This window comes from Zophobas morio, unplaced genomic scaffold (assembly GCF_036711695.1).
Source record: "Zophobas morio isolate AGI-343-1 ecotype UQ-CSIRO unplaced genomic scaffold, CSIRO_AGI_Zmor_V1 ptg000002l, whole genome shotgun sequence".
Classification (NCBI taxonomy): Eukaryota; Metazoa; Arthropoda; class Insecta; order Coleoptera; family Tenebrionidae; genus Zophobas; species Zophobas morio.
The window spans coordinates 14,847,012-15,108,353 of NW_026972107.1; the positions used below are offsets into that span (position 1 = coordinate 14,847,012).

Below are 261,342 nucleotides of genomic sequence, written 5' to 3' on the forward strand. Positions count from 1 at the left end.
GACAGGAGACGAAACGTCGAGTTTTAACCATGAACTGAACAATTTTCAAAAATTTGGCCAATTTTCGAAACTAAATCCAAAATGAGTGAAGTACATACATACATCCATATTGTTTTTTTTTATTTGAAGCGTGTCAGAATGAAATTTGAGATAAATATGACGCGGAAAATGTGTAAAAAAAGTGAGGAAACTGTGACGTTTTTGTTTTTTTTTATTTTTTTCGTGGGATTTTCCGCAACCTTGGCGTTCTGTCGTCTCTCTCTGCAGCGGCTCTTCGTTCAACGTCTTTGTGGCGTTCGGGTTTCCGGGAATGGTCGAACGTGCGTCGGGTTGCGGGTTGATCACAGACACACGTGCTAAAAAAAGACCTCTCCGCGGTGTCTGAAAGCAAAACTACTTTCCTTCAGAGCAGTAACAAACCGTCTCAAATAATTTCGATTACGAAGTTCTCGCGCCTATTTGTAACAAATTATTCCATTACGAACCTGCGTAAAGTTGTTGAAAGTTATCTTAGGAATCCATTTGAATAGTGATTGTGGGATTTTGGCGCCCAAACGTAGTCGTGAAGAGTATTTAACGCTAGTGTGTTGTGATTGTTTCTTAATTAAAGTTAGTTTACAAAACAAAATTTGATGCTGTGGAGAAACTAACCTAACTAAACAGTGACAATGGAGGAGTTGCAAACAGGTATTTTTTCACTTCGATTTTTGTACCCGTCACAAACCAACTGTTTTAGACACACTGTCTGATTACGGGAAAAGTCAGCACCAAGATCTTGATATCAATAAGGACAATGAGAATGGTGCAGGTCAGTGAGAAAAATAAACTAAACCGATTTTTACCAGATTCCATTTTCTAGCTAACCTTCTCAATGGATGTGAAGAAGTAGATGATCCTTTGGATCTTATGGGTTTGTATTGTTGAAACAAAATACCATTTTATTTTAACACAGTAGTTAGCAGATAATTGTGACAACGTAAGCATTGCCAGCAACAGTGATGTTTGGAAGGGAAGTGACAGCGAAGATGACAATTTTGAAAGCAAAGAAAGTCCAGCAGAGAATGAAAGTGCAAATAGGGAAAACGAGAAAGAGTCTGACAAAACTGTCAGTATTAATGACAAGCAATCAGATGTTGCTACGGATGGAACTATTGCTGAGAAGGAAACATCAAACGAAGACAAAAACAAAGTTGTTGAAAACAACACTAAAATTGATGATGCAGAAACAAAGCAAGGTGTTGAAGGCAACAGCAAAGTTGATGATGCAACAACAAAACAAAGTGCTGAAGATTCCTCAATTATTGAAAGTGAGGAACAAATTGAGGCAGAACAACCTGAGAAAGCTAGTGATGAGGTAGTTGATAAAGAAACAACTGAAGGTGTACATGAGGCAGAGAACAAAGAAAAAGATATTAGTGAGACAGAAAATAAAGAAAAAGAGTCTGAGAGCAATGATAAAGTGGAAAACAATACCGACAATGTTGATAATTCTGTTAACGAACAAGAAAAACCTGCAGATGTTGCTGCTACAGTGGAAGCACTTGTATCCAGTGTAGCAGAGAGTGTTCCTACATCTCCTAAGGAGGCAGCTGAGGAAATTACTACTGACAAAGATTCTGTTAATGAAGTGGCTGCAGACAAAGAACCTGTAGTAAATGGGGATAAAGATCCACCTACTGAGGAACCAAATAAGGATACTGCAGAGGATGGGCCACCAAACAGATATACTAGTGAACAAGATGATGGTATACACATCAGTCTATGTCGAAATAATAATAAATGTGTTTCTTTTAAGAATGTCAAATGGATTATGATGCTGAGGATGATGATGATTTTGATCCATCATTACTTTGTCCAGAAGTGTCAATGGCTGTGGATGATAATCCAGTAGTAACCACCAATGGTGGTGTGCCAAATGAAACTGGGATTGATAGCCCATTGCCATATGAGCCAGTTTTTTCCACTTTTGTGGATGATGTCACAGGGGCTGAGAGTAGGTTAAGCGTTAGATTTTTAAGTGCGGGATTATGGGATGTATGTTTTTAGTTTCGTTCAACTTGACCCCAGAGGAGTTAGAATTGAAGAAAAGACTGTATGGACCAAGTAAGTATATTTTTATTAAAACTATGTGGTTATTAAACATAATATGATAATATGAAAGAAGAAATTGAGTCTGTTTAGACATCTGAAACCAGTTGATATTACCAACTTAATATTGTGGCCTGGACTAACAATGACAATGTTGAGGTGGATTACTTTGAAAAATTAAACAAGAATTAATTCATACTGCACTATAATAATGTGTGCACCTAATTATTAAAAATGAATTAATAAAAAAATCCTACCATGTTCATTTTGATGGTAATGAATATCTAACCAGGGTAAATATGTCACCAGGATTACCACCTTACATTTCCCCAAATATATTTTTTGGAATTTTCACAATATATTCACAATGAAGCCATAAGTTACACTAAAAAAGTCTAATATATAACTACAATTTGGTTCAACTCTTTTAATGTGATATTGACGAAAATGTACTGGTGTCCAGCTAATCAGAAATGTCTTACCTGGAAAATCAGATATGACTCAGATGCAACATCTGAAAAATTTTCATAGGTGGGTTCTGTTATTGTCATAAAATGATTAAAGTTCAGAACAAAACGACATTGATTTTCAAAAAATTGTTATCATTATAGTCTATGTATTTTTTGGGTAAAATTTCGCAATTGAAACTAAAATAAAAAAATTAACTGTATTCTTTCACTTGTTTCATTGATTTCTATGGCAAAGAAAATCATGTTTTAATTATGTAACTCTGGAATATATGGTTTTCATTCAATGGTAAATATCCTGAAGAGACAAATTTCCTAATTTAGATCTGTGGTGCGGATTAGAAGATGCCTTAAACAGAAACTTGTATAATTATTGTTTATGAATGATTTATGTTTATACTTTATAAACTAACGTCAACCTTTTGTGTTTTTCCCAGGATTGTAAATTTTAAAATTGGCCTGAATGAAAAAATTAGGAAGTGGAAGTATTATTTAGATATTTTTCGAATATAGCGTAACCACAAAAAACGGGAAAAACAAGCGCTTGATAAGAGGTATCAAAATCCCGAATCACACCACACTACTTGATTAATTAACACAACAATTGCTAAGCAAGAAATCATGACTGAATATTTTTTTAGCGTTACTATTGCTTAGAAATATTAATAATTTGATTATTTTATTATGTCTGGGTATTTCACTTTGACATATATTTACATACAAATTCATATGTATTAGCATATTATAAAAATACTTGAATACAATTATAGATGAATAACCTGTATTAGTAACAAAGTTTTAGATAAAGAAAGACTGCTTAAGTAAGCTTATCAAGTATTTTAGGAATATAGTGTATATGGTAAAACTCTAACCAAAATTTGTGTAATCATCCCCACTAACAATGTAATGAAGTCATCTCAAAATTATAGTAGTAAATTTTATATAATAACATATTCCTACACTTGTAGTTTATGAATTCGTCTTGACAAAGTAATATTGACACTGCAAAACAAAATGCTTTGTAATCTTGCGAACGTTTTAAGGTTATCGGGTTATCTTAAGCTTGTTGGGAACCGTTCAACCCCAACCCTAAAAAATGATCATCTTGAAATTTTGTCGAATAAAGTTTATTTATTTAAAATATGAAAAATATGGTCTACACTTGCGGTTTATCAATGCAGGAAAGTTCTGACTAAATGAACTTAGACCAATTTTTATGTATATTTATGTGTAACTTTTTTATGTGCTAAATTCCCTTAGAAACAGTCGTTTAATTTTTAACTTTTATTTTAGCAAAATTTGTTTTTAAATCTTTATTGTAGTAAAACTTAAATTAAAATCCAGGGTTGGCACGACCTAATTCATGATTTAAATCAAGGGATAAAAAAAAATCTTCCATAAAAATTAAAAAAAATCGCCGGTTTAAATAATGATTTCTTTGTTTCTTTTCAAATTACGAAAATATAATGTATAATACGGCCTTTTTAAATGCAGTTTAAATCAAAATAAATTTAAAACCGACTGGAATAATAACAAAATAAAACGCTAATTTTCCTGTTTTCGTGTTTGTCTATCGTCTTTCGTCTGTGTCGATTTTATAATGGTGAAATGTATGTCATTTGCCAAAATTAGTCTTATACCAGTAAGTACTAGCCCGCCCACCCACCCTCTATTTTATTAGAGGACATGTGATTTGCCGCAGTCTTATTTTAGCAAGTTCTAGCCTCGCCTACCCACCCACCCTTTATTTTCTTAAAAGGTATGTCATCTACCAAAATCAATCTTAACTTAGCAGGTACTAGCGCCAAAATTTTATAAAAAAAATGTAATCCTAGATGATTATTATTATTGGTCAATGTGAAATTCAACTTCTTTCTCAAAGCCAATAAAATGACTGATCAAAACGAAATAGGGGTGGGTGGGCGGGGCCACTACACTTTTATCTTATCAAGAATTTGCCCCAAGCACCCATCTCTTATTTTCTGAAAAGGTATGACATTTACCAAAGTCAGTCTTATCCTAACAAGTACGTGCCCCGCCCGCCCGCCCTTTATTTTCTTAGAGGACATGTCAATTGCCACAGTCTTATCTTAGCAAGTATTAGCCCCGCTCACCCACCCTCTATTTTCTTAGAGGATATGTCATTTGCCACAGTCTCATCTTAGCAAGTACTAGATTATTTACAAATTTATTTGTATTTTAGGATGTCATGTCAACGATAATAAACATTTTTCTGATTATCATCACCAATATTTTGATAACGAAATCTAAAAATTTTGCATAGTAAATGTTTAAATTTTATAAAATAACAATCCTGGATTTATTTAATGTATCATGAAAAAAATTAAAATCGTAAAATCAAATTTTATACTTTTTCGAAGAAACTATTTGTCGGATTGTATTTTAGGGGTGAGGAAAATTCTGTGTACTACCTTAGGCCTATTTTTTAAATTTTAAGATCCGGTATAACAAAACTAATTAAAAATATTCCAGTAAGCTTTGTAAAATAAATAACACTATTAAATGCTATATTTAGAAACGTAAATGAAAATAAAAAAAAAAAAACTTGTGAATATGTGTTAAAACACGTGGAAAATAAAAATTTAAATAACTTCATAAAATACAAAACGTTGCCAAAATCTGAATAAACGTGATCAAAACCGCTAACTTTTGATTCCTCTCGCTACTTTTTGAGCTATAATTTGTAATACTTGAAAAACTAAAAAATAAGAATTGAAGAAGAATAAAATATGAATGATTTAAAAAAAATCATTCATTTTTGATTTATTAATTCTGTTTTTTTTCAACCATGCAAAAAACGTCCAATTTTGGTGAAAACAACCTATAAAAAAAATCCAGTAAAGCAAATTCTGATAAAAAAAACTGAAAGTGTAAATAAAAATAATAAATTTTGATAATTCACGTCACATGCAACACTTGAAATACCGGGTGTCTGGCAAATGGCGGATTAACTCTTCTGTACGTTATGTACGGGGTTTCGGGAGTCCTAAAAAAATAAAAAAATCCTTTATGTTGTAGATTACGAAAAAAACGTAATTTAAAAAAATTAAAATTGACAACACTGCACGCACCTAATGCGTGAATACCTCCAGCTTAGTTTCTGATTTCTTAGTAATGATAAGAGAAGAGAGGGTGGGTGGGCGGCGGACACTTCCATTTGAATTAAAAAAGTTTGTCGTCATTTTATAGACTTTTACTGCCCGAGCGGGAGCGTATGCTAAGGAAGTTTTGTAGTAGGGTCCACCCTGCGAATGGCTGCTTTCATGTTTCCTCGACGTTTCATGACACCAAGAGTGGGAAAAAATATGTCTGCCGTTTCCGTCTGTCTGTATCGATTTTTTTATTTTAGAAGTGTCGTGTAGATGGTAAAATGCTAACCAATCAGTAATCATCCTCACCGATAATTTAATAACGTCTCCACAAAATATTTTTCAAAAAAGGGTATTTAAATTTTATAAAATAACGTATTCTTATACTTGTGGTTTATGAATTTACATCGATTTCGTTTATTATTATTTTTATATTGTTTAATCCGTTTAGTCCGTCTAGTAGCGTCTTCGCTTCACAGATGAGAGGTCCGGGAATCGATGCCGGTCCGCAGCTTCTTTATTATTGATCAAATCACTGTTATTGTTAGTATTACACTGCATCTATTCAAATTAATGTAAGTGTCCTTGATAAAGTGTTGACGACGTCATAACAAAATTTCGTTATGAAAAACTCACTTGAAACATACGCATCGCATGCTTGTTTACCTATAATTTAACAGTAGCTGTATTTCATCATAAAAAAATTAAATTCGCAAAATTAAATTTTATGTGAGTTTAATCTTTCGAAGATGCATTTGTTCAACTGTACTTGGTTTTGTCCTAAATAACCTTAGATCAATTTTTTTGATCTAAAGGAATCTGGTGTTTTGTTGCTGAATGCACTTAAAAAATTTTTTTGAGCTTTCAGTGTTTTATTTTTTATGAATTTGAAAAAGTCTTTGAGTGCCGCAGTGTTTTTTGTTTCTTTTTCTTAATTGGAGAGACTCTTGAGTATCTATGGTGTATTATTATTTTTTTGTAAATTATTTAAAACAATTTTGGGGGACTTTGATGTTCTACTTTTGGAAAATTCTGACCTGACCTGTTTTTGAGTAAATTTTAGGACCCCGGTTTTTTTTTTTTTTTTTGAAAATTTAAAACAATCTTGAGGTTCGAGGTATTCCTGTTTGGAAAGATTTTGAAAATGCTTTGGAGCCTCTAGTGTCTTTTCTTGTAATAATTTAATTTGCGTCATTTGCTAAAATCAGTCTTATCTTAGGAGGCGCTAGCTCCAGCCGCCCGCCCTTTATTTTCTTAGAAAATATGTCGTTTGCCAAAATCGGTCTTATTTTAGCAGATACTAGAACCGCCCACCCGCCCTCTATATTCTTAGCGGGTATGTGATTTGCCAAAATCGATCTTATTTTAGCAGATACTAGCCCCTCCCCCCACCCTCCCTCTCTTTTCTTAGAAGGTATGTCATTTGCCAAAATCACTTATCTTAGCGGGTACTAGCTCTGCCACCCTCTCTTTTCTTAAAGGATATGTCATTGGCAAAATCAGTTTTATCTTAGCAAGTACTGATAACCAACTTTTACAAAAATATATCAAAATTTGGAAACATTAATATTTGTTTTTGTTTATAATTTATAAATGTCTTATGAATTTTTTTTGTTTTGTTTATTTATTAATGAAAAATAACAGCTAGTTTTATTAATAATAATAATGCACAACGATTAATGACTACTGGTTGTAATGGTTATTGTCCTAAAAAATAAAAGATGGATTTCAGTTACCATCGTTACTAATTAATCGAAAAGTAAGCCAAAGGTTTTCACGTATTAGGCGCGCGCAATGTTGCCAATTTTACTTTTATAAAATTACGTTTTTTTCGTAATCTAGATCGTACAGATTTTTTTTTTATTTTTTTGGGACTCCCGAAACCCCCCGTACATAACGCACTTCAATAGCGGATTAACTCTTCAGAGTTAATCCGCTATTTTCCAGACACCCGGTATATATAAATGATGAATTTTTCAAAGAAGAAAACCTCATAGTTTTCGAATATAACGACCAGTGGCGTAACAATCAAAGTACGGGCCTGTGTTCTACGACACTGTGGGGCCCCTAATGAACAGCGAAATAAAAATTATTTAAAAATACGAGTACATATACTGAGTAAAGTATGAGTAGGTATTGTACTCCCAAATTTTTATTGATTAAATAAGGAACGTTTTCCTTATTTAATCAATAAAATAAATTGACTCTTTCATTAATTTTTCTGAGTCACCCTGTATAACAAATTTAAAAACTTTTAATGTAATGATAAATCACAGGTATAGACTCATCATATTTTGCACATTTTGAATGGGATTTACTCGACAAAATTTTGAGATGACGTCATCAATTTTTTGGGAGTGGATAAACGAAAAAATTTTGCTGAACGATTTGCCATGATTACGATATCCTTAAAATATTTACTAGATTTCAGAGCATTCGGTTTTGCGGTTTCAAAGTTATATTACAAAATATTGTTATTCAGTTTTGAATGTTTTCCAAAAATTCTTGATATGTGGGGTAAAAATTCGATACGGTGCAGGAGTATCTTATTTTAAAAAATTTCAAGAAACTTTTTATTATAAATGTTGGAGATGACGTCATCCCATTGGTCGTGGGGATGATTAGCCAAATTTTAGAATTTTAGTTAGTATTTAACCATCTACATGGTATTCCTAATATACATACAAAATTTAACAACAATCGGTGTAGTAGTTTCGGAGATTACTTGTCTAACAAAAATGGATACAGACACCAGGCAGACAGACAGATAGACGGAAACGAGAGACTACTTTTTTCGTAGTCTAGAGGTCATGACACGTCGAGAAAATATGAAGGGAAGTAAAAATTTGTTGTAACATACATCAGATATATTTTATTATTCCAAAAAAGCACCACAAACACAAAATTAAAATAGTTTTGAGAATACGAAAGTTTTCCTAAAACACAACTGAAACTGATTTTTTTTTTCACGTCTTACAGCATAAAGTTTCACTGAAGATCTGAAGACAAAATTTAAGTATTTTGTTGTCCTGAATCATAAATTAGTCATATTTTTGTCGGCTAAAGATTGGTAATTTACTAAATGGGATGTTAGATTTGACACAATGGGATTCCAACAGTGCGGCAGGTTTATTAGAAACAGATGCTGATGCATTTCTGGCCGCCGGTGTCGGTCGCTAAACCCCGAGTTTATTGAATGTATGATATTGAGATGCCGCCAGAGGTCCAGCCCTTTGCAGCAAAAAAATCGTAAATAGAAATTTAATTTCCGCAATAATACAAAAAATGCAATAAAAAAAAATATTCGTGTGACCGGACCGGGCCCCTTGAAGAAGCGGGCCCGTGTTCCGGCGAACACATGGAACACCGGTAGTTACGCCACTGATAACGACCACACCATCACCCAAAAACTCTAGATATATTTTTGCTAGGAATAAAACACCCCATTGCAAGATTTTGTATTAACTTTGGAAAATATTAAAGCTTTCTAGAGTACTTGATGTTATTCAATTCCATCTTTATGTACATTTTTTTTTAATTTTCAGCGAATCCTGTCCAGTTCACCCGAATCCACTGCACCGCTTGCAACGTTCACCTGGGTAGTGCTCTAGAAGGACAAAACAATCGATTCGTTCATCCACTCTTAAAAGTAATCATTTGTAAAGAATGCTACCACTTTTACACGAGCGGCGAGTTCGAGAAAGATGAAGACGGCAGCGAACTGTACTGTCGCTGGTGTGGCCAAGGAGGCCAAGTCGTCTGTTGCTCAAAATGCGAATTTGTCTTCTGTAAAGTGCGTTTACACCACGCCACCTCGCAACACTTTCACTAATTGCTTCAATTTTGCAGAGGTGCATTCGCACAAACTTCGGCAGAAAGAAGATGTTCGAGATCCGCGACAGCGACAACTGGGACTGCTTCAGGTGCAATCAATCTCAGATCATCACGCAAAGAATAGCCTGTTACGAATTTTTTGAGTACGTGCGAAGGGAGATGTCGCTAGCAGCGACACTTCCCACTTCCGAGATTTGGAGCAAGGATTATTCGAGATGCTGCGGCGCGAAGAAGAGGGCCGCAGAAAATGCGGAAGAAACGAAAAAAGCTAAGAAAAGAAAGAGCGAGACGGATCCGGATTATAATCCTCTTGCAGAGAAGGTGGTGGACGAAAGCAATGCCGCGTCGACAATTGTTGCCAATCCTTTGGCGACTTCTACTCCGAGGCTTCAGATGCCAACTCTAAGTAAAGGAATTGTACTTCCTAAACCGATTAAGTTTGTACCAAGGTACACGATGAGCAAGGCGAAGGACAACGACATTGAATTTGTTAGACAGATTCCGGCACCACATGTGACTGTTAGTGCAACAACGAGGCCAACATATCGAACGATTTTGCCGACTCCTGGAAATGCCGCTAGAGCAGGTATTTTTTTATTCATTCCAGTACATACTGCTGTACAAAAAAAATCTCAGTATTCCTATTCGTGAGTAATTAAATGCAGTTATTTTCAAAAAGTATGTTTTACTTCTCAAGTGGAAGCTAGGTTATCCCCTCCGAAAATTTGATGACGTTATTTTAAAATTTTGCGTTATTTAACAGGTGACTCAAAAAAAGCTAATGAATAAACAGTTTATTTTATGGATAAATCAAAAACGGCTCACCTCATTTTACATATCCGAAATGCTATACTTTGTATCTGTTATTTTTAAAAAGTTGATGACGTCATCACAAAATTTGATTATAAAAAAAAAACTACTTGAAACTTTGGCACATTATGCTTCTTTACCTATTTACAAGTCCACATATTATTTTAAATTATAGGAGTTGGGGATCTGTTTGATTATAAATAATTTTAAACCAATTTGTATTTATTTGAATTGATTGTAAACGAGTTTTGAAGTCATATAATATGTCGTACGTCAACCAACGGATTATTATCGTACTCGTATGATTAAAGAACACGGCTCGCGCCTCGTGAACAGGTATTAAACCTGTAGGTGATAATTTTATCCCATTTGCAACGCAGACCGAGTGTTAGTTGTTTTAATAATTAATTATCAAGTATTTATATTTTATTGTTTTACACGAATTGTATATTCATTACAGTGGAAATAAAATAAAAATTACAGGAACTAGTATTGATATTTTGCCTTTTTTAATTTTTAATGCTCGTGCATACGGTAACTGCTAAAATATTTATTAAATTATCGATTAGTTGCCTTAGATTAGAGAGTTTAGAAGACCGCTGGTTTGTAATTGACCGCTGATTACTTAGTATATTTTAAAAGCACAATTATAGGAATTCAAGATGATTCAGAGCGGTTAAGTGAACTCAAAACATGATAAAATATGATCAGAAGTTAAATGCGATGTACTAAATTTCCGACTGACAGCTCAAGGAAGTAGCTAATAGTCATTTTATGTCCTCCAGTGTTCACAAGCCGTAAAATACGAAAACGCAGAATTCACTGAAGTCTGGAAGAGCAAAGTTGCGCAGTAAAACATTCATTTTAAAAATAATTATTGTCAGAACATGTTAGTGTGACGTTTGCAAAAAATTGTTCGAAAGCTGTTTCGACAGAATTTCCCTCGCCGTTCAAGTGCAGCCCAACAAATCCGGCTTCTTCGGAAAATAATAAAAATTGAATTTTTCAATCCTTAAATTTTTAATTTTTTTGTTTCTTCAGTTTTTCGATTTGGAATCTTTCGAGTTAAATTTTTCAGTTTTTCAATTTTCCAATTTTTTGATTTTGCAATTTTTTTCAGTTTTTTTTCCTCAATTTTTGAGATTTTGCAATTTTTCGATTTAAAATGTGTCGAGTTTTTAATTTTTAACTTTTCAATTTTTTTGTTTCGGTTTTTTATTTTCTTTATTTTTACAAATTTCCGAGTTTTCAGCTTTTTAAAATAGTTTTTGGTTTTTTTAATTTCAACTTTTTCAATTTTTCATTTCTTCAGTTTTGCAATTTTTAATTTTTTTGTTTCTTCAATTTTACGGTATGCAACTTCCAGTTTTCTTTTTAAAATTTTTCAGTTTTTCGATTTTTAAATTTTTCGTGTCTTCAATTTTTCGATTTTTCAATGTTCTGATTTTATAATTTAAATTTTTCAACGTGAGTATTTGCAGTGTTTTGATTTTGCAATTTTTTGGTGTTCAGTTTTTTGTTTTTTCGATTTTTGATTTGCAATTTTTCGATTTAAAATGTTTCGAGTGTTCAGTTTTTAACTTTTCAATTTTTGGATCCTTTAATTTTTTATTTTCTTTATCTTATTACAAATTTTCCATTTTTCAATTCTTTAAAATAATTTTTGGTTTTTACAATTTCAACTTCTTCAATTTTTCATTTCTTCAATTTTTCGATTGGGCAATAATTTTGCAATTTTCAATTTTTTTTGTTTCTTCGTTCGTTCGATCAGGGATGTTGGGGATGCAGATTTTTCAACATCCGCGGATGTGGATCTCAAGTTTTTTTTTAAGAAAGTTAGTATATGTACAGAAATCAGTAAAAAAATGGGAGTTTTTAATATATTTATTTAATAAACAAATTTTTAGTACGAAAATTTAAAAATTGTTGAATTATATTTAATAAAAAGTAATATTGCGGCCTTTTCAGGTTCGAGTCTATTTCTCAGAGGTTCATAAATTAATCCTGCACTACTAAATAACTGTTCACTGGGAACACTAGCTGTTGGAGGCGATAAAAATCTGCGTGCTACTCCAGATAAAATTTTTAATTCGGTACGATTAACGCTCCACCATTTAAGTGGATTTTCATTTATATTCAGCATTGCTTTATTTCGATACGAAAGCAATTCCTTCTTGAGGACAGCATCAGGGGAACCATTTTCTGATCAGTGGCGGCTCGTCAGGGGAGGCAGGGGAGGCAGTGCCTCCCCTGGAAAAATTGACCATTACTTTTTGTTTTAATATCTGTTAACTTCAAATATATTTTACAGATATAGCAAATAACTTTTATGGAACACTGTGATTGATTAAAACGCGTCTTGGTAACATATTTTGAAGTACGCGCTTTCGACAGGAATAAGCGCTGATCATCGCCGTGTAGGCCAGCTTCAGACGGAGGCATGCCTCAGATAGACGGATATCTTCAGTATGATTAGTCAGTGGTGCTAATATGTTTTTGAGAAAGACAATAGTCATCAGTGCTTTATCAAAGCGCCAGCGGAGGCACCAACGCCTACCGTCCTTAAGCCAATCAGATCGAATTTTTTAATCTCACGGTGAAACTGCACAATGCTGAACAGGGATGCTGAATGCATTTAGTGTGCATTTAGTTGTGCATTAATTAGACGCGAGGAAAGGTAGTGACTGCATGTGCATTGCCAAGGTTATGTATTAAAACTTTTCAGTTAACTTGAAATTGAAAACAGTAGGACAATGAAAATGTGAGTTTTACAATGCTGATAGCAACATAAGAATCTATAATCTCCAAAGTTTCTTATAAAGTTTAAATATTTAAGCACGGTTTTCTTACGACGAACAATTGGATGTCAAAGATTTAGAACCTCTCATCCAGATTTGAGCAGAAATGTATTAATTAATTGATTAATATATTTAAATCAGCCCTAGATCATATGAATTAATATTTAATGTTAATAAAGCAAATTCTGTAGTCTTTACACCTTCTCATTGGTTTGTGTCAAGCAATTAAATGTTTTTTATTCGGGAAGTGTACCCATATAGAGATATGTTACTGACTCAGAGTTATTTGTATTGTTTTCATAAAAACGAATAAACAATCTGTTTTTTTAACAAAAGTAATTGCCAACATGTTAATTAATACCTGCTGATTTTGAAACGAAAATGTTGCCTCACCTAACAAAAAGACCACGAGCCGCTACTGTTTCTGATATTTCTTGACTCTCATCTTCACTTGACGAATCTAGCATCATGGCAAGATCGTTTTTCAAGCATGGCTTTCTGGCTGTACCGGATGTTCCAGGTTGTTCCGTATCTTTCACGAGGGAATCTCCCATTTTCATTTTTTTCACTGCTTTGAAATTTGGAGATATTTGAGGGTTTGAGACGTCATTCTCTATGTTTGTCCTAATCTTCAAAATATCGTCCTTAATATTTTCCTCGGTCACTGGTGTAAAAAACTTGTGCTTATAGCGCGGGTCTAAGTACGTGACATATAAATTGTTCTCTTCCAACAAAGAAAATTTTGCTGAAACTTCAGTTTTCAGAGTCGTGACAGCCACCCGAATTGGGTCAGAATCCTGTGGTCTTGTTAAATAATCATCAAGTTTTTTTCCAAGCACTTTAATTATTGGAAGCACACATGATATAAGTGTATGAGAGTTACTTAGTTTCCCGTGTGGCTTCTTCGAAAGGTTTCAATAGCTCAACACAACATTCAATAATTTTCCACTCTTCTGGCAAAATAGGGTCAATTTCACTGTCAATGAAAGACTCAATGCATCTTTTACCTTTAAAAAACGGTCAAACATGTAAAACGTACTGTTCCATCGCGTTACACAATCTTGAAACACTCTGAGATGCGGTTGATTCAGTCTGTCCGGGATTTTTGCAGTTGTTTTTGACCAATGGTGGAATGGTTAAAGTGAGTCTAAATTTTCTTACATTTTTGTTTGACGACTGTTATGTTTTCCTGTGATTGTAAACCACTTCGAATAGCGAGTTGCATCTTGTGAACTGCACAATCCAAATCATTCAATACTGCTAATCGCATAGTTCTTTTCATATTGGAGCCTTCGTCACGAATAATGCAGTGCACTTGTTCTTTTGAAATATTCCATTCAGTAAGCATCGTGTCAAATTTTTCTGCAATTATGTCACCTAAGTGACGGTCGTCGAAGGTTTCGCATTTCAATATAATCAATGATCGATCAAAGTTTTCTGCGATTCCATGATAAGTCGGGCTAAGCAAAGATGCATTAGACCTTGGATCCGACCAAATATTAGAAGTAAACGCCATGTAATCAAATTTTTCGATTAATTCTTTCACTTTGTTAGCAACTTTGCCATACAGTTCCGTGCACACAAAGTCAGTAAAAAAATTGCGCCCTGTTAAATTATATCTTGGTGGTAGTTCTTGTATCAGTCTGCGAAAACCGAGTCCCTCTACAAAATTAAACGGTAAATTTTGAAGTGCAATCATTTCTCCGATGAGTTTGTCAATTTTTTTCGAATTTGAATTGTTAGTATCCCACTTTTTTTCTTTTTGAACTGCTTCCTCTATCGAAAGTTGTTTCTTTGCTTCTTGTAGTGGAGTGAGGATTTTATCTAAAAATAAATATACACATAAATTATAACTTGTTATGGAAATTAACGAAAACAAACGGATGCAAAATAGATTTTAAATAACGAAACTTTTATTGCATCGACTTTTTTGTATTAAATACAAAATAAACCAACTTTGGGCTTATCTGCTGTTAACATTTCTGTTAATTTTAATTAATTCCTTAAAGCAGCTTATCTGATAATCTATTAAGAATAGTATACTTTTAAGTAATTAATAAAAGCAAAATGCATTATTAAGGCTAATAAATAAACACTGTTGATAGTAAAACTTACGTGCATCAGCTTTCATCTTCTGCATTTGTTTTTCGTTATTCGAACTGTCGAACAAACTAAACTGTTCTGGGTGCATGGATTTCAGATGATTTTTCAAAGACGAAGTGGACATCCGCATCCGCAATAATCAATACGGAACTCATGCGGATGCGGATGTAAATGTGGTGCAAGTCGCGACAAGAAAGAAATTAGTTGGAGCCGACGAGTGACGCATAGCGTGCACTCGTGATGCATTGACCAATAGGGAGACAAGAATTCTACTTTCGGTGTTGCGTTTCGCACGTCAAAACGTGTTTAGTCGGGGTTGCGCGAATTGTGAACGTTTTGTTTTTATATGTTATTGGACAAGTGAATCTACAATGGCACCACCGATGCAAAGTGAGATTTGGACTTATTTTAAACCAGATGATGATCGAAATAAAGCTCAGTGTATAATATGTAATAAAACATGTTCTCGCAAGGGTCGTACCACTTCGTCTTTGAAAAATCATCTGAAATGCATGCACCCAGAACAGTTTAGTTTGTTCGAAAGTTCGAATAACGAAAAACAAATGCAGAAGATGAAAGCTGATGCACGTAAGTTTTACTATCAACAGTGTTTATTTATTAGCCTTAATAAAGCATTTTGCTTTTATTAATTACTTAAAAGTATACTATTCTTATCAGATTAACAGAAATGTTAATAGCAGATAAGCCCAAAGTTGGTTTATTTTGTATTTAATACAAAAAAGTTGATGCAATAAAAGTTTCGTTATTTAAAATCTATTTTGCATCCGTTTGTTTTTGTTAATTTCCATAACAAGTTATAATTTATGTGTGTATTTATTTTTAGATAAAATCCTCACTCCACTACAAGAAGCAAAAAAACAACTTTCGATAGAGGAAGCACTTCAAAAAGAAAAAAAGTGGGATACTAACAATTCAAATTCGAAAAAAATTGACAAACTCATCGGAGAAATGATTGCACTTCAAAATTTACCGTTTAATTTTGTAGAGGGACTCGGTTTTCGCAGACTGATACAAGAATTATCACCAAGGTATAATTTAAGAGGGCGCAATTTTTTTACTGACTTTGTGTGCACGGAACTGTATGGCAAAGTTGCTAACAAAGTGAAAGAATGAATCGAAAAATTTGATTACATGGCGTTTACTTCTAATATTTGGTCGAATCCAAGCTCTAATGCATCTTTGCTTAGCCTGACTTGTCATGGAATCGCAGAAAATTTTGATCGATCATTGATTATATTGAAATGCGAAACCTTCGACGACCGTCACCTAGGTGACATAATTGCAGAAAAATTTGACACGATGCTTACTGAATGGAATATTTCAAAAGAACAAGTGCACTGCATTATTCGTGACGAAGGCTCCAATATGAAAAGAGCTATGCGATTAGCAGTATTGTATGATTTGGATTGTGCAGTTCACAAGATGCAACTCGCTATTCGAAGTGGTTTACAATCACAGGAAAACATAACAGTCGTCAAACAAAAATGTAAGAAAATTTCGACTCACTTTAACCATTCCACCATTGCTCAAAAACAACTGCAAAAAATCCAGGACAGACTGAATCAACCGCATCTCAGAGTGTTTCAGGATTGTGTAACGCAATGGAACAGTACGTTTTACATGTTTGAGCGTTTTTTAAAGGTAAAAGATGCATTGAGTCTTTATACCAATGACAGTGAAATTGACCCTATTTTGCCAGAAGAGTGGAAAATTATTGAATGTTGTGTTGAGCTATTGAAACCTTTTGAAGAAGCCACACGGGAACTAAGTAACTCTCATACACTTATATCATCTGTGATTCCAATAATTAAAGTGCTTGGAAAAAAACTTGATGATTATTTAACAAGACCAGAGGATTCTGATCCAATTCGGGTGGCTGTCACGACTCTGAAAACTGAAGTTTCAGCAAAATTTTCTTTGTTGGAAGAGAACAATTTATATGTCATAGCCACGTACTTAGACCCGCGCTATAAGCACAAGTTTTTTACACCAGTGACCGAGGAAAATATTAAGGACGATATTTTGAAGATTAGGACAAACATAGAGAATGACGTCTCAAACCCTCAAATAACTCCAAATTTCAAAGCAGCGAAAAAAATGAAAATGGGAGATTCCCTCGTGAAAGATACGGAACAACCTGGAACATCCGGTACAGCCAGAGAGCCATGCTTGAAAAACGATCTTGCCATGATGCTAGATTCGTCAAGTGAAGATGAGAGTCAAGAAATTTCAGAAAATGGTTCCCCTGATGCTGTCCTCAAGAAGGAATTGTTTTCGTATCGAAATAAAGCAAGGCTGAATATAAATGAAAATCCACTTAAATGGTGGAGCGTTAATCGTACCGAATTAAAAATTTTATCTGGAATAGCACGCAGATTTTTATCGCCTCCACCAGCAAGTGTTCCCAGTGAGGACCTATTTAGTAGTGCAGGATTAATTTATGAACCTCTGAGAAATAGACTCGAACCTGAAAAGGCCGCAATATTACTTTTTATTAAATATAATTCAACGATTTTTAAATTTTCGTACTAAAAATTTGTTTATGAAATAAATATAATAAAAACTCCCATTTTTTTTACTGATTTCTGTACATATACTAACTTTCTTAAAAAAAAACTTGAGATCCGCTTCCGCGGATGTGAGCCTCCAAAAATCCGCATCCGCGGATGTTGAAAAATCTGCATCCGCAACATCCCTGCTTTCGATATGGAGCTCTTCGAGTTTTCATTTTTAAATTTTTCAGTTTTTCGATTTTCAATTTTTCGTTTCCCTCTTTTATTTTCTTTATTTTTTCAATTTTTCAATTTTTCGTCTTTTCAATTTTTGATTTGCAATTTTTCGTCTTTTCAATTTTTGATTTGCACTGTTTGCAGTGTTAATTTTTTTCCTGAATTCTTGAGATTTTGCAATTTTTCGATTTAAAATCTGTCGAGTTTTCAATTTTTAACTTTTCATTTCTTTAAATTTTCGTTTTGCAATTTTTCGTGTCGGTTTTTATTTTCTTTATTTTAACAAATTTTCGATTTTTTCAATTTTTTTAAATTTTTGGTTATTCCAATTTCAACTTTTTCGATTTTTCATTTCATCAATTTTTCGAACTGCAATTTTGCAATTTTTGATTTTTTTTTTTGTTTCTTCATTTTTACGGTATGCAACTTCGAGTTTTCATTTTTAAAGTTTTCGGTTTTTCATGTCTTCATTTTTCGGTTTTTCAATGTTCTGATTTTGTAATTTATATTTATTTCAACGTGAAATTTTTCAGTTTTTTGGATTTGGCAATTTTTCGATTTTAATTTTTTGGGTTTTTCGATTTTTGTTTGCAAGTTTTCTAATTTTCATTTTAAATATGTAATAATAAAATATTTTATTTTATTATAACATTTATTATTTCTTAAAATATTTCAGTTTTTCAATTTCACGATTTTAGAATTGTCTCATTTATTCAACTTTGCAATTTTTCGTGTTTTTTTTTATGTTTACAATTTTCCGATTTTACGATTTTCTGTTTTTTCAATTTATTCAGTTTTTCGGTTGGGTTTTTTGTTGTCTTTATTTTTAAAATTTTTCAGTTTTTCAGTTGATGTGACAATAAACATGTAATAAATAAAATGTTCTTTCAGTTTTTCGTTTCTTCAATTTTTATTTTGCAATTTTAGAAGTTTTCATTTTAAATATAGGTATAATAATAAATACCATTTTAAACATTTTTCACTTTTTCCATTTTACGATTTTACAATTTTTCCATTTTCTTACAATTTTGACGATTTTATAATTTTTCGATTTTACAATTTTTAAGTTTGCCGATTTTTCGATTTGATTCGTTTTTTCTTCATTGCAATTTTTCGATTCAGTAATTTTTGCGATTTTTAATTTTCTCGATTTTTAGTTTTTCAATGTTTTATTCAATTTTTTGTTTCTTCAGTTTTTGATCTTTCAACTTTTCGAATAAAAAAAATGGGAAAAATTGCAAAGTTATGAAATTGAATGATCAAAAATGAAAAAAAAGAAAAGGTGTTAAAAAATTAAACAAACGAGAAATTCAAAAATCAAAAGAATAAAAATTGAGACACATTAAAATCGAAAAAACGAAATACGTATTGTAATATTGAAAATACGAAAAATTAAATGAACAAAAAAATTATAACATCGAAAGAAACATTGAAAAAATAAAGGAAATCAAAAAAAACGAAAAATTATAATATAAAATCGAAAAATTAAAAATTGGGAAACTGAAAAATTGAAAAATTATGAAACCAAAACATTGAAAAATGGAAAACTTGAAAAATGAAAGAAAAAGAAAAAACGAAAAATTCTGAAATGAAAAAATTGGTTAAAGGTAAATAAATCTAGATTTTTCCAAGAAAACTATAAGATTTGATTTTGCAAATTTTACTTTTTTATCATAACTCTTATTAGTTAAAAAGATCTGTACATAATATTAAAGTAAATATAAACGTGTTTGTTTCAAGTGACTTGTGCAATGTAGTACTAATAAAAACATTACTGTTCTTGTTTAATCGATATAATAAATTCATTAATTTTTTGGGTCACCCTGTATGAGTAATTCTAAAAACTGTGAGTGCATTGATAAAGCACAAGTATGCAGTCATAATATTTTGCATATTTTGGAGACGATTTATTGCGCAATATTTTGAGATGACATCATTAATTTTTTGGCAGCGACTAAACGAATAAATTTTGATTAACGGTTTACCATTGCTTCGATAAACTTAAAACGTTTGCAAGATTTCAGAATATTCGGTTGTGCAGTTTTAAATTTTAATTACAAAATGTTGTTATACAGTTTTAATTTTTTTCCGAAAAATCTAAAATCTTAGCTTACGCTCAGGACGTAGAAACAACCCTATATTTATAATATTAAAAAGTTATATAACCATTTAATCACGATCTTTTTTTTCCAGTTCTTCAACCACCTACTTTAGTTCGAATAAGTGCACAACCTCTGCCCCCGCTAGTACCCACTACGAATAGAATACTAGGTTCCGCTTTACAAAACAGAAACGTAAATAACTCCTCAATGATGAAACACGAGTGGTTCGAGAAGACAGTAAGAGCAGCAGCACGCGTAAACTCACATTTATCATACACTTTGACGCAACTCAACAAAGCACAGTCTCAAGCGGCCAGCGTCGAAGAACTAGCCGTTGTTCACAACAAACTCCAGGAAATTTTAAGCAGTTCGATTAATTCCTTGATACAAATTCGGAAAAACCTCCGAACCGAATTCATCGCGGGTATTAAAACCGTTCGGTTACCATCAAAGAAGAGCGAGGCCTTCAACAGCGACGACGACGTTATTTTTGTGAGTGCTCCAGCAACCATGCCTATGCCATCAACTTCCTCTATCCCACCACTAGCCAAAGATTCCAAGATAGGTGCGAATAAATTGAGCTCTCCTATGACGACAGTTAATAACTCCAAGGCGGTCGTCAGTACCGAGCGACCTAAGGGGTATCTAAAAGTAAAATCGGTGAAGGAGTTGCAGAATGTGCCATCTGAATGTATAACAATTCCTGATGATACTCCCGCACCACCGAAACCACAAAGTGAAAATCAAGTCAGTCAACCGGAGCAAGTTATTTGCAACGGGTCTCCTGATGTTGTCGGAAATTTAAATAAGGAAAGTGATCCGTTAGGTGGCGCTGCAGTTGACCCTCTAGCTGATACCCCGACAGACCCTCTGGCTGAAACGCCCCAAGTAACAGAAAAAGTAGTTGAAAAAGAAATAACTGCCACTATTGATTTAAGCGAAACATCGAATTTAGGTGACTCAGAGTCTGGTAATAACACAAAGCAAGTTAAAGAAACCCGGAAGCGGAGGAGCAAAAATAACAGTTTAGTTTATGACTTGAAGGAACAGCCGACAGTTGATGTTAAAAGAATGATGACTGTAACAGTTAAGCTTCAACGAGATAATCTCGAAGAATTACAAAAAAAGTTAGCCAGTAACAAGTAGTGATTTGGTTCTACGTCTGGAAACAGTTTATAGTGTATAGTATTATATAATAATTTTCTGAAATGTATTGATATTTTTGTGTCATACTGTAAGCGTAAGCTACATCAAGGCGGTGCTTTCACGTAGTTTATGAGAAACGTTCACCAGATTTTACTAAATTACTATGAAGTTTGAATTTTTATAGTATCCATCACTACATTTTTCGCGGGAAATTATTGTAATGTAACTATACATCTCATGAAGATGATCTGGGAGTACTTTTGTTTTTAACAGAACTTTTTTTAAGTTATAACGTTCCTGATTTTGTACTGTATTGTATATAAGTATTGGACTTTCAATAACAAGCAAGCGGTTTCATTTTCAAAATTAATACTTGTTTATGACTATATTTTTGTTACTATTACGCATTTTTAAATAAATGTATTGTTCATTATCTGCATTGTAGTTTCTTAAAGTGTGAATTAAATGTAAATATAAATGATTCTGATCCGCAATTTTTTATTTTAAAGTTGTGTCATAAATAAGGTTCGGATTATAGCAAAATGCAGTTTTATGAATATTATAAAATTTTTGCTGCATTTTTCGTGGTAATTGGTGAAAATCTTAATTTTAATACAGTTGGTTATTGGCAGTATGCAGGGTACCGACCTTTTCTAGTAATGCGAAGGGGTTTTTCCAAGACTTCATTTATGGGCACCCCCAATTAGGCGTATTACTGGAATTCTTTATTTAACTGCCTCTAAGCCGAATGTTGTATATATAGATAGTTCTGCAAATGTATTTAACGAATAATTAAAAAAATGTCTTGCAAACTATCATCGTGGATTCGGGCCTACTCAAAGTTGGTTCTAGAGGGAGATGATGTTTTTTGCAAACCTTGCGGCGAAGCAGTAAGTTTTTTAAAATATATTTTCACTCCTTAGAGTAAAGTCCAAGAGAACCAAATAAAAAAATATGTTTTGCATATTATTAAATGTCAATAATAGGTATCTTTTCCATTAATAATTATTTGTTTTCATTTTTTTTTATAGATTTCAAGCACAAAGAAAAATCTTATAGACAGACACTGCAGAACGTCTCTTCACAAAAAAAATTGTGAAAAAAGAAACTCCACCATTAGTACGAGAAACTTATCTGCTAATACAGCCAAAAATGAAAAGGAAAAAGTTCGTTTTATGTCAGGCCATGCTTGCTTCGAATATTCCATTAAATAACTTAAGTAATCCTATATTTAATTCGTTTTTGAAAAAGTACTATAAAAGGACTATTCCAGACGAAAGGGAAACAACCTGTAAATAAATGTTATACCGAAACAGTTGCCAAAATTAAGATACATTTGCAAAATAACTGTATTTACTTTGTTGTTGACAAAACAACAGATGTATACGGTAGATATACAGCAAATTTATTAGTTGGTACTTTATCTGCAAACTTTGTGTCAGATTCTCATTGCGATTAAAGAGTTAGAAAAGGCGAATAATGTGGATCTGGGTGTTTTCCCGCTCCTCTACTCATCAAGCCACCCAACTGCTTGAGTAATGCGAGGGCGGGAACTCCCTGATTTTTTTCCATACTAGGCTAGATGCCCCCTAGTATGGATTTCCTGTAGGAGGCTAACGCTGGACATTCACAAAGAATGTGCTCAGCTGTTTCCTTTTCTTCATTGCATCCACAACAGATTGGGTCTGTTACCATTCCCATCGTATGCAGGTCTTTGTTAAACTGGTAATGTCCCGTGAGGAATCCTACCAGTTTGCGCAATTTGTCCCTTGAAAGTGAGAGATAAAATTTCGTCAACTTACGGTCTAGTGTCGTATACAAGCTCTACTCTGCCGACAGCTGTTCAACGTCGTCCATATCTGCTCATGACGTCTATGGGTATATTGCTTTACGGGTTCGTCGAGAGGGCGACCGAAGGCGTGATTACTAGACAGCGGATTTCTGTCGGGCTACGTCACGATTATAGGTGGGGACGCGCTGGATCGCCGGGACTCAGTAGCGGGTGATACATAATCACTGAATTTAATCGTTACTTATTCCATTAATACAATTAACGATTTATTAATCAAACGTCTAAGTAAATGAGAACGAGAATTAACAGCAAAGTGCAATGAAGCAGCGTTATTCTAATCGCAAATAAACGATGTGCAGCTCGTAACTGCAATGAATTCCCATCCCGTACGAGCCGTACCGAGTTTGGCCTTGCCTAGCCCGACAGAAATCCGCTCTTTTTGTATTTTTTTGTTTGTATTGATGAGGCTGATACGTGTTTCTCTTCTGCCTGAAGACGGTACTGTGTACCGAAACACGTGTAGCAGTGACTACAAATATATTTTTTAAACTCTGAAAGTTTTTTCATTATTATTAAAAAAAAAGAAATCCGCTCTCTAGTGATTACCGATTTGGGTTCCCAGGCGGGCATGTGCACGGCTCGCTTCGCCATCTCATCTGCCCTCTCGTTTCGTTCGTTACCACTGTGTCCTTTGATCCAACAAAGTTCTACACTGTTTCTCTGCGTTACATACTTTATGGTTTGTCTGCACTTCCAAACCAGCGCGGATCGAACTATGCAGCTGTTCAGGGTTAGTAGTGCATACTTGCTAAGTATGCGTATTGATTTGTTGCCGATTTCTCGTTCAGCAATAATTCTAGCTCCCAGCATTATTCCCATCAGTTCTGTTTGCCGACTCCTGAACTATTATCTGTTTTGGTACCATCGACATAGATGTCGATGTCGGCTCTTCCTTCTGAAATATCGTTCATGAATATTCTGTATGTCTTCTCATATATTAATTTTGTGCCCATTCCGTCACAATTCATCCTTAACAAGGGTATTCTGTTGAACCCCTCCGTCAAGATACGAGTGTGCTTCGTTAAGCGGCCTTGCTTGTTCCATACTCCTGGAGAGTGAAGTCTTAGAGATTTCCTCATTGCTCCTGTAACACTGAGACACACTATTCTCTGAACGTGCTCAAGTTGCAGAGCTGTTGTTTTTTGTCTGGGTCTGGGCCACCAAACTAAAACTCTGTAGCACAGCCTGACTATTGCCGTGTAGATCCAGAGGGCGATCTTGGGGTTTAAAATCCATGATCTTCCCACCACCCTACGACATTGCCAAAGAGCCGAGTGTGCTTTTTCCACTTTATCATCTACATGCTTCTTCCAATTCAGTCGCCAGTCCAATACAACTCCCAGGTATTTCCCTTCGTCCAAAAGTTGAAGCGTTGTATTAAATATTTTTGGCATCTGTAGTGTGCCAATTTTCTTTTTCCTAGTAAACAGAATTAATTTCGTCTTCTCTCCATTAACGGACAGGGTATGCCTGCGCACCATTCCTCGACTATTGTTACTGTAGCTTGCATAATTTCACATAATGTATCTGCGTTTTTTCCTGTTAGCAAAATTACTAGATCATCTGCGTATTCAATTGTGTGGTAGCCAAGATCATTGACGCGTCGTATCATCCCACAGTACAGGAGAGAGTATTCTTCCCTGGGGACATCTCCTGTCTACAACAGTCTCGACCTCAGTGCCACCTACATTAATCAATACTTCCCTATTCCTCAGCATACTGGCCACCCAACTCCTCAGGGTGGGATTCACGTCGTGCTCTTGTAGGGCTAGGCCTATGCTTTTGAAGGTCGATTTATCGAACGCTCCTTCAATATCCAATAACATTCCTAAGGTGGAGGTTGCTTGCTCAAAGCGGTCTCCCGAATCCCTTTTTCACTTAGTCTTTCTAGCGTTTTCAGCAAGAATGAGGTTAAGTTAATTGGTCTGTAGTATTTAGCCAAAGTGTAATCTTGTCGTCCTGGCTTAGGTATAAAGATAACCTTTCCTTTTCGCCATGCATTCGGTATGTAGCTGAAAGCCAGACACGCTCGAACCATTGGCAACAAAACAGGGGGTATTCTGCTCATTCCCCTCTGCAGGAGGGCGGTGTGACGGGCTTGGGAGATTTTCATTAAATTAACTTTTGTTAATTTATTATATATAAAACTGTAAAACTCTTGTCGTGGACCTTGTGCCCGACATATAGTGAAAATATTATTTATTTGTTCGTAGGCTGGTTCGTGATGATGGTAACACATTCTAGTGACTGGACAAAGGGACTACTTCAAGTATATGCATTTTGCTTAAATGAATAATTATATTTAATTTAGAAATGAGTATGTACAAAAGAGATTTAGTCATATGAGAATAATTTGGTATAACAATAAATTGTAGTGTAGTTTAATATGCAAATATAATTATCAGAAAATGAACTTCAGTATTAAAACATTTTTAAATAAATTCAAGAAAACTTTATAACTTTGAAACTAAATCTTTGAAAGCATAATAAAACAAATATTTAAAAAAAATCTAAAACAAAATATAACAAAACTTAAAATTGGTACCATAACTCAAAATTTGGTAACAACTCAAACATTTGTAACAACTCAAAAATTTGGTAACAACTCAAAAATTTGTAACAACTCTAAAATTTGGTAAGGAACATTATAGTAGTTGCGTGGTCAGCGTTCATCAAACAATATAACTGTTTAACTAATAATTTCAATGCAAATTAATCTTTAAAAATAGATCTAAATCTCAAAACGTTATCCAATCGAGAATACAAAGGGCGATTTATTATCAAAATTAAATTGAACTTTAAAAATATTAATAAAAACAAAACTTTGAACTTTTTATGAAATCGTGCACATTTTTGGAGATTTTAACACTTACCCCTTTGTGTCACAACACAAACACGCACTAAACAGGCAACTGGCTAGAGGACTCTGGTCTTTTTTGGATCCTTCGATCTTTTATAAGTAAAGACCCCTCCAAAGGAGTTGTTTTCGCAAAATTGTTTACAAGTTACCAGTTTATTTGGGGAGTCGTAAAAGTATTTGTGTTTCCACCAAATTAGGCTTAATTAACTGTAATATGAAGATTTTTAGTGGCAAAATGTGCTTTTTGTTAAAATTAACAAATTTAAACCATGAAATTATAAAACTGGACAAAGACATCGTGTCCAGCCAAACGGCGCCAATATTTAACTGTGAAATTATAAACCTTGATTAGAATGGTGTGAAATCATAAAATCCAAGTTTCACAAGAACAACCTTGATTTTTACGACAATGACGATTGTTCTGATTCATACCAACATCTCCAAAAATAAGTAAATTTATCGCCCGTTACATCTCCTCCCTGCTAGGGAAGCAAATGCTATGCTTTAATTAGCATACATTTGATTTCTGACCAGGCAACTTCCTTACCTAAAATTCCTAACTACTATAATCTTTCTTCTATCCGTCTTGAAACATAGATGGAAAGGCGTCTTCACATAGGGAATGTAGATTCGACCAGATCGAGGGAGGATTCCAATTTTCATGTTTGCCAGCACAATCGAGTCGTGTCACCAAGGACTCCTTTTCATTAACTGTCCAGATTGAGATAATTTTGCAGTAACCTCAATCGATTCTCAAAATTCTTAAAAGTTGATGGTCCTTCAGCTAAGTTCTTTGTTTCGGACTTTAAGCTCGCTGGCATGTGGGTCTTCGGATAACATCATTCCCATGCTCAAGAGTTGACTCTTGACTCTACCCACTCGATAATATGTCGATCTATAACACTCATTCCCAATGTGTGTTAGTAAAAGCCTTATACTAAAATCAAAATCCTACTATCTATTGTTAGTGAGAGTCCTCTTTTAAAAAAAGATTAATAATTGAAAAGTAAGACTATGCCAGCAGGGGCAAGTGTTTTAATCTCCGTGATATGCAGTAATAAGATATATATATTTACGCCTCTTTGTAGTCAGTATCATCACTTCGTTTTTGGATGGTTCCTAAAAAATAATAAGACCACGTAACTACTATCTTGGATTAAAAGTAATTATAGAGTTCTAAACTTGCCAAATCTGTATTTGATACGTTTAACTTAGAACTTTCTTTATATATGTTTATGTAATACCCACGGATACTCGGGAGCTTGTCCTTTGCTCCTTGTATGATAAGCATGACGCGGTGGACTACGCACGATAGATGAGGTTGGTTCATTTAACTCCTCTGTTTCAGAGTTTAAGCTGTCTGAACTCATATCAGAAGCTTCTGATTCAGCAGAACTTATTTCTTTTTGAATATCATTTTCTTGTTTGACTTTTACATTTTGTTCGTCGCTTATAACGATGTCATCTAATGAGACATATAACGGGTCTTTTAATTCTAGATTTTCACCATTTTCTGTGGATACCGTTAGTGTATTTGGATTTGCAGTTTCGTATAGTTGATTTACATCAATTGGCCCTTCGATCCAATCAAGTTCTTCTTGATCATCACTTTCATCAGAATAATCCAGTTTTAATTGAATATCTTCAGTTTCTTCATTCTCTAGTTGGTCATCAGATTCTGCTGTTCTTATTTTCCAAGGTTTTAATCGCGCTGCATGAACTAATTGTTCATTAGCAGAACCAATTTCGATGATTCTATAATTTACTGGTCCAGTTCTTGAAACAATTCTGTAGGGTCCAGTCCATTTTGGTACAAATTTTGTAGCTAATTTCTTTCCTTTTATAGATGGTGTATATAGCCATACCTTATCTCCTAGCTGATACTCTTTCGTAATTACATTTTTATTGTATTTTTCGCAACGTTGATTTATGGATCCTTCTAAATTTTTAGCAGCTTCTGTGAGTGCTTTATGCATTTGTTTCAGTAAATTTGGTATATAAGGGTATTTGAAAGAAGCCCATTGCTAAGTCCAATACAGAAAATAAGCTTGATCCACTAAGTTGGTCAATTGTTTCGGTTATGACTGGTAACGGAAAATAATCAGGTTTAGTAATCTTATTAAGTTCTCTATAATCAATACACAATCGGAATTCAGGCTCTTCTCCTGGATGTCTTTTTTTTTCTACTAGCAAGACTGGAAAAGACCATGGTGAAGTACTTTCTTCTATTATGTTATTATCTAACAATGTTTGTATTTCCTTATCTAAGATCTCATGACGATGATAAGGTACTCTATATGGACGTTTACTGATGGGTGGAACATCTTCCGTGATAATCCTATGCTGAACTTTATTAGTGCATTTTAAAGGTTGGCTTGGTGTTTTAAATATGTCAACAAACTCTCTAATCAATTGTTCCAATGGTTCTGCGATTTCTTTATCTTCCTTGGGGTACCTTAGAATATCCAATAATTCCTGAATTTCTTCTTCAGAGATTTCTTTTGTTATTAAATCATCTCCATTTTTATTCTCTTGTATTCTTCTTATAAATGAATAAGTTCCAATTTTAGTTCCTTTTTCTAATTCTATTGGATGTGGCAACACATTCACTAATAAAATCACAATCTCTTTTTCTGCTCTGTTACAACTTCTTGCCAGCCAAAATAACGACTCAATAGTTGGTGATAAGGGTTCTACGATAATTAACTTTAACGGATCCCAATAAGTGACTAAGGCCTGACATAATTTGCGACAGTTAGGAGGGATTACTGTTCTTGATGTTAAATATAATGGATATCCTTTGTTTATTTTATCATCCATTCCTAACTCAGCGACTAAGATCATGTCGGGTCTATTTTCTTTTACAATCTCCTTTTTGTATAACTTCTTTTTAACCTTTTCATTAGTTTTCAAGTTATTGACACCTATACTCGGTCTTTCTGACAAAAAGTGGTGACACGGTTGGCCAGACCATTTAGCAGATTGTGCCTTCATGGCATCTTTTGTTACTGACCTATAACAATCATGCTCACTCGAGTTCTCAATTTCCTTGACCTTGCTGTCAAGTATTAAACAACTGTCAGTTTCCTTTACTGACCTAAAACTTTTTTTCAGTCCTCGAGGACACAGAACTATCGCGCCACTTCTGCTCCTTAGAACTAAATAACTGCAGTTTAACAACATCATTAATAACATCACCTTCCCATTGCACGGGTAACTCTGGCTTCATTGAGCCTACAACCCCTTTCTCGGGTAACACTAGCTCCTTTACTGAGCAACCAACAACCCCTTTCTCGGGTAACACTAGCTCCTTTACTGAGCAACCAACAACCCCTTTCTCGGGTAACACTAGCTCCTTTACTGAGCAACCAACAACCCCTTGATCGGGTAACACTAGCTCCCTTGAGCAAACAACCCCTTTCTCGGGTAACACTAGCTCCTTTACTGAGCAACCAACAACCCCTTTATCGGGTAACACTAGCTCCCTTGAGCAAACAACCCCTTTCTCGGGTAACACTAGCTCCTTTACTGAGCAACCAACAACCCCTTTCTCGGGTAACACTAGCTCCCTTGAGCAAACAACCCCTTTCTCGGGTAACACTAGCTCCTTTACTGAGCAACCAACAACCCCTTTCTCGGGTAACACTAGCTCCCTTGAGCAAACAACCCCTTTCTCGGGTAACACTAAGTCCTTCACTGGACTCAAAATGTGTTCGCCACTAGAATTAAAAACATTTACGTTGGAACTTAACATTTTTCCTTCAGGTACATTGTTAATCTGGAGCAGATCTTCATCTAATTTCATTATTGGGCCAACTTCTTGTTCACTTAACGGCATCTTTATCATGTCTTTAATTTTTTTATAGCGATTATTGATCCTTATTGAATTATTATACAAACAATCTGAACATTGACATTGTTTCTCAATTTCAGAATCTAATTTTAAATATCCAACCTTGACCTCATCTTCCGTGAGCAGAGTAAATGAAATATCATAAAGTTTAAAAATTTTACGCTTCCAACAAATACTTGCCGAATGTTTAGACATAAAATCCAAACCTACTAGTATATCACCACCAAATCGAATATTATCTTGGACTACAATGAACTTATGATTAAATGTTAAATTAATTTTATCTGTTAAGACCATTACAACCGACCCACACTGAGTTATTGCATTACCTTGTACGTCAACTAATTCAGTATCAGATTTAAATACTTTTGTTATTAAATTTAATTCACAAATTACTCGACTTTTTACAAGTGATATTTCCGATCCGGTATCTATAATTGCATGCAACTGTTTCCCACATTCTGTAAAAATCATAAACGCATTTAAATTTTCGGAGCCTAAATTAATTTTAAAAATAGTTTTATGGTTATTGATATTACTTGGCTTTAATGTGTGACTGATGTCCTTTTCTCGCTCGACCAACACTGGCTTAGTGAATGGATTTTTACGAGTGTTCCGGATATTTACAGGAGGTTTCTCAGCTTGATAAAATCCAACCCTCGAGTTATTATTATTATTTGGTCGTCTTTGTGTCGTCCAAAAATTCTGCCGATAATTAGTCAGATTTGCACAATTTGACCTGATGTGACCTCTTTGGCCACATTGAAAACAAACTATATTAGGGCATGTAATGTAATGTCCTCTTGCCTTGTGACAATATTTGCAAATATTCGCAGCAAAGCCATAACTAAAACCAGTTGGTCGATACTGATTTAAATTTCTATTATACGGTTGTCGCAGATTCATTCTTGCAGTGTTTTCATTTTTCTCGTTATTTTTCTGATTTGTTGAAAAATAAGTATTTGCAATCAATTTTTCATCGTTTGATTTTAATTCCTTATATGTCCCAACTGCGTTAGATTTTTTATTTAAATTTTCACGAGCATCTGGATCATTGTCCAGTTTACGAATCATATCACTTCGGTTATTTTTTTTCAGCAATCTTTCTATCTGTGATTCTCTAATGGCGATTTTAACTGCTTGTTCAAATGAAATCGGATCACCTGCATAAACTTTTGCTTGTAAATTTAGTAATAGTCCGTTAAGAAATTGATATAAGCATTCTTCTTGAATGCGTTCAGCCAAAATTCTATCTTTTCTTTGATCACCGGTTTTTTTCCAAGTAGAAGCGGCAATTATTTGTAATCGCTCAGAATATTCTTGTACAGGTTCATCCTGTCGTTGTCTGCAGTTTCGGAATTTTTGGAGAGCTTCACCCGGTAATAGTGCTTGATCGAAACGGTTCAATAACGCGTCTGTATGTACTATTCAATTTTGAACAATTATTCCCGAACGTTAAAGGAAAGTGAGATTTTAATTCTAAGATGAAGCATGACGAAATTTATGTGACTTCGTCATGGTGATCTGCCTATTTTTATTACCAATTCTGGGGTTAGACGAAGTTAACTAGTTTACTTTTTTTTTTTTAATACTTTAGTTCTCATAAATGAATTTCGTTAAAATAGATTTCCGGCTAATTTAGACCAAATACATCATAAAAAAAAATGGACATTTCAGAACAGACTTTGAAATTTTAATGTTTCTCTCCGTTTTCTTTGTTTTTCGTCGCTCGTGATTCGTTAGCTTCAAATTAAATTACGGGGTACGAAGTTTTATAGCTGGGTGTTAAATAATACGGAAATATCACCTTTTCAAACAATTTTACCACAAAAGTGCAAGTTACTCTTAATATGTGCTTGATCTCGTGATGTGCTTTATATCTTGCGCAAAATTGTAATACTGTTTTCCTTTAAAAAAAAAAATTGTTTATGGTTACTGTGTTTACAAAATAACTCTTCATTCTACTACCAAAATGCACAAATTTAAATACAGTGTGTACTTAAAAAAAAAACTGGAAACAACGGAATCATCTTAAACACCTGTCAATCCTCTTTCAATTGTTTTAATTAAAAATAATCACCACCTGGAATATTTATAAAATAACTGCGATTTTGGCCTCTTTTTTTTTTACGGATATAACTAGATCTGTCAATCTACTAAAATTTATTATTCTATTTATTGATCTTGTCATTTACTGAAATAAATTCCTAAATTAATGAATAATAATTTCCAAAAATAAGTTAGTCACTAAACACCATTTTTACTGTTTTTATAACATTTCTAAAATTTAATGAAAAAAAAATTTTTTTTCATGAAAATAATGCACTTATCCATCACATTTTTCAATCGCCCTTTTTTAAACTGTATCTTTGATACTGACATTTTGCTAGCTTAAAAATTTTAATTTCTACGTAACTCAGTATTTTCGTCGATTGCAATAATCCTACATAAGCAAGTATTTAGGAAGTAAACTTTACGCATTTTTCGCTCGATCGTAAAATAGTTCAATCTGACCTCCTAAGCCATCCCACACATCCCGCACGCATTCACGGTCACAATGGAGTGTGGCTAATGGGTTAATTATGGTCCTTAAAATCGTTCGCGCCAGGTCCGTACTCAAGTATTACCAGTCAAAAAACAAATTCTCGAAAATAACGCTCAAAAGTCCTTACCATTTCTTTTCTCTTTCTAAACAACATTATTTCTCAACAATTAGTGAATAAAATATTAAAAATTAAATTTTTCAATTTTTCTAGAACGCACAATTCTCAAACAAACAAAAGCATATACATCCAGTTCAAAAACCTATCCTACCGACTGCGCCAAATTTTCTCCTATATGTGACGGGCTTGGGAGATTTTCATTAAATTAACTTTTGTTAATTTATTATATATAAAACTGTAAAACTCTTGTCGTGGACCTTGTGCCCGACATATAGTGAAAATATTATTTATTTGTTCGTAGGCTGGTTCGTGATGATGGTAACACATTCTAGTGACTGGACAAAGGGACTACTTCAAGTATATGCATTTTGCTTAAATGAATAATTATATTTAATTTAGAAATGAGTATGTACAAAAGAGATTTAGTCATATGAGAATAATTTGGTATAACAATAAATTGTAGTGTAGTTTAATATGCAAATATAATTATCAGAAAATGAACTTCAGTATTAAAACATTTTTAAATAAATTCAAGAAAACTTTATAACTTTGAAACTAAATCTTTGAAAGCATAATAAAACAAATATTTAAAAAAAATCTAAAACAAAATATAACAAAACTTAAAATTGGTACCATAACTCAAAATTTGGTAACAACTCAAACATTTGTAACAACTCAAAAATTTGGTAACAACTCAAAAATTTGTAACAACTCTAAAATTTGGTAAGGAACATTATAGTAGTTGCGTGGTCAGCGTTCATCAAACAATATAACTGTTTAACTAATAATTTCAATGCAAATTAATCTTTAAAAATAGATCTAAATCTCAAAACGTTATCCAATCGAGAATACAAAGGGCGATTTATTATCAAAATTAAATTGAACTTTAAAAATATTAATAAAAACAAAACTTTGAACTTTTCATGAAATCGTGCACATTTTTGGAGATTTTAACACTTACCCCTTTGTGTCACAACACAAACACACACTAAACAGGCAACTGGCTAGAGGACTCTGGTCTTTTTTGGATCCTTCGATCTTTTATAAGTAAAGACCCCTCCAAAGGAGTTGTTTTCGCAAAATTGTTTACAAGTTACCAGTTTATTTGGGGAGTCGTAAAAGTATTTGTGTTTCCACCAAATTAGGCTTAATTAACTGTAATATGAAGATTTTTAGTGGCAAAATGTGCTTTTTGTTAAAATTAACAAATTTAAACCATGAAATTATAAAACTGGACAAAGACATCGTGTCCAGCCAAACGGCGCCAATATTTAACTGTGAAATTATAAACCTTGATTAGAATGGTGTGAAATCATAAAATCCAAGTTTCACAAGAACAACCTTGATTTTTACGACAATGACGATTGTTCTGATTCATACCAACATCTCCAAAAATAAGTAAATTTATCGCCCGTTACAGCGGGATAGATACCGTCCACTCCCGGAGATTTATATGGGGAAAAGTTGTTCACTACCCAGCCCAGTCTTGCCTCCGTGACTACCTTTGCCGCCAGCGCTCAGTCCTTCGGGGAAGGTTGAGTGCTGGATACATCCCTTTTGGAATGGGAGGTAGTCCTTGTGCTGCCTGGAAACATAATCTGCAGTAAAAGTTCTGCGGACTCTTCTTAAGTGGCTGTAAAGGTGCGATCCTCTGTCCTTAGGAAACCTGGTTGATGTGTGTAATCCTTCGAGAGAATTCTCGGAAGAGAGTCTTGTGGCCGAAGCAGTCGACGTTATGTCGCTGCAGAAGAATCTCCACGTTTCCCGTTTCCTCTTTCTTAATTCTTTCTTAAACTCTTTCCGGTGCTCTTTAGCTTCCGAGTCTTCAGTTTTCTTAGTGTTTTTTGCGCTATCGAAAAGTTTTCTTTGCCCCGATTGAAACAGGCTGAGCCTTCGGTGTACCTTTGCCCAGGCCTTCTTTCTTAGCTTTTCTCATAAGCTGACATTAGAGAGTCGTTGATAATGGTCAACGTTTTCTCTGTCTTCTGTCGATTTATATTCTATTGGTATCGACTGTACGAAGGTCCCCAGTCTGTCTTCCAGTTCTTCGTTGTATAAAGCCCAGTTGGTCAGCCTAGGGTTCCTGTACGTCTTTGTCTCTATGACTATACATCTTAATGTATACACAATCCATTTATGGTCTGACAGTGACACCTCTTTAGAGACGTGCCATTCCATTATATATTGTGAGATATCCCATGTAGCCAGTGTAATATCTATTACTGACTGACTACGCGATGTTACGAAAGATGGTTCGCAGCCTCGGTTGAGAATCTCTAGATTTGTTTCCAAAAGATATTCAGCTAGTGCTCTTCCTCTATCCTTAGTATCCTTGCTCTCCCACAACAGACAGTGGGCATTTGCATCGGTGCCGATGATGATGTTTATATCTCCGGTGTCACAGTGGTTCACCAAGTTCGCCAGCTCCCATGTTGGACATGGTTCATGTGCTCCCAGTGGTAAGTACACGGATGCTATTACCAGTTGCTTTTCGCCTCTTCCTGTGTTACACTTAACATTTACCGCAGTCACATCCCTAGAGCTGACTTGAGGTAGGAGGACAGCTTTAATATTCCTGGGAATGTAACTACATGTCCTTGGAGATTCTATTGTGGTAGCTAGAACAACAGTGCCATTTAAATTGCTCAACCCCGCGATCCTGGATTTTACTATTCATGTTTCTTGGATTATCGCTGTAGTGTTCTGCATCTTGTCTAGGCGACGACACAAAACAGTCGTAGGTTAATCTGGATCAAATTTATCTGCTGCAGCGTCATCTCTGCAACCAAAAATCTCATACCTATCTTAGAAGACACGAGGCTTATGTCTCAGACGAGCCCGCTCCCACTGGTAGAGGCTTCATCCCTTGGAGTTTCTGCCTCTTCCATAGAGGTCTGCCCTTCCTGAGTCGACGCCTCGTTCTCCTTAAGTTTCAGGTTGAAAGAGGACAGCATATAGTTGATTCTGCCCTCTCTCTCCCTGATTGTTTTAGCCTCATCCATCCCAAGACCAAACACAAAGAGGTTGCCTGGAGAGGCAGCCTCGGGTTTGGCCTCGTTATGGAAAAGAAGCCATTTTTTAACGCGAGCCCATTGGTTCTGACCCTCCAGGCGGCGAAGTACGACCTCTGCATCCACCGGTGGTCCCCGTATCCACATGGTCGCCCTTACCAGCCTTGGTAGGCACAGGCAAGGGAGCCACGTTAAGTTGTGCGCCTTCCCACAAAGGTATTAGAGAGCGCGCTGTTTGTTTTAGCCATTCCAGAGACATCTCGTCTTCACAAGTTATCCTTAGGATTTCCCCTGCGTACTTGATGCCCCTGAAAGTGACTGCTTGCCTTCCCGATGCCAGACATTGTTCAAGTTGTCTGTCCAGTGCTCCCATCAGGCCATTTTGTACCATCTACACCTGGTCAGCAGTCAGCTTACCAAGTGGATGCTGTACAACAATCACAGCTACACGGAGATGACTTGCAGCTACCTCCCTGTAGCTATGTTCTTTAGAGGTGCTCTCCTGCCTCCTCATCCTCTTTTGCTTTTGCGCTACAGGAGGTGTAGAGAAAGACTTCACTCTTGTTACGAAATACACCCTTACGCCGCCTCAGTGCGACGCCTATGGCCGTCGAGAACTCTCTGGTCTTATTACGCCGGTGATGATTCATCCTCAATACGACTGAGCGCTAAAGAAACGCCTGGAAACGGAAGTCACGAATGGGGATTTCGGAGAAGTCCATGTAGGTAAGCAGGTAAAAATGTTGTGCCTCGGTGGGATTCGAACCCACGTCTCCTTGCTTTCCGGGCAGGTATGCTGACCACTACACCACAAGGACACTTATCTTTACTCTGCTTACCGACGAGTTATTGTGCCGCCACAGTACTCCCCCCCCAGCGACACAGCGCGCGGTCGTGCTGGGGTGCGAAGGAGATAGTTGCTGGCGTCGCTCCTGCCACTCTTACGTTCATCGTTCGAACCCTGGCGGTGCTGCGGACCCCGAACACAGCGGGCACAGGGCGGTGGCAGAAGGATGTTGCGCGTGCGTGCGTGCGTGCTGCCTGTCGGTGGTCACCAATGTAGGTAAGCAGAGAAAAATGTTGTGCCTCGGTGGGATTCGCACCCACGTCTCCTTGCTTTCCGGGCAGGTATGCTGACCACTACACCACAAGGACACTTATCTTTACTCTGCTTACCGACGAGTTATTGTGCCGCCACAGTCCAGAAGCGGTGACGTAGGCGTTTCGAGAAGGACTGCGTGCTGTTTAAATAGAGGCTACCGTCGGGAACAGGGATTATTCATGAAGTCATCACGTCGAGTCCAGCAAGTGTCCATCCCGGAGGAGGATTTTATCTCAGCTCCGCAGATTCGCTTCCTCTTAGGAGGCTGCAACCCCACAGTGACTGGGTTTTCAGTTTGAGGTGCACTGAAGCCACTTCCTCAGTGAGTTTAATAGGTTTTTTATCCATAATCTTGGATTTTGATTTCGTCCTTCTGCGTCCGCACCCACCACGAAGTCCAACAAGGGGACATCAGATTTCGACGCCAGGGCTAGCAGAAGGATATAGCCCCCAGGGAAGCTTATCCTGCAGTACGCAGTCTCAACAAGTGAGGCTACTCCATGCTCAGACTACACTTCCCCAAGGATTCACCTTGTCGACGGTCTGACCCGACGACACAGCCGATTGATCTGAGATGGGTTAGTCTCGACCTCCCGTTTTGGTGCAAAATCCAGGCCAAAGAGGCGTGTTGCCCAGCCTTGGTGACTACACTACACCAAGGGGGGGCTCAACCTCCAGGATTCCTTCATCTCGCCTTACAGGTCTCCACGCACGGCACAAACACGCGGGGCTGTTTTGACGATCCCACGCCAGGGGTTCATTCCCAGGAGGGCACGTTTATTTCCAGCCCGCCTTTTCTGAACCACCTTCGCGACCGTCTAACGGGACAACCACCAAGGCATGTCCAGGCAAGACGAGCCGCAGCCCTAACCTACATACTACATATATGGGAAAAATCCCGATCGGACTTCCACCATCCCCAGGAGTGTTTAGTTCCGGGGGAGCATGTCCGCCCTCCCCAGACAATGCTGGTACGGTCCCCTTGAGGGGACACTCCCCCTTTCCGCAACCTGGGGACGCGCCTGGTAGGTAGCTCAACCCAACAGGAATTTTGAATGTCAGTTATTAAATTTAAATTATGAATATAATTCTCTTGCGTGAAATATTTATTTGAAATTTTACTTACTGATGTGAATATGTAACAAATGCGTTAGTAAAATAAATCACTCACTGCTTTTTTCATTTTAATACGATTTTTCTTAACCCTTTGGACTCATACAACAAATATCTAAAATTGTGTCTTTATCAAATTTTAAAAAGTAACTGTAATGAAATACTATTGTTACTGAATAATGAGTAATTGTAATGCATTACTTTTTAAAAATAATTGTTCCAATAGGTATTTAACCATACCTATTTAAATTTAAATACAACACGCTATCGGTAAAGTAGGGATTTTGGCTCTATTCTATTTTTAGGTTTGGTAATGCATTCTTGTTCTTGCTGTCAAATGTCAGTGCCCAACAATGACATTTTTTAATGGTAAATAATAAAACCCGCAAATATACTAATACAATAGTGGTACAAGTAGATATTTAGTCATTTCTTCATGAGATAATTTTCTGCACAAAACTATTTTAGTTACATTATATAAAATGGGGTGCTGTTATAGTTTATTTTGCAAAGATGATGGATCATCCCAGGTAAACAAACTAAATTAATTATCACTACAACAAACACAAATATGTAAATTTGATTACAGATTGGAGAACCAAATGAGAGAACTCATCTTTTAATAGATCCAGTGTCAAATAGCACAAATATCCAAAGGGTAAATAGGTATGTATAAAACGCCTGTAATTCATACATTATCATCTTATTATCTTTCAGTGAGGATGTATTGTGTCATAACTCCAAGTCTGCCCCAAAAAAGACTGATGAACAATCTGCACTTAATAGGATATTACAAGAAACTGCAACGTATGTCAAAAATAAACACAAATACAATTTATATTGTGTTTTTTTAGGAATGTCATAGATGTAGCTGCTCTAGATTCACACAACTTGCAACAGCACGAGTACGTGGAGAGAATGAAACAGTACAATGTTAGAGTGCAACAAGTTTGTGCGAGTAAAAAGAATAAATTGACACATAGATTCAAGAATTGTCTTCTTGAAGACATACCTTGGACGGACAAAATCTTGCAGTCTGATTCAATTAATGCAGATGACAGAAATTTGGTAAAATATGACAGAGTGTATAAAATGAAAGTAACTAATAACCAACTTTCCAGATAACTGGTGCACTGGAGAAAGCTTCTCTCGCTATAAATGATATTAAAGTTGAACATAAGGAAGATTTAGTTGTGCCTTTCCGCATCCCCTGTTGAGACTTTCTGTTGATCAAATTTATACATCCAAATATTTGTTTTCTAAGCTGTAAGGAATCTTTGACAAACTTGGCTTAAGTCATTTAGTGTTACGTGTAAAGAATGTATTTTTGTAATAAGACATATCACTGCTTTAATTTTAGTAACTTCAGTTTATGATTTACTGCTAGTTGTTAACCTGCAGCGTATAAAATAGTTGGTTTCGCCATAGCAGTTTTAGGTTGAAAAAGTAATTTCTTGATTTACGTTTGATGAGTAAACAAAGGTTTCTTATATAACATCTTGAAGACGTTTTGAAAAAATCAAACATAAATATTATATTTGTAATATATTATTTAGTATTACAATAAAGTTGATTATAAATACATTTATGATGTTTTTGTTGAATTATGGGGAGTGTCAACAACGGGACTGCCAGTAGGTCCATGGAAGAAATATAACATGAAACCTGCAGCCAGTAACAAGTGACAAGACATAATCCCAATCATTAACACGAACTTATGCCGTGAAAGTCGTAAAGCCGGGAGTAAAGTGAACAACAACACCGAACCTGATACTAAAGCGCCAATTAATACAAGCAGCCATTGCAACAAATTAATCTGGATGGACCATAGAATTGACACCGGAATATAAATAAATAGAGAATATCCATAAATACAAATCAATTCTAAAGCGCCTGGAGTAGTCCCGCTCTCTAAACCCTCCAAATCACTAACATCCGAACTCCACTTCAAAAAACCCCACAGCGCAAACGGAATTAAAAGAACATACACGTAAATTGCCGTCGCAGCGTATGACACCAAGTGAAAATCGTATTTCCAATGGTACTGTGGGCTGGCATGATGTAAATAGTCGGCGATATTGCCACTAATAGCTATGGTAAATATTAAGGTAACTGTGATCCAGAACGGTCCATATAGGTCTGGTTTATCACGCAAATGGTATTTTAAAGTGTTGTCACGTTTTGGTGTAACAGATGCCACTATCCTATCGATTACATCCTTCGTATCTACATCAAAAAACTGTTGATAATACTCAAGAGTCCAAAATGATTTCACCGAAGCTGAATCTGAAAATGAACAATTAGTGATTGTATTCGCGTTAACTGCTACGTACTCGTTGGATTGTCTTCCAAAGGTTCTCTTATTTCTTCTTGTTGACTGAAATTCTCAAAACTGTCTTGGGTTAAATTTAATTGTGCGCTAGTGTTTTGGGGACCCGTTGAAGTATGCACCGCTGGGTAATCGTGAAACGACAGAAGTTCTTCCGTTGGTACTTCTTGTAGATTTGCCATTTTATAGATTTTTTACATTTTTTAAATATGTATGACTACGTGTTGTCATCTTTTATCTGACAGATCTGACATTTACATCAGGCATGTCATATCGCTGACAACACTAAGCGGATGTTTATGTAGTGCTACCAACATTAAATGTATAACACACTATGTCATTTCAAAACTTTTTATTTTGTGATTATGACAGTTTTATATACATTTTTTTAAAGAAAATTATGAATTTTGATATAAAAAAGTACAATTTGATAACCTCTTATCAAAAGGATTATGTAGAGAAACCCTTTAAACGGTAATTTTTTAGTATAACGCGCCTTTACCTCACAGCTTTTTTTAAGAGTGCCCAAACCGTTTTCTCGTCAGGAATTTGAGGATCCGATTGCAGAAAGCTACAGAGTATATTTAACATTGGAAGATGGTGATATTGTTCCACCGAATGAAAATGTAGAACAATATTTCACGAAGGTGTTAGTTTAAAATATTCTATTGTCTGTTCGACCAGTGGCGTAGACAGTAAGCGATAAATAAGGTTCCTTAATGAATATTAATCACAGTTGTGCTATTTAAATACCGAAACACAGTCAAATAAACTTAAGATCGATATAGCTAATATTTCAAAGTCAATTCTACTTGATGTTACATAAATCTTTTTATCAATTGATATTGCTTTAAATCTACAACACTTCAACTGAAACATAAATCATTCTGCAGCACAAGATCTGAGAGTGGGTAATTTCAACTTCATTGCTTTTTCAGTTCAAAAAAAATTTTGAAAAACCTGCACGCATCTATTTTCAAGAACCTGTTAACAAAGACATAATAAGAAGAAATAAAATAACCAAAGGAACTGTAACTGAATATCAGACAAGTTATTGTGATATTGGTAATTTACTGTACTTACTTGTGAATGTGTAGTTACAATTTTTAAATTTCATTCCCAGAGAACGATCTTGAGCAGTCATCAAAAGGCCACGAAACGCTAAAAGCGTTACCCAATGATGCTGAAATTTGTTTAACAACGTATAAATCCTACCACGGGAATCTTGCACTTTATCATGGGGGCAAAATCGAAAAACAGGCACCCAAAATTCGTCCAGACAACTTAGAAATAGGAACGGGTAATATTTCGAAAATATTGTTTCATATTTACTAATTTTTGACGATATTAGGTGACTACGCTACGCCTTCTGTGAGTGAATATTCACGTCATATCGGAAAACTTGGTGGTTTCATTGTACAAAATATGTACGAAAAACTCTCAAAAATAGAAAATTCATAAAACGAAACACACTAAAATAACTTAGTTACAGGCAATGTCAAAACACTCCAACCAGTGTCAAAATTTTTGTGAAATAAATATCTATTTTTCGTGTTTTTTTTTATTATTAAAATTTGCAATGGTACTTGATCAGTTTCAGACTACTTACAGGAAAGATTACATATGGCCTTACGTCAGAGCATACGGAATAAAGTAAAATTATGTTGCAAAATTATGTTTTATAAAGATACAACTCTAGGATTTCTCCCGAATTTCCTGAAGCAGGAGATCAGGCACACGCATGCAAGTGCCAATGTCCTAAAATTGAACAACCCAAGGCAACAGGTCCTGAAACATCCGAGATAGCATGGAGTCGTTTGGGTCCTATGGGTCCCCTTTTGGATCCCAAAATATATCCTGTTAAAACTGGTGCTAGTCCAGAGTCTCAGACTAGTCGTTACAATCAACCGAACGTCTATCTTGTAAAACTAAAAGAAAAATATCCATTTATATACGAATGCTTGAAGAACGCCCCTCCAGATGACTTAATTTCAAGAATAAATAGAGATAGGCTCAGGACAACGTATCAAGTCGATTATTGCAAACTGCGTACTTAACAACAAACAAAAAAGGACTTTTGTTATAATGTTTTTGTTGTAGAGGAATACCCTGATGCACCCTACGACGAACTCTTACGAGCAGCTGGTGTCGTTGGTGCACCTCCATGTTCTGCCCCCGTTAAACTACCAGGAGATCCATGCAGACCTAACCAGAGATCAGTTGCGTTTCGTCCTGCTGTTATTAGCAACAGAGTGGGTGGTGGCAAATCGGAAGCAAAATCAAGAGAAGAAGGCGGTGCAGGCTTGAGTGGTCATTGTGGTATGACTCTTCACTTTTCTCTACCACGAAATAACGATATTTTTTAAGCCGGAAGTTGCCGAGGTCCACTTGGTACAATGACGGCAGGAGCTACGGAATACCAAGACGCTATTTCCAGATTAGGCCAAATGATAATCAGAGACAAAATTCACCACACCTTACCCAAAAGGATAATCTAGTCGTCATTTGTCCCTATTTGCTCACTCCAAAATGGATTTTGTAACGATTTTGACAAGGTTGTCACAAAATTTTGTGTGTTATTTGTTTGTTAAATACTTATTTGGTCTTCTTCGGCCTAAATTATCGTCTCTGAATATGCTGATGCGCAGCAAACACTAACTTGGTTAAAATTACAGTACAAAATTACAGTAACCAATCATGGCTGTGGATAAGGAAACTTTTATGAGTAACTATAGGAAGGACTACAAATGGCCAAGCTTTGTCCCACTGGTCGCCAAGTAAGTCATACCCAGATCGTGTTACACAAAGCATGAATTTGATTTTAGACCAGCTCAACCCCCAGTCATTACAAAACCCGCCAACTTTTACGTAGTCAAACTAGTGGAACCTTTTTGTCACTGCGATGCCCATCGATACGAACCTCAAATGGGAAGGTACAAAATGCTGGCGGAAAAAGAACGAATGTTGCATAAGGAACTCGAGTGTGTTGGTAAAGAAATGACAGTTTTGGCAGGGGAAGTCCTGGACCACCCTTGCGACACCTATGATGACAAAATGATGACGATCTATCAAGCCGACTATAACAAAAAGGGTCTCGAATCGAAACAATATCGAAAACTGATGGCTGCTATTGACACAAGAGTAGGACTTCCGTTTGATGGACCGACAATAACGCTGAGGGATGGCTACAGGGACCCTACGGCTTTCAGACATTATGCGATCCAGAGACCTAGAATTGATGTTTGCCCTCCTGTTACTTGTCGCATAAGTAGGATGAGAGTGATTTTCGTTTCTATTTTAAAATTTATTTTTGTTTTAGCACCTCAATCTATTTCAGACTGGTTTACACCATTGATAGGGCGATCGGAATACCAGGACACGATAAGTAAAATGGGACTAAGTCTACTTAAAAGCAGTCAGCAATATGCTGAGCCTTTACCTTCCTCAAGACGACGATATGGCGACATGTGTATGTGAAATTATGATGCAATGTGCTTGAAGTGCGATAATTGTGGGTGTGAATGTATTTGTCTATTGTGTGTTTATGTGTGATAATAAAATGTATTTGATTCTCTTTGTGTTGTTCAATCTAATTTTATCAATAAATACTCTTTTTGATAATGGTAAGATGTGATTTATGACGTTATGATTGTTTTACTTTTTGACTTTTTTTTATAGAAATTAATTTAGAGTGTAAGGGTAAAAATATTAGAAATGTTACCCTTACCGCTTATTACCCCGACTATAATGATGACGAACATGATAGTGGATACTTAGACATAAAAGGGAAAAATCTACGAACTCTTCAGGTATGTTTAGACAATTTTATTTTCCAACTGTAAACCTGTGGAATATGAAACTGTTTCCCGTTTCCGTTCATCTGTCCACGTCAGTATATTAGTTAATGATGGCATTCGAAACTATTGGACTAAATATAACTTTTGAAGGACTACTTGGACAACCGAGCCGACTTTGTTACTTTAGCCATGGACGAAAATCTCGACATTCCCTACGGAACCAGAACTTGCATTCCAGAACTAAATCTACACTTCGGGCACAGAATAATCTTGGAAGTTCGGGATTCCTCCAGCGATTTAAAAGGGAGTGGTTACAAGAGAGCCGACATCTGTGTAAGATCCGAAATTGATAGTTACGACATTACTGTAAACAAAAGAGTTACTCTCGTTTTTCTTTAACTATAAATCTCGCTGTTCAACTACAAAATTAAATTATGAAATAAAGATTCTGAAATACGACGTTTATTATTATTCAAGCATCTGGGAAGAGTTTGGTTCCGTTAATGAAATTAAAATTGAATTTATCCAAAACGCACGCATAATAAATTGTCGTTACTTTCTCTAGTTTTGCGGTCTAAATATTTAGTGGTCAAGGTAGGTAAATAGATGCGTACAAAAATTATTCTGTAAAATATGAAATGCATTACTGAAACATGAATAAATTTATTTTGGAGAGCAAATAAATCATCTTATTGGAATTTCTGTTTAAAATTCGTTAATCATACAATATATAGTTTACTTACATAATAGAATTAAATTCTCAAGGTAACCTAATGATAATGAATGTAAAAAAACATTAGGCTAAATCTCGAGATAATTGTTGTTACTGTAAAGTCAATTACACTCATTTTACTTTCAGATTTAAGTGCACACGTGCTGTGATGTTTAAAAAAATATATATTTTGTTTGCCGTTGTAATCTTTCACGATCGTTTTTCAAGATAATATGTTAATTGCGGAAAACCGAAATTTTGTGCGACGAAAACCACAACGGAAAGAAGATCAACTCGAGAAAGTACAAGATTTAATTATATACAACAAATTAGATACACTCTTATAAAACAGCGTTTTTAGAGAATGGCGCTTATTTATGCTCTAGTTTTAGTGAAGTGCACAGTTCAACATGAAACAAGTAGTTGTAAGTACGTAAATTCCATATCGGTCCGACTCTCAGGTTTTCTTTTCTCTTCAGATCTTGTTACTTTTGGTGTTGAAAGACTGTGATGGCGAAATTGTCAAACGTTTTGTCAACGAACAAAACAACACCACTGACGACTCTCTACAAGTTAACGTTAGCGCAGGTTACGGCATTCACTCGGAAAATAGCACCTTCACAACAGTTTTCCCAGTATACAGATTTCAAGAACGCAAAGGTCAAAAAGAAAATGACACCGGTCCACACATACACCCAGATCAAATTTCTCAGCCAAGTCAAACTGTTAAAGAAGTCCTTCCATCACCGGTGTATCAAGTGCACGAAAAGAGTCCAGAGGTACAAGAAAAAAATTTTCATGTGGCTAAAGTTCATAGACATCGTGCGGTAGACAAAAGAATCCGACACAAGACAGAAATGCGCAAACCTGTTAACGATATGGAGCATAAACCGGTGGTTAGACAAGACCCCAAATTGGCGTCGGGTACAAGAATTGTTGAGGTGTTGAGAGTTCCCGCTATGTACGAACTGCGTCTGCAATCCGATCCGCAAAGGCTGGCTGCACTTAACACCGCATGGTTGACCAAGTTGATGAACCAAAACCACTTTAAACGTCCGGCGCTTCAGCCAGCCCCACAGATGAATCCAGGAAAAAATTTTGCTTTACAACCTCAAGCAAGTTCAGTGATTAGTTATGCACAACCACCCGCTGGAAATAGCATTCCGCACCAAAGAGTGGGCGGCCTTTTTCAAAGTTTGAAATCAAAATATGTTAGTCCGAAAGTTACTGGTTACCAGCAAAGTGCAAGTTCGTATGGGGTCAACCAACATAAGTCAACGTTGCACCCTGTAACGCAGGTGCAAAGTCTTGGAGGGTACAAACATAATTATCAGCGCCCACAAAATTATCAAAGTAGCTATCAAAGCAGCTACCAAAGTCAGAACACTGCAACTTCAGGTGGTGAAAGTTCTCTCAAAAAACCGACGCAGGAAACGTCAACTCAAGCTCCTCTAAATTATCATCACTTGAGTAAAGAGATACCATCGGATTATTATCAAAAACCTCAAGCTCTTCACGAAGTACCAGCTCCGGTGTTGAATAAGCATTCCTACAAGCAAGTTTCTTCACCTAAAGTCCAACCAACGGCAGTACCCAGTTTGGTTTATGGTAAACCAATAGATCCTCCTAGTCAATTCTCAACTCAATCTCCTGTTCCAGCTTCTGGTTCATGGAGTCTCCAAGATCAAACTAATCTGAATAGTTTCCAACAAAATAATAATTATCAGTACAACCAAGCACCAGTCGATCCTATTCCTAATTACTACCAACAATCACACTACGACAACCTAAATAGCATCGGACAAGAAAGTCTTGCTAGTCACCACCAACCTCAATATCAAAACAAGAACACATACGATTCCCACGGTTATCAAGGCTACAGGAATGTCCAAACCTACTACAATGATGCAATAGGCGACTCTTTGGATCAAAGTTTGTCAAATGTTAACGGAGGAGTGGCAACTTATTTGAACCATGATGGTACTATGACAGTTTCAAACTTCCATCATAACCCACAGTTGTATCGTCCTCCTGTGGACTACGAAATTCCGGTTTCTGAGAATACAAATTTGGAAAATGGGGGACACGATTTTAACATGATGGGGTATCAAAATCAGAACAACGATTTAACTGACTTTGATAATCAAATGTACCCAGGATACAGCCAAGAGATTCCAGTGACCGAAAATCAAATCGAAACTGCTGACAATCAAGGATATGATCAAGGATATGGGTTGCAAAATCATGCGGATCTTAGCAATTTACTTTTAGCTACAGCGCGGTCAGGCGTCGAAGAAGGACCATCCCAGAAATATGAAGCAGTAAATAATTATGGAAGGAAATATATGGCGAAAAGGTTATACCAAAAACCGTTTAGCCCCATCAAGAGGAACTCCGCACCCGTGGAATATATTCTTTTTGTAAAAGAGAGAAAATTTGGTTAATTTGATACTGTTATTTGAACTGTACATAACGCTAGTTTAATAAATTATTTATTAATTTCAGCTCCATTGAATGAGCAATTAGGATAAGTGAAAAGTATAATTTAATTTTATACAGTGAATGTAATTATCAGACTGTACCCATTATTAATTAATTAAAAATTTGACAGTAAATTGATGACGTTTCGTTCTAACTATTTCGGGTCCAGCGAAATTATTCGTAAAAATGGCTCAGTGCTACATTTCTACCTACCGAAACCACTACAGGTGGAACCAACCAGAAGTTGAGCCTTCGTGAGTGAATAAAACATTCATTCCCATCATTTTTATTCACATTTTAGCTGCAAACCTGTGGAAAAATTTTTGTCGATTAAACTCCCCGAAGACATCTGGATAGAACCTGAAACCACTGAAAGCGTTTTGGTACCACAATTTTTGTTTAACCATTCCGTTCGAGCTTTAACAAATTTCTAATGTTTACAGTTTAGACCAATTCTGCGTGATTTAGCCTGAATCTGTTCGCACTACCGGAACTAATTGTATTTTTAGGCACTTAATTATTATTAAATTAGAAACTATGCGATTAGTGATAGTTCTTTATTCAGAATGACGTACTCATTTCAGCTTTAATGTTTCTTAAAATTGAGGTATTAACCCGAATTTCATTTTCCCGAACGTTTATGAGGTTCATCTTGCTTTAATGACTAATTTCTCTGTAACACAATGTGCGTTTTCTGTGAAATTAGCTGTCTGGACTTAAAATAAACAAAGAGCCATCGCCGAATTACACCTCACAAATCCGTTTTGTTTTGAATTTATTCGCGCAGCAGCCTTAAGATAGTCTTTTTAAAACCAACAGTTTTAATTGCTTTGATTTGATGGTCACTTACACGCGGTGTATTTTAAGCAGATTAATTAGGTACACAAAGAAAATGAATACAAGATAAACACTTTTCATCGATTGAGAAAGCAATTAGAACAAAATTTTGGGCATAGTTGTAAGGTGTGACAATTTTTTTTGTGTACAAACTGTAGCACTCGTTTTTGACTCAAGTTGCAAAGTGTCGTGTTCATAAATTATTCCTTTGTTGAATAGTGTAATTTTTTTATTGTTTATTGAACAAATTGCATTAATAATAATTAATAATTTCTGTTTTATTTTCACTACATATTTTCCAAAACTATTGTATCGACAAATCAATTGTTAGAATAATTTTTTAGACCACTGAAACTTACAAAAATTTAAAATAATGAAATTCACCTAATCTCTCTCAAGAGATAGTTATTAATAAAGATTTATTTTACATTTATTTATTTATTATTTTTTTTTGAAAAAAGCTGATGAAAAATACGTATTTAAATATATTGTATCAACATTAAGAAAGTATAAATTTCTTGTCTCACAAATTTGGAAGATGAATTAGAATAAATATCAAATCGCAGAACAACACATAAAGTCAGAAAATGGTTTAAAATTTTCAAATAATTTAAAACATTCTAGTTTTTTCAGTGTTATTAAAAGACAAAGAAGCCAAAATTAAATCAAAATTAGTTCTATTCACTGTATTTTTAAAGTCTTATTGTTATATATTTGTTTTTTAATAAAGAATCCATAATTTGTTTTTAATAAAAGTACACCATCTATCTCAATAATCTTCTACGTGAATCACTGCTTTATTTTTCGTGTACTTTACAATCTTGACATTAAAAAATTGGTCGAAAGTTATTTAGACTGAACTTTCATCGCACGTGAAGTCAAATATTCAAACAAATTCGATATCTTAGAAAAAATAAATTTCGGCAACGACAGGATTCGAATTAAGGCGCACGCGACAAATATTGCACAAACACTTCTGTAAAATAGTTGTGATTAAATATTAAGGCGGATTCATAAACTGCAAATATACGAGTAGATTATTTTAGAAAATTTAAGTAATATTTAATGTAAAGAATTTTGAGGTGAGGTCATAAAGTTGTTGGTGGATATGATTACACAAATTTTGTTTAGTAGATTCGGAGATTAGCTGTAAAAAAATCTGCAGGCACCACACAGGTAGATAGACGGAAACGGGAGACGTACTCAAGGGGTTATGAAACGTCGAAAGAACATGAAACTAGCTAATCGTTGGATGGACCCTATTACAGTACTTGCGTACACTCAGAAAGTAACAATGTCGAAAATTGAAATAAGTTCATATATTTTTTGTAATTTTATAATGTAAAATATGTACATAAAAAAACGCGTTAACCATTTACAAGATTTATAAAAATTGAAGTTTTAGCTTAAAATGTTTGTTTAGGAAGTTTCGATGTTTTTTAATTCCAAAATTTTTTATTGTAAAATATACAATACTTAATACAGTAATTTAAACAAATAATTTTAATACATATTTTGTAATGTGTGCGTAAATTAATGTACTTATATAAATCTTCCAAATTTTATTTCCCAAACGTAAGCGAAGGAAGTATTGTAATCGAGTACGTCGGTCGACTCTCTACTTTTACATTTTCACGACCTTTCATGCCTCCTAGAGTACGAAGAAATAGAATTTCCGTTTGTCTGTCTGTCTGTTCGTCTGTCTGTCCGTCCATCCGTCTGTCTGCCGGCCCGAATTTTTACTAGACACATCTCCGAAAGTACTGGGCCGATTGTTGTCAAATTTTGTATTTGTATTGGGAATATCATGTAGATAGTAAAACGCTAACCAAAATGTGTCTAATTACTCCCACCAATAATGTGATGAGGTCACTTCAAGATTGTACATTACTATGGGTTTTAAATTGTATAAAATAACATAGTCCTACCTGTGTTGAATTTTTACCCAAAACGTCCAAAAAAAAAAAATCAAAATTCTAAAACAACATTTTGCAATTTAATTTTGAATCTGGAAACCGAATGCTCTGAAATCTTGTAGATATTTTAAAGTTATAATAAGCATGATAAATTTTTAATCAAAATATATTTGCTTATCCTCTCCAAAAAATTGATGACGTCAGCTCAAAATTTTACCGAATAAGTCTAAAATGTTCAAAATATCTATATCTATAAAATCTATAATTGTGAGTTATCAACCCGTTCATATTTTTTGGATTTGCTTATACAGTCTGTCTCAAAAAAATTAATGAATGCGTGAATTTATTTTATTTACGTTTACTCAAACATTAGTATTTTTATTTTAGTTTATAATGGTTGCCATAAAAAACAATAAAATTTGCAAAATCAAATCTTTTAATTTTTCAAAAGAACTGGATTTGACAAGCTGTGTTTTATGGGTGAGGGAAGTTCTGTCGAAGTATTCTCCGACCAATTTTTTATCCATTTAACCAATGTCTAATTTCATATTTTCCTGTTTATCTGTCGTATGTTTCTGTGTCTCCTGTTGGCGGATTCACTAAACAATTATTCTCGGAAACTATAGGATAGATTGTTGTAAAATTTTAGATTTATTTTGAAGATATGACGTTAATTTCAAAAATTTAATAAACAAAATAAAAATAATTTTTGGAAAAAAATATTTAAAGTGTTCTTCCATGCAGACTTTTTTTTTAAGTTTATATAGGGTGTCTGAAAAATAAATAAATGGAGTATGTATTTCATTTTATTGATTAAATCAAAAGTGGTTTATCTCATTATCATCGAATAATTTAATAAAGGCTTGCGCCCAAATGAGCAAGACATGGGGTTTCAAAATTTGAATTTTTCTTGTACCTACTTATATATTTGACCATATATAGAATACGAAAGAATCTCAGATCATATCAGATCAGGTCAGGTCAGTTCAGGTCAGGTCAATTCTTATACAGGATCGCTAGAATGTGCGAAAACTGAAATTAGGTATATGGATACATAAAGAAGTTGTGGTCTAATTATTCGTCAACAAATTTTTTTTTTTTCCATCAGTCTTACCTTAGCAGGTACTAGCCCCGCCTACCCACCTTCTATTTTCCTAAAGGGTATGTCATTTGCCAAAATCAGACTTAGCTTCGCAAGTACTAGCCTCGCCCAACTGGCCTTTTCACATTCTAACGACCAATTTTATTTCTGTTCAGTATAAGGTCCACCTTTCATTCAGAGCAGATAAAATTAATCAGTGAAATGGAGGAGGGTGGGCGGGCGGGGTTAATTATATCTATATTCTTCTATAGAATGGGAGTGGGAACTAACTAAAAGTAAAAAAGTAGCAATTTAAATATTCCATAAATATCTTATTTATCTTGTTAGGATCAGTCTAAATACATTTTGTATCACGTTAAAAATTGCAGAAAGCACTTTGAAAACAGTGCATATTTTGTAAAAATGTAAAAAACTTCGGGAAAACTTTGTGCATATAAATCCGGACTCTACTTAGGAGCAAGCAATGGCCCCGCCCACCCACCCGCTCTTCATTCTAGTGACTACTTTTAATATTATTCAGTCTGATCTTAGCAAGTACTAGCCCCGCCCACCCGCCCTCTATTTTCTTAGAGAGTGTCATTTGCCAAAATTAGTCTAACCTTAGCTGGTATTAGACCCACCCCCACCCACCCACTATTTTCTTAGAGAGTATGTCATTTGCCAAAATCTATCTTATCTTAGCAAATACTAATTCACTACTTAATGCTTGTACCTTTTTTATTCACAATAATTTATCCATAATTTTCTTCATTTGATAGTATCACAAAAAATTTAAAAATGAAACTACTGAACCGCTTGTTATCAAATTTTATATGTCGTCTGAAATTTGTTTGATCACCCCAGCAACAACGGGATAACGTTGTCTCGAAAATTTACAATAGTACATGTTATTAAATTTTATAAAGTAACATACTTCTGCACTTGTGGTTTATGAATCCGTGTTGAGATTTTACCCTATACATTCATATTTAAAAAATAAATAAAATTAACTTAAATAAATAATTTAACTTTGAAACTTTCTTATGTCATCGTAAGCATGGTACATCGTTAACCAAAATGTATTCGTTTATCCCCTTCTCAAAAACTGATGACGTCATCTCAAAATTTTATTAAGAAAATTTCACAAACAATTCTTTAGTTAAATCACCTACACTTATGTGGGTTGTTACAACAAAAAATTAAATTCATTTATACAACGTTTCGACTTCTTTAAGTAATTAAGTTTCAGAGGCGCGGAAATTTCTGTGCAAATAATTTTGGAATATTTTTTTAAATTTGTTCGATGAATATTGGAATATATTGGAATTAAGTAAACACTTAATATTAAACTGTTTCCAAAAAATACGTCAACCAAACTTGAAAATCCATCAGTTCAATAAAATACCTATAATAAAAATTCTTAGTTTAAATTTTTTTGCGTTTTTCAAAAAGTTTGGGTGGATTAAATCTTTATATGGTAAACATGTTTTCACTCTTATGGGTGTAAGAATGCTACAAAACAATATTATACAAATTTGAGCCCATTTCATAGAAGAAAATAAATAAATTTGAAAGTTCCGTAACACGTTTTTTTAGTATTTTTGTATTTTTTCAATAACATAATTTATTAAATAATCATAATTTTTAGGAGGATGAGGATATGCTACGCCGAATAAAGAAAACTAACCTCAAACGGATGATTAGCACTTACCAAATATCCTACTGCAAAGACAGTAAGTCCTCCACAAATTAAAACCACAAATTTGACCATACCTTTTTAGTGGTAGCAAAATTTACCGGAGAGCCCATCGAAAGCTCTTTCGAGAATCAGCTCCTCGAGTACAGCCAGAAGCTATACGAACCTGAATCTCGGTCGAAAATCTCTCCTCCATTGCCGGGAACTAGGAAAGGTAATATTTTTGGAACGATAAAGTCCCCAAATTTGCCACGGTTTGGGTTTGGCCCAACTCCAGCTCAAACCATCACTAACTATTTCACTAGAAGATATATGAACGTCACCGTGTGAGGTGTATGCCCGAGGCATGTCTTTGCAGGAATTTTCTCTGATTTATACGATATTTTGGCGTTTTTAATTTTCCACGAAATATGGCGGGCTGTAGGTGTCAAAAAAGCAGTTTGTTGTTTTACGAGGAAATTGTAAATCGTTAGGTGGTGCTGAAACATCAACGTCGTCTTGGAGTCTGGTCTAGTGAAAAAGCACATTTTGTTCTTGGTAATACTGTTATAATGTGGGGATTTTATTAAAGCCGAGCTTCTATTTATACATGCAGTTGGGTATTTCAGATGGCCTAATAACGTTTTCAAGTCGAGCCGACGGACTTTTTATAACGTTGCGAAAAACTTTTATAACACGGTCGTTTCTTGATTTGTAGTTTTTGGCTATATTCGTCCGAGTTGGAATTACATACCATTAACAAATTATCAGTACAATTTTGGAAGAACGGCGTACGAGATTTTAAAGCGGAATTTGAAGAGAGGAGCTGAGGCACTTCGTAACCCCCAAAGTGGAGAAAATGATAATCCTGTTGTCGACGGTGAAGAAAAGAAGAAACATGAGATCGCCGAGGCGACTTGCGATTGCAGATGTTGCGTGAAGAAATTAAAAAAAAAGAATAAATGTTCGTAGCTTTTATTGTGCTTTATTTCGCACGCACAAAACTCGCAGTATTTATTTATTTAAAGTATTAAAACTGAGTGCGAATTATCGGTAGTTCTGTTTCTTACGGGTGAGTTTTATGGGTCGTAATGTACCTAATCACCACCAACTGGAAGTTTTTTATCCGAATTTCAGAAGCCATTTATTGACTGTCATATCTACGACGAAATGCCGTTATCGCCTTGAAAATGTCTGGCCAAATAATTGAAAATTAACTTGACCAATGACGATTTAGCACGGAAACATGGCCAATCTGTATCTAAAATTAACATACTCTCTTGTACACATATCAGCTCTATAAATACGTTTTCAGTTGCATATCATACACGTTAGTGACGTCAGACTGAAAACCAGTGAAATCAATTTATGCCCTCATTTATCATGATTAGTCTGAAGCAGTTTTCAGCACGTTTAATTGGTAATTATTTGATTTTTTTCGGAAAACGTTTACGACTTTTGCACAGGAAATTTTTCATCATAAGGATGACATTAAACTGGTATGAAATATGAAAAAAATCTTACTTTTTATTACTGTTTATTTTTATAAGCATATTCTCAGAAATATAAAAATGTAACACTATGCGTAACTTTGTTACGTAAATGATGACAGATAAATAATCGGGAAATTTTTCTTAACCGTTATTTCATTTTTTTTCACGGGTCGACAACTTCCACTATTAAAAAGAGAATGATTGGGAGGGAAGTATTCATACGTCGCCGACTTCCTATAGTTTATTTTATTTATATGTGTGCATTTCTAAACATACACCAGCCGTTATTTAAATATTTATTGATATTTTCGTGTAACTTGAAATTACGTTCACATTTCACAAAGCAAACATAAACATATGTCAAAATATTTCGATTGAATAATTCTTCATAAAAAAATTCTGTGTATCTCTTGCGATACATGTTTGTCAGATATTTATGTCAATAAATCTACATTGCTTGTAATGACATTTTTCTTGTCTGAAAATACCAGGTGTGTCAGCAAAGTTATCCGTACAAGTGAAATTGTACATATATTTGCGCTAAATTAACTTAATTACATATTAAACGAAACCAGCAAAAAGGAAAGCAAAAATCTTGAATATTTTGGTCTGTGGATCTTTTAGCAAACATTACCGTGGTTCCAGCGTCGGGTTTTTAGTAGACAGACTGAAGTAAATTCAACAGATAAACGTATTTACAATTTTTAATAAAACGTACTTAAAATTTTAGGGTAGAAGGCCTTTAATATTAATATTTATTAGTTAGAATAATTTTCTGTATGGAGTTTTAAAAAAGAAATGAAATGTTTAGATGTATTTTTCACACTTAGTCCAGTCATTTTAGGATAAAAAAGGGATCAATCTCGGAATGAGAGATAATAAGCTGAATTTTTGTATACACCTTAATTTTGGCGTTTTAAAAGTTGTGTCAAAAGTCTCATAAAATCTCGTGTCTGCGTCGTAAGTTATTCAAGGTCAAAGATGAAGAAAAATAGTTTTTTGCGATTATCTCGGTTTCTATTGCTCCAGTGATATTAACATCTATTATCATAATTGTAGAGCACAAAATTTGGGACAAATTTTATTTGACATATTTTTTCATGCGCTCAATCATTTTTGAGATAGAGGGCAGTGAGCGCGCAGCGCTCATCCATACTTACTGTAATGCAATCAACCGTGAATATCTATTAATACTACCTTGAATTTTGAAAAATTTATATTATTTATCAATTAATACATTGTATTTAAACATTTTACATATTTTCAACATATTCACTGAATAATACTTACCTACTTTGTGTAATTAAAAACGCATTTAATGAAATATTTATTGTATATCTCAATTTATTTACATATATCTTTAAAATGTGTAAGGTTTTAAATACTTATTTTTCTATCGTGATTATAACTGGAAGGTCTGGAAACAACGATTCAGGGCACCGAGGATGATGACGATGAAACAGAAATTCCCAAACGTCCAGAAGATGACGGTGAAGAAGAAGAAAATTAATACTTTTGTTCTTTAAATTATTAAAGATTTCTAGATTTTCACTGCAATTCAATTTCAATCGTAAGAAATGTACAGGTACTGAACAAAGATAAAATTAAAATATATTAACTCGTTTTACTTCCTTAAATTTTTACTTTGAAAAAATTAATATAACTTTTAGATATATAATAATATAACAAGTTTAATATATTATCTAATATATAAAAAGTTACACATTTGAAAGATAAAGTACTTAGTTATTTTTCTACTTAAAATCTACTTTCAATAAATTAAGATATACATACATACAATAAGTGTTTCATTTAAAGAGTTTTTAATTCCACAAAGTAGGTAAGTATCATTATCATTAAATGAATGTATTGAAAATATGTAAAATGTTATTAAATGCAATGTATTAACTGATAAATAATACAAATTATTCATATTAAAGGTAGTATTCACAGATATTCACGGTTGATTGCATTACAGTACGTATGGATGAGCGCTGGGCGCTCACTGCCCTCTATCTCAAAAACGATTGAGCGCATGAAAAAATGTTTCAAATAAAATTTGTCCCAAATTTTATGCTCTACAATTACGATAATAGATGTTAACATAATTGGAGCAATAGAAACCGAGATAATCGCAAAAAACTGTTTTTCTTCACCTTTGACCTTGAATAACTTACGACGCAGACACGAGATTTTATGAGACTTTTGAGACAACTTTTAGAACGCTAAAATGAAGGTATATACGAAAATTCAGCTTATTACCTCTCATTCCGAGGTTGATCGCTAATTTGACTGGACTAACTTCGCATCAGTAACGAATACATTTAAATGACGCTGAGATTGAGAGTTTATGACAAGCAGTTTTAAGATTTTGCAGATGTGATAATGGAGCAAGAATTCAAATCAAAATACTACTTGAAAACGAATAGTGTAAACAAGTTTTTTTATTTTTTCCAGCAGCTTTCCTTGTTTAACACAGTTTTTTTTTACATTCTTAGTTCCGAAGCATAAGTGGAAAAGAAATCGAGTTCATCTAGCGACTGGTTACTTTCATGTTTTCTCGGCGTTTTATGAGTCCAAGAGTACGAAAAAATAGGTCTCCGTTGCCGACTGTCTGTCTGTCGTCTGATCGAGATAATCCCCGAGACTACTGGACCATTTAATTTTATAAAATATTTGTGTTTTATAAATTTACCTTGGTTTTGTTTATTATTATTATATTTTTATTGTTTAATCCGTCTTGTTCTCTAGAGAGATAATACGAATCTCTATAAGCACAGTCATGGTTTAGCGGTAGCGATTCATCCTATTTTCCCAAAAATTTAATACCTCTTTACCTATAGTTTACAGTTTACATAGCTTTATTTTGACTTATAGGAAAAAAATAAGGAAAAATAAAAATGAAAAGTAAAAAAGTCACTGTAGGATTCAAACCCACGCCTCCCACTTTCCGGGTATTCTACGAACGATCATTGTTATTCTTATTATCGCAATGAGACATTCGTAAACGAAGAGTGTGTGTTTTCTGTAACGGCTTGTAAGCAAGAATATCTGGCCAAATACCGTAATTTAATAATTCAAGAAACATCGTTAGCAGCTCACATTAGAAATGTAATCAACAGATTTGTTCGAACTGGCAGTGTCAACACAGATAAGTCTCCTGGAAGACCTGGAGTATCTGAGGAAGTTGTTGATGATTTGAGACAACGTGAGCAGAATCCGTAAACATCTTTGACAAGATTTCTTCAGCAGTCAGGAGTTCCTGTTGCAACATGAAATTGAATAATGGGTATTGACGAAAGGATTACAGAACATTTTTGAAATGAAAAAGGGACTGAACAAGTATCTTGAACAAAATGGTGAACATTTTCAACACAGTTACAGATGCGTGTGGTCTGTGTTATGCGTCCTTGTGCATTTAGTAAAGTCCAAATCTGAGAGGCGGCACGTATCCATGACCTACTTCGACCCTGTAATCATTCATAGAAACCCTGTATTTTTTAAGACTGATTTAAATATTACACCAACAGTCAAATTATTTTTTTGGCATCAATTACATTTAGAATTCTGTAATATTCATTATTAAATAGTTACACCGTTATCTTCAGTTTCATCAATTTCTCTGGATAAATAAAAAAGTTAAAATTCCCTTATAATTTATTTTAAAACTTAACTTTTTTATGTGAGGGTAGAAGTTACAAAGAGAAACTTAAATGAGTAGTAGGAGAACAAAAAATTGTTATAGAACATTTTTAAAACTATTAAAGGTTGCTAAAAAGGATGGAATCGCGAATGTAATATCAGACTTTGTAAAACGTGAATTCTATAAAACGTGATTTTATACTTATTTTTACTTTCCGACCGTAAGCTAAGGAAGTATAGTAATCGAGTCCATCGGCCGAATTGCCACTTTCATATTTTCTCGACGTGTCATGACCTCTAGACTACGAAAAAAGTAATCTCCCGCTTCCGTCTGTCTGTCTGGTGTCTGTATCCATTTTTATTAGACAATTAATCTCCGAAACTACTGGACCAATTGTTGGCAAATTTTATTTTAATTAAAGATTTCCCACGTGTTGTATTATTTTACTTACTTTTCCGTTTTCTCGACTGTCGTTTCTCTGTCTGTCTGTCTGTCTGTCCCGACTTTTATTAAACAGATAATCTCCGAAAGTACTGAGCCGATAGTTGTAAAATTTTGTATTTATATTAGGCATGTCATGTAGATGGTTAAATACTTACTAAAATTTGGCTAAACATCCCCACCAGCAATGGGATGACGTCATCTCCAAAATTTTTATCCTAGACATCCAGAATTTTTTGGAAAAAGTGATTAACAATATTTTGCAATATAACTTTGAAACTGCAAAACCGAATGCTTTGAAATCTGGAAAATATTTTAAGCATATCGTAGTTATAGTAAATCGTTAAGCAAAATTTATTCGTTTATCCCCTCCCAAAAAATTTAACTGATAAAACTCATCTCAAAATTTGGCCGAGTAAATCCTATCCAAAATGTGCAAAACATGATGAGTTTTTTCTTGTGATTTATCATTGCTTTGAAAGTTTTTACATTTTTTATACAGGGTAAATCAGAAACGGCTCACTCCGTTTTCCTGAAAATTTGGGAGTACAATACTGTTATCATTAGTATTACACTGCAGTACTGCACCTATCCAAAGTGATATATATGTCTTTGTAAAAATGTTGATGACGTCATCACAAAATTTTGTTAAGGGAAAGCTCATTTAGAACGTACGTCCAGCACGCTTCTTTACATTTATTTTAACGTTACATACATATCTTTATTTTAAACTTATAAGGATTCTCATAAAAAAAATCAAATTCGCATAATCAAATTTTATCATTTATCGAAAAAGCTGGATTTGTTTTACCGTATTTCAGGGGCGAGGGCAATGCTGTCGAAATAACCTTCGACCAATTTTTTTTTCAATAATTTGATTTGTACAATAGTTTAGCTATTCATTCTTCAATACCTTTAATTTTTACCGTTTCCGAATGTCTGTCTGTCTGTTTATCTATCTGTTTGTCTGGCATCTGTACAGATTTTTATTTGATAGATAATCTCGAAAAAATTGTTGTACCTAATTTTTTTTACTTTGATGGTATAAATATCTTTTTAGAATATAATTATCTAAACGATCCAGGAATAAAAATGTTTTTATTAATTATGTGTACACTGTAAGTCTGTTTTATTGTAGTAAATCTGAATTTTAATGATTTAAAAAGGCAGCAAAATTAGTTTTTTTGCATTAATCACACGTTCCTATTCAGGATGTCCCACGAGTCTGATGGTATATGATAACGCATTCATTATAATTTTTTTTAAGTAATTAAATAGTACCAGCTGATTTTTAATTTCTGGTCTAGTGACCAATTTCACTGTTGACGTAAGCGTCATGGGTAACTAGAGCAGAAATTTAAAAAATCACATTTAGAACAACAATTTACAATAATTTCAAATATACAAGTGTTCCATTTAAACGCTACAGACAAAAATTTTGCTGTTTTAAGTGAACATCCTATGTATTTCTGTAGATTTAGAATCTTTACGAAAAACGGGAGAACGATATCACATACAGATATATGTTTGCAGAAAAAATTCCTTTTGTACCGTTTTTACTTTAGTGCGAACTAGGAAAGTATTGTAATAGATCCTATTTGGTTAATTTCATGTTTTCTCGACGTTTCGGGGCCCCTAGAATTGATTAGATATATTAGACTAAAAGGGCTGTTGTCCGCAGCGTCGCTTGCGTGGATTTCGCAATTAAGACACATCATTTTTCAATTTTTCATCCCGGTCACCCTGGCTCTAGGTCCGCCCCCTATTCTGTGAACCCTTCTAACTTAAAAACTCACAGGACTCCACACAAATTTTCAATTCAATCAATTTTATTTTACCCTTTTAGGAGCAGAATTTCCAAAAAAACTTCCTTAGTGAGTGCTTATAACACAAAAAGAACCTACTGTCCAAATTTCATATTTCTAGCTTAAGTAGTTTAAGCTCTGCGTTTAATCAGTCAGTCTGTCAGTCAGGACAAACACTTTTATATATTAAAATAAGAAATCTCCAAAACTTGAAAAATTGTTATGAAATTTTATTCTGATTCTGAGAATGTCGTATTCTAAAATTTTAATCAGTAAATCCTTTTCAAAACCTTCAAAATAACAGGCTTCTATACAATAATCTATTAATTCGTAATTTTTTATGTCTGTCGGTGACTGAGAAAGATCCAAAACACTTTTACATCTACTTTAGAAATCACAAAACCAATAATCTGAAATTTTGACAAAATGACAACATTGCAGGGTAAGGACTAATGACTAAAATTTATATATTCATCCCCTTGAAGGAGTTATTATTGTCATGTTAATTTATTAACTTACAAGCTAGAAGTATTGTAATAGGTCCCGATTGATGGCCTAGTTTCATATTTTTTTAATGTTTCATGATCCTTAGAGTTTGACACAACAGATCTCTCGGTCCCGTTTGTCTGTTTACCGTGTGTGTCCATTTTAAATAGACATATCATCTTCGAAACTACCGGATTGATTGTCGTCAAATTTTATAAGTATATCATATGTATGTATTGTTACGAAATAAACCCATACACCGCCCCGGTACGACGCCTATGGGTTTTCTAGTATGTGCGGCGATGATGGGTGACTCATCATCGGTTACGGCAGCCGGGCGGCTGAAGTATCGTTAGCGATCCATCCAGAGAAACGTATGAATTTAAGTAGAAGCCACCGTCGGGAACGATTATTTAGTTAACGAACCAAGTCGAAGACAGAGTCCAGTCAAGTTGCACCGGAATTATTTTGTAAATAATCGTTGTATAATCAGTCGAACAAGTTTGAGTTATTGAGAAATAAATTGTTGAGTTTTACCCACGCCGATTTTAAACACCCATACATCGTAACAGTATGTTATGAATATCATGTAGGTGCTAAAATGCTAAACAATTTTTATCTAATCACTTTGATCACGTTACCTTAAAATTTTGTATAATAGATTTTATTTAAATTTTATAAAATAATATACCCCTACACTTGTAGTTTATGAATCCTCCTTGATTTTTAATCAGTTGCCAGGAAAGTTTTTTTCTAAATGACGTTACACATTTTTTTGAGTTATTAACAAATGTGATAGTAAAAGAAAGCTTACTTATAGCTTATAGGTTATAAGTGAGTATGTTTTAAAATATGGGATTTGTCATTTTAAAAATACTAAAGAACTGACAATTGAAATTTGCAAATTTGATCACTTTGGATAAACATGTTAAAATACTTCTACTACACTATATAATTTTTGCGTTTACCAAGGGCAAAGTTTTCTGCAAAATTACACTGAAAAATTATTTGCTTTTCTGCAGTGTGGAAAAACCTATAACATATGTACATACCTAAAAAAAACCCGGACATTTTAAATTAAACTAATTATTATTAAAAAAAAAACTGAGATTTTGAGGTTTGAGAACTTCAGTTAAAACTGAACAAATCTTTTTCTGAAATTTTGGTATAAAGGTTGATGTTTCGTTCATTTCGGAAACATCAAATTCTTTACTTTATAGTAGGTATAAAACATACTGTATTGCAATGAATTTGTCAAAGGACTGTATCTACAGTTTCAAAATGAATTGTTTTAAAGAAAGCTTTACAGAACGCAGTTTTTTTTGGTTGTTTTTGTATTCATAACCGACTGAAAATTACAAAATTTGACTCGTATTTTCATTAACTAATTTTAATTTATAATCAGATATCCAATTCAATGATTCACGATTCCACTTTATTTATAATTAATAATTACGTATTTTTGTGTCAGCCTTCAGCGACTACAATAAATATTTTTTAATAGACATTTGTGTATAATCTATATTTACGCATTTCGTAAACAATTGAAATTCAATAAGATTAATTTTCAGTGTTTTGTTAAAGAGCCAAACTCAGCGTTGATCAGCGTAGTTTATAAACAAAGTTGAAATTAGAAACACAAAAGCTGACTAAACCGTGTAATACATGAATTTTATCAAAATAAAACACCCACAAACATACGAAAGCAAACACAAAGATAAAAATGTGTAAAACTTTAGAAATAAATGTAGCCACTATTTCCTCTCACATGCTCACAGCGTCACAACTTAAATATTGTAAATAAGAGAACCTGTTACATAATTTGTTGGCCATATATAGTGATTATTTTATTATCTAATATTTTACCAGACGTATGAACCACATGGTTTCGATATCCGTATAGTTAACCTCATTAACACTCAAATTTTGATAACGAAAATTGGTAATTATCCATGTCTGTTAGGAATTACTTTTTTTATCTTATAAAATTAAGTAGATTAAATTAAAAAAAAAATGTTTTTTAACAAGTTCAAAAATTTGTAATCTGTAATACATAATATGTTGATCTCGGTCGAAAAAAATAAACTTTCAAGGAACGCAGATTTAAAGATTACATCACTGACGTCACTGCAGTCTATGTTGCATTCTTTTTACGTTCGTGCTGGATGCATGAAGGCTGCAGGGATTAAAACACCATTTCTCACATTTTATTTTAAAAATAAAGTTACCAGATGGCGTTGATAAAATATATCTACAACACTCCAAAAATATGAACTGAAGTGTATACAACGGGTTCTAATATTTTATACTTAATTATAAACTTAATTAACAGTTACTAAGTTAGTTCCACAAGATGAAATGTAATTTATAGTGTTGTCACTGTTTTATTGTCACCTACCCGGCGCAGCCTTGCTTCAGAAAGCTCTTCAGGGTTTCAACAATTATTTGATTCTCAGAAGCTGCAGAATTTGGCGTCGACAACTAATTTCCTCGAAATAAATCCATCAAATAGTCAATTAGGATACTACACGGTGCTGTATTTTCCAGTTTCTATCGTTTTTATTAATACCGCGTTTTATGTAGATCGTTTGAAGTCGCTAAAATAGCGGAATTGATCCACGTTTACAATAATTTGTATATCACTTCAACAATTAAGTTATTAACGGATTCTATGAATAAAACCGGTGTTTGAAAAACCGACAATTTAATTGGAGCACCGCTGTGTATATTTATTTACATTAAAAGATGGATTGTTTTAATTAGAACTGATGCTTTGAGTTATGTATAAAGTGTAATTTTGTTGACAGGCTTTGACGGTGTCATTAGTAAGTTGAACGACCTGAAAAACTGCTGTATAATAATATCGTGCGGTTTATTGTTTCATATTTTAAAATTATTTATATTCGAACGAGATAACTGTAAAAAAAATTGCTGTGGGATAACGCCGTACAACATTTGTTTGCAATCAAAACTTTAAATATATCGATACTTATTTAATCCACTGTTGGCTGAAGTTTCAGGACTAGTTGCCAAATCAAACATGTCTCATGTGAAGTTCAAAAAATCGTCATTTCGGGAAGATACGGCGCTACAATAAAAGACGCTGGTTTAAATTAACATCAAATCGTGCAAATTTATGTCTGTTTGTTACCGATTTTAGCGCTTAATTTTAATCGAAGAGCGTTTCAGACATTCGAAAGCAATATAAAACAGATCTTGGAGTGCTCAAAAACGATGACTCATGCTCTATTGGACTAATATATCGCTATTACTCACTCTCGTAATTTATTATGGAAATGATATTCGATAAACAGGTGCTAGAAAATTCAATTTATGTACTATTTTCATTTTATTATAATGAACAGCATATTAAAATTAAATGCGTAAAAATATTAATCTTTTGGTGAGCGAAATATTCCTTTTAACCGCAAGAAGAGTCTGATAAAAAATTAAAGTGAATATGCAGACAATTGAAATATTTCTTTTGCAAAGAAGTCACATTAAGAAAGCACAACTGTGTCTATATTTGCATAAAAATCAGTTTATTTTCCTTTCTTAATTCATTGTCTGTATCCGTCGGTTGAAAATTTGTTAGATAAATTTGTTTGTTCAGTTAATAACTTCAATAAATTGTTTAAAATAATCCGTGTTTCGTTATTTTTCTTGAAAATCCATTTTTCGTGTATGATTAAATGTGAACATAATTAATACATAAAAATTACAATACTCCCCTCGCTTACGCTCGGGAAGTAATAAAATACTTGTGTATATTTTATTTGCAACAGTGTGTTAAATTTAGCTTGTCAAAGCTATTTAGTTATAAATAATGAGTTATATTACCGCATTACATAAGATTAACGTACTCAAACTCTAAAATGTGTATATGTACTTGACAAGATGAATATATTTGATTTTAACAAAAAAAAAAGAATTAATATTTTTAACGTGTTTTTGGTAAACTTTGAATAAAAATTCGTGAATGCCGTTTTTTTTAAACAGTTTATCATAGTTTTCTTTAAATTTTGCTGAAATTAGTTACCACGTATTTTCAAATTTAAATTTCTAAACGCAGTTTTCACCACTGTTTTCAGCTTATAAAATTCTAGAAGCTACAGAAGAAACATTTTCGCCTTTTTTGTCGGAAATGAGACGCAATAAAAGCAGTTTTTTCCACAGAAGCTGCCTTTACTATATCTCAAACAAAAAAATCGAGTTTCAAGAGTTTTGTAAGCTGAAAACAGTGGTGAAAACCACGTTCCGAAATTTTCACAAATAATTGACATATTGATTTTTTAAAATACGTAATTGATTGAAAAAGATCATGAAACATTGGTTAAAAGGAAAAAGAAGAAAAAAGAGTTCCACCATATTTTTCTTTTTCTTTTTAACCAATTTTTAATCATCTTTGTGAAATCTCCTGATGAAGGGAACGCGTGTCTCAATGACACTAATATAATTTCAATAAATACTGTGCAAAAAGAAAGAAAAAGCTTTATTTCCATCAAAGCAATTTTAAATTTTGTTTTTAACTCTGATTTCTTCGTGTCGTGTCTAAAAAGTCGATGACGTCATAACAAATTATTATTAATACATACATAATCATCGAAAAATATGACCCAAGTGGAGTACAACGTGTGTTTAGTATATATTTCATACAAGTATATAAGTCCGGTGAATGGCAATTTTCTTGTATTGTCAACGTTTCATGACCTTAGAGTACGAAAAAATAGGTCTCAAATTTTCGTTTATCTGACGTCTGTCGTTTGTATCTATTTTTATTACACAGTATTGTACTCGATCGTTCTCAAATTTTATATATTTGTTATGAATATCGTGTACATGGTAAAACGCTAATAAAAATTTGTCTAATCCTCCCCACTGTTGATGACGTTACTCGAACATTTTGCAGGGTAAATACTATTTGATCTTTATAAAATAACAGGCTCTTGATTTTGTTTTTTAAGAATCCGCGTTGATTTTTTACCCAGATTTTATATCCAGATTTTCGAAAAAAGAAAAAAACAAGTTGTATAACGACCTTTTATACTAATGTAAGAGCAATGCAATGATTCGGTAGAAAAAACCGCTCATTTGGTTTGACTGTTCTGTCTATAACAACAGTTTGATCACCTCATAGACCACTTGATTTTTATTTCCCGTGCACAAGCTAAGGAAGTATTGTAATCGAATCCATCGAACGACTGGCTACTTTCATCAAGTATGGTAAATCATTAATCAAATTTTTTTCATTTATTTTTTGGCAAAAAAAATTGTATAACAACATTTTACAACTTAACTTTGAAGTTGCAAAACCAAATGCTATGAAATCTTGCAAAAGTTAAGGTTATCGAATGCTTAATCAAAAATTGTCCGTTTGTGCTCCCCGAAAATAATGACGTCAACATTTTTGGGAATAAAACAAGTGTGCTTAATTAATTAATTATCTCTCCTTTAATTTTTTTTTAACACAAATTTGTGATTCGTGTTATCTGAATGTGCTAATAGGCGAATTCTTTCGATGTATAAACAGGAATTGTAGGAGTTAGGGATATATGTATACTCAAAGATATTGAGAATGATTTTTTTCTAATTATCACAAAACAAATCGCGAAATCTCATTTTATAAATTTTCAAAGAAGCGAGATTTGTTGGACGGTGGTTCTTTAAAGACGATGAAAAAATTTTCAACCAATTTTTTCTTACATTGTGACTAGTACTATCTAATTTTCTAAACTACTGGATTTGTTTGATTATACTTCAGGGGCGTGGAAAGTTCAGTCTAATAGACTAAGCCACTTCTTCTCTTATAAGATGACAAATTTATAAATATTTTCGTTTTCCGTTTAGCCCCCATTTGCCTAAATCAATTTTCAGTAAGGCTTCTATCTTCTCTAAAGTTTTTTAACTTAAGCGTTTTTTTTGCTGTAGACCTATCTGTAAATTGTTTGCTTTCTTTATTTTCTGTAATTGTGAGTTTTAGTTTTCGTCGTTATTTTGTTACTCCTCGAGCGTAAGCTAATTTATTATACTCCTATTTTATTTTATTTTCTCGACGTTTCATGATCCCTAGAGTACGAAAAAAGTAGTCTCCCATTTCCGTCTGTCTGTCTGTCTGTCTGCCATTTTTATTAAACACGTAATATTCGAAACTCCTGGATCCATTGTTGTCAAATTTTGTATTTATATTAGAAATATCATGTAAATGGTTAAATGCTAACTAGAATTTTGCTAATCATTTGTGCCAACAGTTTGATGACGTCATCTCAAAGAATTTCATGTTTATTTGATTTAACTGTTATACAGAAATATAGTCCTATAACTGTGATGTACGAATCCGCTTTGAGTTTTTCCCTAATCGTCCAAATTTTTGCAAGAACTATGCACGATATAATAACAGTTTACCGGTGTTTTTTATTTAAAACCTTCTCGACGGCGCCAAAGGTCTTTCTTTTTAATGTGAAACTTCTCGGGGGCCCTAACTGTCTTTTTTTAAAAATGTGAAACCTTCTTGGGAGTCCCAACTGCCTTTTTTAAGAATGTGAAACCTTCTCGGGGGTCACAATTATCTTTTTAAAAAATGTAAAACCTTCTCGGGCGCGCCAAATGTTTTTTTTTAAGAATGTGAAACCTTCTCGTGGACCCAATTGTATGTTTTAGAGAAGGTGAAACCTTTTTGGGGGCCCCAACTGTCTTTTTTAAACAAGGTGAAACCTTCTCAGGGGCACCGACTGTCTTCTTTTTAAGAATGTGAAACCTTCTCGTTGGTCCCAACAATTTTTTAAGAATGTGAAACCTTCTCGGGGGCCTCAACTGTCTTTTTTTAAAGAAGGTGAAGCCTTCTTGGGGGCACCATCTGTCATTTTTGAAAACAAGGTGAAACCTTTTTGGGGACCCCAACTGTTTTTGAGAATGTGAAACCTTCTCGAGGGCAGCAAATGTCTTTCTGTTAAAGGTGAAACATTCTCGGAGGCTCCAACTGTATTTTTTTTTGAAAGGCGAAATTTTCTCGTGGTCACCAACTGTCTTTTTTAAGAATGTGAAACCTCTCGAGGACCCCACTGTTTTTTTTTTTAAATAAGGTGAAGTCTTCTCGGGAGCACCAACTGTCATTTTTGAAAAGAAGGTGAAACCTTCTCGGGGTTCCCAATTGTTTTTTTTTTAATGTAAAACCTTCTCGGGGGCGCCAAATGTCTTTTTTTTTTAAATGTGAACCCTTCTCGGGGGTCCCAATTGTATTTCTTAAAAATTTAAAACCTTCTTGGGAGCCCCAACTATCTTTTTTAAATATGTCAAACCTTCCCAGGGGCCCCAAATGTCTTTTTTTAAGCATGTGAAACCCTCTCGCGGTCCCAATTGTCTCTTTAAAAAATGTAAAACATTCTCGGAGGCGCCAAATGTCTTTTTTTTAGAACGTAAAACCTACCCAGGGATCTTTTTTAAAAATGTGAAACCTTCTCGGGGTCCCAACTGTCTTTTTTAAAAATGTAAAACCTTCTCGAGAACCCCAAATGTATTTTTAAAAATTGTAAAACCTTCGCTGGGGTGGCAAATATCTTTTTTTAAGAATGTGAAACTTTCTCGGGGATCTCAACTGTCTTATTTTTTTAAATGTGAAACCTTCTCGGGGGTCCCAACTGTCTTTTTTTTAAAGAAGGCGAAACCTTCTCGGGGGCCCCAAATGTATTTTTTAAGACTATTTAAATCTTCGCGGGGTTCCCAACTGTCTTTTTTTAAAAAGGTGAAACCTTCTTTTTTTTGTACTAACACTGTGACCAGTGCCTTCTATATTATTGTTACTCCATAGAGGTTATCACGAAAAAGTAAAATTCCACAAAATCAAATTTTATAATTGTACTTCAGAAGCGAGGGAAATTCTGTCGAAATAACTTTTGACCTACTTTTTTTATTTTACCTACCGTACGTAGGTAAAATATTTATGAACAATATTGTCTTGGACATTTTTTCGCACCATTTTTAACTCTGGTTCTTTTTGTTGTTGCATAAGACTGAAACATCCTTTGTGGGTTTTCGCTATTTTGAAAATTCACTTTCAGTTTACATCGTAATAAAATGTTTTAGCGGCATATAATCCAATAAAACGAATCATCCACCACACGACATTATTAATTTTTAACACAAACAAAGCATAAGCTTTTTTGCTGAGCTAATAAAACTTAACTTAAATAGCTTACGGTCGCTATTAACTTATACGATTGGTTATTATTGAACTTAATTCCGTAAATACAGAAATATAAGTTTGTTCTTCGCGGTAAAAATGACAGGCGTGTCGTGACAGTTATTTAAGTTAAACGTTTAATAAAAAAACCTGTTGTGTGTAACCAACAATAAATAGAATTTATTATGTATACATAATAATAATTTTAGACAAGTTTAACTTTAAAATAATTTTAATCTGTAGTACAATCTTAAATTTTAATAGAAATGACATCATAGTTGTATGTTCGAAATAATTTACAGCAGCTTCAACCCAGTTTCTTAGTGTTTATTTTAACAAAATACGTCGAAATGACTACTATTATCATAATGTTACATTTATTTTACAGTGAGAGCAGCTCGTCCCATCATCGAATTAGAGTTTAAAGATAGACACCTTTATTCGAAATTAGTGTAAATGTCAGGAAAGCACCTGCTTTCGTTTTACGGATATTAAAAGAAGCATCATGTGTTTGAACCGTTTAAGTACTTCTACGAATTACTCAGCTTTTAAAAAGCTTTGGTAAAAATAATCCGAAGACCGGATAGAAAAAGAAAATATAAGAAGAATAAGCATTTCCACTCGAGAGTCGACACGTACCCGATTAGATTTTATTAAATATGTTACACGGTACAGATTTAGAGTTGTAATTTAGTGGCAAAAATAAAAAAAAAAATCGAAGCAAACTTATCTTTTGGCTTTGAAGTCGATCTCCTATCAAGCGCAAGGAATTATTAAAACTGTCTGAAAATTTACATGTTTTCTGAATATTAATCACAACTTCACAGTTTTAGAAGATTTAATTCTTGTAGAATTTATTGCTTCTTGCGGTCGTGTAAAGAGGTTGTTGCACTGGTCTTTCGAGTTAATAATTTCGGTTTCGCAGCACCATTGTACGAAACAGCGGTACTGTTGTGCAAAATGGGACCACTGAAACTGAAATTGTAAAAAAACTATTTTAAAAATGGAAAACAAGCGAGACGGGAACACCACAGTTCAGAGAAAGCAAGCCAAAACTAAAGCTTCAGTGTTAACTTTTCAGTCATACTGTACAGTGCATGTCGTATCAGCGTCTGAAAATAGTTAGAAGCTCGTGAGTTTAGCATTCACTAGAAGTCACTGAAATTCTTCAGGTGCGCGTGTTTCAAACAGGGCATGGACGACACTCTTTGTTTATTTAATTCCTGCGAGTGGAGCTATGGAGTGTGACAATTAGCTTGAATGTTAGTGCTTGTACAGTGAGATGTGAACAAGTGTCAACCTCTTCAATGATAACCGTTGCCAGGAGCGATGTGGAGGTGGCCAGGAGCGTTTCATTTAAACCCTTTGCGCTGATGGGTATAGAAACCACCTCACAGTACGTGCAAAAAACCAAAACTGTCGGTAAGAAAAAATGGTTGCGTCCTTTTCCCGTGTTCTCATCCCGTCTGAGCGACTACCACGTGAAAAAGAAGAAACGAAAGATTGATCTTGTGATTATAATCGGGTTTAATGTAGATTAACGCAGTGACAGAGAAATAGTTGAATCAAATGCAGCGGCATCTCAGAATTTGTTACATCTTTCGTTAATGATGTAGGCTACGTTTATGTAACTAGTGCGTTTATTTTAAAATGGTTGAAGAAAAACAGATCAAAGATTTTTTGATTGGTATATACGTACTCTTAGCTTCGACGTAACCCAGGTTTAGTTACTACAGGTCCATAAAACTGTGTTTTCTAAATTTCGATAGGTTAGCCAAGTGTCGGTCTTGTGGCGAGGCAATAAAAAGGAATCGAATTTCTTGCAACAATTGCCGAAGTTGTATTATGGGTATTTACTACACGTTTTTAATGGTATATCCGCAACAAAACCGATCTAATTTTACTCATTAAAACACGTTTCTGCTGCCAGCCTTTTCTCCATCCTATTTAATTTTAGACGAAACGTAATGCACTGTTCACATTGTGTTTGGAAATAGAAATTGTCGCCTCTTTGAGAAGAATCCCTGTGTCATGTCCGTGGAAAGCGTCGAGCGTCACGGTCGCACTTAAGAAGGAAAACTCGCTTTAAAGAAAAGTCGAAAATTTTCAGCTTCGTTGATTCATCGAGTTTTGTTTCCAGATTTGAGTTTATTTCGGTTGGATCGGTGTGCCAAGTACAGTACATGGCAAAACCGAAGAAATTTTCCGTTGCAAAATTGTTAAAATGTCAACCTACATGCCAAACAATTCGACACACTTTGGATTTTAACGACGTAATTTAGACTCAGGTGTTTGGCAACAGGTTGTACTCGCGCCACTAACGTCATGTATCCTTACATTAACAGGACAAGCACGTCACTTGAGCCTTTACAATAGACCGATTTTAATCATACCGCAAAATAAATTTGAAACAAGTAGACGGCGCCTTCTCCCACCATTTCGGCAAACTATTAATGTAAAATTTTGCTAAAAATAGCAGAACGAAGTGTCTTCTTTACTCCGTACTTCAATCAGGTTTCCGCATTTCCTTTCAAACACCCGAATATAAATAAGCAAGCTTCTTATTTTATGTTCATCAATGCTAATTTTGAAGGAGAAAAGAATCCAACTTCTAACAAAGTGCACACTTTGAAATTCATACCGCTTCTAACACTTGTTGCCAAAGCAAGCAAGATAAATGACAGAAATTTGAATACCTCAATCACTTTCCAAAGTTCACAGTTAAGTCTATGTGCGAAAATCGAATCAGTGCTTTTTCGCAAAATACATAAGTGTTTATCTTTAGAAAATATTTCATAATTTAGATACGCGATGACAGTTCTTGAAACGCCAAACTTTTTTTGTGTTTTCACTCGATCAGAAAGTAAATTCATTAAAAACGCAAACGGCAAATATTTTTGCAGGTTTCTTAAAACATCCTGTGTTCCATAAAGTTATCACTTTGGGGTGTGAATGAGAACTGCCACGTTCTAATGTTAATATTTATTTTTAACAAAAATACAAAAATAATGAAAGTGGAAACATTTGTAGCCGCTGCAAATGTAAAAACACAGTAGGTATAAATAATTTGATAGAACAAATTAATTAGAACTGCTGAAATATTGCTGTATTAACAATTTAAGTTTTTTTACAGCTGTTTTTCAGTTTATTGAAGAACTTGACTTCTTTGACAAGTTTTGATTAATTAATTTTCAGCACATGTATTAGTATTCTAAAGCTTGGTGATGATTTCATTAACCAACACACTTATCCCACTCACGTTTAAATTTTACATTTGTTCTTGTCACTGCTCGAATTCCACTATTACTCACCTGGCTTATTATTACAAAATGTGTAGCTAATGACTGCGAACACATTATTCATCAAACGCTGTAAATGTATTTTAATTAGCATAATTTTTGAAATTCAAACACAAAACCTTGGAGATACTTTATCTACCAGAAGTTTGTACCTCACCGTGCTTATGCACTCTTATCATCACAAAAATAAAAAGTTGTTTCTCTCGACTACTATATTTTCATTTGAATTTCCTAAAATGCAAATTCCTAGAACACACACATGTATCTTGCATACTGTTTTAATGAGATATTTAACGAAATAAGCATGTCATTGCTTGCTTTTTGGCACATCTCCTAAAGTACATCATATTTATTAATGCAAATAAATCAGTTTGTAGCGCGATCAGTACCCCTAGCGCCCTCTGTCACGCCCACGCACCACCACTACCCTGCCGCAGCACCCCGGTACTCGCTCGCTCCCTTACCAGAGGGCGGTGCGCCCTTTCACTCCCACGCGACGCATTTCTAGCCGCCTTTACATAGGACCCGAGCGGCCAGATTCGGCAAGTTTTTCCATCTGCGAACTTCACAGCTCATTTGCGTATCACCTTGCATCCGAGGGGTCTTGGAGGTCCAAATCGAGTAGTAAGTCGGCTTGAGTATCAGCGGCGTATCCGAGGGGTCCCGCAGGTCCGGCCGTGGAAAAACGCTCCGGGTGTTCGCGAGTGTACGAGTTATCAGGACTGTTCGTCCGCGGAGTGACCATTTTTAAGGACTCGTGTAACCAGTCTATGTCTATGCAGTGTATATACTATGTTTTGTTGAATAAAGTTTTTACGGAATAAACCACGTGTTATAAAAAGTGGCGCCCAACTTAGTGGCACGAAGAAGGCGTCTGTTATAAAAAGTGACGCCCAACGAAGCGGCCCGAAAACGACCACAATTTCGCGAAAAACGAAGATTCCGACGCGAAGAAGTCCGCGAACCAACATCGGGATGACGATTCAAATGTCCGCAGAACAATTCAACGAACTGATAAACGGCATCAGGGATGTCGCGAGGCCCCGAGAAGCCGATCTGCACCCATCTTCAGGGACGAGACACTTCAGCCATTGCCCGGCCCGGTTCAACGGCTCCCGCAACGCCTCGAGTGTAGAGGAATTTATTACAACCGCGAGCCTGTACAAGAGGTTGGAGAAAATTAGTGACGAAGACGCCCTAGAAACTCTACCGATCCTGCTACGCGAGGAAGCGCTGACGTGGTGGAACGGAGTAAGGAATTCCGTCAACACATGGCCAGCCGCAGTCCAACTAATCAGGGACGCCTTCGCCCCGAGGGCCCCGAACCACCGCCTGTTCAAGGAGATATTCAACGAACCTCAGGGGGACGAGGTCTCCACCGACGCGTACATCACGCGCCAACGCGAACGGCTGTCGCGGATGTCCCGGCAGCTGGACGAACAGTGGCAGATGGATATCCTCTACGGACTGCTGCGACGTAGACTTAGAGACCGCATCGCCCGTACGGAAGTGGACACCTTCGCAGATCTCCTCCACAAGGCCCGCGCCGTCGAAGAGAGCGAGCGAGAAGGGAAAAACTCGCACGCGAAACCAAATGGTAAGGGCCCCAAAGCAGACGAAAACCGAAATCGCGGCCCCAGACTCCGCTGTGACGTCTGCAGAGCTTTTGGCCACGACACAACCGCTTGCCGCCGGAGACCACGAGGACCTGCCCCAGCTCCCGGACCGGCAACCCGGACGCCCGCTGAGCCAGTGCGTTGTTACGGTTGCAACGCCCCGGGGGTGTTTAGAAGAAATTGCCCCACCTGTAACACGACCGACGCCAGCCAACCCGCACGCAACATGGCATTCTGTGCGCTGAGGTCCGGCACGATCCAACCACGGTCCCGCCCGGCAATCCACATAAAAATCGCCGGAGAAGAAGGCACCGGCTACCTCGATACGGCCGCGTGCAATAGCGTGGCCAGCGCTACATTGTACCGCCACCTGATAAAAACGGGACACAAAGCAAGGACGGAAAACGTGATCGCCACCCTTGCAGACGGCACGAGCAAGCACCTGCAGGTGCCGGCCGTCACGACCAAGGTAGGCGTACAAGGACGACACGTAGAAACCACCTTCATCGTGTTGTCCGACTCTTGCAACACCCGCACCCTGCTGGGCGCGGACTTCATAGAGGACGCGAGAATCATCCCCGACTTGGCGAGACGACGGTTCTATTTTGGCGGCGACATCACGCGGACCTACCCGTTCGTCGACGTCGACGGAGCCGAGGCGCCCGCCAGAAAAGGAGTTCCCACGACCATAAAAGAAGTTCGAATCACACAATCGGAACCCATGGAAGAGGGAGACATCGAAGAAGGCTACGGGCCCCCGCCACCAGCACCGCCGAAACGCGATACCTCCAAGGGACTGGTAACCCCCCACGGCATATGGACCACGTATCAGGCTCCGTACGCGACGGAACACATGTGGGAAGACGCGGAGACCGCGATGACGACGGGCGAAATGGACGAATACGAGATGGGCCTCTTCCCCGACGGGCCCCGGCGACTGTTCATAACATCTCTGCACCTGCAAGCCAACGAAGGCACCGGGTTCACCGAACCGACCCGCGCGAAGTTTGACGACTTGGTGGATGACTTCGCCGACGCTTTTGAGGCGCACGGCCCGCCTACCCCATACGCCGAGCATCGCATCGACACAGGCGACCACGCCCCGATCGCGGTGCCTCCTTATCAGCTAAACGCCACGAAAAAGCAATTGCTCAAGGAGGAAGTGGAGAAGATGATCCAGGCTCAAGTAATAGAGGAATGCGATAGCCCTTGGGCAGCCCCCATCGTCCTCATCCCTAAGAAAGACGGCTCCGTGCGACCGTGCGTCGACTATCGGAAGCTGAACGCCGTCACTCGCCCAGACGCCTACCCACTGCCGAGGCTAGACGATCTCCTGCACTCCGTCGGCCCCATTGGTTGCATGAGCACCCTTGACCTCCAGGCCGGATACTGGCAGATCCAAATGCGACCAGAGGACCGGGACAAGACAGCTTTTATCTGCCCCTTCGGGTTGTTTCGCTTCCGGCGACTGCCCTTCGGCTTACGAAACGCCCCAGCGTCGTTCCAGCGCCTCATGGACCGGTTCAAGTCTGGGTTACCTAACCTTACGCTGTTGGCCTACTTGGACGACCTAATCGTCATCTCCGCTGACGAAGAAAGCCACCTGGAGCACCTGAGGGAGGTCTTCGGAAGGCTCCGCACGTTCAAACTCCGGGTCAACCGCGAGAAATGCCAATTTGGATGTCGCGAGGTGCGATATCTAGGGCACGTCTTGTCTCCCGCCGGAATCGCAGCGGACCCCAATAAGGTACACGCCGTTACGCAGATGGCGGCGCCCCGAAACGTCAAGCAACTGCAATCCTTCATCCAAACGTGTTCATGGTTCAGGCGATTCATCACCGCCTTCGCCACGGTCGCTAAACCCCTCTGCTCCCTCCTAAAGAAAGATGCCACATGGCAATGGAACTCCGCCCACCAAGAAGCGTTCGAGGAACTGAAGCAGCGATTGGCCGACGCCCCCATCCTGCGACAAGCCAACCCCGAAGAACCGTTTGTCTTGCGCACGGACGCAAGCGCTTACGCCCTAGGAGCGGCTCTACTCCAGGGGGAGGGCCCGGAGGAGCGCCCGATCGAGTACGCAAGCCGCCTGCTCACGAACCACGAGCAGAATTACACCACCACGGAGCGCGAAGCCCTCGCCATTGTCTGGGCCGTGCGAAGATTCCGTGGGTATCTAGAAGAATCCTCAACCGTGGTCATCACCGACCATCAGCCCCTCCGATGGCTGATGACATTAAAGACACCGACCGGACGTCTAGCGAGGTGGGCACTGCAGCTGCAGCCGTACCACCTGACCATCGAATATACGCCCGGTAAGGCCAACGTAGTAGCAGACATGTTGTCACGACCCCACCTACCCGAGGTGGCCATCGACTCCGTAGAAGTGGACCTCCCCACACGTAAAGCCAACGAACTACGAAGCGAGCAGCGCAAGGACGAAGAAATTAGGAAGATTATGGACGACCTGGTCCACGCCCAAGCCGAGATTTCCCAGCAGTGGACCTCTCGCGGTTACCTACTCAACCAAGGGGTTCTTTACCGATACTCTCAAGATGGAGAGAGTGAGGAGGCTCAGCTAGTAGTCCCCAAACACGAACGACCCCGAGTACTGGCCGAGTACCACGACTCACCCACCGCCGGCCACTATGGCGTCGAAAGAACATACTATCGGATCAAGCGAAGATACTATTGGACGGGTATGCGACGATATATTACCGACTACCTGAAGGGATGTATCGACTGCCAACGCTACAAAGCCCCAAATCTGAAGCCCGCTGGCCTACTACAAACCCCAGCAATGGGACACCGCATGGAAGTACTGGCCGTGGACCTATTTGGCCCACTGCCCCCAACCAAAGAACACCACCGATGGGTCCTCATCGTAGAGGACTATGCAACCAGATGGGTAGAACTCTTCACTTTGGCTGAAGCTAGCGCCGAAGCCTGCGCCACCACCTTGGTAACGGAGGTGTTCCTCCGATACGGTATTCCCCGTCGTATCGTGAGCGACAATGGGACCCAATTCATAAGCGCGGTAATGCAGAAAATTACTTTTTGCTTAGGTATCACCCAGAGCTTCACCCCTGTATACCACCCCGAGGCCAACCCCGTAGAGAGAAAAAACCGCGACCTGAAAACGCAGCTCGCCATACAGATTGGCAACCAGCCCCACGAAAATTGGGACGAGAAGATACCCTCCATTCGCTTCGCCATGAACAGCGCATGGTGTAGCGGCACCGGGTACAGCCCAGCGTACCTAATGTTTGGCCGAGACCTCCGCACCGTAGATGACGTCACGCACGACCTCCGCGCAATCACCCTCCGCGAGAACTTCGTACCAGAGGCCACCCCGCTGTTACTCACCTTGGACGAAACCTTGAAACGAGCTCGGGAAATACACGAGTCCGAGCAAGACCGGCGAAAACGCGACCAGGACCGTCACCGAAAAACAAGCACCGCTTATGCCCCCGGAGATTTGGTGTTAGTCAAAACACACCGATTGAGTAAGGCCTCCCAGGGGTTCACGTCAAAATTCGCCCCCAAGCAAGACGGACCATACGTGGTCTTACGAAGGCACGGCCCCACGAGCTACGAGATCGCCGCCCACCAACAGCCCGATGTAGTGCTAGGGCTCTATCACGCCTCTGACCTTGTTCCGTACCAACCTCCCACGCAGGAAGCCACCCAGCCCGTGCCACCGGTACAACCCTTGCGACGACGAGGCCGCCCCAGAAAGATCCAGCAGGACCAATAGGCGGGGACGCACCCTATGGTCCTGAGGGGGAGACTGTAGCGCGATCAGTACCCCTAGCGCCCTCTGTCACGCCCACGCACCACCACTACCCTGCCGCAGCACCCCGGTACTCGCTCGCTCCCTTACCAGAGGGCGGTGCGCCCTTTCACTCCCACGCGACGCATTTCTAGCCGCCTTTACATAGGACCCGAGCGGCCAGATTCGGCAAGTTTTTCCATCTGCGAACTTCACAGCTCATTTGCGTATCACCTTGCATCCGAGGGGTCTTGGAGGTCCAAATCGAGTAGTAAGTCGGCTTGAGTATCAGCGGCGTATCCGAGGGGTCCCGCAGGTCCGGCCGTGGAAAAACGCTCCGGGTGTTCGCGAGTGTACGAGTTATCAGGACTGTTCGTCCGCGGAGTGACCATTTTTAAGGACTCGTGTAACCAGTCTATGTCTATGCAGTGTATATACTATGTTTTGTTGAATAAAGTTTTTACGGAATAAACCACGTGTTATAAGTTTTAGTTTGACGCAGATCGTTTCTGCATTCTGTAATTAATTTTCAAAAACCGATTTCCTTTACATATTTACCGAAATAATTTACAAAGTTCTTGTTTGTGTGTAAACATGTGTGTGACAAAGTTTATATTTATCTACTTTACTGGCTGTTGATAGTTGATAAAAATTAAATTATGTATTTCAAACATTAAACTAGTTCATGAACACGTATTTCCTGGTTCGAAAATTTCTTGTAGACAAGAATTTTGTCTGATTTAAAATTTATTCAATTTTCAAAATACACCGACCGGCAAAAAAAACCGGCCACCCTGAAAAATTTCGCAAAACCAAACTTTAAAAATTATTAATTTAAGTAGTGATCGTTATTTTATTAAAATTTTGCGTTTACTTGTCTTCTTTTTTTTGCTAATTTATACATCAATACATCATGTGTCAATAGTGAATGGTTCTTTAATAAAATAACGATCAGTAGTTAAATTAATACTTTTTAAAGCGGTTTTGCGAAATTTTTCAGGGTGGTCATTTTTTTGCCAGTTTTTTGTTTTCATGTTAAAAAAATTATGTCAACAATCACAATGTAACTCTGTGTAAATTGTTTCTCTATAATAAAACAATTTTTGAACAACGATTTATTTAAGAAATTTTAAAAATCTTTAACAACTCTTGAAAGACATAAATAAACAAACAAAACATTTTCGTTAATGAATTTTTTTAAAATAACTACAAGTCAAAAATATTATTTCAAGTAAAAAAATTGGTTGAAAGTTATTTCGACAGAACTTCCCTAACGTCCAATGGAACAAATACAACTTCGAAAAATTTAACTTTAACTGTGAGAGTTCTTTTTTTTTTCATCTTTAGTCAGTTTTTCCATATATATTTTTTTTGATACTCGTTAACATCATTAGTATTTTAAAAACAGCAGATATATCAATTTAGTATTAATAGACTTCTTAGAGTTTTGGCACCATTGGAATCCTCGAAATCTTTGAAATTTAGAAAAGATTTTGAACTTTCACACTATTCGGAATATTTTTACAAATTCAGTAAAATCTTTAGAATTTCTAGAACTGAGTAAATTTTTGAAATTTTTGAAAGATTTTTAGGTCTTCCAAATTTTTCAAGATATTTCCAGATTTTCTAAAATTAATAGACGCTCATTAGTCTTTAAATCTTTGAAATTTTTGGAATCTGTGGAATCTTTACAACCTCTGAGATGTATAAGATAATAATTCTTCAGATTTTTAGGATTTTTAGGATTTTTGTTTTGTTTAGAGTCTTTGGAATCTTACAAATTATAGAATCTTTGAAATATTTGGAATAGAATTTTAAAAACCTTTTTTAGCGTTTGGGTCCTTAGAGTATTTAGAACCTTTAGAGTTTTCAGAGTCCTTGGAGTGTTAACAATCTTTGGAAATTTGACTACTACTAGAAATTTTATATAGTTTAGAATTTTTATAATTTCTAGGAACATTTATTAATACTTTTTAGATTTTGTTGGATATTTCTTCTATTTAGAACCAAAAACTTTAGTATATTTAGCATCTTTAGTGTCTTTACAATTCGCAAATTCTGGTGTATGAAAATTTTAAGATTTTTAGAACGTGTCAAGTCTTTAGAATGTTTGAAAGGTTTAAAATCTTTTAAATATTATTTCAAACATGTGGTAACTTTGGAATTTTTAGAATATCTACAATCTTAAAATTGCGTAAACTTTTGAAATTTTGCGATATAATTTTTTTTCTTTTAATTTTTGGGAATTTTGTAATTTTTTTTTCAAAATTTTCAGAATTTCGGAATGTTTAGATTTTGCAGAGTAGCCCAATTTTTCAGATTTTCCGAAGTACACAAAGTGACCAGAATTTCCACATTTTCCAAAATTTCTAAAATTATCAGGTTCCAGTTACAGCAGAATTTTGAAATGCAACCTTTTCCAATATTTTCAAGATTTCTAAGTTTTCCACATTTATCCCACACTTTCTAAAATTTATACATCTCAAGAACCTACATCTTTGGAAATTTTGGAATCTCTGGAATCTTTACAGTCTCCAAGATTTATAAGATAATAATTAGGGTGTTGAAGGCCTTCAGTGTTGTTAGGATTTATAAAAATTAAAGAAAACATTTTTCCGATCTTTACGATTTTTAGGTCTTTAAGATTCTTCTTTTCTTTAAAGTCTTTGGAATTTTAAGAGTTCACGCGATTTTTACAAGTTTTAGAATCTTTGGTTTTCTGGAATTTTTCTAGAACCTTCAGAATATTTCAAGTATTCGAAATAGAATTTTAGCTTTTGACCCCTTAGATTCCCTAGAGCCTTTCCAATATGTGGAAATTTTGAACACTTTGAGAATTACTAGGAGTTTTATAAAGCCTAAAATTTCTGCAGTTTCTAAAGATCATTAGTACCCCTAGGTTCTTTAAAATTTTTAAGATTGTGCTGGATCTTTTTTATATTTAGAACATTAGAACGTTAGTTTATTTAGAATCTTAAGTGTGTTTACAGTTCGCAATTTCTAGAGTATGTAATCCGTGAAAGCTTTTATACTTTTTGAATCTTTCAAACCACTGGAAACTTTGGAATCTTTAGAATCTAGAATCACTAGAATTTCTATAATCTTTAGAGCTTTCAGATTATTTTTAGAGACTTCAGTATCTCTAGAATTTTAAATATTTTTAGATCGTTCGGGTTTGTATCATCAAGCTTTAAAACCTTTGACTCATCATATATTGCACATTTTCGATATCATTTATTAGGCACAATTTTGAGATGACATCATCAATTTTTGGAAGGGGCTAAACGAATAAATTTTGCTTAACGATTTACCATGATTACGATAACCTTAAAATATTTACAAGATTTCAGAACAATCGGTTTTGCAGTTTCAAAATTATATTGCAAAATATTGTTATTCAGTTTTGAATTTTTTCCAAACATTCTGGATGTCTAGGCTGAAAATTCGACACAGATTCATACACCACAAGGGCTATCTTATTTTGTAGAATTAAAAAAAATTTTTTATTATAAATTTTGGAGTTGACGTCATCCCATTGGTGGTGTGAGTAATTCCAAAAATCGTGTACATTATTTTTAAAACTGATTTTTTTGTTTCTATTTTAACGGAAACATTATTTTCACAGGGAACAAAAATATATTATACCTATAAGTACCTACCTATCTGTAACGAGAGAACCAATACTTTTTTAATTCTGTTTGATCTGATAATTGACTATTTATATTTTTAGACATAAGTGATAAGAGCCAGATAATTAACCCAGGACAAGCGTTAACACTGTGATAATCAACTAACAAAATTGTTGGTTAACATGGTTGTAATTGTTATGAACAATTCTAGTGGTCAGAACGAACAATTTAGCCACTAGGAGTTGTTACACTAGATTACAGTTTGTTACAAAATACTGAAAAAAGAATAACAACGAAATTTAATAATAGCTAGTCAGTTGATTTGATTGATTGATTGATCGATTTGTTTGTGTTTAAGTTATTTTAAGAATTTAGATTTATGATATCTAGTCTAAAGTGATTTATTTTTTAAAAATATTAGTAAATTATTTTTGAGTTATTTAATTTTACTTTATTTTGTTACAGAAAGGAGTATTTCAATTTTTATGTTGAATAGACAGGAATTGTACTTTATAAGTTTGTTGTACCAAAATATTAATGAGAATAACTAGGTACTTATCTTTCTTAACAAGTGGAAATCACAGAACATTATTTGTATTGACCCAGGGGTTTCTGTATACAATATACAACCAATATAGCTAGTTTATTTTGAAAAAAAAACTTGTTTTCATTTTTTCGCACTTGACTAAATTTAACGTGTTAATTAAAATGGTAATTGACACATTAATTAAAGTCAACCATAATTACACTGTGACGAGCGTTGTAGAGTACACGGTGGGTTCTAATTTTTCTTTAGTGTTATGTTTATTCAGCTTTTGAAATTTTGATTGATTTTGGAAATAGAACTTAGTACATTTGGAAGTACTTCGTTCTACTTCGTTCAGGTATTATGATCATATATGTACAGTGAAAAATTTTTTGGAAGCCCCATAAAATCTTTAAAAATTGATATCTATGAAGAGGGCTTGGAACGTGTATAAAGCCACCCCTGCCCAAATGCTACATTTTAGCAATATTTATTTTTATCTTTTTACACTTATTTAATGAATGAAACAAAAATTCAGTGAAACTTGAACTTTTCGAGATCTTAGTGAAACCAGAAGTTAAAATATTAAGTTTGAACCGTGGCTAATTTAGTTTAAATAAATTTGAATTACCCATTAAAAAATTTGACAAGCGACATAGTGACATCACAGACTACACAGACAAGCCACATACCCACTTTGAGCGAACGTGACCCTTATTGACGACTTACCTCAACCGTCACTTCATACGCGCGATTTTTAAACGCGAGGACTGCCACTTTACAACACAATCTCGGATAAAAGCCAACATAATGTTAAAAAAATACATCAGCAGAAGTCATATTATGTTTAACTTACTAAAACAATAAAGGCGTTCGTACGTACGTTCATAGTCAAAAAAAAAACATGAACAAGCTAAAAAATTTATGAGTGCTATTAATTAAATTTATACATTTTTTAAAAGTGAGTGAATGATTATTATTGTATTGTATTGTGTATTCTGTCGCCGCAGGACTCACAGGAGTGCGTTGCACTTCACACGTCTTGGTCGGACCCATTTTGAGGTTATATGTGGTTATGTTGTCAACCCAAAGCAAGGAGGTTTAAATGTATATATGTACTTATATTCAATATCTCTGACCCGAAGTGTCAAAATTCTAGTTTTTCTAGTTACATTCTCCTAAAAGTTTCCACTAAACAGGATAGCCACTACAGTATTTTGCAAATTTTTAAGCGGAATCAAGGTCATCCTTACCTAAACCGTCATTTTCCTGTGTTCAAGGGCAAAATAATTGAAATCGACTGTTTGGACTCTTGAATTAAAGACTATATTCGTTTGTCAATGGTGGGGCAGTGGCTTGTCTGTGTAGTCTGTGGTGACATTGACATCACACTTTTAACCTCAAAACTAACCTATGTATGTCAAAAGAGACAAAATTATAAAGTTTAAAAACATCAGTATCGATTAATTTATTAATTATGAACAATCAAGTAAAAATCAAAGTGATTGATTACCGCTTTTTGGACAGAAGCTCTGGTGTGTAAAAAAATGTAGCTTCCAGAAAAGTCTGTATTAATAAATTTTTGAGTCCCCTTGACGCGACTTAACAATCACGGTCAGTACAAATTCCATGCCCCATAACAAAGTAGTGTCATATATCTGATAAAGCAAATGTCAAATTCCAACAGTTTGTAGTATTTGAACATTTAGAGCACCTTTAAATTTACTCAGCTTGTCAGCCCGGCCATATAAACGTAGTTAATATGTCAATAGAAGTGCAAATTTTACCAGGTAAATATTTATTATAGGAGATTTCCTCAATAGAAACTAACCGGCTTTTTTCTTAGATAAAGTGAGAACTTTTGCTCAAGGAGTTCGAAGACTCTTCCTGAAGTGGTCAGTTCAGAGACCTGTGTTGTCCATGACATGCGTCATTGTTGGAACAGTCACACTGTTACCATTAGTCACAGCAGCAACTTTAATGCCTATGGCATTATTACTTACATATACAGGAGTTTTAGCGTCACATGGGATTTTCTATGTGACATACAATGTATTTATCCAAGGACTGTTGCTAGCCATGGTAATTGTGGCGTTGTTTATTATAAGTTTCGCAGTTGCCACAAGTGTAAGTGTGTTCCATTCATATAGAATATTTAGGAGGTCAGTTTCAATAAAGAAAAAAGAATGAATTTTAAAATACGTTCCTGTTCAAATGACATCTACAATATATCTAAACGTTAAAAAGGCTTATGTACATATGTTAATATAAATTGTGATATTGCAACTTAGTGTACTAACTTAATATTATTTTTTTATTATTGTTATTTTCCTGTATTATTCGATTCTCATAATCTTCTTTGGAAACGTTTTTTAATAAAGTCCATAATTTTTTCGTTATGTCTTGTTGATTTACATGTGAATTGTTGAAATCAAAAACTGCAAATGATGAAGAATTTGAGCCTTTGACATCTATCCTTTTATAAGGAAAGTTATAACTGAGTTTTTGAAATATTTTACTATTATTAATGTAAAGGATACATCCTACAGTACTCCCTTTCTTGAAAGAAAAATGGGTCTTAGTGAGTATTTTATAAGTTTGAATGCAATCTCTAAAATACAAACACATAAGAATAAAATTGACAAAAATTTGTACAACATACTTCAAACACTGTAAATTATTTAGTTTCTCCTCATAATCACGACACTGTTTCTTTATTTTTTGAAGATGTTTTTCTTGGTTTTCATTTTCTGTTTTCAGTTTATCACGAACTTCTAGTAACTGCATCTAAACAAAACTTGTAAAACTGTGAAAAATAACTTAAGCATACCACTTACCACTTCCACTCGTTTTTGTTCAATTTTTGATGAATGCTTTTGCAGGATTTCATGTCCTTTGTCTGTCTGTGTTCGCAACAAAGGTTTTATGTTATCAGACAAGATTTTTAAATGTCCTCCTGAAATATTGAAATTTGATTATTTATTTATTACGCGTACAAATTTAACTATTACTTTGGTTACCCTCATCGTTATCCACAGCGGTACCAGTCGTGGTGATTTCGTCGAACGTTTCACAAAATGGATCCAAGTGTTCATTGCACACAACATCACTAACAGTCTTAATTTCACGTAACACTTCTTCGATATCCATTTTTGTATTAAAACACAAGCAAAATTAATTGCAATAAAACATAAACATAACCTGGCGTTTAAAACCGTTTAAATTTAAACGGCGTCAAATTTAACAACTGTCATCGCGGAGACAGTACTGCCACAGCATATCATTCAGTAAGGACAGCTTTTGAAAGGTCCATAAGAAATACACGTAACGGACTAGAACAACAATAATCGACCGTTGAATAAGGACATGACCTTGAATTTTGGCTAGAAACTGTAGTGGCAAACCTTGTTACTAAATAAAATTTACCACCATGTCAACATTGTGCGTCAAATTTGACATTTTAGATGTTTGGTATTTAATATTGTAACGGTGATTTATTATTTTTACTGAATAGAAAATGCGCGTTCGAACACATAAATAAAATAAATAATATTGTGGAAACTGTACACAGGGCACAGGGGTGCGGTATGCTGGTATGGACACAGTTACGAGGGCAGCTTTTATATATCGGCCACATGAAGGTAAAATTGAGTTGGTAGAAAATAGTGAAACAAATCGTTTTTCTAGGGCTGCAACATAAAAGGTGAATGTTTCATGTAGCATCTTAAGCGCGGCACTCACGTTTCAACGCCGCAGAACAATTGTGTTTGATATGACCAAATTGAAGTGTTTTTGAACGTCTGTGTATGCAAATCGGTTGGATGTGGACGGTCGGTGAACAAGTCTGTCTGCAGCAGTACAATCGTGTTGTATTGGATGGAAATTTGATGATGTGTGGACATGACTCGACAGTGTATGTTATTCAAATCGTGAGAGCAGCTATAAAAGTACATTTTCGTCATTTTGTCGGACATGTTGTCATCACGATCGCAAATTTTTAACTGCAAGGTCGTAACGTGTGTGTGTACTGCTGCTTTTTAACAGAATTGTACAACAGTTGCATCCAATGGGACGTTGGAGTGTGAATGGCCAGCTTTAGGATTGCCAAAATGGTGGATCATCATCAAAGACGTTGAAGTGACAGAGAAGTTTATCATATATGATGACATTACGTGCAACGGCAAAATAACTACATGTTTCACAGGTATATTTCATCAAGCATTTCTTCAGTAAGTATCCACAGACATAACTTAAAGAATTTTGTTCCTCCATGTCCAGATGTCTGTAGTCTGTCATATTTACTTCCACAGATTTATGTGCAAAAGTTGTTCAACTTAAAACTCTATTAATAATTTGACACTGGTTACTTTCTTTAGATTCAGTTGCTAGTAAAATAGATCCTAAATCATTACAACTATTGGAATTTTCACTGTGCTGTAAAAATTGCATACCAAATAATTTTTGTATTGATTATAGAATAATATACTTCTTTATATTTCTTATCTTACAGATTCCGAGGGAAATTTAAAGAAGCCTCTGAAGCAGGTTTTTTTATTGTGCCTGGAATCACGAGGTGGTCTACCACTATAGTCCATGTTACTATGAAAAAGTTCTCAGAATTACTTCACTAATTTAACTAACAACAAAAATTCAACCAAAAACATCAAAGTACTTTTCCCAGGGAAGATGAAAACAACAGCGTTCACTTTCTGACTCTTCAAACGGTTCACACTTGGCGAAAATTGAAGGCATTGGCAAAATAGGTAGTTGATATGTTTATGTTGAAATTAACTTGGTAAAGTGATAGACTTTTATTAATGAATAAAATAAATATAAGCACAATTCTTTTTTATTGTTCAAAGTGGTATTTTTTTCGTAGTCTTCATGCCACACTCCAAAAATTGGTTTCAGTTCATTCGATGTTTATATCAGTTCCTTTTACATTGTTTTACGGACGAGCTGTATTTGTAATTTAGGCAACCAATATTCCACTTCGTTTCAAAAATCCCGCCTAATCAAAACGGTTGGATAAGGACACGTTGTTCCAATATTTGACGAGCTGTCTTTACTGAATGATATGCTGTGGTACTGCCAACCTAATTTGTGTATGAAAATTATTTAGGGTCTGCGGTTGCGCGCGCACTCTGCAAAAAAATGTCAATACGATTTTTTAATTGGCTGCTGTTTAAGCCCATTTTACACAGTGACATTTTTGGAATTTACAAAAATTTTGTCGTGAATGTGTGTGCACATGCGTTATGCAACTTTTCAAACTTGGCTGTTTTACTATGTGCATATCTAGATCTAGAAGAAAATAAATTATTATTTCGCGGGAAATAAAAACCATTTTATAGAAGTTTTCAAATTTTAAATATCTATTATCGGACAAATGCGAACTAAGTCAAGAAAATTTTGTTTTGGAAATTTGCATTAGAAAAAAAAGTGTAAATGACGTTTAAGTGATAACTCCACAAGTAGTTGACTTTTGCAATGATCAAAATAAGCACCATTTCACTACGTAAAGACAGCAGTTAATTAACTTAAGTACTACTAAAAATTATAATTACCGATCTACAGTATTAAGCTGTAAATAAACCATCTGCCAAAGAGTGGAATTTTAAAATAATCTGGCAGCAAAATTTACTTTCGTTTGTTGCTTTAAGAAAGGAAAATATATTCAAATCTAATTTCAGTTGTAACAAAAAGCAATTATGTATTCAAAACAATAATCCTTTCTAGAGTATAATTTTGTGATAACCGTTTTGGATCATATTGTATTTTATAAACATGGATTTTTTTAATATGTTTAATTTTGATGTTATTAGTTATCATGATCACTCCATCTGTTCGGTAAACGGACTATAATATATTACTAACATACTTGAGAGAGGAGTTAGCGCGAATATACTACTAATACATACAAATAACATAATATTTAAAATTCGGTTTGCGTTTTTATGAAATACAGATGTAACATATTAGTAGTCACTGTTGTATACCTATCTATATTACGTGACCGTTTGTTGTTTTTGGAAACAAGTACATTTGGCATCCAATCGAAAATATTATATATTCGGAGTTCAGCGATGGAGAAAAACTAGCATTTGTGTTTGTGTGTGAGTCAGCCTTCAGATACAATGCACCATGTGATTAAATATCTCTGCTAAATAATAACCGAAGTGAAATGAGATACGTGGGTGTAGATAATTACAGCTCTGCGCTTTAGGATTACAACGAAATTAATTAACGAGGGATGGTCATACATGTAGACAACTAAAAATGTTTTGTATTTCGTTAGACAGAAGTGATGTATATTTTTCTGACAAAAAAATCAAAGAATTTATGGAATGTTTTGTGAGCAGAGAAAGTCCACAAGTTTAATATAGATTGACACCTCACGACTGTCATCGTTCTACGCAAGACAACGCCAACTATAAAATTTTAAATATACACCGAAACATATCAGAGGAATTTCCTTCAAAGTAGGAGAATATAGTCAGTCTATTAATACTTCCAGTATTCACGAAAATTTTTAATCTTAAGTACGTCAAAGACGCATTCATTGGAAAACGTATTATACAAGTACTAATGTTTCCATGCCATTTCATTTTTTGTTTAAACTATCATAAAGGTTGAATAAGCGTTAAATTATGATCGGATTTATAACGTTTTGGTTGTGTAAATAATACATAAAGTTGCCAATTCTAACTTCACTAAAACTAAGCTTAATGTGCATAGGAAAATTTACGGAAGATCGGAAGAGTGGTATCGACAAATTTGGTTGAAATTGGTAGAACTGTTATCATAAAAAAATGAATGACAAAAGTGATAAGATGGCAGTGTCGTCATTTTTGGCGACACTGCAATAGTGTCCTCAGGAATTTAATTGTTTTATGATTTTGACTTTTCAAAGTCCCTTGTTTGTGAAGAAAAAGTATCTTAACCTGAACTACTCCTAAATAGATAAGCTCTTGACCGTCCTAAAGACAGGTAAATAAGAGAAATGCATTTGCAGTTTAGGATTGTGTCATAAATTTGCATCTACTAAAGCTGCATTATTCGTTGACAAGTGTGGTGAAAAAGTCAAAGTTGTAAAACCACTATATTCGTTGGCGCATTATAGCAGAACTTGACGTAAAAAGAGGAAAACCAGAAAAAATGCACAAATCAGTAAACAAAGCTTGTCAAAGAAAGTTTCAATTTTTAATTTTCCAGGCAGACAATTTTAAGAGAATTTTATATTTCGGTATACCAGCCTGTAAATTCTGTAAAAAGTCTTATGAAACAATCTCACACGACTCGATTATAAAAAAATGCAACAACAAAGATACAGAGAAATGACTTAGCTTATGCACAGTGTTGTTTCTAAGAATAATTTCGGAGTTGAATACATTCGACTAACTTTTACAGTTTTCTTTGTGAGAACTCCATTGTTTGGAAGTATATAAAATATGAGAGTAAAGTTCTTATTGTGGTTCTAAAAATGTGCAAAAAATGAGTCAGCACATTAAAACTGTTTGATGAGCTTGTAATATTTTCTACAAAACATATATATTTAGAGTTTTAGCTATATCAGTTTCAATAAAAAATGGATTTAACCAAAAATTATTAAAACGTCAAAAATTGTTGTATTTTGGTACCTACTTAAAAATAATACTTTCTTCGTTTAACTAACAACAATAATAATATTTAGGTAGATAAATTTAGAATAAACGGGATGCTTGTTCAATAAAAATGGAAACCTCGGATTGTTTTACGATTAGACTTATCGTACCAAAATCTAGTTTATAGATTAGTTTAGACTTGCAGTCTTTATTATAATCAACAAAAGTAAAAATGTGTAGACAATATAAATACCTTCAACTTGAAATTCAATCGAACTAACTACCCCATCTTTAAGAAACGAAATGTGTGTATGTATGTGAAATTTATAAATGTAAACAAATGGTTTTTCACCATTGAAGATATGTTTAATAAATTTAATTAATCCCTGGCGAATATCTATAAATCTGTCTAACGTTTCCAACGTGTAGGTTCTGTGGGCAACATTTGTATAAATATCTCGCTTTTTTTGAAGTAGCGTTAAAACATCTCTGGTATTCGCATATTTCCATTTTGTATCAGAGCTTAAAATGAAAAATGTGACTTCTGGTTTGACGAGCATACCATTGTTAATATAGTTAGATTAATTTGTGTATAATAAGATATTTGCTTATTAAATTAACTCACAAACATATAAACTAAATTTAACTTTACACAAGTTAGTTTCAAAGGTTGTTAATTGTATAATTGAGAACATCGCTTATACTAAAGTTTGCTGTTGCCTTTAATTATAAATAATTTAATTTGAGATCGTTTTAACTTTTCTTGCTGTTTAAACAGGTGTTTAAATATGTGCTCTTTGTCATAATTTATGTGCATAATATTGCCCAGGATTAGCTGGCAGGGTTGCTTGGTTGGTCACTGTTATATCAGGCTAAACTTGAATGGATTTTGAATAAAATACAACGAAAGAACGTATTTGTAAGATACGATTTCGTATTTTTTTTTATACAAAGTACAAAATCTTCACTGAAGATTCTCTGTGATGTTTATATAATAAACAATTCTTGAAAAAAAAATTTGCCTTAAAAACATTTTTTTGTATTTATAATGGTCATGAGTTCAAATTTGTGACATATTTTTAAATCCTGTGTATTTTGAATATTTTTGTACGTTTACCTACAGCATAAACCAAAATAAAGATTATTTTTGAGATGTACAAGGACCTTTAAAATTGCTCTCTTTGAACAACTGCTTTCAACAAGTTGACTAGGATCTAAAATAATACAAAAATCTACTGCCAAATTTCACATTTCCGTCAACAAATTGTAACATAGAGGATAATGAACGAGAATGAATCAGCTTGCACCATAATACAGGAGACTGTCGACTCATAATAATAAAAAAGTTACATTTCTAGAAACTCTCCCACCAAGTATTGAATTTATACGTACCTAATCTATATTACAAAAATGCAATATACTGTGCTCCCACTTCTTAAAAAAACTAACATTTCAGCAAGTTTTATTTTTACAGAGGTAACAAAAATGAAGAAATTTAGATTAACGGTAATAAAACTAGCAAAAATTTATTATACTTGAACAAGGTCAAGATAAAGGTATCAATAAATTTCTAGAGCTATATTTTATGTATGAAAGCACAGCGTTTTACTGTAGCATTAAATAAAAAACCACGACGTTAAAAATAGAATTTGGTTCATTTTGTTTTATTTTAGGTTTAATTCATCATTACTAAATTGTTTATATTAAATTTAAGTTTTCATTCTCAGCAGTTTTAAAGTTTGTTTTTACTAGGAAATCATGCTGGTTGAGACTTTGATCTGGGACCGAAATTGTAGTTGAATTGCAACTTAAAGTCGTTCCATTCACAAATATTAGTAAAATAGTTGTACGTTTACTACGACAATCCATTCCATCCATGGTCTTGCATTACGATCGACTTAACCCAAAATAAATAGTGGTTTAATATAAACGAGGCTTGAATCATCTCGTAGTTCTTGAATTTCTAAATATGCCTCCACCAACATTGAAACTACATTGTATCTAGCAAATTAATTTTTCCATTATCATCACACAACAACCCCATAAATTTGTCGACCGTGCTGAAATTAATTCCAACATTGACGTCAGAAATCCTCATGTATTTTTTTATCATCCAATAACCGAGAGAGCCGCGCAGTCTGAAAACACAAACTCATCTCATCCAATAAACATATTTAATATCCTTCAGTCTAAAACGAAAAAAGACAGCGCCAGCCGTCAAGAAAGCCACCTAAAAATAATTCGATATTTACAATAATTATTCACTCTTTTCAGCGCACAACAGTCCAAGTGATTCTCCGTGCTGCTCTCTAGCGAGCTTTCGTTTCAGGAAGCTTCAGCAGGTTTCAGCGAGAGCGTGTTGGTGCTGCCGCCGCGGTCACACCCTGAACTAAGCAATTTGAAAACGAATCGAGACATTGAACTAAAACCGGGAGATTAATATAAATCTATTAGAACGCATTATACAACAGCAAAACGACAGGTTGCGTCATTAGTGCCAATAATAATTTCATATTAACACAAGTTCTGTTTGTTTTGGTATAAACTAGGAAGTGTATTTCAGGACGAACAGATGTCACTGGGAGTAATTTTAGCATCATTATTTTAAACTTGGATGTTTTCTTTACAATTTGCCAATCTAGGTCTATAAATCTCGTTCCGTTTCATTTTCGTTCCAAATAGGTTTACTGCAGTTCTGACCAATGACCAGATATTTTTCTTTAATTGTTCTAGTTCAGGAGTAACAAATTTCAGCAATTTAGTGGTGTCGGGAGTCTATTTTTACCCTAAGTAAACTCTATAAAGCTTTCAGTACAAACACTACTAAACTCAATTTGATGGTTAACAAAAAAGATGTGTTTTATTATACCGACTGACAGTACCATAGTAGTATATAAAGTGTTGTTTCGGGACCAAGTAACTGGAAACTATAAAAAATCTAAATACAATGCTTAAAATCCCCTCAGGAAGCTAAAATCTCAAAAAAATTAACAGCCAAGGTGACTTTTCAGTTAAATTTTCAGCCGCTTTGGGTTACTAATTTTTTTAGTACCTTAAAGATTTATGTCTACATTTGATATAGTAGTTACTATGTTCAATTAAAAAATCGAAGGTAAATCTGAGAATGAGGAAGTTTGCGTCATTACGTAAGCATTTTCACGACATTTTATAATAGAAAGCAATTGTAATGCATTCTAAAAATTCCTGTAATAGTTTCGTAGCAATTTTTCAAACTATCGTCTCTAAAAGTCGTTAAAGTGCAAGTACACATAACTTTTAGATACTTTTAGATGCACTTAAGTGTATTTCTGTCTGTCTGGGGAAAACGTGTCAGCGTCCGATATGATGAATGGGAATAATTTTGAATGAAAACTTAATGTTTATTAGAGCACTCCTGCGGCAATTTTGTCTTAGAAAACATTTTTTTCTATCGTGCTATGATTACAAGTTCCACTTGAAATTTATTTTGATTCAAAAAGTGTTTTTAAGTTAATAAGAAATATGCTAGCAATGCGTGGGTTGCGTCATTATGCCACGCCAACGCTAAAATTTATACACCACTGGTGGTCTTTTCAGTCAATTATTTCGATTATCTGTGCTGATAAAAATCATTTATTTTTTCGAAATTACGATGCTTAAAAAAAGTAGTGACGAGGAAGCAGAAGTAGTTACAACTGAAATAGCAGCACCTACGTTGGATAAGAAGTAAATAACTAAATAAATTACTGGAGCTTGTAGGAAAGCAGAAAAATATCATAAAAATAAAAAGGTTTTGCTGATCTGATTCACCGGCACATAAATTTCTCATTGAGATAAGTTTTACGCTTTTTGACATAGTCTGTCGCGTTTTAAGGTTATGGAGTGTCTTCGTAATATATGGAGTAAATTTTATGAGATATGCAAGAATGCAATTTGGCAGAGGGCCCAGACAGGACGAATTTTCTTTTATGCAGACTGCATTGGATAAGCAAAATTTTTCACGGTGTCAAAATTGTGTCAGCCACAAATTTTTTAGCGCATAAACATAGAGGCGAAGACTTTTAGCAGCCAAGTAAAACTAAATCTAGAAGAAGACGAACTGAAGACAAACATTTCAAACAGTTTTTCACATTAAGAACAATTTCGAAAAGTGATCTAATGGTTTCAAAGTCATGACGTCACCAGCACTTTTTTAGTACCAGGAAAGATATAAAAAAATCCAAGGTGGAAAAATGACGTGACTACACCTAAACAAACATCAATAAAATAAATTTGCGCAACAACTAAAAATTTGTTATCATAGTGTATCATGCCTTCAAGTGGTATTTTTAAATATTAGTTCTATTATTTTTCTTGTTACTGAGGCGTAAGCTAAGGAAGTTTGTACAATACGAAAATGTCGATTTCCGTTTGACACTATTTTGGATGTAGTTGAATTAATTAAGTATGTTAGAATGTGTAAAATTTTGTTGTAACAAGTATTACGAGATTTAACCCAGTGTGATTTTAAAACTCTCCTAGTCTGTAGGTATTGCCACATAATTATGTAAATACAATAATTTCAGAAGTGCTGAAACATATAGTCATAACATAAAGCGTGAAAAAAGTATATCAATCAGTCAAACAGTTAGCAAACTTTCACAAAATATTTATTTAGCGAGTTAGTGCATTCCGTGCACATTTACAAATCATTATCTAAACTATGAGCATTACACTCTCGTCCTACGATCCATAGTATGGGATTATTTCTATATTTTTTGTTTAAGTCAGTAACACTATGTTTTTTTTTTTAATTATCATACTTATCTTATTAAAAATCTAAAGCTCCAGTGTCTAGGTTTACTCCTGGATCTGTGGTATAACTCTATTAATAAAAAAAATAGTTCCATTACAGCCATCGATTGGGAAAATTTGACCCCATGAACGGAGAAACATGCCCTGTAGAATTTCACGCTCTCGACCTTGCAAGCAATTATTAATTTTGTTGTAATTTTAGAAAAATTTGAAAACCAACCTTAGCACTTTTTAAAATAAAGCTATGTATTTTACTGTCGTAAAATTGTTGTGTTTGTTGCGTTCTCAGTCCAATAACACAAAATTTATCATGTTTGTCAAGGAAAAACGGTTTGAAATTGTATTTAACAACCCTACCATGTAAATTAACCACTGTTGAATAAAAAACGGTCATTGAAGGTTTCAAGTCTCATTCTGTGGATGACAGCTTTTTGAAATGTCACTAGAATTGTGTAAAAATTATTGCTGAAATTTGATAAAATCGCTCCCACATTTCAGACGATTCTTGGCGCCAGGTTCTAACAAGAATTTTGAGAAACTTTGGTTGCAACATTCGAAGTTATGATGTCTTCAACAAGATTTTACTTAAAAGAACATAAAATCCATAAAAATCGTGAAAGCAACATGCTTATACTCACTTTTATGTACTCATTCAAAATAAACACAAAAATAAAGTAGTCGTTTGAAAAATATGAGATTACAGCTTTGAGAGTGTTAACAGTTTTGAATTTTGATGTGTCAGAGTGTTTTTCTTGCTCTATTTTTTTTTTAGTTTTTATTTTGATGAATGTTTAGGTGTTTGCATGGCGCTTCACAGCTTCTGCGGTATTCTGTCTATTATAAATTTTAGCTTTAGATTAAAATTGTTGAAAGGATAATAAAATGCTAACCAAAGATGTTTATACATATATGTCCTGAAAAAATGGTGGTGTCAAAATATCGTTAAGTAATCCCATAAGAAATGTGAGCTTTACTCCAAATTTTCATACACAGTATTTTTCATCGATTATCTCCCTGAAATTCTATTACATTCTAATTGAATATTAAAATTAGTATATTTACCGGGAAGAAAAGTTTATGACATAATTTTAAATTTAAACAAACTCACAGCGGAAATTGGCAGCAACTTTAAAGGCGAGATGCTGAAATTTCCTCTAATTTTTTTTTCGTATTTTAGACACATAACACAAAATATTCTTTACGCTGGCATTGCTGTTTTGTGATACGATATTTAGTGCGTAATTTTAGAAGAAAACCATAAGACAGTTTTGTCACTTTTGTTTTTCAATAGTAGTTATATAGCGTGGGTTCTGGATCACTGTTTGGTGGGAAAATTTGAATTGCTGCGCGTGCTTGTATTGCGTTTTCTTCCCCACCAATAAGTGAGCTAGAACCCGAACATGCCCACGAATTTAAACTTTTCCCTCCAGAAAGTAACCCGCACTCGTAGCTACTTTTAATAAATGCTGTAATCAGTTTTATATTTCTACCTGGAGGTAAATTTGCATTTGAATTGAATTGTCTTCCTATTTTCAAAATATCACGAATTACAAATGAAAGGGTTTAAGTGCAAATTCTTATTCCTTAATAATTTAAAGATTTCATCTTCACGAGTGATTTATCTGCTTTTATGAAAGCTGTGTTCTCTCAAGCACAATTCTGGTGGTTGTAAAAATGTTCTTATCCTGAAAGAATGGATATTAGCATATTGCTTCAGCGAATTTATTCTGTTATTCTTCTGAGCTTACCGAGTTCCAGTAAAACAATAAGCGAAGTTTTACAAGTTACGTTAATTATAGAAAGCGAAGTCGCATAAAAGAGACAATTGAAAATTATAAGAGATCTGACCTTTATGAAAGTCGGCTTACAATTTTATTACAAACTTGAGCAACCGATTAGATGGATGGTCTCGAAAATAATCACATTTCAAACAAATTTTATTTGATAATATTGAGTTCAAACATTTATATTCCTGACGGACCTTTTTTCGAATTATTAGCCTCGGGGTTAAATGATTACATTTCAAAGTTAACGAAACCAAATTAGTGTGTACTAGCGAGATATAAATTTGCTAATCTATACGCTTATGAATATTTAAAACGGACAGAATTTTACTTATAAAGTTTGTTAGGCAAATATGGTAAATATTCAACATAAATGGTAGCACACATACTGAAACAGTTTTTATTTTACCGTATTTTTAAATAATTAAAATTAAGTTTGTATAATTCGTATAATTAAAAAAAATGGTTAGACAAACATGGTTTAGCTTATCTTTTAAGAAAGAGCTAAACGTATTTATAGTTCTTCATGCCAGAAGTTCGAAAACAACTGTGAACCGTCAAAAAAATCCCTGATTTCGCAATTCGAAATATTTAGGTAATCTGCTTCGATTCGAAGTTTAAAGAACAAACTAGAGCAATAACAAAAGACTTAGCTATGCGGTACCTCGTAAACCCCGGTGTCTAAAATATTTGTACTCAAATAAATTCTAAATCTAATTGCAATTTACATAACGCGACCTATTTCCAGCTTGAAGCTATAGTAAATAGTTCATTGCGATAAAATGCGTGGACACAATAAAAGTTTACAGTCTCCTTAGTGCAACAAAAATAGCTCTGTATGAATAAAATTTTTCCGAAAAAAAAATTGTCACTGTGGTACAATTGTGAACTAAAAGTAGTTGCGGTGGCACTTTTCACTATAGATCTATAAATGCAGCCGTTGTCTATTTTTAGAAAAACATTTGATACTCGCACAGGTTACTAATGTATTTTCAGGAGGTTAATTTGATGATTGTTAAGCAGCTCAAGAGGAATTTCAGGCCGCCGTGAACTTGAACAGCTGCACATTTTATAATGAATAATAGCAAAAAGTGTACTTCCTCGACACGCACTAAAATAAATTCATTTCCGTGCACCAATTTTTGAATGATTTCGTTGGCATAATTCAAAAAATTACATCACGACGCTTGCGAGGTTTTTTATAGGAGAGTTTATTTTGAGGAGAGATTTCGCAAGACAATATGAGTTGTCGTGAGCCCACTATAAAAAAATGAACATAATCTTTTGATTCTGCGAAAGCATTCGAAAGTTTATTCTATCGCTGTTGCTATAATCTAATATTTATCTTTATTTTGCTAACTCTGTCTAGCTTAGTAGGTGTCTCTTGCCAAATGGGATATTTTTGTTTCCAAGTAGCCGCTACTTGCTCTGTCGCGTCAGTGTTGAGTGGCTAACCAAGTGGACTTAAACTGACCGCGTGACTGTCCAAAAAAACCTACAAAATCCACCATGACAGCCCAAACAAACACGTTAACAACCGAACCCCCAAACCGAAAACCGTGCTAATTACAAAATAATGTCGGGAAGTGCTAAATTTAGTTAGTGGTAATTTTAGGTATTCAGTTGTATGGTGTGATAACTAAGCGAGTGACAGTAAACACTAAATTATTACGAATTATTGACACTTGATTACTTCCTATCCCGAGGGGACAGGTTAGCAGTTTTTACGAAACCCAATTTTCTCGAAGCAAAATCCCTACCTACGTACCGCGCTGCCCTTAAAACGTGTGATGAAACAATCTAAATATCTGCAAGCCTACGCCGAAATTCGAAAGATGTTTGCCAAGAAAGAGGTACAGTTTTAGATTATAATTTTCTTCAAACTATTTTATTGTTTATTACGATAATTGAAGAAAATATTTGGACTTGTTGAATGTAAAACAAAGCAATCTTGACACCTTGCCAATATGTTTGCATTGAAGAAGTTCCCGTGACAGGTAAAATTATGAAAACCTGTTTGAAATATATCATCTCAAATGCTTAGAGAAAACTATGTCACAACTTTAACACTACTGCACTTTACCGTTGATTCAGTAACATGGCCGAACGTAGCAATAAACGCAAAACCTTAGGCAGAAGCGCTTCCACCGAAAGCACCGAATATTCTTTGACGATGGGACGTTCAGTGCGCGACAAGAAAAAGAAGCCCAAAGAAAGATGGCTTCTAACCAGGAAAACATGGAGGTACATGGCGGACGCCGGTCGCAAACTCATACCTGATGGTGCCCAAAATCGACCAGAAGATATACCCAAAATAGAAGCCTATTTCCAGGAAGTGTGCAAAAGAGAACCGCGATTCCTCTTATGGAGGAAAAATTCGTACCCCGGTGCTTTGGCTCTTCGCAAAAAACGCAAAGATAGGAGAAAAGGTGGCAGTTGCAGGAAAGCTTGCTCTGCAGACGACGTTGACGTTGACGTTGTTAAGTTGGAAAGACCTACAGACTTGCCTTTGATTGCAAACTCGGGTGGTAGGGTAGATATCCAGAAAATGAAGTACGATTTTTTAAATAAGCCGCCGTCTCCTACGAATTACTCTCCTGTCGCTGCTAAAACTACAGAACAAGAGTTTGACGAAAAACAATTAATTACGATGTTAGAACAATATTTGAAGGTTTCAGAACAAGCGCCATCGACGTCTACTTACAAACCACCGGATGTCAATTATCAGGAGCTCATTGATAGGCTGCAGCGACATTTAACTTTGGCTAGCCGAAGTTGTGCGTCTATTCCTACTTATCATAGTCAAACAACTCATGTTCATTTCAGTGGAGATCATGTCCAAAAATCACTTTCAGAAACACTTAGTCGATATTTCAGTCAACATTCTAGCAGAGATAAAGTAATTTCTGACTTACTTACAAACAGGAAAGCTCTAGAAAAATTGTATTTTGACTTGAGAAAAACAAGGGGTTTTAGAAGAACCGTGAGTAGTGCTGAATTTTCGACCACTATTCCTTTTACCACGACTTTGTCTAAATATCCTGTTCAAAATTCTAACTACGAAAAACTAAAAGAAAGAATACACGAATCTGTACATCCACCACCTTTAATAGAAATAGAAAATGAGAACATAGAGATCACTTATCGTGACTGGGGCATTCAAACTACCCCAGTTCTGGATTCCGTCTTGCAGGACGTAGAAGATAAATACAAGAAATCTCTCGCCGAAAAAGAAGAAGAAGAAAAACTGGAGTTAAAACCGGCAAGTAGACGACGAAGTAGCGTCGACAATGACGACATCTCTCAATCAGTTAGTGACACAATCAAAAGATATTTGCGCATGGCTAGAAAAAAAAGCGTTGATACTGATAAAGCCGACAGGTTCAAGCGCGTCAATTACGATCGAAATTTAAGAAATATTAAAGCGAAGGGTGAAATAACCAAACCGGGTGACGATGACGGTTTAAATAAAGGTTGTCAGACTAACGACGACTGGATATTGACATACAAAGATTTGATTTTTGATCAAATTCCCGAATTGTCCGATGCCGAAAGTCGCGTTTCTAGTTCGCGTAGTAGTATCGATGCAGGCGTGGATGAGAACAACAAATCTTCTCCTACTTCTCCTCCTCCAGTTAAATCTCATTCCTTTTTGAGTCATTTGCTTCATGGTAAACATGATAAACAAGATAAAACGAATGCTGCAGCCGTGGCGACTGGGCAGGCCATGCAAAAATCCAAATCTTCATCCAGTGTTATGCACCATGGTAGTCGACTCATGGCGAAGAAGATTTTCCGGTCCAGATCAAAAAGCCAGACGAGGCCGTCGCAGGCTACTTGCAGTTGGACACCTCAGGTATGTAGAGTGACAACAATATGACACTAAATTTCATACAGTCTAAAGATCATCTAAAAAGATCTTAAACAGATGATCTTTAGACTTAGATCTACACGACAAACTACTTAAACACGTTGCTTAAGGTCTTCCAAGAACACTAGATAAATTACTACATACTTTGCAAGATATTAGATTCATGGTGTGGCTTTCTAACAACAATAAAAAAACTAGATAAATGTGCCACCACGACGATTAAAATATTTTCTGGCTAAAAAAGTTACTGTCATTGAAAAATGCTTGATGTAAAAAATGATTAACTGTGTGCCATTGATGATTCCTTGACAGTGAACCTTATGAATGGATGAATTCAATACTTTGGTATAAATGACTGAGATACATTTCCTGTCATTATTTTTGAGTTGTTGCAACTTTCCACCTTGTTTAAGAATACATTGTTTGCCTTTTTTCATTACGTAAAAGAATAATATTTTTTAAGTTTAAGTGATCGTGGAGAAAACGTTGTATATATCTGGGTCGAAAGTGTTTTTGCAGGTCTCGCTGGCGCTCGTACGTCACACCTCCCCCTCGATCCGCGAAACCGCGGTTCAGTTCTAGACATGCAAACAACGTTGTGAAACGTTTAAAAATTGCTTTAGATCTTTGCGTTTAGTCATAAAATTTTTTTGAATAAAACGAAAACATATTTTGCATCCTAATATTGGTAACATTTATTTGCACTGGGAGCGTTTTCCTGCTCGCGTAATTATTGTTGTGGATTTTGTTCTTGGCCTGAGCCAGGTTCGCCCACAAATAGAAAATCTGTTCAATATCATTGCGATCTAATTTTCGTAATGCAAGCGGCAAACAAGTAAAGCTCTGTTGCAAGCGTCGGCCTATTTTTAAAACAAATCTTCTATTTTAGTGGGAAAAATGTGAAAATTTATACGAAAGCTATTAACACCGTCTGCCTATTAAGCTATGTTCGCGAAATGAAATTCATATGTATATGGGTTTCTGTACTTTATATTTGCGTACTTACATTGCCAGAAGCATAAAGTTTTAATAGTCGTTTAATTCTGTTCGAACAATTCCGTTCTAAAAAAAAATATTATTTTTTAATGGAAACTTGAATATCTTGCAAGTTTTCCAAAATAAACATTGACGAATCACCAGTTCAATGTAATTGGCGAAAATAGAAGACATTTGGTTTTTAAATGTGAATATTTATATGGTTTCGCATTTTTTCGTTAACGCATTATTCTCTTTTAGGGTGGATGCGTGTGGAGCAACCTGACGGGGCGTCAAGTTGTCTTAGGAGTTACCACTTTATTGCAACTGACTGATGTTGAAAGGAAAGTCTTACAGAAGGTCGCATTAGCCAAGTTGCAAGCTCTCAATTTAGGAGTTGCCATTAAAGTTCCAACAGGTATTAGAATTTCTTGTCGCTTCACTAGTTTTAAGTCTTTATGATGAACTTAAGTAAAATTAAAAAATTAACGATAGTTTCGATTAAAAAAACTAATTAAACGAAGTCTTATGAACTTCGTGTGCCCAAGAGCTTTTAGTTATAATGTTTGTGCTTTTTTTAACTAAGTAATATGGCCGTGTACACTTGACACTAACTTTGTAACGTGAAGGGTAACTCGGTGGATCTTTTAAGCCTACGTAATGGGAGTAGTGTGTTTAAACAAATTAAGACAGGGTATTTAAACACAAAACCTTTGTAGAGACAATTTAAATAAAAATTTAATCGATACTGAAAATGTTTGACGTAATTCCACTTTTTTATACTTATTTAAAGGGTGTGCACTGAAATTTAAAATTCTATTGCATGTCCATTTCATTATTTAAATTATGTTACCGATTTTCACGCAAAATTTCTTGTTCATTTCCACAACTATCATTGTCAAAATTATCAGAAGTCAATATTTAGAAAAATTAAACTTTCAAATAAAAACCCGTAAAACTATATACTTCAATGTTAATTCTCGTGTCTAGGGAACTGTTCAGTTTCTCTCCACTATATTCCACTTAATAAGGTGGTGTGAGCTGAAGTATCGTATTCGTTTCAGGGTTATATTACCAAGTTTTATACTTGTCGTGTAGCATTTACACTATTTTAATATATTTGAACGTTTTTTAGTTAATTTATTGATAACGATTTCATATAGCTGTAAACAAAAATCCACTTAAGCCTGACTATACTTTCTTTTATGATCGCTTTTGTCCCAATACTATTATAATTTAACATAAATTTAATACAGTCAGCTGCTAATCAATTGTTGTTATGAAATTTCCGTGAAATTCTGTATATACAGTTGTGCTATAATTGAAATACGTGGTACACATCAAAGTGAATATATTTTTAATCGTTTAAAAACTTCACCGGGTCATGCATACATGCAATAAGTATTTGTTGTGCTTTGGATGTATATATAACTTCTTTTGTTATGTGGTTTACTGTATATATTTTTTTCTTTATTTTTACTGAATCGTTTCCAAGGTTTATGAGTGTCTGTAGCAGTTTTCTTTTTTTTTTTTAATAACAAGTATTATGGCAACTAAAAATCTTAGGAGAAATTCGTTTTTATATTTTAGTGGTATTTTATAAAAATTTGGGGAAAAATGTTTCTTGCAAGATTTTTAAGATCTGTTATTCTCTACAATTTTGCCAAATATAGTTAATTTCACTTGCATTCGTATTGTGATAACCCAAATATTCTACCAGAATTAACGTATGAACAAAATTTTAAAACTCGCGAAAAATTTAAAATTTGACCTTGAACTGTGATCGCGTGTACGGTCGAATGCCTTCCAATGCAAAATGAACCTCAAAATTGGCAAAGTGCCCCTAAATTAAAATGCAAAATATTCTGAGGAAAGAAAAACTGCGGACAAGCGAACTGATTTCCCACATCAAAAACCTTCTTCTAACTTTCAAAAATGAAACTCAAATATTATACATACACACATATATTTGTATATGACAAATTTAATCATATAAGGAGAAAAATAATTAGATTGTGAGAGTAGAAACGTGCTAGACTGTCACCCTTCCTCGATGATTTTACTGACAGTTACAAAATACATATCTTTATGCCTAAAAAACCTGCTGCATATTGTACTCTATACCTCCTCTTTGTAAAACAACAAGGTATTTAACCTTGTTGTACCTTTTACGCGGACGCGGGTCTCCCTGTGAAGTTTACAGTGTAATCATTGTTTGGACTGACATGAGAGGAAAACCGTAAAAACTAGGAACCGTGTGTTTCGTTTTTACTACGTGCTCTTGTACTTTTATTTCAATAAAACTGCAAATCCTATATTGTAAGATATGTTAAAAGACTTTTAAGTACCTACTATTATTCAGTATATTTAAAATATTCCCACTTTGCCAAATATTGTTAATTTCACCTATATTCGTATTGTGATAACCCAAACAGCTCGCCAAAACGAACAAGTGAACACGCAAAAAATTCAAAATTAAATTGTGACAGTCGAGAAATCAGCAAACGTGCTACAAAGGACGTTGTAACGAAAGCATAATTTAAGTTCCTCCTCGTAGTCTGTCACCCCTCTTCGATGATTTTACTTTATTGACAGGGATAGCATACACACCACATCTCTATGCTCAGAACACCTGCCGCATATTATACTCTCTACCCCGTCTTCGCAAACCAAGCAAAATTTATGTTTCTTGAATTTATAACGATAACTGAATGAGTATGTATTAGAATTACAAGAAATAAAGCAAGCAACATTATTATTCATTAAATTAAATTAAAATTAAATCAAAATTAGTTCATCACGATTGCATTGTCGTCCACATGACATACAAACAAAGTACATATGGAATACGATCAAAATCAAAATAACGCTTGGCGTCCTTCGAAACTAAATGTTCAGATTCAAGTCGTAAGAAACGAGTAAATGTGTAAGGAAATATTAAACTCCTGTCGTTTTCGAGTCCACAATAAATTAATTCGACAGATCACAAATGTCAAAATTCTTTCCTTCAAAATGAATTATTATAAATCTCAAAGCGAGAAGTTAATGTGGATAATGTAATGACTTAAGTAAAGACATCCAGAACTTTTAGATATCTTGATTAAAGATAAAGAGTAAAGCGTGAATAAGTGAATTTCCGCTATGTGTTTTTATATGGATAATAATTATGTGGTTGTTCTTAAATTGCATCAAAATCGTGAACAGTTAAAAATCTTAACATGAATTATTTTGGAATCATAGACATTAAAACAAAAAAAAAAGACGTGTTTATGGAATAATCAAGGTTTTACATATTTCAAGATTAAAAAATGATCTTTGAACTTTTGAGTTTTTCGGTTTTACGATTTTGTTGTTTTTATTTTTTCAATTTTTATATTTAAATTTTTTTAACTTGTATCATTTTAATCATGGGTATGTATTAATTTCGATAATGACAACAAATCACATCGGTGTCATTCGAATATTTTTGCTTTCATCACGTTTATTTACATTGTGTTGACTGAGGATTTTTTAATAGCGCCCATTTTGGAATTTTTGAAAAATTATATTTTTGGTTTTACGATTTCTCAGTATTTCGATTTTTATTTTGCAATTTTTTAATTGTACAATGTTTGGATTCGCAAGTTTTTGAGTTTTCAATTTTAAGTAAGTATTTCAAAATTTTAAGATATCAACATTTGATTTTTTCAATTTTTTAAATTACAATTTTTGGATTTTACAGTTGGCCGATTTGTCAATTTCTAGATTATTCAGTTTTTGGACTTTCCAGTTTCTAGATTTTTAATATTTGGATTTTCAAATTTTCCATTTGTGAGTTTTTGATTCTTCAATTTTTCGACACTACAGTTTTCCGATTTTAGGTTTTCTAGTTTTCAGTCTTCAGATTTTCAATTTTACAATTTTTGGTATTTTTTTGATTTTGTAAGTTTTTGGCCCCTCAGATTTTTGATTTGCAAAATTTCAATTTTGGACTTCTCAAGTTTTCCTTACTTCAATTAATCGTGATTTCAATGTTTAATTTATCTTTTAATTTTTTCAAGTTCTCAATTGTTTAGTAATTCTATTTATTCTAAATTAATTCAAGAAGATTTTAGAGTTTTTGGATTTTTCAATTTTTTATATTAAAATTTTTCTTAACAAATTAATTTTTAATTGCTATCGCCGCGTTTATTTATGTATATTGTGTTGACTGAGCATTTTTTTAATAGCACCCATTTCAAAAATTCTTTAGTTTTCCGATTTTGCAATTTTTCGATTTTCCGATTTTAGCTGGACTACCTTATACAATATATATTGCAATTTTTCAAATTTGTTTTACGTTTTTCAAAGTTAATATTTATCAACTCTTGAATCTTTAAATTTTTCGATTTTACATATAGTTTCTTCGATTTAGAATTATTCAATTTTACAGTTTTTCGTTTCTTGGATGTTTCGATTTTTTAAGTTTCCGGTTTTTCAATTTTTCGTTCTTCGATTTTTCAATTTGTAGATATTTTAATTTTCCTTTATTTGAATGAAACGGTAATTCAAATTTTCATGCTTTCAGTTTTTTAATTTTTAGTCTTTTCAAATTTTAACTTTTAAATAACCAAATTCTCGTTTTTACATTTTTAAATTATGGATAAAAAAGCTAAAGTTTCAATAAAAAAACTGAAAATCTAACTGTAAAAACGAAAAAATAAAATTGAGAAAGCTAAAAATAACAATAGAAGGAAACCAATCTAAAAAGTGAAGTAACGAAATATTGAAAAATCTTAAAATTAAAACAATTAAACTGGAAACTTCGAAAATTGCAAATAAAAAAATTGGGAAAACGAAAAATTAAAAATCGAAAAACTGAAAAATCTAAAAGTTGAAAACGCAAAATTTTAAATTTGAAATTCCAAACAAATTGTAACACGAAAATTTGTAGAACCGAAAAATGCAAAAATAAAAAAATTGTGGTATCTAGAAATTGCAAATCTCAAAAGTGAAGTAACGATAAACTAAACGATCGAAAAATTAAACTTGAAACACAAAATATTAGAGAAAGGAAAAATTAAAAATCGAGGAACGGAATATTCGAAACACCGAAAAAACGAAAAAAGTCAAAATCCGAAAGTTGAAAACTCAAAAAGTTCCTAATCCAACATGTATTTATTGAAAAATTCAAAACGTTGATTACGGACAGCCTACATGTTAAACGGCATCAGAAATATGTCGGTCAGAAATAATAGCAATCATAATATAGCCCAAATTCATTGCTGAGGCATTGCTTTAAATTTTCAAATTCAAGAGAACACATTAAATTATTATATAAATATCAAAATAATATACCATACCACGTATAAGGTTTTTTGAAAAAAGGCTTAATATTTTGCATAGAAAATGCATACATACATACATGTTATATTCTAAATCAACTTATTGCATAATATTAATACAATAATTATTTTTGAAGTAGCAATTTTAATTACAGTTTTTTTGACCAGTTTGGAAACACACAGTCCTGTTTTCATTATAATTCAAAGAAAAGAATTTGAACCACTGATTCTGAATATAGGTAACTTATGTTCTACAGAAAAACCATGTTAATATACATATACTAGAAAAAAGTCGTCTAGCAACTAGTGATATTTAATGTAAAAAAAAACATGTTGGCAACACTAACGCGTTTCTTGTTCGGTTTGACAGTTACGGTCAAATAGCTGCAATACCAAAATCATTATTTTACAAATAAATTTCATGGCTCACTAGACGACTTTTTTTCGATCATATCGTATAATGCTACTATATTTTTTGTTTTGTTTCTGTAGATGCTACAGACAGATTTTTGTAAAATACGAATAACGATTTGGTGACCATCTTGAAGTTATTAAAATTTTTTCACTGAAAAAATAATTAAATTAAATTACATTTACTTTAAGAATTATCCGTGACCACTGTTGCTCTACTTGTCCAAAATAAGTTTATTTCCGTTTTTAAATTATTAACGCTGCTTATCAAAAGAAAAAAAATCGAGTGGATTAACATGGATTAACTCATATCTAGAATGTAGGAGTATTATTTTTGTTTGCTGGTAACTACAAAGCATTTTATACTAAACTGATTTCAGGTTTTTTTTCCAGTTTCAATTTAATCTAAAAAATTACACGTCAAAATGTGTATTTTGTAAGTTTTAGATTAGGGATGTTATAATTTAATTGAAAATCTTTGTGTTTAAACGCATTTTTTTGTGCTTATGATACAAATTTTGGAATGTTTTTTACTAACATATTCACAAAATTTTCAACCCAATGATTAAAATGATTCCGGAAAATACATATTTAATAGTTATTTGTATATCAAGGCCATAAAGAAGAACTTTTTCGGCTGATCTGAAGTTTGAAGCCGAGGGCTACAAATCAGATGAGGCCGAAAAAGTTTTTTTTGGCCGAGGTACACGCAACGTTTTCTAGGCCACCATACAACGCCATAATTAGTTATGTAAGCAGTTTTGAGGGTAGAAAATCTCTTTTCTGTTCAAATAACGGCAACTCTGGTCGAAAACACGCAAAAGTAAGTTTTCGAGTACAAAAAAGTAATTTTGACGTTTCAGTACAAAAACGTGACACTTCATGGACGTGATTGGGAATGTAAAATGTTTGTAATGGTCGCCTAAAAATAAAGTTATTTTTAATTAATTTGAAAGTAGGGCTTTTATGTTTCTATAGCAACGGATATATCTTATTCATATAAAGAATTTTAAAGCAGTAGGAATGTGAAATCTACAAAATTGATGTAAGGCAGATTTAAATAATAAAATGGTATTAAATAATTTAGTGTGCAGTAAATAGATAAAATAAAAGTCGTATTATCAGTTGTTCTACAATACTGAATGTGTAGTCGATGTGTTTAAATAAATTGTTAAAAAAAAGCTACAGTTTATATTTTTAAACATTTGACACATATTATCTCTACAATGATAAAAAATAACAAGATGAAGTTAAAATAAACATTTTTTTAATTAAGAAAAGGAAAAATATCTGTTCACTTGTAATTTTCTTCTTTTTACATGAATGTGTAACAATTTCTATTTCCTGACGACCCTAGCGCAGATCGGCTTGACGTTTAAGCATTTCCAGAACAAAATTACCTGCAGGCGAAGTTGACGTGTTGTTCAAGTGAGAGATTTCATTTAGTTTATATTTTTAACAACACAAATAGGCCAATTTTCTGCTTAAAAATAGTGAGACAGACACATCTGGTTTAACATTATCGACAATAATGTAGGTCCGTTCCGCAACTTAATCTGGATGACTAAATATTATAAGTTTGTTGTGCCACACTGGATATACGAGAACGATAAAGTAATACTGTTAAAATAAATAATTTCAGCCATTGTTACGGCATTTAGATTTTATTTTTGGACTCGCTAATATATTTTATCTGAAATTTTTTAAATTGTTTGATGTATGAGAGGAAAAGAGAGGGACGACACTATAGCGTGAACCTGATAGTGAACTCTATATTTTACTACCGCACTAATAATACACATAGTTGGAACAAGCACAAAAATTCATAAATGTCAAAAATTGATAAACGATGTAAAAAATAAGAGCGATTACTAAATGAAGATACAATGGAATAGTGAAGTTTCAGTTCAAGTTGTATATTGTTATTTTCGAAAACGTGGTCCGTTCTTGTAATTCCACCATTTCTTAAAATTTCAGGAAGAATGCGAGTTAGGTGGTCTAGAAAGCAGTTTAATAGCTCCTTAAGTTTTACAACTATGTGCATTTTATTTATCTGCCTAACCTTTACGAGCTTTCGAGATATCATCCAAGATAAAACGAAACTTCACGGAAGCCGGTAAATTTTTAGTCGCTCTTGCAAATCCTTGCACTCATTGTTTAGAAAAACCCATAAAACTAAAACTAGAAGTTAAATACAAAAGCGTCAGTATTTGTTTACAAGACTCGGTTATTTTTAAACATAAGGTTGTAACGGAATATTGTATATTTTCTTAATTTTGTGTAATGAGTGCAGTCCTTGATGTTATTTTTTAGCATTTTCAAATAAAATGTCTATTGTTGCAGAAACCGTGGGCGCTGCAGCCAATAAACCAAAAAGGAGGCCATACTTGCTCAAAAGAAAAGCCCTCACCACTAGCATTTTCGATACGAACCGTAAGGAGGGCGACAAAGGTAAAACCTCTTTGTTAGTGTATTTCCTCTGATTTCCCCCGCAATTGTGCGCTTAATGAAGCGTCGTGAATTTTTCGCCACGAAAATCGATATCATAATAGGATCGGCTTTCTTTGTTTAAATATAAAAGCGCGGTCGGTTAAATTTAGCCGGACATCTATTTATGTATTGAAATTCCGCATGTCAAATATGAAATGCTCCGTCAAAACGGTACGAAAATATGCAATGTGTATGTGATTTTTCGCAAGCGGCGCCCGAAGTTTGTTTGCACATTCTGTTTTATAACTTTTACCACTTCGATGTTTATCTTGGATTTCGACGAATTAAACATTTTAAACGGCTTCGAGAAGTACCTGTTGCTTAATAAACGAATGAGTGTTTACGGCTTTGAAATATATAAATTACTCGTATAAGCTATTTTTGCTAGAGATTCCATGAGCTCACGTAACAGCGCGAACTTTTCTTTTGGATTTTTTTGCCCTTACTCATACATTATGCTCGGTTTACCACATTTTGGACTGTAATATTCATGCAGTGCGGTATTTCCTGGACAAAACTTAATTACATCCTTAAAACTTGCAGTGTGCTATAAACATTGACCAGTCTTAAATATTTATACGAAATGCGGCTAATGCAATGTTGGGGTCGAAAGTGCAAAATTGCTTTCAGCACCGGTTGAAATGTTTTTTATTTATGCAATACATTACTAGAAAAGATGCTCTGAACCCTCAACCTCGAAAAGGTTCCATGCACGTAGGAGTAAACATAACTATCTAAACAGCGTCTCATTTCATCTGGGCAGTATATTTCATGAAAGTGGCAAAGGACACGTCACGTCGTAACAAAAATGGTGGCAGCAGAGCAAACAGATTTTTTATGTGTATGTTATGGCGTATACTATGTAAATTAGTCGACGTTTCAGTTTTTTAATAATAAATAAAAATTCAGTCGGGAGTTCTGTAAAATTTTCATTAAAAGATGTCTCAGGTTTGGGCGAGCTACACACGCCTAATTAATGTTAAAAAAAAATTATAACGCCAAATAATATAATATTCTAGAACAAACGTTAAGTAAAAAACACAATAATTACAAAAAGTACACCCACTGAAGCTTAGAAACCCACATTCTTTTATATTTGTGAGTCAGAAAAACAATCACGCGTCGAAAAACAAAAAATGATTTTAAGAAACGTTTCGTGGCTCTCGTAAAAGTTTTTAGTTCGAACAGAATAACTTGTAGTATATTATTTTCAAAAAAATATATAGTATACAGTGTGTCTCAGATATAAACCGTGACCTTATATCTTGAGAACGGAAAGAGACATTGAAATTTTGAAAACGCCATCGGTTTTAGCTTGAAAGGGGAAGCTTAATTTAGTATATTGCAAATATGATCCATTTGCCATGAGTTAAAACACTAGTATGTGTTGCATTAGTTTTAACTGTAAAAATACTTCAAACTGTAAACACAATTACATTGCTATTGTTAATTTTTAACGCCAGAAATCTTTTTAATGCTAATGATAGTGTTATTAATCGCAAACTAATAGGAATAAGTTTTGTGTTCCCTTTGAAGGATGACAGTTGGGACATATGCTTCAGTGATTGTTTATGAAATAGATTATTTTTAATTTTTTTTATAAAATAAACTAATAGTACTTTATTTTACTCAACTTATTTTTCTTATTTATGATGTTTATTTTTTCTTCAAGTGAGTGCTTTATATGATTGCTATAGTAATCTGTACGTTGCTTTTAAAAAAACATGGGGGCAGATGTGCATCATATTTGCAATGTACTAAATTAGGCTTCCTTCTTCAGGCTAAAACCGATGGCGTTTACAAAATTTCAATATCTCTATCCGTTCTCAAGATATTAGGTAGCGGGATTTTATTTGGGACACCTGTATATTCTTTTGAAAATATCTACGTAAGAGTTAATGTAACGTCTACTACTGCACTGAAGGCAGGTAATTTTGTATAACTTTTGTTCTGAATTTGACTCTAGAAATCGGTCTTTGCTAATACATTTCAGTATTTCAAACATTTTTTTTTATATCACATTAATATTTTTGAAAATCGGTAACAAACAATGCAAATCAGTGAACGTTTTTCGAATTCAACGATACAGGATTAAGTTTAGTCGAGTTCGAGAAAAACAATAAACTTTAAATATTTCTGATTTTTATTAGAGGTTAATTTGATGTCCATTTACAAAAATAAAGTACAAATCTCTGTTGTCAGATTCATTATGAAAGATTTTTAAGTTCTTTGTAAGATTATAAAATGAAGAAATCAACGGATAAAGACATCATACTTCCACAATTATTTTGAATGATGAAAATCGGGTCGATTTCATGTTCCCAACAGTAAATGTAATGCATAAAAATATGGTGAAATATCGAAAAGAATAATTAAAATTTCTACATTAGATTTTTTAAATATTTTTTTTTTGCTTACTAAACAGTAGTGGGCAATTATTTGGACACCTGTAGATTTTACCACTCAAAAGAAAATGCATGTTTAAAATGCTGACCCATTTTTTAAATTCATATTTTAAAGAAAATATAATGAAAAAATCTGAACGTAAAATTTTGGTTAAGGAAAATGTGTCTGAAAATGTATAGTGTGTCCTAAAAGTTTAATAGACAAAAATTATTTAACACACTCTGTACAACTTATTAGAGCTACAGTTTAAAATTATTTGTAGTTATACATGATGTTTCGTTTGAAAATTATACGCTATACCGGGTGTCTGAAAAATGGCAGAATAACTCTTCAGTACGTTGTGTACAGGGCTTTCGGAAGTCCCAAAAAAATTATAAAAAAATTCTTCATGATGTAGATTACAAAAAAAAAAGTATTTTATAAATGTAAAATTGGCAACACTACACGCACCTAATGCGTGAAATCCACATTTTATTTTTTTTTTTAGGACAATAACCATAGCAACCAGCAGTCATTAATCGTTGTCCATTATTATTAATAAATAAACCAAGAAAAAACATTTAATAAGACATTTATAAATTATAAACAAAAACAAAACGATTCACTATCTGCCAAAATAAGACCGATTTTGGCAGATGACATACCCTCTAAGAAAAGAGAGGGTGGGTGGGCGGTTTCTAGAGCTGCCAAGATAAGAATGATTTTGGCTAATGGCGGGCCTTATATTTTGCCCGATTTCTTAACATAGGTAGTCCTCTTTTTTGTTTAATAATCTTTGTATTTTTTTTGTTTAATAATCTTTGTTTTTTTAATATAGAGTTTTATTTCAATAACAGGATGATAGTTAACATATTTTCAGTTTCTTGTTGGAAATAAAAAATGGGCAAAATATAAGCAACCTTATATTTTGCTCGTTTTCTTAATATAGGTAGTCCTCTTTTTTGCTTAATAATCTTTGTTTTTTTTTAATATAGAGTTTTATTTCAATAACAGGATGATAGTTAACATATTTTCAGTTTCTTGTTGGAAATAAAAAACTTCGTATATTAAGAAAAAATAGGCAAAATATAAGCCCCACCCACCCATCCTTTCTCAATTGTGATGATTTTTTATTCATCGTGGGCTCATTTCTAGAAATTACGATATGAAATATGTTTTCAAAAAGGGAAGAATTTTCTAGAAAAATTTTGATGTTGCAATTAAACTTTGCCCCTCGGTCTGATTTGGAATGAAAAAATCATCATAATAAAGATAGGGTGGGTGGGCGGGCCCTATATTTTGCCCTTTTTCTTAATATAGATAGCCGTCTTTTTTTGTTTAATCTTTGTTTTTTTTTTTTAATATAGAGTTTAATGCATTTTAATAACAGTAGTTAACATGTTTTCAGTTTCTTGTTGGGAAAAAAAAAGATTTAAGAAAAATTACAAAATATAAGCCCCACCCACCCACCCCTTCTCAATTGTGATGAATTTCTTATTCATCGTGGGCCCATTTCTAGAAATTACGATACGAAATATGTTTTTAAAAGGGTAGAAGTTTCTAGAAAAATTTTGATTTTACAATTAAACTTCGCCCTTCGGTTTGATTAGAAACGAAAAAATCATCAGAATAGAGATAGGGTGGGTGGGCGGGCCTTATATTTTACCCTTTCTCTTACGTAGTACCTTTTTTGTGCTTTCTCGTTTTTCTCGAAAAACTGAAGAAATGATAAACTGGAAAATGAAAAAATTAAAAATTGAAAACTCGAGAAACTCAATTCGAAAAATTGTGTCAATCTTCCTAAAAAAAAAAATAACGGAAAAAACAAAAATGTTACAAAAAAAATACGACAAAAAAAAGCCACAAAGAAATTCCTTCTCATTTTGGCGTCTTTTTTTATAAATAGTTAATTTTTGGAAAGAGAGGGTGGGTGCGCGGGGCTATTAGCTGCCAAGATAAGACTGATTTTGGCAAATAACATACCCTCTAAGAAAAGAGAGGGTGGGTGGGCGGTTCTAATAGCTGCTAAAATAAGGCCGATTTTAGCAAATGACATGGCCTCTAAGAAAAGAGAGGGTGGGTGGGCGGGGCTAGTACCTGTTAAAATAAAACCGATTTTGGCAAATGACATAACTCTTGATACGTCAAACATCAAGCGAACATTGTTGTCAAATGGAATTTTATCAAATTATTACAAAAACAATATAATGATATTTCTAACTGAACAGTAATTAACAGACTTCGGCATTGCGGAAGTGATGCTCATTGCTGTCCGATCGCCAGCGCTATTGCAGTCGTGGCCTACAACTTCAGGAATTCTTAATAACAACTACTACTTTTTCGCGGTTTTCCTTAGTTATAAGAGTTCTCCTAGATGTTAAAATGTTTAAAAAATTAAAAATGACTGTTCAACATTTGCACCAAACGTCACTGAGGTTGAGACGTGGTTGAGACTGCACAGTCGGCCAGCCAAATTTATCGCTTGACGTCGCGCCGTCGTTTTTAATATTTGTCTGGTTGATGGCCCATCACTTTGGCTATGCCTAACTCTGGTAATTAAACATGGTCATGGGCGAGAGAAATATTATCTAAAAGTTTTATTACTAGTTACTGTGACATTGTGTGTGTTGTTTAGTTGTTAAACGTAGCAAAAGAACCAATTTTAAGATCATTATAACTACACAAAAATGTGAGAAGGAATTTTTGTACTATTTTTCCCAGACTCATCAGTTAATTGTTAAGAGCGTAGCGGAGAGTTAATCCGCCATTTTCCAGAGACCCGGTATAGATTTATGTTCCTCATCAGAACAGTAAAAATAACAGTTTCAAATATTTACGTTTTTAAGTAAAAATATGTACACATTTAAAAATTTCTCTCTGGACTATATTTAAAGATGACAATCTGGGGTATTATACAAAACATTTGGATTACTTTGCCTTGGCAAACGTATGCAAATTGGCAATTGTTTTAACTTGTTAAACAGAGTGATTAAATTTCTCAGATTTTTCATATTTTTCAAATGTGTCACTCTATACTATGTTACAGTAAGTTTTAAGTAAGCTTTGTTTTGATAGCATAGATTTATTGAGTTTATCTTTCAGGAGTAATAGTTTTTTTATTATTGTCAGAATAAACTTCAATGAATCTGATAATAGAAGAAAGTTTACTTGGAAAATATTATAAAATACACGGTGTTCTATTTGAAAAATATGAGAAAAACTTATCAGTAAGTTCACACCTTATGTAACTTTTTATAGTTTGTTAAGGTAAGGCAATTAAAAATTTTTATGCAAAATTCTAGACCTCTATTTTTAAAAATGGTGTAACTGTGAACTCTTGCATACGGATTTTTTTATTTCCCGAACGTAAGCTAAAGAAGTATTGTAATAGGGTCCTTCCGTCGAATGGTTACTTTCATGTTTTCTCAACGTTTCAAGACCGCTACTTCTAAAAAATAAGTCTCCCGTTTTCGACTGTCTGTCCATTTGTTGTCTGTCTGTCTATCTCTGTCGATTTTCAGTAAATAGATAATCTTGGAAACTACCAGACCGATTATTGTTCATTTTTATATGTATGTTAGGAATATCAAAACGCTAAGGAAACTTTGTCTAACAACAATTTGACGATTTAAATTGTTTCAAAGTAATTTAATTTAAATTTTATAAAATCACATACTGCTGTACTTGTAGATTATGAATATGACTTGATTTATTAACTTAGGAATTCAGATTTTCGCAAAAAAATCCAAATTTTATAACCTTTGATAATAATAATACATGTAAAGAGTAACCCAAATTACACAATTTTATTTTACGGGAGACCTTATTCTTAGGAAGTAATAAAGTTGCGCAAAATCAAATGTTATAATTTTTGAAAAAGCTGAATTCGTTGGTTAGGCGACGAAAGTTCTGTTTAAATAACTTTAGACCTATTATTATTTTCTATAAAAATGCAACTGTTTTAAAAATTAGTTGTAAAAAAACCTTGTATCTGATTTTTTTCATAAAGACTCTAAATCTTTAAAAATATACAGTATTTATTACTTAAATAATACATTTGTGGTGTCGAACCTTTAAACAGAACAAGTATAAATATGTCTAAAATGAGTTATATGTATAGACTGTGTGGAATAATTTTGTTTAATAGTCCACGGTAAACCTGTAATATTTTATCATTCTTAAGTCACTTTGTTTAGGCAAATATGTGGAATTCATTATACATTAACACCAAGAAGTGAGTAACAGGAATACAATTTAAAAAAATACACACATATAGTAAAAGAATTGAATAAAACTACGTGAAAGTTTCTACTAGCTATTTTTATTAGGTATATTCTCATTTTTTCTACATGTTTTGATTTAAAATTTTTGAAATTAAATAAGCAAATTTTCTGGAAATAATTATCTGAATTTACGTTTTGAAGGATAACTTATATGAACTTAAAATAAAAAAATAAGTGTGCAAACGGAACGTCCTGTGTTGCATACTGCGAATAAAATGACGTCATCATTTTTGTGGACGGAATCAACACATACATTTTATTTAACAAGGCAGTCTTGAATTTAACGAAACAAATTTTGCATATCCCTTTCTAGCTTGAGTTTGTTGAATAATTTATTGGGGTTTCAAACCTCTCTACCCCATGTAATGGACGCCTATGAGGGTTAAACTGGCCGTTTCATAAACCAGCCAATATCTTAGAAGCCATAAAGATTTCCTTCCACTCGATAACGACCAATTTTCATTTACCTACGACTAGTAGCAATGTTTATTGTCACATTCGCGTAAATTTACCTAACGGACATCGTTTATTATACAACAATAAAATAACAAGATCGTTATGATTCATAACAATCCTATTCTGTATCAAAATAGCGACAAACTCAAAATAAACATTATTTAGATAGTCGTAGGAGGCTATGTCGCCAACAGGTTTATACCAAACATAATTTAAACAGGTAATTTTAGTGTCAGAAATGCCACGAAAAATCGATTTGTTAATAGCGATCAAGACGCACTCATTTACATTTTTTTTTTTAACTAAATAAATGAGATTCCATATTTTCTGGTGTAAAATTATCTTTTAATACCTAATAATTTGTAGCGTTAAGTTTTACTCAACTCAATAGTACCTAAAGTACATGTCAATTTGAAATTCTAAGATGTCTATTAAAGACATGAATTAATTCATTAGTTCAGAAGTGTAAAGCTTGCGTAGAATTATGACTATAGTTTGATTAGTGAAACGTCGGTTTACATGAACCACTTCTTAATTTATTGTCGACAAACTTCCCCCACTTCTAAGCACGGCTTTAGAACTGACGTCATCAATTTTTTGGTGGGGACAAACCGATTATATTTGACGCGTACAGTATGTCCATAAGTGATGCAATTAAAACAGTGGTTAAAACCAAAACAATACTTTTCAATAAATAATTTAAGTATATGAAAATTTTTATATTAGCAACTATGTATATTGTTTGCGTTGTCAAAAGTCACGATAGTCGCTTAATAGAATACAATAATAAATACAAAATTAATAACCTCAGTATCTCGACATAAACAGTGTAACAGTGCAATTATATGACAACCTAATGAATTGCAAACTCTGTGAAGGAATTTATGTGTGCTATTTTGTCAATGTGCCAAGCTTTAATCAAGTTGTGTGGAAATGGACTAAAATGTAAAATATTGTTGCTAAAATATTGGACTTTTAACAATGCGACACGATCCTCCTAAAATCGTCGTCGATTTGTCAGTAGCTTAGTTTCAAAATTTTCACTCTTAAATGATGCAACTAAGTGTAATCGTGTAAAAGTACACCCACCTGCGAATTTCATGAAAAACCTTGTCTTTCGTAAGACATTAGCTATCATTTATTAGCTCGGACAAACAAATATTTTTACGCATATGAATCACAGACAAGTGTAGTCTAACATAAACTTAGATACTTCAAAATATTTTTACACTTCTCGGTCTGATAAAGAAACTTTTCCTCTATAAAACTTCCTGATTGTTCTAAATTAGCCCGGAAGATATCTGTGTACAGTAGTAATTTTTTCCTTTGTAAGTTCAAGACATAGTGAAAGCACAGTACAGAATTTTGTTTGACGAGTGATGAGTTATTTGGCAATAAATTCCTTTTCTAACACACACTAGTTCACGCTGAAAAAATATATCAGGTTCCCAGGATATATTTCTAAAACAATAGTTCATTCCCCTTTTACTTTCACGTTTGTTGTCAAAAAGGAAAATGGAGCAGACGATGCGTAATGCGGTAATTCAACATATGGTTGTGCTGATTTTAAACCCACTTTAACGTCCGCGTACTCATAATTAGGAATAATACATAACATGCGCATTGTCGTAAAAAATCCCAGACGAGGTATTTAGAGTTACATTTTTTAATTAAAATTTTTCAGTCGGACAATTGTTATTTATAAGAATTTTACTTTCATTTTTAAAAAATCGAGCAGCGAAAACAATATGAAAGAAATAAATTGCTCACGTTGGTGACAATGTTTAAATTATCTTCCATTAAAAGGCTTTTACAGTTTAATTTATATTTAGTGCTGGTGTGTCCCTTGCGTTAGAAGCCGTGAAAACATTAGTCTGACCAAAAACGATAAAGGTTTTACGTTTGAGTACATCGTTTTATTAAATTATGGAAAGTCGTTAGCTAGTTTTTCACTTTCTATTTACCTTTGGTGTTTTTATTCCAGTGCGTACTAAATACCACTTCAGTTTTATAAAATAGTATATTCCGGTACTTGTTGTTTATGAATCCGCCTTGATTGCAGTTATTTTCCAAAATGTTATATATTTATTTTGGAAAATTAAAGCTTTCTGCCTTTAAAATTAGAAGAACATAAATATTAAATCTGCTAATTTTGCTAAATAAAAGCAATTTATTTATTCATCTTCAATCCAAAACATTGATGACGACTTCCTAGAACTTGATTAGATGAATAGAGTTTAAAAAAAATTTGCAGATATTTTTTCATAAAAAGTAGCACTTCATCAGTGTCTCTTTAACATTTGTCCTTATGTATTCTCACCTCAACCTATCTACATGGATGGCTAAACTAGGTTTAAGTAAATCTTCTAAAAAGAACATGTCTTGTAGAAGTGAATAAATAATCCGAAGAAACCGTAACGTAGACGAAGCTCTAGGAAACGAGATGTCTTATGGTCTTATAGTAAAGGATTCGGCATGTGTATAAAATATAAATCAAACCACATCTGGTCCAACCCCAACTAATTATAATTCTTGTTACAGAAGGGAACAGCACAACTGGTGGTTTAGTATTCGGAATTCCATTGACTCAGTGCGTTGAAAATGACAGACTGTCAAGGGCAGCAGCAAGGACGAGTCCTTTTCGTAGCAGACCCGAACTTTCGGGATCAGGAGAAGAACCAGCCACTATAGGCAGACATGGGTCAAGATCCAGCTTTAGTTCCTTAATTGAGGCGCCTAGAGGCGACGAGGTAATCCGTGTTCTTAATTTAGATCAATTCAATTAAAATTTAATCATTCAAAACGTGGACGTCAGTAGCGAACTTGACTGACATGAGGTTCTAAACAGCATAATAGTGGATGCGTTGAGGTGTGTTTACGCGATTTTAAAGTGTTAAGGTTTTTTTTGTTTGCATAATATATTATGAAAGAAGTGAATTTAAAATTAACTGATTAAAATCAGTCCAACGCTACAGGCTGCAGCCATGATTCTACCACAAATTTAGTAATTGTGCAGCTAAAAATACTACACTCGATATTCATTTGATTCTGGTCGGTTTAAAATACAAATGATGTTGACTACATTCTGAGGATTTTTATTGTAGCGCTTAAATAAAAATGAACGGCGTCCAAATTCTGTCTAGGTGTACTTCAACCTTTCGTTGGCATGTGTGCAAAAACTTATTATTGTACGTCAACACGGTCATTGTACAAAATTTTCGATATGATAAAAGACGTGGCAAATTCGTAACGAGGCGAGATTTTTTTTCCAAGAATATGTGTTAGTAAGTTTTTAGGATCACTGAACTGAATTAGCATAAAAAAGTTTGTAACGAGAATTCCTAAAAATACAATACGGGGAATCTTCACTTACTTGACTAACTGCTGAATGCGGTTGATGTAGCATGAAAAGGAAAATTTTATCCAGTATATTTATTATTTCATATTTCGAACAAAAATTACTTTTTGTGGTCCACTGCGAAATCATGTCCATAGACAAGAAGAATGCTTTCAGAAAAGGGGTTTGACTCTTTGTCATCCGATTTTAAGTGTTTAATGAGTTCATTATAATACTAATGAAAAACCTGGAGGCCATTTATCTCGGAATTTATACAGCTACAGTTTTTTTCGTTTTTAGAGACAACAGGTAATAAAGATGATGATTTTGCTGCAGTTTTTGGAGAACACATGCTGTAGTTTTTATATTTAACATTTTTTACACAAAATACTTTATTCCATAATAAATACCTATCTGAAATACATGTCTATACAAATATGAATACATTTTTCAAACACAAACTGAAGGCGTATCACATCATAAGTTTAAAAGAAAACTTACGCAAAACTTTTATTTAAAACGACGTCATCGTGTTTTTGGAAGGGATGATTAGCGATTTAGAATCTTCATCGTAACCTTAACACTCTAAACTAAAGAAAATTTTATACATCTGCAAACATACCACTAGATCTGACCAGATTTAAAATTTTTGACATGTGTCTTCTCACTAGTTGCACGTAATTATTTTTCCTGTTATCGTTATATTAACATTAAAAAAATCCTGTGAGAAACTAACAAATATCAATGGGGTATTTCGTGTATTATAACCACTCTTCGGCATAGCGGAAGTGATCCTCATTGCCGTCCGATCGCCAGCGCTATTGCAGTCGTGGCTTACAACTTCGGGAATTTCTAATAAGAATTACTAATTTTTCTAGGTTTTCCTAAGTTATACGAGTTCTCCTAGATGTTAAAATTGCTTTAAAAATTAAAAATGACTGTTCAACATTACAATTTTTGTAATGATCTTGATCAAATAAACCTTGAACTGCATTAAACGCCACTGAGGATGAAAGTGCACAGTCGGCCAGCCAAATTTATCGCCTGACGTAACACAGTCGTATTTAATATTTGTCTGATTGATTCCCCATCACTTCGACTATGCCTAACTCTGATTATAACTTCCAAGAAGGAATAACTTTGTATACTCTGTTCATTATATACGTATAAAAAAAAATAATGAAAATTTTCTCATTTCCAAACATGTCTTACAAAGTGATCCATAGATAGTGAGTTTGTCAATTTCAATGTATTTTGCATACTGTCTAGTATTTTTTATATTTCGCAGCTTCTAGGATACGGCAGTGTCGGTCCTCTGATTTTAGTCTCTCTCTGTGTATGTGTTTTTCGAGATTTCGAGATATTTAAAAACAACCATATTCTCAAATCGAATTTTTTTCTAAAATTTTGCTTCGAGTTTATTAAAACGTTATATTTTTCGAGTCAGCTAGTCGAGGTTTATATTCTAGAATTTTTTGGAGATTTTAGGGAACTTTTCAAAGTTCCCAATTTTTCAGTAACACGAATTTTTTTATTGTTTCTGGAGTTTTCCAGGTATTAAACATTTTTTTTATCTTAAAATGTAATTTTTCGAAAATATTGGTCCGGGATCAATTTTGTTTTACGAATCAGTTTGTCGAGTTCTATATCCCAGAATGTTTTTAGAATTATTTGGAAACTTTTCAAATATCTCAGTTTTTCAATACCCTACAGCATACATTTTTTGACCGTTTTTCAAGTTTTCAAGATATTTAAAAAAAATCATTTTCAAACCGAATTTTTCGAAAATATTGATCCGGGACCGGTAACGCACCCATTTAATGTTAGCTATTTGAATAATTATCGTAAACAAAATAAAATTTATACAATGAAATTTTATAGTTGGTCTTGAAATAAAACCCATTTAAGGAATTTCTTAGAAATGTATCTGTTTATCACTTTGGGAAATTTGATGATGTCATCTCAAAAAATTATCAAGCAAATCATTAATAAAAATGTGCTTCTAGATGTACAGTTGTGTATACGGGGTGTTTACGACTATACAAAGTGTTTTATTTTTGAGGCATAACAGCTACCTTGGTTTCATCACCTTATTAATTTATTTTTGAAATTCTGATGCGATGTCGCCACGTTATTCCAGATTTTTTGAACTTCTTACTTTCTGAGCGTAAGCTATTGTAATCGAGTCGAGACTTTTCATAACCTCTAGAGTACGAAGAAATAGGTTTCCGGTTTCCGTCCGTTCGTCCGTCCGTCTGTATCTCTGTTTGTCCGTCCGGATTTTTATTAGACATCTAAAATTCGAAACTACTGGACCGATTGTTGTCAAATTTTGTACATACATTAGGAATGTCATGTAGATTGTAAAACATTCACCAAAATTTAGCTAATTATCCCCACTACCAATTGGATGACCTAATCTCAAAAATTTACAATAATATATATTTTTTTAATTTTATAAAATAAGATTTGTGTTGCAATAATCCGTCTTGAGTTTTCACCCTATAGTATGGTTACCCAAGCTTTTCACGTGATGACTCAGTCAACAACCAGATTTAAAAAAGGTTTTAAACTTGAAAATTCATTTTTAAGCGTGACACACTGTATAATTGTGTGTCATGCTATTAAACATATCTTGAATCTCCAATTTGCATCACCGATTTCCTGATTTAATGGGAAATGACGTCAACTATTGCAAAATGTATCTTTTGTTTAAATGTCAAATCTCAAAAAAAATAATTTTAAAAGACAAATATAGGACTTTATTACCAACCTAAAGGCCGTAAAATTGGAATTATTATTGTATACCAACTGGTTGTGAAAGTAATTTGACAAAAATGTAAAATCAAATTGTTATAGATATTTACTCTCTTTGACAAGCAACTACATACAAATGACAAAAATAGAAAACAAATATTTATGCAAGATGAGTCACTAAGCGAGCGGTGTTTAATGTCTCATCAAGTATTAGAAATAGAAAGAAAAATTCAAACACCATAATTGTAGGGTTTTTTAAGCCTATACTTTAATATTTTTATTTTTAACTAACTCTTTCATAATAATAATTAATGAGATATTAAAGACCGTATATTTAAATAATTAATTTAGTCATCTTCTGAAGAAAAGTCTGGATCGGATTCTGCTAGATTTATTTCCAGAGGTTCAATCTCTGTTTCCTTAACGATATCCATTCGCCATATCGTTTTTTCCAATTTCAAGACAATTTTCTGCCGTCACATTATCAACAGCTTCTTGAAAAAGCTGCCCTGTCATTTTAAATTTGGTGTTTCTTTGCCAGCCGTTTTCTGTCTGACCCCAAATTAATTCAATGGGGTTCAGTTCGCAGTGGTAAGGTGGCCTTCGTTCAACATGTCTAGTTGTTACTTTGGCCATTTCGTCGATTACTTTTCGACTGACTGGTTTATTCAATTTAACTAAATTCAGTAACTCTGCTTTGACGATGTTTTCCCTAAATTCTATTCCTTTTTTAACCAGCCGGTCCTGAATCTCTGCTTTTCTTGTGGAAGATGTCGGGGATTTTTCAAGCTCAAGCTATTTTGAAGAAATCCGTCTTCAGATTCAGTGTGTACTACTATGAATCGTCCATCTTTTCCTGAGGGGTTTTTAAGTCCTGTAGATAAACCTCATCAGAAAAGCATAGCGTGGATTTGTCACAGACATATTTTATTGACAGCCAGCATTTACCCAGCTTTCGCCTAGACTCTAGATAATATATTTTTATTTTCTTTTCTCTAAACGTTTTTATTTATCTTAAAAACTTCCTTCGCCAGATAATTAATTATTTCGTTTTCTTTTTTTCAATATGCTATTGCGATGTCTTCCATTAAATCTAAAAGTACATTAAAACCATGACATTAAAAATTTAACTTAACTCACCGAAAATTAATATCAATTAACAATTTTTTCAAAGTTGACTTTTTAAACTCAGGCAATTCTCCACGTCCACTAACAGCGCGCAATACTTTATTCAACGTGGGTGGTTCATTCTTAAATAAAAGGAGTGGACTATTCGTCGAATTACATTTTTGTCCTCTTCAGTGACGTTCTCTAAAACTTCTCTTGCTCAGTGGTACTTTTTGAGAGGTTGACAATTATGATTATTCGATTCATATTGTTTTAAAACATTGTAGATACTTGATTTTGCGATTTATAAGAATACAACATAATTAGTTCGAAAAATATATCAATTTGATTTATTTACCACTTGCTTGGACCGTAAAATTAATACTTTCCACTTTAAAATCCTGTGGAATTTCACTCTGGCATGTTTTAAAAATGTTCATACTAGATGTTTTGTCGTCTACTGAAAGAGCTTTTCCGCGGCGCTTTCTAGGAGGCGATAATTGCAACTGATTTTCATCCATCTCAAAAAAAAAAACACGTGCACAAAACAATAATACTTTTTTAATTATAGTACTTACTGCTGTGTATTAAGAAGGATTAACAAAGTCTCGAAAAATATTAATTTATTGAAAATATTCTACAACAAGTTGAAAGAAAAACACGAAATCTCAAGTTGACACCACGTGTACGACAACCAGATTCAGTTTAAAATTTAATCTGCGTATTGTAAGATCACTTTAAATGCATATTAATAACATTTTATGACATAATTAGGATTATTTGGTTGAGACAATTCCGAATCGGCTTTTCGCATTAGGGTCCTTGTAAACTTGTAAGCCATGTCGCGTGCCTACTGAATTTCCTGTGTTGCCCCAAGCAGACGATCTTTGGCGGTCGTACTTGTATAATGTATAGTTTTAGAGTTTTGCGGGTTGTGTTCTTTGACTAAAGTTGTAAAATATCATCAGCATGTATTTAAAGTGATCTTAGCATAAATCCGACTGGGTGCAGGTTCTCAGCAAACATCCTTTAACCAATTGTATTGCAGCTCTGAAAAATCACGTGAAGATCACGCACTTTTACAACTCCAGAGCTTGGGTAACCCTATAATAGACATCCTGCTTTTTGGAAAAAAAATCAATACCAACATTTAGCAATTTAACTTTGAAAATACAAAACCGAATGCTCTGAAATCTTGTTGACGTTTTAAAGTTATCGTAATGATGGTAAATCGTTTTTCAAAATTTATTCGTTTATCCTTCCGAAAAACTGATGACGTCATTTAAAAATTTTGCCAAATAAATCCTATCGAAAATGTACAAAACATGATGAGTCTATACTTGTGATTTTTCATTTTTTTCTCTCATTTCTCATACTTTTTAGAATTGCTTATACAGGGTGACTCAAACAAATTAATGAATAAATCAATTTATTTTATTAGGTTAGTAACTGCAAAACCGAATGTTTTGAAATCTTGTAGACGTTTAAAAGTTATCATAAGCATGGTATATTTTTAATCAAAATACGTTTGTTTGTCCCCCAAAAAAATTTATTACGTCATTCCTAAATTTTGCCTAATAAATTCAATCGAAAATGTGCAAAATATGATTAACCTATATTTGCGATTTTTCATTGCATTTATATTTTTTAGAGACTCATCTCGGATAGCTCAAAAAAATTAATGGAGGAGTCAATTTGTTTTATTGATTAAACTACAATACCGTTGTTGTTAGTATTACATTACAATTATTCAAGATATAGATCTCTTTGCAAAAATGTTAATGAGGTCATCATAAAAGTTTATAAAGAAAAAACCTATTTGAAGCACAGCCGTAGCATGCTCCTTTACATTTATTTTAACATTGAATACATACATTTATTTTAACTTCTCATAAAAATAATAAAATTCGCAAAATCAAATTTTAGAATTTTTGGGAAATAGTTGTATATTTTTGATTATTTTTTAGTAATGTAATATAAGATCTATGTTACAATATTTTATGAGGAGATAAACAGAGGTATGCTTTTTATTGTGGTATCCATTAAATAATATTTTAATATACAGTGTTTATAAAAAATCTTGGATATTACAATGTTCAAATATTGATATTTTAGTTTATCAAATATAACACAGTGTGTTTCATTACAGCAACTTAATCTATTTTCTCTCTTTCTTTAAAATAAAGACCCATTAATAAAATAGGGGGTGTTCTATTTCAAAAACCTGAATTTCAATATTTAAAAATTGTAATATTTTTTTTTTATAAACTCTGTATAATAAGACTCAATTTTATTTATGCCACAACAAAGCGCGACTTTTATTTATCTCTGTATAAAATATTTTATCATAGATTTAAAAAATAACCTTGTTGCGATTTTTCTGTGAATGCTTCTATTGCTAAAACATTCAAGAAAATTAGTATAACGTGGCAACGTCGCAGTGAAATTTCAAAAATAAATTGTGGTTGTAAAAGAGGTCAATTAAATATTAAAAATATGTAGGATGTTCTATTCGAAAAAACTCAGTTGTGTGTTACGCCTTAAAAACAAAACACTCTGTATAGTTGAAAGTAATTTGAGTGTATGGTTTTCAAGGAATCATACAACTTTCGGCCTTAATTATACCGAGACACTGAAGGGCGCGCACTACTGTGGCTCACCCTGTATATTTTCCATTTGAAATGTCTAAAAAAATTAATAAACGAACATATTTGTGCCCACTAGAAATGAATGACGTCATCACAAACGGTTATTAAAATTTCTGTTGCAGCATGTAGCTTAACATTCAGTAATCGTAAAAGTTTTGAAATGTATTTAGGCGTAAAGGACTTTTCTAAAATTTTCGGTAAGCACTGACTGACATTACAAAAAATTAAAATAAATAAAAATGTACCCTTAAAAATATCATCTGACATAGATGTAGTGTTTGTTGTTCTTCTGAACAAACAAATTTAATAGAGTATTAAATTATGACCTGAAGTGTAGATTTTTTCTCTCTTATTTTCGGATCAGTGTGAAATAACCCAATAGTGAAATTTAATTGAATTCTCAGAAATTCTTTTGGAATTTGTTAGAATTTATAAGAACTTACCGGAATTGTATTAAAACGAGCAAAATTACCTGTGTTAAATAATGTTATGGATGATTAAAAAATATTTGCCTAATAAATCAATGCACTGTTATGAAAGTAAGGTATTTGGTACAATAAAGACTTATACTGTCGGTCACCGAAGAAACTAAATGTTATTATCATGTTCCTACATGGTCTAATGTTAAATTGTGTACAGGATTTCTAAACGAAATTCAAGATCAAAACCCTTTACTGCTACTTTAAGTAATACATATGTAAGACAAATTTATGACGTAGTTTTCCTTTAAATTGTAGAAAAAAATCCATATTGATTTTTATAATTTGAAATTAACTCGGCCATTTTTTTTTTAATTTGTATTTGAGTCAAAATCGTAGATTTCTCTTTTTTTAACCCCCGATTTCAATGCTGTTTTTTCTGTTTGAAAGCTGGTTTAATCGAGATGGTTCTTAGCTATGTTTGATGATAATCTCTTCAGCCATTTCAAGATCATCAGCTCATAACACACTGGGGTTCACGTGAAGGTGATAGCGCGTCGACCGTTGCAGCGAATTGTAACCAATTTCAAACTTTTTAAGGATTCATTCTTTTTGTGTCGGGGGTTTCAAGTATTATCACTTGTATAGTTTTTAATATCACTAATTTATTTCCAACACTGTATTAGTTTTCCTCACTAGAAAACTGATGATATTTAGTTAACTAAAAACAAACTTATTCTTTTGAGCTTGTAGAAAACTGTTGCCTCTAAATCATAAGCTTAAGCTATCCATCACGACTCGTGACCTAAAAATTCTTCTTAACAGATAGTACTTGGAGCTCTTCACAAAAACTTGTGTCAACACAGATAGCCAACAATGCAGGATTTATGTCTTTGTCAAAAAAGAAGAAAATATGATTAGACTTCGCCACCATAATTCAAGAAAAGCCCTGCATTTTTAGCTCGTGTTACGTTTATGGCCTTTAAGTTTTCAATTATGAAATTCCCCTGCTCATAAATAAGAGACTATACAAGACAGCCTAAGCTCAGATGAAACGCAACATACTTAAATTTTTTAGTATCGTTAATAAAATTCTCATAAACTGTGCTAATTCTCACCCCTATCTTTTTATGTTTCCAGTGTTTCTGTTTGTTTTTCAGCACGACCTCGTATGTATTTTCAGTGGCCTTTGATCCCATGTGAAGGTCTTCCATAGCATGCGGAGACAAATCTTACATAAAATATTGCAAGCATAAACGAATTTACGAGTGCACATGTGCAGACTTGATCAACAGAAATCTAAATATTTCGGAATATTCCTTTGAGAATTAATAGTGCCTACGTGCTCGCCCAACACCTCTCAGACCATCACCAGATGTCATTGTTCCAGCTGCTTTTCGTGACAATAAATCTCGATGTAGGTGTACGAAATGCGAAATGGGGCTTTGATTGGTTTGTTGCCGACTCTGGCGAGGATGGCCTACATACCTGGCGGCTGTTTGGAGGCTGTTTCGCCTTAGATAATGGACGTCCGACGATCAGATGACGTTCCCGTGGAGCGTAGACGTAGAGAAATTGTTCGCTGCAGGAGAATTGGCCACCTTTGCAGTCTATACATAGCCTAGCCGGACTATAGATAGTATACGTGTTTGAAAATCAGCTGTTAAATTCCTCTTGCTCGTTCAATTAAAAATCCGTTACGAAACATCTTAGAATGGTGGTTGGCGCGCATGCGGTAGCTTTAAATAAAATACGGTTAAACGGAATTTTCATTATCAGATATCCGTTACGCTTACACACGAGCAAAATAGAATTGGAGAGCTGACCACGGTAAACAGGTCCAACCAAAATGCTTGCAGGTTTAAAGACACACTGTCATTTCATTGGTATTTGTAGAATTTGCCCGGAAAACAATAAAACAGAGAGATAAGTAGGTCGCTGCAGCAAAGATAATTTTCTGTGCAGTGGTAACTAGCATCATCCATTACAATAAAGCTATTGTGTAGTATTTTTGGGTTCAACAACTCACTGGCCAGGAGTTCAACATTTATTTAAAACTATTCTTTACAATGTGTCCAAAACTGATTTCTTTTGGGGCAGGTTCTACTCGTTCCCTTTAACGAACATAGTTGCATGTTTTGTGTTTTTGTGTTATTCAGAATTAATTTTGTTTACTGTTTTCCCGAGAAAGTTAATTTAATGAACACAAAAAACATCGAATGGTTAATCCTTTTATTTGGTCCATTAACTTTACACGGTGTTGTGGAGTGTGGACCCATTAAAGTTTGGAAGCTACTGGATAATTGTAAATTTACTGAAGTCACTACAATATGGCAAAAGCGTAAAATATGCCTTCAAGCGTTCGCAGTTTCAGCAACTTTCTCTTATTTAGTTTCAGATTATCAATTTTCGGCTCTACCTTTTGTTTCGGAAACTTTTTTCTATGTAGTTTCAGACTGTTAGTTTTATTTAATGCGTGGATAAAAGCGGTAGTTACGTGTTTTTACAATTTTTTACACAAAAAATTACTTTTAATTTCACATAACGTCCGAGTTTTTAGTTATTAATTTTGCATAATGTTGGTTCGTAGCATTTCTGCTTCTTTCAAAATGGAGACGTTTTTTTAAAGACGATTTCATTTTTTATCAACAGCTAAGACATTATTGCAATATGGTCATAATGGCATGTTTAAATTCATATTATCTTTTATTTTCAAAAAGTCATCGTCAAAATATTGAGACTTTACGGATGCAGGTTATGCAAAAAAAATTAAACTGTAACAGTAAATAATTGTTTTACTGATCTCAGAACACCAGTTAAAACATACATATCTTAGAAAATTGTGATCTGAGATGCTGTATTGCTTGTGCTTTAGTAATATATTCTTTTGCTTCCTCAGTGTAAGCTAAGGAAGTATTGTAATAGGGTCCATACAGCGAATAGCCACTTTTATGTTTTCTAGACGTTTCAAAACCCTTCTAGTATGAAAAAATTGGTCTCCCGTTTTCCTCTGTCTGCCTATTGCCTGTCTGTAGCGATTTTAATGTCATGTAGATGGTAACAGGCTAACCAAAATTTGCCTGTGATGTCATCTCCACCAACAAGACGATGACGTCACCTCAAAATTTTACCTATTAAACGTTATTTAAATTTTATAAAATAACATACTCTTATGCGGGTAGTACATTAATTCTTTTTTTTTGTTTTTTTACCCTAGACATCCAGATTTTTAGAAAACAAATTGTATGATGCTAATTAAAATAGTACTGGTATCATTTTAAATAGCATGAGCAAACACAATATGGTTTGTTCATAATATTGATACGAAATAAACCCATACGCCACCCCGGTACGACGCTTATGGGTCGTCGAGAGCTTTCTAGTATGCATGGTATGCATGGTATGCGGGGAACATCTAGAAAGGGAGTATGAGTTTAAATAGGGGCCACTTTCGGGAACGAGGATTATTCAGCCAACGAGTCGAGTTCAGTGAAGAGAGAACGCAGTCAAGTTGTGCCGGAACTATTTTGTACATAATCGCTGTGTAATTAGTCGTGTAAATTTGAGTTAGTAAGAAATAAATTGTTGAATTTTACCCACGACGCTTTTAAACACCGATCATCGTAACAATATTTATTCTTAATGGAGGTGTCCCAGTGCCAATGTAAATAAAGTTTGCGCATTATTTATTTCTTTTGGAAAAATTTTTGTTGGTATACTTTGTCCTTTTCAATTGTGCCATTTAAAATGGTATGAACTTCTTTCACTAATGGGGTACTGCCATGTTCAACCAGAAAACCCACAATTGCTAATAATACCAGCCGGTACTAGAGATTATGTACTTAAGTCATAAATCTTATCGATTACCATTATTGTTTCTTCGTAACAACATTATCAGTCTTAAAGGTGGATGAGATGCAAATGAACCGGACAGAGTACCTATACATTTAGTACATAATTTACTCATTTAGGTCCATTGTCCAAAATATTTTTAACTAATCCAAATCATGATTACGTAAAATTCTGTGTTGAAGCCCTTTAATTAATAAATACATAAGTATTCAGTTTAGAAATTAACTGGCCTAACATTTTTAGAGAAGGCTGTATTAATTTATTATTTTCTTTTTTCATTATTTGTAAGAACTATTTTTCTATTTTAATACTTAGAAAAAAGTTTAAATGGTTTCTCGACGTGGCATGGCCCCCTGGGTATGAAAAATTTGGTTACCCGTTTCCGTCTGTCTGTTTGTCGTTTGACTGTGTTGATTTTTATTAAATAGATAATCTCCGAAACTACAGGACCGATTGTTGTCAAATTTGATATGTATGGTGGCGGAAATTTAAAGTCGGGCAGCAAGCTGACATTTTCATGACATTTTCACCAATTTTGGTAAACGGGGCTTTTATTACCCATTTTACCTTCATTATCTCCACGGTGATTTTCTATTCAATCAAATTATAAATTTGACGTTAAATCCTGGTTTCTTGGAAGTATTTACACTTTAATAAAGTCATACTTATTTACAGTCATCAAAAAGTTCTGCCCGACTTTAAATTTCCCTCACTGTACATTAGGAATATCGTGCAGATAGTAAACGCTAAGAGAAATTTATCTGATAATCCCCACCAACAAATTGATGACGTGACCCCAAAATCTAACTACCATTAAAATTTCATAAAACAACATACTTCTCTACTTGTAGTTTATGAATCCGACTTGAGGTCTTATAGTAGACGTAGCCGCGAATCGCGGTAGGAAAAATTGCATCGAACTAATCACCCGGAGGTCTCCGTATCGATCTTCTCATGAAACTTTTTTCTTGCATTGTGAATGGTATTGTCTATATTTTTAATTTATAAGGTTTCCATAAAATTAATAAAATTTCACATAATCAAATTTTACAATTTTTCGAAGAAGCCGGATCTATTGAGCTCAGGGGCGAGGGAAGCTGTGTCCACTTTAAACCAATTTTTACTTCCTGAGCGTAAGTATATTTTCTCGACGTTTCATGACCCCAATAATACGAAAAAGTAGTCTTCCGTTTCCGTCTGTCTGTTTGTTTGTCTGTATCAATTTTTATTAGACAGGTTATCTCCAAAACTGTTGGACTGATTGTTGTCAAATTTTGTATGTATGTTAGAAATATCATGTAGATGGTTAAATGCTAACCAAAATTTGGCTAATTATCCCCACCAATAATAATTTGACGACGTCATCTCAATGAACATTATTTTAAAATGAGTTGAATGTTATACAAAAATATACTCCTATACTTGTAGTATACGAATCCGCTTTCAGTTTTTTCACTAAACCTTCAAATTTTCCCAAAAACAATTGCACGGTATAATAACGTTATACCACCACGAGATATATGAGCTCGTGGCGCAGTGCCTCAGCGGCATTCTCGGCAAACCAGCGACATTTCGTCGTGGGTTCGATGCCGAACTTGGCACTTTCTTTTTTTTCTTGCATTGGTATAAGATTGTGACTACTTTTCTTTTGTGCTGTGACTGAAATTATCCATGTTGATGACGGTATCACAAATTTTTATTGGTCAAATTAAGAACGAGTCACCCATTTTCTAGAAAATGTGAAGAATATGCACGTCTTTGTACAATAATGATAAAATAAGAATTGTAATATTCAGAACAACATTTTGTTCGATTATGGTTTAATTCGTAACTTTAGTCGTCTGTTTTGAGAAGACAAACTCATTCAAATCAAACTAATTTCTACGTGACATTCTTTCGATGTATAAACATAAATAAACACTTGAGCTTCAGATTGCTATTACCTAGTGCCTAAGCAGGGGTCTTATTTATGCCTCTGGTTTTTACTTTGCACGTTTTTATTTAATTCCGATTAAATAAAAATAATAATAATTATATTCAAAACATTTTGTTCCATTGTGGATTAATTAATAATTTTAGTCTTCTGTATAGAGGACACAACTCATTCAAATTAAACAAATTTCTACGTGACATTTTTTTTATATTTGCTCATATAGGGTGACTCATTAATGAATCAGTCAATTGATTTTATTGATTAAATTAAGAATTACAAAACTGAATACTTTGAAATCTTGCAGACGTGCTCAAGTTATTGTAAGCACGGTAAATTGTTAATCAAAATATATGTTTATTCCTCCCAAAAATTTGATAATGTCATCTCAAAATTTTGACGAATAAATGCAAGTATGATGAATATATTCATATTTTTTAGATTTGCTTAAACAGGTAGCTCAAAACAATTAATGCAAAACAATTAATGAATGAGTCAATTTATTTTATTGATTAAATCAGGAACGGCTCGCTCTATTTTCCCAAAAGTTCCGTCGAAACAACTTTTGACTAATTTTTACAATTGTTTGTGAATCAGTCCAACACGATCTTATAGGACATGAAGATAAACTATTTAAAGAGATCCGTATACACCGTATGTCATACAGAATTTTGCAATAAATTATCAGTATTATCACTTATCAGGAAAAGATATTGAACATTTGTAAACCTTGTTATTGTTAGCCTAAAGCTTCTTACTTTGATATAGGGTATTAATTCGTTTCTCTATTACATTTTTATAGTGTTTAAGATCCATTTTAATGTTAACTTTCATAATTATATTTGAATAATTGTACAGTTTTTCATGTGTCCTGAAAAATTTTGTATGGCAATATGAGCAAAGAAAAAAACCACCCCGAACTTCGAAATGTCTACATATTATTATTCAATGAAGACTAATTTCTTCTTTTCCTGACGTATCATAGCTCCTAGAATATGTAAAAGTCGCTGCCCCGTCTGCATTTATCTGTCATATGTGGGTATTTTATTAGACAACTAGTTTTTAAAACTACTGGACTAATTGTAAAACTTTTAAGGATATCACCCACCAAAACTTCGATGACGTCATTTCAAAATCTCCCTTAGTAAATCCTATATAAAATGTACAAAATAATGTGCTTCTATAGTTTCCTAATCCCCCTGCATTTTCAATTCAATTTTATTTAGATCGGATTGTAGGATTAATAAACACCGGACCAATTGTTGTCAAATTTTAAATGTACGTTAAGAGTATCGTGTAGATGGTAAAATGCTAACTAAAATTTGTGTAATCATCTACATCAACAATTTGATGACGTCACATCAACATTTTCGTATTAAATACCATGTGAATTTTATAAAATTGTCCACTCTTATACTTGTAGTTTATGAATCCGCTATGATTTTTTATAGCAGTTACTTTACAAAAATGTTTGTGCAATATTTTACGTAGTCGATGTCTGGTCCACACAGGAAGCAAGTACGTCGTGAGTGGTTGAACGTTCTCGGGTGGATTTGAATCTCGTCCGTGTCGACATTTTGTTAACTTATGGTGTTTACCATCAAATGAATAAAATTTTGCAAGTTCAAATTTTATTATTTTTCGTAGAAGCTTCAAGATCGAGAGAAGTATTGTTTGAATAAATGTTGATCTTTAATTTTTTTCTTCATGGAAGATTATGAGGGCTTATGATAATTTCATTCAGCTGCTTGTTTTTAAGTCGGTTTTAAGAAACTTAAAATAACTATTATTTATTAATATCGCACTTAAAGTTATTATGAAAATATATTTCAAGCGTTGTTTTGTGAAAACTGTAAATATAGTTACACGTTAATGTTCGTGTATAAAAAGCGAGGGTATATTACGACGTCTCGGTGAAGTTAACCATTCTTGAACTAGACCGGTCATGAAACGCTGTAAAAAATTCCTAAACATTTGAATCTACATTGCCAGCAAATTGGCTGGTTTTTTAAAAATCTCAATAAAGTTTAAAAACACTTGCCTGCTGTTTGTACGTAATTACATCTATTTTGCAAACGGTAAACGTGATTCTATGTTTTTCAAGATCGTGAGTGCGGAAAATTTTCCAACATTTTAAAACAGTTTCCAAGAATTTTCTCTCGTTGATTTTCAGCCTACGGTGTACCGTGATTAAAAATGTATTTAATAACAGTTCCAAAAAAAGTTTTAATTTATGTACGAACAATATACAACGCCCACCAACTTTCCCATTTGTCCAAAATTACTTTTCGTGCGTAACCCTTAAACAAATCATAGCTCTGCCCGTCGTTATCCTTGCGTTTTAGTCCACTTTTAGGTTAAAACAAACAAACAGTCGAGTGTAGTATAAATAAAAAACTTTAATTTTTCGGCAAGGATCTTACCTTGGAACGAATTTTTTATTAGCATTTTCTGTAAGCTTCATTTACACCAACTGGCTGACGTGTAATGTTTGCCTTGACCCTGTGACAGAATCAAAAAATAAGCACTATTTGGATCAGTATCTGTTTTCACTCCATTTAATTCTTGAAACACACCGATGTGACTGAAATTCTACTAAGTCAATTTGACTTAATCCCCAATATAACTTCGTCCTACGTTCTGAATGTAAAGCAGACTTTTTCCTTCCTTATACGTGTCAAATTCAATAACTCCCCTAGAGAAATACAAGACTAGAGTAGCATATCTTAAACGAGGACGAGCGAGATCTGATTACCTCGATCCATGAATAAATTTATTGTTAATTGGGCGGGTAACGGATAATGGAATGATTAATTGTTCTGTTTGGATGAAGGTGCAGGTAGATGTAAATCTGGCAAACAGCGCTTTAATAATGTCTACTTTAATATAGCGCCTCTCAAAAATAATACGCGTAGTCAAGTCACGTATGAGCAACTGTTGTTCGATAGAGGAGTTTATTTTGTCTAAAGCTAGCGTAAAAATAGAAAGTTCAGATGACAAATTTTCTTGGTTTTAATGGCTGATAACTGAGAGCGAAGATGAGCGGAAAAGATCTGATAACAAATTTATGTAGTCCAACGTTAAGACTTTGGTAAAAATTGTAACATAACATAATTTATATTCATAAGGAGTTTAAAATGACATTTCGTGCTCCTCATCCCGTACGCGATTTCCGTAGATAAACCATACACATCTTGACCTACTGGAATACGTCAAAGGGGAGCGTTCAAATAAAAGCTCTGACGATAAATTAACTTTATTAGTTTACATAAAATGCAACGATTCATCACCGTTAAATAAAAATACGTCCTCTCATGCCGTTTTCCAATAATTTATGACCCTAACCACAACTGAATTTTATCGCTTTGTAACGTTCTTGAAAGCGTCTGAAAAAAGAAACTCCTAGCTTTACAGCTTGTTATTATCAATCCGTGTCGTTGAAAAAACGTCACTGCTCCGTTGCATCAGTCAATTGACGTCAAACTTGGCACGATTACTTCGGATAAGCTCAAGACGTCGTTTTATTCTCTAAGGAAGGAAAATAGACTTTAAACAAGTTTTATGTTACAATTAAACTGGGATCAGATAATCAGTCGTGAAGATTTTAATTCTAGGACGAAATTGGTTTGTATTTTCGAAGCGCATTAGGGAGATAGAAAACCATTTATAGGGGGATAAAGGGATTTGTGTTATTGAACATGGTGCATTATTAACTGATGAGATTGGGGTAATCAAAGGTCAGATGACGGCTTCTGGTGATCTCTGAATATGCAAAATTTAGTAGTAGATGTAGCTGCAGATTAGAGCCTGTTATCTACATTATAAGCGATTCCTTGTTATTCTTAGTATTGGCTCAGAATGCTATTTACAAAAAATTGGTCGAAGTTTATTTCGATACAACTTCTCTTCCACCCGCATTACAAGTTTTGCTATGTTTTTTTGATAAGCAGTGGCATAAATAACATCCCCGTGGCCAGTGCACCGTGGGGGGGTGCAAATTCCAATGGGAAAAATGGCTTCTCAGCAATAATTAATAACATGCTTAACTTCAAGTATTTTTGTTCATAGATCGAAAGAATGTAACGTAGAGATGTCTTTGATTTCTATGAGTCGCTCCAAAACAGAAAAAATATTCATTTATTAGTTACGCCACAATCGAACAAAATGTTCTGAATATTATTATTAAAATTCTTATACTTTAGGAAATAACAATATACTTTATAAAATTTTTACTACCAATAACAAGATGGACATTAGTACAATGGTAAGGACTGTTTACAACTCAAAATTGTCGCGTGCCCATAGTCACCAGATGTTAGAGTGTAAATTTTAAGAATAGCACGACCTCGACCCTGTGTGGACAGTTATAGTGTTCCCAGTTTAAAGTGGTTTTTATGATAAGTTAATAAACATTATCACCTCATTATTACCCTACGACGGACAATATCAGTTGAATAACAAAGTACGGCTCTTCAAGAAACCAACCACACAATGGACCTATCATAAAAACCACTTTAAACTGGGAACACTTTACCTGCTAAATATTCTCCGACAAACTCGGGTGAATGGTGTGAACCATAAATATTTCTTACCAATGTATTAGTGTCAGCCTCGTTATTGGCAATAAAATTTTATAAGGTATATTTTTATTTCCCAAACTATATTTTATCATTATTAAATAAAGACGTACATATTCTCACATTTTGGACTCATTTGATCAATACAACATTTGTGATCACGTCATCAACATAGATAATACTAGTCACAGCGCAAGAGAGAAAAAAAAAGAAACGGTCAAATTTGGCATCGAACGTGCGACTTAGTGATAAAATGTTGACAGACAGACGGAAACGGCACATCACTTTTTTCGTACTCTAGGGGTCATGAAACGTCGAGAAAAGTTGAAACTGAAAAGTCGCCCGTTGGACTCGATTACTATACTTCTTTAGCATAAGCTCGGGAAGTATCTAATAACTAATGTGGTAGATATATGAGACATATATAGCAAAAGCAAATATCGGGAAAGAAATAGCCAGGGAATCCAATAATAACATGGAGATAACGCATCAGAAAGGCTGAGAATCACGAAATCTCATAAAGAATGAATAACAGGATAAACGAAATGTCTGAAAATTGAACGTCAGATGCACTAAATCCAGTTTTACCAAACAAATTATTCACATAGAACTTTACTTGTCTCTCAAGCACAATCAATGCTATCTACAAGCTTTTAAAGTAATGGTTAAACAAATGTTAATAAACATTTTTAAAAGGATTAGGTCATTGTGATAAATAAAAAATATACTATAGAAGTACAAACAGTGTGTCAACCCAAACTAGCCAGATACCTTCGAAATCACTGGACCAATTGTTGTCAAATTTTATCTGTACTTTAGGAATATCATCTAGACAATAAAACCCTAACCAAAATTTGTCCAATCATCTCTACCAACAATTTGATGACGTTAAATCAAATTTTTTTCAGTAAATACGATTGAAAATTTATAAAATCACATACTCTTGTATTGGTGGTCTATGAATCTGCATTAACTTTTTACTCTAGGCATCAAAATTTTCGTAAGAAATCCCATTTGTATAATTAGCAAGGGTAAATAGGACGATTCCTTACTTCAATTGGTCAGCGTGAAAAGGTTTTTTTTCCGTTGACTATTAGTGTTGCTATTACTTTGCACGTTTAAGATAATAAAATTCAGCAAAATATTGAAGTGACGTCATTCATTTTTTAGGGGGGATGAGCAAATACATTTTGATCAAAAATTTACCATGCTTATGATAACTTTAAAACATCTCCAAGATTTCAAAGCATTCGCTTCTGTAGTTCCTGATTAAATCAATAAAATACATTCAAGCATTCATTAATTTTTTTGACTCATTCTGTATATGCAAATCCAAAAAATATGAATGGAAGGATAAATTACAAGTGCAGACTCATTGTATTTTGTACAATTTAGGTACGATTTATTCGGCAAAATTTTGACCTCTCGTCATCGATTTTTTGGAGGGGATATATAAACATATGTTGATTTCATAATTTTAATTTTTTTTCAAAAAATCTGGACGTTTCGGATGAAAACTCAACACGGTCTCATAAACTACATGTGTAGAACTATCTTATTTTATACAATCTAAAACCCATTTATTATGTACAATTTTGAAGTGACGTCATGAGATTACTGGTGTGGATGATTAGACAAATTTTGGTTAACGTTTTACCATCTACAAGATATTCTTAATATAGATACAAAATTTGACAACAATCGGCCTAATACTTTCGGAGGTTATCTGTCTAATAAAAATCCGGGACGGCAGACAGACGGACAGAGGGACAGACAGACAGACGGACAGACAGACGGATAGGCGGAAAGACAAACGGATAGACGATCAGACAGATGGACAAACAAAGAAACGGAGACGGGAACTTATTTCTTCATATTGTAGGTGTCATGAAAGGTCGAGAAATAAAAGTAGACAGTCGGCTGACAGACTCGATTACAATACGCTTACGCTCGGGAAGTAAAAATATATTAACGATTTATTAGATTTACGATAAGCTTAAAACGTTTGCAATATTTAAGAGCATTCGGTTTTTCAGTGTCCAAGTTAAATATTAAAATGTGGTTACAAACTTTTAATTTTTTTTTGGGAACGTTTGAATGCCTAGGGTGAAAAACCAAAGCGGGTTCATAAACCGCAAATACAGTATATTTTTATAAGATTTAAATAGCACTTACCATGCAAAATTTTTGGGTGACAACATTAAATTTTTGGTGGAGATGATCAGACAATTTTTTTAACGTCTACACGATATTTGTCTATCTATTTACCTATAGAATTTGATATTCAGTCCAGTACTTCGAAGATTATAAATATCGACATTGATGATTTATGACAGACAGAGAGACGGGAAAGGGAGACTTATTTTTTCATTCTCTAGGAGTTATGAAACGTCGAGAAAACATGAAAGTAGCAGCACGATGTACCATATCACGAGTATTTCAAGCGTGATTTACTTCATAAAAATGTGAAATGAGCTCATTAGTTTTTGTAGGTGATGAATAGATCAATTGCAGGTAAGATTTCACTGAATTCATGATATGATATTAAAAATTTTGAACACAGAACTTCTTCAGAATTCTGCGTGTTTTGAGAAACAAAAAAAAAATAATACATTTTCGTTTTTGTACTTTTACAAACACTGTGAATATTAATAATAATAAAATAAAAACTTTCAAATTGAAATGAATGCTATTATTAGATGTGCGAACAAAATCACTATTCTGGAGTTGACTCTAACTGAAGATTTTGACAACAATTTATTATGTGGTGTTAGTCTCAAAATTGTGTACCGTTGATTAAATGTCATTCTTACCATTATTTTGTCAGTTATATCGCATATAGTAGATAAATGTAGTAAACTTTTCAAAGCTACCTCTAAGTCCAAATATTTTCGGCTGGACGATGGTAACGCGATGTTGTCACAATAAAAATATAATATTAAGGTAAAGTTTAACAATAATTAAAATACAAATCAAAAGTACAATTAAACGAGTAGTGAGATGTTAGAAACGACTTTAATCTTTTTTAGTTTGTAATCTTATCAGTGCCTATTAGATACGACATAATTGGTACAAACAATCAAAAGCCAGAGTTACATTTTTTTTTCTACGCAGTATTCAGTTAGCTTAAAAATGTGACATACTTTATATTTTTGAAAAACAAAATTAAGTCATTTACTGTAACGTCAGCGATGACGCTTTAACTCTTAGGAAGTTGAGTGTTCATCTGTTTGTTTTTTAATTTGAAGGTTTTGTTTTTAAATCGAAAATAGTGTTATTTTAAATGGCCTAAAAAGTTGTACACAAAATGATTTTTGGTTAGGTTAAAATCCTGATAACATCTAGCTCTAACATATTTAGAGGATTTAACATCTTCCCGATAACCTTATACATACACAATTTTTAAATGAATTAGTTTGGCAGTCTCGAAAGTTAATTCTTTAAAAACGTCTCCAGTACAGATCAGTTCCAAACCTCGTATTAGGAATGCCTGAAATCATTACATATTTGATAAATAACTTCTAAAAGTTACGAGTTGTAAATGTCCCATCCAATATTTTACAGTATGAAAGTACTAAAAGAAAAAAATAAAAACGAAGTTTGAACCGTTACTAAAAAGTTTTTATTGATTTTCCCTTCGCAACTCGGTTTATCTCGTATACGTTAGCTCCGTAACTTTAAGACAAAATTCCCCTAACAAGATAAATAAACCTACAGCAACCTTGGGAGCATAAGCAAAGAAATCTCACTTTACTTTTATATTCCAGAGTGGTTCCTGCGAGAGCCTGATGCTACGTGAAAGGCTGGTGGGAAGTGTTCCCGGCCTCCTTGACACACTTTCCTGTGGTTCAACAGCCGACCTGCCAGGAGCAACCCAAGAAGAAGAAGCTTCCGTCCCCAACATCCTTCACGCTTGTTTTAGACATATCGAACAGCACGGACTACGCACGTTAGGAATCTTTCGAGTGAGCACGTCAAAGAAACGTATCAGACAGTTAAGGGAAGATTTTGACTGCGGGAAAGAAACAACGTTAGACGACGATCAATGTCCGCACGATGTTGCTACGCTTTTGAAAGAGTATTTGCGAGATCTTCCAGATCCGCTTCTTTGTAGAGACCTTTACCAAGCGTTCGTTCAGACACAAAGTAAGAGCACATTTTTGTTAGTTGCTTGTGAGTTACTGTCTTTACGTTTGAAGGAATACGCAACAGGAGACTACAGTTTGAAGCTTTGCAACATCTGATACAGCTACTTCCGGCAGCTAATAGGGACACTCTATATGCTCTTCTTAGCTTTCTTGCCATGGTGGCACAGAATGCTACAGATGTGACGGACGAAGCAGGTAATTTAGAAATTATAACAATGTAGACTAGGAGGTATCTAGAGAACTAGAAAGTTTTTTGTTGTACATGGAATTTTCGTACTAAGTAAATTATGTCAAAGAATATCGATCTGTTTAACGACAACGAGAAGACATAGTGGCCAATGTGCTGAGAATCCAATAAAAATGTCTGGGAGTTAAATAGCCGCTGTGGTGAGATAAAGGGTTTAGAAGAATTATTATTGCAGTGATTCAGAATATAAATTGTGTCTTCTCCTGTAACAGCGTATAATGCATACTAATCTTGTAATTTGATTCTGGAAAATGCCGATAATTAAGGGAAGGTATTTATGTAAACATAGAAAGCGCAAGGTAGTAAAAAAGCAGTGGAGAAAAACCAAATTAAGTTCTGTTGTTTTTGTAAAAACACTCGAATGGGAACACATATCATCAGACCTGTTGTTCATTTTGCAAAAATGGAAATCTAAATTTCCCGCAGCTTATTAATTCACACAAATGTTTGTTTAGAAAGTCAGATAACACTAGGATTCGAACAGTATTAATTCCACCGATTACGGTTTCGCTGTGTGAAAATAGAATGTGACAATCTGTGCGTTACATACATCGACTATTAATCAAGTTATATTGATTTAAACCAAAGTGTACGAGTTTTAAATGCCTATCAAATAACAGTTAAAATCGAGTTAAAAAATCTGTAAAGTTAATTTTATAGTATGCATATTTTTCAATAAATATTTGTTCATTTTTTTGAGATGAGGTCATGACACTAACAGTAATTGAACAGCAGGAAAATAGAAAGGGTTGTTTTTGAAATAATAATCTATGAAATCCCGCTGCTTTGAAAAATAAAAAAAAATGTTTTGCGAACTAAACTCTATACATTAAAACTGCCTTCTGTCCGCATTTTTATTAGACAGATAATCCCCGAGAGTACAAATTTTGTATGACTAGGAATATCAAGTAGATGGTAAAATACTAATCAAACTTTGTCTCATGACCCACTCCCCACTACCAATGGGAGGACGTCGTCTCAAAAATTTACAATGGTAATTTTTTTAATAAAATAAGATACTCCTGCCCTTGTGGTGTATGAATCCGTCTGAGTTTTCACCATAGACCAGATTTTCCATGATCATGTTCATCCAAATGATTTTTTTTATTATTATTATCCAGATTTTTGGAAAAAAAAATCAAAATTGTATCAAAATATTTTGCAATTTAACTTTGAAATCGCAAAATCGAATGCTCTGAAATGTTGCAAGCGTTTTAAGGTTATTGTAATCATGGTAAAAATCAAAAATTATTGGTTTACCCCTTCCCAAAGAATTGATGACGTCATCTCAAAAGTTTGCTGAATAGATCCTATCCAACATGTGCAAAAAATGATAATTTATAATATATTTGTGGTTTATCCTTGCATTAAAAGTTTTTGAATTGGTTATATAGTGTAAATTAACGAAGAGCCAATTTATTTTTTGATAAAATCACTCCATTTTCTCAAAAATTTGAAAATACAATATTGTTATCATTATTACACTGCATTTATCCAAATTGTCCTTGCAAAAATGTTGATGACGTCATTACAAAATTTTGTAAACAGAAAACTCCTGCATACCTCTATATTAACTTGTAGGGGTTCTCCTAAAAAAAAATCGCAAAATCAAATTTTATAAATTTTCTAAAAAAAAGTGGGCATGTTTTATTGTAATGCATATTCAGTTGAAAAAGCACTCAGAGTAGGTGTTGGAATTCGAGTTTACACAAATGGCGTGTCTATTCTTATACCATTCATTTGGCAAAAACATAACCTTACATTTTAAAACAAACAGTTTCTATCACATATCCAACCATTGCAGTAGTTTGTTTTAAAATGTCAGGTTATATTACTGCGAAATGAAATTTGACAAACGCCTACTCCGAGTGATTTTTCAATTAAATACCTGTTATTTCAGGGGTGAGAGCAATTCTGGCGAAATAAATTTCGATGAATTTTTTTAGTGACCCTTTATAATTTTAGAATTCTTGTACAGTTTGATTTTCTGATTTCATTAACGTATCATACTTTAATCGCCCACATTCCGCCATTATCTAAGATACGAACGCATTATGTAAAGAAACATACAGTGATTTTTTGATATGAAATTTCAGAGCCATCAAAGTGAAATATGTGTAGTTTTTCTGTGCTAGAAAATGCTATTTATTTTGTATTTGATTAATTGTAATATCAAGAATTTCGGAAAAAATGTGCTTTAATTTTTGTTGTTTATCATTCGTTTACGACGTTTCGACGGTAAAATGTCAATACATATTAAGTTTTCTACAAATTTGTTATCTTCGTTATTAATGGACTTATTGTTATGAAATTTTAAATATAAATTGCCCACTTATTACTCTAACCATCATATTTTTTTAACTTTTGGTGAAATTTTTCATCACGTATTTTTAAAATTCAGTGTCTCAATTATTTATGGAAATTTCGGAATGCGGTTCTCCCCACGGTGTTCGGCTTACAAAACTCTAGAAATTACAACAGAATTTTTTTTTTTGTCGACAGTGAGATACAGTTCTATCCAAGAAACTTCTTTTATTGCTAAATCTCTATACGGTATGTGGAAAACATTGTCGATTTCTTTGTTAAAAATTGGTCGAAGTTTATTTCCATACAACGTCCCTCGCCCTTGTAATATAATCCGACAAATTTCGCTTCTTTAAAAAATTATAAAATTTGATTTTTCAATTTTTGTTTTGTGATAAGCGGCATAAATAACATCCCCGCAGTCCCTCTCTCCAAGAGGAAGCCGCACAAGTACGGGCAATGTAAAATTATTATATAAGCAACGGGAAAAAATGTTCTTTCAGAAATAATAACAAGCTTAGCTTCAAGTGTTTATGTTTGAATGAGTTTGTCTCCTCAAAACAGACGATTAAAATTATTAGTTGAGCCACAGTATTATAATTTTTATTTTATTACTATTAAAGAGCTTGTTGTGACGTCATCAACATAGATAATAAACAGCCCGAGAGGAAAAAAAGATACGGCCAAGTTTGACATCTAATACACCAAAATAAGTTGAATAACAGTAATTTTTCATATTTATTTCTAAAATAAAAAAAAACGTTTTATTAGCCCGAAATGTATCGGTCAGGAATAATAAAAATAATAACACAGCGCAAATTCTTTCCTGAGGCATTGCTTCACCTGCCTCATAGGACAAGCAGCCCCTGGAAATGCTTCAAAAATATTAATGAATTTATAAAGGCCAAGGTTATGCCTGTAATTCACAGTTTTTCCATTTGAAAATGCTCCGATCTACATGATATTAACAAGGACACGTATGTCAATTCCGACACGTGCAATGTAATATTAATAATAAAACACTGGAGTGTACTCTTCTTGAGATTTAATTAATAAAAAAACATAGGGTGAACTATTCTTGATTTAATAACTAAAAAATATAGATAATAAGAGTCAATTTAAGATAAAAAATAAGTTACCCAGTTAACGTTTGACACCCGAGACCTTCGGGTTAGAAGGCGGAGACGAACTCAACACTCCTACGGAGACGTAATTAAACAGTCGATCATACTGGTTTAAAAGGTGATTATAAAATTTGGATTTTGGTGCGAAAATTTGAATGTCTGTCGGAAGAACTCAAACAGTAATCGTAAAGGAGTATATTGTTGTATAACATTTAAATTATTTTCATACGGAATCTGTTAAGATGTGGTTATCAAATTCTTGATGGGGATGATGATCCAAATTTTGGTTCGTTTTTTTATATTTGTATATATGTGGTTTCCGTGGTATTGTGTGCGATAAGAACATAATTATCTAGGCAAAATAATAATAACGTATTAGTTCAAGTTCAACGTGTTTTTAAATTTATCTGTGACTTTACAACTTCTGCAAAATCTATTTAAGTTAATGAAGAAGGTTTTTACTGGGTTTTTATAAATGATTATAGGGTCGCAGTAGGTCATGTAAACGTGCCGCCTCTCAAATTTGAACTGTACTAAATTTTCAAGGACGCATGACAAAGACCACATGCATCGGTATAACTGGTTGCCTAAATGCTTCATATCTTTTTAAAAAATAAAACTAATTCATTACAACAAAAGAAACAAATTGAAATCCTTTCGTCAGGAACTCCTGACTGCTGAGGAAATTTTGTCAAAGATTTTTGCGAATTCTGCTCAAGTCGTCTCAAATCATCAACAACTTCCTCAGATACTGAAGGTTTTCCACGAGATTTCTCTTTGTTGACACTGCCAGTTCGAACAAATCTGTTGATTACATCTCTAATGTGATTTACTATAATTCACCCTTGAAAAACGTTAAAACATTAAAAACCAAGGCTGTAATTGACGGGTTACAAATTACATTAATGACAAGTAAGAACTGTGATAATGAGGCACAATTTTTGAAATCCATTGCCAACTACGCACTTAGTATCCTCTATAAAAGCCCTGTATTTGTGTTTCAGTATGACGGTGACAAATTACTCACTACCGAATTCAAATGAGTGGGATAAGTTAAATTTTTCGCACTGTCATAAATAAACGTGTTTTGTTAAAGCCATCCTTTTGTCACTAAAAAGTAAAAAGTTAGGTATAATTATTTTTCGTACTTTTGTTTCTTTTATTTTTCACGTAAATTAAGTAACCTTATCTTATCTCATTATCTTGATATGTCATGTCATGTTTTTAATCCGGTTTTATTTCTCCCCTGAAAATTATGCTTATTCCAGGAGAATGTATATCTGGAAACAAAATGGATTCCAACAACTTAGCCACAGTATTCGCACCAAACATCCTTCACTGTATTAAGCCCGGAAGTTCGAGGGAGAACGCGGCGGATCGTCCGGAAGACAGAATTGACATAATTAATGTGGTACGAACCCTTATTGACCACTACAAACAACTTTATTGCATTTCGGCTGACCTTCTAGATGAAATTTATGTACACATGATGGATTCGCATCCAGAAGCTCTCGATCAGCTTTTAAATAAAAGGGACGCTATTTCTGGCGCTGACGAGTAAGTTTGAGAAAATATTTCTATGATTAAGTGTGAGTCGTAAACGTGGGATTGTAGATCAGTCGAAGAACTGGATAGCGAAAGCTATTCAGCCCCTTGGAGTCCAACAGCGCCTACTTCTGAGATGTCTATCGACAACGCCCAGACTGAAACGGAACCAAAGAAGACTAAGACAATAAGTCGGGAGGATTTTTTGCACGAGCGGGCGGCCACAAGCGGGCATAATCCTGGAATGAGGATGAGGTAAATGGAATTTATTTAGTTTATAAAAAGTACGTTCGCAATGTTAATACACCAATATTGACAATCTGTCAAGACAGACTAATAATAATAACATTTTCTTCCAGGCATAGTAAAGAACAAATTAAAAAAAAAAGTTCCAAGAAAAGAAGAGATGAGTCGGTAGCTAGGAAAAAGAAGGACGAAGAAGCAAGTAGTATAGGTTCGGGGATTACCACAGCCATGAACATTATCTCCCGACTAAGGGGACAAAAAGATGACGATTATCAATATAGTAAGACCAGGTCTTCGTCCATGGAAAGCACGAGCTCGACTCATACCGACAGCGATTTAACTCGGGCTTTGAGAATAACAGATGATGAGCGACGAAAGTCTTCTCCTTATGTTTTGGACAACAGTGGGGTTATAACAGTTAGCTTAACTATCCCAGTACAAACGGTAAATCAGCAATGTCCACTGAACGTGGACGACGACATTCCTTACATAGAGGACGTAGATAACGGTCGACAACAACTAACTATCGGGTTAACCAACCCGGTGACTGTTGTCAATACATCGCCCACAGCACCACCTAGACGAAGACAACGATCAATCAGCGGTAGCGATTCATCGATTGGTTCAATGGTGCAAGCGATACCAGGATCGATATCCTTGGTGCAAGGATACGACTCGGCTGTAGGTTCTTCGGCGACTTATTCTAGCCCTGTACAAAATACACCACCGTCCGTTTCGAGCAGTATCGCCGATCAAGGTGCCTATAGCTCGCCGCCTTCATGGGCGTCGTCGACTCCTCCCACCTCACCCGACAGCGTGCAAACCGTCAACTATATTCCCGACGAACTGCAAACCCAGAAAACACCCAGGATCCAGAAAAACTCTAGCTCGGTCAGTCTTCAGAAAGTAACATTCTCGTCCACTCAGGAGGTGCAGCAGATCAAGAAAACATACCATAAGGAACAAGACATTCAGAAAAGCTACAGCGTAACAACTTTCGAGCAGATCAAATCCCCGGATAGGGAACCAAAGCATACGCCGAGTATTTCCAATATAGGTAACGTAGTTTTAAAATCGAGAACGGAGAACTTCGAGAAAATCACGAAAGTGGAGGTTCAGAAACCAGCCAAGACGAGTTCGGAGAAGAAGAAGTACACTAAACGGAGGTATACAGATTCGAGGCATCAGACGAGGCATATTCCTGATGCGGAAGCGCTGGATGCGGCCAGTTCGCCAAGTAAAAAGGACGAAACTACAACGGCTGCACAAACAGGGCCTGTTTATAAAAGGAGGGAACTTATATCGAGTGTGCCATCGAAGTAAAATGTGCAGGGAGATATCGTTCGCGAATGTGTTCAAAACTTTATTTTGAATAAAACAGTGATAAGTGTCTAGATCTAGTCGTATCTAGTGTTTACTGTCCAAATTGTTATTTATTTTTTAAGGATGCATGCAAACGAAAAGTGTGTTGATGTATAAAATTAAAATGGTTAAGTTAATAAATAATGCTGTAAAGTTTCATTCCTTATTAGGGTACTTTATTTGTGTGGAACAATAAGCTATAATAAAAGTTGCAATTTTATGAAACTATTACGTTTTCAAATTACGTAACTTATTACGCTGAAATTTTAGGATTTAAGACTTTCCTGAAAATAGCAAAATGTATTGTTCAATTTTCTTCTTAAAAAGCGACAGGAAAAGATGTTCTATTACAGCATGGTTAGAAATAAGTGAAAATGACTGCAATGTTCTGCATTAACTTCTAAGAAGTTTCACAGCGTGACTAACTGCAAATTCCAATAAAAATTTATATATACAAGCTTCTTTGCTTACAAAGAGATGATTGCCGGACTTGAAAAATTTGTAATTCTGTTTATGCATTTTTAAAGGAACGGTATATTATTTAGTTTTTGTAATTATATACAACTTAAGACTTAAAACAATGTGAGGTAAAAACTTATTTATTTTACTTAGTAGTATGTGGGTATGTACACGTAAACAATTAGAATTTTGGTACAATAATTTATTAGCAGACACTATCACTATCACATATTTTGCTTTAAAAGAATTTATGCTAGACATTCTGATAACTTTCTGTTTTTTTTCTTTGAAGATCTTTATCGCTCCTGATTTTTCTTTATCCGTTTCTAAAACGTACACTTGGTCATATTATTGTTAAGCTTTTGTTAAATTTGAAGTGTTTTGATGAGCTGATCTTTATTGTCATGTTATTCTCGTTTATTAACTACTTTAAAACATTTAAAATAACTGTTGTCTACAGGGGCGGATGGACCTGTTGAACCAATTTAAACCGGTGCCGAAATTTTATTTCATTTAAAAGTACTACATAAAATTTGGATTCTGGGGTGAGATTTTGTTTCCACCGATGCGGTACGATAACGAAGCGATAAATGACAAGGACGAAAATATAAATTTTAGATGCCAAAGGAAAAGTCGACCACATTTTATCGGTATCGATATTTTATCGTTATAGAAACAAAATCCCCCCCTGGTGAATCACGACTACCCATAATGTGTTGCCTTAAAAGTAATTTGAAGGAATCTCGGGGATGTTTCTGTGTTTTATTTTTGAAGCAGTTTGAAACAATCTCGGGGATCCCTTGTCTTGTTTTTGAAGTAGTTTGAAAAAATCTTGAAAACCCCTTGTATCTGCTTTTTCAAGTAGTTTGAAAGAATCTCGAGGACTCCATGCATCTTGTTTACGAAATAATTTGAAAGAATCTCGGACACCCCGTGTGGTTTTACCTACCGAGCGTAAGTGAAGGAAATATTGTAATCGAGGTCGTCGTTTGACTCTCTACGTTTACTATGAAGAAATGGGTCTCCTGTTTCCGTCTGTCTGTCTGTCCGTCTGTCTGTTCGTCTGTCCGTCCGTCCGTCTGTCCGCGTGTCTGCCGTCCCGATTTTTTTTTTTTAAGCAGTTTAAAAGCATCTCGGCGACCCTTTGATTTTTGTTTTTGAAATGATTTTAAACAACCTCGGGGATCCCTAGTCTCATTTATGAAGTAATTTGAAATAATCTCGGGAACCCCGTGTGTTTCTTTTTAAAGAAGTTTGAAAGAATCTGGGGAACCTCTTGTGGCTTATGTTTTTGAAGTAGTTTGAAAGAATCTCGGAAATTTGAAGTAATTTAAGAATCGTGAGGACTCCATGTGTTTTATTTTCGAAGTAATTTGAAAGAATCTCGGGAACCCCTTGTGCCTTGTTTTTGAAGTACCTAACTTGAAATAGTCTCGGAAGCCCCGTGTATTTCTTTTTGAAGAAGTTTGAAAGAATCTCGGGGTCACCTTGTGTTTTGTTTTTGAAGTATTTTGAAAGAATCTCGGAGATCCATTGTAACGTTTTTTGAAGTAACTTAAGAATCTCGAGGACTTCATGTGCCTTATTTTCGAAGTAATTTGAAAGAATCTCTGGGACCTCTTGTGCCTTGTTTCTGAAGTAATATGAAATAATCTCAAGAACCCCTTGTGTTTATTTTTGAAGCAGTTTAAATGAGTCTGGATGATCCCTTGTTTTTTCTTGTTGAAATGGTTTGAAAGAATCTCGGGGATCCCTTGTATTGTTTTTGAAGTAATTTGAAAGAATCTTGAGGGTCCGTTGTTTTGTTTTTGAAGTAACTTAAAAGAATCTCGAGAACTTCATCTGTCTTGTTTTCGAAGTAATTTGAAAGAATCTCGGAAACATTTTGTACCTTGTTTCTCCAGAAATTCAAAAGAAACTCGAAGACCCCTTGTGTTTTGTTTTTAAAGTCGTTTAAAAAAATTCGGGGACCTCTTATGTCTTACTTCTGAAGTAGTTTGAAAGAATGTCGGAGACCTCTTGTATCTTGTTTTTGAAATTGTTTGAAAGAATCTAGGGGATCCCTTGTCTTGTTTTTGAAGTAATTTGAAAGAATCTTGAGAATCCATTGTTTTGTTTTTGAAGTAATTTAAAAGAATCTCGAGAACTTCATGTGTCTTATTTTCGAAGTAATTTGAAAGAATCTCGGAAATATTTTGGCCTTGTTTCTCAAGAAATTTGAAAGAAACTGGAGGACCCCTTGTGTTTTGTTTTTATAAAGTAGTTTGAAAGAATCTCGGAGATCTCTTGTATTGTTTTCGAAATAATTTGAAAGAATCTCAAAGACCCATGGTGTCTATTTTTGAAGCAGTTTGAAAGAATCTCGGGGGCCTTTTGTTTTTGAAATGGTTTTAAAGAATCTCGGGCATCCTTTGTTTTATTTTTGAAGTAATTTGAAAGAATCTCGGGAACCCCGTGTATTTTTTATTTGAAGAAGATATTTGAAAGAATCTCGGGATCCTCATGTGTTTTATTTTTTAAGTAGTTTTAAAGAATCTCGGAGATCCATTGTATCGTTTTTAAAGTAATTTAAGAATCTCGAGGAGTCCATGTGTCTTATTTTCGAAGTAACTTGAAATAGTCTCGGGAGCCCTGTGTATTTCTTTTTGAAAAAGTTTGAAAGAATCTCGGGGTCCCTTTGTCTTTTGTTTTTGAAGTAATTTGAAAGAATCTCTGGGACCATTTGTGCCTTATTTCTGAAGTAATTTGAAATAATCTCAAGAACCCCTTGTGTTTATTTTTGAAACAGTTTAAATGAGTCTCGCTGATCCTTTGTTTTTTGTTGTTGAAATGGTTTGAAAAAATTTCGGGGATCCCTTGTCTTGTTTTTGAAGTAATTTGAAAGAATCTTGAGGATCCATTGTTTTGTCTTTGAAGTAACTAAAAAGAATCTCGAGAACTTCATGTGTCTTGTTTTAGAAGTAATTTGAAAGAATCTCGGAAACATTTTGTACCTTGTTTCTCCAGTAGTTTGAAAGAAACTCGAGGACCCCTTGTGTGTTTTTGAAGTAATTAAAAAAAAAATCGGGGACCTCTTGTGTCTTACTTCTGAAGTAGTTTGAAAGAATCTTGGAGACCTCTTGTGTCTTGTTTTTGAAATGGTTTGGAAGAAACTCGGGGATCCCTTGTCTTGTTTTTGAAGTAATTTGAAAGAATCTTGAGAATCCATTGTTTTGTTTTTGAAGTAATTTAAAAGAATCTCGAGACCCTTTGTTTTTTTTTTTAAGTAATTTGAAAGAATCTCGGGAACCCCAGGTATTTTTTATTTGAAGAAGATATTTGAAAGAATCTCGGGATCCTCATGTGTTTTGTTTTTTAAGTAGTTTTAAAGAATCTCGGAGATCCATTGTATCGTTTTTAAAGTAATTTAAGAATCTCGAGGAGTCCATGTGTCTTATTTTCGAAGTAACTTGTAATAGTCTCGGGAGCCCCGTGTATTTCTTTTTGAAGAAATTTGAAAGAATCTCGGAGTCCCCTTGTCTTTTGTTTTCGAAGTATTTTGAAAGAATCTCGGAGATCGATTGTAACCTTTTATGAAGTAATTTAAGAATGTCGAGGACTCCATGTGTCTTATTTTCGAAGTAATTTGAAAGAGTCTCTGGAACCTCTTGTGCCTTATTTCTGAAGTAATCTGAAATAATCTCGAGAACCTTTTGTATTTATTTTTGAAGCAGTTTGAATGAGTCTCGCTGATCCCTTGTATTTGATGTTGAAATGGTTTGAAAGAGTCTCGGGGATTCCTTGTCTTGTTTTTGAAGTAATTTGAAAGAATCTCGGGGACTCTCTCTCTGTGTTTTTTTTTAAGAAGAAGTCTGAAAGAATCTCGGAGATCCTATGTATCGTTTTTTAAGTAATTTAAGAATCTCTAGGATCCTATCTCGGGGACCTCTTGCCTTGTTTCTAAAGTAATTTGAAATAATCTCGAGGACTTCTTATGGTTTGTTTTTGAAATAGTTTGAAAGAATCTTGGGCACCCTTTTGTTTTGTTTTTGAAGTAGCTTAAAAGAATATCGGGGAGTAGCTTAAAAGAATCCCGATCAGGAGCGGAGGGGATCTGCTTCACCAGCGTACGAAAAAGATGGACGCATGAAAGGGCGAAATTTTACTTCATCTAAAAGTAGGAATCTAAAATTTGGATTGGGGCACCGGCGCTAATAATGTCTTGCCTTAAAAGTAATTTGAAGGAATCTCGGGGATCTTTCTGTGTTTTATTTTTGAAGTTATTTGAAAGAATCTCGGGCATCCCTTGTCCCTTGAGAAGATCTACTTGTGTTTTTTCCATTTCACTTCCTTCTTTCCAATTATTTTTCTCCTTTTTAACGTCCCATTCTTCGACATCATTTTCTTCTAAGAGACCCACGTTCTCTGCACCATATTTTGCCAATATAATGAATTATGTCTATTTGTAATTTGTAAGAGGTTAAGAAAGAATTACAATGAATTAACCCACAGTAAAACAAATAAGAAAATACTTTGAAAATTTATTTATCTACTCTATCTATCCCAGTTAGAACTCCACGGCCCTATGTCTTGAGAACCGACAGAGATATTAAAATTCTGCAGACGCCATTATTTTTAGCTTGTAGAGGAGAGCTGAATTTAGTACACTGCAAATATGACACACATACGGCGTCGGCCTATAATTTTTCTAGATAGGGATTTCTTTAGTATTTTACAGTGGATACTCGAAAATGTTTAATGTTTGCTTGAAATCCCTGCTTAAATAAAATGTGTAGTAATTTCTAGTGCTAAGGTTACAAGTAGGTACACCATTTACTACACGTGCGACTGAAAAAGATGAAAGTCATAGCACAATTGGAAACGTAAAATAAAAATACTTGATATATTTCATGTCAATTTTTCAATTTTGCCACCTCGTTCAACATCATTCGCCCTTCGCAACACGCAGCTAATTTGACTGTGTATTCGTTGTTTTGGTTATGCTTCTCCGTGTCAGCAATTCCGGCTAAATACCTCGTGACAACGCAAACAATATTATTTATTTCTCCCAGAGGTCCTGGCGATGTGGTGAAATAAGACATCGTTGTTTAAATAATGTGGTGAGTCGCATGGAACAGTGCAAACAGCAAGCAATTTATCTGCGCTGCGGATACATATTTTCATTGAAAACAATATATTTAGTAATCATTAATTAACCGTTTGCTTCATTGTATCAATACAAAGTGAGAGATTTTCGAAATACGGTACCATTACCAATTATAACAGAATGATTTTTAAAAATAACTATTTGTCCAAAAAAAAAAAAACAAAAAGGGTAACTCAAAAATTTAAGATAATTTAAAAGACCCTAGATAATAACAATTATAGCCACTATGTTATAATGCAAAAGTATTTTTAAATTTATGCATGTAATAAAATCTAGCAGAATTTCTCAAAGGAATTTGGTAGTTAGTTACACAGAGCCCTACGCTTTGTGCTTCAATTATTGTAAAAATTGTTCATATTCATTGTAAATGTGCAGCAGTGTTTGAGGTGAGATAAGGTAATTACGTTTTCATGCATGGGAAGCTTTTGAAGCAGATGTTTAATTACTGTTTGTGGAAGTTAATAATATGAGATACATTCAGCTTAAAACTAATTTTCTTGACTAGTTCCCCACGGATTATTCTGCGAAGTTAAAGCAGTCGAATTTTACTGCATATTTGATGAGGAATCCACTTTCGTGAAGTTCTCTTATTTAATTTTAAACTCGAATCTGTCCAACGGTGCTTGTGGAGACCTAAATAAAAGATACTGCGACAGAAAGAGGAATTTACGTATGATACATATCTATTTAGTAGGTATCACAAAAATACAGAAATAAAAGCCCAATTTTCGTAGCAAAATCACGAATATAATGATTATACAAAATGGAGAATCTGTACTGAAACATCTAACATGAACAATCAAACAATTGACAATAATTTTTAGTTTTGACTATTTACAAATTGCTAACTTGAATTAGTTCTAGCTTCTAGTTAAAGCAAAAATAGACTCTTTAATTCATTCGTCTTGTACAAGACGTGCCCAACCCATTTTAGCATAGATAAATCATCGAAATAACAATAATAAAATATGTCAAAAAAGAAATTCATCCGCTCTGTGAACGGACACAATAAAATATATAAACGGTCTAACACAAAATAATAAAAAATGTACAACTTTGTTGTAACTTGGACGGAATAAAAATACGTGTCAATAATCATTAGCTTAATAAAGATATTTACAACGTCATGTACTTAATGATATCATATATACATGTCACCTGTTTTCTGATAACAGAACACGAAGTTAATGTTGCATATAATTGTAAGTGCACTTTGAGGGTTAAGCCAATTAGTGTTCGTTTTTGTACTTATTCAACGCAAATAAATATGTAACTTCGCACATAAAGCTTATATTACACTTCCGTACTATGTGTCTGTATCCGAACTTTCTTCGTACTACCATTCCTAGATAACGTAGGTGATGTTCCTGCAAATCCAGGATTTTGGATACCTAAACCGTCCTTGGGTTTAGGCTTCTTCAAACTAGATCTCAGTGGAGACCTTGTTACTGAAGACGAGCCGGCTGTCGAGCCGTTCGTAGATCCTATAGTAGTCGATGTGGTGTTCATAGAAGCCATACTTCCATTCGAAGCTGCCGGAAGATAAGGTTTCCCGCTGGCATCCGTCACAGAAACACCCCTACCTAGAATAACAGAAAAAAAAAACATATAAATATATACGTTAAAAGTAGACCACCGTATGCCAACTAAACCCGTTATCAATTTTTGTAACTTTCTGTTAGTTCTGTTCACCGAGGTCAAAAAATTTAGGGACGACAATTACTATTTACGTAGACATAATGAAGCATTTCAACATGCAATGTGCAATAAAAATATGGGTGATATTCTTATTCGGGTACATTGATGGAACCCGTTTTCTACTTACAGAGGAATATGCTGGATATCCGGAAACTTAGTGATAAGCAGTCACAGTGTCATCATTTCAGGTTTTATTTTAAGAATACGGTTCGAATTAAGAACAATGATATTAACAATATGCACTAATTAAGCAAGTTGTTCAACGCATAAATGTGATACAGCTCTAATGAAGGTACTGAAAGATAAACCCGAGTCATCGGCGACGTTGTGTATTGATTGCACCCTCGCGGTCAGTTGAAAGTGAATGGATCGATGTCATTTTTTATTTTATTTTTTTATTTGCATGGGTAGCCGAGAATAAATTTGTCGAACATGGTAGTTGGTCGAACTAAAGGTGACTTGGGTCGTATAAACGATATCGGAATCCATTAACTTCGAATAAGTTGCTAATAAATCCAAATTCCCGATATAGCTTGTGATAGATTGGGTCACCACCCCAAAAAAGGGCACCTTGTATTTATTATGGTTTTAAATAAGTTTCTTTGATATTTCGTTCTGTAGAGTGTTTTCTAAGTCTGCAGAAATTTTTTAATTTAGATTCCATTCTTACATGATTCTGTTGTAGGTAATCTTTAATTTTGGCCTGATGTATATTATTAAACACTTGTTTATATACATAAAATTTTTAGTTGTTTGTATGTACCAACTGTTTTCTCCAATTTCTTGAAGTATTTTAGGTGCACGATCGATGAAAGTAGTGGATTAACTATGGGTTTAAAATGTATGGATTCTTCTACTTTGGATCTAAATAGAGGTTTTTTTTTCAAATTTCTATGTAAAGAATTAGGTGTGTAAAAATAGCTAAAACTAACCTTATGATAGCAAACACACAGGTGACTTGTCAAGATTAAAACCCCAAATTTCAAAAACTGGCTCAGCTGGCGAAAAATATGTTAAGTGAATATTTACCATTCGAACGTTCCCTGAAACCGGGATTTCCGTACGTGGCACCTTCCATTGGCACAGCAACCGTAGTGGGATCTCCACCCTCTCGTCTCGCAAATAATACATCATATATTGACATAACAAAAAGGATCACCGTTAAGACTATCAACAAGATCTGAAAAATAAAAATGTATTAGAACGAGATTAGATTCGAAGATCCATCAGTATTTTCGCATGGATAGTGATCGGGCGGACGTTACTGCTTGTATTATTATGGGACTTTGGGAATAAGGTAATAAATTCACAACTGACCTGAATATAAAATCCGGGACCACGACTAATTTCAAAGCCGTTGTTTTCCCTGTCATCTGCTTGTAAGGCGAAAAGACCAGCTGCGGCGATCGCCAACAGAGCTGCAACAATGAAGCGAAAATTTAATATGTGGTCACATAGGATTGAGTTCTTGCGTTAAGCCGGGAAAGGATGGGATAGCATATTAGAAGTAGTGAATAGACGCTGTTGCAGTAATTGAACTTCTTTGTTGCTTTGTGTCAGAATGTCGTCCGGAAAGAATTAGTAATAATGCGCAGATTTAATTATTAATCACAAAATTTAATATTTTGGAAGGGTTAAATTTGTTTCTTCGTCAGTAACGTAGGTGATGTTATACATATCAGATGTACAACAGATGGCTACATGTCTATTTTTTCGAAAAATAATATGTATCACATGGCCATTGTTAGAAGTTATAAGAAAAAAAAGGTTTAATACAATTTCACGTTTACAATTTTACATATAAAAAATTGTTTTTCTTGATTATGTTCATAACATCATCTGTAACATCAATATCAGCAACGGAATGATTCTTACTGTATAAAAGAAATTACTTGTTAATGTACTCTTGTTCAATAAATTTGCGTCTTGAAATCGATTCTAACGACATTCTCTTAATGCGAAATTGATGACTTTATTGCTTAATCAATTATTACGGTAATAATATGTTTCACTTACAAGACTTAAAGACGAATATTAAGCAGAACTGCACCTTTACATTCGAAAAACAAGGCACAAATCAATTTCCAGTTGTATTATAAAATATTTAATTGTACCATACTGACGTCATGTGACATCTGAAGGTACCTACTCCGTAGAACTTTTATTGGTAACCCCTACAGTAGAAAAAAATAGGTCTCCCGTTTCCGTCTATCTCTTTGCCTGTCTGTCGTCTGTCTGCGTCGATTTTTATTAAACAGATAATTTTCGAAATTATCGAACCCATTGTTGCCAAATTTTATACGTATATCAACAATGGGATGACGCCATATCCAAATTTAACAACAGTAAATGTTATTTAAATTTTATAGAATAAGTCGAGTTGATTCTTTACCGTAGACATTCAGGTTTTTGAAAAACAAATCAATTGTACTCGCATAAAAACATTTCACCATTTTACTTTGAAACTGAAAAAGTGTATGCTCTAACATCTTTCAAACGTTTTAAGGTAATTGGAAGCTTGGGAAATGGTAAACAAAATTTTGCTCAACAAATACTATTTAAATTTTGTAAAGCAACATACCTCTGCACTTGTGGTTTATGAGTCCGTGTAAGTTTTTATCGTAGATATCCAGATGTTTTGTTTCAAAATTCAAAATCGTATAACATTTCACAATTTAACTTAATGGGTCGAAATATCGTAAATGTTTTAATTTTATCCGTCGCAAGCATGTTAATCGTAATGGAACGTTATTTCTCCCTTCTGACAAATTGATGACGTCATAGCAAAATTTTTCCGGATACATCCCAACAACAATGTGCACAACAATATGACTCTATACTTGTGGTTTATTAATCCATTTATACTTTTTTTACTTCATAGAGGTTATCACAAAAAATTGGAAAATGAGATTTTATAACTTTTCGAAGAAGCGCAATTTGTTGCAGTGTACTTCAGGGGCAAGGGAAGTTGTCTCGAAATACATTCAGACTAATTTTTAATTCACTATTAGTATTTATTTTAAATTAAGATGGTGAAGTTATTCTCTGAAAATTCATTGGCTAAACCAAACAAGTCAGATTCCACAATAAATATTGGGACAATATAGACATAAAATGTATACAAATATAAGTATACATTAATTCTAGGTTATTATATAAGTATATGTATGTTTAACATCAAAAATGAAGATTATTAAACATCAAAGTTGTCAGGCCATGAACAATTTTTTTTTAAGTCTTCTATAGAAATCACTATTAACGTCAAAAACTACTGTTTTTGAAAGCTATTTTGTAAAATCTTACAAATAAGTTTTGTAAAGCTTTTTTAAAAGGGCAAAACTAACGAAATATTAGCTTCAAATTTGTAATTCCCTGACATCTATGACGACTCATCTTTAAATGTCAGTCAGTTCAGAACTCGTGGCAGATACTTCACTATTGTGGTGACCGAATTTGAATCAAATTTTTTTTTAGTTTTACCCAACACGCGCTGCTAATTCTTAAAACTTTCTAATCGGAACAGGCGAATTTTTGGACGACGCCAACCCGTGTAAATTTAATTCATTGTTTGTAAATTCACAGTTCATGTTAGGATTTTAATCGTTAACTGGTTCTACAACAATGTAACGGATACTTACTAGGAGATTTCATGAAATTAACTTAGCCAGGACTCGTTTGATTTTGTTTGTCTAATTATGAATAAGTTTCTGGATGCTAATACGTAAGTGTTACATTATAACGCTTCGTAATTCTTCACACAAGATTGCTAATAGTTCATTAACGGCAGTTAAATTAACAAAATTCATCTTAGCGTGAACTGGTGGGGGACTAAAATAATTCCTTCCCTTAGGCCGTTATCATCGTTATCATCATTACATCACCTCTCAACGTTAGAGATTGATTACACCACCGAGGCATTTCCTTGCAACGTTAACAATTACATTATTTGAGTTAAAAATGTGTATATTAATATGGAAAATCCATTTAAGCTTATGTAGGCAGAACTTCCCTCATCCCTGATGTTAGTACAACGTATCCAGCTTTTTCGCAAAAAAAAAAAAATACTATGTTTATGATAACCCCTTTAAGTTAAAATAAAGATATGTGTGTACAGAGTTAAAGTAAAGGTAAAGACTCAGGCTATGCGTATGTGTCAAGTGAGTTTTCCATTAGAAAATTTTGTTTGTTTTTCTTGATTTGGTCAATAAAATAAATTGACTCATTTATTGATGTTTTTGCGTCACTCTGTAGAAAATTGTACAAAACAATTCTAAAACATGTTGAAGTAAATAACAAGTATAGACTCATAACATTTTAGAAAAGATATATTCGGTAAAATTTTGAGATACATTTTGATTAACCATTTACCCTGCTCATGAAATCCTTAAAATGTTTTGCAAGATTTTAAAGTTAAATCGTAAAATGTGTTTATACTATTCTGATTTATTTCAAAAATCTGGACGTTTACAGTACAAAAATCAATACGGATTCATAAAGCACAATTGTGTAGACACGTCCAAAATTGTCAAAGCAAGTCGAAATAACTTAAACATACGATTTATAGCTAAAATTTGGAGGGTTTCTTGGTATTTTCGAGTCCGTTGGGTGCAGGAAATGTTAGAAGTAATAAAAGAAAACTTTAGAAGTTGCATTTCTAAAATTTTTGAACGAATAAGAATATATATATATATTTTTTTTTAGATAAAGTTTACTACGCAAAATTTTGTGATGTCGTTATCCCATTTTAGGCACTTTTGGGGTAGTGTTGCATAAAATTTGACAACAATCTGTCCTGTAGTTTTAAAATTGTCTAATAAACATGAACACAGACGACAAACAGACCGAAACGCGGGATCTACTTTTTCATATTTTAGGGGTATGAAACATCGAGAAAACATGAAAGTAGCCAATCGCCGTAACGTTAAGCACATTATCCTTATTTTTAACATTCCTTGAAGCTCTAAAGGTGATTTTAAATCAATCATTTTTTGTAATTTCTTACGAACTGTGTACTCGTGTATTGTAGAAAGAAAAACTTAAAAAAAATAGTAATTATATTTACAGAATAAAAATAAAAAGGGTAGTTTTATATGCAAAATGAAGTTGTTTTTATTTTCGATCCTTACTGGAAATTTTTATTTTGGATTTTTTTTTTTTTAATTTCAATTAATTATTTTTTCAAGATCTACTAAGGTGTAAGTCAGGAAGACCTACTTTTTCTTATTCTAGAAGCTATAACACATTAGGAAAACATGAAATTAATCATTCGTCAAATGGACGTGTTTTTCATTAACAAGACTTTCTAGCGTTGGATGCATTTTATTTGCAGTGAAATTCCAGTGTTTGTTTATTATCAGTTTTCTCTAGGTATAAAGGTTATTTTTAATAGATATGTACGCATTGACGTTAATAGCAGTTTATTAACAACTGCAGTCAACGTGCAATATGTAGTATTTCATAAATACGTACTTAAAGATCTTTAAAAATATACTTACGTTATCAGCAATAAACTTATAATATATTTTGGCAGTTCGAAATCATTTGTATAATTAATTGAATGTTACGCACAAGATTATGTTTTTGTTGTTGGATGCATCACAATGGTAAGGTAAAAAAAATAGTCTCAGTGTAAAAAAATGGCCCTTGATGGGATCGAATCCGCGACCTTCACGTTTTAACCAACTGAGCTAATGAGTGCTTCGTCAACGTTTCTCTATATTACTATAAAATATTGAGGTCATCAAACTGCTGGTGGGGATGCTTAGATAGTTTTTGGTCAGCGTTTTACCTTCTATACATCTACTGACTTCTGCCATTGCACTTAAATTATGTGTCTTAAGAACAAATTAAAATGACCATTCTCCGGATGAACTCAATTACAATGGCTTATGCTCCGAAAATAAAAACTGGTCAAAACTTGGTCAATAAATTTATAAATAACAAAAGGTTGCAACAAATGTATTATGAAGAGCGTTTTTTGAAAAATTCGACTAACAGGCTGTAAACAACTTTTAGCGTCAGCTAGCTGACTGAAAAATGATATGCGGATCGGATTTTCAGTATGTGCCAGAGACCGAAGGGCGCAATATGACACGTAATATAAATGTTCGTCACCAATGTTAGCTGAAAAAATTAATTGAACAGTGAACTTCCACTGGTTGTATTAGCTTCTGATAGATTCTTGTTGCTAGAAAAGTAAATCGTGTTTCTATAAGTTAAATTTTTAATTAAAATTGGCATAAATTTAGGGAATTCAGTTGGAAATGTGGAAAACAAAAAAGATAAAATTGTAGGAAACGTTATTATTATTTTGTTTCTATATAAACTTAGTATCATCACAGGACGTTAAAATTTACAAACCAGATTTAAAAAATAATTTATAATAAAGTGTTTATTAGTTTGAGCCATTATATGCCATCATTTTAACATTGTTTCTTATGGAGATGCAAGTATCAGTTCCTAAATCTTAAAACATCACAAACATAATCTATTACGTAATGTAGTACTATATAATGCATCCCTGATTCTAAAAAGAATCATATCTTGCACACCCTGAAAACGGCGCTATTGAGTTTCTTCTAAAAATTCGCCACAATAAATACTCCGAACGCAAACCTGGAGAGGTTTAATTTCCTGTCAGTTTTCATCGCATCTCAGCAAGCTTTCTACACGGATGTTATTTACAAACAAGCTTCCTTTGGAAACTTATGACATCGACGTACTGCATTGGCAAAGCATACGGAAAAGCGCCGCAATATCAAAATGCAACTTTGTTTCATTGCACTCCCAAGGATTTCTACCAATTACATGATTGCACGGAAAACATTCAACTACCGGACGAAAACCGGATGCTAAATTTTAGCGTGCAGCAGGTGCACAATTATATTATTTTCAAGTATATGTAGGACTGTTTTTAAACAACGCGTGCTTACTCAGTAAACGGAGATTTGTGTAATTGTGTGCGTTAATAAAGTTTCCCGTTCCCGTGCTAAATCGTGGTGGATTTATTGTGCGCTTCACCACGGTCTTTATGTTAAAAAACCAAACCAACTTACTTGCCAGAAGTCCTAATGCTAATTTCGTTATGACGACCACGCTGTATTTCATCATAACTTTTTCTTTTGAGCTCAGCATGGCTAATTGGATGACGCTGAGGAAACAGAACACTCCGAGGACGGACACCCCGATGGCGGCTACCAATCCTGCCGCCCACACGGCAACTGCAAGAGTAACTTTGTTATTATATATTATATTAAAATGTACAACGTAAAGTGGCTTGAATAAATTGCAGAAGTTAAAGAGAGAAAAATTGCGGGTTAAAGTGCGTTTTCATTACGCCGTTACGGTAACAGTTTTAAATTTAATTTGAGCCGCGTGCGTCTCGTAATTCAATTTGCAAATGGGCAAAATAAAAGTTTTGAAAGCTTTTCTGACGTTGTGTGCGGAAAAATTCATTAAAACTGTGAAACGTTAAGTGTTAAAAATGGAAATGCCCGACCCGGTTTTGTTTAGATCGTTATAAGAGTGGTTTTCATAGAGGCATGGTAACTGACGGACAAAATTAATTATTTACTGGAATTACGGCATTAAGTGATTGTTTTAATTAATCACTGTTACGACTTTTTCCACATGAGAAAATCCATTTTGGTTATCTTTCATTAGTTGCTGTAACATTTTTATCTTGGATCTATATGTTCAACAGTTAAACTGTCTAGCGTAATCATAAAATCGAAATCTAGAAGTAAGTATAGAGTACGCAGTTAGAATAAAAGATCACGTAGCATTAACGAGGATTTGTAAAAGAAAATATTACTGAAGTACAGACAATGTAGATTTTATAAAACTTTATTTAATCTTTTTGAGGTTACATCAACATTCTGAGCGAGATTTTAGTTAGTTGAGTTAATGTCTACCTCCGCATTTGAAAGATACAATTAAGAAGTTCTTAAATAAACTCTAAAAGGTCATGGTTCCCGAACTTATTTATTTTTAAGATAATTTCCTATGACGCAGGTGATGTGATGTCTACATTTCTGGTCAATATTTTTTTTTTGTAAAATATATTTTAAAAATAAATGTGAAAAAGTATTGTTATTCCTATCTTGGTAGGTGAGTATTCGATGTTATCATAATTAAAGAGTGCGTTTCAACACACCACAGAGCAGACTCGAATCTTGTCCCTGTAGTATGCAAAACGGATGCCGTTTAATATGTAGGCTGTCCGTAATGCACCCATAAGTGGTATGTGCACCATTGCATTAGTATAAAAAAGCAGAATATTTAAAATTAGGCCGTCATTTTTTTGTGATAAATCTATCATTTATTCAAAATTTCACTAAAAATTTTTTGTAATAAATGTTCTTGCGTGTGTCAAGTCAGTGCTTGGTGGTCGTCGTATGTGGTTTAATTACTAATAACATAAAATATAGTACATTAAAAATACTACAAAGAATTTGTAGTTTTGGTAAAATAGTACGCACATTCCTAATCTCCCATGGACTAGAAACATTAACAATTATATACTTAACTTCCAACCTACCAGTTTCTAACATAATAATCCACACAATAGCATTTATTCTTCCGGGCGAGTTCGTTGTCATAAATCAGAAAAATAAGGCGAGAACGCTAATAATAATTGCTTTAGGGTAGGCTGTCGGCCTTCTCAAAAAGGATTTTGCCTGGCTGTTCCGTTGCGCAATTTAAATATCGTCGCGCTCCTAGAGGCAAGACCGTGAACTAACCACTCAATTGAATTCAAACGCATTTTTTTCAATAATTGTTCGTTTTGTTAAAAATTCTGTTATGGACTGTATCACTTATTTTTCACGAAAATTCCTGTTAAGCTCATTCGACATATTTTGAATTAATTTATGGTATATTTTGATTATAACATTATTATATTATTATTTAAATAAAATGTACTACTAACCAATATTCTAATATGACAGGGGCCTTTAAAATACGTTCCGTTTTCACTGTAAGGATTTTCAAGCGGCTCTAGGATGTTTATTTAACACACAATTATGCGTTTTTACGATATTTCTATCACATTTTCAACTGTTTTTAGCGGCTTAGAACATGAATAAATAATAGTTTAAAAAAACTAAAAAAACACGCTTTTATTGCTAATCGAACTAAAAACTAGATAATAATTTTTAATGACAGAGTTTAATATTACAGTAGTAGAAGATCAAACAATCAATCATAATAAATCACCTCAAATTAAAATTATAATAAAATTTAAGTTATTAACAGAATAATTCAATTCAGAGTAAAAAGCGTGGGGTGCTTGATATTTTAAATATTACAATCATTCTATTGGCAACTATCTATGAGAGGCTAGTTATGAACCGCAGTAAAATGCACCCCACGCTTTTTACTCTGAATTGAATTATTCTGTTAATAACTTAAATTTTATTATAATTTTAATTTGAGGTGATTTATTATGATTGATTGTTTGATCTTCTACTACTGTAATATTAAACTCTGTCATTAAAAATTATTATCTAGTTTTTAGTTCGATTAGCAATAAAAGCGTGTTTTTTTAGTTTTTTTAAACTATTATTTATTTTTCATTTTTTAGTCTGCGACAAATTCATAAATTGGGGAATTAATTAGCATGCGCAGATCGCGCGCTAGCTTTATCTCTTTTACTCCACTACACAGGATCCATAAAAGAATTTATAAATCCTGGCGGTCCTAATAAGGATAATGGGAAACTGTTATCAAATTATTGCATTGTCATCGATCCTTGAGACGTGTGCAAAGTTTCAAGATGATCAGACTTTTAGAAACCGATGAAAATTAAGCTCAAAGATTCCGTTACATACATACATACAACCCAAGCTAATAAAAGCGTGATAAAAATGCTGCAGTTTGATCTATTGTACATCTACATTAACATCATTTTATCGTAAAAAAAAAAAAGAAAAAAATTGCTAGACCTCCCCCAGCGAGTCCCCTTAAGGCAAATATTTTCAGAAATTCTTGCTTTTGCGATTAATTTCGCCACACCACATTTTTGATTTGTTAAATGTTTCTAAAATTCAATTTTTTGTGAAAACAATAAGTATGATATGTCTATATTTAGATATTGAAGCATCTTGTGTCTCCTCAATTTCACAGCTCATTAGCCGCCCCTGTCCATTTTCTAAGGACAAATGCACTCCAGGCGGAACATAAACAAGTGTGTTTCCGTAACATAATGTGTTCGAATTATAGACAGTGGCAGAGTATATGTTCTTAAAAAAAAGTTGGATGTCGTGGACAAACATAAAAAATTTATAGATTGTCAAAATATATTTATAAGACATCATTTAGCTTCATTATTGCTGCTGGTATTACTTATCTATATTTGTTTTACTGTACAGAGGTTATCACAAATAAGATTTAGCAGAAACATTTTTTTTTTACTTTTCAAAGAAGCGGGATTTTGAACTGTAGTTAAGGGACAAGGGAAGTCCTGCGAAATAACTCCCAACCACTTTTTACTTCCCGAGCGTAAGCGAAGGAAATATTGTGATCGAGTCCGTTCGGCCGATTCTCTACTTTTACGTTTTCTCGGCCTTTCATAACCCCTAGAGTACGAAGAACTAGGTCTACCTATAGTCCCTAGAAATACATAGTATCGTCATCCATTGTTGTACGAGTGAAGCAAATGCAGTTGGTAACGCAAAAAATTCCCCTGGTATGGAACCAAATTTTGTCAGCTAATAATTATTAATAAGATTTTATTACCTAAATTTTATATTTTATTAATATTTATCTAATCAACACATTTTTGCATTTTATTCAAATTAAAAATCCAAATTTTGTGTACAAACTACAAACTTTAAATAAAACCATTTTAAATTTCGCGGTCTGTCAAATGGGGTAAGTAAGTTTTTTGTTTTTGTTAAGTTTACGTCAAGTTTGCCTCACGGTGGCGATACTATGTGTTCTCTAGGAGCTATAGGTCTACTTTTTCCGTCTGTCTGTCTGTCTGCCGTTAAGAGACAGATAATCTCCGAAAGTACTGGAGAGATTTTTCTAATTTGTCTCATCATCCCCACCAATAATGGGATGACGTCACTTCAAAATTGTACACAGTAAATGGGTTTTAAATTGTATAATAAATTAACATAATTCTACACATGTAGTTAATTACTCCGTGTTGAGTTTTTACCTGAAACGTTCAGACTTTGGAAAACAAAATCAATATTATAAAACAACATTTTGCAATTTAATTTTGAATCTGCAAAACCGAATGTTTTGAAAATTTGCAGACGTTTCAAGGTAATGATAGGTATGATAAATTTTTAATCAAAATATATTTACTTATCCCCTCCAAAAAATTGATGACGTCAGCTCAAAATTTTGCCGAATAAATCCTATCTAAAATGTAGAAAATATGATGAGTCTGTACTTGTGATTTATCATTCCATTCATATTTTTTCGATTTGCTTATACAGGTGACTTAAAAATAATGAATGCGTGAATTTATTTTATTAATTTAATCAGGAACTACAAAATGGAACCCTTTGAAATCTTGGAGATGTTTTAAAGATAACATGGTAAATTTGTGATCAAAATGTATTTGCTCATCCCCCCCTAAAAAATTGATGACGTCACTTCAAAATTTTGCTAGACAAATCTTATCTTAAATGTGCAAAGTATGATTAGTCTATACTTGTGATTTATCACTGCATTAATATTTTTTAGATTTGCTCAAAGAAATTAATAAATCCGTCAATTTATTTTATTGAATAAATCAAGAATTCCAAAAATGGATGCTTTGAAATCTTGCAGACGTTTTAAAGTCATTGTAAGAATGGTAAATTGTTAATCAAAATGAATCTATTTATTCCCTAAAAAATTGATGACGTTATCTCAAAATTTTGCCGAATAAATTCTACCCAAAATGTGTAAAAGATAATGAGATTTTACTTGTTGCATTCATATTTTTATTGATCAAATTACGAAGGAAACATACCATTTTCCCGAAAATGTCAAAAAACAAAGGTCTTTACTTAATAAGAATTATAATCATGATATTCGGAACATTTTGTCGATTACTACTTAATAGTTTTGATCCTTTGTTTTGAGGGGACGAACTCATTCAAATCAAACTAATTTCTAGGTGACATTCTTCCGATGTATAAACATAAACACTTTCAATTTGTTTTTCTTATCGAGGATAACCTAAGGACGTACAGTAATGGACGCCATCGGGCAATTTGGTACTTTCATATTTTCTCGATATTTCATAACCCCTAGACAAGGCCGTAGTTAAGGTGAGGCTAGGGGTGCTGAGCCTCCCCTAGATCTAGACAAGTTATAATTAACCAAATGTGAATTACAACTTCGAAAATCAAAATAAAATATAGTGTTTTATTCAAAAAACGGAAGTCAGAGCAATAAAAAAGTCTGGACCGTCGGCATTTTGATCCGGTTTTTGCAATTCGTAGAAAACATTTTTTAGTTTAGTTTCTTCACTCTCACGTCTACAGGCTGATAAGTGTTAACGCTATTTGTTTTAAATTACGACTACCATAAATGATTTTCAGTTCAGTTTTCAGTCGCACATCTGTTATTACATACGGCAGACGTGATCACATTCTTTCGTTATTTTATTGATTATAAATCACTATTCAAGAATAACAATAATACAATACTTTTATTATTAGTTTACAGTGCATCTATCCAAACTGATGTATGCGTCCTTGCAAAAATATGGATGACATCAGCACATTTTGTAATAGAAAAACTCATTTGTAACAAACGGTTAGCACGTTTTTTACCTTTACTCCAATATTAGATACATATTTTTATTTTAGCTTATAATGGTTGCCATAAAAACATTAAAATTTGCAAAATCAAATCTTTTAATTTTTCGAAAGAGCTGGATTTGACAACTCGACCAATTTTTTTTTAATCAGACAGATGTCGTTACCTCCTAACAAATAACTTACGTTGAACTTCTTGGCTAGACGGACTCTGCAAACTACCTCTTACAAGTTTTACAACAAGATTCCCTTGACTGCAAGCCCATTTTAGTGTTTCCATGAGCAAGGTTAAAAAAGCGATACCATTAAACAACTTGTAATTCAACAAATTATCACTGACTTGACAAAGTATTTTCTGAAGTCTAAAAAGTATATTTATGTAGGCATAAAATGACTTGCCTTAACAGGTATGAACACTATATTTGGCTACGTCTCGGGTGTTAAACTTCACGCTTGCGAGGAAAATATATGCTTTCCGCTATTAATATGCAAATAACCTATAGTAAATTCTACAAACTTCTGAGTTTTTAAATCGCGAGCAAGTTACTAAAACTGGTAATTTTTGTCATACTGTGACGATATGACGTCACCTTGCAGAAGGGTGAGTGTTATTTGAAAAGAGGCCCAAGGGTATAATGGAAGATAATTCTAAAATTTACTCATCTCAATCACCAAGTGTCTCAAGAGGTCAAATTCAGAAAAACATTTTTGAAAACTGCTAGATCAAAAATGAAATAATATTTTGATAACACATTTTCACGGTTTGTTAGAGCACCGAGAAATAACTGTACAAAGTGAAATTGTAGCTGAGAAATATTTACGGTCTTTGCAGCATCAGCAAATGTACTGTGGAAACATATGGGATTCTAAATCTGTCTAAATCGAATTAAATAAGCGAGACACGACGTATTTTAAAAAACCTACAGTCTAAATTGTGTGGAACGTTACAAGAAGTTAGTACAAAAAACTGCGGTGAATACAGAACAGCATTGTCGTTGTTCAACCACATTTGAATACACGTTGTGTAACAAACAATTTAATTTAAACTGGGAAAAAATCTGAACGAGTAATTCTCTGGAATTGACAAATAATTCATCAAGCACTTTTCCTTTGGTAGCTTCCCTCCCACGCTGCCCCTCGGGGTGTAACTAAACAACATGCTTCGAAAAGCCTGCCTCAGTTTTTTCCTAATTATACCAGTGCCCTTGGGTTATTAACACTAATAATAGTCTTAAACGGTTGTTTGGCACGAAATGCACAGTACAGTTTTAGTATTGATGATCTATTTCAGAGCACGTGAATCGAATATTTCACAACGAATGTCCACAGATTTTGCTAATTACGGTAGTTTGGCCAAGTGATTCATTGTTATTGTACAAAGTATTAAAAACAACAATTTTTGTAATAAGTGGATCGAACACGGTGCTTTACGTTATTTTGCTACTGAAAAGTCTCGTCACGTATTGGAAATATTTTCGCAAGCGTCGTGGACATTTTTAAATGAATTACTTGCTGCGAAAGGCGACGACAATATTGAACTGCAAAAGACATCTGTCGCTTACAAAAGCTGTTAATTATATGATTTAACTTTATTTTGATGCATTATCATATTTTTTTTTAATAAACAGTTTACGAAGTATATGCAATGTGTTAATTGTACAATCAATTTTATTTAAACAGGTAAAAATACAAACGGATAAATTAAAATGTGTGGGTGTTGATATTCAAATTTAGTGAATTCACCCCTTGCGAAGCTGTTTAGCATCCAAGTTCTGTAAAATCCATTCCAGATAAAGAGCATTTCCTGCAAAATTTAAACGTTAAGTAATTAAAATACTTATTATTTCATCACTTTATTGTGCTATCTATTATGTACTAGCTTTTATCAGCTTTTATCAAGAAAATTTGGAAATACTAGTGGGTGAAGTGATCTAAGTAATAGTGGCGAGATTTTCTGGGACAGTGATTCGATTCCGAAGTGCCCAATAGCTTGTGATTCTAAAACAAATTACTGAATGTAACTTAATATATTTTATATGCAAAATTTTGTAGTGTTGTAAAACGCTCCCATATAACAATCCTTCTGACAATCGAAAAATAATACTTCTAGTTGACCTATTGATAAACAATTACAACAAAATTTCTTGTCTTCAAAAACCACGAAAACTAATATTCGAAAAAAAAAACTCCGATCATACCTGATCGAGTTCATTTTGTAACGAAGACACTGAATAAACACATTGTTTGTATATCTATCAGTCAGAGACAAACTTTCATGTAAGTATCCATGGTTAACTTTGATAGTGTTTTTTCAACAATCAACAATATAAGGTTGAATGCAAAAAAAAGTGGTTCGACTAATCCAAAAACCTGTTTTAAAGGATAAAAATAATCAAAAAGAACTTGTTATCAGAAAACCATAGTTTCCCACGTAGCATTGTAAACGTGAGTAAATTTATTTTCATATTTTGTCGATAAACAAAATGATTAGTAGTACGTTTGATTGAGTGTGGATTGATTATACGTAACAAAACAAAATTGCATTAGAAATAGAATTTTATGAATAATAATCGTACATTTTTGTGTTTTTAATGTCAAATTCAAGATAGGTTATAAAAAATTATTTACATAGAAGTTCCCTCACCTCCGAAGCAGAACTAATATTATGTATACGAGTACATCAGGAAGGAAGATTTTCCCACGCTGATTTCTTTTTATTTTTGGGTTTTTAAAGGGAAATGAGCGAATAAATTTTAGTTCTGTTCTATAATGCTTAATTCAAAATTGTTAACTAATTCTTAAAAGTCAAAGAACTTTAAATAATCATCCATCCGAGACTGATCGTGCTACGAAGTTAGGGAAATTGTATAAATAACTTTATTTTATAAATTGATTCATTACTGTGCAAAATTTGACGACTCAAAACTACGTTTACTTCCCGAGAGCAAGGAAGTATTCCAATAGGGAAAAAAATAGGTCTTCCATTTCCGTTTGTCTACGGTCTGTCTATCGTTTTATTACACAAATAATTTCCCTAACTACTAATTGTAATTTTATACGTTGTGGTGACCGAATTTAAATCAAAGTTTTCGCGCTGACATTAATTAACAGCGGCGCGAAATCACACTTGAATAATTTTAATTTGAAAGAGAAAAAAAAATTCAATCACAAAAAAGGAAATCGTTAAACATAGGCAACCTGGTGCACGGAAATGCTTGCTTGGTAGTCGGACGATTTAGCGCTAGGGGTTTTTAGTTAGAGGGTTAGACAAAGGGCGGCATGGCGTAGCGTCTGTCTGAATGTACTTGTATGAATGTAACCACGTGGTAAGAGCTAGGTTTAAATTAGTTGGTTTGGTAGTTAATAAAATGGGACGACAATCTACGATTGACAACAAACCTTACCCAACCCGCACGGTTAATTCTTGCGGCCTTTTAATCGAAAATTTGCGGACTTCCGTTCAACGCGAAACACGTGCTGTAAATTTGGTTCTTTGTTTGTAAACTCACCAATCAAGTTAGTTTTTCTTAATCATCAGCCAGGGCAAACACAATTTAACAATCAGGATTATTTAAATAAAGCAATTACTAGAAGATTTCATGAGATTCACTTAGTCAGGAAATCACCTTTGTTGTTTCATTACGAATAGGTTTCTGGATGCATATACGTAAGTGTTACATTATATCACTTCTTAATTCTTCACACAAGATTGATAATAGTTCATTTACGGCAGTTAAACAAGTTCATTATACTGCGAACTGGCGGGAGTTATGATAATTTCCTCCCTTAGGTGGTTATCATCGTTATCATGATTAATACATCGAGGCAACTCCTCGCAACGATTCTAAAATTTCCCTCAGAGCGATGATTGGATATTTTTGTGTTTGTTTATTATGTGTTTTGTTGGGGTAACCAGTTTGCGGTGTTTTAAACTCTCAAAGTAAATTGTTTGTTGAAGTAACCAATCACTTAGATCATGATATAATTTGACATAATGTAAACTCTTTGTTTCAATCGTTGATAAAGTGTGGCAAATTTTAATCTCATGTAAATTTTGTTAACTTTGCAATTTTCCACCTCGTACAATATTTCTCAATCTCACAGTTTGAACTTCAGTAATTTTATTTGTTGTATAATATTTAATTGAACGTAAATTTCATGTTCTACAGTTTTAACCTCACATAATATTTCTATTTGTACAAGTTGATTTCACGCCAGATCTTTTGTTTCATAAATCCTTGCTAAGTTTTCTTTTGTAAATAATTTGTTTATGAATGTTTCTATCATATAAATTGTTTGATGTCCAATTTTATCTCACATAAGAATTATTTGTTGTTTAAATTTTCACAAGATTGTATGGCGAATTTAAATGTTGTTTATCGTTCGTTAAAATTTTAACACTTGTTTAGTTGTTGTTAATATCAGAGTTATAAGAGATTGAATATTTAAAAATGGAATTGAGGTTAAATAACACAGAAAACGTCACCTGCACAAGTCCGCGGGCTTGTATGGAGTCAGGGGGCGATCGCCGGTGTTGTAACGCTGTCGGCTTCGTGCTAGCCGAGACCCAACTACGGATCTGCGATCGTAGCGGCCTAGTTTCGCAGGACACGTTCGTAATGGAGATATGCGTGCGGGTAGGCTTTGTGATAGATAGAATCACCGTCGTGGGGGGAGAACAGCCCCAGACCGGTAGCCCCAAACTCCGCTTATGCTAGAATGCCCAGTTGTGCTCCTGTTAACTGCCGTAACTTTAAAAATCTGCCACCACACGCCCCTAATAACTTGTGTATTTGCATCCAGTTACTTAAGTCGGATTTTGCTTTGTTTTTATTAAATTTGTGATATTCAAATATTTGCATTGATTCCAAACAGATGTATAGGATGTTGCATAGTAAATGCACACTGTGATTGGTATTATCTATATTTTTTAACTTCTAGGAGTTATCAGAAAAAATTAAATTTCGCAAAATTCTGTCTAAACACTAGACCATTTTTTAGAAATTATCTATTAAATAAATTTTCATTATTACAGATATCTATAAACTGACAGACAAAAACGAAAAATATTAAACCAATTTTATTATTGATGTTGTGGTGTCCCAGTTTAAATTTAAATTTTGCGCTGAGAAAAAAAAAAGAACGTCAAAAAAACCGTGTGCAACTTTAGTTTGGTAACCAGTCCTAGGGAATTAGTTGCTAGTTAGTTGGTGAAGGGTTGATAAGGGCAAAAAGGCATGCGAGAGCAGACTTCTGCTGTAACGGTGCTAGTGTAAACACGAGGTGAAAATATGGGTAGGTTAAGTTTACTTTGTAGTTTCATAAAACAGTCATTGTTTAAACGAAAATTAATCATACCGACGGCGACAGCATATTTAATTATTAATGGTTTTCTAATCTGAAATCTTGTAAAGTTCGCCGATGTCGACAAGTGGGGCCAATTTCTGTTTATTGTCTGTAAATTCACAGTTCCTGTTAAGAATTTTCAACTGCTTCTTGTTGTTCGTATAAACCACGTGTTAGGAAATGCACTTATTCCGGCTTCACTCTTTGTTTGTCAAGTTATATATAACCAAAGTTTCTGGACGTTTTTACTTAAGATTGCAAATATTCTTTTACAAGTTTAATAATATTTTGCTTTTCGAATTAAACGTTTATTCTCTCTAAAGCGGAGCGTTTCCGAAACCAGCTGACTTTGTGATCGTATTGAATATGTGTTTACTTTTTGTTTGTTTGTAGGTGATGTGGGCGGAGGTAATCTGTGATTGCCATTTGATGTAACGAACCACTTGAAATAACACTTGATTTAATCTCAAGTAAATTTTTTGCTGTGTAAAATTGTTGATAAAGTGTGGCTAACTTAACATTATGTAAATTCTTTGTTGTTTGAAACTGTCGATAAAGTGGGTATAATTTAACTGCATGCAACTTATTTATCATTTAAAGCTCTGAATACAGTGGCGTAACAGAAATTTATTAGCACTGAAGTCTAGTAATTTATTTCATCTCAACTTAGCATTGACCATGCGCATGCGCGTTGGGTATGTGGTTAATTATATCTGAGTCATGGATCGCTTAGGAAATGTTGCTCCTATATTAGTATACAATGTTACATATTTTCGAAGCGGATTCATAAGCTACAAGTACAGCATAAAATAAATAAATTAAGTTATAAAATTAGCTTCAATAATTTCCGTTTCCTTTACACATATCGCGTTCCGAAAATGAAACCCTCGTTAGAAAAGCCATTCGATCCCTAGCCTAAACAAACCAACCAGTAAGCAGAATGTTTTACGTTCCCTTTATTTTAGTACAATTTAAATGCATCTGATGGGATTCTGATTGCCCTGATCACGTTTCAATTGATTTCTCTCTCCTGAGACCTCGCAATCGCGACTTGCACTTTATGAGTACAACTAAAGTAAGAAAATGTAGATTCCCACCTATTTCCATTTCAAATCAGATACTTACTCGATGGCCTAAATCGGGACGTCTCCGCTCCACACCATACCCTGTTGTACAAGCGCAATTTGCAAGTTTTCCACGGTCCAAAGTAGCCCCTTTCCTCATCCGAACCTGGTCTGGCTGCAACAAAAACCATATTTTCATCAAAGTGTCTAGCAGAACGAGAATTTACAGTGATCGGAGTTTTCCCCGAAACGTATGTGAAAAATATCCGGCGAAGTTACTTAAAGTTGAGTTCAATATCGTGCTAACAGAAATAATATAAATGCAAAGTATGGATCCCGAGGGTTTCGATGCGACGCACGTATAGTATTTTAAATTAAATCCACTAGTACTAAAATCTGGCGTAAGAATCTTAAAATTGGTTTTCGTTCTTCTTTTATGTGTCATTTGTATGAATTTTCCAGTTTATTGACGTGTAAATTTATTTCGTTCAAGTTAAATTACTATTTCGTTCAAATACAAATCATCAGGTACTGTGACTGTGACTGATAACAAATTTGATTCTAATTCATTGCAAAATGAGTAAAGTAAGAGATGAAAGTCGTTTAATTTCAGTGCTGTCACAGGCTTCCATTTTTAGATTTCTATTTACTGAAAATAAAACCTCTTTAATGAATTATTCATTTTAGGTAGATATATTCCTTATGACTGTCTTCTTTTGTGCTGATACTGTCTGTCAATAACAAATTTCGTGTTGGAACAGGAATTTATCTTTAAAAAAAGCTTAATTCCATAAATAGAGTGTACATAAGATGACATTAAGTATATTAATATATTTTATAAAAAAAAGGTCTAGATTGGTACGTGCTTCAGTGAACTCTCCCACTCTTCAGCAGTTTATCGGTTTATTTGTCATAGATTTGCTTTTATCGACGTGGGTTGTGTGGAAAATTAAACGCATACACAACCTAAAGGTCAAATGCTGAAACCGGAAAAGGGATGAAATATTAACCACAATTTAATGGTTAGCGAGCCTTTCGGTATGTCACAAGAGCATTTTTCAATAATCAATAACAAAGTCAAAAAATGTAAAACATTATTACATTTGAATCAGTTTCCAAAAATGGTGAAAGCTCTGGCACTGACGACCTGTCCCTTAACAAAAAGGAAACAATCGCTGGGGTTCTTCAATTAAAATTAATCGCTTGTTTAATTACTAAACATTCGCCTTAACATAAATTCGACTCAAGTTTAAATAACAAAACAGAACACAATCTGTGTTTACGGAAAGGTTTCATTCGAATTAGTATCCTGTGAGGCTAAATTTGTCCGTAACTTGGAAATAAATTTCTTTCTGCCGTTTGCAGCTTCATTCAACGTCGCTAAAATTAGTTGTGTAATAAAACTCTCTTCGATGGAAACATCTCAAAGGAAATTCACCACTGGGTGTACTGATTCTGAATAGGCAAAAGCGATACTTGTCATAAGTCCTAAATCCACGTGCCAAAGGCTACAAATAAATATATAAACCACACATAAGCAGCTGGTTGTGAGGCTTGTTAGCTGCGTAATGTCAAAAATACGTCCATATTAAACACGTGAAAATGGAAAATCTGGGTGTATGTGTACGCCCTTTATATTTTCCGCTAATTAAATAGCAAACATTTAGTTGGATATTTTTTACTTTTATACAATAAGGCAATTAATTTTCTGTTTTCCTGTTACCTTTGCTGTTTGCTCTTCAACATCTCATTAATTTGGTTCTGGTATCGCTAAAAATATGTCTTCTATGCTCAACTGTGTACTCCTTTTTTATCTTTTCTTCAACTTCACAATTCTTGCTAGCACAAAATTGAAAAATTGGTCGAATCAAATAACTTCCGTTTTTTAGAAAACAAATACCAAGGGTGCGAGATTCTTAACTTTGTCAAAATCAAAACATCTGAGGCCCCAGAGATTCTGGAAAATTCTTTCAAAAACTTTTTCAAAATCAAAACACCACTGGTTTCCAAGGTTCTTTCAACCTTTTTCAGATATTCTTGAAATCAAAACACCACACGGCCTCAAGAATTTTTAATATTCTTTCAAAAACTAGATGACAGAAATCATCGAGATTCTTTTATTTTTTTTTGAAAATCAAAACGCTAGAAGCCCCTGAGATTCTTCAGACATTTTCTAATTCAAATCAACTGAGGTCACCGAGATGCTTTAAAATTATTTCAAAAATTGAACACCAGGTATACCCGAGATTCTTTAAAACATTTTTCAAACTTGTTCAAAATTAAAACACTAAGAATCCTCGACATTCTTTTAATTATTCCAAAAACAAAACACCACCGGTCCAGAGAAACTTGGAAATGTTTCCCTATAAAGTTCCACGAGATATTCAACCTCGCAGAAATTAATGTAACTAGTTTTTGGACAATCTCAACAACGACAAAATTTTAGACAACACATTTTTCATAGATGAACCGTGGTTTCGACTTGATGATTAAGTGAACTCACAAAATATGAGGTGTTGGTCTAGAGAGAATCCACATGCAGGTATTTATTGAGGCACTCTTCTATGCAATTAAATTTGTCTTTGGGTGATTATTTCAAGAAAATTATACCAATTTGCATGCGTTTTTAGGAGTTCACATGGAAATTTTTTGGCCAAAAATCAAATTTTAGGAACATTATGCAAGTCAAAGATCTGCAATTCTTCTATGCCAGAAAATATAATTTGTATTTGATTAATTCTAATAGAATTCCTTTACAATGTTTCGACGATATTTAGTATCCACAAGTTTGGAACGTTGTTGACAACAAATCATCGCATGAAAACTTCTTTGATCTACAGACCAGAGCGCGTTCAGGCCACTGTGGACTCTAAGTGTTCATAAGCGATGTGAGTGGTTTGGACTATAATTTTTGAGTGACAGTTGATTGCTTAGATTTTATAACGAATAAGTGAATATTTGTGATACATATTTAGATGGTTTTATTTACAAATAGTATAATATCACATGTCACATGTTTCACTCGATTTTGACAGGCAACTATTTTTTTGTTTAACTAAGAAGTAATTCTTTAATTGTGTTTTATACTAGCAAAACGCTTTAAATTAACAATATGGTTGAAATCGTAATAATTCAATGGATTTTTTTTCGGCAAAATGTAGTCATTTTTATGTTTTGGAAAGATTGTCTTCTACTTTGTGTGAAATTTCAATTGATTTTAGTCACAATTTTTGCGGTTATTTTCGATACATTATATGATTTTAAAACTGAGAAAAAAAAATGAAAAATCAAAATCAACAAAAATTTGAAAACCTGAAAAATCGAGAAATCTAATAATCGAAATATCAAGATGTCAAGAAATCGAAACATAAAAAAAACTGGTAAAACCGAGAAATTGGAAAATCGAAAAAGTAAAATTTAAAAAATCGAAAAATTCAAAAATCTAAAATTTAAAAACCGAAAAACGAAAAATCGAGAAATCGAAACTATTATGTTTTTTTTCGCATTAGATTTCAAAACATTCGGTTTTGTAGTTCCTGATTAAATCAATAAAATAAATTTGCGCATTCATTAAATTTTTTGAGTCACCCTGTATATCCAAATCCAAAAAATATAAATCGAATGATAAATTACAAGAAGAGACTCATCATATTTTGTACATTTTAGATAGGATTATTCGGCAAAATTTTGAGCTGACGTCATCAATTTTTTGGAGGGGATAAGCAAATATATTTTTACTAAAAATTTATTATGATCTTTATAACCTTAAAACATTTGCAAGATTTCAAAGCATTCGGTTCTGTAGTTATTGATTAAATCAATAAAATAAATTTACCCATTCATTAATTCTTTGGGTCACCCTGTATATGCAAATCCAAAAATTATGAATGGAATAATAAATCACAAGAAGAGACTCATCATATTTTGTAGATTTTAGATAGGATTTATTCAGCAAAATTTTGGGGTGGTGTCATCCACTTTTTAGGGGGGATAAGCAAATATATTTTGATTAAAAATTTACTATGCTCTTTATAATCTTAAAATATTTTCAAAATCTCAAAGCATTCGGTTCTGTAGTTCCTGATTAAATCAATAAAATAAATTCACGCATTCTTTAATTTTCTTGGGTCACCTGTATATGCATATCCAAAAAATATGAATGGATTGATAAATCACACGAAGAGACTCATCATATTTTGTACATTTTAGATAGGATTTATTCGGCAAAATTTTGGGGTGACGTCATCAATTTTTTGGAGGGGATAACTGAATATATTGTGATTAAAATTTTATCATCCTTATCATAACTGTAAACCATCTGCAAGATTTCAAAGCATTCGGTTTTGTAGATTTAAAATTAAATATCAAAATGTTGTTTCCTAATTTTGATTTTTTTTCCAAAAATCTGGACGTTTCGAAATCGAAGAAACGGAAGGTTAAAAGTTAAAAAATTGGAAAATCGAAAAATCTAAAAGCGGAAAAGTAAAACAACCAAAAAACGGAAAAAAGGAAAAACGGAGAAAACGAATAGGCCCAAATAAAAAATAGAAAATTTAAAAATTGAAAAACTGATAAATCGAGAAACTGAACAATCAAAATGTCGAAACATCCAAATCTCGATAAATCGGGAAATCAAAACATTGAAAAATAGAAAAATTTAAAAAATGAAGAATTAAAAAATCGAAAATCTGAAAAAACGAAAAATTGAATAACACAAAATCTAAAACCGGAAGTCGAAAAAGAGAAAGATTAAGAAATCGAAAGATTTGAAAAGTTCGAAAACATGAAAAATTGAAATATCGAAGAACTGAAATGAAAAATCGAGAAATCGAAAAATCTAAAATTTTCAAAATTGAAAAATTGAAGAATCGACATTGAAAAATTAAAAAATTAAAGAAAAAGTGAAGAAAATTGAGAATTTAGAAAAATCAAAAATTGAAAAATTGAAAAATCGAAATATTTAAAAATCGTAAAATTGAAGAGGAGAAAAATAATTGGAAAAACGTACAATTGAAACATCGGAAAATTGAGTTATGGAAAAATTGAAAATCGTGAAATTGAAAAATTGTGAAACTGTAAAAGCGAAAATTTGAATAATAAATAATCTGAAGAATGGAAAAATTGAAAAATCAAAAAGTCAAAAAAAATGAAGCCGAAAAATTAATACCTTAAAAAATTGAAAAATTGAAAAATCAAGAACCTAAAAAATTGAAGAAATGAAAAGTCGAAAAACTGAGAGCCTATAAAAGTCAAATTTAAAAAATTGAAAAATCGCAAAATTGAAGAAGAGAAAAATTGAAATATCGAATAACTGAGAAATTGTAAAATCGAAAAATTGAATAATAAATACACTGAAAAATCCGAAAACCGAAATTTCAAAAAATTAAAAAATGAAAGAAAAAGCGAAAAATGCCAAAACTGAAATATGCAAAAAACTGAGAAATTAAAACATGGAAAAATTGAGAAATCGAAAAATCAAAAAAGTGAAGTCGAAAATCGAAACCTTAAAAAACAGAAACATTGAAAAATTGAATAATAAATAAACTGAAAAATCCCAAAACTGAAATTTCGAAAACTTGAAAAATGAAAAAAAAAAACTGAAAAATCCCAAAACTGAAATATGCAAAAACTGAGAAATTAATAAATCAAAAACTGAGAAATCGAAAAATCAAAAAAGGGAATTCGAAAATTCGAAACCTTAAAAAACAAAAAAATTGAAAAATCTAAAACCTGAAAAATGGAAAAATTGAAGAACTAAAAAATTTAAAAATCGAAACAATCGAAAGTAAAGAAATGGGAAAATCAAAATATCGATTATTTGAAAAATCGAAAAATTGACAGTTTATAACAGTCAAAAATTGAAAAATCGAAATATTTAAAAATCGTAAAGTTGAAGATGAGAAAAATTGGAAAAAACGTAAAACTGAAACTTCGGAAAATTGAGATATCGAAAAATTGAACAATTATAAAATCCAAATATTGCATAATAAAAAAACCCAAAAATTCCAAAAGTAGTAAAACAAAAAGAAATCAACAAATGAACGAATATCATTGAAAGCCTTTTAAGCCTGTTGCCTTATCGCTAAAAATTTAAATTAAAAAAATAATTAAAAATTGATACAAAGTAGATCCTAACGTTTCCAAAAGATAAAAATAACTACACTTTTCCGAAAAAATCTATTGCATGATAACGATTCCAACAGTATTGTTAAATTGCGGAATTTTGCTAGTACATACTTATAATTGAAGAATGATTTCTTAGTTAAACAAAAAATATTTGCATGTCAATAATTAACACATGTACCTACCAAAATGTTCACTTATTCGTTGTAAAGGCCGACCAAACAATTCTTTCCCGTAGAAATTATGGTCGAAACCGGTTAGGATGTGTATCAGATCACGGAACATGGCTTATAGACCAAATCGTTTCTGAAACGCTTAGAGTCGACATTAGCCTGCGTACGCTCTGGTCTGTAGATCAAATAAGTTCTCAGGCTAATATCAGTGAAAGAACTTACTTCGCAAAACATAAAATTATACTAGTCTCAATTTTATCTTTTTCAAAACATATCGCATATGGGTGCATTACGGACAGCCTACATATTAAACGGCATTAGTTTCGCGCACATTAAAAATGCACGATGCGAGTTTGTCCTTCACGGTGTGTTGACTATTTAATTATGGGAATACGAATATCCACCTATCAGAATAAGAAAAACAATAATCTATCACATCTATTATTAAAATCGTTAGTGAGTTGTAGAACATTTATTTGCTTGCCTTGGCTTATAAGGTTAAAATACTTTCAATATTAGATAACCAGTGAGATATGCTGCACTGACGAGACTTAAGGAGGTCGAAACTGCAGTCTACAGATGTTCATTGCGTTGTCTAATCTCTATATTTTTAAAATATTAAAAAAATATATATTAGAAATGTAAAAAAATAGGATGAACCATTCATGATATAATATAAATAAGTAACTCTAGGCATTAGTAGTTTTTTTACCTTTATAATAAATTGGATACCACAGGCAGTCAACAAAGCACTATAGCACACTATTTGCTTCATTACTTTCGTCCAATTTCATTTCCAGTATTGTATATTTTCAATGCCGGTTCATTACTTAGTTTAATTTTACAAATGCTCGGCGGTTTTCCAATGAAATTAAACTGTTTTTCCATTTCAATAAATCGTTCAGTAGCTTAGTAGTTAAGAAGTAGAGCAGCATACATTTTTCAAAGTGCTCCATATATTGTAAGAAATTAAATTTATCTTTATTCTAGAAAAGGTTTTCTTTTTGTTGTTTATTAACCCGCACTTTAGTGTTTCAATAAGCTGAACTTGTCACTTCAAAATTTACCTTGGTAGTCAGCTTTTAAATTTTATAAAATAACATATTCCGGTACTTGTGGTTTATGAATGCGCGTTGAATTTATCCAAATTGTATTAAAATAATGTCCCCATTGGTGTTATTTTTTCTTACACTGTGACTGACAGTATATCCATATTTTTTAAGTTATAGGGATTATCATAAAATTTTCGAAGAAGCTGGATTTGTAGAACTTTATTTCAGGGACAAGGGGAGTTTTTTATAACGACGATACGAAGAACAGCAGACAATTCAAAAAGGCTTTTTCTTCTATTTCTCTGCCCTTGATTACTATTGTGATAAATACAAATTCTTTAATTCGTCCTTAACAATCAATCACAGACGTCGCGGTCCACTATAAACTGGTTTTTCTTCTTTGAGCATGATCATGTTTGCAAAATCTAAATATTCTGCCTGTACTTACTCAGTAATTCTTTATTCCCATTTTCGTGTCTCTGATTAGCTTTTCCAGTTTGATCAAACTTTCGACTGTTAAAGACAGCTTCTTCCTCTCTCTCCAGTTACCATATTTGCATAATCGAGAATTCTGTTGCCTAATATAACATCGTTTTGGTAACGTCATGAGGAACAACATGAACTGTGATGCAAGATTCTTCGTCGTCTATAGTGAACAAGATTTTAAATTCAGAAATTCACTTTCAGATCTATGAGACATACCTCTATTCCGTTTATTTTTATCTTTTCGGGTTTCTTTCTCTCTGAAAAATTTCAAATACAGTGATCTCGACTTCTTGAGTGGCATTTATTTTTGTTTTCAGTATTTCATTCCGTCATTTTAAACTACCTACCAAATTCGGAATTATTAAGAGATATATGGACTGAATTATTCCTATAACAGTATTATTTCCTTTACCACAATTAACGTCAGAACTGACATTCGATGCTGTTAAAAGAATAATAAAAAGTAACAAATAAAAGAAATTCTATTCTCCTAACAAACGACGGCTGGCAAACCGAATAATACAATCCTTACAAAGAAGAAAATTTCTATTAAAACGCTCGCACTCCAGCAGAGTTACACACTTCCTCGAATTTATTTCATACAACTGCAGTAAAACAAATAAGTTTTCTTCATAAAATCCTTGCGATATTTCCAGACTATTTTTCCACCTTAAATATTTTAAATTTCTGCGACGAAGTTTAATTCTCATTGTCTTTCATTACGCTCTAATCAAACATTTGAATATCTAATCAGAAAGTTCAGTCGTACGAAACCAAGTTTTAACTTTCGTTATATCGATCCGAGCTCTTGAACATCTACAGTTCCATATTAGTCAGTTCACACAATTCTGTCAGTTGCAATTTGTTATTCCTAGCTCGTAATAAAAACACTCCTGAAGCGTGTAATATTGAATAAATTTCAAGCTCATACATTACGCGTTCCCAAGATGGTGATGGCTTTTTCTAAGTTCATTCATCTAAACGCACCCAAAACTCACAGAAAAAAAGGCGCTAAAATTAAAACACGAGATTCTATAACCATTCGCGAGGTATCAGATTTTAATTCGAGCAGAACGAGTATCCTGCAAGGCTATAAACCCGCCCATTATTATTTGACAAGGTTCTTGAACTTGACGTTGCTCTAACTTGTGACGGTATTGTGCAACATGCAGTTATGTTATGAATAAAAATTTAAAATAATGACAATTCCGCTTTGACGCTGGCTTTTGAAAGTCGAACAAAGAAAATTTAAGTTGATGTGAAATCGCTGTTGCCATCTGGAAATTTAATGAGAGATAAATTTGTGACGCTTCAGTTTTTCGTCTCCAGAGAACAACGAGGCGTTTCATGGATGAAGCTTAACCAAACGGTATAAAAGTGTAAAATATTGCCAGACGCTGTCTGTATTAATTTATTTTCATTTGGATAAATTTCGCTTTTATACGGCTCTTAATTACGAAAGTGGCAGATACGAAGAAGCGGTATGACATAAATAAAATTTACCCGGATAATACCTGATTTTAATTTCAATTATCCTGCGGTGTTTATTTTAATAAATTGTGAGTTATAACATTTATAAGGAAATTTTACTCACCGCAACTGAAGTGATTTCTCGCTCCCGGAACAAAGGCTTTCCAGGAGATTTCTTTCATTGCCAACTAAAGTGCAGCGGTTAAGTAATCCGGCGAACTTAAATAAATTCGTGCTGCAGTACAAGGAAACTCTCTCCACGAATTTTCTTTACGTATAAAGACGACACAAATACAACACAGCTCGTAAGAGATTCTAAAACGCATTTGCTCTGGCACTAAATTTTATGAAAATCCTTCGGTTGCCGACGCTTTTCTCCTTTTCATCCCTTAACATAATTTTTATGTTTATCGAAGAGCGAAATTTCGCTCGGCTAAGACAATATCGCGATAAAATTTGATTTACAGCCTATTACTGTTATTTTCTGCCATTTCGCAGCCTTTTGAATATCTACCATTAGTTCTCGCGTTTTATTTATTAGGTACCTTGACTACATGATAACGCAGTCTTAAAAATTTTATTACTGTTATCGACATGGGCGTAACATCACCGCAGCCGCAGTGCTTTTAAACACTTTCTTTTCGCGAGGGCCATCAGCAGCGATTGTTCGACGCCGCAATCATTTTTTAACCGAAGATACCATTTCTGGAACGCTGATGTCCTATTCAAGTGTCTTTCTTTGATTTCCCAGTAGCAAAATACCATGTATAAAAAATTAATAGTGCGCTCGACGCCGCTACTGAAGAAGATGTTGATGTCGGGTTGGCTTTTTCTTGCCAAAATGTGATGTGAAATATTTTATTGTACGTTTCTCGTTTATGTGGTGGGTGGATGTAATATTTTGTAAAATGGAATAGTAGCTGCAATGTTACATTTTTTTATTAGAGTAGGTGGATCTAATCACCACTGACGAATAGTTACAAATATGTTTCAACTAATTCCCTCAAACTTCGCAGTTTTCTAATAAATCTGGTTCATTTAGTAGTTTTCCTCTCCACGAAAACTGCGGTGAATCAATTCTATTATTTTTTAAATGGCATAAGCCACATCCGCGATGCGGCGGAATTTAAACCACTAGAGTTATTTTCTGGTACGATTTCTATTCGCCCAGGTACTTTTTTCCTTACTAAGAAACACATAAAAGTGTTACTATCTCTACTGATTTTTCTAAACCAGATTTATATGTATTCACGCAAACAAGAACATTGAAAAATATAATAGCAAGGTGAAGGACTTTCTAGAAGTGTCACAGATTCAAATTCAATTTAAATGTCTTCCTGTTGCTATTTTTGCCAACACAGAACCTGTATTAAATAAGGACAAAAAGAAAGTTAATCTTAATATTAACGTAGGAGTACGTATGCATACTACTCATTCTTGTTGTATAAAATATAATACCGTTTGGAATGTCAACAAGCAAATAATACCGTTCAGTTAATAGTAGCCACTAGTCATCAAGTACTTGGATTTCGTGCTAAACACCTGTGCTCATAAAATATGTACATGTCAACAATAAACCAAAGACGATAATTGGGAAAACTCTTATATGTATATAAATTCTGGCACACTGGTAATACACTGGACACAGTTTTGACAATTTTGTACATTAGATCCGTCAAATGTGGGTTATTTTTGAGTTTTTCCCACATTTTACTCATTTTTGAAAGGTACACTACATTCAACGCAGCTTAATCTTTTTTAAAGCCATAAGCCACCAAATGGTACGAGTTTTTGATGTTACATGGAACAATGTTGTCACTAAAAATTTTTATGTCAAATTAAGTTCTCAAATCACCTATTATGTTTCGGACACTGTTTATAAGAAAAAAACCTCTTACAATAAAGTTAATTGAAAACTCATTTGATCATTGTCTGACCATCTGATGTTTAATCAGTTAAAAAGTTATGTTACATATTCCCAATAATATATGTATTTCTATTTAATGGTAAATTTAATACATTAATATTTAGAAGCAGAGTTTGTATATCTGGATCTAAATTTAAAACGGCATAATAAAAATAAAAACATAACTTAAGGCTACAAATTTGGTAAAAATATACGTAAGAATAGTTGTTTGCAAGAAAATAACATGCTAAACAAATGTATAACACCTGGAACTCATTTGTGTTTTAAACAGTTCTTGCCTTAATTAAATTTATTAAGAGAGCAACGACCGTAAAATTACACCTAAGTCTGTCTTAGCTCATGTCTGAAATCAGATTATTGCACCCAGTTAAAGTTACAAACCCCGAAGATTTGCAATCTGTTTAGAAAATGTTGTTAAGTAGTGTTGTCACATGTGTCTGACATTACCTAATTGTCAAAATTGTGAAAGGTTAGACAGTAGTTATCTAGTGGGGTTGTTGGAATTTTAATTCGTGCGTCGTTATTTGTTTGCTAGAAAAGATTTTATAGTCGAAGTGAACCGAAACTCAAAATTTCCCTCCAATGCGTGGTCTAAATTCAGAGTTAAGTAGGCCAGAAGCCGAGTTTGCGCACGAATTTAAATTTTCGCGCCAAGAGGTGACCCAAAAGTCTCTACTCTGGAGCAGAATCATTTAGTTTTTATTTAAATTATCGACCATCTGGTATTTAGATAACAGATGGTCGATAATCATTAGTTTCTTGCAGCAGTCGCAGTTACAATGGGTCGCCGTTCTATAACCACGTTTGTATGTTAGCTACATGAAGTGTACATAGTAGTGTATAGGTTAGGAGTATGACAGATCTGTATACATTTTGATATTGATTTTGTAATTTCTAACTACGCAATAAATAAGGTCTTGAGGTCTTTAGTGGAATTCATACACTTGCTGTCCCCGCTGACGTTGCTTTTAAGTTGAAAATTGTCATTCATAAACTCTGTTACCAAGTTGCCGTCGATAGTAACTTTGATGTTCAACTTTTGCCGTATTTCTTAAATGGGTTGTAGAAGTAGAGGATTTAAGTTGATTACTACAAAAATTTACTATTTTAAACATGTTTGAAGTTTCTTGTTGTCGAAATAAGTCTACACATATTAAACAACAAAGGCAAAATGTAGCCCCGCCCACCCGCCCTGTCTCAATTGTGATGATTTTTTTATTCATCGTTAGCCAAAGGGGCGGAACTTAACTGCAAAATCCTTATTTTACTGCTAGAAATTAGAAACATGTTTTTGAGTGTTGTGTTCAAAGAATACTGTGCATATTAAAAAAGTAAAGCCAAAGATCAGGCCCTACCCATACCCGCCCCGATCTCAATTCTCAATTGTGATAAATTTTTCATTCGTTGTCAGATCGAGGAGCGGGGCTAAATTGCAAGATCCATATTTGTCTACAAAAATTTTCCATTTTAAACATGTTTAAGTTTCATAATATGAAAAGAAGTCTTCACATATTAAAATAAAAAGGCAAAATGTAAGCCCGCCCCGCCCACCCGCCCTATCTCAATTGTGATGATTTTTTTTATTCGCAGTGAACCAAGGGGGCGGAGCTTAAGTGCAAAATACTTATTTCTTTGCAAGAAATTAAGAGCATGTTTTTGAGTATCGTCTTCTTCAAAGAATACTATGCATATTAAAAAATAAAGCCAAAGATTGGGCCCCACCCATACTCACGCCAATCTCAATTCTCAATTGTGATGAATTTTTTATTCGTTGTAAGTTCGAGGGGTGGGACTTAATTGCAAGATCCATATTTGTCTACAAGAATTTACCATTTTAAACATGTTTTAAGTTATTTGTTCTGAAAAGACGACTACGTATTTTAAGAAAAAAGGAAAAATATAAGCCCCGCCCACCCATTCTATCTCAATTGTAATGATTTTTTTTATTCATCGTGAGCCAAGGGGGCGGAATTTAATTGCAAAATAGTTATTATTTCTCTACAAATAATTACCATGTAAGACATGTTTTTTAGTATCGTGTTATTCAAAGAATACTATATATATTAAGAAACAATTAAAGCATAAGATTAAGCTCCACTCATACCTGCTCTTATCTAAATAATAATGAAGTTTTCATTCGTTGGCAAACCTAGGGGCGGGGTCTAATTGCTAAATCCATGTTTTCTCACATAAATTTATCATTTTAAACGTGTTTTAAGTTTCTAAGAATAAAAAAAATCATCACAATTGAGATGGGGTGGGTGGGCGGGGTTTATATTTTGCCTTTTTTTCTTAATATACATAGTATTCTTTGAACAACACGATACTTAAAAACATGTTTTTAATTTCTTGTAAAGAAATAAGTATTTTCCACTTAAGCTCTGTCCCCTTGGTTCACGGCGAATAAAAAAAATCATCGCAATTGAGATAAGGCGGGTTTACATTTTGTCTTTTTGTTTTAATATGTGAAGACTTCTTTTCATAAAATTAAACTTAAAACATGTTTAAAATGGAAAATTTGTATAAGGAAATAACGATTTTGCAAATAGGCTGCGCCCCATAATTGCAAAATCTATATTTCCTTGCAAAAATGTACCATTTTAACCATGTTCTAAGTTTCTTGGTGTAAAAAGATGGCTATGTGTATTAAGAAAAAAAGGCAAAATATAATATATATTATATAATTCAAGGTCTGTTTTAGGAAATTACATAAAGTTAACTTAAAATATTATTTTTCATCCAAAAAGTTGTGTTCAATTTTTAATTAAAGATGTTTTTGGCACATTTTGCTAGAATTGTAGTGAAAGTAGAAAAATGTAAGACAAAAATACTGTATTTCATCGAAAACTAAGCTGAGAGGTAATAAAAATCTTGAAGTACTTATGAAGTATCAGATGGTTTTTAAAATTTCAGCTCTACTTAGCCAAAACGCTTACGTCAGCAGTGAAAGGTCTGATGTCAGCGTTATGGCTACCTAGAGCAGATATTTAAAAAATCACCGGTATAATGTAACGCTCCGGAATTCATTTTTCGATAAAAATTTATTAATTTTTTTAATAATATTGTTACGAAATAAATCCATACGCCACCCCGGTACGACGCCTATGGGTCTTCTAGTATGTATGTGTTTCTTCTATGTAAGTAATATGACTCATCGACCGGGCGCCGCGGCGTTCATTAAAGGAAGCGGATGTCGCGACGGGCCAAGAAAACCCTCGAGACGGCGTTCTCGATCCATCAAGAGAAAACGTATAGAGGTCGCCGAGGATTATTCAGTCGAACCACGAGTCCAGCGAATGTTAAGAAGAGCCACCCAAGTGGCACCGGAAGCCGGAATTAGTTTGTACATAATCTCTGTGCAGTTAGTCGTGTAAATTTGAGTTGGTAAGGAATAAATTGTTAAGTTTAACCCCTAGCCGATTTTCTTCACCCGAACAACGTAACAAAATCGTCAATTTTTCAGTTGAGACTAATATCGAAATTTTGACATGTACAGTGTAAGATTGGTAAATGTTAACAGTGATAACATATACATTCCCTTTAAGATTTTAACTTTTACTTCCCGAGCGTAAGCAAAGGAAGTATTGTAATCGAGTCCGTCGGCCGACTCTCTACTTTTACGTTTTCTCGATCTTTCATGACCCCTAGAAGACGAAGAAATAGGTCTCCCATTTCCGTCTGTCTGTCCGTCTGTCCGTCTGTCCGTCCGTCTGTCCGTCTGTCCGTCTGTTGTCCCGGATTTTTATTAGACAGATAATCTCCGAAAGTACTCGACCGATTGTTGTGAAATTTTGTACTTATATTAAGAATATCATGTAGATGGTAAAACGCTAACCAAAATTTGTCTAATCATCCCCACCACTAATGCGATGACGTCACTTCAAAATTGTACATAGTAAATGGGTTTTCAATTGTATAAAATAACATAGTCCTACACATGTAGTTTACAACTCTGAATCGACTTTTCACCCGAAACGTCCAGATTTTTGGAAAAAAAATCAAAATTATAAAACAACATTTTGAAATTTATCTTTAATCTGCTAACCAGAATGCTTTGAAATCAGATGTTTTAAGGCTATAAAGAGCATCATAAATTTTTAGTCAAAAAATATTTGCTTATCCCCTCCAAAAACTTGATGACGTCAGCTCAAAAGTTTGTGGAATAAATCATATCTAAAATGTACAAAATATGATGAGTCTGTACTTGTGATCTATCACTCCATTCATATTTTTTGGATTTGCATATACAGGGTGACTAAAAAAAATTAATGAATGCGTAAATATATTTTATTGATTTAATCAGGAACTACAAAACCGAATGCTCTGAAATCTTACAGATGTTTTAAGGTCATAAAGAGCATAATAAATGTTTAGTCAAAATATATTTGCTTATCCCCTCCAAAAACTTGATGACGTCAGCTCGAAAGTTTGCCGAATAAATCATATCTAAAATGTACAAAATATGATGAGTCTGTACTTGTCATTTATCACTCCATTCATATTTTTTGGTTTGCATATACAGAGTGACTCAAAAAAATTAATGAATGCGTAAATATATTTTATTGATTTAATCAGGAACTACAAAACGGAATGCTCTGACATCTTGCAGCTGTTTTAAGGTTATAAAGAGCATAATAAATGTTTAGTCAAAATATATTTGCTTATCCCCTCCAAAAACTTGATGACGTCAGCTCGAAAATTTGCCGAATAAATCATATCTAAAATGTACAAAATATGATCAGTCTGTACTTGTGATCTATCACTCCATTCATATTTTTTGGATTTGCATATACAGGGTGATTCAAGAAAATAAATTAAAGCGTAAATTTATTTTACTGATTTACTCAGGAACTACAAAACCGAATGCTTCGAAATCTTGAAGATATTTTAAAATTATCATAAGCATAGTAAATTTTTGATCAAAATGTATTTGGTCGTCCCCCCTAAAAAATTTATGACGTCACCACAAAATTTTGCTGAATAAATCCTATCTAAAATGTACAAAATATGGTGAGTCTCTTCTTGTGATTTATCATTCCATTCAATTTTTTTCGATTTGCATATACAGGGTGACTCAAAAAAATTAATGAATGCGTAAATTTATTTTATTGATTTAATCAGGAACTACAAAACCGAATGCTTTGAAATGTTGCAGATGTTTTAAGGTTATAAAGAGCATAATAAATTTTTAGTCAAAATATATTTGGTTATCTTCTACAAAAAACTGATGACGTCAGCTCAAAAGTTTGCCGAATAAATCGTATCTAAAATGTACAAAATATGATGAGTCTGTACTTGTGATTTATCATTCCATTCATATTTTTGGATTTGCATATGCAGGGTGACTCAAAAAAATTAATGAAGGCGTGAATTTATTTTATCGATTTAATTAGGAATTACAAAACCGAATGCTTTGAAATCTTGGGAATATTTTAAAGTTATTATAAGCATGGTAAACTTTTGTTCAAAATGTATTTGTTCATCCTTCCTAAAAAAATTGATGACGTCACCCTTAAATTTTGCTGAATAACTCCTATCTAAAATGCAAAAAATATGATGAGTTTGTACTTGTGATTTATCATTCCATTCATATTTTTTAGATTTTCTTAAGAGGTGGTTCAAAAAAATTAATGAAGTCAATTTATTTTATTGATTAAATTAAAGGCAACACTTATTATTAGTATTATACCTCAACCAACCCAATTTGGTAGACACAAAATTTGTTAAAGGAAAAACTCGGTTGAAACATAAGGGTAGCACGCTTATTTACATCGACTTTAACATTACAGACCTGCATTTGTTTTATGCGATCACTTGGTTCCGCGAATGTGAAATAGACATGTTTATAATCAGCCAATTGTGAATTTCACCGTCAAGAATTAAAATAAAACCCAATGTTTTATATAATAAGCGGAAGTCGAAGCAATAAAACCGATGGTCGTTTTGTTTACAGTTTCTCTGTTTGACTCTCACGTATGCTGTTACGCTTGTCATCTTAAATTAAGAATGTTATAAAAAATCAATATTCAAAACGACCCAATTCATTTTCCCGAAAATTTGGGAATACAATAATTTTATTCTTAGTATTACACTACATCTATCCCAACTGATATACGTGTCCTTGCAAAAATGTTGACGTCATCGCAATTTTTTTTAAATTCCCACTACAAAAATGTAATGAGAAAAAAACACAATAGCCATGCAGTCGTCAAGTTTCCGACAGCGAGGGAAGTACTGTCTAAACTCTTTAGACCAATTTTTTTATTATTCGTACAGTTTCAATAAAAAATCTGAACATGTCAAATTCTCATTAGCATATAGAGTCAACTCTAGAACATTGCACTATTTTTACTTGACGAGCTAAGAAGCTAAGAAAGTATATTATAATAAGGTCCATTAAACAGATGGCTATTTTCATGACTGTCTGTCGTCTATCGTCTGTGTCGATTTTTATTAATAGATAATCTCCGAAATTATCAGATCGATTGTTATAAAATTTTGTATGAATGTTAAGAATATCGTGTACACACGCAGATGGTAAAACGCTAACCAAAATTTGTCTCATCATCCCCACCAATAATTTGATGAATCCTACTCAAAATTTCGTGTAATAAAGATATTTCAATTTCATATAATAATGCACTCCTGTACTTATGGTTTATGAATACACCTTGATTTTCTTTATTATTATTTTTCTTTTTAATTCTTCCTCTTTTTTAGATAATTAAATCCGAACTCGAACAAGTCGACTCCGCAGAGTTATTATTCGCAATTTATAGGCTCAGGTTCGAATATGATTTCCACTCCACATACTGTTATTATTAGTACATAAAATGTATAGCATTCTTATTTTTTGTATTAAGAAAATTTAGTTTAATTCCAAACAATCGTAAATTCTGACCGTCCGCCGTCTCCGCTTCCTGCCGTTTTGAGATTATGGTTTTTTAGAATAATGCATTTGTCTCAGCGCAAAATTTTATTTATTTCATTGAACAAATCAAGAACGGATTGCCCTATTTTCCCGAAATTTTGGGCACACAGTGTTATTATTAGAATAACATTGCGCCTACCATTTTGATATACGTGTCTTTACTAAAATATTGATGACGTTACCACAAAATTTGGCACCAGTACAGCTCATTTGAAACATATGCATAGCATGTTTCTTTACCTTTTCTTTACTACATACATATCTTTATTTTAATTTATAGGGGTTATCGTTAAAAAAATAAAATTTGCAAAATCAAATTCAATTTTTTTTTTTCGCAGAACCTGGATATGTTGTACAATGTCATCATAAGTCAGAGAAATTTTATCTAAATCAACTTAGATAAAAAAAAGGATTTTAGTGCTTTAAGACTTTGATATTTCAATTAATAACCTTCAGCAACTACAAATGACAACACAAAAGATTTAAATAAGAAATGTAGTTCCTATTACATGATTTATTTACGGAAGTACCTATTTGGAAAAAGTATCGCATAAACCACGTTCACACCATTAAAAATTATTGCTTATCCATTTTCAGGTTATGTACATTTCGCGCGAAATTTTTACATAGGCCTACGCGTAATACTTGTAGCTATGAATCAGACTTGGACGGAAGACCATCGTAGGTGTATCAGATATCAAATCGAGCATAATAAAACAGCTAAGTAAAAAAAGCAGTCCAGAAAATAACACAAAACTAACCCAAACAAACAAGCCAAAATGCCAACTTGCCACACATTAAGATAATTTTTAATTTGTCTTTTTATTTTAAAAATGTAGTTTAATCGGCAAAATTTCGTTGGTTTTTAAACAGTGTGGTATGCTGACCGTTGAATATTCATAAGTTCAAATCATTAGGATGCTATTAATAGACCCGCAAGACACACATTTTGAATTTTAATAGACTTGACTGCTGATTTATACAAAATTAAACTGTAGTAACTAGTTATAATAGAACATTACACTCTTTTCCAGAGTACAGAATGGTATATTTTAGGTTTTAGACAATTTTAATATTAAAAATGTCAATTTTCGTTGCAAACAATTCAGTAAAAAAATTTTTAGTTACGATTTTGGATTAAAGTTGGCCATAATAATATAACTGTTTTCCTTATACAAAACTTGTTTTATTCTCAACGTAAATGTTTAGGAAATCACACAGGTAGCACAAATATCAAAAGGCAAGGCGGATTTCTTGAAAAAATTATTTAATGGGTGGTGAACTGACATCATGAACTTTTTGTCTTTAATAAAATAGTAAATGGATTATATTATTTTTAATATGTACAATGTAACACTAATCAAAATTAAATACGTTCTTCGAATTTTGGAATATTTTCTAAATTAAAACACATCAACTCGTACTGCAATTTCTTTGAAACACCATGTAAAAGCCACTTTAAAAAACAAAAGGACAACCAAAAGCAGTTTCGCATATTAGGGCAATTTTTTAAATACATTTCTGAGTCAACAAAAACAAATGTTCGTGAAAAAAAAAAACAGCAAACCCACTTCAAAAAAATAAAAATTAGCATTTTTTAAAAGAAATTGTTAAATTTATGAGCTTTCTTCTCCGAAAATCAAAACTCATGGAACTTGTTATACATAAAAAACTAATTTTTACGGACACGCATGGTTCTTATGCTTCCTATTTAATCGGTCTGTAAAAATTATACTTTGCACCTAATTAAGTGATAATAATCATAATGTGTCGCTAAATAGTTTCACTTCTTCAGCCTTTTTTGTTAAACGCTAAATTTCAACAATTCTTAACCAAAGTCATTTATTTAACCTCAACAAGGAACTGTACAAATCTTCTGGTTACGCTACTGTTCCTAAAGCAACCATTTCGTCAAAAGTGCAACCATAAGAAAACAGGAATTAAATAATCCCCGTCGTGAAAGTGTCTTTAAATTAAAAAACAATTCATTTACTCCTCACCACGGAAATGTCACGAAACCTCGTTAACAAGTCATTAAAACTTCGCTCCAAATAAGACTCCCCTAATTGTAAGAAATTCTCTTCGCACTCATTAAATTGATCGTGAATGGTAAAACACACTGCAACTAAATATTACATAACGATTCGATCCCTGAGGGAGAGGTCGTGTTTTTAAGGTCAGCGCCGGCGAAATTATATGTTAACGCTAATTTTAACCCACCCAAGCGACATAGGTGTCAACAATGACACATTTCATTCCAGACCGTCAAACTCCACCTCTTTGTACTCTTGCCTTGACAATAAAGCCACGTTCCTCACAAAAACCCACTGCACTTCGTCAAACATCAAACTTTATTTATCTGTGTGCATATTCAGATCTACGGTTATTGGAACGGAAATTCCGTTCTCACACAAATACAGGAAGCGTGTTACAATTCCAGTGGTTCCGTTTCGCACTCGTCTATTTTACTTGTGTCGGAGATATTAAATTCTTTGTAGAATTAGAATGTACAAAAATGGCGTTCACAAGGGAACACCGCGAGTGTAACAATGTGCCATTGAATTAATTATTTTCCGAGTTCTTTTTTCTCAACGGTTTAGATTTAAATGAAACCTCGGCTGCGTCCTGTTGTCTAACCATGTTCGTTATAGTCGCTTTCGACGGGAAAATGCTGGGAAAATGGGGCTCCCATATATGGTTTACGATGTTAATGTGCCTCGCAGGTAACATAGTAAGGATAAAACGGCTTAATTGTAATCGTCAATAATCTAGTTAATTGCAAATCTGTCAGTGAAATGAGCTTTTGCAGATGAAATCCAATTACCGTTTGTAAATCTCAAGTCAAGAAAACAATTTAGCAAATTAATTTCCCACCGAGTTTCATATTCTCACAACACCTGAACCCACGTAGTACTTACATAATTACTTTGTGATTTTTTAACTCCATGGTTATTAAGATTTTAAGTTCAAAACAAGTTTTTCTTTCGTTTTTATTAAAATACGACACAGAACTGTTTCAGTGAACTCAAGTTCCAATAATGAACTTTTTAAAGCCTCTAGACGGAGCTTAATTAAAATGTCTTTACAAATTAATCACGGAAGTAAAGGAAGTCGAATTTGTGGATATAATTTTACAATTGACTAAAGAAACACTGATACTACCACCAGAACAAAAATATGAAAATAGCCGTAAGTTTCCTGCAAGAGTAAATGAAGTTTCGAAGAAAATCCTACAAAATAGTAAACTAACTAAAACATATATTGTTGAAGAACTACCTACGAGAAAATTCAACGCCAAGTATGTGTCAGCGTTAATTATTCTTAATTATAATTAAGTTAATTTTGCAGGCTTGGGACATATAATCTAAGTTCAAGGTTAGAAGTCAATAAATATTGTCCTTCAAAGAAATAACCTTATATGAAAACAGGCAAACGAAACACTAAAATTTTACAAAACAAAATAACCAATACAATAAGCACAAAAAAATAACACGACAGCAGTTCATAATTACCGCTTCTTGAGTACAGTTGTTTCAGTGAAAACGACTTGCGTAGTTTCACCTGCGCAGAAACTGCCTCTCAATGTTACACACAGACCACCTTATTATTTCTGCCTTGACATGCACATATTATTTATTATGGAGTATTATGCGTTCCATCCTATCGTGGATTTGTTTGATTGTACTTCAGAGGCGTGGGAAGTTCTTCTAATAATAAGAGACTAATTTTTTACCTGATCACTGGAATGCGTCAAACCAAACGTTTACTGGAACTGTTTTCCAGGTTGGGTACCAGGGGCGGCTGGTGCCAGGGGGTACAAGGGCACGTACCCCTCCAAAATTACAACTTCGACAAAGCAAACTGACCTAGCAAAATAGTAGTTTTCAATATTTAAAAAATTATATGAAAGTTTGTGTCATAATTATCAAAACAAATTATGCATACATCTGAAGATATTGTATCATTAGTATGGTCTCGATTAAAACGGAGACTAAATCAAGACCCATTTAGACTTTTTGTTTATATCGTTGCCATGGAAACCGCACCTCTAGTCGCTGTATTTTGATGGAATCGGATCACTGCTAACAGTAATTCAGCTACGTTAGTTAATTTTCATTGTGTGAAATTGTTTGATTTTAAATAAAAATAATGAATTCAGTTGAATATTTAATAAAAAATCGTCAACTGTCTTACGACGATAAAATTGTAGTGGAAAATTGAGGGAGATTAAGATTAGTTTAAATGTCAGAAATGAACTATAATCAATCTTTATTGGAAAGTTATGAAGTGTAGATAATGGTATAACTTTAAATAAAAACATCCAGAACGTTTAGATATAGTTACTAAAACTACGTTGAGCTTTAGTAAGTGAATTTCCTGCCACGTGTTGTTAAATATATGAGCATTTACATTGTTGTTAAATTGCACTGAACTATGAATTTGCAAATAATAGACAAAAACTACACGTGTTTATGGAATATGTAGTCAAAATTTTACACATTTCAGATTAGAAAATCGTTAATTAACTGGTCTTGCACTAGTTACACTCGTTGGAAGGAGACTGAGGTCGAATGCGATTAATTTTGGTTTAAGTAACTGTCCTTTTATGAAATAACAAACAATAGTCTACATACCAAATATTTAACACATGTTTCAACTAGCACAGCTACACAAAAAGTAACTGGGTCATAAGTTGAAAAGTTGATGATTGTCGTGCTTACGTGTTTAGTTAATACGGAAATTTTTTCGGAAAAAATGAAATTTTAGAAACATTAAGTACGTCAAAAATAGGTAATTTTTCGAAGCCAGAAAATCTAATTCGTATTTGATTAATTTTAATATCAAGAATTTCGGAAAAAAAATGCCGTAATTTCTGTTTATCATTATTTTCACTTCGTTTATAACGTCTCAACGGTAAAATGTCATATCAAGTTTTCCATAAATTTTGTTTGTAATTTACCTAAAGTAGTTTGCAACAAATTCCTGGCTCTGGGAATATCTGTGAATGAACTTACTTTGCAAAACATAAAAGACAGTATCAATATGCTGAAAAATTAATGCGAAAGTTTCTAGAAAACATACAGACTTTTTCCTATTCTTTCAGATTCTCTCAATGTCCCTCAAGATTCCTTCAGATTTCATCAGACTTTTTCCGATCTTTATCAATCGTTTCAGATCCTCTCAAATTTTCCAAGATCACCTGCAGACTATTCCATATTGTTACATTTTTCTAGATTCTCTCAAATTCCCTCAGATTCTTCCAGGTTTAGCTAGATTCGTCTAGATTCTTTCCGATTCCCCCTGATTCTTTCTAATTCTTTCATATTCCCCCAGATTTTGCCAGATTCGTTGAGATATTTTCAGATTCTCTCTTTTTTTTAAGATTCTTTCTTTTGGATTCTTTCGGATTATTCCGGATGTTTTTGGATACTTTCGGATTGTTTCACATTCATTCGAATTTTTTCCGATTCTTTCAAAGACACCGTCAGGAATCCCTCAGATCCTTCCAAATTTTCCAGATGCTCTCAAATTTTTCAAGATCCGTTGCAGACTGTTCCAGATTCTTCCAGTTTTTTCTACATTTTTCTAGATTCTCTCAAATTCTCTCAGATTCTTCCAGGTTTAGCTAGATTCGTGTAGATTTCATTAGATTCTTTCCGATCCCCTCTGATTCTTTCTAATTCTTTCCGATTCTTAGTATAATATTCCCTCAGATTTTTTTCGATTCCCTCAGATTCTTCCAGATTCTTTAATATATGTATTTTCAGATTCTTTCTTTTGGATTCTTTCAGATTATTCCGGATGATTTTGGATGCTCTCGGATTGTTTCACATTCTTTCGAATTTTTTCAGATTCTTTCAAAAGACGCCGTCAGAAATCCTCAAGATTCTTCCAAATTTTGCAGTTCTATTCAGATCGTTTTAGAACCTTTTAGAAGAGATACTTTCAGATCCCTGCAAATTCTTCCAGATTTTTCTTGATTCTTCAAGATTCTCCCAGGTTCTCACAGGTTTCCTCAGATTCCTTCAGATTCTTTCAAATCCTTTCCGAATCTCTCAGATCCTTGCCAAATTTCCCAATTTCTTTCAGATTCCCTCAGATTCTCTCATATTCCCTTAGATTTCTTCAGATTCTTTTCGAATCTCCCAATTTCTCTCAGATTCCTTCAAACTCCTCCAGATTCTTTCATTTTCTCTCTGATTCTCTCTTTCAGATTCATTCTAATTTTTTTTTTATGATTATTCCGGATGCTTTTCGGTGCTTCCGGATTGTTTCAGATTCTTCCGAGTTTTTTCAGATTCTTTCAAAGTCACCGTCAGGAATCTTCAAGATTCTTTCAAATTTTTGAGTTCTATGCAGATCATTTTACAACCGTACAGATACTTTCAGATCCCTGTGGATTTTTCCAAATTCTTCCCGATTTTTCTAAATTCTTCGAAATTCTCTCAGATATCCACAGGTTTCCTCAGATTCTATCCGATCTTGCAATTTCTCTCAGATTCTCTCAAATTCCTTCAAATTCTTTCAAATGCTTTCAGATTCTTTCATTTTCTTTCTGCTTCTCTCCTTCAGATTTTTTTGATTTTTTTTTATCCTTTCCGATTATTCCGGATGCTTTCCGATGTTTCCCGATTGTTTCCGATTGTTTCAGAATTTTTAAGATTCTTTCAAATGTTTCAGTTCTATTCAGATCGTTTCAGATCCTTTCAAATTCGTCGAAATTCTTCAAAATTCTCTCAGATTCCCACGGTTCCCTCAGATTCTTCCAGATTCCTTCAAATTCCTTCAGTTTCTTTACGAATCTCTCAAATTCCTCCAGGGAATGTGAGAGAATCTCGAAGAGTCTGCAGGAATCTGAAACGATTTGTAAAGATCTGAAGCAATCTGAACAGAACTGAAGGCCAATTTATTAATAAAAAAAGTGTTCATGGAAAAACCAGAGAGAGACTTTCATAAATATTTTGATAGACACGTATGATAAATTTTGTGAATGTGCGGTTGTGGAAAAAAATTGTTTTGTTTTGTGTGTCTTCTCAGTAATGAGTTAAAACTAAAGGTATGTGGACTTTTATTGAATGCACTGTTACGAAATAAATCCATCCGCCGCCCTCGTACGACGCCTATGGGTTTTCTGGAGGGCTTTCTAGTATGTACCACGATGATGGGTGACTCATTATCGGTGACGGCGGCCGAGCGACGTTCGCTTAAAGAAAAGTCTGGAGCGGGTTGGCGGAAGTCTCGATGGCGGGCCTCAGAACAACCTCGAAGCGGCGTTCGGAACCATCTAGAGAAATGGACGATTCTTTAAAGAGGGATCACCGTCGGGAACATTTAAGCAGTCAACGAGTGGAGTCCAGTCTAGTCAAATCCATTCTAGTCGAGTCGGAATTATTCTGTACATAATCGCTGTACTACTGAGAAATGAATTGTTGAGTTTTATCCACGCCGCTTTTAAATAGGCGAAAAACGTAACAGTATTTTTGTATTGATTCCCGTCACACAATTTAACTTATCAATCAAATTGTGTCCCCCCATTTCAAAAAGTCACCAGCCACCACTGTTGGATGCAAAGTCAAAAGCGCCCTTTTCTGTCAAAATACATTATAAGTGTTTATTGCTGATAATACATATTAATAAGGATCTTTAAACAGATATTTATTATACACTATATTGCACATTGACTGTAGTTGCTAGTAAATTGCCATTTAAGTCAATGTAAACAACATATTAAAAATAACCTTCATCATAAAGATCATTAATAATCATAAAATACAAACACTGGACTTTCATAGAAAATATATAAAATGCACTCACAGTTAAAAAAAATTGTTAATGAAACATGTCCATTAAAAGAATGGATAATTTCATGTTTTCCTGAAGTATCATGTCTTCTAGAATAAGGAAAGTAGGTCTTCCATTTAACTTACATCCTAATAGTCCCTTGAAAAAATATTATTTTTTTTTGACACAGTTTCTTAAGAAAAATGTCACATTTATTTCCGAATTTTCGTTGACATCCTTTAATTTTATACCTGAATCATCAATATGCTTCATTTTTGGATTTAGCTCAACAAAATCTATCTCCTACAACTTTCGAAATTTTATAGACGAGATTATTTTGTTGCTTTGAACCCTTGAAAACTTTTGCGGCTTTAGTTATTTGAAAATTCCTACCATTTTTCCAAAACCATCAAAATAAAATATGACAATTTTTGAGATTTATAAAAAATTTACTTTGAAACCAAATATTTCAAATTATATAGTTTTTCTACAATCGCGCTCAACATGCATTTAAGAAAAATGCTACGTTTACTCCGGAATTTTCGTTGAAAACCTCAATCTCGGACCTGAACCATCAACTTGCTGTATTTTGGATTCAGCTCGTCCAAATCTCCTAGAATTTTTAGTCTTTTACGGCTTCAGTTCTTCGAAATTTTCAAAAATTGATGAGGACATCTCAAAATTTTGACCAATAAATCCTATAATTTCGCATATAACTTTTTTCTCTATGTTAAAAGTCAAAAAATTGACATGTCATGTGTCTTTTGTGTTGACAAATAATAATAATTATTATTGTTAATTCGATTATGCCGTTTTTGAGAATCCTGGTTCTTAACCTTACAGATTTTTCTTTATCTTTTCTTTACTGCATTGGCTTGTGATATGGATTCTATACGTCTTTTGCTAACTACTAAATAGCTTGAAAAATGTTTATATAATGTCATAGGTGCATTCACTTAACTCATTAATATTAACAAGATTTATTCATTAACTTTCAAAACAACTTGTAAATAATGGAATGTAGGTACGCTGTCTCTTCTAAACAAAAATGAGAATATTATTTCTTAAGCAGGTATGCTGTGTACAAAACGCTGGTTTATGTTACAAAAATTTGGGGTTCCGAACCTACATACTTTCTGATTTGAGCCACTTTGGCTAACTTTTGTCGATTCGTTAGTTTAGTCATTAAAACCAATTTATTTTTATTTTTTAACACATAAGACATCTCTCATCTGTGATCTCATGTTATTAGACAGAAATTCCCTCAACTATGATGCACAATCATACAAATCCAGGTTAATGTTATTTAATATAATGGATTATAATACTCAAGTTATTACGATGGTGTGGCGGCGAACACACCACATCTCTATACGTCAAAAACCTGCCGCGTATTATACGCTCTACTCCGTCTTCACAAACAGACAGCAGCTATTAAATCAAGCTGCGCGTTTAACGCGGACACGAATCTCTGCATGAAGTTTTCAATTAACCATCCAGGAATGAAAAAAACGTCAGCTTAACTAAAAATCGTGTGTTCAGCTTTTGTGTTTTTATTTCAATTAAATTTCAAACCACGCATTTCTCCAACTTAAAATATTATCCGGATAAGTATCAGAATTAAGGTACCAGGAAGCTAGAGTTAATTACTCCACACACTACTATCAAGAATGTTAAACGACAAAGAATTTACCTGATGTTAAATTATGTGTTAACCCAAGTTATTGATTAAATTAAAAATGTGTTCACAGATTGCACCGTTCTGGACCGAAAGCACGTACAAAATCAACACAACTTTTAAATCTCAAGTGAAAAGTTATGAGGTATTAGGACTCTGAACGGTAGGAAACCTTAGAACTTACAAATAGTAAAACAAAATTAACACGTGTTAATTAACTGGTCTTACACTAATTATACTCATCTAGGGGGGGACCGTATTGAACTGGTTTTTCTTTTATTTTCAAATGCTGTTCCGTGGCGTTGTGTTTTTAGAAAAAAGAAATAAATAATATCTGGATGTTTAGGCTAAAAATTCAAGGCGGATTCATAAACCACTAGTACTGAAGCCTTAAAATCAACAACTGTTTGATGTGTTTAAATAATTCTGTTCATTTCCAATTTCATTTTATGCAATTAACATTTTCAGGATTTATATGCATTCTGACGAAAATTAAAAAACCATTTTGATGAAAGTCCAGCTGCATTTCTCAATTTTTTGTCAAATGTATTCGCTATTTGTGAGACACTTTGTACACGTATTTTCAGTTGCTATTGTTTCAATAGTCACATAAAAAATTATTTTTAACGTGTTATGTCTGGTTCTCCGGCTGTGTTATTTTCAGTCCAACAACAATGTTTATCTTTTTGGAATACTCTATTATTACATTTAAAAGTACAGTAAGCAAACCTTTGTAATCGCAAAATTAACTACGACCCTTAATTTCAGAGTTAATTAATACGAATCTTTGTTTCCACATAAATCCGAGGTAATTTTATTAAGAAGATCAGCCATGAAGCAAAATAAAAGCTAAATTATGAGCGATCCGCGAAAATACACAAAACCCTATTTAAAATCGTCGTTGATTTAACTTTCACTGTGGCTGCTAATGAATTCATTTATTCGCTGAAGCACTTTTGTTTTTCTCCACCATTCTTAAAAATAAAAACGCCATGAAATAAAAATTTGTAATAGTCATTACAAAGCTTTCAGAACGACGCTTTCTGAAATTGTATAACTTCCATTTCGCTCAATGTCAGTGTCGGCAATATAATTCTTGAAATACCTTTTGTACAGCGGATATTTCTTAATTAAGTTAACGAACGAAAACAGGTCTTCAATACGAAAAAAAGAGCTCTAATTAGTTCAAAGTGGTAACTGTCAGGTTGATTTTCTTGACTGCAGCATCCGAGACTTAGTGGTACTTATTTCGTCAACGCAGTACCCGTAAATGCAGTTATTCGCCCACAAACATTTGTATGTCGAGGAGTACTTTTGCCACAAAACAAAAGAGCGCAATTTTCTCCGCTTTATTATCATTATTATTGTTATTACTGTAGTGTCCACATTGTGTTCCATAACGGTGTGGCATTGAAATCTGACATGCAACAATGATGGATACACCTATATGTAGTCACTCCAATGAAGGAAGATACAAACAACGCATTCTTTGTCTGACTGGCGTGCTCTTTAAATCCACGAGTGAAAGAGTAGAAAGTACCTCGAAGGAGGCTACAAGAGATACCTCTCTTCTTGTCTACCTTGAATGCGCGACTAGTTCCGTTGGATTTTAAAATGAAAACACTGTTGGCAATCCTTCACGCTTAGCGAATACCTCCGAGCAGACGAGACTAGAAATTACTGGTTTTCTTTTGCTCGTTTTCGGTTGGGGTTTGCCCGCCAACTCGACAGAATTCCTGCAGAAACAACCTGCTGTTACACTTACAAAATCCTACTAACGCACAGTTCTGTGATCGTTCGCAGCGTCTGGATTTATGCTTGATAAAACACATTTTATTTTTGCGCAGCGTGCTCTCTAGTTGTTGGAATGAATAAAGGTGTGTTTGAAATTGTTGATTTTTCTGCTCAATAGCTTTCTTAATTAATAACTTTATTTTCAATGGTTGTTAAAACGGTAAAGACTGCTGTGCGCCAATACAACCGGAAAAACTAATAACGAGCAACTAACGGTTCGAAAGTTGGAAGAAATTAATAAGGAGTATCTACAGGTTGTTATTTGGTTTGGTTTGTATTTTTTTAGTCGGCGAAGTGGAGCAAAGAGAAATTGTCGTGCTTTGACTTTTTGTTAAGTTTTTAGATAAAAATCCGTTTGTTGTTGGCTTGGTATTGTTCAACTGATAAGCGATCAATTTGCGTAGAAATTGGTAATGTTCCTTGAAATCATACAATGAAGACAGCAGCAGTAAAGTGAATGAAGTTTAGTCATAAAGCACTAGATAATTACAATTTTACAATTCATTTTTCCAGTTAGTCAGATATTCGATCTGCATTTGTAGTAATTAACTTTTACCATTTGGTATTTTTGTCTCTTTAATTTTATTTTTTAATTAAAGTTTCTGCTGTTATTCTTATGACATTTATGACATTAAGTTGGAATCTGAAGTTCCGATAAATCATGCTACAATCTCATTGAATTGTTGGCTCAAGTATGTTGTGATCATACATATTGATCGGACTATGTTTCACAGTAACTTTCTAATATACGAGATCGGCTTTAGATGGAAAGCAAGTAAGGCAAGTCCCCCAGGGCACAGTTTAGCCGTGAGATACTAAATTATGAATTTGATCATATTTTATTTATATTAAATCACAAAATTGGTCGAAAGTTATTTAGACAGAGTTTTCCTCGCTTCTGAAGTACTGTCCAACAAATCTCATTCTCCGAAAAATTTTAAAATTGGATTTTGTGAAATTTTTGTTTATTTTAGTATAACCCCTATAATTTAAAAAATATAGATAACAACAACTGTAGCTGTTGTAAGAAAAAAAGTGGCCCATGGGATTGAACTAATTCCGCGTTCTTCCTGAAATTTCTGACCATTGGAATAATCTCTGTCTAGAATTTCGCAATATTTGGAAGCTTTCGAGTTCCTGGAATCTCGAGAGTCTCGAAATATCGGATTTTTTTTTTCTAATTTCTAGAATATCTGCAACTTTTGGAAACTTTATAATCTTTATTATATTCGGAATATCAGAGTATTTAGAGTCTTCAGAATTTCCAGAATTTTTAGAATTCCTGGAACTTCTGAATCCTTTGGAATCTGCTGAAATCTTCGGAATCTTTAAATTCTTCAGAATCTTCGGAATCACCAGTTTCCAGATTTTTTGGAATCTTCAGTTTTCGAAATATTTAGGGTTATAAGAATCTTAAGAATCTTCAGAATCTTCAAAAAATTTAGAAACTTTAGAATCTTTAGAATCTCTGTGTGGAGTTTGATAATACATATTTGGAATTTTTGGAATTCCTGGAATCTCGGAATATCTGGATTTTTTTAATTTCCAACATATTTGACAACGTTGGAAACTTTATAATCTTTAGAATTTTCGGAATCTTCAGATTTTCAATTTTTTTTTAATTTCTAGAATATCTGGAACTTTTGGAAACTTTATGATCTTTAGAATATTCGGAATATTCAGTATTCAGATTTTTTGGAATATTCACCCTTCGAAATACTCAAAATATTCAGAATATTTAGAAACCTCAGTTTCTAGATTTTTAGAATTCCTGGAAGTTCTGCAACCTTTGGAATCTGCTGAAATTTTCGGAATCGTTAAATTCTTCAGAATCTGCGGAATCACCAGTTACCAGATTTTTTGGAATCTTCAGTTTTCGAAATATTTAGGGTTGTAAGAATTTGAATCTTCAGAATCTTCAAAAAATTCAGAAACTTTTTAACCTTTAGAATCTGTGCCTAGAGTTTCGTAATACATATTTGGAATTTTTGGAATTCCTGGAGTCTTGAGAATCTCGGGTTATCGGGTTTTTTTAATTTATAGCATATCTGACACCTTTGGAAACTTTATAATCTTTAGAATATTTGGAATATTCAGTACTCAGATTTCTTGGAATCTTCACCCTTCGAAATATTCAGAATATTTAGAATATTTAGAATCTTCAGAATTTCCAGAATTTTTATAATTCCTGGAACTTCTGAATCCTTTGGAATCTGCTGAAATCTTCGGAATCTTTAAATTTTTCAGAATCTTCGGAATCACCAGTTTCCAGATTTTTTGGAATCTTCAGTTTTCGAAATATTTAGGGTTGTAAGAATCTTAAGAATCTTCAGAATCTTCAAAAAATTTAGAAACTTTAGAATCTTTAGAATCTCTGTGTGGAGTTTGATAATACATATTTGGAATTTTTGGAATTCCTGGAATCTCGGAATATCTGGATTTTTTTAATTTCTAACATATTTGACAACGTTGGAAACTTTATAATCTTTAGAATTTTCGGAATCTTCAGATTTTCTAATTTTTTTTAATTTCTAGAATATCTGGAACTTTTGGAAACTTTATAATCTTTCGAATCTTCGGAATATTCAGTATTCAGATTTTTTGGAATATTCACCCTTCGAAATACTCAAAATATTCAGAATATTTAGAAACCTCAGAGTTTCTAGAATCTTTAGAATTCCTGGAACTTCTGAAACCCTTGGAATCTGCTGAAATTTTCGGAATCGTTAAATTCTTCAGAATCTGCGGAATCACCAGTTCCCAGATTTTTTGGAATCTTCAGTTTTCGAAATATTTAGGGTTGTAAGAATTTGAATCTTCAGAATCTTCAAAAATTCAGAAACTTTTTAATCTTTAGAATCTGTGCCTAGAGTTTCGTAATACATATTTGGAATTTTTGGAATTCCTGAAATATTGAGAATCTCGGATTATGGGGATTTTTTAATTTATGGTATTTCTGACACCTTTGGACACTTTATAATCTTTAGAATCTTCGGAAACTTCAGACCTTCAGATTTTTTTTAATTTCTGGAATATCTGCAACATTTGGAAACTTTATAATCTTTAGAACCTTTGGAATATTCAGTATTCAGATTATTTGGAATCTTCACTTTTCAGAATATTCAGAATATTTAGAATCTTCAGAATTTCCAGAATCTTTAGAATTCTTGGAACTTCTGAAACCTTTGGAATCACCAGTTACCAGATTTTTTGGAATCTTCAGTTTTCGAAATATTTACGGTTGTAAGAATGTTCAGAATCTTCAAAAAAATTCAGAAACTTTAGAATCTTTAGAATCTCTGTCTAGAGTTTCGTAATACATAAGTATTTGGAATTTGTGGAATATCCGGAATCTTTAGAATTCCTGGAACTTCTGAAACCTTTGCAATTGAAATCTTCGGAATGTTTAATTTCTTCAGAATCTGCGGAATCACCAGTTTCAAAATTTTTTGGAATCGTCAGTCTTCGAAATATTCAAACTCTTCACAATGCTTAGAATCTTCAGAAACTTTAGAATCTTCAAAATCTCTGCGTATGGTTTCGGAATATCCTGATTCTTTGGAATTTCTGGAATTTCTGAAACCTTTCGAATTTTTCTAATTATAGAAATCTTTATAATCTTCGGAATAAGGTTTCAGATTTTCTAGAATCTTCACTCTTCGAAACATTCAGAATCTTAAGACACTTTACAATCTTCAGGAAATTTAGAACTTTTCGAATCCTTCTAGAATGTCTGAGTCTTGGAATATACAGAATTTTTTAATTTTCTGAAATTTCTGGAACCTTTTGGAAGTTTGGAATCTTTATAATCTTCAGAATCTTCGAAATCTTCAAAGTCTTAAGATTTTTTGAAATTTTCAGTCTTCCAAGTATTCAAGAATCTTCAGAATATTCAGTATCTTCATTGAGAATCTTCAGAATCTCTAGAATCTTTCGGAATATCCGGAATATTTGGCATTTCTGGAACCTTTGGTATCTTTGAAATCTTTGAAAACTTCAAGTCTGTCGAATCTCGGAATATCCGAAATCTTCAAAATTTTCAAATTCCCACCACTAAGCTATTCGACCGTCACTATTGCGCTGTTATAAAACGTTATTATATATTGTGGGAAAATTCCTAGAGTAAAAACTCAAAGTGGATTGGTAAACCACAAGTATAAAAGTGCGTTGGTTTATAAAATTTAAGGTGACCATTAAGTAAAATTTTAAGGTGACCATCAAGTTGTGTAACTGACAACTGGATAAATTTTGGTTACCATTCTACCATCTAAATGATATTAATAAAATACACATAAAATCTGACAATAATCCGTTCAATAGGTTGGGGATTTTCTCGGAAATCCAAAGCTAAAAAAAATATCTCATGAATTTTGATTCACCCATTTTACTCAAAGGAATTAAATTTCTGCAGTATTTATACCTCTAGGATTCTTAAGGTCTGTAGTATATCTTAGATTTTTGGAATATCTAGGATTTCTAGAATCTCTAAAATGTCAAAGGATACAGAGAATTTCGAAAACTTTGAATTTTTGGGAATCTTAAGAATTTCAGGATTCTCAAGCTCTTCACAATCGTGAGAAAGATACAGAGATTTTAGAAATCTTTGCGTCACTGGAAGAATCTTCTGAATTTCAAAATCTTTAAGGTCTTCAAGTTTTCAGAATGACCAGAAGCTCTGGGATCTTTCTCATCCTTGGAATACACTGAATTTCTGCAACATTTATGATCTCTAACATCATTAAGCATATCTAAGGTTTTTGGAATATCCAGAATCTTTGCATCGTTGGAAGAATCTCAAGAATTTAGGTTGAAGATCCTGAAATTCTGAAGATTCTTCCAATCTTCTCTGCAAAAAGTGTGGACATTCCAAAAATCTTCGAAGTCTTTAAGGATCTCTGGAGTCCTTCAAATCTCTGGAATTTATTGAATTTCTGCAGAATTTATTATTTCTAGCGTCCTTAGGGTCTATAATATCTCTAGAATTTATGGAATTTCTAGGATTTCTAGAATTTATGAGCTGTTGCAAAAAAAAATTGCCCTTTGCTAATGATTTAACCCAAAAACCAGCAATTACGGTTGTCATCTTCAACTGAAGCTATTGATTTTTACTTCCCAATGGTAATAATTTACAAATTTCATATTTTATCAACACAAAAGTGGGTTCCCCGTTTCGATTTGTCTGTCTTCTCTGTCTGTACTGCAGTCTGTCTCTCTGTCATCTGTCGGTGTTTGTATTAGATAAGCAACATCTGTAACTACAGAGCAGTCAAAATTTTAACAAAAATGTTTACTATTTAACGAAACAACTACACGATTGCTTTCAAATTTTGTACACGTTTTCTTATACGTTAGAGTTTCTCTACAGGAAGTTTAGTTAAAAAAAGCTTGGATATCACAACATTGAAACCAAACAGATTCCAGTATTTTCAAAAAGATTTGTTTGTTTGGTTGCATAACCAAATCGGCTTAACTGAAAGTAATCTTGTAATTTGTTATCACACAAACACAGAAAACGCCATAAGGACTCATTCTATAGCTGTTTTTATTTACTTTTACTCTTCTTAAACGATTTTGCAGTGTATTGGTCAAACTGTATTTACCAGAAACAGAAGAAACTCGAATTCTCTGAAAGCCGAATGGAGACAGGAAACGTGTTTTATGGTAGACAGGATGCAGGTACTGAATAACATTTTTGACAACAAAAGTACCTAATCAAGCGTAAGTTCCCAAATATTTTGTACTATTGGTAGTTGGTACCTTTTCTAAGTTAGTCGCGATCAAAATTACCTTACATATGACGTCCACCAATAAATAAAATATTACATGTAAAGAACGCCAAAACATTTTGCACAGTAAATCAGTTTGAGAAAATAATTATTAACTGTACGTAAAAACATCGACTTACGTATGCAGACAATTTAAAATAGGTTTTACTAGTTAGCAACGTGGACTATGTTTAGAAGTGAAAACCGAATCATTTGAAGACGTCGTCATAAAGTTTTATTTCCTGACAGTTCAATTTTCCACGAAATAAGATCCGTATCATCAAAAGCGAATTTATATAAAACACTGATAAGAACATCAGAAAAATCGTTCGGTAATAACATCGATTAATTGTCAACGCAACGGAACGAAAATCGTTTAATAAAGGCAAACGTCAATTAGTAAAAACACGACACGGAGCAACCATTTAATAGCGTACTAAGGTTTCGCATTGTTCCGCTACGAGTGTGCTATTTTAGGTTGATTACATAAATGGTAATAAATTATATCAGAAATTTTACAACCTTGGTGTGTAGGTAGAAAATATAACTTCAACAAAAACAGATAACATAACCGTGTAATGAACAAAATCCAGACATTTCTCATTAGTGTTTAATCATTACAAAAATGGCCACAATTTTAAAACAACAAATACACAAGATTGCAGAAAGCATATCCCGGTATCCACCTACGTTATGCCGTTAGGGATAACAATCTTCCCTAAATTTCAGATGTTAATACGAATTTATTGTGCATTATCATTGTTACTTCTCTCCCTATTCTGCAAAGCATCAACAAATTTGATTATGTTTCTTCTGTCAGATATCAAAAGACAATCTCTTTTTGTTTAAAAATAAAATTAGCCTAATGCTCCTTTAATCAAACCGTGGCCGTCGTAATTAAAATACTTTTTCTTTCCCTTCAAGCCTTCTCCTGATTGTATCCACAAAAAACTCATTATCAAATCTTTAATTTAGACAAACACTCCAAGTAAAAGCCTTCCTACTAACCAAATACAACCTGAAATTTTCATTTCCTCGGGGACTCGCCCTGAAAAAATTGGCTTCTGTTTGGGAACGCACACTGATCGGATTTCGATCATCCACTCACTAATAAGTTTATTGAGTCATCCTTGCGATAGGTATTGTATTTCAAATATGTCTAAGGGTTATTGACCAAACAAGCAGTCATGTGTAACACCTGTGTCCCCGAAACACCAGCTGTTCCATAGAGCAAAGGAAGCGAAAATACCTTCACCAACGCTCATCTCGTAATAAATGGCCTTGTTTTCCCAAAATTAAATCTCTAATTTTCCACCCCATGCATCAGCGAAGAGAAAAGGTTCAGGGTTACGGCCGGTATTAGATTATCTCGCCTTATCTCAACCTGTTAACCTTTATGAAAAATGTATGTGTTTGATCAACTAATAACCGACATTTTGTTGGAGTTATCGATTCGCGTGGATCCCTCGTTACGTTTAAAAAATTAATGTGGCATATCAAAGAATTTGCAAACATTTATCGGTAAAACATCTTCGCCCTTATGTATTTTTTAAGGAGTGTGTAGTTGGTAACACCCAGCACAATGTTATTTGAGTTGGTATATGGAATATACACCCGGTATATGCTGGGTAATCAAGTTACCATTCTTACATTAACAATACAAGACATTGATCGAAGAGAACTTCTGCTCAATGCAATCTCGGTTTGCTCTAGTCAAACTTTAATTTGTTCGGTGCATATGGAAACTATGTCTCTGTCACGGTAAGATTGAGTTTCCGAGATCGTGTTCATCCATACTGTAATTAAGTTACCACACATTCTAATATAAGGTATAGATTGTTTGGAAACTTCGTAAGGTAAGCACATTCCTTATAACACTTTCACATACGTATCGTTGTGGTTTGTCTTATGAGGAACCTGTTGTTAACAATGAGTCATGATGCGTTAATTCCTAGCATACGGTGAGTTCTTTGAAAAACATGCCAGATAATATACGACGCAATTAATATTCATTCAGTGATGCGACTTTGTGTCGACAAGACATACGCGATCTCAGTGGTGGCAAAAGTTGGAGAAAATGATTCATTGCGGTAAATACAGGAGTAAGAATGTTTTGATGATGAAATTTAGCAAACAAGTACCAGTGGCCTAATATCGCCCAAAGCAGTTTGAGTGCCCAAGGTGTTAAATAGTTGAATAAATAACAAATTTGGTGCTTGTGTTATTTTTTTAATAGATATATCTACGAAGTGCGAAAAAAGATAGTATGCATATCCAGCTTCAAAAAGAAAATTAAGTTCTGAATGTTTTTGTAAGAAACTAGAACTTGTGTCTGTAGACTCTGGCAGGTCTTCCCACTAAATTGGCGATAGAACCTCTTCTTCAAAAGTGAGCGGCTAACATACATCCGCTTACTCATTTAATATACAAGTCGCTTTTAATGACCCTTTTTATTCCATGAGAACTTAAAGAAACCCAAAATATCTTACTACGCATTAATTTTTTTGTTTCACGTTTCCTAAAATTTGTAGGTTCTAAAAATTTTTGGTAATACTGGTACAATCAACAGGTGAGTAATTAAAGACAATTTTATAATGATTAATAAGTAATTCATTACGAACAATGAGTTTTAAAAAATTAAATTAATTTCTGTAGTTGTATTTTGGTGGTTTTAATTTAGATAGCTCCCTCAGGGTAAATAAACTGTCATGTATAAAAGTGATGAATGTAAGTTTATGTTATCTATCGTTTCTCATTAGAATTAAAGTCAGAAATGTCGCTCTGGTACACCACACATAATGATGTACCATTTATTACATCCATTTAGTAGGTTAAAATCGAATTATCTGAAGTAGAATTTGTATTTTATTACCTTTTGGTAATATCTGAAAATGCTTCAAAATAATTAATATGAACTATGTCTAGAGAATATAAGTATTAACCATAGCTAAAAAAAATACTAAAAGGAAACTAGTAGTCAAAATATCCCTTGAAATGTCATATAGTTAATTATTAGTTGCTGCAGGTAACTGCACTTAAATTTAAAACGTATCTATACTTAAAAATTCTCCATTCCGTTTCTTTTAAATTTTGAAGTTTCGCAAAAACCTTTGTAGTGTCGGTTTTTACATTTCTATAGAAACACCTGTGTTTTGTTTGTAGCTATTAGGGCTTTGCTATTAAGAAAGCATTCTTTAGTACTAGGACTATGAACTTTAATTCTGTAGTTTTTGAGTAAATATTTTTTGCTTATATAAATTTTAACTGAGTAAACGTTCTACACATATAAAACAGCTATATGTAAGTCGTTTTATTTCGTCTTTATAATACACACATAAAAATTGGTTTAAGAAGAAACAATGCAACTTTAAATAAAGCTATGTCTTGACTCTTTAACTGCAAGTAAAAAAGCATATTATGCGTGGTTTCAAGTGAGTTTTCCACAACAAAATTGTGTTATGACGTCACCAACATTTTAGCAGGGACGCTTATATCACTTTAAATAGGTGCAACGTAATACTAATAATAACCGTAGTATATTCCCAAATTTTCGGAAAAATAGGATGATCCGATAATTTTATAAATAAAAAAAGGCGCGGCCCGGCATTAATTCCCGGACCTTTCATTTACGAAACGAGGGCGCTACCTATCTATACCACGGTTGTGCTTAGGGAGGTTCATATTATTTGTCTAAAAAACAATACGATTTAAATAATAAACTACATAATTGGTCAAAGGTTATTTCGAAAAATCATACAATTTTATTTTATAAAATTTTACCTTTTGTAACAATTCACCTCATAAAAATTTTACGGGTGAAATGGCTTGACCAATCACAGACGATCTAAAAATTCTTGATGCGACAAAACTCCACAAGTGGATTCTTGATAATGATAAGTGACAATACAACTGAGAGTGCACGCAATAATTCAAAGAAATAAAAATCTTGTTGAAAATTCAACAATTAAAAGTAAATGTTATTCCATCAAAATTTCACGAGCTGTGGTTTTACCAAACTCAGTCTTGCTTTTTGAAACATTTTAGGGCAAAAGTAAATTTTTACGATCCATTGGAACGTTTACATTGTATTTTCAGACGGAAACAGGAAACCTACTGTTTCGTACTCTAGGGGTCATGAGATGTCAAGAAATTATGAAAGTAGCCAACACAATACTTCCTTAACTTACGCTCGAGAAATAAAAAGAAACCATTTGTAAAAACTGAAAGCTTTCCTCTACTTGAAAGATAAAGAACATAAAAAACAGGTATGAAAAAAGTCTTGCGTAAAAGTAAGTTTGAAATACTGTAATGTTCCATTAGATGACTAATTACAAGGTTAATTGTAATTCATTTCTGATAGATAAGGACATTTATACGTAAATAAATAAAATGCGTTGTTGATTCAATGGTAAAATTGTAACAGAAAAAGTTATAGAGAATTCAGAATGGTGTTCAAAACCACTTTTACCATTTTTTTATTTACTTCTTAAACACCGCAAGAATAGGATCTAAAACGCGAAAACATTAAAGTAGCCGTTGGCCAGATGGACCCAATTACAATACTTCCTTAGCTGATTTAGACAGAACCTCCCTAGCCCCTGAGGTCCAGTTCAACAAATCCCGTTTCTTCGGATGATTATAAAATTTGATTTTGTGAAATTTTATTTTTATGATTAGCCTTATAAGTTAAAAAAATGTAGATAATACCATTCAGAGTGTAAGAATAAAAGTTTATATCAGTATAAAATATTCTTATTCAATTTAGATTTTTTGCGAAAATCTACATGCGTAGGGGAAAAACTCAAGGCCGAATTCATAGACCACAAGTATAGGAGTATGTTATTTAATAAAATTAAATGGTAGATGATTAAACACATTTTAGTTAGCGTTTTATCTAAACACGATCTTCGTAATAAAATTTCAGTAGTAGGGAGACCTATTTTTCGTATACCTACTAGAGGTCATAAAAAATCGAAAACACATGAAAGTATGCGTTCAATTCAGTTAAAAAAAGAAATAAATCGTTTGAACAACAAAAATACGTAAAACAGTATCAAATGAGATACCCAACTAGATATCCGGTGACTGTCGACAAAAATCTAATTTGTCAACTTGAATCTAAATTTGAATGTATATTTTATTTATAAAAGCTTTTAGATCTTCCAAATCTCTGTCCAGTTGAATACAACAGGTCATACAAATAACCCCATTAGAAGAAATCAGTTAGAGCCAAATCTGGGGAGTTTGCAGGTCTTTGTACGAACAATCCAGTGTCAGAATATGTGCCTACACCATTTTCTGCCTTAAATACTCAAAGTTTTATGCGATATTGAACAAACGCAAGTCAATTCTGTTAAAATATGTCAACATTTCGTTGCAAAAGTTTAGAGGAAATGCATCATCGCATCATTGAGACACCTTGAATAAATTAAAATCGTGTGTAAGGCTGCTTATTTTATTTAACTGTGTTTGCAGTGATGTTTGAAACTGAATAAATTTTAGTGAAACTAAGGTTGAACCAAAATTCTCAAAATCGATAAATACTTGAAATACAAATCTGACAAAAAAAACACCCGCAAATGTTCTTTGAACCTATAATATAGCTACCATCTGACAATAATTTGAGGTGGCCAACTGTGTTAGTCGGCTGCGTCCTCTCATTTTATTTTTACTTTTTAAGCCAGTTTTTTAAACACAATTAAAGCAGCGAAAACACCTTTACTTGCACCAATTTTGCGTGTTTTTAATGTGCCAACATATTAATGACATTAATTCGGATCAATATCCTGACATTTATCGCTGAAAAAATAATAACTGCTATTTCATACCTCGTCGGAGTGGAAATCGATCACATTAGTCAAAAATTACAATTCGTATAAGAAAAAAAATATACGACCAAAAATATACAAAAGCTGGAAACGAAAAAAAACTTCTATTGTTAACGCGGATGCTTTTATCCCCACAGCAACATTTTCGTATACAATTGTTTTCAAACACATTTAAAAAAATTAAATACCCTGTAGGTGATTATAAGCAGTTCAATAGCTATGACTATTCCATTTAAAAGCTGGAAAAAAACAGAATTGTAAAAAATGTATAATGCCAATAATTACACAAATCATGGGAACTGAGCAATAATTGCCTCATTCCCTGTCTCGATGATAATAATAATAATGACTTTCATTTGGTTGTAGGTTAATATGTAGGTAAAGAAAATAATAAGACTGTTTAGTACTGGCAGGAAATTCCGCTACAAGATAATACGGATACGCCAAGGTCTGTCATTTTGACTAACGTTTCTCACAAACGTTTATGGCACAGTTCGAAATGCCCTCCCAAGCGGTCATTTTCGTTGCATGAACCTGAGCACGGACGTGGATTTATACAATGCAATAAAGTTTAGTGGAATCAACCATGCATTTACGCAGACGAATGTAAAATGTAAACCGTACGTCGTATTATTCCTCGACGTGAACCGGAAAAGTCCTGCAAAACTTTCCCGATAACGATATGAACGATAGACAGAGTAAAATGGCAGCAAATTATTCGGCCATATATCGTGGCAATAAATGTGTTTTTCGTTAAAGACCCAATGTAGGCGTATCTGGAGTTAAAAATCTTGTTATTCAGTACGCTTTCCAGGCATCTTTAACCTACATTCGGCTGTTTAAAGTGACGCATTGTTTGCACGCCACTAGTGAGGCTTCCATCTTTGCGATCATTGCTCATTATTGATGGCGAAGGTGAACGGGATGGGAATGGTACCGTGGTTCCTTTTTGATCAACACTTACCACTCGGGGTGTCGAAATACCCCCACATGGGTATTCCGACGGCAGTAGCGCCAACTACAAAACAAATAAATCCCAAAACAGCAACACATGTCGAATACAGGGGTTTGACTTCCGCCATATCATAAACCAACCATGATCCAGTTGATTTATTCGAATTTGCACAAAATCACCACGTTTTAACAAAAACAAATCCACTAGCACAGCGCATGACTTCCATGTAACACAATAATACACGCGACACCCAAAATCAATACACTTGTTTACTATTTCCACGTCTTGGAAAATTCGATTTTCGCGGTTGACTTCGCGTCGCGCGCTATTTTCCCTTGTCCGCATTCACACGCATTTTGCTAAAGCTTTCGGCTAATTTGGCTGGATTTTGGCGAACAACTTGCGAGCAATCGTCGCCTTTATTGCGTGGTTTTAGTCCAACTAAGGCTGGTAACATGTTTGAAACTACCTTCGGAGAGGTGTGCCACAGTCGCGAGGTATGGAAGGGGGCCACGTACAGCGGTGCCGGCCCACGAACTCCGTTTAAAATTGCAGTCCGACCGGTACTCGCCGCTTTGACTCTTCTTAGCAGGAATGTCGTGGCGTTTCGCTCATGGACACAATTCCGATTTAAATTGATGCGACACAATTCTCGGCGATGACTTTTTTCTCGTTTTGCGACACCGGGAACTCCACTTCCACTGAAGATGCTATCTTCTGGCTGAATGCTACGCTTGAGGAGGCACGTTTTTCAGGTGACGCTTTGGAGAGGGTCAACCCTTATAGAACTGCTAATTAAAAAGTGGTTTTGACAGGTGGAAAAAAATATACAAATGGGGGGAAAGGAATAGTGGAACGGAATAATTGGAACGTTAACCTTTCAGCAATGTTGGTACAATGTACGAGGGGAATTTTTCTATATCTGTTTAGATATTTCACGAATATTTCTTTCTGGTTTTATTTATTAGATGATACGGATAAAAATGTATATGCGCTCATACCAAATAAATTTGAAGTACCTACATGCATACAGCGAGTGGTATGAATGAAAATGTGAAATTTATACTAGCTCGTGAGTTTAAACGTATTACCGGAGTTTTTACCACGTGGAGAGTACATGTTCAAAGCACGAATGAATAAAATTTCGATCATATTAAAACCTTTTTATATTCCGAAGTTAATCAGTTCTGATTAGTGGTAGACTTAGTTCTGAAAAATTAAGTATTTGTAACTGCATGTATTAACATATCGTAAAGATTCAATATGTAGCAGTATTATATGTACAAATATACGGTTTGTTGAAAAAGAGTTTTAATTTTAAATGGTGTTAATTAAAACCCAGTCCTTTGAAAAAAAAATTCACAGTCAATTCATAGACCCAATTCTCCTTTCCCAGGTTTTTATTTTTGTGGCGAACAGATACTTTACTGTTTTCTCGAAGTTTCATGGGATATGTTTTCAGCAGATAATTTTTGTCAGTACTGGACTGATTGTTCTGACATTTTAGTTGTGTAGATGCTAAAACGCTAAGCAAAATTTCTCTTGTCGTCTCCATAATGACGTGATTTCAAAATTTTGCATAGTAAAGGCTATTTAAATTTTATAAAATTATATACTTTCACATTAGTGGTTTATGAATTCGCCCCGATTTTTTTGTTCTGTGCTTTTAGAAATTTGGAAAATTAAGTTGTTACTAGTTTCGTCCATATGCAAAAATGCTGTTTGATGTAAACGGATAATTTTAGTTTTGAAAATAGTATAAAAAAAAATGGTCCAAACTTATTTAGACAGAAATTCCCGGGTCCCAGAAGTACAGGCGAACAGATTTTTCGAAAAATTGTAAACCATCATTCTACATGCTTAACTTCGATTGTTTGTGTTTATACATTAAACGAATGTCACGAATAACACGCAGAAATTTGTTTGATTTGAATGAGTTTGTCTCCTCAAAACAGAGGGCTAGAATTATTAATTAAGCTAAAATAAAGCAAAATGTCCTGAATGTTATTATTGCAATTCTTATTTTATTATTATTAAATATAGACGGACGCAGCATTGCTGTACTATGCGTTTTCGAGAAAATGAGGTGACTTGTTCTTAATTTAATCAATAAAAAATTGGTTGAATGTTATTTCAGCAGAATTTCCCTTTCTCCTAAAGTACAGTTGAACAGACACAGCTTTGAAAAATGATAAAATTTAACTTTGAGAATTTTATTTTTTAATGATGATTTTATGCGTTAAAATTAATTAGGAATTGTGAATGTACGGGTAAAGAAGAATCGTATGCATACGTTTTTAGTGAGTTTTTCCATATAAAGATTTTAATAAAAATAGGTGCAGCTAGTGTAATACTATTAATAAAAGTACTGTATCCCGAAATTTTTGAGTCACTTTATAAGTATGGAGCAATTCTAAAAAATATGAATGCATTGACAAACCATGAGCTCTTAATACTGCGAATATTTTGATCTTATTCAGTAACGTTCAGTAAAATTTTGAAATAACGCCATCAACTTTTTTTGAAGGGGATGAACAGACAAATTTTGATTAACGATTTATTATGTTTCCGATAGCCGTAAAACGTTTGCAAAATTTCAGAGTACATATTCGGTTTTGCAGTTTCAAAGTTAAATTGTAAAATGTCGTGGATAACTTTGATTAGTTTTTCCACAAATGTGAATGCTCAGGGTAACAGCTCAACACGAATTCATAAATTGTGTTGCAAAAGTTGGAGACGATGTCATATTAGTGGTGATAATCACAGAAATTTTGGTCAGCGTTTTACCATCTACATGATTTCCCTAAAATACATACAAAATTTAACAACAATCGGTCCAGTAGTTCCGGAGATGTTATTTATATAATAAAAATCGACACAGACGTAGACGGACTGTAGACAGCAGATAACAGACGGCAGACAGACGGAAACGACAAACCTATTTTTCCGTATTCTAAGGGACATGAAACGTCGAGAAAATATAAAACTCGCCCGATGGGCTCGATTTAATAATTTCTTAGTTTACGCCCGCGAAGGATAAATTAGTTAGTGAAAAAAGTATTGTAATCGAGTCCATCGGGTGAGTTGATATTTTAATTTTTTAAAATTTATTTCATCTAACGAAAAAAAGCTGCCGCCCACCAGCTTTAAATCCTGGAATTCCCATCTGGCATGCTGACGCCCTACTACTGAACCAGAAGTTCGTAAATTATGTGTGTTAAGAACAAAACGGATTAAAGAATAAACACATAATAATAATAAATAAAATCAAGGTAGATTCGTAAACTACAAGTACAAGAGTGTATATAGTGAGCTGAAACGGACAAACCAACGACAGTGGGAAACGCGGACCTACTTTTTCGTGCTCTAGGGGTCATGAAACGTCGAGAAAACGTGAAAGTGGATGTTACAATACTTCCTTAGCTTATGCTCGGGAAGTAAAAATTTAGTAACTCATCAGCAATACAAGATTTTATGATTTACAATTAACGATATTTTTGAAAAATGCCGAAGTCGGTAAAGTTGCAACATTGTCATACGATTCATATGACGAATTGCTAAAGTCTGTTTTCTTCACGTTTTATGACTTACACTACGGGTCTATTGGCGATTTTATTAGAAACTACAGAACCGCTTGCTCTGGTATTTTGAGGGTATTTTTAGATTGTCACGTAAATTTTGAATCGCCAACCAAATTTGTTCGTTTATGTCTAATGTAATGATGTCACCCCAAAATTTTTGTAGGTATAGTTTTGGAAATTTCATTCTACCCTATAAAATTTTGTTGACAATGTAGGTAAGCAGAGAAAAATATTGTGGCTTGGTGGGAGTCGAACCCACGTCTCTATGCTTTCCGGGCAAGTATGTTAACCACTGGACCACGAGGCCACTTATCTTTCTCTGCTTACCGACGTGTTATTGTGCCGCCACAACAATAACGAGACGGACAGTAGTACAATGGTAAGAAATATTTATGGCTCACACCAGTTCATCAGAATTTGTCGGAGAACATTTAGCAGGTAGTTGTACTCATAAAATAATGGTCATTTTCGTTCGTGAGTAACGATGGGCCCTGTCCAGACCTGGATTATTCTGGTTTCTACCATCTGGGGATTACCGGCACGCGACAACGTTAAGTTTTAAAAATCTCTTGCTATTGTACTACTGTCCGTCTCGTTATTGCCAATAAAATTTCACAGGGTAGAATGAAACTTCCAAAACTATAAATCTTACATAAATTTGTAATAAATAAACATGTATGTTCCAATTTGAAAATATATTTTAGAATCTCGTCGACGTGCTCTGCTTGAGACACAAAATGCTACAATCTATGAATTTTAATACTTAGTACATTTTTATTTCTAGAGGATATGCTAAGGAAGTATATCCTTGCGAATGATTACTTTTATGTATTCTCGACGTCTCATGTCCCCTAAAGTATGAAAAAATAGGTCTCCCGTTTCCATTACCTATCTGGGGAAGTCGTCTGCTGCCTGTGTCGATTACAGAGATAATATCCGTAACTACTGGACTGATCGATATAAAATTTTATATTTAGTTAAGGAATATCGTGTGTATGGTAAAATGCTAATCAAAATTTGTCTAGTCATCCCTAAAACAATGTGATGACCAGAGTTAGGCACAGCCGAAGTAATGGGGAATCAACCAGAGAAATGTTAAGAACGACGGCGCGACTTCAGGCGATAAATTTGGCTGGCCGACTGTGCAGTCTCAACCAAGTCTCAACCTCAGTGTCGTTTGATGCAAATCAGGGTTTATCCAATCAAGATCACCACGAAAATTGTGATGTTGAACAGTCATTTTTAATATTTAAAGCATTTTAACATCTAGGAAGACTCGTTAAAACCGAGAAAAAGTAGTAATTGTTATTAAGAAAATTGTTATTCCGCAAGTTGTAGACCACGACTGCAATAGCGCTGGCGATCGGACGATGATGCCGAAGTTTGGTGATGACGTCACCGCAAAATTTTGCGTGGTCAATTAAATTAATAATAATTAAACAAATCCATGAATCTGTCTTGAATTTTTACTCTAAATTTTTTCCAATCAAAATCTTACATGTTATTAGCGATTTTAGGTGCAAATTTAAAATATTTCTATATAAACATGAGGTGTCGCTATTAGTTGCCATACATGTTGTATTTTTAAATAAGTACAGTTTACGAAAGTAATTTATGACAGGTGTATTTATAAAAATTGTCACCTCAAGCTATTGTAGAACTACCAATTCATTATTTTTGTTTGTTTCATATTTCCTTCTGTTTTTTCTTAAGTTTATGTCAAATTCATTTATGTACAGAATTGAATATTTTTTTTATCAAATGCTTACAGTTGAGCCTAACGCATAAAGTAGACAATGAAAGCACATGCTGCATTCTATTCTTTTTCTTTTATATTAATTTCATAAGCTGAATATTGTAAAATATTTTACAAATTTTACAATCTAACTTACTAGAATATTATAGGCACCTTGTCTGGATTTTTCAATTAGCGTTAAAATTATTATAGTTCAGCACTCAGAATTTAAATTCTTTTCTCAACACATCAGTGTTTCACTATCAAAAACTTTCAACAATAAATAGCGAGTAGTTGCATTTAGAGGAAATACATCGAACTGCTCTCAAGATTATTTTCGCTGCACAAAAACAGTTTAATGAAGTTGGTAATAAACTAAGGTTTGAAATCATGTTAGTTTGTAGAACTCTAAAGTTTGTTGAACAGACATTTCAGACATTTATAAATCATTGTTACAATCGCACTTATTTATACGTTTCCTTGTTTAAGAATTCAATATTAGTCAGTTTTGCAACTTTCGCTCTGCAGAAAATGTTAATTTCAAATTAATGACTTGCATTGTTAGAAATTTTTAATAAAATTAACAGATAACAAGTAAATTTGGTCAAAGATAAGTAGAAATGAAAACGAGTGTTTACGTGAAATGTGCATTAGTTTAATGAATGTTATCATTACTTTGACCAAATTTGTATCTTAACGTGTGACACAATAACATACCAGGTGTGAGTGCTAACAGTTATAATTAATGCTAATGTAGTCCAAAGTTATCACTTATCATTCTACATACCTATTAGATAACTAAGTTTAAAATACTGCTTTACAACATAAAATTGCCCACAATTTCCTGCATTAACGATTTTTCGTTATATTTTGATTAAAATAAACTTTGTGTTTAGCAAAATCGGGTGAACGACATGCTTGCATTCTAGTGCATTCTAATTTTAGTCCAGTTTTATGAAATCTGACTAAGCCAACACTGTCAATAAATATAATTTTCGTCAATTATCTTTGTCCACCTACTTCCATATATTTTCCTTAATTTTTATTAAATGGAGCCACAACTTCGCTATTAGAAAAACCAGCCACAACACCCAGAAACATGTTGTTGATGTTTCATTAACTAATGAAAAAAGTCTTTCATAAAGTTGCACACCAATTAAACTAATTGATTTAATCACTAGATAGCTTTCAAACCTACAAACATCAATTGAAAACTCAGTCATTCATGGCTCGCATAATATATTTCCAATTTGTTTTCAAACGACACTCGTATTCATTGAATCCAATATAAAACTACCTAAAATCATTGCATCCATAAATCCTTTGAACGAACAAGCACTTTTCCCGGGTTATATACACCGAACAAATTATTACCTACACCTGTTCCGAGATGTAGCATTTCCCTTTCAAGAGGTAGATTTATCGATATAAATCACTGTCTACACATTGAATTTAATGTTGCTGGATCTTTACCTGTGGAGCTGCGTAAAAATTTCAATTATACGCATACTTAAACACATCCCATGATCAGAAATTCGTCTAGAAATGTGTCTCACGTTGCTGAATTAATTTTCGCCACGTTCGTACGGAGATTAGCAGATCCTCACGCAGAACGAGGTATTTTTAGTCTAACAAATGAACTAATAACGAATTTAATCACATCTGGATTAGCACTTCTTAATTTCCCTATCTACCTACCGACAAGAGATTTCATTTTACTGTACGCGTTAATTAATTAATTAAAACGTTATAATCAGGAAGTTATTAAGAAAACATTTTCTGCTGGGTACTAACCAGCTTTCCTTAAGCACAGGCTCATTTATCCCGTCCTGGGGGAACCTGCCGGTAAACAATACACAGATTTTTTTTCAGGTAATTGTAGTAGTCGAATATTCCATTATTTTTAAGGTGAAAAAATATTTCTTACAAATTTATACCGTAGCTAAAGTTGTTAAGTTTAACAATCTACTTAAACATAGCAGTGTTCCCTGCTATTTATCAGTTAAATTTTAACGAGATTAGCGCAGACGGGGTTAAGTGCTTGAGATAATGTTTTCTTTTTGGACAATTTATGTAAATAAGTATTTCAAATTACGTCTTCATAAGTTTTGGGATTTAAAGTTGTATTTCCTTGTTTAATTTTACTAATAGCAAGAATGATATTAGAGACGGGTTAGTGATGTGTTATTTATGGCAACACTTGTAGGTAATATAAAATGAGGAAGCAAGAAAGTTTGGTATTTATTCCGAACTAAAACTTTGCAAACATCTTACTGATCTGTTGTGGTGCATAATAGTTGTGTTTTTTTTGTGTACTTGGAATTTATTATAACTACAAAATAGAAATTATTTTTCTACGAAACATTGTGCCGAAAGTGGTGGAAATCTTGGAACCACACGGCAACCGTTTTTATAGAACAAAAATACTGCCAGCTTAAGCCTTATATTGATTTTTTTCCAAAAATCTGGACATTTTGCTTACGCTCAGAAGGTAAAACAAATAAAGTAAATTAAAAATCTACTTTTTCTCAAGTCGGAAGTCGAGATGAATATCGTGGCACTGTATTCAGTTTTATACGAATTATATGGATTTTTTGTTCTGAGATTCCATATTGGTGATGAGAATTTGGAAATTTTTTCGACAAAAAAGATATTTGGACAACAATTAAAAATACCAATTTTGACCTCTACAACATGAATAACTCGTTCTAATTTAACAAGTTCCACGCTATTTCTCAAATTTATATTAATTCGAGTTTTTTTGTATATACTACATATATGAAATAATTTCAAAAATTTTAAACGAAATTTAGTGGTGATAACGTAATTAATTTTGAATTAAACAAAATAAGAAACATGAATCATTACTTAAAAAAAGTTTCAAATAGTTTGGACTTGGGTAAAAATTGAATTATATTTTAAATCTTCAAAACTTTATGCATATTTCAATCTCAGCAATATTTTTATGTACAGTTGCGACCACGGAATCTCGGACACTGATGTTCAGAGGTGGATGGGACCGTTTAGATTTCAAATTATTTCAAAAATAAAAAACAAGGGGTTTCTCTTTTTTCAAATTACTTCAAAGACAAGACATCACGTATCACGTGACTTCGAGATTCTTTCAAACTATTTCAAAAATGAAACAGAAAAGGTTTGAAAATGTGTTTTCAAATTACTTCATAACCCAGACACAAAGGGTCCTCGAGATTCTTTTAAACTACTTCAAAAACAAAACACAAGCTGTCCCAGAGATTTTTTTAAATTATTACTTCGAAAACAAGACAAAGGATCCCCGAGATTCTTTCAAACTACTTCAAAGACAAAATACAAGAAGTCCCTGAGATTGTTCTTTCAAATTACTTTAAAAAAGAAGACAAGAGATCTCCGAAATTCTTTACAACTAATTAAAAAAAAAAAATCACAAGAGATTCCCCAGATTCGTTCAAGTTACTTCGAAAACGAAACAAGGGATCCCCGAGATTCTTTCAAACTACTTCAAAAACAAAACAGAAGAGGTTTCCGAAATCCTTTATTTTAAATTAGTTTAAGAACAAGAGAAGGGATCGTTGAGATTCTTTCAAACTACTTGAAAAATCAGACACAAAGTACCTTGAAGATTCTCTTTCAAAGTACTTCAAAAACAAGAATTCCCCGAGATTCGTCAAAATGCCGGGAGACTACGAGATTCTTCCAAATCACTTTAAAAACAAGACAAAGGAACCCCAAAATTCTTTCAAACTATTTGAAAAACAAAATACAAAGGATCCCTGAGATCCTTTGAAATAACTACTTGAAAAACCAGACTCAAGAGGTACCCGAGATTCTTTCAAATTGCTTCAAAAACGAGACACAAGAAGTCGCCGAGATTCTCCTTTAAAATTACTTTAAAAACAAGACAAATGATCTCCGAGATTCTTTCAAACTACTTCAAAAACAAAATACAAGAGGTTTCCGAGATTCCTTTCAAATTACCTTAAGAACAAGAAAAGGATCCCAAAAATTCTTTCAAACCACTTGAAAACCTAGACATAAGGTTCCCCAAAAATTCTCTTTCAAACTACTTCAAAAATAAAACACAAGAATTTCCCGAGATTTTTTAAAATCACTTTAAAAACAAGACATAGAATCCCCGAAATTCTTTCAAACTACTTGAAAAACAAAACACAAAGGATCGTCGAGATTCTTTGAAATAACTATTTGAAAAACCAGACACAAGGGGTACCCGAAATTCCTTCAAACTACTTCAAAAACAAAACACAATAAGTCTCCGAGATTCTTCTTTGAAATTACTTTAAAAACAATACAAGCGATCTCCGAAATTCTTTCGATCTAATTCAAAAACAAAATACAAGGGTTCCTCGAGATTTTTTCAAATGATATCAAAAACGAGACTCATTGGGGATCACCGAGTTCCTATAATAATTTACTTCAAAATCAGTACACAGAAAGGTACCCGCGAATCCATCAAATTACGTCAAAGACAATACATTATAGATCACGGGACATCGAAATTCCTTCAAACTACTTCAAAAACAAATCACAAGGGGTTCCCAAGATTTTTTCAGGTGACTTCAAAAACAAGACAAGGGATTCCCGAGATTCTTTCAAACTACTTCAAAAACAAAACAAGAGGTTTCCAAGATTCTTTCTATCAAATTATTTTAAGAACAAGAGAAGATCCCTAAGGTTCTTTCAAACTACTTGAAAAACCAGTCAGTCACAAGGTGCCCCAAAGATTGTCTTTCAAACTTTTTGAAAAATAAAACACATACGATCTCCGAGATTCTTTGAAATAAAAATACAAGAGATCTCCGAGATTCGTCAGAACTAATTCGAAAATAAAATACAAGGCTTCACCGAAATTCTTTCAAACTACTTCGAAAACAAGGGAAGGGATCCCCGAGATTCTTTTAAACTACTTCAAAAACAAAACAGAAGAGGTTTCCGAATTTTTACTACCCGAGCGTAAGCAAAGGAAGTACTGTAATCGAGTCCGTCGGCCGACTCTCTACTTTTACGTTTTCTCGATCTTTCATGACCCCTAGAAGACGAAGAAATAGGTCTGCCATTTCCGTCTGTTTGTCCGTCTGTTCGTCCGTCTGTCCGTGTGTCCGTCTGTCTGCCGTCCCGGATTTTTATTAGACAGATAATCTCCGAAAGTACTGGACCGATTATTGTGAAATTTTGTACTTATATTAGGAATATCATGTAGATGGTAAAACGCTAACCAAAATTTGTCTAATCATCCCCACCACTAATGCGATGAAGTCACTTCAAAATTGTACATAGTAAATGGGTCTTAAATTGTATAAAATACCATAGTCCTACACATGTAGTTTACGACTCCGAATTGAGTTTTTACTCGAAACGTCCAGATTTTTGGAAAAAAAATCAAAATTATAAAACAACATTTTGCAATTTAATTTTGAATCTGCTAATCCGAATGTTTTTAAATGTTGCAGATGTTTTAAGGCTATAAAGAGCATCATAAATCTTTACTCAAAATATATTTGGTTATCCCCTCCAAAAACTTGATGACGTCAGCTCAAAAGTTTGCCAAATAAATCCTATGTAAAATGTACAAAATACGATGAGTCTGTGCTTGTGATGTATCACCCCATTCATATTTTTTGGATTTGCATATACAGGTGACTCAAAAAAATTAACGAATGCGTAAATTTATTTTACTGATTTACTCAGGAACTACAACACCGAATGCTTTGAAATCTTGAAGGTGTTTTAAAGTTATCATAAGCATTGTAAGTTTTTGATCAAAATGTATTTGCTCATCCCCCCTAAAAAATGTATGACGTCACCACAAAATTTTGCTAAATAAATCCTATCTAAAATGTACAAAATATGATGAGTCTTTTCTTGTTAGATTTGCTTAAGAGGTGGCTCAAAAAAAATAATGAAGTAAATTTATTTTATTGATTAAATTAAACGCAACACTTATTATTATTATTACATTGGACCAACCCAATTTGGTAGACACAAAATTTTGTAAAGTAAAAACTCGGTTGAAACATAAGCGTAGCACACTTATTTACATTTACTTTAACATTACAGACGTGTATTTGTTTTGTGGGCTGACTAGGTTCCGCGAATGTGGTATAGACATGTTTATAATCAATCAATTGTGAATTCCGCCGTCAAAAATTAAAATAACACCCAATGTTTTATATAATAAGCGGATGTCGAAGCAATAAAAATCTCAAGACTAGACGACTATCGGTTTTGTTTACAGTTTCTCTGTTTGACTCTCACGTATACTATGTTAGGCTTGTCGTCTTAAATTAAGAATGCTTATACATAAACGATTTTCAGTTGCCTCTTCTAGTACACGCCGGCGCCGTATACGTGAGTAAATTGTTTTGTTATTTTATTGATTATTACAAATCAATATTCAAAACGACCCAATTCATTTTCCCGAAAATTTGGGAATACAAGAATTTTATTCTTAGTATTACACTATACATCTATCCCAACTGATATACGTGTCCTTGCAAAAATGTTGATGACGTCATCGCAATTTTTTTTTAAATTCCCACTACAAAAATGTAATGAGAAAAAAAACACAATAGGCATGCAGTCGTCAAGTTTCCGACAGCGAGGGAAGTACTGTCTAAACTCTTTGGACCAATTTTTTCTTTTCAATTACTTTAAAAACAAAAGAAGGAATCCCCGATATTCTTTCAAACTACTTGTAAAAACCAGACACAAGGGGCGCCAAAGATTCTATGAAACTACTTCAAAAATAAAATACAAGACGTCACCGAGATTCTTCTTTCAAATTACTTTAAAAACAAGACAAGGGATTCCATAGATTCTTTCAAATTACTTCGAAAACAAAACACAAAAGGTTTACCAGATTCTTTCTTTCAAATTACTTTAAGAACAAGAGAAGAAATCCCCGAGATTCTTTCAAACTACTTGCAAAACCAGACACAAGGGGCTTCAAAGATTTTTTTCAAACTACTTCAAAAACAAAACACAAGGAATCCCCGAGATTCTTGTTTCAAATTACTTTAAAAACAAGACAAGAGATCTCCGAGATTCTTTCAAATGATTTCAAAACCAAGACTCACAGGGGATCCCCTAGATCCTATAATAAATTGCTTCAAAAACAATACACATAAAGATCCCCGTGACTCCATCAAATTTCTGCAAAAACAAGACATTATAGATCACGAGACTTCGAGATTCTTTCAAATTACTTCAAAAACAAATCACAAGTTATTCCCGAGATACTTTCAAATTACTTCGAAAACAAGAAAAGGGACCACCGAGATTCTTTCAAAGTATTTCAAAAACAAAACACAATAGGTTTCCGAGATTCTTTCTTTCAAATTACTTTAAGAACAAGAGAAGGGATCCCTGAGATTCTTTCAAACTACTTGAAAAACCAGTCACAAGGTGCCTCAAAGATTCTCTTTCAAAATACTTCAAAAATGAAACACAAAAATTCCCCGAGATTCTTCAAAGCATCGGCAAACCACGAGATTCTTGCAAATTACTTAAAAAAAACAATGCAAAAGATTGCCGAGATTCTTTCAAACAACTTTATAAACAAAACACAAGAGGTTTTCAAGATTCTCTCTATCAAATTACTTTAAGAATAACAAAAAGGGATTCCTGAAATTCTTTCAAATTACTTGAAAAACCAGACAAAAGGTGTTCCAAAGATTCTCTTTCAAATTACTTCCAAAACAAAAAAAAAAACACAATTTCCCAGATTCTTCCAAATCATTGTAAAAACAAAACAAAGGATCCCCGAAATTCTTTAACACTACTTGAAAAACAAAACACAAAGGATCCTCGAGATTCTTTGAACTAACTACTTCAAAAACCAGGCAAAAGAGGTACCCGAGATTCTTTCATACTACTTCCATACTACTTAGAAAAAAAATCACAAGTCGTTCCCGAGAGTCTTTCAAATTACTTCGAAGACAAGACAAGAGATCATCGAGTTTTTTTCAAACCACTTCAAAAACAAAACACAAGAGATTTCCGAGATTCTTTCTTTCAAATTACTTTAAGAACAAGAAAAGGTATCTGCGAGATTCTTTCAAACTACTTCAAAAACAAAATACAAAAAGTCCCCAAGACTCTTCTTTGAAATTACTTTGAAAATAAGACAACAGATTTCCGAGATTCTTTCGAACTAATTCAAAAACAAAATAAAAGGGCTCCTCGAGATTCTTTCAAATGATCTCAAAAACAAGATTTACAAGGTGTCTCCGCGATCCTAATAAATTGCTTCAAAAACAGTACACAGAAAGATCCCCGTGAATCCATCAAATTACTTCAAAGACAAGACATTACAGATCACAGGACTTCGAGATTCTTTTAAACTACTTCAAAAATAAATCACGAGAGGTTCCCGAGATTCTTTCAAATTACTTCGAAAACAAAACAAAGAATCCCAGAGATTCTTTCTAACTACTTCAAAAACAAAACACAAAGGGCCGTTGAGATTTTTTCAAATTGTTTCAAAAACAATTTAGACAGAGTGATCTTCGAAATTATTTCAAAGACAAGACATCACTGACATTGGGACCACCTGAAAATCGGAAATTTTCCAGTAGCCGTGGTACACGTGGTGTTTGAATCCAAATTTTATATACTTTTAAATGCAGTAAAATTGCGGCCTTCCAGGGACTTGTTTGAATTTTTCCTGCACTGGTTCGCCAGGTTCTAACCGCCCCTGTTGTCATTTCACTGACATAATCTGTGGAACACACTTTAAGTATATACCATAACCTAACTTGTAACTTTAATCATGTTGTGGACTTGTCATTTTGACTTTTGACACATACACAATAAAGCTTATACTTCTTTTTCAAGTGACAGAAAAATCCTGCCCGAGATCGCAACTGTACTTTGTACAATCATAACCACTAGTATCGGTCATGAAACTTTAAAACGAAATTCTATCGATAACGTCATGGCTAATAAGTTTTGGCGGCGTTAACCCAGAATAAATCTCTCTAAATATATATCCCTTGCGAACAAATCGTCTAAATATCCGAGTCATATTTCTAATAATTTTACTTTAATGTATTTTCATTTCATAAATTTTTGTTTTTCCTGGCATTTGGCTTACTTGATCATGGATCAGTATACACATGATTATTTACTTAAATTTTAACCTCTTTCCAAATATAACACCTTTACACGTTTTCGTTAGAGCGAAATACTATATTTAAAGTGTCGGATTAAACTGTAAAAATGAAAGCAACGATTCTCCTAAAAAGGAATTTGCAATCAATAAGTGCAACCTACTTTTTGCAAAGAAGTGTTTTTTTAACATCTGGATTAATGAGATCTGCATCATTAAATTCTTTCGCGGTCATCATCATTAGAAATCATTACAGTGACAGTATTATTGTTAAATCCCAAGACTGATGACAAAGTAGCAAAGTTTGTATTCTAGGTGAACACGACTCCTCGCCAAACTAAATAACTGAAATTTTATTAGTGCTGTGTTTTGCTACCAAAAACGCTGATATAAAAAGATTATTTAATTAAGATTAACTAAAAAATTTGGTTGAATTAGATCAACCAATTTTTCGGGAACACGCCTGATTATGTTTTTATTGTCATTCGAGAAAATTTAAGTCACGTAATTTGTTGCGTCACTCAGCATGGACGTGAATGATCAGTTACAAGAAACTGAAGTCGGCAGGAATAGTTTTCTCGTATTTTACAATTTATTTAATCCAACACTTTCAAGAGTAATCATAGAACACTTTGTGCTGTCAGCTCAGCAACAACATGACATAGTCTACGCTAAATCAAAACGTGTTTAACACAAAAGAATCATGTATTTAAAATTTTATGGTATTAATAGCGTACCCCAATATTGCTAAGATGGATCTATATGGCATATAAAATTGGTTTAATTGACTAATTCGTTAACAAATGTTTAGTGACATGCGTGAGTAAAATAATCTTCAATTGATCGTGCGTGAATTTCAACAGCCGCCGCAAAAGGGGGCGTGTACACGAAACAAATTTCACTTAAATTAATTTTAATGTTTTTTTAGTAATTCCATAACTTTCGTCATAACTAATTTACTAACTAATTAAAGCTATTTTCTTTACATGGTTTTACAAGTGCATTTAACAATACATTGGACGATTAAGTATTCTACTTTAGTTAGCGTAAGTGAACATCTTGTAAACAGTTGCTTTTACAGTCAAATGACAGAATCATTTGTTAAATTCCCCCGCGAACAAGAATCGGAATGAGCAACTTATCCTTTAGAAACCGCGTACTTCACCCTTAATCTCAACTTTATAACTTCATTTTGCATTATCCTAGCTTCCAGTGAGTATGTTTGTAATTTACACTACTTCATATCAACGTCGTTGTCTGCTGTCTGGATTTTAACCGCTTTCCTAGATAAAACAACCATACCCAAGCTATCCACCTATCTAGTACTCGATATTCATAGGTCAGTGACTTTCGCCAAGGTTGTGAACATTCACTTCTCAAAAACAAATCTCTGCATGGTCCCAGTAATTAAATTTTAGATTAAAGCTGTTAGCCATCCACTTTCTTCACGCGTGGGTGTTTCCATCACAAGTTTAAGGGATTCTTCTGCAATTGATGGTGACTAGACGTGCACGTTCTTAACAACGCAACCACACCCTTTGAATGTTGAAATACTCATAAATATTCATAGAGTTTGTCCATGCCTTGAGAGCAATGAGTAAACGATGTCTGTTTTAAATTATACTTTGTAATTTGTAATTTAAACAAACAGTCTATTCCATCACGGCAGAAATGCTTGATGCAAAGGTAAACTACTTCCGCACTTGTATAGTATCGGCAACCAATAAAACAAGAAAAGTTTACATAATAAAGACTTCAAATGTTTCATATGGCATACAAATGTCTGCGTTGTTTGTCACAGTTGACTAAACGACAAATTTCTGATTTCCGTCCGTCGGTCGTCTGTTTGGCATTCATTATAAATTTATTGAACGGATGATTCGGCAACTATCGATCCGATTACTTCGAAATCAAGTGCAAATGACGTTTTAATGAATTATAGCGAACATGTTAAATCTAACCAAAATTGCTACGTGACGAAGTACAAATGTTAGAATTTAGTTGTGTAAATTTTATTTTTTAATTTACGTAAAGTCAGAGAAGGGTGGATTATAGTGATTATACCCATAGGTTGTTTCTGGAAGTAAACTTTAAATTAATACTGCACGATGTGCCACAATTATACACATCCACATGCCTAACTAAATTATTTCAAGAGAGTTTAGTGTATTAAACGTGAAAGTTTATACCCCAGAGTAACGCATTTCTGACGCGTAAGTTGAAACAAATAAATGGCTTGGACAGAGGTTTGTAACGAAATTCCATGGAAAGCAGAAATGCGAATAAAATCTCTTCAGAGGTTTGTAGGTAAGCCGAACAGTTTTCGTTTTATTAAGTCACTGATTACATGACCCACTTACACCTCATCCTTAAATTGTTCTTGACAGTTAAGGGCAAAGTTTAAATAGTTTAAACACAATAACAAATTATTGCCAAAATTAGAACAATTAAATTAACTTTGTATCACTACTTCTACTACAAAACCTATTAAGTGTCTAGTGTGAATCATTGGAGTTAGAATTGTAATTGATGTCGTCATGTAGCTTATTGATCTAATATTGGTGTTCGTCATTTTTCACGGTCCTTTAATTTGATGGAAAATTATGCTTACGGACGAATCTGGCAGCTATTAAACCCACGGAATTATGAAAATGTAATCAAAACTCTTTGGAAGCTGCACGTAAGCGGGGTATTGCGCATGCGGGAACATTTGGAGAAGTGAGATAAGACAATCTCCGATGTAGGATGTGTAATTAATTTAACCCGACTGATTATTATTATCAAGATGACGGGTTAAGTAATAGGGTGCTTACTTGATCTATATTGCAAGGATAAGCATCATGAAGCGTCTACCGAAGTTTTAGAAGCTGCAATGATCTGGTTGGAGTTAAGTGTGTGGCTTTTGAATCCATTTACAAAAGTAGAGGGCTAATTCCATACAAAGTAATTTCAGTATCCCGTTTTCTCTCTCTAATATTCTACATAGGAGTCTGCGACTATTTTTTTTATTAAAAAGATGTAAACATGATGGAGGTTTCGTGACTTCTAGAGTACGAATAGTAGGTCCTCTTTTTTCGTTTGTCGCCTGCTTGTCTGTCAAATTTTATAGTCCGGTCCAAATAACCTCTAATTTTTGTGACTAGAATCTACATTTTATGAAATTGTGAGTTGGTGTTTTCAGTGTTGGATATTGATATAAACAAAGTGCATATAGAACATACTATTCGCTGCCATTTTTTGCATACATGTAAATATTTCCTCTCTTTTTGGGATGGACGAATACACAAAAAATAACTAACCAAAGAACTATAGTCTATTCAAATTCTGTAAATAGTTAACTTATATCTAAGAAAGCTTTATATTAGAGAGTTTGCTATCCCACAAAAGTGGAAATGTATGTTATGTTTGGGACAATTTTTAGTCATCATTTCTTTGCTATTGAAAGAAAGGGATTTAGCCTTAGTGTGGATTAACGTAACGTAATGGAAAAGATGCGTCATACAAGTCCTTTGTGCTAAAATTCGATTATTATAAGCTCTTTGTAAACTGTTCTTCGTATATATGACGTCATTAAAGCAAGTTTTCATATTGAAAAAGAATCGGAAACTAAAACAAAACCTGTCGTCGTTTGATTGCATGAATTGGATGCAAGTTTTGAAAAAATCTAAAAATTAAAACTGTCTAATAAAATTGTATGGTTCTGTGTCACTGAGACCAAGAATGGATAAATAATCTTTCCACTAGGAATCTACCTCGATGATCCACAGAGGACACGTTTAAAATCTGCGTAAATTTCAGGGTTGTATGTATAGGGAAAATTGTTGGTCGTCAGAATAACTGGTGAAACAAAATTGTTAGTTTCATGATGTTGAATATCAACTATATGCGACCTATAGCTGTAAACATAAAATTTAATATACGTACTGTGTGTTATAAAATAAAGAAAATCCACCCCTGTTCACAATTTGCCGATCGCCAAGCTTCGACCGAGGGTTTGCAATTTATGGTTTTATGGATTGCGAGTTTAAGCTCTTTAATTTTTAGGTTGTAAATTTTTATAAGTGTACAAAAATAATATCCTTACCCGTTCCATCAATGTTATTATGTTATTTTCGGAATTAGAAATCTGTGCAAACTAAAACACATGAATGTTATTACGATCAATATTATAAGGAGGAGAAAATTTTACCCCTAAATCGTTTTGGAAAATGGTTTTATTAATCATCATCCCAGCCTCTCATAGTCATATTGAGTTGAGTTCAAGTTTGCAATACTCGTAAACTAGTCCATTGTTCGAATTCTTCCCTCATTTAAACCCTCTGATTAATAATGTGGTGTAGGGATTTACATTACTGGAATATGCTGGCATCAAGTATGTGGGTTAAATGGCCAAAATATTATTGCAGAGCATCTATAATACAATTTCACGACTTTAACGACTACTTGAAACCCACGCAGGTCCGGTGATATCGTTGAAGATATACTGTCCCAAGGAATTAATAATAATCCAGTAGTCTATGATCTCTTGCAGTGATTTTAGCACCTACACATCGAAAAGATGAACTATTTTTAGGAAGCGATTTTAATGTCGTCTTTGTATTGATTTAAACATTGTGTCAGACTTGAATAGGATTTTATATAAAATCTCTCTAGGATTAAGTTTCTTTTTATGCTGTTTGTTTTTATTTTAGTTCAATGGATTCGAGAATAATTTTTCTCCACGTTTCGTGATCCCTGAAGTACGAAAAATGGCTGTCATATTTCCGTTTGTCTGGCGTTTGTTGTCTGTCTGTCTGTCTGTCTGTCTGTCTGTTGTTGTCTCAGTCGATTGTTGTCAAATTTTAGATGAATATTATGTAGATGGTAAAACGCTAATTAAATTTTGTTTAACCATCTCTGCCAACAATTTAATGACATCACATCAAAATTTTGCGTAGTAAATACTATTTAAATTTTATAAATTAATTAATTACACTGTGACCAATGACGCACATATGTTAGGGATTAATTAATTAAAAACATTAACAACATCTTACTCATCAATACTTATGTATGTATCAATAACCACAGAATACCACCACAAGCAAGAAAATATTTCAAGGTGACATTCACCTGACAATTATAGTTTGTTTATATTTTTTAAAACGCTAGGCTTTGAGTTGTTTGTGGTTGTTTTTGACGGCTGTTAATATGAATAAACTATAAACATTAATATAAAATTAAATGTATTTCAACGTTATCATAGATATGAAAAATATTTTGCAATATTAATTTCATCTGCATAGTTACAAGAAATTGTCAAGTTATTTTTAATTGCATGCGATTTACTCACTTTCCTGTCAGTTTTGTGCATTGGTTTTTCTATGGCTACAAAATTTGACGATTTTTTCTTATTTCTGAGTATGTTGTAAAACTGACAAATAAATAAATAATTATTGAACAAGAAAGTAACCATTTATTGATAAGAATGCTTCAAACCATGATAAAATATATTAGAAGCATATTATTAAGTAGCCGCCCATGTTTACTCAGTTGTTTTCATTTCATTATACCTTCACGTTGAATATTCATAGAAAACCTTAATATCAGCACGCAAATCTTTTGTATTAATTTCAAACAAGTATAATGTGTTAATCGAAGGATTTTGTGGATTTTAATTAAAACTCCTGAGTTTAGAATATCTTAAAATGTTCAAAAATTGAATTTGAATAAATGATGTTAAGCAAATCCTAATTAATAAAAATTCTGAATTTAAAATCAAAGTAAAATTAATTCATAACTGAATCATTTCTCTGCATTCACTGAAAAAACTAATTCTTTCTATACCACTTTCGTTTACTTTTTCTACTACTCGAGCATTCACTTCAAACCATAACCAATTTCTCCCATTAGCTTGATGTCCTATAATTTTTTTGTGCTTTTATAATTTGAAAACTGGTTTTGGTTTTCTAGATTTTATTTCAGTTTAGTATGATTTGCAACTGACCAGATTTTCCTGTGTTGAAAATATGACCAAATGTCATTGTGAAAAATTATTCAGTTGAAAACGGAAATGCTGGAATATATGTCAACAAGGATAGGAGATTGGCAATAAAAGTAGTGTTTTAGGCCAATTGATATATTTAGTATTGACAGAATCATTTGAATGTTGTACCCTTTCACATAGAAACATATTTATATAGGATTCAAATCACTAACAACAATGTTAGATGGCGCTAAATCTGTGGTTATATCACTAGCACCACAGATGTCGCCGTAATAATGACATTACATCTATACATACATACATAATTACAATATAGTATTATATTATAGAAATACTTAAGATAATCTCAGACATGCATTCCCATTAAGGGTGTGGCTGGAAAAACCTTTAATGGGAGAGCAGCTGATTTGAAATCCAGCATAAACTACGAAACGTTTGTCGTTGACAGACATACGTATCCCCTTTCAGAGAAGTGCATGTTGTGTTTCGATAATTTGTGCTGAACTTCGTAGACTTTTTCGCACACAGAAAATCTTTCTTCTATTCGTAAAATGTCGTTGTCAAAAGATGTCGATGACAACGTTACCAAATCGAAAGTGAATAAAAAGAAGCCCAAAACTATGTAACGCTGTATACGAAAAGTATCAAAAATAACTGGAATTCGTTTATTTTTTTATTGTTTTAATTATTATCAACTTCGCAAAATAATCCTAGGGTTTAATCGATGTCTAAAAGTAATGAACGAAACCAAGAGGAACGTAAACCATACATATTCATATCCTTAAAACGCGCCAGTTGTCGATTTTTAGAAAAATTTCAAAACGGCGCCGCCAGACCTCTGCAGTTAATACAAAAATCAGTTCTTTCCAGAGGTAACGAAAGAAAAATAACCTATCCAGCGATCACCGTTTGAAATTTTTTTGAGTTTTTTGAGTTGATCTCGTCAGTGTTTAGCCCCACTTTTGGAACAGTCCCATTCGTTGACATCTGCAGTTGGATCCCCACAGATTGCATCTACACGAACTGTTGTAACAGCAATCGTTCGGTCGATGATCGCAGTTTCCGCCTCTTCGTACACAGGCTCGTCTGAAAAGGTAAATTAAGGAAGAACGTCTGGAAGGAAATTAGAAATCGCTTACAACCACATCAAACAGTTACATTTTCTACTCTAACATGTAACAACGACCTCTACAGGCTGCACACTGCTCTAAAACAAAGACTTAAAATCTGCACATATTTTATTTTTCGTTCAAGTTAAAAAAGCCAGTTCCCGGAGTTACTCGTTAATTATACGTGCAGATTTTAAAATACACTACTGCGTTTGAATGTAGTACTCGTGATGTGGTTACAAAGATTTTTCTAATTTTGTTCTATCAGCGAACTATGTTCAATGCAAATTAAAAAAAATTTGTCAAAGCAGAAACAGGTACATGCATCTATATTATTTGTTCTTTGTCATATACATTTTATGACCAATTTAGTATGCTGCAGGGATCAATTTTGGGGCCGCTTAGTTTTGTGCTATACATTAATGACATCACTGGTATTTTTTGTATAAAATTACGTGATGTGCTTACGTCGTTATAAGCAAATGGAACGTCATTTCATTTATACAAAGGTTAATAGAATGGCACATTCAATCTAGTTAATGTAGTACTGAAAAAAATAAATGTCTTTGTGATCTTGGATACTTTTTAAATAGTCATTCGTAAATCAAACCGAAACCATTTTAGCTTATATCTAGTAATATCTAGTACACATTTGTTGTACGGAGCTCCAAATAATTTCATAATGTGTCCACAATCGATATTATTTACTTCGCTTTCCTTCGTAGTAAACTGAAGTAGGCGTCTGTTATCTGATCCTAGTGTTTATTGTTCTAGAACAGAAAGATCGAAAAATGCTTTTTGAAGTTTGTTACTGCTAATGACGGTTCGTACTTTCTTGAAATTCTGTTCATAGTCTAGATTTGGAATTCGATGTCTGACGTTTTTTCGGATACTAAAATGTAAAGTCTTGCGAATAATCAGTGTCATTCCTTCGCTACTGCGTTTATTTCAAAGATATCCGAAGACCCTGAGGAACTGATCGCTTTAATGTAGTTGTTGGATCTAGTTACATCTTTCATTTCTCTTATTTAAATAAAGGAGGTGGTTGAATCAGTATTTGGAATATTTGATGTCCATTCCTTTACTTTGATCAACAGTTCAATTCCAATTTCAGTATGTCATGTGTCAGATGAACGTTAAAATTGGGTTTTAGCATAACGTAATCCTGTATATTACGAAGCAATCATCGGAACCAAACTTGGCTTCACTTTATTACTTCGAAGTAGCCTAAACCCCAAACTTCCGAACGGTAAAATAATCCATTAAGAAATATTGAAAGTTTAAGTGGGGTTTCGGGGGGTAGATTTATAAAGTAGGTGATTTAATTTGACTGACATTTGTCTTCTTGTATTTGGAAACAATATTCCTAGATAAACAAAATCCTCCCAAGGTCTACAGTCTCAAGTAAATAATGAATTCACATTTGATATTTTCCTTTGAAAACAACATTTTTTATTTTGAATCTGTTTCGGATTGTCGGTAAACATATATTAAAAAAAACTAAACCTTAAGCATTTCCGTGTTAATTCTTCGTCACTTTAATTTTAAATCTAGCACGTTCATGTAAAGACTTAAAATATTTTTTTTTAGAAGAAATCTGAGTCGTGCAAACTTTTACACAGTATTTCATGGTTAATCACATTAAAGCTCGTTTAAAATCAACGAAAGCTGAAAAGAGTTTGCCAGGTTTATCTCGCAGATGTAGCTAAATGAGAGATCGTAGAGGATAAACGTTATCAGTATAAAATGGATTTGGGACTCCGCTAAAATAAAATACACACCAGCCTATTCACACAGTTGTTCCCCAAAGAAAAAAGCAAACAATTTGAATCACATTTAGCAGGATCTTATGTATAGTAAGGAAAAATAGAGACTTATTAGAAAAGTCAAAATTTATTGTTGTTACTGTACTTATTTAACATTTTCTGTCTGAATTTTGCAGCTTTGTTCTTTGTATTACTCGGCGATATAATCAGTTCCAGTGTAAAGTGAAATTAAAGGGTTTTGCGAAACCTCCAGTCTCTTAATTAACTTCAGTTTCATTTGCGTGACCACACAAAATCAATGATGCTATTTTCTCGTAGAAACTGTCACTGTTCGAGATAATCTTTAGCAGATCTACCATTGGACAAACCAAAACCACTGGTGTGCATTAAACTCAATAAGTTTAAAAGCTTCAGCATTAGCAGTTAGTTCATTAAAGCCGGCTCTGTTTTTGAGCCCACTCGTCCCACATGGATCATCTATACAACATTTCCCGCCCCCACTACTTGGATACACAAAGGGTTTTTTGGGGAATCACAAAAGACTGCAAAAAAAAATGTTCAAAAATGAAAGCCGCCTCATTTAATTTGATTATGTTTGTTAACACTGAATAACATTCATGTTTTATCATATTTTACATCGTGAATGTCAAAGCACAACTGTGTGTTATTAGAAAGATGGAGAATTAGCAGGTTGAAAGATAGGGGAAATGTTGGAAATATTAGACAAATAATGGAGCACACCCCTACAATCTACAATATCCATAGGAGATTTAGTGCACCAAATGGAAATATCGTACGGAAATACTATACTTTGTAAATTTAGTACATCATTTTGATTACACTTGATGTTAAACATTTCAGCTTCAGTAAACTAAAGCTAAATAGTAAATTAAAGGTAAATAGTAAATTGAGTAATGCTGAAAAATTATAGCTTTGACCTATGACATATGTACATACATGTAATATAATCAATTAATCAGCAACATGAATAAAATCGTAATTTGAACTTAATTATGTACCCTTGAACGTGGGTGTTATAATTGAACATTCATAATAATTTAACATTTTGGGCCTATGTTCTTATAAAGCAGACGTTTATTCAATATTGAACATTCGTTATTATAAGTTCAAATATACTTAACAGAAAAAAATATTATTTAATATTAACTGTATTTTAATTGCTTAATAATGCCGCTTTATCTTGCTTGGAGTTTACTCTTTTAATAATGAAGTGATTCGGTTAAGACCAGAAATAAGCACCTTATTAATGTGTTTCCTGGCTTGATTTAATAAGTTGTTTTATACTCAGTACAGTTATAATCTGTTGTAATTCTAATTTTTGTTAATAGTGTATCAAACCAAGAATCCACTGAAACTTTAAGCGCTAAAAATTTATAAAAAATAATATTCATTTAAGAATGAAAAGTACATGTAATCCTTACTTTAAACGAGCCCGTTATTTTAAATCATAATAATTTTAAACATAGGACGAATAAGCTCACATAATCCTCGCCGCTCTAAAAATGCTCTACCTTGTTCCTTCAAGATAAATTTGTAACAAAACGTGGAGCTGCTGTCACAAAACCCTCCATTAAAAGGCTCATCTAGCTACCCCCATTAAACCACATTTCCGTCATTGTTGCATTTAAGAGTACCTAATTAAAAACTCCCTAGCTGACAAGGTTAATTAAATTCAGAAAGCTCCTGTATTGTACGTTAAAACACCAATTAAATCAGTACCCGGCATTTTCTTCACCATAAAGTATGTAACAGAATTAAACAGACTTCATGAAGTTTAATTACCGAGTTGTAAATGAAAAGTCAAAGGACAAGAAACGAATTTATGAAGCTGTCTAAGACAAAACAAGCATTTTACAGGTGGTAATTACACTCACTTCTGAGCCGATTGTAACAGACGATCGATGGCATTTTCTGTGTAGTCGTCGTCTGAAGGTAGCCCCTCATCTGAAACAAAATTCCAATGTAAGCAATTTCAAACTTAAACGATTTCGACGCGATTAGGAAACACTAACAATTTTAAGCAGCAACAACATTGTGCTTTGGTGGCTCAAACAATGTTTTTCCTGCCAATACAAATAATAATTTATATTTGCCCGCAAGCCGTAAGGGTACTATTATCCTACGATACACAAAGACAAACTTCTTAAAATGCTGTTTCAAGTCGGATGGAATCAATAACAACGTTATCTACATTCCGCATCGCCACACAGACGAAAGACCAAACAGAACGACGCGGCTTCCAAAGCATGTTTGTACACTTTTATATTAAAAAAGTCGTAATTGTTTTATGGAAGAACGTTCGAATGCGCAATTATGGTAATATGGGGACAAACTCTGACGAAATGAGCGCCGTACCCACATTAACGTAGGCAAATTTTGCATTATACGGATGGAAAATTAAGTTTTTTAATAGTGGAGTTTCACAACTCTGTCTTTTATGCTCCGCGAGGAAGCTTCAAGCTTGTTAAATTACTATTCAGACAAACTTTTCTCATTAATTTTTGTTTTTCGATTTAATGTTCGCCCAAATAGAGTGCGGGTGGTTAACGTCTTGACGGGGCTTTTGTCTGTTGCGCCGTACTTGGCTTTGACACGAGCAGAACTCATAGATTAAAAATTTAATTGGGTAATAATTGAACCTCGATTTTCATTCAGTCTGTGAACTAACTGAAAAGTACTTGAAATGTCAACCACATATTCGTTTGCACCAGCGTTACAAAGAACAGCTTTTATTTAATAACGATGTCCGTTGTTCTTTTAAAGACACAAATTAATTATTTCTTTTGTTAATTCACGTGTATTTGCTGAAATTGAATTGTTTGTTGGACGTTTAATAAAAGGATGTTTCTGTCGTCTGGAATTTTTTTTTGTTTCGGTCGATTTACGTCACAACCTGTGTCACAGACATGCTAATTAATGTCACTAAAGTCGTGTTCATGTCTACATAAACCTTATAAGTTTACTTAATTAAATCTATTGTTTATTTGCTAAATTTTCTCTGGTATAAAGTTTATCAGGAATGTCTAATGCATCTCTTTTTTAGTTGTTTATAACATTGAATATAATATATCCGGTGATTTTTAAATTTTTGCTCTAGTTGGACATGACGCTTACGTCAGCCGTTTCATTTACACTGCTGATGTAAGCGTTATGGTCAACTAGAGCAGAAACGTAAAAAATCACACGGGATAAATGTAGGTATATTTAAATACAAATGGCTCAATTTTATAGAAACACTTTTCGAATTCAGTACCACATTTTAGGTGAAAATAGGAAGGGTATGATTAAACAATGTTGTTCTTTAATTAAAAATAAAAGGGTAGTTAACTTTTTACCAAAGAGTTATTTTAAAACAAAAGAGAAACGCTCTTATTAGGCAAACCGTATATTACACACGATCACATTTGGGTAACATTAAATTTGTTGCTCTCTTTGCTCTATTTTATACGAAACGCTTATTATTTTAATCGCCTAAATTTCAATAATTTAAAATTACTGTAATTAATTATATCTGCTCTAAGATTCTGATTTATACGAGATTAGACTTTAATCTTCAATTAATCGTGGTGCAAAGTGTCGGGTGCAAAATATTCTACGCAGTGAAAAAGCTTTTTGAATATGTAAATATCGGGCGAGCAACATAAATTATACTCCAGCCATTTTTGGAACTCAAACCGTATGTCTTCTTTGAAATGACATGTTTAACTACGTCTAAAGCTACGTCCTGGAGAAGTTTTTAATTTTAATTGACGAACTGTGAACCTAATACCAGGTGATTAATTAAAAAAATATATATAAAATTTTAAGAAATTCACTTTGTTTTGATGAACTCACAATTTCACAAGATAAGCTGAATATGGGTTGCCTGCAGCTGAACTTAGAAAGCTAGGTTGTATTATGTCAACAAGAATTAAACCCTCGTTGAATTTAAAATTATTTATTTATGATTAGTACCTACCTAATTTAACTGAATCAACAATAACTACTGGAAGTGTTGGATCCCAGTTTCTACACATAAATTGACTTTTAGACTCATGCATGGCTTTTGGATCTTCAGTTGTATCTACTGATTGTTTAAAAATAGTGTTTTTCAAAGTCGACAACAAGAAATAATCTACAGGTGTCAAATTAGGTAATCGAGGTGGCCATTTTCTTATGATCTTTGGATAACAATTTCCGTAAGATGAAAATTTTGCTTGTGTGCTTCTGTTTTGGTTCACTTTGGAATATAGATATACCGGGTGTCAGTACGTTATGTACGGGGGTTTCGGAAGTCACAAAAAAATAATAAAAAAATTCTTTATGAAGTAGATTACAAAAAAACCTAATATAAAATAACCAAGAAAATTTCAAGAAATCCTTTCTTAAACGATGCCTCCAGTATAAAATAAACATTCTCTACAAATTTCAACTTCCTAGCATTAGCGGTTTGGGCTGGACGTTAATAGGTTAGTCGCGACATTGCCTTTTATAAAGGGTGTTTCGAAATAATTTTCATCTAGTTAGCTTTGAAATCGCTTCAACTCCTATCTTTCCCTTGATGAAAATTTGCAGCCATAGGCGACTAGATGAAAATAATTTTGAAACACGTTGTATATAGATAAACAAAAACAAAACTAATTAAAGAAAAATCCTTTAAAGTATAACCAACTAAACACTAGAGAAGATATTCAAAATTCCTGCCTTGTGCATACAAATAAGTGAGCTCGTAATGTTTCCAATCACTTTTTGTAAAACTTAGTCATCACTATTTGCTAAGATAAAACTGATGTCGGCAATGACATACCCCCCAAGAAAAGGGAGGGTGGGTGGGCGGGGCTAGCACCTGCTAAGAAAAAACTGATTTTGGCAAATAACATACCCTCTAAGAAAAGGGAGAGTGGGTGGGCGGGACTAGCACCTGCTAAGAAAATACTGATTTTGGCAAATGACATACCCTCTAAGAAAAGAGAGGGGCGGGGCTAATATCTGCTAAAATAAGGCTGATTTTGGCAAATGAGATTTCCCTAAGAAAATAGGAGGCGGGTGGGCGGGGCTAGTACCTGCTAAAATAAGAATGATTTTGGCAAATGATATACTCTATAAGAAAAGAAAGGGTGGTGGGCGCGGCTAGTACCTGCTAAGATAAAATTGATTTTTGTAAATAACATATCCTCAAAGAAATTAAAGGGTGGGTGGGTGGAGCTAGCACCTGCTAAGATAAGACTGATATTGGCCAATGACTCTCTAAGAAAATGAAGTGTGAGTGGACGAAGCTGGTACTTACTAAGATAAAACTGATTTTGCCAAATGACGTACCCTCTAGAAAATTAAGGATAGAGGGTATATCATTTGGTAAAATCACTCTTGCCTTGGCAAGTATTGGCCCCACCCACCCACCCTTTATTTTCTTCGGGGGTATGCCACTTGGCAGTATCAGTTTTATCTTAGCTAGTACTAGACTCGCCCACCCGCTCTTTATTTTCTTAGACAGTAGGTCATTTGCTAAAACCAATATTATTTTGGCACGTATTAGCATGTTAAAATTTTCCAAAAACATCCATCGGCTCCCAAATTAATACAGCATGGATATCCAAGAGGCTCCCGAAAAAAGAAACACTGCGGCACTCAGGACTTTTTGAAATTCATAAAAAATAAAACACCAACAGCTCGAAAAAATTTTTCAAGTTCATCCAGCAACAAAACACCAGATTCCTTTAAATTTTTCCGAAAATAAAACACCAGGCGATCTGAAATTACTACGAAAATTTTAACACAGAACACAGGGTTTGGAAAACTGTAACGATTTTTGATACGTCAAACATATTTAACTGCTCACTTCGCTTTATATCAGGCAAACATTGTAGTCAAATAGAATTTTATCAAATTATTACAAAAACAACACAACCACATCTTTGTACATTCTAACTTTGATTGTAGTTATGGGCGAGAGAAATATTAGCTAAAAGTTTTATTACTAGTTATTGTGATAATGCATGTGTTGTTCAGTTGTTAAACGTAGCAAAATAACCAATTTTAAAATCATCGTAACTCCACCAAAATGTGAAAAAGATTTGTTTTACTATTTTGCCCAGACTAACCAGTTGATTGTTAAGAGCGTAGCGGAGAGTTAAGCCGCCATTTTGCAGACACCCGGTATACTTAAAAGGGACTAATTTTTGTCGAAAACTGGAAAAGAATTTGCGAAGAAAATGAAAACAAAGCACAATTTACCTACTCTGTTAAACCGCGAGATTATAGGCAACCCACCACGACACAAGTTGCATGTGTCAAGTGACGACCTACGTAATTTGGCAACATAAGAGGCACCCAAAACTAGACCACAAATCAAAAATGTCAAACTGTATTTGATAAAAGCACCAGATGAGTTTTATTTTCCTTTAGTTTTAATTTAGCGTTAATTATATCAGACTTCTGACAACCCTTGTTTCTATTATCTAGCTGTGAATAAATAAAACCCCTTCTTTATTGAAAGCTGATTAAGGAGCTAATAGTAGGACTAGATCTATAAAAATTCCACCATGAACACAAACAATAATAACTTTCATCGATTTTCAATAAGCGAAAATCAGTAAACCACAGCATTCTAATAATTTAATACTCAATTCCCTATTTAACCGCAAGTTACTGCTTGCTGTTACAAGCGCTAAACTCAGCATTAACTTCTCATTTTTGTCCATAGAAATTAACTGAATCTGACCCAAAACGGACTCAGGTCCAAAAAGCAATCGAGGTTAAAAAAATAGCAACAAAATTATTACCACCATGATACGAATTTTTACTACTACAAGTATGAAAAGAACTTAAAAAAATAACTAGAACAATAAAATCGAACATAGAAACTGTACCGAGACCGCGATCCTCGAAATGTAAAATAAATAAAATCGTCTAGCACAGATCTAGTCCTTGTAGCCAATATTTGTATAAAATGAACAGTTGTAGAGTTTCATATGAGAAACTCGTTGACTAAAACGGCACGGATCCTTTGCCTTTTCCCCCTGACGTCAAAGACTTTTTCTTCCACAACTTGTAGAGCTGCGATAATTATTTTCCATCAAGGGTACTACGTGTAGGCAGACCTTTCACTAAGAGGTAATTTAAGCATAGCCGTAAAGAATTACACAAGCACGCCGACAAATTGTTAAAGCTGAAACTTCCTTCAAAGGAGTCTCCAAGGATCGTTCAAAGTTGTCGGTCATTGAAAGTTATATTTCATAAAACGGAAATTAAATAACCTACAGAAAATCAATAACTTTATAAAAGAATCGCTTTTTAATTAAACCTCTCACGCTTTCATCTTCTGCTATTTAAAAATTCCAATAAAGGTACAATAAATTAACACCTACAAACTTGGGGGATTCAAGTGCACACCTATAGAAATTCCACCGGAGGTAATTTGTGGCCACATTTATCGAGAACTGCTTGAATTCCCCAAATTTCGTCTGGAATTTTGTGGCAATATATTGTAAATTACACGAACGATACAACAAGCACGGCGGTATTATTATTTTATTTACTTGGTTAAATTCACAGGAATCGAATTTTCTCGTATCAGTGATAAATGGGACAAAGTATGTTTGCTCAGCAAGATACAAGAGAAATTTTCTGTCGCCAGTTCTCGATCACGTTCGATGTAATCTTGTTACTGCTGATTATTTTATTTTCTATTTATTCTTGTCCAACCAGTTGCCTTCAGCAGTCGTGTTGAATTCGCAATGATTTCCACTAATAAAACTAGGGGGGGGATGTGGACACTGCATTTCAATGACTGATTGAAAAGTGTGCACTAAGATTTAACTACGTTCTGGTGTTCTGTCGACAATCTAATAAAACTATCAATAAAGTTTGAGATGAGTTCACGCAAAATATAATACGAGTAGGGTAACTGGAGATGCGGTTTAGCATTGCTTCTGGTGATGGCAACGATAAACCTGAATCAAATGTAGTTGAGAATACATTTATTGCAAAGACCTTCCTATCTCGATAAAAATGCTTTCTCCGACTTTGCAGATGTCATGTTTGAGCATTTTACTTTATTGAGTAATCAGATCGTCGGTTTGCAACATCAAAAAGCTTTGTTGCATGATGAAATTTGTGCAGTTACTGGAAAAATTCGTCATAAAATATCCCTTTGTAGGAATTTTTACTGAAAAATTTATACTCGCTGCTGTGTATTTTTAAATGTGTAGGTAAATCGTCCCGAAAACCAACTTATAATAAAAAATATTCGATGTTTTAACAATGAGAGGTAATAATTTTCTCTTGATTTCGATACCTAATGAATGAAAAGATTTATCAAAAAATCTTGTGGGGTAGCAGCAAGATGAGTCGAGGAGAAATTCACAAGTACATAAATTTTTTTGACTTCGGGGGGGATATAGAAAGAGATATGTCAAACTCGCAAGGTAAAAAAAAACTACAACGGGAACATCAGATTTTACACATATTTGTCCTTTTAAGGATCCGCAATAAAATGAATACATCTCAAGAGGGATTTGTCAGCAATCGATTTACCACATCGAATTTTATGTATTTCTTCAATTTGTTTCAGACAGCTTTAAGCTAGGTTTTAAATAAAGCAACGTATATGGAATTTTCCAAAACCTTTAATAAATTGAACCATAATATGTGGTCGAAAGTCCGTTCCGCTTTGACTTGGCAGCGCACTAAACCCCTAAGGGTACGTGTCTACTGGAGAGCAACTCTCACGAGAGTTCTGGTTTTGATTTTATACCATACTTAGTCTTAAGTTGTCATTTCAAATTTCAGAGGTCTATTATTGCAATTAATTAAGTTATTACCAAAAAAATATACGTAAAACAGACTTATCGGAGATCATTGTCGTACTATGAAACGTGTTCGTATTGTGAGAGTCGCTCACAAACTCGGAGAAACCAGGTAGAAACCCTGGGCAAGCGATACGCTTACCCAGTTGAGGGCAGGCCCGAGCATGGCCTTACGGGCTGATCTTGGAATCATTTTTGGCAAGCGCCCTCTCAAATGGACACGTACCTTAAGCAATGCATTTTATATGGGAGAATTCGCGGCGGTGTTGTCAATTATTCAAAAACATACCGATTTCTCAAGAAGTTGATACATGAATTAGCATAAATTTTTGGTCATGTCGTTTTTATTCTTGTTAAAATTTGATATTTTTCTTGAATTTTCATAATTTTAAAATTGTGTTTTTTGGTTTTTTCATATTTCAAAAACTATTCAAAATTTTGTCTTAGTTTTTTAACTGTAATATAACCAAATACTAGTGATTCTAACAGTGTAACTTTTATTGTGTTCAATTTCTATCAAAAAAAATTTTTTTTGTTATTTGCACAAAGGGTAGATATATTGAAATTTTTAACATGCGAGGTTTTTTTTTATTATCGAAGATTTTAAAGTCAATCAGTGGCAAAGTTGTGGAGTATTGCTTTTTTTGTGCTGTGACAAGAATTAACCATGTTGATGACATTATCACTTTTATTGGCCAAATTAAAAACGAATCACCCCATTTTCTCGAAAATGTGAATGAAGAATACACACGTCTTTATATATGAATTATAATATTCATAACAGTTTGTTCGATTGTGGTTTAATTAGGCCTGTTTTGAGAAGACAAACTCATTCAAATCAAACTAATTTCTACGTGACATTTTTTCGATGTATAAATATAAATAAACACTTGAACTTCAGCTGCTATTAGCGAGTGCTGAAGGACAAGCGATGTTATTTATGCCTCCGATATTTACTTTGCAGCGGTTATCACAACACGAAAATCGTAAAATCAAATTTTATAATTTTTTGTAAAGAGCTGGATTTATCGGATTGTACTTATAGTTTTCGACCAATTGTTCATTGATCAAATTAAGAACCTCATTTTCTAGATAATGTGAGAATACCCACGTCTTTATTTCAAAACATTTTGTTCCATTGTGGCTTAATTAATACTTTTAGTCTTCTGTTTTGAGGAGACAACTCATTCAAATTAAACAAATTTCTACGTGACATTCTTTTGATGTATAAACATAGACAATCGAAGTTAAGCATGTACATTGATAATAATACAGTCTTTTCAGTTGGTTATTTGCTTCAAATACATTTCATATTGTCTGTATATCTGCGGACAAGAAAATGCTTTTGAGGTTTTAGTGTTTTATTTTTTATGATTTTGAAAAAGTCTCCAGTGCCGCAGTGTTTTTGTTTTTTTAATTCGGGAGACTCTTGTGTATCCATGGTGTATTATTTTGGGAGCCCACGGAGATTTTTTTTGTAAATTATTTAAAAGAATTTTGTTTTTGGAAAATTCTAACCTGGGCTGTTTTTGAGTTAATTTTGGGACCCCGTTTTTTTTTTTGGAAAATTTAAAACAGTCTCGATGTTCTAGGTATTCCTGTTTGGAAATACTCTCTTTTCTTAGAGCGATCTTATTAGCTAAAATCTTATCTTAGCAGGTAGCGGGTGGGCAGGGCTAGTGTTTGCTAAGATAAGGCTAATATTGCCAAATAACATAGCTTCTAATAAAATAGAGGGTGGGCGGGTGGGGCTAGTACTTGCCAAAATAATACGGATTTTGGCAAATGACTTATTCTCTAAGAAAATAAAGCGCGGGTGGGCGAGGCTGCTACTTGATAATGACATACCCTCGAAGAAAATAAAGGGTGGGTAGGGCCTATACTTGCCAAATGATATACCTTCTACCCTTCATCAGTATTATCTTCCCTTCATTTTTTCTTAGAAAGTAGGTTATTTGCCAATATTAGTCTTATCTTAGCAGGGCCTAGCCCCGCCCACCCACTCTCTTTTTTTTAGAGTATATGTCATTTGCAAAAATCAGTTTTATCGCAGGTACTAACCCTGCCCACCCGCCCTCTATTTTCTTAGAGGGATCTCATTTGCCATAATCAGTCTTTCTTAGCAGGTACTAACCACGCCCACTCACCTTCTCTTTTCTTAGAGGGTATATCATTTGCCAAAATCAATCTTATCTTGACACCTACTAGCCCCGCCCACCCACCCTATCTTTTTTTAGAGGGTATGTCTTTGCTAAAATCAGAAATTTGAACATCTTTTGTTGTGTTTAGTTAGTTATGTTTTAATGGATTTTTTTTGTTGGTTTTGTTTTTGTTTATAATTTATAAATGTCCCATTAATTTTTTTTAGAGGATATGGCATTTGTGAAAATTGGTCTTAACTATTTTAGCAGTTACTAGCCCCACCCACCCACCCTGTCTTTTTTTAGAGGCTATGCCATTTGCCAAAATCAGTCTTATCTTAGTAGCTATCAGCCCCGCCCACCCACCCTCTCTTTCCTTGTGGGGTATTTCATTTGGAAATGCTGATGATTAACTTTTACAAAAGATGATCAAAATTTGGCAACATTACGAGTTTACTGATATCCACAAGGCAGGAATTTTGAACATCTTTAGTCTTTAGTTGGTTATGCTTTAATGGATTTTTCTTTTGTTGTTTTTTTTTTGTTTATAATTTATAAATATAATTTATGTCTTATTAAATGTTTTCTGGTTTATTTATTAATGAAAAATAACATCTTGTTTTATTAATAATAATTATTGCACAACGATTAATGACAACTGGTTGTTATGGTTATTGTCCTAAAAAAATAAAAAGTGTATTTGAGCCACCATTGTTACTAAAAAAATCAGAAAGTAAGCCGGAGATTCGCTCATTAGGTGCGTGCAGTGTTGCCAATACAAAACGTCCTGAAAAGTTAATCCGTCATTTTCCAGACACCCGGTATAAAGGTTAACAGAAAACACAAAATTTTCTATTTTTCAAAAAACCGCAATTTGTAGGATTGTACTTCAAGAGCGAGGGAAGTACTGTCGAAGTAACTTTGGAACAATTTTTTAAAAATAGTTTCAATATATTAAGTACTACTTCGTCGCACATCTTTTAGAAACTTTCACTTTCACTAACAAAAAAAACCTCTTTAACTGAAAATTTGGAAACACACTTCGTGTAAGTAACAAAAAAGCTTTTTTTTTAATTTAAAGACATGAATGCAATCACAATACAGTTTCATTGTTAGAATCAGTACTGTTTATGGGTACTACCGTTAAAAAACTAGGGCAGAATTTAATGTTCATTTTAAAATATTGTTACGAAATAAACCCATACGTCGCCCGGGTACGACGCCTATGACTCAGTGTCAATGACAGCGACCGAGCGGCGAATCGCTAGAGAAAAGCCTGGAAGCGGAAGTCGCGAACGGCTGTCCGGAAAGATCGAGTATGGGTTTAAACAGAGGCCACCTTCGGGAACGAGTATTATTATTATTCAGTTGATTCAGTCAGCAAGAAGTCCAGTGAACGAATTCAGTAGCGCCGGAATTATTTTCTACATAGTCGCTGCGTAATCAGTCCTGTAAATTCGAGTTATTAAGAAATAAATTGTTGAGTTTTACCCACGCCAATTTTAATTACACGTTCAACGTAACAATATGTTGTTATGAATGCAGAAAAATGAAATTTTAAAAATGTTCAAAACAAAATCGACGTACAATGAAATTATGATAAATAAAAATCACATTTTAACGGCACAGCTCAAGAGTCGGTACGTGAATTTGGAAAATCTCTTATCACTCCATTAGTTAAAATGCGATTTTTTCGTTTTTTAATTTCGTTGTTAGTTGATTTTTTTTCTGAATTTTTCGTATCTCTAAATTTAGAATTTACTTCAAGTTTTGTCATAGATTTTTAGCGGTAATAACAGTACTGATTCTAGCAATGTAACTGTGATTGTATTCGAGCCTTTATATTTGTTTAAAAAAATCTTTCGTTACCTACGCATTTCAAAATTTTAATTAAACGTTATTACTAGAAATTTCGAAATTGATATGCGGTAAAGTAATAGTTAATACACTGAAATAATTTTCGAATAATGAAGATAATAATAATTAATAACAAATTTTTTCTTCCAATTAAGTATGTTTGAAAGCAATTCGTAAGTATTTCAACCAAAATTTATTATTATGAGTGAAACAAATTTCACTGTGTCAAACACCTATACGTACACAACAAAAAATAATAGTTCGATCGACTGGAGTGCGACAGGGTTCAGTTCTCGGGTCTCTCTCATTGATTATGTAGGTATATGGTTGACATTTACAAGTTTTCGGGAAAATTTCTATAGCTGAGAATTATTTGTTATTATTAACAAAATGACCCTAATTATTGCTTTCATTCCAGCAACTCGACTTCGCTTCTTATAAATTTAGTGGATTCGTAAATAAAAACCTACTAAGACAAAATACTGAACACAACGCTAATTATGTTTAACGGATAATACCCTGAATAGGTATATTAAACTAAAGCTAACACGAAGTGCTTAACGTCAACAATCTCCCTTTAACCGAAAGTAAACCAAAAACCACGCTACACTTAACGATAAAAATAACCGATTTTGCCTTTTTGACCGCATTTTCAATCCCCTTTTAAAATTAATTACGAAGTACAAAGAAGCGCACCCATGTTTTAAAGTAAACTTGTTTCTGAAAGCAATAAAGCTTCATTAAAAAATTAAACGAAGTTTAGTAGTTACAGCGAACCACGATTAATACCTTCCTCGTATAATTTTTACGGAAAATGTAACAGTTGAGCGTAATTTATGTCCGAGATTATTTATACAACGCTCGTACACAACTGTGTCTTTTATTTCTCGAGTTGACAACTTGGTTACATAACAACGATATTTGTATTATTCTATTGACACGAGATAACGAGCTACATATCCTCTTCACATTTGTCACCAGCTTAATTAAATTTATGAAAACGTCGGTTAATTTTCATGTGCGGATTAATTAATGCAAGTTGTAGCAATTCGAAGTACAATAGCGATGAGGGGAATTCTGAGTATGCAGCCGGGTGATAAACAGCGAGGGTGGGTACGAACTATTACAATAAGGGCCTTTTTGTTGCCACGATTTCAGCCACAATCTATTTATAGCTGCTTTAGTGAACTACTACATGACGATAAATAATAAATAAAACCATAAAATTGAAATATGCTTTTTATGATTTTCCCATCATTAAAGTAGTTTTATGGGCGAAGGGCGATAATAAAAATAATTGTCTAGCATGAATAGGGCTTTTATGGTTAGGTAGTTAAGATTTTTCACATAACGACATTACCGCAGCTCGAAAATTCGTCATTCAATATACACCGAAAGCTTTTTCGATAAAATGACCAAACCGATTTACACATAGAATGTGGGAGTAGCGGCATAAATTTTAAATTGAAAAACACGTGTTTGCTTTTTTATTTATCTCTTAGACTTACTAGCTGAATCCGGAGTGAAGACTCCTCGGTAAATTATTAACTTATATTATTCAAATTCACTCCATCTTACGATAAAAATGTATGATGAAAGTTCCTTTCAAAATGAGGATGGAATATTTTATGAATAAATTTTAAAATTCGGATTTTACCATACACAAACAAGACCAGATCATTATGCACTTAATTTTCCTTTGAAACTTAATATTATTTCAACAACAAACAGTTCTTATGTTGCAATATTGGCTTCTTGAATTTCATAACATTTCAGTGTTGTCAGTTTTCAAGATTTCTTAATATTAAAGTTGGCAAGTATAAAAGTTTCAGCAACTCCACCACACTACGATTCTTATTCATGAGAACTTTAAAGTTTTATTTTTCTTTCAAAAAAAGTGGACGCGTGGAAGTTTTAATAACTAAGCTTAGAAAAACGAGTACGACCCCCAATATTAACTTGAATAAGTTAAAAAAAAAATCATTTACATAGTAATACGTCGAAGCAGAGCCACTACTTTGAAATTTCAATCTCCTGTGCCTTAACATAAATTTCAATAAAAATGATACTGGAATAATGTATGCATTAGTAAAGTTTATAACTTTCCACATAAGTATGTAGAGTGTTATTTATGGGCTACCGCTACACTAAATAATTTCACATGTACCCAACCCATGTCAGTGTTCCGAAATTTGTTGCTATCTTTGACTTGCCATGATCCCCTGTATGGCCATTGCGACGACATTGTTAAGGAAACTTCGCAAATGTGAACTCGGACGACCATTCTCAGGAGAAATGACGAGAGATATGAAAACTTTTGAATAAGGCAACCCAAATAAAGCATTATCTGTCCCGGAAAACATAATAAGGTCTCGCCTGCATGCAACAGGTTCACAAACCTAAAAAAATATTCTTACAAACGAATGAGTTGTGTGCCAAGAAATGTTTTTTTTTTTGCAAAAATTAGTTTTTAATAATATTGTGAAACATTGCTTTTGTAATATTATCGTACATAAATAAGAGTTTCTTTTGCACCCAACAGTGAAATCTGGAACGATGTCGTCAAAGAATAACGTCTGTGGTTTATTACGTCAGCCAGATTAATTTTACTTTATGTACGGAAAAATTGGATCGCTTTGTTGTTTAACGTTTGTTTATTATTTTAACTTTCCGGGGTACAGTTTTAGCTTGCTTGGGTTTATTATATTGATAATATACGATGTCGTCGCAACGTAATCTTTGCTACAAATAATCGTGTGGTGTACCATATGTGGTCTCAACACACAGACGATTTTTCATATTTTTTTTTAGGTTCAACGGCTACCCGACGACTTAAAATGTGCAAGAAAAACTTATAAAAGCTTTCGTTTTATGGAGGAAAACGGATACAGACATAGAGTAAAGCAACGTTGCTTATACAGGATCTGTTTTAAAACTTCCCGTTCTAACAATTTTGTGTATACAGATAATGGGCTGAAATTCGCATAGCATATATCAAATTGTATTATTATTAAATGGAGCGAGTTAAAGGAAGTGAATTTAAAATAAAAAACAATTTAAAGAAATGTTGTAAACTGACAATTACTCGATGAGAAAGTAAGCAGTGTCCACTAAGTTCAATAATTATTATTTACTGCTGTATTTTTATTGGAATTTGTGGAAACTTTTGCCGCTTACCCTGTAGTAAATTTCTTGGGCGTATTGAGAAAAAAACAACCCATTTCCTCGAAAGTACTGACATCAATTTTATGGTGTCACCAGACAAACTTTTATTTTGTAGATTCTCTGTCGTTAAATTTATTATTTTTTACAGGAGTTGTATTCAAGTGATTTCATCCAATTTTAAGACTTACCTTCTTTCTGACTGGTTTATTTATAAAGATAAACTGCTTACTGTAAAATTTTTTACTCAACCGTTGTCGTGCTTTTTAACGAATGACTTTTTTGAAAAATATTTAAAACTGAAATCAAATTAACGTTTGTGTTTGCCGGGAATCAAAAGCCCTCATAACGCGTCACCGAATATAAAATTAGTTAAAACAAACAAAACTTGTACAATGGAACAGAAATTCATAAAATCATTGATGGCTTTTCTCTGTTTCTGTGATAAAAATAGTGCTCGCTCTAGATATAATCTGCATTCGACTGATATTATTATTATTATTATTATTCATATAGAGATTTCTCCATAATTGCGACCTATTTTCAAGGATCAACTCTAATTTATTACCTAGAAAACATGTTATTAAAATCAACCATTAGCGAGTTATCCCCACTATATCAAATTTTTCAAATCAGACTATCTATCTCTCCACTTGAAAGCTTTCTGGGTCAGTAATGGTAAGATATTTTGTAAATTTAGTTTTATTGTTGTTACTTTTATTAAAAAAATTAGCCTCTATTGCAAGGATATCTGCCCCAGCAATTTTCACTGAAACACCTGTATTGTTATTTTCAGGCACTGAATTTCGTATTTCAGCTGCTGATCCAGATTAGTTTAAATTTATCGATGTCAATTGCGCCGGACTCGGAAAAAGAGTGTTATCAATATTTGCAGCGCTGCGCGTTAATTTATTCAATTTTTGTTTCAAAATAGTATACTTTTTCTGGTCTTTGGAGAGCATTAAAAATATTTCATAATAACCACAATAAAATAATAACATTTACAAAAGTTTCAACATACTTACCAATTTTCTGTTGATTGTAGCTTAAAAATATCTTTAATGAAATTAACAATTTAAACTATTATTTATAGCAAACTTGTAAGAATTGAAAAGAACAAAATATCACGAATTAAATTTTTAGCAACCCGGCGCCTCCACCAAAACATGTGTCACAGCTGGAGCTACTTCATCAGTCCTGGCATTATTTCTTGACAAGAACGGAAATTAACTTCCCTCGAGTTTTCTAACAAACTTCTGAAAATGTTACGTGAAACAGCAAATAACAAACTAAATAAACTAACCTCGTAATGATTTTCTTGTTTCTTTATAAAGTGCAGATGTACGTTTAAATGATTATTATTTTCATTCATAAATTATAATAAGTAAACACCGTTTCAAATTACGCAAAACAACATAAACGTGTAAACAATCTCAACGAAAACATTGCGGGTATCCCCCTTTCGCTCGAAACTTTTCCGCTCAAGCATTTACAAAGAAATTTTTCAAACTCACCGTCCTCTAAATAAGGTCCTGCGGAGGTCCCCGGAAGTAATTCCGCGAGAACCAACACGACGCAGGAAGCTAATACCAACCAAGTGTACTTCATGATACGTGAAATAATTCGAACGAAAACCAAACTAAAGACGCTGTGCAGTGTCACAGGTGGATTTTCGCCGATGAATGGGCGTCCTCGACGTCGTGGCGCGGTTATACTGCAGGACAACGCCTCCCCTCCGTAGGGCATGCGTTCCTTTCGCGCGCCCACGACGCGATTCGGACCTTGTTGCATCCGTCATTCACTAAGTGTCTGACATGTGTCGATAATTACTTTTTGCCATTGCCGCTGAAATTACTTAGTCAATTTGCTTGGCGTAATGCAGACATGATGAAAGCACCGACTTGGCATAGTTTAACTACCGAACTTTGATGTGAGCGTAATTGCTTCGGATAAGTGGGAGTTAGTACCTGCTTATTGCTCTTGGAAATTGGCTGTTGCTGCAAGAAATTGAGGATTCCAGTGGCGCATTTAGTGGGGGAAGGTCTTCCCCTAGCATTGTTCGTATTTTGCAATAGTTTATACGTTATCCTGGTAATACATTACACATAAATTCCCACTGCAAGAATATTTTAGCATTTGTGAAATTACGTAGTGTGGTCTAGATTAGCAGATATTATACAGACGTTTTTTGACACTTCTATTTGTGAAAACAAACATGAAAAATGATATTAAATATGTCACAGCTCAAAGAAATTTTTTTATAAGTAAAATCAAAAAATACGTCCTTAACAGGTCTCAAGAAACATTAAAAACAACTAAATATAATTAATAACAAATTATTTAAAAATATATAAGTCTTTTAAGGAGATTAAAATGGTGATACATTTAAAAATAAATCTTACATAAAAATACTGTGAAAAAAATGTATTAAATATTAGTAATCACAGTGTAAATTCTAAACAATTTGACCAAAATTTACCCTAGTAAAGGAGCAGCAATCGTCCCATTGTTGGCTATACATATTCATAAAGATTTGTGAGGACAATTTTTTTGAAAAGTCTATTACGGGAGCTATTATATGAATTTAGAATTACCAAAAGTGGAAATGGTCACGAATTTTGTGAAAAACAATGTCATTACATTTTTTCGTTTTTCGTTTCGTACATCGTAGATGGCTTAAAAAAATTTCGGTCTATTCATTTGTCGCTTTCCGCTTTTGTTTAAGCCACCTACGATGAAGAAACTTTCATAATAAGCCTGTGCTGTTTATATTAATTGTTTCCATTATATTATTTGTTTGTTATGTTACTGCTAATTATACCGTTCCATTAGATTTCAAAAGTGTTAAATTAATACATAAAAAGATGTTTTCTACGAATTACAATAACCGGATGACAATGCCGACGGTCCAGACTTTTTTATTGCTCTGACTTCCGCTTATTGAATAAAACAGTTCATTTTATTTTGATTTTCGATGTTATAACTCACATTTGGTTTATTATAACTTGTCTAGATGTAGGGGAGGCTCAGCATCCCCTAGCTTCTCCCTAACCACGGCCTTGTCTAGGGGTTATGAAATATCGAGAAAATATGAAATATGAATATATTGCCCGATGGACCCCATTACTGTACGTCCCTAGGTTATCCTTGATTAGAAAAACAACTTGAAACTGTTTATGTTTAAACATCGGAAGAATGTCGGGTAGAAATTAGGTCGATTTGAATGAGTGAAAACAGAGGAACAAAACTATTAAATAGGAAGCTACAATCAACAAAAAGTTCTGAATATCATTATTATAATAATTGTTATTAAATAAAGACGTTTGGATTTTCACATTTTCGAGAAAATGAACTGCCACGTTCTTAATTTGATCAATAAAAAATATGAATACAATGATAATCTACCAGTAAAAACTCATCATATTTTGCACATTTTGAGTATAATTTATTCGGCAAAATTTTGAGATAACGTCATCAATTTTTTGGGAGGAATAAACAGATTTATTTTGATTAAACATTTACCATGCTTACAATGACTTCAAAATGTCTGAAAAGTTTCAGAGCATTCAGTTGTGCAATTCTTGATTTATTCCATAAAATAAATTGATAAATTTTGAGATGACGTAATCAATTTTTTGGGGCTGACAAACAGATACATTTTACTTAAAAAGTTACCGTGCGTATAATAACATCAAAACGTCTGCAAGATTTCAATATATTCAGTTTTGCAAATCTTGGTTTAAACAATAAAACAAATTGGCTCAATCATTAATTTTTAAAGACACCCCGTATATAAGCAAATCCAAAAAATATGAATGGAATGATAAATCACAAGTACAGACTCATCATATTTTCTACATTTTAGATAGGCTTTATTCGGTAAAATTTTGAGCTAACATCATCAATTTTTTGGAGGGGATAAGTAAACATATTTTGATTAAAAATTTATCATGCCTATAACCTTACAACATCTGCAAGATTTCAAATCTTTCGGTTTTGCAGATTCAAAATTAAATTGCAAAATGTTGTTTTATAATTTTGATTTTTTATAAAAATCTGGACGTTTCGGATAAATATAAAATTTGACAACCATCGGCCTAGTACTTTCGGAGATTATCTGTCTAATAAAAATCCGTGACGGCAGACAAACAGACAGACGGTCAGATAGACCGACGGAAAAGGAAAACCTATTTCTTCGCACTCTACGGATCATGGAAGGTCGAGAAAACGTAAAAGTAGAGAGTTGACTCGATTACAATACTTCCTTCACTTACGTCGGGAATTAAAATGAAAAACATCATCGAGCAAATGCTTATTTCTTATGATATTAAATATATATTATTAAAAAAATATAAAATAAATTAAACAAATAATAAATGGTTTTTATCTAAACTTTAGATTAAACATAATATCGCCTGTCCGGTTAAAGAAGAGCCGCCATTTTTTAACACAGCACTGGGGCAAAGTTCTGGCCGCACTTTTTTTCACTATGTGTTTTAAAAGCGCACTCGGAATTTAATATTTTCATTACAAAAAAATCAGAACTTTTTAGTTTAGCTTCTGGTACTATTTTTGACGATTCCCCTCATCTTCAGCAATACGAACGTACTGAGTATAAAAAAAAGTATTGCTTAGCAGCAAATCATTTTTATAATTTTAAATACCTTAATATAAGTTTTTTTTTTATTTTAAGTTATTTTAATTCATTGTTATAGTGGTGTTTCTAGTACAACCTGTCATTTAAAATACAGACGTACTGAAAATAAAGAAAAACATCATTTAGTAGAAGTTTATTATTCGTAGTTTTAAACACTTTAACATATTTTTTTTATTTTAAATTTGTTTATTTCATACTACTCACATAGCTCGCGTTAAAAAAACATCATCGTACGTCATGATGACTTGTTCAAAAATAACTTTGCAAATTTTAGTTACGAAATTGCACATATTCGCTGCTGGTTTAACAACATTTTGCAATTTAATATTGAATCTGCAAAACCGAATGCTTTGAAATCTTGCAGATGTTATGATAAGCATAATAAATTTTTAACCAAAATATATTTGCTTATTCCCTTCAAAAAATTCATGATGTCAGCCCAAAATTTTGCTGAATTTCATGTTTTTTCGATTTGCTGATACTATACAGGTGACAAAAAATTAATGAATACATGAATTTATTTTATTGATTTAATCAGGAACTGCAAAACCGAATGTTTTGAAATCCTGGAAATATTTTACAATTATCATAAGCATGGTAAATTTTTGATCAAACTGTATTTGCTCATCCCCCCCCTAAAAATTCATGACGTCACCTCAAAATATTGCTGAATATATCCTACCTAAAATCTCCAAAATATGATGCGTCTGATTATCACTGCATTAATATTTTTTAGATTTGCTGATACAGGGTATCTCAAAAAAGATAATGACTGAGTCAGTTTATTTTGTTGATTAAATCAAGAATTGCAAACCTGAATACTTTGAAATCTCGCAGACGTTTTGAAGTTATTGTAAGCATGGTAACTTTTTAATCAAAATGTATTTGCTCATCCCCTTAAAAAATTGGTGACGTCACGTCAAAATATTGCTGAATAAATCCTGTCTTAAATGTGCAAAATATGATGAGTCTATACTTGTGATTTATCACTGCATTAATTTTTTTTTGAGGCGCTTATACAGGGTGACTCAAAAATTTAATGAAATAGTCAATTTATTTTATTGAATAAGTCAAGAACTGCAAAACTGAGTACTTTGAAATCCTACAGAAGTTTTAAAGTTATTGTAATCAAAATATATCTGTTTATTCCTCCCAAAAAATTGATGGAATTAGTCAAAATAATTTTGTAAATGTTAGTTAGGAAATTACACATAGTCTAGGCTGGTTGAACAATGTTTTTTGTAATTAATTTTAATTAATTAATGCAATTGTGTTGTACTTGTATGTGTTTAAATATTATTTAAATACATAGATTTAATGACTTTGCACGACGGGTCAATTCGCGCTGTTTCCAGATGTAATATGAACATTATTTTTGAATTGCTCTTTTACAATATTGGGCGACTATTTTAAATACTGGTGGTATTTAATCGCAAATTGTCATTTTACTTCTAATTTATTACAATATGTTTAAAACAAAATACCATTTAATTGTTGTTAATTTGTAAAGGAGATGTTATAGATAACAGAAAATTTTGATTTGAACTATAAGCACTGGGCGGAAAAGTATCTTACGGATGCAATTCCCCAGTTGAAGCAAGGTGTGTTTTACGGCGAGTAGCGGGGACGCTTTGATCTGGTCCACAAGGTCGTAGCCAGTGTGTC

At 33.5% G+C, this 261,342-nt stretch overlaps 14 protein-coding genes, 2 long non-coding RNA genes and 1 other non-coding gene across 26 annotated transcripts; 10 read left to right on the plus strand and 7 right to left on the minus strand.

Moving 5' to 3' along the window:
* The first annotated feature begins 325 nt into the window (after window positions 1-325).
* LOC135128564 (uncharacterized) lies at window positions 326-21,630 on the plus strand. 2 transcript variants are annotated; one of them, XM_064055453.1, is made up of 9 exons: window positions 326-687; window positions 737-808; window positions 860-910; window positions 960-1,745; window positions 1,796-1,993; window positions 2,047-2,103; window positions 9,211-9,458; window positions 9,515-10,085; window positions 20,154-21,630. In XM_064055453.1, exons 1-9 carry the CDS (start codon window positions 669-671, stop codon window positions 21,206-21,208), a joined length of 3,057 nt encoding a protein of 1,018 aa, XP_063911523.1. In that variant the 5' UTR covers window positions 326-668; the 3' UTR covers window positions 21,209-21,630. The 2 variants fall into 2 exon arrangements, with proteins under 2 accessions (XP_063911523.1, XP_063911529.1); XM_064055459.1 differs by having other exon boundaries at window positions 963-1,745.
* LOC135132655 (zinc finger BED domain-containing protein 4-like) lies at window positions 15,437-17,763 on the plus strand. Its single transcript, XM_064060807.1, has 2 exons — window positions 15,437-15,798; window positions 16,055-17,763. Exon 2 carries the CDS (start codon window positions 16,363-16,365, stop codon window positions 17,761-17,763), a length of 1,401 nt encoding a protein of 466 aa, XP_063916877.1. The 5' UTR covers window positions 15,437-15,798; window positions 16,055-16,362.
* Window positions 21,631-23,878: 2,248 nt separating the features above from the next.
* On the minus strand, window positions 23,879-24,886 carry LOC135126587 (uncharacterized). The gene is made up of 3 exons (XM_064052649.1): window positions 24,761-24,886; window positions 24,539-24,717; window positions 23,879-24,479 (listed from the first exon to the last, which is right to left on the minus strand). The coding sequence occupies exons 1-3, from the start codon at window positions 24,884-24,886 to the stop codon at window positions 23,879-23,881; spliced, it is 906 nt and encodes a 301-aa protein (XP_063908719.1).
* Window positions 24,887-33,885: 8,999 nt separating this feature from the next.
* On the minus strand, window positions 33,886-35,113 carry LOC135126664 (uncharacterized). The gene is made up of 3 exons (XM_064052759.1): window positions 35,107-35,113; window positions 34,408-35,054; window positions 33,886-34,362 (listed from the first exon to the last, which is right to left on the minus strand). Exons 1-3 carry the CDS (start codon window positions 35,111-35,113, stop codon window positions 33,886-33,888), a joined length of 1,131 nt encoding a protein of 376 aa, XP_063908829.1.
* A 1,078-nt stretch (window positions 35,114-36,191) lies between these two features.
* On the minus strand, window positions 36,192-36,265 carry Trnas-gga (transfer RNA serine (anticodon GGA)). The gene has a single exon. It is a non-coding gene; the product is annotated as a tRNA-Ser (tRNA).
* A 1,715-nt stretch (window positions 36,266-37,980) lies between these two features.
* On the plus strand, window positions 37,981-39,246 carry LOC135128594 (ragulator complex protein LAMTOR1). Of its 2 annotated transcripts, none has more exons than XM_064055507.1 (6): window positions 37,981-38,031; window positions 38,131-38,192; window positions 38,252-38,328; window positions 38,380-38,469; window positions 38,517-38,730; window positions 38,784-39,246. In XM_064055507.1, exons 1-6 carry the CDS (start codon window positions 38,016-38,018, stop codon window positions 38,877-38,879), a joined length of 555 nt encoding a protein of 184 aa, XP_063911577.1. In that variant the 5' UTR covers window positions 37,981-38,015; the 3' UTR covers window positions 38,880-39,246. The 2 variants fall into 2 exon arrangements, with proteins under 2 accessions (XP_063911577.1, XP_063911585.1); XM_064055515.1 differs by having other exon boundaries at window positions 37,994-38,076.
* Window positions 39,195-40,276, minus strand: LOC135128589 (protein YIPF1). Its single transcript, XM_064055494.1, has 2 exons — window positions 39,996-40,276; window positions 39,195-39,948 (listed from the first exon to the last, which is right to left on the minus strand). Exons 1-2 carry the CDS (start codon window positions 40,171-40,173, stop codon window positions 39,248-39,250), a joined length of 879 nt encoding a protein of 292 aa, XP_063911564.1. The 5' UTR covers window positions 40,174-40,276; the 3' UTR covers window positions 39,195-39,247.
* Window positions 40,277-40,359: 83 nt separating this feature from the next.
* LOC135145952 (uncharacterized) lies at window positions 40,360-42,501 on the plus strand. 3 transcript variants are annotated; one of them, XM_064078110.1, is made up of 8 exons: window positions 40,360-40,465; window positions 40,512-40,686; window positions 40,930-41,056; window positions 41,115-41,291; window positions 41,343-41,644; window positions 41,691-42,040; window positions 42,092-42,310; window positions 42,359-42,501. In XM_064078110.1, the coding sequence occupies exons 5-8, from the start codon at window positions 41,487-41,489 to the stop codon at window positions 42,487-42,489; spliced, it is 858 nt and encodes a 285-aa protein (XP_063934180.1). In that variant the 5' UTR covers window positions 40,360-40,465; window positions 40,512-40,686; window positions 40,930-41,056; window positions 41,115-41,291; window positions 41,343-41,486; the 3' UTR covers window positions 42,490-42,501. The 3 variants fall into 3 exon arrangements, with proteins under 3 accessions (XP_063934180.1, XP_063934255.1, XP_063934313.1); XM_064078185.1 differs by having other exon boundaries at window positions 40,512-40,638; XM_064078243.1 differs by lacking the exons at window positions 41,691-42,040; window positions 42,092-42,310; window positions 42,359-42,501 and having other exon boundaries at window positions 40,512-40,638; window positions 41,343-41,545.
* Window positions 42,502-42,531: 30 nt separating this feature from the next.
* On the plus strand, window positions 42,532-43,565 carry LOC135146149 (uncharacterized). Its single transcript, XM_064078335.1, has 3 exons — window positions 42,532-42,768; window positions 42,817-43,259; window positions 43,311-43,565. The coding sequence occupies exons 1-3, from the start codon at window positions 42,689-42,691 to the stop codon at window positions 43,466-43,468; spliced, it is 681 nt and encodes a 226-aa protein (XP_063934405.1). The 5' UTR covers window positions 42,532-42,688; the 3' UTR covers window positions 43,469-43,565.
* Window positions 43,566-44,897: 1,332 nt separating this feature from the next.
* On the plus strand, window positions 44,898-47,021 carry LOC135146242 (uncharacterized). The gene is made up of 2 exons (XM_064078436.1): window positions 44,898-44,925; window positions 44,980-47,021. The coding sequence occupies exons 1-2, from the start codon at window positions 44,911-44,913 to the stop codon at window positions 46,942-46,944; spliced, it is 1,980 nt and encodes a 659-aa protein (XP_063934506.1). The 5' UTR covers window positions 44,898-44,910; the 3' UTR covers window positions 46,945-47,021.
* Window positions 47,022-47,119: 98 nt separating this feature from the next.
* On the plus strand, window positions 47,120-53,466 carry LOC135146336 (uncharacterized). The gene is made up of 5 exons (XM_064078538.1): window positions 47,120-47,235; window positions 47,283-47,364; window positions 52,464-52,548; window positions 52,597-52,725; window positions 53,209-53,466. Exons 1-5 carry the CDS (start codon window positions 47,168-47,170, stop codon window positions 53,460-53,462), a joined length of 618 nt encoding a protein of 205 aa, XP_063934608.1. The 5' UTR covers window positions 47,120-47,167; the 3' UTR covers window positions 53,463-53,466.
* A 16,162-nt stretch (window positions 53,467-69,628) lies between these two features.
* Window positions 69,629-147,432, plus strand: LOC135128627 (rho GTPase-activating protein 6-like). Of its 3 annotated transcripts, none has more exons than XM_064055580.1 (10): window positions 69,629-69,956; window positions 99,224-99,390; window positions 100,642-100,798; window positions 108,438-108,545; window positions 118,250-118,458; window positions 140,103-140,481; window positions 140,535-140,678; window positions 145,427-145,715; window positions 145,773-145,958; window positions 146,063-147,432. In XM_064055580.1, exons 1-10 carry the CDS (start codon window positions 69,842-69,844, stop codon window positions 147,270-147,272), a joined length of 2,964 nt encoding a protein of 987 aa, XP_063911650.1. In that variant the 5' UTR covers window positions 69,629-69,841; the 3' UTR covers window positions 147,273-147,432. The 3 variants fall into 3 exon arrangements, with proteins under 3 accessions (XP_063911650.1, XP_063911660.1, XP_063911640.1); XM_064055590.1 differs by having other exon boundaries at window positions 99,242-99,390; XM_064055570.1 differs by lacking the exon at window positions 69,629-69,956 and having other exon boundaries at window positions 96,984-99,390.
* LOC135128624 (uncharacterized) lies at window positions 82,373-83,768 on the plus strand. The gene is made up of 2 exons (XR_010280447.1): window positions 82,373-83,163; window positions 83,220-83,768. It is a non-coding gene; the product is annotated as an uncharacterized LOC135128624 (long non-coding RNA).
* LOC135128605 (uncharacterized) lies at window positions 83,565-84,698 on the minus strand. 2 transcript variants are annotated; one of them, XM_064055536.1, is made up of 5 exons: window positions 84,394-84,698; window positions 84,211-84,329; window positions 84,036-84,160; window positions 83,914-83,984; window positions 83,565-83,844 (listed from the first exon to the last, which is right to left on the minus strand). In XM_064055536.1, exons 1-5 carry the CDS (start codon window positions 84,521-84,523, stop codon window positions 83,669-83,671), a joined length of 621 nt encoding a protein of 206 aa, XP_063911606.1. In that variant the 5' UTR covers window positions 84,524-84,698; the 3' UTR covers window positions 83,565-83,668. The 2 variants fall into 2 exon arrangements, with proteins under 2 accessions (XP_063911606.1, XP_063911598.1); XM_064055528.1 differs by having other exon boundaries at window positions 84,385-84,669.
* On the plus strand, window positions 84,732-86,215 carry LOC135128618 (uncharacterized). 2 transcript variants are annotated; one of them, XR_010280446.1, is made up of 3 exons: window positions 84,732-85,014; window positions 85,061-85,602; window positions 85,884-86,215. It is a non-coding gene; the product is annotated as an uncharacterized LOC135128618 (long non-coding RNA). The 2 variants fall into 2 exon arrangements; XR_010280445.1 differs by having other exon boundaries at window positions 85,061-85,577.
* A 6,149-nt stretch (window positions 147,433-153,581) lies between the features above and the next one.
* Window positions 153,582-216,331, minus strand: LOC135128637 (uncharacterized). Its single transcript, XM_064055603.1, has 6 exons — window positions 215,762-216,331; window positions 173,850-173,963; window positions 161,670-161,834; window positions 155,932-156,032; window positions 155,644-155,794; window positions 153,582-154,499 (listed from the first exon to the last, which is right to left on the minus strand). The coding sequence occupies exons 1-6, from the start codon at window positions 215,877-215,879 to the stop codon at window positions 154,210-154,212; spliced, it is 939 nt and encodes a 312-aa protein (XP_063911673.1). The 5' UTR covers window positions 215,880-216,331; the 3' UTR covers window positions 153,582-154,209.
* Window positions 216,332-236,294: 19,963 nt separating this feature from the next.
* Window positions 236,295-256,727, minus strand: LOC135128646 (U8-agatoxin-Ao1a-like). 2 transcript variants are annotated; one of them, XM_064055615.1, is made up of 3 exons: window positions 256,535-256,727; window positions 240,949-241,018; window positions 236,295-237,291 (listed from the first exon to the last, which is right to left on the minus strand). In XM_064055615.1, exons 1-3 carry the CDS (start codon window positions 256,626-256,628, stop codon window positions 237,129-237,131), a joined length of 327 nt encoding a protein of 108 aa, XP_063911685.1. In that variant the 5' UTR covers window positions 256,629-256,727; the 3' UTR covers window positions 236,295-237,128. The 2 variants fall into 2 exon arrangements, with proteins under 2 accessions (XP_063911685.1, XP_063911694.1); XM_064055624.1 differs by having other exon boundaries at window positions 236,295-237,264; window positions 256,535-256,725.
* Window positions 256,728-261,342: the final 4,615 nt, after the last annotated feature.

What these genes read in the sequence shown, in the direction of transcription:
- LOC135128564 (XM_064055453.1), top strand. An exon ending in TGATCCTTTGGATCTTATGG is followed by an intron (nt 911 to 959) that starts GTTTGTATTGTT and finishes CACAGTAGTTAG; the next exon opens with CAGATAATTGTGACAACGTA. An exon ending in TGATGTCACAGGGGCTGAGA is followed by an intron (nt 1,994 to 2,046) that starts GTAGGTTAAGCG and finishes GTATGTTTTTAG; the next exon opens with TTTCGTTCAACTTGACCCCA.
- LOC135128627 (XM_064055570.1), top strand. Translation starts at nt 97,633, where the DNA reads ATGGCCGAACGTAGCAATAAACGCAAAACCTTAGGCAGAAGCGCTTCC. An exon ending in CCGTAAGGAGGGCGACAAAG is followed by an intron (nt 108,546 to 118,249) that starts GTAAAACCTCTT and finishes TTCTTGTTACAG; the next exon opens with AAGGGAACAGCACAACTGGT. An exon ending in AGGCGCCTAGAGGCGACGAG is followed by an intron (nt 118,459 to 140,102) that starts GTAATCCGTGTT and finishes TTTATATTCCAG; the next exon opens with AGTGGTTCCTGCGAGAGCCT.
- LOC135128594 (XM_064055507.1), top strand. An exon ending in AATATCCAAAGGGTAAATAG is followed by an intron (nt 38,329 to 38,379) that starts GTATGTATAAAA and finishes ATTATCTTTCAG; the next exon opens with TGAGGATGTATTGTGTCATA. An exon ending in ATGCAGATGACAGAAATTTG is followed by an intron (nt 38,731 to 38,783) that starts GTAAAATATGAC and finishes CCAACTTTCCAG; the next exon opens with ATAACTGGTGCACTGGAGAA.
- LOC135128637 (XM_064055603.1), bottom strand. Translation starts at nt 215,879, where the DNA reads ATGGCGGAAGTCAAACCCCTGTATTCGACATGTGTTGCTGTTTTGGGA. An exon ending in AGCATTAGGACTTCTGGCAA is followed by an intron (nt 156,033 to 161,669) that starts GTAAGTTGGTTT and finishes TCATTGTTGCAG; the next exon opens with CTCTGTTGGCGATCGCCGCA. An exon ending in TTTCAGGGAACGTTCGAATG is followed by an intron (nt 154,500 to 155,643) that starts GTAAATATTCAC and finishes CTGTTATTCTAG; the next exon opens with GTAGGGGTGTTTCTGTGACG.
- LOC135128589 (XM_064055494.1), bottom strand. Translation starts at nt 40,173, where the DNA reads ATGGCAAATCTACAAGAAGTACCAACGGAAGAACTTCTGTCGTTTCAC. An exon ending in TTTGGAAGACAATCCAACGA is followed by an intron (nt 39,949 to 39,995) that starts GTACGTAGCAGT and finishes GTTCATTTTCAG; the next exon opens with ATTCAGCTTCGGTGAAATCA.
- LOC135145952 (XM_064078110.1), top strand. Translation starts at nt 41,487, where the DNA reads ATGTCAAAACACTCCAACCAGTGTCAAAATTTTTGTGAAATAAATATC. An exon ending in AGTCGATTATTGCAAACTGC is followed by an intron (nt 42,041 to 42,091) that starts GTACTTAACAAC and finishes TTTTTGTTGTAG; the next exon opens with AGGAATACCCTGATGCACCC. An exon ending in AGGCTTGAGTGGTCATTGTG is followed by an intron (nt 42,311 to 42,358) that starts GTATGACTCTTC and finishes ATATTTTTTAAG; the next exon opens with CCGGAAGTTGCCGAGGTCCA.
- LOC135128605 (XM_064055528.1), bottom strand. Translation starts at nt 84,523, where the DNA reads ATGGATATCGAAGAAGTGTTACGTGAAATTAAGACTGTTAGTGATGTT. An exon ending in AACAAAAACGAGTGGAAGTG is followed by an intron (nt 84,161 to 84,210) that starts GTAAGTGGTATG and finishes AGTTTTGTTTAG; the next exon opens with ATGCAGTTACTAGAAGTTCG. An exon ending in AATAATTTACAGTGTTTGAA is followed by an intron (nt 83,985 to 84,035) that starts GTATGTTGTACA and finishes TTTGTATTTTAG; the next exon opens with AGATTGCATTCAAACTTATA.
- LOC135128646 (XM_064055615.1), bottom strand. Translation starts at nt 256,628, where the DNA reads ATGAAGTACACTTGGTTGGTATTAGCTTCCTGCGTCGTGTTGGTTCTC. An exon ending in AGGACCTTATTTAGAGGACG is followed by an intron (nt 241,019 to 256,534) that starts GTGAGTTTGAAA and finishes ATTTTGTTTCAG; the next exon opens with ATGAGGGGCTACCTTCAGAC. An exon ending in CTGTTACAATCGGCTCAGAA is followed by an intron (nt 237,292 to 240,948) that starts GTGAGTGTAATT and finishes ATTTCCTTCCAG; the next exon opens with ACGTTCTTCCTTAATTTACC.
- LOC135126664 (XM_064052759.1), bottom strand. An exon ending in CGACAGAAGACAGAGAAAAC is followed by an intron (nt 34,363 to 34,407) that starts GTTGACCATTAT and finishes TTATGAGAAAAG; the next exon opens with CTAAGAAAGAAGGCCTGGGC.
- LOC135132655 (XM_064060807.1), top strand. Translation starts at nt 16,363, where the DNA reads ATGGCGTTTACTTCTAATATTTGGTCGAATCCAAGCTCTAATGCATCT.
- LOC135126587 (XM_064052649.1), bottom strand. Translation starts at nt 24,886, where the DNA reads ATGTTATTGGATATTGAAGGAGCGTTCGATAAATCGACCTTCAAAAGC. An exon ending in GTATGCTGAGGAATAGGGAA is followed by an intron (nt 24,718 to 24,760) that starts GTATTGATTAAT and finishes AGACTGTTGTAG; the next exon opens with ACAGGAGATGTCCCCAGGGA. An exon ending in GTAACAATAGTCGAGGAATG is followed by an intron (nt 24,480 to 24,538) that starts GTGCGCAGGCAT and finishes TCTGTTTACTAG; the next exon opens with GAAAAAGAAAATTGGCACAC.
- LOC135146336 (XM_064078538.1), top strand. Translation starts at nt 47,168, where the DNA reads ATGGCTCAGTGCTACATTTCTACCTACCGAAACCACTACAGGTGGAAC. An exon ending in AATATCCTACTGCAAAGACA is followed by an intron (nt 52,549 to 52,596) that starts GTAAGTCCTCCA and finishes ATACCTTTTTAG; the next exon opens with TGGTAGCAAAATTTACCGGA. An exon ending in ATTGCCGGGAACTAGGAAAG is followed by an intron (nt 52,726 to 53,208) that starts GTAATATTTTTG and finishes CTTGATTTGTAG; the next exon opens with TTTTTGGCTATATTCGTCCG.
- LOC135146149 (XM_064078335.1), top strand. Translation starts at nt 42,689, where the DNA reads ATGGCTGTGGATAAGGAAACTTTTATGAGTAACTATAGGAAGGACTAC. An exon ending in TTTGTCCCACTGGTCGCCAA is followed by an intron (nt 42,769 to 42,816) that starts GTAAGTCATACC and finishes ATTTGATTTTAG; the next exon opens with ACCAGCTCAACCCCCAGTCA. An exon ending in TCCTGTTACTTGTCGCATAA is followed by an intron (nt 43,260 to 43,310) that starts GTAGGATGAGAG and finishes TTTTTGTTTTAG; the next exon opens with CACCTCAATCTATTTCAGAC.